Source organism: Plecotus auritus (assembly GCF_963455305.1).
Source record: "Plecotus auritus genome assembly, chromosome: 2".
Lineage (NCBI taxonomy): Eukaryota > Metazoa > Chordata > Mammalia > Chiroptera > Vespertilionidae > Plecotus > Plecotus auritus.
Genome location: NC_137771.1, coordinates 10,179,910 through 10,466,408, shown reverse-complemented (window position 1 = coordinate 10,466,408; position 286,499 = coordinate 10,179,910). Strand labels below are relative to the sequence as shown.

The following is a 286,499-nucleotide window of genomic DNA, read 5'->3' as shown; positions in this document are numbered from 1 at the left end:
CCTAAGGCTGTGCCAGGTCTGGGAAGCAGGTGATTTGGGGCTTCAAATCATTTCCCTCTCTGTGCCATCCTAGAATAAAGCACGGGGCTCGAGAGAGGGGAGGGGAAAGCAACAAGCCTTCCTTGACACATTGTCGGGAGGCCCGAGGCTAAGAATAAATGCATGGGAGCCATCCATGTAATCATCGCTCATATTTACAAAGCGCTTTATGGTTCCCCAAGGCACTTCCACGCACATAATTTCATTCCATCCTCACAGCAATCGGGTGAGTAGGCAGAGCAGCAATCCTGTCTCCCAGTTTGTGGATGGAAACCCTGAGTTCAGAGCGGTGAAGCGCCTCGCCCAAGGTCACACAGCTCACCGGCGGCAGAGCTGGGATTTGAACCAGGCCATGGGAGCTCTTGTGAGGTTCTGGGGAGCTTTTCTAAGCCACAGAATGGCAGAGCCCCGCGTGCCTGGGGAGTGCCCTTGGACCCAGGCGGGAGGCCCCTGCCCTTCCTCTCTGCCTCTACAAAGCCTCCTGTCCTTCAAGCCCCAGTTCAGAGTCTCTCTCTTTCAGAAACGCTTTCCTGACTGCAGCCCAGGGTTTGCTCTCTCCTCTGAACTCCTCCAGCAATTACTGTCTGTACCACTCATTTAGCAATTAATCACCCCCAGCCTCCTGACAGCCCTCCTCCAGCTGCCCGCACCTATTGTTCAAACCCATTGTTGTTTTTTAACTCTGGTTTCTCCAGGTAGATTGTACAGGCCCCGATGGTCGGGGCTAGGTCTCCTACTTCTCTTTGAAGCCTTGCACACAGTAGGTGCTCAATAATATTTCATCCATTCAACTTAACTGAGTCCTAGTCCTCTCGATACTCAGTAGAGTGGGTCTAAATGAGCTGCCCATGGCCACCTGGACAGTCATTCATCCTTTCTGACCCTTCATGTCCTCATCTATAAAATGCAGAGTGTCCTTATACCTTTCTCATGGGGTTGTGGGAGAGGCAGTTGGACTGACCTGGGCATATGAAGTCTTTTCTTTGCACAGCATTAATAATTCCAGTGGGACTGCCCCCATCATGCCCTCAGGGGAGAGGGGTCTGTAACACGTGGTGTGTACAGATCCCATTACTCTGGAAATACTTACTGCCCAGGGGGTGGGCTTATGCTACAGAGGAGAGCCAATCAAAGACCTGCCCTGGAATGACTATACACATACCGAGTGAGAAATGGTCTCTGTTCCACTGGGGTGATTAAGCCTGGAGAATGGGGATGCGGCGGGGGTGGGGGAGCCACATGGAGTAAGCCCCTCTCCAGCAGGAGAGAATGCTGCTGTGCCGGTAGGAGGATGGAATTGAGCAGAGAGGAATGGGGAAAATAGGAGATCGCATTTAGCCCCCAGGTCCGGCAGATATCCAGCCCAGACTCGCCTATTTTGTGAGTCAATAAATACCATTTTACCTAAGCCAGTTTGAGTGGGATTTCTTCACTTGCAAATAAAAAGGTCTTCACTGATACAGACACTTTTATTGCACATAAAATCTCTGGGGATAATACTTGACAAGCAGTAGATGCCCCAGAATGGCAGTTGTGAGGTTTATTAGCAGCAGCAGCGGCAACAGCAAGAGAACTAAATGGTTTTCCTTAGGACACTGTGTGGGTTGGTGGCTAGAGGAGGGATCTGGGTTCAAGTCTTGCGTCCACACCTTAGCAGCTCTGTGTCTGGGCGAGTTAGCTCACCGCTAACCTCTCAGAGCCTCTGTTTCTTCGTTTGTAAAGCAGACTTTCGTCGTGCGAGCCGTGCAGAGGCATGGGTGCAAACAAGTCTGTGTGCTGCTTGGCTTGCCTGGTGCAAAGCACATAGTAGGTGCTTAATAAAAGCGAGGCAGTCACTGCACTGCAGAAGGACAGACAGTCCACCCCCTGTACCCCTCTCCATAGGGAAAGCCAAGATGCAGAGTGAGGGGTTACTTTCGCAGGAGCCCAGGGCCAGAGCCTGGTTCACAGCTGCTCTCAGGTTCTGACTGAGGGCTCGGGCAGCTCGTTTTCCCACGGAACCCATCATCGTAGAGCCTCTCTCTCCGGGTGTGAACGGAAACAAGCATGCAGCTCCATGACCTCGGGCGAGTCACTTTCTCTCCCTGGGCCTCATTTCCTCCATCTGTAAAATAGGGACAATCTTGATCAGGTTTATGACATAAGGAATGTGTGAGAGTTGACATTTGTGACCTTTTTTTGTGTGTGTGTAAGGAAGGGGAGGAGGAGATGCTTAAGTCATGTGGCCACAGATCTAAGATGCTCTTCTCAGAAACCCAGCGCGGTATTTCCAGCCCAGAGAGAGGGTGTCCGGTCCAGTTTCCATGCGGCGAAACCCCTTCAAGGTGTATGATTTTCCTGCCAGACTCCAGGGGACGGGGTTATTTGTCTAGCAAGACGCTGCCAGGAAGAAAAGGCATCTGGTCTCTCCCTCTGCCCCCAACTCTGACATGTGCCAGGAGCGAGCCAGCCAGAGGTGCTGCGGACAGCTCTCTCTCTCTCTCTCTCTCTCTCTCTCTCTCTCTCTCTCTCTCAATGCTTCCTCTCCTCCTTCGGAGTGGGGCCAAGATGATGGAGTGGAGCCGAGTGAGGGGCCGCTCACTCAGAGGGGCCCCTGCAAGGACTTGGAACGAGGCCCGCAGTGCATCTGTCTCCCCCAATGGTGCCTGGGCTGCCAGAACTGCTCTAGCGGACCAGGAGGGTGACTCCTGCACTGTTTGCAGGTGGGTGATCAGCGCCAATGTGGACCTGTTCATCTATTCACTCCCTGCTCGCTGACTCCATCTGCCCTCAGTTGCTCATTTCTGCACTGGCCTGTTCAATGTATCCGACTCCTCTCGGGCACCCAGTTCACACCCACTCGGCCCCCTCTCTTTCTTACTCCAGCCACTGCCGTGGTGACAGTTCTAGGCAGACTTCAATCAGCTTTTTGTGGGTGTCATCTGGAGGTGCCGAGGTGTATCAGATAAGCCTGGACCTAAACCTGGGGCTCAGGCCAATAGCACCTGAGTTGGGGGGTGAGCATCTGGGGCTGGAGCTCCTCAAGGCCATCTGGGGGTTCTGGGTCCTAGCATTGCACCAGGGAAGCTGGGTTCACCCAGGCAGGAAGGGCACCTCATTTGCTGGCTCTGACTCTGGATTGAGCTTCAACTTGGGGCTGGGAACCGAAAAGATACATTTCTCTCTTGGGCACAAGAAGTCCGTTTCTGTTTCATGAAGTGAACTTCCAGTATTGACTTTTGGGGTGTTCTAGGAAACTCTGCTAGGAGAGTTGGGGGAGAACCTGAACCCAAGGAGTGATTTCAATGATGCCAGATGGTCCAGCCAGGATGCAAGAAGCATAAAGTGATTCAAGAGCAGAAAGCAGGGCCTGGAGTGCCACGCAGGGCATTTGTCTGTGGCCTCTCAGCAGGCCACCAGCCGTACGGTGAAGTCCAGGCTGCTTCTGCAGTGGCCCATGGCCCCACTTACAGATGGAGACATGGAGGCCAAGACAGGAGAAGGACCTTGGCCGAGGTCATGCACAGTCATGCGCAGTGGCTGTAGAACTGAGATCGGAAAGCAGGTCCTTGTTCACTGGGCAGAGGGCAGCCCGCAGCCAGGCAGGAGTGGTTGTCTGAAGGTGATTTCATTTGCTCCTCCCCGCCCCCCCAACCCTCGCCACCCCCGCCAAGGCCAGCCTCCACCAGCCCCAGAGCTGCCAGCGGCAGGGACAGGCGATGGCGGAGGAGGTGATAAACACATCCCCTGACTTCCGTGAACTCCCATCCAATTTGCCGTTCCCGGGCTCATGCCAAGAGTGTTTGTGTTAATAAACCAAATGGACGTTTCTGAGTCCACCGAGAGTGACGGATGGAGAAGGCAGGAGAATCCTGGCGGCTTCGCGGCCTCCTTCCTACTGAGCCCAAGGCAGGGGGAGTGTAGGGCACAGACTTCCAGTCACAGCCTCCGGGCCTTTCCCACCCCAAGGCCCCTCCCAACACCCTCAATGTACAGGCGAGGAAACTGAGGCAGCGCATTGCCGGGACCCCCAGGTCTCAGGCTGGGTGTGGGTAAGGCCTGGGGTCTGGGGAGGGCAGTGATGTTTTGATGAGCCAGAGACCACTGGGCAGGCGGAAGGAGAGGTAAAAGGGGTCCCAGTGGGGAAACTGAAACTCGGGGCTCAAGCATTTATCACAGGAGGAAGGACTGCTGATCCCACTTTAGGGGGGATCTGGATCGCCCTCCAAAATGACCTTTCTCAGAGCAACCTGAGCCCTTGAAGGGACTGTAACCTGCAGCACCTCTCTAACCCCACCCCTGACTGAGCCCGCCGCTCCGATGGCCGAAGTGAGACCCCTGCCCGCTCAGAGGCCAGACTCTTCACTGAGTCCTTGGGCTCTATTCTGGGATGCGTCCCCCATCTGCAGGACCAAGTGACATGGACTACAGTGACAGCCCAGGGGACAGAGGGTGAAAACCCCCAGGCCTGGGAGGTGTTAGCCCCTCCCTAGGCCAGATTCCCAGCCCTGTTTCTGCCCAGCTCTGGGCCCTACACCTCCAGGCCACGCCCCAGCCTCCCTGCCACTCCCCAGCCCAGCCCAGCTCACTCAGCTGCCACAGACTCTGCGTGACATCCACCAGAGGGTCGGAGGCCAGGCAGTAACTCCAAGCTGCCTCTGCATGGTCCCTCTAGAGGAGGTGGCTGGAGGGGGCCCAGTCTCAATAACCCACAGGCCCTGGGTTAGATATGGAGAGGCAGGCGGTGACACTCATGTGTGGCCTCGTTCTGGTCCTGCCTGGGAAAACCTGTGGGGCCCGGGTCCCCTCCAGCTCAGGGGGGATGGGCCCTTGAACATGCAGGTCACCACAACCCTCTGAGTGACCTCAAGTAGCCACCCCTGTATCCCGCAAGATGAGCCCTGATCCCAGCTGACTCCCCACAGAGCCCTGCCTGCTGGGTGGGAGGGAGAGGAGTGGGGAAGACCCCACGGACCCCCTGCCCACCCGCCCCACTCCAGCTTCAATCAGATCCACTCTGCTCTTATCTGTTTTCCATGGAGAGTGTCCCTGTAAGGTTTTGTTTGAACAAAGCTCCTCTCCACTACAAACATTTTGCAAACCTCTGATCCAGCCCGGCACCTGTGTTCTGGCAGCCAGCACAAGTTTGCAGGCAGCGGCCTCAGGCTAAATCTTATTTACAAAACGCAAGAGCCGGGCTGCGGGGTGGGGTTGGCGGGGGGTGGGGGGGGGGGCTCTCTTTCCCTCTCTGAGCCCCAGTTTCTAAAATGGAAAACTCTCCAGTTTGTTCTGAGAATCTGAAACCATGTCAGGAAGGCTCCCGGTGCATAGTAGGCTTTCCGTGACATTCACAAAATTATTTTTATTTCCAAATGAGGAACCTGAGGATGTGCTGGGCTGTCAGTCATTTGCAAGGTCACATAAAGGCTGGCAGCAGCAACACTCCCCCTGCCCCTTCACCGGTCATTGGCCACCTAACCCCCCATCCCCCACGCTCCCTGGAAGGACTGCAGCTGCTCAGCGCCCCCCCCCCCCCCCCCACTCAGCCTCCCTATTTGGGCAGCTTCGGCTCTGACAGAGTGTGACCACTAACGGGCCGACAGGCCTTCTAGAACAAGAACAGCATTGGGAGCAGGAGGAGGGAGGCAGGAGATGGCCCATAAGCCTGCGCATTGTTCATGGAGTTCATCCCGGCTGTTACTGCTGCTATTTAGCATTTAGATAACACTATATTTCCGCAGGGTTTGCTGCCTGGGCCTCCAGTAACCAGAGGGGAGAACCAGGTGCTGACTCCAAGCAAGGAGAAGGAATTGGGGGAAGCAGCCGGTCTGCCCAGGGCCTCACTTCGGCACATTCATTCATACATTTATTCATTCAGTAATGAAGCCCCTGGAACCTCCCATGTCCTGCGCTGGGAGGGCACATTCTAGAGGAGACATTAAGCCTGGGAAACAGGGGCTTAGGACCCGCTGTCTCCGGGAAGCTTCCCTCCCACACACCATTAGGACAGACACACATATGTGCACACCAGGGGTTGCCCCCTTAGCGCTTTGGGGAGGTCAGAGGGCAAAGCGATCACCAAGAGGTGATCCCCTTCAAACTCTTGCTCGAGGCTGTGGAAACAGACATGGAGGGTGGTTCCTCCAGCAGTGGGCATGGACGATAGTGAGGCACCCAGACTTCCTCACTCCTCTCTTCACCTGCTAATAGCAGTAGTGGTGCCATACAGTTGGTGAAGGCAAGGCCATGAATGACCTGCATTGGACAGACTTCTACGGAGGATCATTCTGCAGGTCTCACCTATGACCAAGACTGGGGGTCAGGCCGTGGTCAGGGTTGGGGTCAGTCAAATGGGGGATGCCCAGTAAAATAGAAGCTCCCAGGACCAAACACCATCTGTCCTGTTTTCCACTGTAATCCCCAGTGCACAGAACAGTGCCTGGTGTTCAAGAAGTAGACAATGAGTGAATGAATGAATGAATGAATGAATGAAAGTTAATCTGCACTGGATAGCTGGGGCCCTGGATCAGAGACAGTCTGTCTGTGTCCAGGGACAAATCAGTCTGGAAAGAGTGTTGAAGCCTTTCTGTACAAGTATCAGGGTCAAGGAACTGAACAGAAACCAAAGGACCAAATTGGTGATCAAGCCACCTTCTTAGGTTCCCCGGTCCCAAGTACTACAGGTCTCAGGTCCTACACCAGCTCCATCAACATTCCAGCCCCTGAAGATCCATCACAGGACAATACCCATTCTTCTTGGGTCTCTGGCCCATCTAACCCTCTCACCACCATCATCACTACCACCACCACCACCACCACCCCACACACCCAAGGGCTGATACCAAGAGCTGTCTCTAGAAGACCTAACCCCACCGGATCTGATTGTGCTGTGTTGTCAGTACCTCACCATCACTGTAAGAACCAGCCAAACTCCTTGGCTTGGTATTCAATGCCCTGCCTACCTCTCCAGCCCATGCCCAGGCTTTACGCTCCAGCGGGGAGCACCCTGCCATTTCATGCTTTCAAGCCATTGCACATACGGCTTCCCCTCTAGGCATTGTCTTCTGCTTCCTTAAGAAGATGGTAAATAATTGATTTTTTTAAAAGCATTTTCTTAAAGAGTTGACCACTTCAGTTTGACAGTCTTCTGTGACTTCCCTGTTAACACAAAATATGGTAATTACCAATTATGTATTTATCTTTCCTACCTTTTTTAAAAAAACTGGAACTCCAGGCCTAGAACTACATCCTATCACCACCACAACCATCACCACCACCACCATCTCTACCACCACCATTATCTCCACCACCACCATCATCTCCATCATCACCACCACCATCAGGACACCACCATCACTACACCAACATCATCACCACCACCACCATTACCGTCATCTTCACCATTATCACCATTATCTCCACCATCATCACTATCATCAACACAATCACCACCATCACCACTACCAGACCTGCCATCACTAACATTCACTAAGCACTTACTATGTGCCAGGCAATGTGCTCAGGTATCACATGATTTTCTTCACTAATCCTCATAACATCCCCAATGGGAGAGGGTGTTCCACTATTATCTCCATTGTATGGATGAAGAGACTGAGGCTCAAAGGGGTTCAGTAACTTACTCAAGGATTCCAATTCAAGCTGTTTTGGATTGTCCATCACGTGGCCAATCCAAAAGCCCTCATAACACAACACTAGTTCGGTTTGACTTTAGAAGGTCTTGAGAGGTCAACCACGCAGAGGGCCACTAATTCCCATGGACTCCAGTACAGCCTAGGCCACCACATCCCAGGATGGAAACCTTTGGGACCAGAATCTGGGTTTTCATCTGCCTCCCCTACCTTTATACCACCCCTGGGCTCAGGGGCAGCACCAGGCCAGTTGACCTGCAGAACCATGTACCAGGGGCCCACATTTGGCTTTACACAGTGGCGCCAGGAGGCACTCAGCTGCGTGGGGGTCAATGCCAGGCAGGAGCCAACACCTCTGCAGTGTGATGGATTCTCACAGGAGAAGCAAACCTCCCAGCCAGCCAGCCAGGACTTTCTCCTTCGCTGTCTCACCCTCACCCTCTTGGCTGGAGAGAGATGGGGAGAGTCCTTCCCAGGTGATGTCATCCTCCTGCCCAGTGTTCCGTATCCCCAGTCTTATCTCCTCCAGGTCCACAGCCTGCCCTCCCATGACCCTACCCAAAGCCCAGTCAGATGCCAGGCGAAGGCCTCTGCTCCAGTATTTTGTGAGCATGGAGACAGGAGAGGGGGCTCTGCCAACAGCGCTCACAATAACGCCAGAGATCCCTTCACCTCGGATGGCACTCTGCCAGCTGTCACTCACTGCCAGGTGCAGTCACTCAAGAAGCTTGAGGGTGGGGTGGGGTGACTATGTCCACCCCCTCCCCAATCAGGCTGAACCCAGAAGCATCGGCATAATATTTAGATTCCCGTGCCCTTCCACTGATCCTGAGATTGCACCGACGTGATGAGGAGGGTAATAAAAGTAGAAGCCCATATTAATTAAGCTCTTGCTTCGAGAGGCACTGTTCCAAGTACTCCACAGGCATTCAATCATTTCATTCACACACAGGCCTAAGCTTGAGAATCTCTCACGAGCTGCAGAAGAGAAAACAGAGGCTCAGAGTGGCTGAGTTTCTTACTAAAGGTCTCCCAGCTGGAAGGTTTCAGCGCCGGGGTTACTGTTATATACCTGTTGGGGAATGTGCTTCCCTGGTTTCCTGTCTTCTGTTAATGCCTCGCTCCCTCTGTCCCCATCTCCCCTTCCCCTTCCCCACCTCCCGGTTGCTCCCCACCCCCAGCCCTCTGATTGGTGGGTCTGGGAGCAGGCACTGAGCATGCGTGATACCTCCACCCTTCTCTTCCACCCTCCCTGCAGAGGGCGCTCTCAGGCCTCGGCAAAAGGGTAGGACTGGAGCTGCTTGCTCTGCCAGGGCCTGGGCAGCTCTGCCAGTGGGCTGAGCAATAGGAAGCAGACTGGAGACCAAGACACATCCCCCAGACAGCTCCCTCAGCAATCAGGGTGACATCTGACCTTCTGTCTGACTTAGGCATCTGTTTCACAGTTGGTTCCAAACTTGGGCACAGAGCGAAGTATTATTTGCTGTCCTTGCTTAAACCCCAGTAATGATAAACACCTAAATAAATAAACAGCTTTTGTTCATTGTTTTTAGAATTCATCACCTTCTAAATATATCCCCTTCTAAATATAAACACGGACTCTCTTCCACATCCCCTTCTCATTTCATTTAATAATAGAAATAATAGTAACACGAAGAAACGCCGCCGTGTTTGGTGTCTGCAGATGCCAGGTGCACTGGTGCCATCGCTACACTTAATTTCACAATTCCCGCACGAGTACACCCTGTTGGCCTCATACTTGCAAATGAGAACATTTTGGCTCCCACAAGGTAAGCTTTCCCAAGGACACACAGCTGGTAATGATGCATTAGAAACGCTACAGGGTCCCCCCAAATTCATGTCTGCCCAGAACCTCAGAATGTGACTTTCATACCTGCTAACAGGGTCTTTGCAGGTGTAATTAGTTCAGATCAGATCCTACTGGATTGGGGTGGGCCCTAAATCCAATGACTAATTCTTGTAAGGATGCGCAGACATGCAGGACACGGAGGGACAAGGAGGAGCTGCTGGGGGAACACAGCCCTGTGATGACACAGGTGGAGGTGGGGGTGATGCCACAACCAAAGAAGCAACCCAGGAAGCATCCTAGGAGGAGACAAGGAAGATCCTTCTGGCTCACTGATGAAGCATTGACCTATGAACCAGGAGGTCACGGTCAGGGTACATGCCTGGATTGTGGGCTCGATCCCCAGTGTGGGGCGTGCAGGAGGCAGCTGATCAATGATTCTCTCTCATCATCGATGTTTCTATCTCCCTCTCCCTTCCTCTCTGAAATCAATAAAAATATATTAATAAATAAAAAAAGGTCCTTCTCCAAAGCCTTCAGAGGATGCGTGTCCCCCCCTCCCCCCGCTACACACACACACACACACACACAAACACACCTTGGTTTCGAACTCCTAGACTCCGAATGGCAAGAGCATCACTTCCTGTTGTTTCAAGCCACCCAGCTTGTGGTGCTTGGTTATGGCAGTCCCAAGGGCCTCATGTGGAATATGAGAGCGATTCCCTCTCATTGTCACGGTCAAGTATTTACCAAGAGCCAGGGGGTGCTGGGCACAGAGGACATAGAGGAGACACAGGCCCCCACTCAAGGGACTCACAGACAATGACAACGCACATCCTGGTTGCTTTGGCTTCTGGTGGGGAGCAAGGAAGGGCAGAGGATGTGGACAAATCTTGCTCTTTTGGCCCCGTCACTTCCTGACTTTGTGACCAAAGGCAGGTCACAGCCCACCTCTCTGAACCTCAGTTTCTCCATCTGTAGGATGGGGGTACTTATACCAACTTGCCTCCTTCCAGTTAGGTAAGGAATGTGTCTGGCTGCAGGATGGGCAGTGCTGTTGTTGGGGTGGAGGGAGCACGGGGTGTCATGCCTGAGCGTACACTCACGTACCTGCACCTTTGAAACAGGAGATGAACACCCAGTGGTTAGTCAACAGGGGCTGGTTAATATTCTCCTTCCCGCCTTTCTGGGTGTGGAAATATTTCACACTCGATCCAAAAGAGAAAGAAAGAGACTGTAGCCACGGAGGACACCGGGCAGCGAGGTTCTGCCCTGGATCTGTGTCCTCAGGCGCCAGTGTCCTTGGGGAGCAGAGTCTTCTTCAAAGGGCAGCTCCAATCGCAAAGTCAGAGCCACAAAGAAAAGAAAAGGCCCAGCGAGGGCCCTAGCGGGTTTGGCTCAGGGGATAGAGCGTCAGCCTGTGGACTGAAGGGTTCCAGGTTCAATTCCGGTCAAGGGCACATGCCCAGGTTTCAGGCTTGATCCCCAATAGGGGCGTGCAGGAGGCAGTCAATCAGTGATTCCCTCTCATCATTGATGTTTCCATTTCTCTCTTCCTCTCCCTTCCTCCCTGAAATCAATAAAAATATATTTTAAAAATAAATAAATAAAAGGCCCGGCGAGGGAAGAAGGTGCAGTTGCGTCAGTCCCCAAACCCTGACACCACACCCCAGCCGCCAGTTGGCCAATTTCCGTCCCTCCTCCTGGGCTGCCAGCACCAGCCGTGCCAGGGACTGTGCAGTAATCCTGAGATTTGTCAGAGGCGGCGTCTGATTGTTGCCAGTCAAGTAGAGGGGGAAAGAGACCCACATGATCAAAACCGCTCTGTGCAAGGAAAGCCTTGGTGTGCAGGCACCAGAGGGCGAGCCTGCGGGTTGCCTCGAGGTGGGAGCGTTTTCCTTGCCGATTCTGGGAGGATGGAGAGAATGGGGGGCTGGGGGAGGGGGATGGGGGTCCGGTCTGCAGAGGGCTTGGCAGCAGCTGGACCCACCAGCCCAGGTCTAAGCAGAGCATCACACTTAGGAGCCCTGGACCACACCCGGCAGCCCAGCCTCCAGGGTGGTCTCCAGGGCAACTTTGAGGGGCCACCCTGGCTGCCCTGTCTGCTTGGAACCTGGCCAGGGCCTCCCTTGTGGGAGTGTGACTTCATTCCCCAAATCAGAGTTCCAGAGAAAGATGGATGTGGTTGACTCGGCCCCACTGGGACTCACAAAAACTCACCCCCAAGCAAGACTGGCAAAAATCATTCTGGTGATTTAATTCAATCCAACTCAACCCTATTTATTAAGTAAACAGACAGCTGAGCCCAGAGGCTAAGAGCAGGGCCACTGGAGCCAGGCGGACCGGGTTTAAATCCAGCTCTAATGCTTGGACCAGTCCCTGAGCCGCTCTGAGCCTCAGTTTCCTCCTTTGTAAAATAGCGATGATAATAATAGCATTACCTCCTAGGGCTGTATGAGCACCAGATGCATTAATACTTGCAATGCACTTAAAATCATCTCAGGTATACAGTAAGTGCTAAATAAGTGCTGTGTGAGGGGTTGGTAAATGAAGTGGTGTGGAGCAGAGGGATAAATGGAGGCCCTGGACATCCTACACTGTCCCCACACACAGATCCCTGGGACTGGGGAGAGGACGTGCCTCATCCATGGCAGGATTTGAACCCACAAAGCCCAACTTCAGAGACCCCCCACCTTAACCTCTAAATTATAGAGAATTCTGTTCAGCTCATTATTTCCCCCCATGAGTCTGGCCAGAGCATGCCCCACAGAGACATAAACACTGAATGAATGCCAGTGCCCTGTCTTTGAATCATCATCCCTTCTCTTACTCTTTCTGTGACCTTGGACATGTGACACAGTCTGTCTTAAGTGTCAGTTTCTCCATGTGTAAAAATATCTGTCTGAATAACCAATTCACAGGGTGTCGAGAAAAGCAAATGACCAAACACGCCCAGTGGGGTGTCTGACAGTGAGTCCATGTTAAATAAATGTCATCTTAATCTTCTCTCCTTTCCTTGACTCTCTGCTCAGTTCTGCCAAGGACCCATGGGGCACACAAGAGGAGAGAATATATTCTTGTCCTAAAGGACTACACACAAGATGAAAAAGTAGGAAACTGTTCATTTAAAGGACAAACTACAATTAGGCGCCAGAGCAGAAGTCGCTCAGGAGTTCAGAGAGCGCTGCGTGGATGGGCAGTCTGGAGGGCCTCTGGGAGGAGGTGTTTGAAAAGAGCCATCCACCTCATTATCTGCCACACAACGTGCCTCACGGACCATGTTCCCATTAGGCGAGCCTGGGCAAGCAAAGAGGGCGAGGACATGAAAATACTGCCTCGAGATTTGAAAACCGCTGCCTCTGATGGGGAGAAACGGGCTCTGATCAATCCTTTCTGATCAAAGGGTTGGGTCTGGCAACAAAACCAACTGGAATGCTGGCAGCGGGCTAGACTGAGTGAGTGATGTTCAAAACCGCACACTTTGGGCCCAGACATTGATGTCCTTCCAGAAAGTGCCCCGTGTGGATGTGAGGAAGAACAAAAGGATGGAGGAGACAGAAAATATTCAGTTGAGCCAATCAACCCACAACTCAAATGAGCCAATTCCACAATGTTCCAACTGGGAGGAAACTTGAGCATCACCAAGTTATACATTTCAAGGCTAGGATTACACTCCAAGGTCATTCCAGCCCAATAATCCTTCCATAACACTCCTATGTCCAGCACCTTCATTGACTAGAAAAGGACACTCAAGTCCAAGGAGTTTAGGAGCACTGCCCAAGTTCATGGTGACAGATAAATGCCCAGCATCCAGTCCCCTCCCCCAATTTCAGCCCATGTCCAGTTCACTTCAGGAATGGACATGCACTAGGCTGCTAACCCAAGCCCTGCAACCTCCTGGGTACCATAATTCATTCTGGGATAAGCTCACACAGATGTAAGCAAGGAGATACAAGGCCTGAAACTTTGTTCAAACTATTAAGAGAGCCTTGAAACTGGGATGTGGAGGTCTAGACTCGCTGGTGCCATATTGCCACTCCATGGAGCCTAAGGGTGAAGCAAACAAAGAAGAAAGCAGAGAGCGTAGAAGTTCTGATGATATCTATTAGTTAGGGAAATGAAGCTGCTGAAACAAATAAGCCCCCAAATCTCAATGGCTTAGTCCAATGAAAATGTAGTTCATACTCTGAAGGGGGTCTTTCTGGTGATTCAGGATCCAACATCTTTCTACCTTGTGCAACACCCTCCCCTCGCGCCTTGGAGTTCTCTGCCCTCAGCCCTTGGGGGAATTTGAAGCATATCTGTTTCTTAAGCAACTAATGTGTTTAAGAAACTCATACAACTTAGAACCTATTTCATTGGTGGGAATCAGTCTTGTGGCCACAGCTGAATGCAAGGGATCCTGGGAAGTGTAGTTCTTATCTGGAAGGGCAAGCTTCTCAGCCACAAGTCTGCACTAAGAGAAGAAGCTGAACTTTGGTGACCAGATGGCCTCCTCCACCTCCATATCATGTGGCTCCTGAGGCCTGATCTGCCCTGGATCTTTTTCACTTGTATATGCTACTAAATTTCCTATTTCTGCATAAGCCAGTTCGGGCTGGATTTTATGCTATTAAGGTTCAGAGAGTTCTGACTATTTTTGTTATTGTTAATCTTCACCCAAGGATATTTTTTCCCCCATAGGTTTTTGGAGAGAGTGAAAGGGAAGGAGAGAGAGAGAGAAAAACATCAATGTGAGAGAGACACATCAATTGGTTGCCTCCTGCATACACCCTAACCTGGCCCCCAGCCAGAGATTGAGCCTGCAACCGAGGTATGTGCCCTTGACCGGGAAGGTAATTGAACCTGTGACCCTTCAGTCCTTGGGCTAAGCCAATCCAGCTAGGGTGAGTTCTGACTATTTAATCGAGTCCTACGGCCTATTTGTGCAGATCAAAACAAAACTCAGTCCTTCCTTTCCCCAGTCCAGTGTCTATCCCACAATACCTTATAACCTCCCCTCCCCACAGTTCCATGGCCTGGCCATGCCCTAGGGAATCTATAATAATAAAAGGGTAATATGCTAATTAGACCGGATGTCCTTCCAAACGTCCTTCCAGATGAAGCAAGGGCTAGAGGGAAGCCAGCCTGGGTCCTGGGGGCCAGCAGGAAGCTGGTGCCAGCAGCTGGGAGAAGGAAGGCCTACTCTTGCATGAATCTTGTGCATTGGGCCTCTAGTCAGCTAATAAAACAGTCACCCCCAAGGAAGAAGGGGGCTGGTCTGCCTGGAGACTGTCATGTCCTCCACTGTGTCCCCACGTAGGGAGGCACATAGGAGGAGGATCAATAGACTTTTATTTTTTGTAGTGAAAGAATACTTGCCCAAAGAGAAATGTTAAAGGTGGCCAGCATAAGGACAAAACTCCAGAAGAAAGCACCTGGCAGCTTCTCCCACTGGTGTACTCCCAGCATCTAGGCCAGGCCTGAATGGCAGCATTAAAATAGGTCCACACATTCTTTAACGTCCCTCCTTCCCCTGAGCGGGGGCTGCACTCAGTGGCTGGCTTCCAATGTGCAAAATGCAGAGAAAACAACAGTGTGTGGCTTCCGGGGGAAGATTATGAAAGGCACCACGGTTTCCACCTTTCCTCCTCGGGGTCACTGCTCTGGAGGAAACTCAAGCAGCCCTGGGAAGAGATCCACATGGTGAGGAACAGAGGCCTCCTGCCAACAGCCGTGTAAGTGCACCTTCTTGGAAGCAGATCCCCAGCCCCAGTCGAGCCATCGGATGATGACAAACTTGTCTGACATCTTGATTGCAACTCCATGAGAGACCCTGAGCCGGGACCACCCAGCCAAGCTGCTGCTGAATCCCTGACGCATAAAAACTGAGAGATAATCAATGTTTGTTGCCTTAAGTCACTAGGTTTTGGGGTCATTTGTTACACAGCAATAGATAACTATTACGGCTAAGCAAGGGGACAGTAAGGCTTTCTGCTTTGAGGACAGTCAAGAGCCCATGGATATATGTTGGCTGAGCCTCGGTAATTGCTGCGAAGTGTAAGACTTATGGATATGAAGGCTGACATAAATATTCATGTCCCTCATCAAAACAGAAGCTGATGATTCAGCTAAAAGTAAATTACCGGTAAGAGGGTTACAACATGGTAGACGGGTTTATTGCCATTAGACAAAGGGTACGTTATCTGACCTAGGGCAAATGATTAAGTTGAATCATAGGAAGTAGCCAATACACAACCACTTTTGAATATATAAAAATGACAACTTCATATAGTTCAACTGGATCTTTCAATCTCTGAGTCTCAGTTTCCCTTTTTTGTGAACTGGAGGTAATGACCCCCATTGTGGGGATTAAACCGATAACCAAAGTGGCTTTGCACTGCACAAGTGGGCTGCCTCGGAGCACACAGGATGGTCCTTGATCATTGAATGACTTGCCGACAGCATAAGGACCTAAAGCCAGTAGGACTTAGAGAATGAAAGTGAGAAGTTTGCTCCCCTGTTGGAAACTTGAGATCAATACTTGGTTTCCTAAAGCGAGAGAGAGACTTGGGACCTGGAGACCCCTGCCTCCATCTTCCCACCTGTGTAATGGAACCAGCACCAGCATGGTGCCCTTCCTGGGACAGCCTTGCCCTCCAGCCCCCCTCAGGCCTCTGGAGGAGGAAGACAGAGGGCAGGAGGCTGTGCCCCCATGGTCCATCCTCCATCCCAGCCAGCAGGAGGAAGGAGGGGAGGGGAGAGGGCCCCCATTGCTGAGGCAGGCCTCACCCCAGAGGCTGGTTTCTGCAGGATTGTTCCAGCCAATAGCTCAATTCCCTCTGGTTTTTGTAGTACAAACAATCACAGACAAGTCTTAGAGGGAGAGGAAAAAAAGAGCAATCTGTGTGTGTCCTAAAATCCAAAGCATTGAGCATGGCCTTGCAAGGCATTTGCATTTCTAAACAAGCAGTGCTGCTGAGTGTGGCTGCCACTTAGTTACTTACCTTGTTAACTCCCTCCTGGCCCCGGGGTCCCTGGTGTTGCGAGGCAGAAGGATCCCAGGCCCCACAGTGAGGGCTTGGAAGTGACAGATAGCCCATGGTTATAAAACGTGGGAGTCCGGAGGCCTGGATTCAAATTGTGGCCCTGGCATCGACAGACCAAGTGACCTTGGGCTCCGTGCTGGAAGGAATTCCTGGTATGACCTGGTTCAGCGTCTCAACCCCTCCCCAGCATCCCTGAAAGATGACCTTCCAGCTTCTAGGTCATACCTCCAGAGGTAGAGAGCTCACTGCCCTTGATCAGCCAGAGGAGAACATCCATTCCATTGCCGGACAGCCCCACAATTTACCAAGTTTGCTCAAATCAACTTTAGTGAAACCTCTGCCCACCAGGAGACCCAGGAGCATCTTGTGGGCAGCTCACAGTCAGGCAGCTCTGTGCTCCGGCCCCAGCCGGGAGACCTGAAGGGACCTCGTCGCTCCTGTCTTGGTTTCCTTGTCTGGAATGGAGATGATAATTCAGCCCACCTCCCCGGGCTGCCGTGAGGACTCATCAGGCTGGTCACTGAGCACAGTGTTGGCCACGTGGTAGGCGACTTGATGAAGTTATCACAGCCGTGACGATTATGCATCATGCTTCTCCCCCTCTCCCTGCGCTGGCACCTAGAGCACGGGGTGCTCACACGTGTAATGCCCAGCCTAGATCTGCAGCTCAGGGAAGACCATGTGGGCTTACAGGTGATGCCCAAGAGTGCATCAGATACAAGCTGGCCTCCGCAGTGCAGGTAGCTGCTGACCTTGCCCGTCAAGGGGCAGCCTGGCCTCGCTCTTTTTATTTTTAAGACAAATCATTTCCACACTTTGGTACCTGTCGTGAATTGCACATTATTCACAATCCTCCATGCCTTCCCCTGTTAAAAGTGTGCCTCCACAGCCTTGGTCAGGTGCTCCTTCAGAACCGCCCACAGAAAGAGCTGTGGGCTCCCTCCCCCTGGGTATCGGCTGTGGCCATGTGACTTGACCTGGCTGATGTGATGTGGACAGGAGCCCTAGTGTGGCAGCTGCAGGACGAAGCCTCAGTCACACCACGTGTTTCTCCTGGCTCCCTTGCACTCCGGGGGTCCCGCCTGGCAGTGGCTGCCCTTGCCTGAGCCCCAGGAAGCACACGTGGGCAGACCTGAGCCCAGCTTGCAGCCTGGAGCCCAGCCCACCTGACCTGCAGGCAGAAACGGAGCCATTGGACCGACCCATCCGAATCACCTGAACCACAGCCCTGGGAGTCTGAGAAGGAACGCTTGTAGTTGCAATACAACCAATTTCTTGGATGATTTGTTATGTGGGCCTATTGTAGCAATAGCTGGTACCTTATTGCAGTAGTCCTCCCTTATTCCGTTTTGCTTTCCAAGATATGATATCAGTTATCCGTGGTCAACAGTGGTCCAAATATATTAAATGGAAAAATCCAGAAATAAACTATTCATAAGGTTGAAATTACATGCTGTTCTGAGTCAAGTGATGAAATCTCATGGCATCCCGCTCCATCTGCCCAGGATGTGAATCACCCTTTGTCCATGGTATCCACACTGTACACCCTACCTGCCCAATAGTCACTTTATAGCCAGCTAGGTTATGACAGAGAAAGAAAGAGAGAGAGAGAGAGAGAGAGAGAGAGAGAGAGAGAGAGACCACATTCACATAACTTCTGTTACATTATTTTGTTATAATTATTCTATTTTATGATTGTTGTTCTTAGTCTCTTACTGGACCTCATTTGTGAATTAAACCTTATCATAGGGATATGTGTAGGAAAAACAGAGTGTATAAGGGGTTTGGAACTATCATGATTTCAGGCATCCACTGCGAGTCTTGGAACGTCTTCCCTGTGGATAAAAGGGGGCTATATTTATCAGTAGCAAGTCACTATGGCACCCCCCCTGATTGACACACCCCGTGAGCCACACCCCCACTGCTGAAGGCAAGGCTTTCCCTGACCATCCTTTTGAGATGCCAAACAATTGCTCATAAGAAGTTCCCAGTCTGGTGGGAGAGGACGGAGACCCCTTTAAAATGTCCAGGCCCACCAAGCGAACTTGAACTTCTATGACATTCTGGCTTCCTGTCCTTTTCCAGTTCTAGTGCACCCCCACCCGGCCCCCTGAACCTCCACTTCTATGTCCATAACATCAGAAAGAAGAACTTGAGGACACGGATGGGTGGCTTGGAGGGTCAGTGGTGAAGTGCTTCCCCATGGCCCAAGCCCTCCCCATCTCCAGTGAACATTCATGTCCATTCGGTAGAATTCAGGCTGCAGATGGGCCCAATATTCTCACCTCTTGGGACTGAGGCCCATGTGTGGTTCCCTCCCACACTGTGCCAGGGCTGGTCTGTGTAACCTAACAAACATGACAGAATTCATGGCATGACACTTCGGAGAGCAGGCTATAAAAGACATTGTCATTCCGATTTAGGTCCTAGCAGGCCTTTTTGTGGAAATTGACAAACACGTCCCAACATTTATATGGAAATGCAAAGGAACTAGAAAAAAGAAAACAATTCTGAAAATGAAGCACAGAATTGAAGGACTTACACTACCCAGCTTCCAAACTTACTTTAGGGCCACGGTTAACAAGACAGTGTGCTCTCGGCACAAAGACAGGCAGATAGATGAGCAGAACAGAATTAAGAGTCCAGAAATGAATCCTTACATTCATGGTCAACTGATTTTCAACAAAGGTCCTAAGATGCCAATGGAGAAACAATTATCTTTGCAGCAATTGTTGCTAAGACAGTTGGATAACCACACGCAAAAAAAATAAAAATAAAAAATCAATTTGACTTATACTTTACACCATACAGAAAAATTAACTCAAAATGGATCATAGATCTAAATGCAGGAACCCAAACTATAAGACTTTCAGAAAAAGATACAGAAGAAAATCTTCATGACTTCGGGTTAAAGAAAGCGTTCTTATATATGACAGTAACAGCATGATCAAAAAAGGAAAAAATGGTAATTTGAGTTTCATCATAATTAGACAAACCACATACTGGGAGCAAACTTTTGCAAATCATATATCTGATAATGGACTTGCATTCAGAATATATAAAGAACTTTTAGAACTTAGCCTAAGACAAAGGCCCATCAGTCAGAAGACTAGACTAGACATTTCATCAAAGAAGATATATGAATCTTCTAACAAGTTCATGAGGAGATACTCAACACAATTAACCACTAGGGAAATGCAAATGAAAACCACAGTGAGATACCACTACATATTCACCAGCATAGCTTTAATCAAAAAGACAGATAATATCAAGTGTGGACAAGGATGCTGAGGAATTGGAACCCGTGTGTATTACTGGTGAGAATTGAAAATGGTACAGCCACCTTAGAAAACAGTTTGGCAGTTCTTATAAAAGATAATCATAAACTTATTGTGACTCAGCAATTCCACTCCTAGGAATCTACCCAAGAGGAAAGAAAACATATATCCACACAAAGACATGTATGCAAATTCTTCATCACAGGCAAAAACTGGACACAATCCAAATGTCTATCCATATCTGAATGGATAAACAGATAAACAAAATGTGGTATATCCATACAATGGAATTCTCCTCAACAATAACAGGGAGTGAATTCTTAATCCACTCGGCAGCATGGATGATCCTTAAAAACATTTTGTTAGGTGAAAGAATCCAGACAGAAAACACCACATTTTCTGTGCTCCTATTTGTATGAGATGCACATTTATATAATCAGAAAGCAGAATCGTGGTTGCCTAGGGCTAAGAGAGCGAACAGAAATTAAGTGTAAATGAGCATAAGGTAACTTTGAGGGAGGATGGAAATGTTCTAAAACTGGATTGTGGCGATGCCTGCACAGCTCTGCAGAGTCATTACGCCATTGTGGGGGAGAGACACTGTGGCATCCACTGGGGTGGCTGTTTGGCTCATCGGCAGCCCACTCCATGTCATGAGCCTCTGAAAAGGTTCATGTCATAAGGACAGGATGCATCCTGGGTGGATCTACACTTGCATGTGCTTCATGGAAGCAGGTCCTCCAGCCCCAGGTGAGCCTTCAGATGACCACAGGCCCAGCTGACATCATGACTGAAAGAAACCTCATGAGGGACCTTGAGCCAGAATCACCCAGCTAAGCTGCTCCCAGAGCACCTGCCATCAGAAACTGTGTGAAATAATAATTGTTTGTTGTTTTAAACTGCTAACTTTGGGGATCATTTGTTACACAGCCATAACTAACTAATGCACATGATCTCATGGGAATCCTTAGAGCCAAGTTTTGGGTAGACAACATTATCCCCATGACAGAGGTACAGAGACTGAGGCTCAAGGGTCTGGCCCAAGGTTATGTAGCTTCCAAGAGGTAGGGCTAGGATTTAAACCAGGCCAGCCTGACTCCAGAGATGCATTCAACCACAACACCACACTTAGCAACCTGAGCAAGGCACCATGGGAGACACCAAGGAGGGAGAAAGAGTCAGATCCCTGCCCTGCAGGACCTCCCAGTCAGGTGGGGGAGGCAGGGCAGCAGCAGGCCCTCTTATCTATGTTCAGTGGCTGTCCCTCATCCTGTGGCTCCTCATGGTGTTCCATTCAGCACCACAGCTGCCAAACCCATTTCATTCAATTCTGCAAAGAGCTCAGAGCACCCCGAGTGGGGGGTCCCTGCCTCTCCCTCAAAGCGCAGAGCAGCGAAATTGGACAGTAATGTGTTGTCGTTCAAATATTTCAACTGGAACCAGGGTAAATTATGATGCCATCCCCCTTCATTCAGTGTAGCATCTTTCATGAAAGCCGTGTCTCAGAAACACTTTGGAGAAGGAAATAATAAATAATTGCCCGGGGGACAAAGCATGAGATGAAAAGCTCCAGGCTGGTGGGAAGGAGGAGGGGAGACTCTGTCTCCAGGAGCTGTGTGTCCAGGAAGCTCGGGTTGGGCAGCTGGACCCCGGCAAGCAGAGCCTTGGGCTTGAGTGCTGGGTTCCAGATGCTTCTGGGGCTTCCTGGAGAGGTGACTACAGGGGTCCCACACCCCTGCACCAGATCTCTCCACAGGGGACCCCTGGGGAGGAGTCCTGCAGCTCCTTTGTCTGAGATGGGCCCCTGGGTGGGTTGCTCTGACGATGCAGAACCCTCGATGGCTCCCACCTCCTTCAGAGCCAAGGCCCAGGTTCCTTCCCTGACCCACACAGCCCTGCACAATCTCACTCTCATCGCTCCTCTGACCTCTAAAACTCTTGCTCATTCTACTCCAGCCGCACTCATCTCCTCGTTATTCTCTCAACACACCAAGCACATGCCTGCCTCGGGGCCTTTGCCTGAGCTGTTCCCTCTGCCTGGAACATTCTTCTCCCAAATATCCACACGGTCTTTGCTAAAGACCTCCAAGGGTTTGCAAAAATAATACTCCTTGGTTGGACCTACGCTGCCATCCCTATTTAAAATGGCCCTTCCCTGTTCCTCACTCCTGGTCTTTACTCTGCTCTGTTCATCCCCCACCCCTGGACCGCTCACCTTCGCATGCTCTGTAATGCATGCATTATTGTGAGTATCATCCGCCTCCTCCTGCTAGATTGTCAGCCCACGAGGCAGTGCTTTTGTGCCCATATGGTGCCCAACCCAGCCTAGGTGCTCAACGAACCTGTGGTGAGTGAACTCGGGAGGGCTTCCGTGCGCAGGAGCACACTGACATGCCTGCCGGTGGGCACCCCTACAGGCTTGCACACACGTGTGCCCTCGGGGCAAATCCACAATTAGCTCCTCCCAGGGGTCTGGGAAAGAATGTTCTCCCGTTTGCAAGACCATGTCCGCAGATGGGTAGGAAGCTAAACTCTGGCCCCAGCACACCTGGGCTTACTCCCCGCTCTCCCATTCGCTGTTATGTAACCTTGGGCAAGGCGTGTGCCTCTCTATACTTCGGTGGCCTCATCGACAAAGGGAAAATAATGATGACTCTTCCTACTCCATTAGGTGGGAACTATCTATTATGTCCTTTGTGCATTTGGGGAAACTGAGGCACGGGGAGGCCAAATGAGGGTGAAATAAGATACTCAATTGCAAAATAACTACCATCGCTCAGGTCTTTGCTGAGCCTGGAAATTAAAACTGAGAGGGCGCAGGAGGGAGAAGCAGCCTGGAGTGAAAACCTCAAAATACAGCCATTCAGGCTGAGCTGGAAATGTTTGCCCCGGTCGCTGTGCAACAGAAAGTGAATTCGCCAGGACAAAGGAACAGGAGCAGCGCCAATGGCAGCCGCATGGACTAAAAATAACCCTCAAATGTCAGTGCAGGAAGGATCTCAGAGCCATCAACCCACATTCCCACTTCCCAAATGAGAGAGTGGGGTCTGGAGAAGTATAAAGCCCTTCAGTATGATCACATCGCCTCGCAGATATAGTGCGGAATCCGGGATGCAAAGCAGCTCTGACACCCAGCTTGTTCTCTCTGTGGCCCCACTGTATTTTCATTCATTCGACCGCCAGCCAGCTCTTGCCCAGCTCCTGCGTCAGCCAGGAGAACCCCGGGAGGCGCTCTCTGGAGGCCCTGAAAGTCCCTGATTCTGGGTCTGAAGGAAACAGAACCGCCACGGGGCCAGGAGAAGAGGTCAGAGGGGAATGGGCAGGATGTCCGTATGCCGCCCACGTGCGTCCTTCAGACTCGCAGCCGCTGGCAACGGGAGAGGGAGACAGAGGCCAGCAGACCGGGAACAGGCGGATCGAGGCTCTTGAGAAACATTTTTCCTCGCTTGCTCAGAAGCAGTCATTTCTACTGGCAAAGTGAGAGAGGTGTCTCAGCACAGGGCGAGGTTACAATGATTAAGGACAGCACGCCTTTCAGGACCCAGTGGGAAATGCAGGCCTGGGTCCTGGAAGTGGGCTTTGCATGCCAAAGGGAAGGGGGAAACCAAGGACCCTCTATCCTTTTCTTCAGTTTCGTTCAAGAAAACTGTCCTGTGCCCGGTGGGACAAGGAGGGACCAGGCCAGACTCTGGGGGCCCAGGATGAATGGGGCATGGCCTGAGCCTGTTTGGAAAGAGGACAATCCCACAGTGTCCGTGTCAGAGTCCAGCCAGCCGCAGCCCCTCCAGCCCAGTGGTTCTCAGCCGGGTGATTTTACCCCTCAGGGGACATTTGGCAATGCCCGGGGGGGTTGTTGGTTGTCATGAATTGTCAGGGCACGCTCCTGCCATCGAATGAAGCCAGGGATGCTGCTAAAACGTCCTACCATGCGCTCAATGGCCCTACAATAAAGGCTTATCCAACCCAAAATGTCAATTGTACTGGGGTTGAAAGACCCTACCCTAAAGAAGGGTGTTTAATCAGGGTTCGAGGGCCCTGAGAAGGCCCACGGTGTCCATCCAGAAATCCAGGCAGCTCCCTGAGATCAGAAGCAGAATTTGGGATCTGAATTTGTCCAGCATGATAAGTCTTGGTCCAGTTTTGAGGCCAGACAAGATGTTAAATTGTTGGTCTGTTTTAGGCTCAGTACCCAGCATGGGGCATGGCACACACAGTGACGCTTGGTACATACTGTGTGGATGAATGGCAAGGGGTCCTTAACGAGACCCAAAATAGTTCTCTTCTCCACCCAAGTTCTGAACACAGTGGGAAACAAGACCAAGGAGCAGCAGACAGAGGCCAACATGTCACCTTTGGCAGAGAAGGGCTAATTTGTAGGACAGAACACAGCTCTGTGTGAAAGCCAAATGGGCCTGTTTGATGAACCCCAGGATTAAGCAGACCAACCCACCTTGTCACAGAAACTCTGGGTGAGTCAGGCCTCCCCCTTCCCAGCCCCCATCACAGGTGCAAAGCCCATAGCCAGCCTAGCACTGTCCAATAGAGATATGTATAACACAAACCACAAACACAATCCTCAATTTAGTAGCCATCCTATATAATAAAGAGCTAATATGCAAATGGTCATCACGCCCTGGTGCCAAGGGACCTGAGGCTGCACCCCCCCACCCGGCAGGGCTTGATGGGGACCTGAGGCTGCGCCCCTCGCCCTGCGGGGCTTGATGGGGGTGGGGCCAGCTGGGTCTGGGTCTCACACAATTTCAAGGTGCACGTGGATGGGCGGGGGCTTGACTCTGGGTTTGGCAGCATGCCCCAGACTCTGACAGGAGGGAGATTTTCATATACATTTTACTAATTTTCTTTCATCTCTGACACTTCTATTATAGAGAAAGTGCAAATAGCAATATTAAAATATTTCCTCTAATTAATTCCCTTTTAATGTGCATGAATTTCATGCACCGGGCCACTAGTATCTATATAATAAAAGCCTAAGTGACCGTTACAGCGGAACAACCAGAACAACCGGTCGCTATGATGCGCACTGACCACCAGGGGGCAGATGCTCAATACAGGAGCTGCCCCCTGGTGGTCAGTGCTCTCCCACAGGGGGAGAGCTGCTCAGCCAGAAGCCAGGCTCACGGCTGGCGAGCGCAGCGTGGTGGCGGGAGCCTCTCCCACCTTAGTGCAGCAGCACTAAGGAGCAGCAAGCCAAGCGGTAAGGAACAGCAAGTGGGAGGGTGGTAAGGAACAAGGGGTCCCGGATTGCGAGAAGGCACAGGCCGGGCTGAGGGACCCCCCCCCCCCGCCGGCCCAGTGCACGAATTTTGTGCATTGGGCCTCTAGTCCTATCTAATAAAAGAGTAATATGCAAATTGACAGTCACTCCAAGACACAAGATGGCCGCCCCCATGTGGTCACAGATGGCTGCCCCCATGTGGACACAAGATGGCTACCACAAGATGGCCGGCAGGGAAGGGCAGTTGTGGGCAGTTGGGGGTGACCAGGCTGGCAGAGGAGGGCAGGTGGGGGAACCAGGCCTGCAGGGAAGGGCAGTTGGGGGGGACCAGGCCTGCAGGGGAGGGAAGTTGTGGGAGATCAGGCAAGCAGGGAGGGCAGTTATGGGTGACCGGGCCAGCAGAGAAGGGCAGTTGGGGAGACCAGGGCAGCAGGGGAGGGCAGTTGGGGGGAACAGGACTGCAGGGGAGGGCACTGGGGGGGGCAGGCCTGCAGGGGAGGACAGTTGTTGGGGACCAGGCCTGCAGGGGAGAGCAGTTGGGGGGGGACCAGGCCTGCAAGGGAGGACAGTTCGGGGGGACCAGGCCTGCAGGGGAGGGCATTTGGGGAGGACCAGGCCTGCAGGGGAGGGCAGTTCGGGGGGATCAGGCATGCAGGGGAGGGCAGTTGTGGGCTATCAGGCAAGCAGGGAGGGCAGTTAAGGGTGACCGGGCCAGCAGAGGAGGGCAGTTGGAGGAGACCAGGCTAGAAGAGGAGGGCAGTTGGGGCAGGGGGCAGGCCTGCAGGGGAGAGCAGTTGGGGGGGCCAGGCCTGCAGGGGAGGGCAGTTAGGGGTGACCAGGGCAGCAGGGGAGGGCAGTTGGGGGCAACCAGACTGGTAGGGGAGGGCAGTTAGGGGTGACCAGGCTGGCAGGGGAGGGCAGTTAGGGGCAATTGGGCTGGCCAGGGAGCAGTTAGGTGTCAATCAGGCTGGCAGTAGAGTGGTTAGGGGTGATCAGGCTGGCAGACAGAAGCAGTTAGGGGCAATCAGGCAGAGGCAGTTGAGTGGTTGGGAGCCAGCAGTCCTGGATTGTGAGAGGGATGTCCAACTGCCCATTTAGGCCTGATCCCGGTTGGATCGGGCCTAAATGGACGGTCAGACATCCCTCAAGGGGTCCCAGATTGGAGAGGGTGCAGGCTGGGCTGAGGGACCACCCCCCCCCCCCTCCGTGCACGAGTTTCATGCACCAGGCCTCTAGTTTTAAAATAAAAAGAAACAAGTGAGATTCACTTAATAATGTATTTTATTCAACCCACTATTTCCAAAATATGATATAAGTAATTTAAAAAACTTTTGAGATATTTTGTATTCTTTTCTTTTCATACTAATTCTTCAAATTCCAGAGTGTGTTTTCCACTAAGAGCACGTCTCAATTCAGAGTGGCCACATTTCAAATGCTAATAGCCCATGTGGTATGTGGCTGCCATATTGGGAAGTGAGGGCTCCGAGGATGTGGGAATTATTGCTACTCCCCAAGGAAGGACTATGCCCCATGAGCCAAATCCACTGATCAGATACATCACTCTACCTCCCCTGGAACACAATGGGGAGAGGACAAGATTTACACTCATTGAACTACCTGCACCTGGAAGGAAATATTGGAATTGGAGATAACATCCCTCCTGGATAGACGGATGGATGGATCAATGGATGATTAATGAACAGATGATGTGAAATCCAGGTAAGACATACCACACCAGAGCAGGGAGTCAATTCTATTTTTCTACAAATGTCAAACCCCTTTGGAAGAGAATATTGTGCTTTTGATAGCAATAGGTCCTTGTTTTGAAAAACAAAAGCAAAATTCCATCCACTGTCACTTCATCCAAACTTTGCGGTCGGAGGGAACAGCAATCCTATATAATAAAACCCTAATATGCAAAATTGACTGAACAGCAGAACTACTGGCCGCTATGACGCGCACCTCCCCATCCCCAGAGGGAGGTGACCAGCGGCGGCAGGGGGCGGGGCCGGCCAGTGGGCAGCACCAGGCCACCAGCCAAGGCAGGTGCCAGCAGGGGGCCCCCCAATCACCATGCCCACCAGTCGCCCCACAGATGGGCCCTGATCACCAGCCAGGCCTAGGGACCCTACCCTATATATTGGGAACAGTCTCTTAGATTTAAAAATTAAAACCTGGTAAAGCTACTCTAACACTGAAAACACAGGATGATGCAGCGATGACATGCATGGACTCTGGCTTGCACATTTTGTGGTCAGCCCTGATTCTGACACTTACAGCTATGTGACAAAGCCAATTACTAAACTTCTCTCTGCTTCAGTTTCTCCACCCATAAGATGGGGAAAATGCTACTCCTGCCTCAGAAGGATCATGTTATGTACTACATTTTATAATCAGGGCAAAAAAACGTAGCTGCCCATACAACAGCAAGATGCTTTTCACCTGTATGAAAAGTATGGTCACTGGTGCATGCAGCATCCTGGATTGGGCCTAAACCGGCAGTCGGACATCCCCCAAGGGGTACTGGATGGTGAGAGGGCGCAGGCCCGAGTGAGGGACACCCCCTCTCCCCCATACACAAATTTTGTGCACCGGGCCTCTAGTATCTAAATAATAAATCTAAATAATATCAATAGTATATAAGTAATAAAATCCATGTATCTAGTGTATGGCAGACAATTTAATACTATGTCCAGTAAGAATATAAACTATAGCCCTAGCCTGTTTGGCTCAGTGGGTAGAGCATCAGCCTGCAAACTAAAGGGTCCCGGGTTCAATTCCGGTCAAGGTTGTGTGCTCGATCCCCAGTAGGGGGTGTGCAGAGGCAGCCAATCAATGATTCGCTGTCATCATTGATGTTTTTATCTCCCTATTCCTCTCCCTTCCTCTATGAAATCAATAATATATATATATATTTTAAAAGAATATAAACTGTAAGCACAGAGGGATTTTTGTCTGATTGTTGACTGCTCTATTTCTAGTGCCTGGCATATATTAGGTGCTCAATAAGTACTTGTTGAATTAATAAACAATTTAATATACTCAAGAGGCTCAGAGAGGTTGAGTAACTTGCCCAAAGTCGCATTGCTATTGAATGGTAAAACCTGATTTTAAACCCAGGTCTAGTGGAGGCCACAGCCTGTTCCATCCCCTGCCTCTCAAGTGAATGATGCAGAAAATAACATTTCCCCATCTGTCCTTCATGAATACAGCACCGGGTCAACCCTGTAGATTACTCACCCTGGAGAGGACCCCAGCAAGAGTTCACAGCCAAGGTGGTTTCACACTTCTCCAGCTCATACTTTGCATGGTGCTCTCCCACCCCCTTGAAGTGGAGCATGCTGGGGAAAACAAACTCATCTGGGCTGAAATAAGTGGGGCCGGATCACGACGGCTCATGAGAGCCACTGCTACATTTTCAGGAATGTTATGAGTCAGTTGTTAACACAGCCATTACTAAAAATAAAATTACAAAGTATATGAACTTACCGTTAAATAAATTACACTAAAAACAAAGATAATAAATACTCCAAATTCCTCACTTCATAATTATTTTACTGCCTTGTGCCATCTATGCTCTTAAAGTAATTTATGCTTCTGGTGTCTCTATGATGAAAATACTCTGATGGTGTCCCCCCATCTCTTCCCAGCTCCACATTCAATGTCACGTTGGTAGCTTGGAATCAGTCATGGTTGTTAGCTTGGAATCAGACTAGAGAAATTGGCAAATGCTGTGAACCAGGTCTTGTTTCTGTATGAATGACCCAGAATAAAACATTTACCAGCATATGAAACATTTACCAGCATACTGTGGCTGGATTACAACCTAGGATATGGTCACAAATCATCCAGAATGGTTTTATGATTCTCCACTACACCTCTGGATAATTAAGAGAAAGCCAGCTTCACTCAAAAAAGACATCTCACTTCAAAAAAACAGCACCAGCTTGGCCCAGCCGTTGTGGCTCAGTGGTTGAGCGTTGATCTATGAACCAGGAGGTCACGGTTTGATTCCTGGTTGAGGCACACGCCCAAGTGTGGGCTGGATCCCCAGTAGGGGGCGTGCAGGAGGTAACTGATCAATGATTCTCTCCCTTCCTCTCTGAAATCAATAAAATATTAAAACACACACACACACACAGATCCAGCTTTAGACTTTCTGAGCCTCTCTGAGGAAGCGTCCCTGTGAGAGGTAAAAAATTCAGGGCACGTTCCCTGTGGGGTCCAGCCCATCTGAGCAGGGGCCTCCATGACCACAGGGCTCAGTTAAGTGGCTTTCCCACAGACACCCAGCTCCCTTTGGAACTATCAAACCTGAGCCCTGTGCAGTCATTGCCATGCATGTCAGAGCCGGTCCCCTGTCTCTAATGAGCAGTTGGCATGACGCCCATGGATTCATCCTGGCCCCCTGCTGAGATGAAGTTGATTTAACCATACCCTGCTGTCCACACTGCCCACCCTTTGTCTCTGCTTTTCACACCTCTGGTGGGTGTCTCCATGGTTAGAGTGGAGACCATGAAAGGCAGAGAAGCGGGGAAGTCCGCCTCAGGTAGCATGGCTGTCCCAGCTAGCCATCTCATTTACATACCTCGAGAGTCGGGAGGATCCTTAATTAGTTCTGCATTCCCTCCTAGTAAAGTGGGACAATTGTGGAGAAGCCCCCTGGGTGCCATGTCTGTTGCTGGGCACCTGAGAGATGATCTGATTTAACACTTTCCCAGCTTTACGGAGTAGATATCACCCACCCTTTTACGTATGAAGAAACCCAGCCTCGCGCTGCGTGAGAGCCCTTCCCAAGGTCCAGCCGCCAGTGACTGGCCACGCCAGAATTACAGCACTTACGTCTCCGGGTACAGATTCTCATGTTTTTACTGCGCTGCACTTGCTGAAATAGATGCCCAGTATAAAGCCTGAGGACTGGGTATGGCTTCAGCAATCAGAGCTGAGGAGGGGACTCTGGAGGCTTGGGGGGAGCATAGACAAACGCAGGGGAGCAGGAAATGATGGGGCCGTGAGAGAGCATTAAACAGGCTGTAGGTTCCCATGGGAGAGGAATGAATTCATGTGGATAGAAGGATGTGCGAACGAAGAGCGAGGTGCTAAGAAGAGGGTGGGAGGGTGGGTGCATAGATGGCTAGGGGCAAGGGTGAGCATGCAGTTTGGGTGAGCGGAGGGATGGAAGGGTGGAGGGTGAATAGTGGACGGTAGATGGGTGGAAGGGTGATGGGTGAGTGGGTGGACAGTGAATGGTGGTGGGTGGACAGGAGAAGGAGAAGATGAACGGATAAGCAAAAAGGAAGAAAAGGAAAGGATAGGGAAGGGAAGGGGAGAGGAGAGGAGAGGAGAGGAGAGGAGAGGAGAGGAGAGGAGAGGAGAGGAGAGGAGAGGAGAGGAGAGGAGAGGAGAGGAGAGGAGAGGAGAGGAGAGGAGAGATGGGTGAAGGGCAAACTGGCAGGTAGTAGGTGGCTAGGTGGAAGGGTGGCTAGTAAAGGGTGGGTGGATGGGGAGAAAAGTAGACAGTGAAACGTGGGCAGGTGGAACTGGCCGTGTGGATGAGCATGAATACGCGCATGTGGAAGGGTGATGGACGGCCATGTGGACAGTGGAAGATGAACATGTGGGAAGGTGGAGGATGGAAAGTGAACGTGGATGGAGAGGAAGGGGTGATTGGGTGGGTAGGAGTGGGAAAGAGAGGGAAAGGGTTTGGCTAGTCGATGGTGAGGTGATTAGGTGGCAGAGCAGGTGCGCGGGCATGTGACAGTATAAGGATGGAAACACTGAGAGAAGGAAGGGACGGAAGAGAGAAGAAATGAGGGGAAGGACAAGAGGGAAGGACTCATCCCAGCCGTGCGTGCTACAGAGGCGCACCCTAAGGACCGTGGAGAAAGAGCACCCTTGCCCCCGTCCAAGAACCAACCACAGACGGGCTTCCTGGGTGGCACCAGGCACTGGCAGCTCAGCTTTCTGCAGGAGCTCAGCCCTTGGCAGCCCCTCTGTGTCCCTGGTCAAGAGCTCAGCTTCCTCCACCTCTCCTCCTCCCACCTCCCACTTCCTGCCTCCCGCCTCTCCCTCCTCCTCCTTCCACACACAGCAACCTTCTCTTGTCAAGAGGCTCGCTGGAGTTGAGCAGTGGGACCAGTTGCTTTGACCTTCTCTGTTCTTGGACATAATTACTGTTATCCCAGATAATCGCTTTGAAATAACTCCGTGTCATTACGCACCTTCGCGCTATTTTGCCCATTTATCTGTGAGAAGCCCTGTCCTGGGGAGCAGGGATTTGGACAGAGCAATCTGCTGAGCTGTTTTCTTCTCCTCCTCCCCCTTCCCCTCCCCCTCCCCCTCCTCTTCCTCTTCTTCTTCCTCCTCCTCCTCCTCCCATGCACCATGCCTGCCTTAACCCTTCCCATCACTGCTCTAGTCACCATGGAATTCAAAAACTATGACAAGCGACCCCTCCAGCCGGTGGCCAGGCACCTCCAGAGCCATGAGGAGCCAGTGGGCCCAGGCAAGGACCCTCGTACCATGTTGGGCAGGATACAAGTTCTGAGTGGCTGGGAGTAGGTAGAGGTCGGAGAGGAGGCTACAGCCAAAGGCAAGAGCTGTGCAGTCTAGGGAAAAGGCCAAGGTCAGATCCAAGACAGGGAACCAGGAGGCAAGTCCAAGGTGAGGAGCCTCGTTGTGGGGGGAGGGGTGTCTAGAGCACTGCAAGGCACAGGGCCAAGGTGAAGGCGACTTGAATGAACCTGACCAGGAAGGGACACTTCCTTGGGGACCGAAGAGCCACACCCTCCAGACGAGCCCCATCATAGAGGCGGATCTTGGTCTGCAGCAGGGGTGAAGGGGCAGACAAGCCTTACCCAAGGAGAGAACTCTAGCTCCCCCTGTCTCCTAGGAGGTCTGGCCCCAGCCTCCCTGTGCACTCTCTCTCTCTAGGACTGGCCTGCTTGGAACATGGACTTGGTTGTTGTTGTTTTTTGTTTTTTTTTGTTTTTTATATATTTTATTGATATTTTACAGAGAGGAAGGGAGAGGGATAGAGAGCTAGAAACATCGATGAGAGAGAAACATCGATCAGCTGCCTCCTGCACACCTCCCACTGGGGATGTGCCCACAACCAAGGTACATGCCCTTGACCGGAATCGAACCTGGGACCCTTCAGTCCACAGGCCAACGCTCTATCCACTGAGCCAAACCGGTTTCGGCGGAACATGGACTTTGAATCCTGGCGGCATCGCATCTGAATCCTGGCGACATCGCAGAGTAGCTGTGTGATCTGGGAAAAGTGACTTAACCTCTCTGAACCTCGGTTTCCTTACCTGTAAAGTGGAGAAAACTGCTGCACCCACAGCATTAGGGTGGTCCAGAGGATTGGATGCAATCACGCTCCTAATTAGCATAGTGGCCAAGGCTAGCAACTGCTCAACAAATGGAAACGGGAGGAACAGTACGCCCAGTGCCCTCCCACCACTGATCACCGTCCAAACGCCTCTCCTGCCACACCAGACCCTGGGCTTCGATCCTCCAACTTCTCATTGGCTCCCATTGGGCTCCACCTGTTCCAGTATCAGCAACACCCATCAGCTCCGCCTTGGGACCCAAAACACACGTGGTGGGGGCTGGGAGTTTAGACAGGAGGGAATGCTGAGCCACTGGGGCCAGGCAGTCTGGAGGTCAAGGCCAGGGAAGCCAGCTGAGGGAGATGCGGCAGGCAGGGTCCAGCCCGTAAGCCTGATGCCCCATTCACAAAGGAGGCGCTCCCAGCAGTTTGCTTTCCTGTCCTCAGAGCTTCCCAGTCCTTCCTGCCTGCCTCAATCCCTGTTTGTTGCCTCCTCACCTGCCCATGGATTTTGCTAACACTCCAACCTCCGCCAGCCTGGCCTGACTCCAGCTTCCAGTTTGTCCGCATTGCACATGGCCATGCCAGGTGAATGGGCGAGACTGATGTGGCGATTACGAGGAGTATTCATGACTGGGGAGCACAGGGGGGCACTCAAACTGGATGGCTTTTCCATTGAAGCTAAGCCCTCCAGCGGGCATCTTCTCTCTCCTTTATCTTCATTACACCTTTCCATTACAGCCTTTAAACCTGTCCCCTTGCTTTCCACACACCATCACTCCTGAGCTGTTAGGCTCAGCTGCCCGGAAGAGGTGCGAGGAGAAGGAGGGACACCAACAAAGTCTGAGGACAGCCCAGGGGCTGAGAGCCTCCAGGGAACTTAGGAGGGAAGCCAAGACCTCAACATTCAGCCTCAAGGCTCTCCTCCTACAGGAAGTCCTCCATGATTTAAACCTGCCCAAATAAGATTAGTCAGAGTAGCTACCATGATTTGGGTGCTCACAGCCAAGTACTGTACTTTAACACACTTAAATAATATCCCTTTGTTTAGCCCTAAAAAAGGCTCCGAGAGGTCACATAGCTTGGTGGCGGTGGGGCAGGAATTCCAACCAAGTCCATGTGACTCTGAAGCCCGTGCTCTTCCCACTGAGCCACACTGCCCATCATGTGTCTCAGAGGTTTAAGCAGTTGCTCAGTGACTGAAAACGATGTCAAGGCTTTCTAATCTTTTTCTACCATCTTCTCCATAACAGCAGGAGGTTCCAAGGGCCAGGATGTCACTGCCTCACTAGACCGGGGTCTCCTTGTGGGTGGAAGCGGTGCCTCTCCTGGAAGAGCAGTAGTTCTGTGGATGGGAACTGTGTCTCCTCCCTCGGACTAGGAGTACCAGCTCTCCCACCTCCCTCCCACCCCTCCACCCCGCCCCTGCTCGGCCTGCCTTCCTCTGCCCTCCATCAGTTAGCTACTGGATGAGGGAGGCAGCGGGGCACCAACTTCCCCTCCCAGCATATGGCCCCAGCGCTGTCCCTTCCCAGGGTCCCCTCCGGTGCTTCCTTCTCTTTGAGGCAAAGAGCACATCGATCATCTCACTAACGGGCGCTGTGCACTCACAGGCGCTGTGCCCCAGCCTCTCCCACCGACAGCTGGAGAGACGGGACTCTGCACGCCTGTGTGCGCCGGGAGGGGCGGGCAGAGGGGCAGTGAGCCCAGTCCTCCCTCCCATGGCTTCTCCAAGCCCACATCTGGGCCAGGCCATGGGCGGAGTGTAGGAGGGTTTGTCTGTCTCCAGTTCCACTCATAAGAGAGCGCAGAGAGAGAGAGAGAGAGAGGGAGCTCCTCCCTCCCCCCTCCCCGCTCCCCGCCCCCCCACACACAAATACTGATCCAAAAGCCCTGCCTGGGATTCTCCCACATCTAACTTACCAGCTGCCCGGCTTCAGTACGTCTCCTCCCTGCGTCAGCTCAGCAATCTCTGCCCCAGCCTGGCCCTGGCCCTGCTGCTCCGTGAGTTTCCCCATCTGCAGAATGGGATGACAACCCGCCTGAGGAGGGATCAGCTGAGCTTCTGGAGTCTCCGTGTCCAGAGGGGCTGGTTAGGGCTGCAGCCCGTGGCCAGAGGCACCTGCCAGGCTGGGATGCCGGCACCCCTGCACCCAGGCAGGACGCTCCAGGCCAGGGGGACAGGAGCCTTGGAGGCCAGGACGCACCCGGGTGGGACCTTTCTTGTGTTTTGGAGGGAGACATATTGAGATCCAAACCCTGCCTCTGGTATCTATGAAAACATCAAGTGTTTAAAACCCCTGACCCGCAGGCCCGCTCCTAGAATCGATCCTCGGACATAAAAAGCGCCATTACCGAGGGACATCCACCCGAGAGTGGCTCTCGCTGTTGTAAGCGCAGAAACCTTGAGGAACGGGGGGCGGCCATCACAGGGGGCTGGTTGAAGGCGCGATGGTGATCCATCCTATCGGCTACCAGAAAACTCTAAGAGAAATAACTTACGTCTGTCGTATTGACCCGAGATGCACAGAATATATTGCCAAGCAAAAATTATATTGCTAAGGAAAACATACAGTAAAGAAAAACAAAGTTAGGGAGTGGCATGGATAGAGCCCCCACATCTCCCCCAATGCCTCCACGCAGAATATGGGAGGATATTGGTTACCTTGGCGGGAGGCAATGCAGGGGACAGGAAATGAAAGAAGGTTGAGAAAGCCTAATCATATTTTATGTACTTTAGTATATTGTTCAAATTGTGTGAATGAGCATATATTTAAAACATAAAGCAACAGCAATTTTTAAAACTCCCATCTCTGTTACTGATGTGCAGTAGGATTTGGATATGTCACTTCACTGAGCCTCAGTTTCTTCATCTGTAAAATGGAAATAGCAATGTCTGGCTGCAGACTCACTGTGTGGATTGAAGAGACCATGGCACAGAGTAAGTTCATTTCCCTGGAGTGGGAGGGGGGAGGGGAGAAAGAGAGGTCACGCCCCTGTAACCAGTGCCCCAGCTCCCCTGGGGCAATCATTTTTATGTGGGGATGATTCTGCCTTCATTCCCCTCCACAGATACTACCCACCCTCCCTGCCTTCCGCTTAGCATAGGGCAGTCGTCGGCAAACCGCGGCTCGCGAGCCACATGCGGCTCTTTGGCCCCTTGAGTGTGGCTCTTCCACAAAATACCATGGCCTGGGCCAGTCTATGTTGAAGAAGTGGCGTTAGAAGAAGTTTAAGTTTAAAAAATCTGTCTCTCAAAAGAAATTTCAATCGTTGTACTGTTGATATTTGGCTCTGTTAACTAATGAGTTTGCCGACCACTGGCATAGGGAATGCTAAGCCAGCCTCCATCATTTTTGCTGCCCAACGAACTAGACCAGTGGTCGGCAAACTCATTAGTCAACAGAGCCAAATATCAACAGTACAACAATTGAAATTTCTTTTGAGAGCCACATTTTTTAAACTTAAACTTCTTCTAACGCCACTTCTTCAAAAGAGACTCGCCCAGGCCGTGGTATTTTGTGGAAGAGCCACACTCAAGGGGCCAAAGAGCCACATGTGGCTCGCGAGCCGCAGTTTGCCAACCACTGACCTAGACAAATGCCCATCCCTCTCCGACCTCATGTGGCCCCACCAGGTGAAAGCAGATGTCTCCTGATGACCTCCTCAGTCTGGTGCACCCCGTGTGGCTGCCTTCCCCCCGTGTACCTGCCGGCCTGACTCAGGCGTGGGCAGGCTCTCCGGGAGCTGAGGATGGTGCATGAGGGAGGGAGAGGACAGAGTTCTTGAGTCAACATTACGCGGAAGCTCCGAGCGCTGCCCCGTAAAGCTCACCTGAGACTTCTGACAGCAGCAGACGAAGCCAGAAGTGCTGTGCAAACACAGCCTGCGCGCTGCTGCCCCCGGGGATTGGGGTTAAATTCTGGGCTCCTTCGTGGAGGAGCTTAGAGATTTGCTGGATTTCACTAAGGAAGGAAGGCAGAGAGGAAAGAATAGGAAGAGGAGGAAGATGAAAGTAGGAGGAGGGAGGAGAGAGGAGAAAGGAGAGGAGGAGAAAAGAGAGGAGACACCCTCCTCCATGTCCTCTCGCTGGAGAGCCAGAGAAACACCCACTTCCTGGAGATCAGGTAGGAATGTGGACACCCAGGGGCGCCTTCTGGGAGCAGTGACCCTGCCCAGCACCAGGGTGGACACTGGAGACTCACGTACACAGATGCTGAAGCTGAGGCGCTGGACTAGGTCTGGTGAGTCTATGGTGGCCCCGGAGCTTAGGTGGTGCTCTGAGGCTCCAGAAGGGAGGGCAGCGCTGAGTCTGCTGAGCTTAAGGCCAAAATGACCGAGATGACCTGGAACTGCCCACGATTACATTTTCTGCCCTCCGGCAGAAGGGAGCTGGGGACCGAAATCCGGTTCAGTGAGAGGAAGATAAAGTTGGTATTTGGCACACCAGGGTGTTTATGTGGCTTGAAAATGTATACTCACGATATGCACAGCCCCCAGATTTGAAAATAATACACAGAATTACTGGGTGTAGAGTGGCCCCAAAGCCTCACCCACTCAGCCTCCCTCTTGCCCCTCACAGAGGTTCTGGCAACACCAGGCCACAGGGGGATCCCTGCTCCCGGCCGTCTGTCTTTCCCCACGTCGGAGTTGTCACCACAGATCGGAGCAGCTTCCATCCCCAGGGCCTGCGCCAGGGGCAGGACTAGGCGAGCACACATCCATTCAGAGCCCCGGGGCTGTCCCCGGCCATTCGGAGCGATCCCCGCCCGGGTCTCTCAGCTTGGTTACTGTCACACTCAGCTGGCTCATTCTCTGAGGTGGGGTTGTTCTGTGCGTCGTCGGATGTTTAGCAGCATCTCTGGCCTCCACTCACCAGTACCAGGGACTGCTGTCAGGGCACCTTGCCACATGGGCCTCCCCAGGGCTGCTGGGCGTGGCAGCTTGCTTCCCCCAAAGCCACTGATGCAAGAGCCATAGTGCTGTAGGACCTGGCCTCAGAGTGACATGCCATCACTTCTGCCGTTTCCCATCCGTCGCCCAGACCAACTCTGACACTGGGAAAGGCGACTACACAAGGGTGTTACACCATTTTGGAATCTGGCTCCCACATCCCTCCAAGCCCCATCTTTCCCCACTCTACGGTTTCAGGCAACACTCCTGGAACGCAGAACGACTACAGTTCCCGGCAGCCCACGCATGCCTCTGTGCCTTTGCACATGCTGTTCCCTCTGCCTAGAATGCTCTTCCCTCACATCTCAGCCTAGCCAAGGTGTATCCATGTTTAAAGACTCAGATAATTACTGGATTTCCAGAAAGCTTGTCTGACCTTTCTAGGCCAGCTTAGGTATCTTTCCTTTGCTTATGCAACTGTCATAGCAATTAAATGGCCACTAGTGCCCTAACCGGTTTGGCTCAGTGGATAGAGCATCAGCCTGCGGACTGAAGGGTCCCAGGTTTGATTCCGGTGAAGGGCATGTACCTTGGTTGCGGGCGCATCCCCAGTGTGGTGTGTGCAGGAAGCAGCTGTTCCATGTTTCTCTCTCATCGATGTTTCTAACTCTCTATCACTCACCCTTCCTCTCTGTAAAAAATCAATAAAATATTTTTTAAAAATAAATAAATAAAATAAATGGCCACTAGTGATAATGATAGTAACTAACATTTATTGAGCATTTACTATATTCCAGATACTATATTAAAGGCTTTTATGTAATAACTCATTTGGTCTCCCAACTGTTCCATGAGGTAGATGCTGTCTTACAGACGAGGACACTGAGGCTCCGAGAACATGATTTGCCCAAGGTCACACAGCTGTGAAGCAGCAGAGTCCAAAGCTGAACCCCAGCTGTCTGACTCTTATCCATGATTCATACAATGCTAGGTCTCTCTCCTTGGCCATGAACCCCAGACAGATGGGGTTTTAACTGAATTATCCCTGTGTATCAAGTGCCCAGGTCATGCTGGGCCCACAGTAAAAAGAGAAGGAAAGGTTTAAGAGGAAGGAAGGAAAGGAAAGAAGGTGGAGGAGGGAGACAGGCTTTGACCCAGGCCTGATGGGTGGGGATTCGGGCAGGATTCTGAGCAGGCAGCCTGGGTCCACACACCCTGTCAGCCCATCCTCCTCTCGGAAAACTGAGATTCCCACGGTCCCAGCCTGTTCGCCAGGCCCTTCCCCCGTGGCTGGAGGCAGAAAAGCACTCTCTGTCGCTACACCGTATTCCTACAGACTTTTGTTACTGGTTCTTAATTTTTATGTTTGCTTAGCCACTTGTCCTATTAAAGGAATAATTTAATTGACTCCAAGAAATGTAATTAATTTTAATTTTTCATGATAATTCATTGTTTAATACTGTGTTAATAATTATTGAGTATCCTAATGCCCAGCCGCTGTCCTATAATCGGATAATTAAACGCGTGCATGGAGACACTTCATCTTCAAGTGCTTCCACATCACTCCGGTCTCCGGAGCGGGGCCTGACTCGCCAGCAGTGCGCACACAGAGGCTCTTCATTCTTGAAGCTTCTCTCCCTTCGGAGGAGGACGGGGCGCTGCAGACGTTGGCAAAGAGCTTTGCAGCAGGAAGAGAAGAGGGCACTGCAGCCTCAGAGGTGGGAGAAATCCCTGGAGAGGTACCCTGTGCCCTCCCCTCAGCCCTCCCCTGGCCACATGGCCTCTCTGTGACCTGGGACAAGCAGGTTACATTTCTGAGCATTTGCCATGCCCACTGCCTGCCATGATTCTTGATGGTAGGGTCATGTTAGTGATCAAGACAGACAAAATGATTCCCTGATGGGGCTTAAATTCTAGAAGAGAGAGTTAGACCCTGGTGGGTGGGTGGGTGGGTGGGTGGATGGATGGATGGATGGATGGATGGATGGATGGATGGATAAATAGATGGATGAATGGGTGGATGGGTGGGTGGGTGGGTGGGTGGGTGGGTGGGTGGATGGATGGATGGGTGGATGGATGGATGGATGGATGGTTGGGTAGGTGGATGGATAGATGAATGGATGGATGGACGGACGGACAGGTAGATGAGTGGATGGACATATGGATAGACAGATGGGCAAGTAAACAAATGAATAAGTAAATTCAAAGAGTATCAGTGCTCAGAAGAAAATAAAATGAGATCTAGCGAGCACAATTGGGAGACTGTCCAGAAAAGGCTTTTAACCAGTTAACTGCCATGCGTCCAAAACGGAAACCATCCCCATACGCCACAATATTTTGAATTTAATTTAAAAAATCAATTTGCAATGAACATTATAAAAATAAATATATTACTCACAATTAGGGTGTTCTTGAATGTTTTCAACTGAAAATTCTCACGAAAAATGATTTTAAAGTTGGTCAGGACTGCCAGTTAGGGAAAACTTATTTTTTTTTTTATAGATGCACGTGGTATGTGGGGAAGGTCTGATGCTTCTGGCGTGCAATGGGTGAAGCTCAGAGGAGGTGACATTTGCTCTGAGGTCTGTATTTCCACAGGGAGTCCGCTTGATGACGGTCCCTGCATCCATCCTCTCTCCTATCCACCCCAGGCTCTGGGAGAGAATGACATGTTTGCATCCTTGAAAGGGACAAGAGTGGGAGGTCTTCGAACTTCTCACCCCCATCCCTGTCCGTTTCTAACAGGGAGCAGGTCTGGGGACATGGGACCAGCTCCTCCCTCCTCTGCAGTTGGGCTCCTGCCTCCTCCACCTGCAGGTGGAGTCTGAACCTGACCTAGGAGTTGGGGGTGGGGGTTAGGGTGCAGGGAAGAAGCCTAGCCCACAGGGAGAGCACTATGACCCCACCCTGTGGTCCCCAAGGGCCAGAATGTGACCAGTTCACCACCCTGACCCAGAGGCTATATGGCTGAAGCAGGGCTAAGAGAATCAAGGGGACACAGGACCTACCATCTCCTGAAGACCTACTATGTGCCGAGGGCTGGCCCAGTAGTCTATGGGTACCACCTCCGTGTCTCCTTCAAAATCCCCTATGTGAGCACTAGCCTCTCCATTCCACATACAAAGAAAGGAAACCAGGGGGCCGAACATTTAAATAACATGTCCCCAAAAGGCCAGGGAGCTCACATTACAGCTGGGCCTTACTGCTCCCCTTCTCCTAGTGCTGTGGTGGGCAAACTGCGGCTCGCGAGCCACATGCGGCTCTTTGGCCCCTTGAGTGTGGCTCTTCCACAAAATACCACAGCCTGGGCGAGTCTATTTTGAAGAAGTGGCGTTAGAAGAAGTTTAATTTTAAAAATTTGGCTCTCAAAAGAAATATCAATCGTTGTACTGTTGATATTTGGCTCTGTTGACTAATGAGTTTGCCGACCACTATCGTAGTGTATTCATTCAACTCACACTTATTGAGCGCCTGCTGTATATCTCATGAAGAAGCTAGATGGGGTCCTTGCCCTCATAGAGTCCCACAAATGCTTGGGGAGCCTGCTGTTCCCTGGAAACATGGGGTTAGTGAGGAGCCAGAGCCCCCAGGAGACTTGGGAGGTGCTCCCCTGCTGGGGAGTGGGGGGGGGGGGGCGGGGGGCATGAAACACCAGCCCTTGATCACTCCACCCTGAGCTGGTCTTTGGGGTCAGGTACCACCATCTCAGGGGAGGGCAAGGGGCAGACCCTGTCTTGCCTCAGGTCATATAGGGAATGCCATCTGTCCCCACATTCCCGGGGTGGGGGTGGGGGACCTGAGACCCTTCCCCACCCCAACAGGTGCTCCAGATACGAGGGCCCAGCATCTTCCTAATTTGCACATGTAAGCAGGCACCTGCTGCATCCGCACCCTACTCACTTAAATATACAGTTTACTTGGAGGAATTACACACTGCTGACTGCTTTTAGACTCCAGAAAGGCCCCCCACAGAACCGCTTCCTTTCCTCAAGTAGCGTCATCTCTGCAGAGACGCTGTCCAATCCTCTAATTGCAGCATCTGTGCCGGGAGGGCTGGGCTGGGCCGGGCTCCAGGCTCTTCCCCGGCAATCGGGCTTTTAACTCCACATCCCCACCCGCAGGGCTCTTGCTGTGCGGCCCTCCCACTCTCATCCCACAGCTGCTGGGCCCACTGCCCTCCGCCTGGCCAGACACCTCCTTCCTTGACTCTCTCCCCTTTAATACACATGGTGTTAACCACTCAGCCCCTGAGGGGGGCCGAGCCCTGGATTTGGGGTCAGTGAGGGCTCTTCTAAATCCTGCCTCTTGGAGAATCTTCTCCTTTCTCCCAGCCACCTTTCTTAGTTCCCCTCCAAGACCAGAATTCGGGTACAGGTCAGTTATGACGGAGGCCCACCGTCCCTGTCCCTGCTGGCTGAAGGTCACTCCTGGAGCACTGACCGCTGGGCACATCGGGTGGCCTGTGCTCAGGCAGGGCTGCAGTGTGCCTGGGAGTGTCTGCAGGCACCTCCCCCCACACCCGCCTCACCTCCCTGCAAGGTGGTGGCTGATGCAGCACCTAGCACATAGTAGCTGTTCAATGAACAGCTGCAGAGCTGCCCCATTCCCCACCCTGTAAATGGCCTCATTTAAAGTTTTGATCTCATTAAGATTAGGACAAAAGGGAAATGTCTGAGTTTGAGGTTGGGTTCTGAGTGTGTCCCAGGTCACTCACGAGGCCACCATCCTCCACATGGGTTGTAGCCTAGCCAGCCAAGGGAAGTGGAGACCAGGGCCCTGGCCCCTGAATGAAATATGTCTCCAGCCCCTTCTTCTGTGTCTAGACCGGCTCCCTCTGCCCCACCTCCCACCAGCCCTGGGGGTCTGTCTGCACCACCTCCCTCCCTGCTACCCCATCTCTAGTCTGATCAGCCTCCCCCGTAGTCCAGCCTACAGAGGCAGCTGGTTCTCCCTGGGTGAGGCTCCACTTCTTCCCCCCACCGGACCACCCCCACCTCCCCTCCTACACCTGAGCCTCCTCTCACTCCTAGGCAATCTCAGGGACCCTGTGTGGTCTCTAGCTGGGCAGGAGAGCGGTCAGCAATTCACTGGCACCTGCCCAAGTCACCACCCTGCTTCTTCCTATTTCAACATTCACAGCCACCTCCCCTGGCCCTCAAGTTCCCAGCTGGGGTCGGAGCATCTGGGTTTCACACTCAACTCATCAGTGTACCAGAGGACCCAGGGGAAGCCGAGCAGGCTGGCTCATGCCACTCTGACCAGTGAGTGACACACCTTTGCCACCCTCCTCAGACATGGACAGAGCTCTGAGCCCGTTACCCCGGCCCCTTGGAGATGTCCCAATGCCTCGATCTAATCTTACAAGCTCCACCGTGGGCCCCTTTGCACTGACTGATCAGAGGGACTGGGAAGGTCAGCCAAGGCATCCTCACTGAGGATCAGCTTTGTGCCAGGCACACTGTCCCTGGGTAACAGTGAACAAAGCAGACCTAGTGTAGCGGAGCTGAGGTGCTAAGGTCAGTGGAGAAGGAGTGTGGGAGTGGAGACAGATGATAAACAAGCAAATGAACGTCACCTCAGGTCTTGGTAGGTAGTCTATAGAGGGGGAAAGAGCAGGATGATTTGACAGTGCAACTAGTTGGGGGGTGGAAAGTACGTGACAAGGTGACATAGCTGAGGTCATTATATGAGGCCTCAGGTAAGCAGGAATCTGGGGACTCATATTTAGTCACTAGAGGGAGCAGCATGTGCAAAGGTCCTGAGGTGGGGCTGCTTGAGGTATGTTTGAGTAACTGGATGTTAAAATGGAGCAATTTTGGTCTCAATTTGGGATGAGCCTCAAAGACAATAGATTCCAAGCTTGCCTGTATGCCAAGATGAGGTGTGAGACTGCTCCAAACAGGATTTGCAAAAGATGTTGTAAGGATTATAGCCCTTAGCTTATCACGCTTAAAAGGGGTTAGAAAGGCCAAGAGGGGGCTGGAGATGAAGAAGGGAGTTTGGAGGAGGGCTGATGGAATTCTGAGACCCTTCTAGCAAGAGAGAAGGGGGGGCTGCCCTTCCCTCAAGCCCAGGGACGGGGGTTGCAGCAAGACCACTAGGAGAGCTAGATATGCGTTCCCTGGGAGCTTGGGCAGTAGGGGCACAACAGTGACGCGAGACCTCATCACTGTTAGGGTTGCCAAAGGAGGAATGCACGAGATTATGAATCTACTAGAGGCCCAGTGCATGAATTCGTGCACCAGTGCAGTCCCTTGGCCTGGCCTGAGGGATCGGATCGGGCGGAAACTGGCTCTCTGACATCCCCCGAGGGGTCCCGGATTGCAAGAGGGTGCAGGACAGACTGAAGGACCCCACCAGTGCACAGCAGGGGCCAGGGAAGGACACAGGAGGGCTCCAGGGCATGTCTGGCCCATCATGCCCAGTGCCGATCGGCCGGACCCCAGCAGCAAGCTAACCTATCGGTTGGAGCATCTGACCCCTGGTGGTCAGTACACATCATAGCTAGGGGTCGAGTGGCCTTAGCATATCATTAGCATATTATGCTTTGATTGGTTGAATGGACGACCAGACACTTAGCATATTAGGCTTTTATTATATAGCATGAGATCATCTGCAAACCAGATGGGCTCAGCCCCGAAATGGCATCAGGACCCAGGGATGGGGAGTCAGAGGGTTTAAAGGACTCTGAGCGGGCCTTTCTCGGTGGGGAGCTCTCTGGGTGGGTCTGGATTCTGGGCAAGTCCGGAGGGGAGATGGAATGTGGTCTAAGCGAAAGGGAATGTCCGTTGTGATGTGGCCTAAAGATCAGTTCCCCAGGGAGGGGTATCAATTCAATTATTTGATCAAACCTAATAATTACAAAGCAGCTAGAGATGAATGTCCAAGGTGGAGGACCCCATGAGGAGCCAAGGGAGCTGCAGGTGGGGGTGATTAAGCTAACACGAGGTCCTGGGGGTGGGGGCGGGACCCTAATCCAATCTGACTGGTGTCCTTATAAGAAGAGGAGATTAGGACACACAGAGACACCAGGGGGCAGGCACAGAGGAAGGACCAGGTGAGGACAGGGAGAAGGCGCCACCTGCAAGCCAAGGAGAGAGGCCTCAGAGGAAAGCAACCTGCGAACACCTTGGTCTTGGACCTCTAGCCTCCAGACTATGAGAGAATAAAGGTGTGTTGCCTAAGCCCCCCAGTCTGTGGTGTTTGACTCAGACACTCTACCAAGTTCCAGGAAGGAAGACTAAGGGGCGTAGCGGGCCAGGGCAAGGGGCAAACGTTCCTAAACTCCACGCCTCTGTGCCCAGGTTGGATGCCCAGGCTGAGGCTCAGAACCATGGGCGCTCCATCACCTGGAGACAAAGGCACCCTCCTCAGCCAGGCATTCAGGGTCCCAGATTCAGTCCCATCACCCACCCACTTCCTGGGAACTTTCCATTCTTTTTTTTAAAAAAATACATATATATTTATTGATTTCAGAGAGGAAGGGAGAGGGGGAGAGAGATAGAAACATCAGTGATGAGAGAGGGTCATTGATCAGCTGCCTCCTGCACACCCCACACTGGGGATCGAGCCCGCAACCTGGGTATATGCCCTGACCTGGGATCAAACCATGACCTCCAGGTTCATAGGTCAATGTTCAACCACTGAGCCAAGCTGGCCAGGCTCAGCTTCCATTCTTGATGGAACTGCCAGCCAGCCTTCTAACTCTGGGCTCTTCTTGGCACCTTGGCACAGGCCGTTTCTTCTGCCTTAATGCCCGGCCTTGTCTAACCCCTACCCTTCCTCCCAAAGTAGCCCAACAGCACCTCCTCCAAGAAGCCTTTCCAGACCAGCAGCTGCCACAGGGCTCTGGGCTGCCCTAGTGTCATGCGCAGTTTCCTCGCCTGAACTGTGAGAGTCTAGAGCTGAGGCTGGCTGTGCCGTGTCCTTCCGTGTCCCAAGGGTATGACAGAGCGCTTGGAACCTGGGTACATGGAAGGAGGCATAGAAGGAAGGAATATGGGGAGGCCTAGACCATCCTCCCCAAAATGCACGCTCACAGGAGCTCATTGCAGACTGAGAGCTGGTGGGGACCTTGGAGACCAGCTCCTCCAACCTCCTCTTCTGCACATGGGGAAGCTGAGGCCCAGGGAGGGGAAGGGGCTGGCCACGGTCACAGAGGTTAGAAGCCCCTGGGGCCCCAGACCCCCATCTCCCAGCCCAGTGCTCCCTGCACGGTGTTATGCTCTCACCAGCCCCCTCTCGGTCCTCTTGACAAGTGGAGTTTAATTATTTACGACGGCGCTTTACAGCTGCGGGTGAACCCACCAGAACATATTTTGTAAAAGTAATGAAGGCTCAGTAATGCGAGACCTCGCTACACCTCCCATCACTAAATCTTGGCCCAGGAGTCGGCCAGACTGCGTAGGCATTTCCCCCTCTCCTCTCTTTCAGAGAATTACAGGGTTTGCAGATTAGGGGTGGTTGTGGCACAAGGCGTATCGAGGGCATTTTTTCTCATTTGGGGGAAAGAACTGGGCTTCATGGAACCAGAGTCTGACTCTCCTCCCGAGTGAAGATCACAATGGCGTGTCAGCGACAGGAGTGTCACGCGAGGCAGGCAGGATGCCATCACATGCTGTGCCACTCGTCCTGGAGGACAGAAGAGACACGGTGACAGTGGAACTGAGGAGAGAGGCAGGCCTGGGAGTCAGCAACACACGTCTCTGCTCCGCCTCTCTGGGCCTCAGTTTCCCCATCTGTAAATGAGGGAGCCGGAAGAGACGTTGCCTCTCCTAGTCCCTTCCACGGCATTCTACCCTTTTTTTTTTCTTTTCTTAATATATTTTTATTGATTTCAGAGAGGAAGGGAGAGGGGGAGAGAGAAACATCAATTATGAGAGAGAAGTGCACGCCCCCTACTGGGGATCCATCCTGTAATCCGGGCATGTGCCCTGACCAGGAATCAAAGCCTGACTTCCTGGTTCACAGATCCATGCTCAATCACTGAGCCAAACTGGCCAGGCTCCACCCTTTTCTCTATAAATAGAAAGAGTGAGACAACATGTTTATTCCAAGAAGGCACGTGTGCTTTGGCCCTCACCAAACACTTCCCACGGCCCCATCAGGCAGACTTAGCTCCAGTTTGCAGATAAGGCAGAGAAAGATCAAGTGGCCCGTCCAAGGTCGCAGTGCCGGAGGGCAACAGTTAGGATTCGAACCCAGGCTCCCTGACCCCAGAGGACAGGCCTTTACTGCCTCTGTGTGATGGGCACCGCTCACTGTCTTCCCAGTAACGGTGAGGTGTGTCTCCTCATCCTCGCTGATGAATGGGAACACCGAGGCTCACGGTGAACCCAGATGTGGGACCTCGGTTTCCCGCCTAACGAGATTGAGCTGGGCAGGTGATGGTGTTTGGAGCCAGACTGAAGAGGAAGGGAGAGAGATGGAGCAGTAGAAGGTGTGTGAGGTGGAGGAAGGTGGTGGAGGCATTTAGATGGAGGTTGTGTTTGGAACATTCCAGCATTTGGAAGGAAGGGTGCGAGCCTTAAAAAATGGGATCTGAGATGGGAAGCTCGACAGTGAGCCCCTCGTGGATAGGAGCCATTCATCTGTGAATCTCCACCCACTGCCCAACACATAGTAGGTGCTCAATAAATGGAAGCAAGGGTTGTCAAATAAGGGGACCAGATCTGGACCTTGTTCTGCTACTAATAAGTGGGCGACCTTGAGCGTACTCTGTCACTTCTCTGGCTTTCTTTGTTACCTCTTTAATCAGACCCATCTGCCCACGGCAGGAAGTTCTACCAGGCAGCTCCCTAATACATAATCCTGCCGGTGAGAGGCTCTCAAATCTCCAAGAAAGCCAGTTCGATCAATGCGCTCACAAGACCATGCCAACGCACTCACTCAATGCCAGAAAATCCTGCAGGCAGCTAACCTACATGCATCCTGCCGGATGCCGGAGCCATACACTTCTGCTCGGTCCTCAGGAGAGAAGGAAGAGCTGGCTGGCCCTTCTCTGTAAATTACAGTGCTCTCGGGGAAGGAAGATTCAATCCTTCATTCATTCAACAAACACTGATTGAACAGGCACTATGTGCTGGCACTGTTCTAGGCACCGGGGACACAGCAGGGAACACCACAAAGTCTTGTCTTCGTGGAGCTTCCATCACAGTGAAGAGACAAGCTGGTATTTTAAAAAGTGAAGCAGGGAGAGGGAAGAGAGGAGGTGTGGGCTGTTCGTTTTTAACTGGAGTGTGGGGTCAGGGAAGTCCTCTCTAGTAGGTGGCACTCAAGCAGAGTCAAAGAATCAAGGGAGTGAGCCTGCAGATGTCTGAGGAAGGTGTCCGGGGCAGAGGGAACAGCAAGGACAAAGGCCTGGACTCAAGCACACCTGGCAAGATGGGGGACCCCTGGGAGGCCAGTGGGGCGGGAGGGCAGTGAGGGAGGGAGAGAGGTCAGAGTGTGGCAGGAGCCCCAAGCAGGGCCTTCTAGGATGCACTGGGGACTTCAGCTTTTACTCTGAGTGAGATGAGGGGCCTTTCTAAGCTACATGTCATGTGACATCACCTTTAACAGGCCAGCCTGGGCAATGAGAATAAATTGCATGGGAGGCAAAGCTGGAAGCCTGTGGGCAGGTGGGAGTTTCTTGCAGGAACCCAGGTGAGAGCTGACGGCCTGCAGTGGTAGCTGTGGAGTGGGTGAGATGTGGCTGTTACTGGATATATTTTGAAGTCAGAGACAGTAGGAGGATTATTTATTGCCACTCCAGCTTATCCAAGGTGAATCTTTCAAGGTCTTGGTCACCAGGTCAATAGTTGTGTTGAGAGGTATTCTTGGCTGACATTGACATCCTCTCTCTCTCTTTTTTTAATTATATATTTTTATTGATTTCAGAGAGGAATGGAGAGGGAGAGAGAGACAGAAACATCAGTGATGAGAATCATTGATCTGCTGCCTCCTGCACACACCCCCGCCCCCACTGGGGATCAAGCCCGCACCTGGGCATGTGCCCTGACCAGGAATCAAACCATGACCTCCTGATTCATAGGTTGATGCTCAACCACTGAGCCACGCCGGCCAGGCATCATCCTCTCTTTTGACTCTAATCCACTGGCAACTAGAAGAAGGGAATTTCTTTCCACATTGAAGCTGTTAACCACCTCAGGGCAGGTGTGTGCCCAAGAACAAAGGCCAGCTCTACTGAGCCCGGTCGGAGATGTGCTGGGCAACTCTTGGGGCATCCGGCCTTCCCCAGGAGTCCATCGACGCCTGGCAAGATACTTCTAGCTGCAGCAAACTCAGCCTCCAGCGAGGCGCCAGTAGCCCCAGAGCAACTGTGGCTGTCGTTGCCAACAATCCCCCCAACAGGCCAGCGGAAAAGATTAATAATAATTACCACAATCACAATAATAGCAGCCAACATTCATTGGGCATCGATTAAGTGCTGGCAACTGTGCTAAGCATTTTGCGTACATTAGCTTGAGTAACCCTCTACACACCATGAGACAGGTACTAGCCATAGTCCCATTTTACAGATGAGGAGTTTGAAGCTCGGAGATACTAAATAATCATCCTGCGGCCACACAGCTAGAAAGAGACAGGAACTCAGGTCTCCATAACTGTTCCTTCAGCCCTTACAATTCCTTGCTGACTAGGTCCCATTCCCTGGACGGTCCCTCCCAGGCTCATCATGCAGACCTACTGCCCTCCCCACTTCTCCTCTTTCATTTTTAGAGATGAAAGCCAAGTTGCTTGCTTATTCCAAAGACAATAGACTAATACTTTTAGCAAGGGCCTCAGGGAACATTTTTTGTGACTATGTAATGACGTCGATGGTAGATAAAATGATGAGACCATAGGGTATTTCCGCCCCCCCACCCCCACCCCCCGAGCCCTGGAGGGTCTCCTGATGGGCCAGGCCCTTTGCTAAGTGCACACTCTCACAAAACCCTATAGTACAGACAGGGCTAAAGGCTTCTCAGCACCGTTTTGCTGGGGAAACTGAGGCGCAGAAAGGCTAAGTAAATTGCCTAGGGCTGCACAGCTAGTAAGGGGAAGTAACGATTGACACATAGATTCACTGCCTGCACAGCCCACTCTCCCAACGACAGTTACACTGGCCGGGTAAAAGAACGCACCCTGAATCCCACTTCCTTCAGCAGGCTCAACACCACACCTGCAATTTTGCACTATTTACTTTCAATGAACCCATTCTTTTTTTCCTCATGAATCACACAGCGTCCCGCCCTTGTCAGAATCATCAAAGGCCCAATTAACCCTGAGTTCCATGGCCCCTTCCCTGCAAACTTCCCCCAAACCCACGGCTTTTCAGGCCGGGAATATTACAAATCTGGCAGAAAACCAGCCCAGCAAGCAAGCATTTACTCTATGGCAACCCTGTGGGGGGAGGGGAGAAATCCACATGCCCAAAAATACCACCCACAGCAGCTGAATTCCAACTGCCAAGCCTTTATTAGTGGTGATAAAAGGCAGCAAAAAATGCACAGGGCTTTCTACTCTCAGGTGGGGGCAGCCGTCCTCGGAATTAGTCATGTTTTGACTGGTAGAGTTATAGAATTTATAATGGAGGCCCTGGAGAAATTAAACACGGATTACAGCCAACCCCCTCCCCCAGATGAATGTCTCCAACGGGAACAGTGCACAGGGCTCCCTGGGACCCTCCAGGAACCTGGATTGCTGGCCCAGAGATCTGGACGAAGATGACGACCCCACAATACGGGGGAGGTGGCCAGGCTGTCTCTCTACCTCCCAGGGGTCAAGTCCACTCCCTCACTGAACCTGGTCAGCAAGACTCAGGTCTGTCCTCTGAGTCCCGGGCAGCACCGCACCCCCAGCAGGATTCAGGAATGCTTGTCTAATGAATCTGTGTCTTCCCCCAAGGTCATTCTTCCTGGGTTCAGCATCGGCCTCTCTCTGGAACATCAGGAGAAGTGGCCTGAATGTGGGCAAGCCCAGTGAACTCTATCTTAATTAAAGAGTCAGACCCACCTCTCACACTCTGATATTAGGGCCTTTTTAAAACACCAAAAACCCCCGAGAGACCTTGTATATCAAGAGGCTGAGACCTTAGTGGGAAAGTTCATCAAAAGAGCAGGATGAAAAGGAATCTTTGCAGGCAGTATGTGAAAGCTTTGGGGCTGTGCTTTGTGAGTCTGTGTGGTTGATTGCTCGAGTCTTTAATCCTGGCTTGTTGCAAAAGAGTGGCTCTGGGAGAATATTAACCCTTATTGAGCACCTACTATATGGCAAACGCGGTGCTAAGCAACTTTATAAACATGCTTCAATTTAGCAGAGCCTGGAAAAGGGCTCAGCACAGAGTAGGTACCTAATATTCACTGCATGGATAAGTGACTTTAAGCCCCTTATCAGCCGTGGGAGGTCGGTAGGTACTATTAATTAACACTTTGCAGATGAGGCAAGAGAACCAGAAAGGGGCGGTTCTTTGCCCCATGCAACACAGCATGCAAAGTGGGGAGCAGAGTCCAAGCCCCCAGGTGTCTGATTCTGACACCAGAACTCTGTCCTGTCAGCCATGGCTCCTCCTTTCTCAGCAGAATGGGCTTCCTGGAACAGGTGGTCATGCACTGGGCAGAAGGAAGTGAGAAGCCCGGGAGCTGTCCAGGATTTGCAGTGCTGAAAGGAAGAGCACAGACTCCCAGCTGGAGCAGCGCACGACTTGCCCTTGCCACCAAGTCATTTCACTCTCTCACTTGGCGACCCCTCTCCCCAAGTCCCGCATTCCCAGCTGCCTCTCCTGCCACCACCCAGGCCAAGTGATCTAAAACTGACAGTTACCAGACAGCTGCTAGATGATAGAAAGGAAGATCTCTTTATCTCTCAAACCCACCACAACCCCCAGTATCACCAACACCAAATCTCCAGTCTAAGGCGTCAGAGAGGCACAGGTCCCGGACAATGCAGAATATTTAGCCTGGAGTCTAATGGAATGCATGTTTTCATGATTTATGTTATTGCTCTGGCCTGGTCCCTCTCTGGGCCATTCTCCAAGCTACGCCCAGAGCTCCAATTCTTCAAGTGATGTCATGACTCTCCTTACAATTCCAAGAGGCCTCCCCATCACCTTCAGGATAAAGTCTTCACTTCTTGGCATGACACTCAAAGTCCTTCCAGAACTGGCCCTACTTACCTCCACCTTCATCTGTTCCCTCTCCCTACTGCCCTCACTCTCCAGACATTCTAAATGCCCCATCTATTTAACACCCCCATATTGGGTTGTTAAAAGCAGCTGTGGAGCTGGTGGCAAGGACAAGCATTTCAGAGAAAAGGAACAGCATGTGAGAAGTCCTGGTCCTCTGGCCTGGGTCATTCAGGCATCACTTCCTAAAGAAGACCTCGGGCTGACCACCTCTCCTGCAGCCAGTCACTCTCCATCCCTGTGCTAGCTCTGCAAACAGAATGTGCTTTGGCCCCATCACTCAGACAAGGAAAGAAATTACCCTGCAATGCTTCGTCCTGGACAGTAAGCTAGCACTTCATGATGTTTTATTCATTTTGAATCACTAGTACCTATCTGCATGTGAGCAGGTAAAAATAAACAGAAGAGCCAGGTTTTTGCCTAAGAACTTGTTCAACGGAGGCTGATGTATACAGAAATAACAATAGCGGACCCTTATGTATCTGGCACTTGCTAAGTGTTGTATATATGTTAGCTCACCAAAGCCATATGATGATCATCAAACCCACCAAGAGATAGGCATCTTTATTAGGCCCATTTTACAGATGGGAAAACTGAGGCACAGGAGATTAAGTAGCCTCCCCCAAGGCAACAGAGCCAGAAAGCAGCACAGCAAGCATGCTTATCCAGACAATCTGGCTTCAGTCCCAGCCCTTGTCCACTTCACCATCTGCCTCTCTTAGGAAAGGGGAGCTAATGGTGGGAGAGGCGATGAAAGTCTCTTCTAGAGCCAGGAGGCTTCCAGTGTTAACGTTGACTTTGCTCTCTGCATCAGCAGAACATAACACTTCTACCAGAGTTATCTCAGGGCACTTGGGCATCCAAAGCCAACCCAAACACAAAGACAAGGGTGCCAAGCCCCCACCTTGGCAACAGAAACTGGCAGGACTGGGAATGGCCTAGCTAAGGGCCCTTCCGTTTGTCCCCTCTGTCAGCCCCACCCAGCCCTCCATCCCCAGCTGCCAAGACCCTGCCTCCCACCCCCTGCACCTGGCTGACCCTGGCAGGCAGCCCCAGACCCCTCATGGAGCAAAAGCTTCTCCCAGCTCTGAGCAGCTGCCAGGCCTGGCGTGCCAGAAGTTCCGCCTTAGGTTGATGGCCCCGCACAGCCCCATGGAGCTGCTATTTTTAATTTAATTGGAGAGTGGAAGGAGAGAGATGATACCCAGTGAGAGAGTTTTAAAAGCTTTCAGCGTAGGGAAGGAGGGAGAGAAAGCGAAGAAAAGTTCGTAATTATACACCAGGAAGCCAGATTTGATGCTTGGACTGAAAGGTTAAATGTTACATTCAGAATGAAATGAGAAAGAGAGTTCTGATGACAGTTGCCCAGAGCTAAATAAGGAAAAAAATACCCCTTGCCCAGCTCCCTCTGCCCCCTCAGACCCGTTTCTGTGCTTCCCCACTTCTGCTGTTTAAGGCTCGGGAGTACACAAATAAACCGGCTTGGAGCACAAAGATTACAGCTCTCTATATCCACACCTGCTTGCCGCCCAAAAGCAGCTTTCATTAGCGTGTAGAAAATCACATGTTTCGCCTCTCAGGCCAACAATTCTAACAGGGTCCAGGACACTGGGAAGGGGCTCTAGCACTGTAGGTAACAATATGGACTTAAATATGGATGGACCTAGGTTCAAATCTCTCCTCTTCCACGAAACAGATGTGGTGGTTCAGCTCACCCAACATCCATGTGCCTCCTCCTATTGCTTCCTTTTTTAAAAAAATTTCTTACCCAAGGATATACTTATTGATTTTCTGGGGACCACTGCTGGCTTGGGGATAAATTTGTGGCCAAGAGAATCTAGTTCACATGTCAAAGACAAGGTGAGCTAGTCTCTGGCTTCCAAATTCCGCCCCCTGTCCCTGAAACATCAGGGTTCCTTGGGCCTTGGTCCTCCACCCATGTTACTCTATCCCAGTTCCCAACATTGGACCCGAGAGCCCCTTTTAGAAGCAACCGGACAACACGGTAATTGAGGCCCAGACTGGATTTGAACCCCACTTTCACCACTTACCAGAAAAAAATATTTGTTAATTATACACCAGGAAGAGAACCAAATAGTACATTATGGCTCCTTTCTCTGTATTAGTCAGAGCAAGACAGCTGCTGTAACAAGCAACCCCCACATCTCAGTGGCTGAACATACTATAGTACTCTTCCTCATGTCCCAGTGCAGTGCAGGTTGGGGAAGGGGCTTGGTCCCACCCAGTCATGCAGGCTCCTTCCATCTGCAGCTCTACTGTCCCCTCCCCCCATTGGATCCTCTGAATCCCATAGGCTGAGAGGGCTATGTTAAGGGTCAGGCATACATACACTGGCCAGCACTTATGGTATGGTCCCATGGCTCTACCTACCTGCCAGGGACCTGGGAAGTGTAACCTCACAGTATGCCAAGGAAGGGGGCTGGGGCACAGGCCCCAACAGTCCCCAGTGGTCTCCATCTCAGTCTAACCCATCGACAGTAGGCATCCCTCCAACATCCAGACCACATGACTGTTACACGTGATTTATCTCACTCTTTATCCTCAAAAATACAGTAATCTCCTTGAAACCACAAACCTCATGCATCTCTTTCACCTCCAAGTCCCCAGTGCCTAGCGTAGTACCTGCAATTGTAGATCCTCAGCTGCTTGTCAACTATTACAGGCCTGGGAACTCAGCTTTAACAGAATATTGGAACATCTGGCCCTAACCTGTTTGGCTCAGTGGATAGAGCGTCAGCCTGTGGACTGAAAGGTCTCAGGTTTGATTCCAGTCAAGGGCATGTACCTTGACTGCGGGCACATCCCCAGTAGGAGGTGTACAGGAGGCAGCTGATCGATGTTTCTAACTTTCTATCCCTCTCCCTTCCTCTCTGTAAAGAATCAATAAAATATATATATTTTTAAAAAAGAATATTGGAACATCTGGACCTGGCTGGCGTGGCTCAGTGGTCGAGCGTCAACCTATTAATGAGGAGGTCAGAGTTCAATCCCCAGTCAGGGCACATGCCCTGGTTGCGGGCTCGATCCCCAGTGTGGGACATGCAGGAGGCAGCCAATCGATGATTCTCTCATCATTGATGTTTCTATCTCTCTTCCTCTCTGAAATCAATACAAATACATTTAAAATAATAATAATATTGGAATATCTGGGATGAATGGAGAGAAAGAACGTGGCAGAGGAAGAACAAGAGGCTCCAGGCTCTTGCCCATTCTGCTCAGTGGTAACCACTGGCCACAGGCCCCGAGTTCCCCAACAGCTGCCCCGGCCCCACCCTGGTTCTCATAGTCTCCTACTCCCTAGGTCTCCCCACTGAACTGCCCACATGACCCCCATTCATCACAGAAGCTATCACTGGTTCCAAACAAGTGGTTTATTTGCATTTAGAAAACAAGACCCAGGCCACGGGGAAAGGCACTCACTCCTCCTGGCCAGAGTGTGAAGGACTAGAAACTTCCACTCTCCCCAGCCTCACCCTCCCGCCCCGCTACTACAAAATACTTCTCTCTTGCCCCAGTTAAAACCTACTCAACTAAAAGAACAGACAACCCAGGGAGCCACCAGTGAACAATAAGTGGCTATCAGGCATGGAGATGGCAGCTGGCCGCTCCCATCCTAGTAACAGCCCACCCCTGGAGAAACTGCCCCTGGAGGGCTTCCTGGGATGACAGCCTGTCCTCCCATGGGTTGGATCCCATTTTTGAAGCAAGATAAAACCCCAGAACTTCCTTAAAAACATCCCCCACGAGCTCAGAATTCCAATGCCAGCTAACCCCACCCCGGCCCAGTCCCTTTCACTGAAATTAATTCACCAGTGCCCATCTGATGAGAGCCGGGTCATCCCCCCCCACCACCCCCCGGGGGCAAGCCAACAGGCCACAGCTTCTATCTCTCATCGTACTCCTTCCTGGTCATCCACTCAGACTTGTAAGTAGACAGATGAGCCACAACAGACGCTCCCAGCCAGACGCTAAAGTTTCTTTTGCTATTACTACACACGGCGGCGGCGGGGCAGGAGGAATAATGAGCGGCCAACTCCATGAACAGGCGCCGGGTGAAGCCCGGGTACAGGGTGTTCCCCCCACAGGCTATCACGTGCGAGAGGAGCTGGGGCTGCAGGGCAGCGTCGCAGGCTTTGATGGAATCCAGCACAGCCTGGGAGACGCTGGGCCTCTCCTGGTCGAACACCTGTGGGCTGAAGAACATCTCGGGGGCCAGCCGCTGCATGGGGGTCAGCTCCACGGAGGTGCCGTCTGGGAGCAGGTAGCTGTTATTATCATCGTAGCCACTGGGCAGGTTCTGGCGGTAGTCCAGCGCCTCCGCCAGATTCTGCGGCACGTAGCACTTTCTCATCTTAATGGCGTCAACGGTTTGCAGCTGGAACAGCTTGTTCACCTTGCTGTCTTCCTTGAAGAGGCTCTTGAAGAGATAGTCGGAGAGATCCTGGCCAGCGAACTCCAGCGTCTTACCGGTGGGCTGGATGGGGCGGCCCAAGTGGAAAGGCTGGACTCGGGTCAGGCCGCAGCCGGAGTCGACCACCACGCCCGTCAGGAAGCCCGAGGCGTACAGGGACATCTCCAGCTGGTCAGCCAGGAGGAGGGCCGGGACGTCCAGTAACTCAAACATAATCTGCAAGGAGGGAGGAGAGAGACACACGCGGTGTTTTCCTGGAACGAAGGGCTCTGACCCTCTTCTGTTTTACGCAGCACCAGGCTACGCCCAGCTCTCCAAAAATGAAGTCAGCACACAGACGTATGTCCTCAAGCGACTAGCCGCTGCCCCCCAGAACGCTAGACCCCTGCAGGGACCCTGGAGCTCCTGCTGTGGTAATGTGACTCCCCCACTTAAAACGCGGGAGCTTCCTGTCCGGTGAGAGCAGGGGTTGGCAGGCATCTTCTGTAAAGGGCTAGAGGGGTTGCCGGATGTAGCCAATAAAAATGTAGGATGCCCAGTTCAATTTGAATTTCAGGCAAACAACAAAGAATGATTCAGTATAAGTATGTCCTGCGCAATATTTGGGGCATACTTTGTTATACTAAAGCATTCGCCATTGTTTATCTGAGACCCCAATCTAACTAGGTATTGCATATTTTATCTAGCAAACCTACAGTAGTAAATATTTTATGGGATCCACAGTCTCTGATGCAACTACTCAACTCTGCTGTTGTAATAAAAGCAGCCATAGATGATATGTAAATGAGTGGGCATGAGCATGTGCCAATAAAACTTTATCAAAACAGATGCTGGGCCAGATTTGGCCCACCAGCGGTAGTTTGTCAACCCTTGATTCAAAGTAAAATTCAAGTGCTTCCCGTAGCTTACCAAGCCTGCCAGCACCGGCCCCTGCCAACCTCACCTTTCTATCTCCCTCTTGCCACTCTCCCACCCCTGCCCCCTTCGCTGGGCTCCAGCCTCACTAGCTGAAACCTCCTCCTCAGAGAAGCCCTCCCTGATCACCCTCTTTAAAGGGAGTTCCCCGATCCTCACCAGTCCACTCTCACCACACTTAAATTTGTTTCTAGAACTGATCACTCTCTGGAATTCTATTTTGTTAACGTCTTCATGGTCAAGTCCTCCCCCAGAAGGTAAGCTCCTCGAGGGCCAGAATCTTATCTGTGAACATAACCGAATGTCCAGTGTCTCCCAGTCACACCCCTTCTAGAGCATTTTTCCTGCCGTGTCTCTCTCTGTGGGAAGAGATTCCGTGAGTCCCTCATGCCCAACGCCGGGCACACGTGAGAGCTCAGAAAACATTCGTGGGGCAAATGATTAAGAAAGAAGAGCTCCCGGTGGCCAATCCTGTCCAAACACCAAGTGCAGGCTGCTCCCCGCTCCTGGGGAGAGCAGCCCCGAGAAGGCCTTACCTCCAGGGTCTTCTTTCGGTCCATAGGATCCTTCAGGGGGGACTCTGTGACCAATACGGGGGTGTCCTCGTGTTTCATCCTGTGCTTCTTCAGGACAAAGGACCAGATGTGTTCTACGCCCTCCCAGTTGAGGACACGGCCCCGCTGGATGGGGTAGCTAAAGGTGTCAGGGTGGAGGATGTCGATGCCGAGACCCAGGTGCCGCCGGGCGGAGCTGGGGCCGGGGTTCTCCCTGCACGGCTTGTAGTTCACGATGCTCGGTAAGACCAGCTGGGGCTCGTTCCAGCCGGAGAAGCCGGACTTCATGTAGCCAGACCCATGGTCGATGATAACCGTTTTCTCGGTCATGGCAGAGGAACCGGTGGGAGGCCTCTTCTGAACTTGGCTCCTCGAGGGTGTCTGGCAAAGGCGGGCCACCTGTGGAGGGAAAGGTGGGGGTTTCCTGTGAACCCATTCTGGCCACCGTGGGCCGCCTCCCACTCTACGCAGCGTCAAGCCTCAGGCTCCCCGAAGCCTGTCCATTCCCGCGTCCAAGCCTTTGCGCCAGCTGCCACCTGCACCTGGAAGGTTCTTCCCATCCCAAACTCCCATCATCCGACAGGGCCCCCCCGCCCCAACTCCCGGGCCGAGAACACGGGGCAGTGACACCAGGCGGGCACTGCCTCTCCACGGGAGCGGAGGTGGGGCCCTATGACTCTCTCAGAGTCGGCAAGAAGTGTGTCACCCAGGGAGCGCTTGGTGGTGGTTGGCTGCCTGGTTTGAGGACACACAGAACACTAACCAGCAGCCTGAGGGGCCACCGCCCTCCCGGGTAATGGTTTAGCAGCAACAGCAGCAGGAGCCGTGGTAACCGTGACAACACCAATGGTGACAGCAAGGACAGCTCCAGCTACCATCTCTGTGTGCACACCCTCTCTAGTACTAGGAGGAACAGCTGGCGTATTAGGTCGAACTGGGAAAAGTTGCCATTTGTATCAGTCAAAAATGGTCAAATATCAGCAATTCCGTGTGTTCTGAATTTAATCCTCACCACAATCTCTAAAGCAGGTACCACTGTTACACTCACTTTACAGATGGGGAAACTGAGGCATGGGGGGAGGGTACAGTTACTTTCCCAGGGCCACACAACTAATAAAAGCAGAGCTGAGAGCTGAACCCAAATCAGACCCTGAGCACTGGGCGAGGCCGAAGATGCAGGTTTTGAGTATGAGCTGAGTGGCTAACTTATAAGGGAGGCTATGAGTGAGACATCTAACTAGGATTGTGGTCAGTTTCCTCATATATGTAACGTGGGGAGAATAATAACCTCCATGCCAAAAAAGTAGGTGTGGTCATTTCCTGATTTCCAGGCTTCCTGTAAAACTACAGTATTGGGGACATAGATCGGTGGAGAAACCGGCCCACACAAGAAAGGTCTTTGATCTTTGACCAGGTGCTAAAACAATGAGATGAAGGAAAAACAGTCTTTACAACCACTAGTGGGAACAACTGGATATCCATATGCAAAAAAAAAAAAAAAAAAAAAGAAGAAGAACTTTAAGGAATGGAATACCTCACACCTTATAAATAATTAAGTCAAAACAGACCGTTTGTAAAACTTAAAACTATAAACCTTTTTTAAAAAAAGAACAGGAGAAAATCATTATGACCTTAGGTAAGGTAAAGTTTTCTTAGATGTAACATCAATAGCTGGATACATAAGAGAACGAATTGATGGATTGGAGTTCATCAAATTTGAGACCTTTTGCTCTTCAAAAGACACCGTGAAGAGAAGAAAAAGATGAGCCATGGAGGAAATATGTACAAATCATATATCTCATAAAGATCTTATATCCCCAAAAACATAAAGAACTCCCAAAACCCAATAATAAGAAAAACAACTCCACTTGTTTTAAATGGGCAAGAGGTTTACACACTTCAGCAAAGAAGACACGTGATGACAAACACATGAAAGATGCTCACCATCATCAGCTGTTAGGAAAATGAAAATTAAAACCACAACGAGATACTAACGTACACCTACGAGAACGGCTGGAGTTCAAGGCCGACTGTGCCAAGTGCTGGCGAGGAGGTGGCAGGACTGGAACCCTCACACCCTGGGGTGGGAAGGGGCACAGCCACTGGGAAACAGTTTGGATGAAAACTTACATCCACACAAAAATCTTTATGTACATGTTTAGAGTAGTTTATTCATGAGCACCAAAAACTAGAAACAACCTAAAATGCTTCAACTCGGGAGCAGATGAGCAAACCTCCACTCAATGGCACAACACTCAGCAATAAAAAAGACTCAAGAACCAATAACGGGAGCAAATCTCAATGCATTAAGCTGAGAAGAGCCACACTCAATGTTTCTCTCTTTGTGTGTCTCTCTTTGTGTGTCTCTCTTTGACTCTCTCTCCCTTTCTCTCTCTCTCTCTCTTTCTCTCTCTCTCTCTCTGTGTGTGTGTCTCCCACGCCCCTACTTTCTCTAAAAAAAAAAAATCAATGCAAAAAATATCCTTAGGTGAGGATTAAAAAAAGAAAGAAAGAAAGAAGGTTTTTTTAAAAAAGAAAAAGAAACATAGACATGTTCAAAAATGTTTTTAAAAACAGAAGAGAGAAATCGGTTGTGCTGTGAAATTAAGAGGGAAGACAAAAGACTATCCATTGGATTTGGCAACAAAGAAGTCCCCCGTAGCCTCTCCCGGACTCCAGACTGGCCCTACTGCCCAAGGACATCAGTAGTCACAAAACAGACAATGTAAGGAAGGCTCAAAAGTGCAAGGCCTGGCCACCAACACAATGTACGTCTTCTGATCCTGGATCCAAAAATAAAAAAAAAAATCACCAGAAAGAACAATATTTATCCAACGGATCAACTACAATGGAATACTACACAATCTTCAAATAATCTAACACGTGGCAGGAAAGATGGAAGAGAGAAGAACAGAAGAAACCGGGGACACAACAGCAGTAGACCTACATCCAACCATATCAACAATCACATTAAAATAAATGACCCAAGACACGCCAACGGGAAGACAGAGATTGTTGGCCTGGAATAACAACAGAAAGACCTAACTACGGGCTGTCCTGAGGAAACCCGCTTTAAATAAAACAATAAAGAGCGGTTGAAAGTAAAAGGAGGAGAAAAGATACCCCATGCAAAAATGGGTCCAATGGGAGCTGGAGCAGCTACCTTCACATGAGACAAAGTAGATTCCAGGACCAGTAAAGTTACCAGGAGCAAAGGCGGACACTGAATAATGATAAAATGGTGCATTACTGAAAGGACAGGACATATGTATCTAACAACAGATATTCAAAACCCTTTCTGCAGAAATAGTAAATGCCACCATTCTACCCACAGGTTTCAATTCATTTTTCAGAAATCGATAGAAAAAGGTAGATGAGTCAACTTGGTTGTTCAGAAATTCCATATCTTTGCCTATTTTCTAACTGATATTTATAGAATACTTCATCAAACAACAGAATACACATTCATTCCCCAAACACATGACATGCTCTCAAAGACAAGCCACATTATAAGCCACGACCCAAATCTAGACAAATTTAGAATTAAAATCAAATAAAACATGTTCTCTGAACATAAAGGAATTAAGCTAGAAATCAAAAGCAAAATGATAGCTGGGGAAAATCTCCAAATATTTAGAAATTAATGCGAGTCACACATGGCTTAAAGGAAAAAAAATAGCAAATAATTTGAACTGAATGAAAATAAAAATACAACCTGTCAAAATTTGTGAGATGCAGCTAAAGCAGTGCTCAGAGGGAATTTATAGCATTAAAGGTTTGTATTAGAAAAAGAAGGTTTCAAGTCAATAACTTGAGCTTCCACCTTAAGAAAGTAGAAAAAGAACACATTAAACACAAAGCAAGCAGAAGCTGAAAATAATAAGGAACAAAATAAATGAAACTGGAAATGAAACCAACAGAGAAAAGTCAATAAAACCAAAAGCTGGTTCTTGGAGAAGATCGATACATTGATAAACCTCTAGGCAGACTAAGAAAAAAGACACGAGGCAGAAAGGATTGATTTCAGGAATGAGGTGCCATTACTTTGACTCTACAGACATGAAAAGAATAGCAAGAAAATATTATGAACAACTTTTTGCCTACTGATTTTACAACTTAGGTGAAATGGACAAATTCCTTCAAAGACATAATCTACCTAACTTCACTCAAGAAGAAATATATAACCTGAGTAACCCTGTAACTATTAAAAGATTGGATGTTTAGTTAAAAACCTTCCAACAAAGAAAACTTCAGGCCCAAATAGCGTCACTGGTAAACTCTACCGAACATCTAAGGAAGAAATGATACTGATTGTTCCCAATCCCTTCCAGAAAGCAGAAGAGGAGGGGACACACCCCAACTCATTCTGTGAGGACAGCATCACCTGGATACCAAAATCAAAGGCGCTACCACAAAAGAAAACTATAAACCAAAATCTCTCATCAACACAGATATAAAAATTATCAATAAAATCACAGCAAACTCGGCAATATAGAAAAAGGAGAGTGTGGTTCAGTGGGTTGGAGCATCATACCGAAAGGTTGTGGGTTCCATTCCCCGTCAGGGCACATACTTAGGTTGTGGATTCAATCCCTGGTCAGGGCAAGTATGGGAGGTAACTGATCAATGCTGCTTTCTGACATCAGTGTTTCTCTCTCTCTCTCTCTCTCTCCCCCCACCCCCTTCCTGAACTCTCTCTAAAATTAGTAAATACATCCTTAGGTGACAATTAAAAAAAAAAAAGTATAAATTACATCCATTAAGTGGTACTTATCCCAGAAATGTAAGGCTGGCTCAACATTTTTATTTATTTATTTATTTATTTTAAATATATTCTATTGATATTTTACAGAGAGGAAGGGAGAGGGATAGAGAGCTAGAAATATCGATGAGAGAGAAACATCGATCAGCTGCCTCCTGCACACCTCCCACTGGGGATGTGCCCGCAACCAAGGTATATGACCTTGACCAGAATCGAACCCAGGACCCTTCAGTCTGCAGGCCGATGCTCTATCCACTGAGCCAAACCGGTTTGGGCTGGCTCAACATTTTTAAATCAATGTAATCCAAACGCATGTGATCATCTCAATAGATGAAAAGAAAGCACTGGACAAAATTCAATCTGTATTTACAATAAAAATTCTCAACAATTTGGAATAGAAGCGAATTCCCTTAACCTGATAAAGGGCATCTACAAAAAACCCACAGATAAGATCATACCTAATGGTGAAGGACTGAAAGCTCTCCTGCTAAGATCAGGAGCAAGGTAAGCAGGTCACCTCTCCCCTTTCAACAATTAACTCAAAGTCCTAGCCAGTTCAATAAGGCAAGAAAAAGAAAGAAAGGGCACAGAAATTTGCAAGGAAGAAATAAAACCATTCCTACTTGCAGAAGAGACCATTGTCTGTATAGAAAATCCCCCCAAAAAAACATACAAAAAAGATCCTAGAACTAGTAAGTGAGCTTGGCCAACTCACATGATACAAGCTCAACATTTTAAAAGTCAATTCTATTTTAAAATTTTATTTATTTATTTAATCCTCCTCTGAGGACATGCTTGCAGGAAGAGAGAGACATCCATGTGAGAGAGAAATATCTATCAGTTGCCTCTCCTACGTGCCCCAGCCTGGGATCAAACCCGCAACCCAGCAATGTGCCCCGACTTGAAAGTCAAACTGGCAACCTTTTGGTGCACATGATGATACTAAATGAACTTAGCCAGGCTGGCTGGGCAAAATCAATTCTATTTTATATACTAGCAACAAACCGCTGGAAATCAAGATTTTTAAAACAGTGCCATTCATAATAACATCAAAAACCATAAGATACTTTCGTGTAAATCTAACAAAATGTTATAAAATATGTTAAAACCTACAAATTTGGATTAAAGAAATCAAAAGATACTTAAGTAAGTAGTTACACGGATACTTAAGTAGTGTTCATGGATTATAAGACTCAATATCATTGAGATGTTAATTCTCCCTAAATTGATGTATATGTTTAAACCCAAACAAAGGGATTTTCTTTTAGTGTCAATAAGATGATTCTAAAATTTATATAGGAAGGCGAAGGAATTAGAACTGCCAAAATAATTGTGAAAAAGAACCAAGTTGAAAGACTCACACGACCTGATTTCAAGACCCACTATACTATACCCTTGCAGTAATCACGACAATGTGGTATTGAGTGGAAGGATAGCCACATAGACCAGTGAGGAAACCAGGACCCAGGAGCAGGCTCAGACAAACAAAGCCAATGGCTTTGGTCAGCGGTGCAAAGACATTTCTGTGAAGAAGGATAGCCTTTTCAACAAATGGTGCTGGGGGGGGGGGGAATTTTAATCCTCTCTGTGGGGGAAAAAAACATACAAATGAACTGCAACCCATTCCTCCCCTCTTACACAAAAAAAATAACTCCAAATGGATCCTGTAAACTATAATCGTTAAGACAAAAATCTGTATTACTTAGAGAAGAAAATGTAAGAAAATCTTTGTGGCCTTACCTAAGAATATCTAAGTGTTCTTAGGGAAAATAGTCGAAGTACAATCCATAAAATGGAAAGTGTATATACTGGACTTCATCAAAATTAAAAATGTTTGCTCTTTGGAAGACACTATTATTATGGGAATGAAAAAGATACGCCACAAACTGGTAGGTAGAAAATATTTGCAAATCACATTTCTGATTTAGGCTTGTATTCAGGACATATAAAGAACTATCAAAAATCAGTAAGAAAACAAACATGTTAAAAATGAGCAAAGGATTTGGACGCTTCATCCAAGAAGCTAGAAAGATGGTAAAATAGCACATGAAAAGATGCTAACATATCATTAGTCATTAGTAAAACCATAGTAAAATACTACCACATACCTATTAGAAAGGCTAAAAAAAATTTTTAAAAGAAAGAAAAAGGACTATGCCAACAACTGGGAATGATGTGAACGAACTGGAACTCTCATACGCTACTGATGGGAACAGAAAAGGATGTAATCAGGAAAAGAGCTTAGAATTTTCTTATACAGTTAAATATGCACTTACCATTCAACCCAGCAATCCTCTCCTTAAGAGAAATTAAAACTTATATTCACACAAAAGCCTTTCCACCAATGTAAAAATCACTTTATACCCATTAATTACCCCAAACTGGCAACAACCTAAATGTTCAGATGATGAATGGACAAACTGTGGTCCATCCATACGACAGTGTACTACTCAGCAGTGAAAAGGAAAAACTATTGAAACAGGCAATAACATGAATGCGTTCCGAAGTCAGTGCGCTAAGTGAAAGAAGCCAGACCTGCATGTGTGTGTTTCCATTTATGTGACACTCTGGTAAAGGCAGAACGCTGAGGACAGAAACAGATCGGCGGCTGCCAAGGCTGGGGGTGGTGGGAAGGGCTGAGGACTCAGGGGAGGGGGGCTGGTGATGGAACTGTGTTACATCTTGATTATAATAGTGATTACATGACTGTATGCATTTGTCAAAACTTGGAACGACACATCAGAAAGAGTGCATCACACCGCATACAAAATTTTAAGTGAATTTTTTAAAAGAACATTTCGGGAACTACTGGTGAAATTTGAATACGGGTTATATTTTCAATGTTACATTTCCTGCATTTGATCACCACATTGTGGATTTGAAAGAGAATATCCTTGAATAAGTATTTACAGGTAAAATGTCATGCAATTTACTTTCAAAGAGATCAGGGGGAAAAAAGCATGGCCATATAGACAAAGTCTCAAAGCGAATGTGGTCCGAGAGAATAACCACTGCCTATAGGAGAGTGGGTGGTGCTGTGTTTGCACCTTCTCTAAGTATGAATAGTTCTTAAAATTAAAAGGTTTTTAAAAGAGAGGGTGGGAGCAGAGAAATGGGAGACAGCGAGTCTGTATAAACGATGTTGATGAGTTCTGCTATGAAAGAAAGCACAGAAATACAACCAACGATGTGGAGAGATCTGGGAGCCCAGAAAGGTAGGGGTTTTTTTTTTAAGATGAGAAAAAATATGTTAAGGTTTTGTGCTGATGGAAATAATCCAGCAGAGAAAAGAGTTGAATAAAATCAGAGCAAATCACAGTTAAACCTGGATTCTACACAATTACCTTTTCTTGCTTCTCCCGAATTGCCTGCCCTCTCCCCAAGATCAAGGGCCTCCAGCCCCACTGACCTTTCTGTCTCTGGACCACAGCCTACTCCTTCCTTCCTGGGGACCTGGCATCGCTTTACCCTCTGTCATCTTCCCAGTCTCAGCTCCAGTGTCACCCCATCAGCTTCCCTGGCCACCCACTGGACCCCCAGCCAGTATCACAGCAACTACTTTCATTATTTTCAGCGCTAATCCCGGTCCATCATCACGGTGTGCGTTTCCCGGCTTCTTGTCCCCCTCCCTCCAAGGGCCGTCTGAGTGTGGGTTCCAAGGTGGACACGTGTTTGTCTTTTGCTCCCGCATTCCCATCACACAATCGGCATAGTTTGGTTAAATCAATCCGTGTTGAATGAATAAGTTTTTGAAAACACATTGGTTTGCTGGCAGCGTGATGGTTCCATATGGATTCCATGCCTGTGTCCCTAAAATATTCGTTTCTTCCGTAGGCTGCTGGTTATGTTCCTGCTCAAAACCCTTCACCAGCTCCCACTGCAAACAAAATAAAGTCTCGTCTCAGCTTGGCATGGGCAGGCGCCAGGCTCCAGCCCCGACTAGCCTCACCTTTCTCTCCTCTCCGCGCACGTGAAGCTAGCAGGGGTGGGCAAACTTTTTGACTCGAGGGCCACAATGGGTTCTTAAACTGGACCGGAGGGCCGGAACAAAAGCATGGATGGAGTGTTTGTGTGAACTAATATAAATTCAAAGTAAAGGAGCGGAGGGGAGAGCAAGAGAACCCTCCGCTCTTTCGGCTCCGCGGGCCGGATAGAACAGCCGAACGGGCCATAGTTTGCCCGCGGCTGAGCTAGAGCCATGCTGGAATATTGGCAGCTTGAGAAATGGGTCTTCTCCACCTCTCCTCTGCCCGAAGCTCCCTTCCGTGAAACTTTTCAGATCCTTAAGACCCAAACCAAGCTTTCCTCCAGGAAGCTCCTACCACCAGCTAACTTTGGTGTGAGAGCGCCTTCCTCCATGGGCCGCCACGGAACAGCCCCTGCTGCGTGCTTGCTGTGTGCCAGGCACTGGGCCAGGTGCTTCCCTCAGATCGTCTCGTTGAATCTGCACCACCGCCCAATGGCAAGGGGACAGTACCAGTTCCAGGGTATGGACGGAGCGATTCAAGCTTAGAGACTGAAGGGATGGGCGCTAAGACAGCCCGTCAGCAGGGCAATCAGGGTTCAAACCCGTGCCTGTGGGTTCCAGAGCCCAAGCTCGTAGCCACCACCAAGTTTAACCACGCGGCCTGAGGTTAGTCAGTTCTCTAAGGCTCCGTTTGGAGAGGAGAACAACTACCTTTCACGGATGCTCTGGGGACTAGCAATGTCATTTGAAGGAGACGAGGTGCAGAACCGTAACCCTTTAGCTCATCAGGCCGTGGAGCCCCTCGCTGCTGTCGGCTCCTGTTAACTGTCTCGCTGGGGTCTCCTCTCCCTCCCAGCTGTCACTCCCCCTCGAGGTGTGCACAGTGTTTGAACACACGGGACACTCCTGGGTCTGTCCAGTGAGTCCCCACCTGGGGCCCCTGTGAATCACCCTGTGGTTGTAAACATTTTGCAAGGAACCTTCCCCTTACTCAGCACTTTTATCTCCATTCTCAGTGAATTCCTATGAGGGAGGTCACGTCATTCTGGTTTTCATCCCAGTTCGGAAGTATCGGCACTTTATTGCCGCTGACAACACCGAGCGTGCTTCCTACCATCCAGGTACCACGCCGGCTCTTCAGTCTGCACTTCACCAGCACAGCCTCGGCGGGCCGCAGGCCTCATCATTGGTTGTAGATGTCAGGAAACTGAGGCACAGCTTCCCACGGCTACTGAGGGGCTGGGCTAGGATTTAAATGGATTCTCTGGCTCCAGAGTCTGTGCCTCTAACCAGGCTGCCACTTTGCCTCTCATCCTATCAGCTCAGCACAAAGACAGTCTGCTTTCCAATCCTGCAACCCGTGAACACGTTAGGTTACCTGGCAAAGGGGAGTGAGGTTACTAATCTCCTGAGCTGGGGTAGGGAGAGTGTCCTGGATCATCCAGGTGATCCCAGTGGCATCACAAGGCTCCTTTAAATGTGGAAGAGGAGGCAGGAGGTCAGAATCAGACAAAGACCGAAGATGCAACAACACGGATGACTGTGCAGATGGAGGAGGGGCCACCAGCCAAGGGATGCGGTTGGCCTAGAAGCTGGGGAAGGCAAAGAAATGGGTCCCTCCCTGGAGCCTCCAAAGGGAACACGTCCCTGACAGCACCTCGATGTCAGCCCGGTGAGATGGATTTTGTGCTTCTGGGTCCAGAACTGTAAGATAATAACTCTGTGTTGTATTAAGCACAAGGTTTGTGGTCCATTGTCATAGCAGCATTAGGAGACTCATACAGATGCAAAAGCAAAATCAGCTCACATGTCCTTCCTGCTCAAAGCTGACCAGCCTCCATCCCAAACATCCTCCCCATGTCCCCTGTGGGGGAGACTGAGCTTTGTCTCAGGTGAAACTAGGCATTTTATCCCATAGCCAAGCATGGCCCACCTTCCCTGCAAATCAGGAACCCAGCCGGGTAGGACAGAAGCCAGGGACTCGGCAACAGGCCTCCTGGGCTTCCAAGTCCCCTCCCTGAGACCCCATTTCCCAGGGCAGATGGGCTGCACCCCATTACAGGGACGTCCAAGGACAGAGGCGGAGATCATTCCAAGGAACATCTGGGTTCAGGGAGTGCCTTTATTACAGAAGGGGCTGGGAGGCAGAATTAGAGAGAAAGAGAAACAGAGAGACATCAAATCTGCATCAGGGGAAGACAGGACTTTAATTACTCCTTTTCTTAACCCCAGCGGACCTTGAGGTATTTTAACATTACTCTCCCTGGCAGGAAGGATTGATTGATTGTCTCTTGGCATTCAGAAACCCTGATTAATGTAAAACTAACCAGTCGTTCTGAACTCTGGGGAATTAATCACTTAAATGTGGGAATTACTCAATAAACCATTCAAACATGCAATAAACCAAGCCATTAAAAATTAATCGCTCGACATCCCGGCCGTGTAAATAGGGCTAATAAGATCCTGGCAGCCGAGAGCGAGGAGGACAAGGAAGGGGGAAGCAACGCCTTTAACCAGCTGCCCCCAAGAATCAGAGTGGACACACCAATGTCCAAGCCATACATCACAGATCATCAGGGCTGGTGACATGTGGCTTCCGGAACCTCCTGCGCTGGGACAAGGGAAGGAAGGCAAGTGAGAGCACGGGAGCCCTCACTGGGCTTTTAGGAGGTGGTGGCAGGCTTTAAGCTACAACCTTCAACAAATATTTATTGACCACTTACTATGTGTCAGGCAGCGTGCTAGGCTCTGCAGATGCAGCTGTGAACAAGACAACTGTGGACCTGTCATTAGTGCATTGGGGGGGGGGGCAAGTGGTTGAACACATATTTGTTTTATAAAACACTGGCTACAAAGGGAAATAAAGCACGGTGCAGGGATAAAAACATTATGGGGGAAGAAAAACTTCCTATTTTAGTTGGACTGAGCAGAAAAGGCCTCTCTCTGAGGAGGTGCCATTTGACCAAGACCAACAAGAAGTTATGACATAAAGCATATATAATTATTTGGGGAAGAGAGTTCCAGGCAGAGGCCTTAGCATGTGCAAAGGTCCTGGGTTGTGAGTGTACCTAGTGGCTGGAAGGGAGTGACCCAGAGAAGTGTTTCTTTGTGGCGGGGGGCGGGGAGAGGGGGAGAGCACAGGATGCAGTGCATCTCGGGCCTTGTCAGAACATCAACCCCATAGAGAGATGGTGCCACTGAACGTTTCTGAGAGGGGTCTATCCCTTTCAGGTGAGGACACAGGAAGACCAGTGAGAGGCAGCTGTCAACCTCAAGGACGGCCCGTTGTTGCCTCCTGTGCCCCGCCACCCTCCCCGGCCAACAGCACCCAGATCCTGCTTTGGATTGCCCTTTCCCCATGTTCTGTGGCCCCAAGGAAGCTTACTCAGCTCTCAGCTCAGGGGTGACTAGGCTTACCCCAACTCCCCGACCACAGTGACTGATCCAGGGAGGAACGTGTGGCCTAATGTAAGCCAGCTGGGTGAGGAAACATTCCCTCCGAGCTTCTGGTGAAGAACCGTTTCCCCCTGATCACAGGAGGCCCTCAAAGAACCCTTTTCTCTTGCTCAGCACGTGGATGGCAGGTCTGAACCGGCCACAGCCCTTTCTGTGAATGACGACAGCCAGAGGAGGAAGCAGTCCCATGGGGAAGGGCAGAGCCAGGAATGTCCCGGAGAAACGGGACTAGAGTGTGACATCATGAACTGCTGGATCCAACTGCTCCTGAAGCCAGACCTACCTCTAGGGCAGGGGTCCTCAAACTTTTTAAACAGGGGGCCAGTTCACTGTCCCTCAGACCGTTGGAGGGCTGGACTATAGTTTAAAAAAAAAAACAACTATGAACAAATTCCTATGCGCACTGCGGGCCCGGGACGAGTCGGCTGCTAAGCAGGACAGGCAGCAGCACCCGGCGGGCCGGATACATGTCCTCGGCGGGCCGCGGGCTGTAGTTTGAGGACGCCTGCTCTAGGGTGTCCAGCTCTTCAAGTGGGTCAGTATCCTTGTTTTGTGCAAGTCAATTTGGGTAGGTTAGATTCCTAACGGACACGGAATTCTTAGGCCTTACGAGTACCCTTGGAGGTATACCCAATTTTCCAGTTTACAGATAAGACAACTGAGGCTCAGAAAAAATAAACTGCCCAATGACATATTGTTAGAATTTGGCAAAGCTTTACGCTTATACTCTCACATTCTCCTCTCCCTCTCTCTCTCTCTCTCTCTCATCAAAAATTATAGGGATTTTCAGCTGAGCTGACGACTTAATTTGGGAACAACAGGTGCAGTACACACTGCCGCCCCGCCACGCTTTGCGGACATCATCGTTAACAGACATCACTAACCGTTTGAAAGACTTCCCTGCAGGGCCTCGACGCACTGTGAAATCTCTTCACACTTCAGTCACTAGCAGTTTCCACATGAGATAGTAACGAAGCAAGGGCCTGACAAGATTGAGAACGAACAGGGCTGCTGATCTAGGGCTCCCAGGCCAACGCGAGCCGCCCTCTCCCGGATCCCGTCCTGCTGCGGCCGTAAAAGACGGACGCGGATGCTGCCAACTAGGAGAAGCCACCAGGGAACGGACTGGACGGTGGCTGGGCCGGCCGGAGGGGAAGATGGCCAGGCACCGCCCACAGGGGACAGCCGGAGGACAGCATTGCGTCCTTTCCCCACCCCACCCCCACCTCCCGTGGCTAGGTCCCAAATTTGAAACCCGACAAAAGTTCCCAGAGAAATACAAAATGTCAACATTGGTAAAAGAAGGAACAGAAAAATGGAGCGGACCAAACCATTAAATAAATTAAAATTATAATCAAAGATAAGCCCACCCAAAGGGCCAGACCCCCGATGGTTGTATGGGTGAGTCCCACCTGGTTGATTATCCCCCACTTGTAGAAAATAGGAAAAAAGGGAAAGTACCACAATCGAACAAGCGTAGTATAAGCAAAGGCGATCGTAGGCCTATTTTACTTATGAACATACTAGAGGCCCAGTGCACAAAATTAGTGCTGGGAGGGAGGAGGGCGCAGGCAGGGGGGCGGGTGGTCCCCTCAACCCAGCCTGCACCCTCTCCAATCTGGGACCCCTCAGGGAGTCCGACTGCCGGTTTAGGCCCAATCCCCAGAATAGGGCCTAAACCGGCAGTCGGACATCCCCCTCACAATCTGGGACCACTGGCTTCTAACTGCTCACCTGCCCGATTGCCTGATTGCCCCTAACTGCCCTCCTGCCAGCCTGGTCACCCCCAACTGCCCCACCCCCCCGTGCCAGCTAGGTTGCCCCACGCAGCCTACTATTCAGTCATTTGGTCATCCCTCACTAACCCCCCTGCCGGCCTGGTTGCCCCACAGAGTGTGTTCAGTCAACCGTTTGGTTGTTTCGGTTGCGACAGTCACTTAGGCTTTTATATATATAGATTTGCAAAAATCCAAAATAGAGGATCAGCGAACCCAGTGTAAGAGTCGATGTAAAGCAATGTGGTTGAGAGGCAGTAAAGTGTCATGGTTAGGAGCATGGACTTGAGTCAGCCTGGGTTCAAGTCCCAATTCTTCCACTCCGTACCCACTGTTGTGACTTCCTCACACTCGGGTAAGACGGACCTGGCCCTGGGCCACCTACAGTAAGCATGGATGCACACACAGCACACACCCATCCTTGTCACTCAGTGCCAACACAACACAACCCCTCACTCAACATCCACTCTCCTGACCAACTCGTCCAGTCTCCCGAGAAACGCTTTGCAGGTCTTGCTCGGATCCTGGACGCAGGAGGCAGCCTCCGTCCAGGTGCCGTGGGAGCGCGTTGTCTGTGCCGTAGACGCCGGAGGACACGGCTTGACGTGAGCAGCAGCAGAAGCACTTCGGTAAGAGAAAGACACACTAGCCCCACTTGTCCAGGCTTCCTCGCAGGTCTCACGCCACAGGTTCTCGCACCTGAAGTAGCCTTCCCCGGTCGTGTGGGACACTGGCTTCCTGGCTTCCCTTCCTGCTCCAGTCTGGGGGATGGGGGGGCCCCGTGAATGAGCTGGTTTAGAACGGTGTCCCCAGCAGCCGCACAGGGCAGCTCCAGGACATGGTGAACTCTGAACAGTTCATATGACTCTTAGACCTGTACGTGCCTAGATCTAGATGTAATGAGGGTGACAATACGATTCCAATTATTTATTTCTATTGGTAGCTACATGGGCAGTGAATGCCAGAATCATATTTTCAAAGAGTAAATAAACGTAAGCTTTAAAGAATTTTGAATTTAAAAAGCATATTGAGTCATATTTGGCCTTTTAATGTTGGCAGCTCATTTTGAATTATAAATAAAAAATTTGGATCACTTAAGAAATTATTTTTCACATTAATTTAACTGATGGTTGACAGAAGTTTAATTTTGTAGACTTCTAACCTAATTATGATATCTTTGTTAATCTTTTATATCACTATTAATAGAACACATGATTATAACAAAATTTAGTTATTTATTGAATTGGCGATAAGGAAAGCAAGTTTTATGGGATAAATATATAATTTACAAATTATGTTTAACCTGATTACTCATCAGACTTGTCAACAGAATACCAAAATGTGCAATAATAATTAAATTCGGCTATCTTGATCTCTTGTAGAGTTGATCTTTATCAAGGTCTATTTCTCAGATAAGAGGAAAGAACATATTTTAACAGTGTGTTAGCTCGGTTTATAACTTTGAATATTCGTGTATTAAGTATCCATTTATACACTTCCCTTGGCCCTGCAAATCAGGCCTCACAAGCTGTGTGACTTTGGGCAAATTGCTTAGCCTTCCTGTGCCTACGCTGTCTCATCTAAGAAGGGGTAATAAATAGTGCCGAGCTCACAGAACCGCCGCAAGGATTGAGTGAGTTAATATTTATAAAGCTCCTGTGACACAGTCTGGCATGTAGACAGAACTTGGTAAGTACTCTTAGACAGGGCAGGATTTAGCACAAAAGTACAACAATCATTTCAATAGGTTGACAAAAGCATTTGATAAAATTTAACATCTTTTTTTTTTTAACTCAAACAAGAAATTGAAGAGAATTTCCTTAATTGGATCAACTCTATGTAGTAAAACCTACAGCAAATGTCATCCTTAGCTGAGAAGCTTAAACTTTTTCAAGACTCTGTCACACACTGCGATTCAACATTGCACTGGAGGCCCCCGGCACAGGCAGCAGGACAAGAAGAAATAAAATATGGAATCACGGGAAGAAGAGAGAGAAAATGATCACCAGTCACATGTAAGATAACGTCGGCATTTATAGAAAAAATCTCTCAACAGAATCTGAACATGTTCAGAACCATCAACTTAAAAACGTAGCATTCTTCTACACGGGCAATCACCCACTAGCAATGTAACAGAAATTGCGGTACCATTCATATTATCAATTAAAATATATAAACTATTTCAGAATTGATCTAAATACTCAAGGCTTATTGAGGGAATACATTACGTTATTAAATGATGGGGGTGGGAAGGAAACCTAAATGTCATGTTCACGTTGTTAATAGGTTAACTCCCCAAGGAAAGTTTAATGAATTTCAATAAAAATTATAGCTGGGCTTTTAAAGAATTTGATCCACTAATCCTAAAATTACCGGGAAGAAGAAAAGGCCCTCCAATCTTGAAAAACAAGAGCGAAGCCTCAGGCCTCTGGGGGATTAACAGATGTCCCAGAGCGGCAGCCATAGAAACAGCTGTGATGCTCAGATAAACACAGACAAACACATGGAAGAGGAGCGAGCCCAGACACAGACCCTCCATGCGTGGAAAGGGGAAGCGTGATAAGGGTGGCTCCTGAAACCGGAGGAGAAAGGAAGGAAGGTGGGGTGAGGGGCAGGGGCTGGAACGGACTGGCAGGATGGAGAAAAATAAAACTGCCCGCTGGCCATTCAGAGAACACAGTCCCGCATCCAGATGGACTCAAGTCCTAAATTCTTCAAAGGACAACCATAAAGGTAAGGGAAGCCCTGGCTGGTGTGGCTCAGGGGGTCGACCCGTGCACCCAAAGGTTGCCAGTTTGATTCCCGGTCAAGCATGCGGTCAAGGGTGAATACCTGGGTTGCAGGTTTGATCCCCAGCCCTGGGCAGGGGATGTTCAGGAGGCAACCAATCGATGTGTCTCTCTCACATCGATATCTCTCTCTCTCTCTCTCTCTCTCTCTCTCTCTCTCTCTCTCTCTCTCTCTACCTCTCTCTCTCTCTCTCTCTCTCTCTCTCTCTACCTCTCTCTCTCTCTATCTCTCTTCCCTCCTCCCACACTCCCTTCCACTCCCTCTCTAAAAAAATAGTGTTGCGTACAAACAGTTAAGATATAAAAGGAGCTCTTCAATAGCATGCAGGTGATGAGCTAACACAAAAGCCTACAAAGAAAACACCTTACATATTTTACATGGATGCACACGTACCTCAGGACAGACAACAAGCACGTGTTCCCACGGGGGGGGGAGGGGGTGGTATAGGAGCAGAAACTGGGAATGAAGGTTTGTAAAGAGCAAGACCCGAGGCGGGCCTTGACGGGACAAATGGTAGAATGACGTGAACTTGCCTCATCTGAGGGGGCGGGGGGACAAAAATGAAAGAATTAAAAAAATAAAAAGCGAGTTTGGGCATTTGACAAGCATGGGGAATGAATCCAAGGCAATCGACGAGTCTCAATCTTCGTGGTAGAAATGAGGGCACGACTCACAAAGCAACCCTGAAACCAGAATTCTGAGAAAACGACAGGCCTTTGAAATCAATCTCAATCTCTCCGTCTCTCCCTCTTCCCCTCTCCCTCTAGCTAAAGCACCTACTAGGTGAGCCGTTAGTCTTCCTCTGAGAGACAGCACCCCTCCACATGCCGCCCAGGTCCTGCCTCCCAGGACCCCAGGGTCCCCGCCCTAGCGGACCCCGCCCCGGCTGCACAGGCTCTGCCCGGCTCCACCACCGGTGAACCCACCCCGCTCTGGTTCCTGGCACCTCCAGGGCAGCCTGAGTTTGTGGAGTGACCTGAGGGCCTGTGCCACTCCCAGAGCTACAGCAATAAAAACAGCTGTTGGCACCCCCTGGGAGCCGACATCTTCGCTGTGTAACTGAGGATGAGACGGGGGAAGGCAGAGCTGGGCTGATGAGGCCACCCCATGCTGACCTCACCACCATGCAACCTGGTGAGAACCTGGGGACAGCAGCCTTCCCAGCAGCCGTCACACTGCAGAGCCAGCTGCCTGCTGGGCTCCCACACTCACTGTCTCAGCTTTTAAAGGCCCCAGAGGGGTGCCTGGGGGTTCAGCTCTGGCAGGACGGAGATGTCGGGGGAGTGAGCTGCTGCACCCCTTGCCAATGTTCTTGGTGGGCAGGCTTGGAATTGCCCAAGCTCAGTGGTTGGCAAACTCATTAGTCAACAGAGCGGCAAACCACGGCTCGCGAGCCGCAGTTTGCCGACCACTGCCCAAGCTCATCTTAGGTTGAAAAACAGCCAACGTGCAAATATCAGGCACACGTAGGTAAGACAATCACTGCCGTGCTTGGGGGTCAAAGGGCAGGTGAGGTCCTCCCAGGTCATCGGGTCCCCACCCTATTTCTATACATATCTAACCTCTAGTGATCGACAAAGGACAGGGACCAGCCCTGCTTTTCAGTTTCAGTTGTATGGCCTCACCGGTTGCAGTCCAGGGGTGTCTGCTCACCCAGTGTCCCGGTGTGAGCCCCGCACTCCCTCTCAAAGAGTGCTCTTTCTTCACTGCTCCTAAGTCTCTCCCTCTTAGCCGCAAGTCACAGAGGGAAGGGAACACTAAAAATAGAAGTAAATTTGCATTTGTGAAACACCTGTTCTCTTGTACCACATTCTTAGTTAATCCTCCCAGAAGCCCTGCAAGGTGGCGAGGATGTGTGGGGGGGAGATGGGTTCGGAGGAGCCCAAGTTTGCACGGGAGGAAGGCTTCCTCTCCCGCCTTGGATTCATCCCACATGCTTGTCAAATGCCCAAACTCGCTTTTTATTTTTATTTTTTGAATTCTTCCACTTTTGTCCCCCCGCCCCCCCCCCCCCAGGGGAGGCAAGTCCACGTCATTCTACCATTTGTCCAGTCAAGGCCCCTCTCTGGTCTCGCTCTTTACCAACTTTTCATTCCCATCCCCGCGGAACTCACATGCTTGTTATCTGTCCTGAGGTACGTGTGCATCCATGTAAAATATGCAGGGTTTTTGGTAGGCTTTTGTGTTAGCTCATCACCTGCATGCTATCGAAGGGGAAAGGGGCTCTATGTGCAACTCGTAGGAAGCGTCCTTACTGGGAGAAAGTGCCCATCCTAGCACCTCCCTTCTGCTGGCTGGAACACAGACAGTAACCGTCCTGGGACATGAGCGACTGGAGAATGGGAGCTATTCCACAGCACAAATAGAGAGAAAGGAAGACTGGGTCCCGACACTGTGGGGCCCCAGGCCACGCCAGGATGGACCCACCTCTAAACTATCTGAATGCAAGAGCAAAATCAACGTCTCTATGGTCTGAGCCTCTTATTTGGGGTTTTTCCTGCGTTAATCCAATACTGCATTTGTCCTACATTGATCCTACACTGATACCGGGACCGACCAGGTAATCCTCCTTTTGTGAACTTTATCAGCAAATTGTCCTACTGCCTCAGATTTCAAAGGATTAGAGGGAATGTCTAGCATTATTAACCCACACACGCGCATGAGAGCAGACCGATTTCCAGAGATGCTCTGCTTCGAGGGGGAGAGATTAGGCACTGTCTGGAAGAGCAACCCTCTAGGGCAGGGGTGGGCAAACTTTTTGACTCGAGGGCCACCATGGGTTCTTAAACTGGACCGGAGGGCCGGAACAAAAGCATGGATGGAGTGTTTGTGTGAACTAATATAAATTCAAAGTAAAGGAGCGGAGGGGAGAGCAAGAGAACCGGATAGAACAGCCAGATCTGGCCCGCGGGCCGTAGTTTGCCCACGGCTGCTCTAGGGTCTCTGCGTTGCCCTCGACTTCCCCTCTGAGGGCAAAATCCGTTTGTGACCATCAGAGCCTCATATAGAAATTTAGAAAATGGTATACAACTTCGATACAGTAGGAAATCAGACACAGTGACGTGGGAAAGAAATTACAGCAAAGAGAAAAGCATGACAATAAGTTGAGACCAGGAAGGCCCATATATTTGCAGCAATTTGACTGAGCTTCCTAGCAGCCAAAGCAAAGAAGGAAACACAATCAACCTATGAACCAGGAGGTCATGGTTCAATTCCCAGTCAGAGCACATGCCCGAGTTGCAGGCTTAATCCTCAATAGAGGGCTTGCAAGAGGCAGCCGATCATGTTTCTCTCTCATCACTGATGTTTCCATCTCTCTATCCCTCTTGCTTCCTCTCTGAAATCAATAAAATATAAAAACACTAGAGGCCTGGTGCACGGATTTGTGCACCGGTGAGGTCCCTCGGCATGGCCTGCGGGGATCCGGGGAGGAGGCGCTCCCACTCATCCCAGGCCCGGTCAACCCGGTCAGCTCCTGCATTGAGCGTCTACCCCCTGGTGGTCAGTGTGTGTCATAGCAAACGGTCAAGCAGTAGAGTGGTCGACCAGTCGACCGGTTGCTTAGGCTTTTATATATAGAGATAAAAATGTCGCCTCTAGGAGAGTTAGGGTGATGAGGATAAGGTAGGGAAGGCACTGGGTGGGGACATCTACCTACAGCAGATGTGCTTGGTTTGCCCTTTCTTGAGTTCCGACTGAGGCAGCTGTCCTCTTGGCTGAGCTGCACACTGCTCTGATGCAGAGAAGAGGGGGTCTTGAGGCACCAAGACGGGTTCCTTGGGGTGGCAGGCCCTGGCTGCAGCCCAGCAACAAAGGGGCGGGAGTCCAGCCTTAGGAAGCATGCGTCACGAGCCGCACAGATGGCGGAGGGAAGGGCGCTGCGAACATGTGTCTCGTCTCCTCTCCAGTTTGGAGAAACAGGCTTGGGAGTGAGCTCTTATTTTTTCCCCTCTCTATTCCTTCTGTGATGTGTTTCTGACACTAATCAGGAATCCGTCCCCTGGGAACCAACAATAATGATTAATGGTGTTAAATATAGCCAGAGACTGCCAGGGCAAAATTAGGCACCATGCATAAAACATCATCCACCTTGTCAGGCAGGCAAATCAGCCAGCTTTGGGGGCCAGTGCGTGTGGACCAGCACCCACCATCGGGGCAGCCCCATCCAGTCACCTCCTCACAAGGGTGTCAGCCAGGGTGCCCGCCATTTAGCATGTGCCCATACATGCCCCCTTTGGACCTCAGAGTCACCATCAGGCTCCTGAGTTAACTCAGAATAAAGGAATCACTGTCAAGATGGTAGAAAGAAAATGTGCTTGGGACCCAAACAGACCTGGGTTCAAATCCCAGCTCTTCTGCTGCCTAGCTGAGTGGCCTTGGGCAAGCCACTTCCCATCTCTGAGCCTCAGTTTACTCTCCTGTGAACAGGCCTCTTCATCGTCAATGAGGTAGCACCAAGGTATACTAGTAGCGAGAGCCAGACATCTGGTCGGCACTCAGGGATGTTAGTTCCCTTCCTCCCACCGCCATACCCCAATAGCTGTGTGACCTAGAGCAAATTACTCAGCCTCTCTGAAACCAAGTTTCTCACCTACAACATGGAGACAGTGATGTCTACCTTCATAGGCATGGAACACACCTAATATGGGCTAACCTACCCATTCACTGTGCTGTCGGTAGATATGCGAACCAACTACGCACCGGGCACTGTGCTGGGCTCTGCGGATACGCCAAAGAGTGAGACATTCAGTCCTTCCTCTCAGGGAGCTTACAGTCTAGGGGAGAAATAGGTAAAAAATTAAAGTAACTACAAATTACAAGATATTTTCTAAAGGAAAAAAAAAAGGAGGCTACAATGAAATGTAGAAGGGAGTGGAAGGGGGCCTTTCCATGGAGGTAATATATGAGACACAGCCAGCCTTCCTAGGAGCGTGGACAAAGTTATTTCCTTCCCCGTAATCACTCTCCCAGCCCCCCACCCACCCATGCAAATGTCCCTCCCTTCCATGACATGGGTCCCCTTGCCCTCAGGGTGGCTGGGAGCCGAAGTAGCTCAGCCCACGAAGATCAATGGTCCCCGCACTCTGGATTGCGCACACGTCCCAGCATGCATTTGTTTATGATCAGCAGCATGCAATGCCTTCCTAATTTTATGTACATCATTAAACAGACATAAAAATACACCTTTAGAGGAGATGAGGACATAAATAGAAATGAAGTTCTAATTCTGCCTGCTGCACTCTGTGGTGCTTTTCTCGCTCTCCCGGGAGCCACACAGCCCACTTTGGTGACCACAGATCAAGAGCAGCCGCAGCCCCAGAGACAGCCGAGGCAGCCCTCCCATACAGATGCATCAGAGAGGGTTCAAGTTCCCCAGCCCCCCAGCCCAACTCTCTCCCGCGTCATATCCCCTGGTGGTGGGCATCAGCTCTCGGTCTCTGTTTTGCATCCGACCTGTAGGCTGGTGACACACCTCCCCACCCTCCTACCTCTTCCTATGTCCCAGTCAGGGCTCTCAGTAGGACAAGCCCTTCTTCCACACCTCCTGCTGTTCCTTCCTCCTGACACCCCCTCCCCAGCCTCCTTCCTCGCCTGGCTAACTCAGCCACCATCCCTAAAGCATCCGCTGAGGCAGCCTCACGCCATGGGCCACAGAGAAATGATTGCTGTGTGGGGGAATGGGTGAGACCACCCATGGCAGGTGGTGACTTTCCTGGGGGGTTGGGCCACCCAGGCCCCACCTGTCTGTGCTGGGAGCATCAGGCCTTGACACCTCTATATTCTGACTGCGTGTCTCTTTGCTCAGAGAGCAGTCCCCCCCACCCCGCCCAGTCCCTAGCCACCCACGCTCCATCATATTGGTTGTAAAAACCCATGTGATAATGAGCCCCTTGAGGATAGGACCACCTCTTATTAATCCCATGTTGGTGGCGTGTGGCCCACGGTCTGGCACAAATCGAACACTTGGCAGATGTTTATTACACTGAACCGTTGATGTGAAAAGAAAGCAAACATGTGTGGGTGAGGAAATCTTCTCAACCAACACTGGAGACCCAGAAGCCATGGGAGAAACGGCAGGTATCTGCCTATATAACACTTCAGAACGTTTGCATGGCGCGCGCGCACACACACACACACACACACACAACTAAGTTAACCGACAGCTCAGCATCGCTGGCAAAATCACTGCTGTGCAGAGGCTAATAGAGGGTTAAAATCTATCCTCTACAGAGCTGACAAGCTGACAAGAAGGGGGCCGTCGACCCTGTGGAGAAATAAGCAAAGGATTCGCAGGGGCAGTTGGCAGGTGAAAGTGTCCAAATGGCCAAGCAGAAGAAACGCTGCTCAGACTCTCTGCTAGTCAGTGGAATGCAAATTAAAAGTAACAGTGAGATATCACTTTATACCTCTCAACCTGGTCAAAACTAACAAGACCAATCGCAAGGCTGCTGGCGGGATACAGGGGCAAGATGGCTCTCCAATTACTGGGGCCATAGGAAGTGCCACAGCCTCTGGGGAAATCAAGTGGCAGCCGCTATGAAAATTAAAGGTACACCAACCTTGTGACCAGCAATTCAACGCCTGGGAGTATGCCCCAGAGAGATCAATTCTATGTATGTGTGTGTGCATGGAGTTTATCTGCACGCTTCTTACTAAGAAAACAAACATGAAATGAATGACAATCAATAGGGGAATGGTTGGTGAAATTACAGGACATCCACACTCTAGCATAGTATGCAGTCGTTAAAAAGAGTGCCCTAGCACTATAGCCATCCGAGGAGAAGGGTTTCCATGGGGCACTGCTGAGTGGGGATGATTCAGATGTAAAAACATTAATACATGTCTGTATATGGTTATAAGAACACGGAGACACATGAAAAGATCTATACTAGGTCATTACCATGGTTTCAGGGTGGGTGTACGGGGGCATGATGTCACTAAGGGAGGGTTAGGGAACAGGTAAAACAAAGGCAAATTACACTAACGTGCATCATGTCCCATTTATGCGTTTAGATAAAGTTGTCCATGAAAAGGCATTTACGTATGTTAAGAAAGTCCCGCCCCTCTTTTATCCCTCATGGGCTCATGCTCACTTTCATCCCTGTTTTCCTCACTCTTCCTCTCGTTTCAAACAGTTCAGACAAGAAAAGCAAGTAGATTCTGAAGAAGCAGCTAAATGCCTTGTTTATCTGGCACCCTTAACTCTCCAGGACACAGCCTGGAACTATAAAGCAAACTAGAGATCCGATAGCCAAAAAGGATAACACGTTCTTTACTCTGGACGAAGGGCTTTGAGCTAATTATTCTTATTTTACAAAACTGTAATAAGCTTATGAAGCTCATTGTGGCAGCCAGACCTGCAGGGGTCCCTAATGAACCACATTATTGTGTCATCCCCTCCCCTTGCATGTGGGCAGGACCTGTGGCTATCTGCTAACCAATAGGATGCTGGGAAGGTGATGGCTGTCACCCCTGTTTTATTACCTAAGACTCAGTCTTCACAGGAGAATGTGAGAGATGCTCTCCTGCTGGCCTAGAAGCAAGTGTCATGCTGTGAACTGTGCCTGGGGGGGCCACATGGAAGAGTCGGGGGGTGGCCTGCAGAACCTGAGGGCAGCCCCAGCCAACAGCAGAAAAGAGCTGGGGCCCATGGCCATGCAACCAGCCTGAATGAGACTGGAAGTGATCCTTCCCCAATCAAGCCTCCAAGTGAGAACACAGCCCAGTCCACGCCGTGACTGCAGCCTTGTCAGACCCTGAGCAGAGGACCCAGCTAAGCCGTGCCCGGGCACCTGGCCCCAAGAAACTGTGAGATGACACCCGTGCGTTGTTTTCCACCTCTGAATCTGTGTCATTTGTCACACACACTCATCAAATTCAGAAATAAAAGGGAAAATTGAGAAAAATATACTAAGAATTGTCAGAAATGACCACTAAGATGAAGAATGACAGGTATAAATGAGCTAACTGCTGTTCGGGGCAGTGGTGAGTTAGGGCAAAGGACCCTGCAAGCATCTGTCACAGCAGGGGATGGAGATCTAAGTCCGGAGGGACCAGGAAGGGGTGAGGAGATGAAGGGAGCAGCGAACATTTGAACTCTCAACCATCACTGTAACAACCTAGTTGTCCTTGGAACAGAAATGGAGAGTCCAAGTCCTCTCCTCCGGAACCAGTAGCAGGCTGGAGATAGAAACCTTTCCAGTGAAAGTGACGGCCACATGTTTGTCAGAACACGCTGAGCACGCAGCACTGCGTGGCTGAGCACACAGATCCAGGTGCTGAAGTGGTACTGACAGACCCACCAGCACAGGTGCTACTTCCTTTCCAGATGTGAGGACAGGGGTTCAAAGGTCACAGAACCAGCAAAGGGCACAATGAGCATTCAAACAGGAGCTGCTGGGCACCAAGACCGTGCTGTTTCTCATCTAACTCCACAGCCACGCTCTCACCCCTCGCTGGGCCTCAGTCTCCTCCATCTGTAAAATGGGAAGCACCAGAGGAGAAAATGGCTTCGTGCGTGTATAGCACTTGGTGGGGAGCAAGCACTGAATCGCTTTCTTCATGTTCTATGCTGCTCGCAAGAAAAAGTGGCAACAAAAAGAATGAGCTCCATTTCTGAACAGTAACAACTCCTGGGAAAATGGGTTATTACAAATCGTTCTTGCAAGCACACGACCCACAGGAATGAATGGCACTAGCTTTCTAACATCCCTATGAGGCTTGCAAGGAAGGGGCCATTTTTTCACATCAGAGACAAGACAACTGAAATGGTTGAGCATCTTGACTGATCTGCACAGAGAGGCAGGATGGAAGGCAGACTCTGTTTAGACCCAGAGGGTGACAGGGGCCACCCCAAGCTCCTAGTGATGAGCAGTTCAAAGGCTTCTAGCAGACTGGCCAGGACTGCCCCTTTGTACCAGCCCAGGCCCAGAGCTCGTTCTCACCCTGGAACTCCAGGCCAGCAGGACTCGAGTGATGCATCCCCCAGGAAATAGGGCGTCACTCCTGTGCCTGAACATTTGTCTGCAGAGGAGGCCTGGACATGACATCTGAATGGCACAACCCTGCCTGCTGGATCCTTCACACCTCACAAGAGATCATGGCCTCATTTCCTGGACACACCAGGGACCAAAGTTGCAAACAACAGAGAGCCAAAGGGCAGTGGGATAGGGACTCCTCTTCCTCTATCCACGCCAACTCAGTCCAGGACACAAGCATTATATAAGGAACTAGAGGCCCAGTGCATGAAATTCATGCACTTGGAACCGGGGGGGGGGGGGGGGGGAGGGGGGCCTCAGCCCAGCCTGCACCCTCTCACAGTCCAGGACCCTTCGGGGGATATCCGACTACTGTGGAGGTGGGAGAGGCTCCCGCCACTGCCGCTACGCGCACCAGCTGTGAGCCCAGCTTCTGGCTGAGCAGGGCTCCCCCTGTGGGAGCGCAATGACCACCTGGGAGCAGCTCCTGCGTTGAGCATCTGCCCCCTGGTGGTCAGTGCACATCATAGTGACCAGTATTTCCGCCATTTGATCAATTTGCATATTAGCCTTTTATTATAAAGGACTAGAGGCCCGGTGCACAAAATCCATGCACGGGAGGGGGAGTGTGTCCCTCAGCCCAGCCTGCACCCTCTCCAATCTGGGACATCCCTCTTGCAATCCAGACTGCTGGCTCCCAACTGCTCACCTGCCTGCCTGCCTGAATGCCCCTAACCACTTCTGCCTGCTAGCCTGATCAACACTAACTGCTCCCCCGCTGGCTTGATTGCCCCTAACTGCCCTCCCCTGCAAGTCTGGTCACCCCTAACTGTCCTCCCATGCAGGCCTGGTCGCCCCCAACTGCCCTTCTCTGCTGACCCGGTCACCCCTAACTTCCCTCCCTTGCCAGCCTGGTTGCCCCTAACTACCCGCCCCTAACTGCCCTCCCCTGCAGGCCTGGTCACCCCTAACTGCCCTCCCTTGCCAGCCTGGTTGCCCCTAACTGCCCTCCCTTGCCAGCCTGGTTGCCCCTAACTGCCCTCCACTGCTGGCCTGGTCCCCCCTAACTGCCCACCCCTGCAGGCCTGGGTTCCCCCCCAACTTCCCTCCCCTGCAGGCCTGGGTTCCCCCCAACTGCCCACCCCTGCAGGCCTGGGTTCCCCCCCAACTGCCCTCCCCTGCAGGCCTGATCGCCCACAACTGCCCTCCCTTTCAGGCCTGGTCCCTCCCAACTGCTCTCTCCTGCTGGCCTGATCGCCCACAACTGCCCTGCCTTGCCAGCCATCTTGTGGAGGCCATCTTGTGTCCACATGGGGGTGGCCATCTTTGACCACATGGGGGGGGCCATCTTGTGTGTTGGAGTGATGGTCAATTTGCATATTACCTCTTTATTATATAGGATTATTATATAGGATGTTTTAAATAACAAGCACCACCTTCATAGAGACATCAGGCACAGTCTGACACAGGGACCCAGCTTGGGTCACAGGAAGTGCTCTGCCTGCCCCATCCTTCTTCAGGCCCTACACACAGATCCAGGGTCAAAGGATGGGAATGGGTGCATTACAGCTTTATGGCTTAGGGTTTATAGCATCCTTCCCCCATAGAAGCAGACAGACAAAAGAAACTGCAAGGATGTTCACTACTGAATTGTTTATAAAGAAGGAAGGAGCCCTGCCAGTGTTGCTCAGTGGTTAAGGGTTGAACTATGAACCAGGAGGCCATGGTTAGATGCCCAGTCAGGGCACATGCCTGGGTTGCAGGCTCGATCCCAGTGAGGGGTGTGCAGGAGGCAGCCAATTAATGGTTCTCTCTCATCATTGATGTTTCTCTCTCTCCCTCTCCCTTCCTCTCTGAAATCAACAAAAAATATATTTTGAAGAAAAGAAGGAAATAGGGCAGTTTGTCCCCAAACAGAAGATGGGTTAATTTCTGATGCATCCAGACAACAGAATCCCACATCGACAATGACGATGCTTTGTGAGCCTTTCTTCACATGAAAAGGCATTCACTACTTTAGGCAAAAATGGGAGCTTCACTCTTAGATATAATATCATCCCTTCTGTGTCAAATTAAATATGGAGAACAAGGTTCAGAAGGCCAGAGGCCTCGTGGCACGTGGTTGTCGGTGGGCAGTCACCTCAAGGGAATTTTCCTCCCTCTGTTCATCAGCGTTGCCTCATCTTTTTCCTGCCAAGAACAGATTGCGCTTTATACAGCTTAACAAAAAAAGAGCGAAATAAGTAATCTTGCTTTTAAAAGCAGGGGCACGGTCACCCGTGTCACCACTTTCCATCCTCAAAGCCAGAAGCAGATGCCACACTTGCCACCCTGGTCTCCTAATGGCCCAATCCAACTTGAGCCGTCTGCGCCATCTGGCGGGGTCCTAACCAGGGTCTCTAAGGGTCCAGGGATGGCTTACTGGTGGGAGAGGCACGTGTACATTTTTGGGGGGAAGAATCTGAAAAATTAATATTCTTAAACACCTGAGCGGTACGACCCAGCACCCCAGGCCCTCCAGAGCACATCTGCACCTGTCTCCTCTTTGCTCCGTCAGGCTCCTCCATCGGTGGTGCATTGTACAGATCCCCCACCCCTGTGTTTCCCAGGACCTCTGTCCTAGTGCCACCTGCCAGAGATGTGCCCCGGAAAAGTGCTGGTAGCGCATCTCAGGGCCTCTGGCAGGTCAAAGGGAGCTACACGTCTTCCTGGGGGCAATGTCCACCCTGAAGTTTAGGATCGGTTTAGGGGCTTTGCACCCTCCTAAAGCCACCCATGTAGTAGGTTGAATAGTGTCCCCCTAAAATTCATGTCCACCCAGAACTCAGAAGATGACCCTATTTGGAAATTGGGTCTTTGTAGATGTAATTAGTTAAGGATCATGAGATGAAATCATCCTGGATTTCGGCTGGGCCCTAAATCCAATGACTCATAAGTTCCTGGTGTCCTGATAAGAAGAGGGGAAGACACGGGGACACGCGCGAAGCGGGCCATGTGAGGACGGAGGCGGACAGTGGAGAGATGCTGCCACAAGCCAAGGAACGCTGGGAGCTCCCGAAACTAAAAGGCAGGAAAGACCCTCCCCGTAGCCTTTGGAGGGAGTGTGGGTCCGCCGACACCTTCATTTCAGTATAGCTGTACTTATTTCAGACTTCGGGGCTCCAGGATGTGAGAGAATAACCTTCTGTTGTTTTAAGCCAGCAAGTCTGTGAATTTGTTAGGGCGCCCCAGAGACACTGATGCAGACCCCAGCCCCAGAGAGCCTGGAGGCCCCGGTACAGACCCTCTTTGGTATGAGCCGACAGTTCCCAAATCAGGGTCTGCAGGCCAGAGCCCCCTGGGCACTCTCGGCGGTCTGGTCAGCCTCATGGCACCCCCACCCCTGCTCTTCTCCAACATTCCTGATTCCGTCAACCCCGGCTCTGAAGCCAGCACCCTCGCCACAATTCACACCCTCCTCTCACCTCCCACATGGTATTCATAAAACAAAGTAAAAATTAAATTACTGCTAACACGCCCCCGGTCTGCTTTCAAAAGGGCTGGCTGGTTTGAAATTCCAATTTGCTTTCCAAGGTCTTAAAATAATGTCACCAGAGCCCCGGGGACACTGCTTCCGCCCCCACCTGCATGGCATGGCAGGATGAGACATCAGGGCTCCAGGCTCCAGGGCCAGAGCCACAAGGAGGAAAGGGCAGGGCACAACGGAGACCTGGGCCCGCTGCTGGCCCCTCAGATAAGAGCCCAGCCCTCTCTGTACCTCCGTTCTCCCCTCGATGGTGACACGGGAGGCTTTGCGGGGTCTGCGTAGGGGTGCACCACCACCGCTGGGCCCCAACGCCCAACACGCAGCTGTGCCCAGGACAGCCCATTTCTCAGTTAGAACAGAAAAGGCTCTTAGACCTCTAGTCATCCCCCTTCGTTGTAAGTGAAGAAAGATGGGCACAGAGTGGGAAGGCAACTTGCCTAAAGCCACACAGCAAATCCACAGCACAGCTCTGTGACTAGAATGCACACTGGGCCCCAACATGCTGTTCCTTCTTTCACTGCTCTGCTTCTTGGGACCCTGGGGTCCTGGGCTTCCTAACTGGCCATGCCTGACAATACCCCTTCAGCTGGATAGGCATCCGTTTGAGTGTTTAGCAGGAAGGAAGGGAAGGCATGCCCAGGGACTCAGTGGGAACAGCTGAGCCTGGGCCCCTCCATGGGTTCTGGTGGAGACCCTAGTCCCCATGCTCCTCCCTGCCCCCAACCCCCAGGGGCCCGAAAGGCATTCTGGGGCATGGCCAGGGCAGGCTTCAGCCTTGCAGACCCTCTGCCCAGGGAGACTCCCCTGAGGAAAGGACAAGCCCTTGGCATCGAGGCTCGAAGAATTCGAGGCTTGGTGCCTGGATGCACCCTGCCTATTCACCCCAGTCCCCCAGAGGTGCCCAGCTCACCTCATCCTAGGGGGCACCCCATGGCTTGTTGTTGGAAAAGCACTAGCCTTGGAGAATCAGGTGTCTCAAGAACCAGCAGTTCCCAGCTGCATCCCAAACCAGCTGGAGCTAACTTGCCTCCCATTCAGCCCTCAAAGCAGCCAACCTCTCCCCACGATGCCAGCTTCCAGAGCACAGCGGGTGGCGAGGGAGGAAAAGGCGAGGGGAAAGGGCTCCAGCCAAATGGCACGCTCTAGCACACACACCCCCACTCTGCTCCCTCACGGCCACTGCAGACATCACTAATCAATCACCAGCTTCCTTCCCACTGAGCGGAAGCACAACTTGGAATCTCCACCCTGTACTCCACCCATCAGAGCTGGGCACCAGATGGAAGCCACTTCCCACGCCTGCTATCACCCGCCAGGACCTCAGGTACGAGGGCCACCGTCCACCTCTGGGCACGCATTTATCCAGTGGCAGGAGTGAAAGAATCAGGACACACTCAGAAGTGGGCCTGACATGTGCCGGGGGCCCTGGGATAAAGAGTTTCAAGTGGCACTCCGCCGATCAAGAGAGGCTGGGCACCAGAAGGCACTGGCGGGGGCAGGTGGCATTTCCGTGACGTACACAGCCAGTGAGCCCTCTGGAGAGGCTAGGCGGTTCCTCGAGGACCGGGACGTGGACTCTCGGAACTCCTGGAAGTTCGGACGCAGCACACCAAGCACATTCTCTGCCTCCTCCAGGTGGTGGGATGTTCCGCTGTGGGTAGGTGACTCGCTGGCTTAACAACAGGGACAAAGCGTCCCCTCTGGAAGGCCAGCTGTAAGAAGTGAGGCTGTCCCGGGGACTGGTGCTAAAAGCAGTCTCATTTAAAACCCTTGCCACTGAGCTGGGCGAGAGAACGTGCGCGAGGCTGCCAAGCGTGCAGATGGCATTCGCTCTGCCTGCGAGGGGAAATGAGGCCACTGGGGACATGTGGCAGGGACAGGGAAGGGGGCGGCAGGGAAGGGAAGCCGAGTCTGGTCTGGAGAGACGGGACTGCGAGAAAGCAGCTGACCACGCTCCCCGGAGGCTGCAGGGAGCCTCCCGCCCAAGACCTGGCGCTGCCCAAGCACCTGGAGGGAGCAGGAGGGCCCCACAGGAGCCAGGCGCGTTCGGTGCCAACACAGAACCCTCACTGCCTGCTCCAGGCACCGCAGGCCCCAGAGCGGCTGCGCGGGAGCTGGTTCCAGTCCATGATCTTCACCAGCATCTTCCAGGGCCCAGCAGTGCCTCTCAGAGGGGCTCGCTCTCGCCAGAGCCAGAGGAAGGGCAGGCTGCAGGCTGCGAGGACAGGACCTCTGCACTGCCCCCACCACAAGCTGCTGCCCACAGCTCTCAAGTCTTCGGTGGCTCCCTGTGGCCCTCGGGGACAGGACACGATTCTTGGTTGGGAAGAAGAGGCTAAAGGAATGCAAATCCTGTCCCTGCCAGTGACCCCCCTCCCGGTGCCTCAGCATCGCCATGGTGCAGATAATGACAGCGACTCCCAGCCCTGAGGGCAAGAGAAACCCAGACTTTAACTCCCGATTGCCTGTCTGCAGCGTACACTGCTGATGGTCCTTGTAGAGTGAAGAGGCCATTGTGAGTCCGAGAGACCATGGCAGTGACGCCACCATCTCTGAGCGCTCCCGATAAACACAAACACAATCCCACCGCATCCTCGGTGACCCTGAAAAGGCAGCACCAGCTCCCCCTTTTATAAAGTAGAAAACAGAAGCTTGGAAATCCTCACAATAACCAGCATCTGCCCTGCACGGGCCAAGCACCGCCCAACACACTTTGCATGGATGACCTCCTTTAATCCTCTCTCGTTAGCCGGAGGAGAGAGCTCCCCTTATCATCTCCTTTTACAGACAGGGAAGTTTGGGCACAGAGAGGTCAAGAATGGTGCCAAAGTCACACAGCCAATGAGAAGGCAGAAAAGCTCACTCCAGATGTGAAACTGCTGGACGCTAAAGCACCATACATATCTACATGGGGTGGGGCTTAGCTACCACTGCCCCTTTATCCGGCCATTTCTGAAACAGCCAGCATTCATTAACACTTGCTATGAGCTAAGAAAGGGCTTCCCGTGCCTTCTCATTTCACTGGCATTACCCGTGTCCTCTCATTTCACACCGCGAGGCGCAGTGGGCGGTGAGCCCCTGACTTCAGAGGGGCACCGGTGGGCACTCAGCTGGCGGCTGCAAGCGGCCTGAACAAAGAATCTCCCTGCTTCTCCTAAACACGTAGAACAAGTCCCTCATCCTGGCTATTAATGTAAATAATATTCCAGCAAAGAAAGCAAGCTCCCTGCCTCCCCAAGGGGCTTCAGGAATTACGTCTACAGGGTCCGACACAGCAAGGACAATAACCAATTGACTCTTATTAAAACTCCAATAACGCTGGTGTGATTGTGGCTTTGATAAGCACACTGCTGTGAGCGGGAGTCACCCGCATTAGGAAAATGTAATTAGACTAATAAATTCCGGGCAATCCCTTCCTCCCCCCCCTCTCACCCCCCTTTGCTCCAAGGAGGAGCCACACACAAGACCTCATTACCCACATGCAGCCCCACAGTGGGTTCTGCTGCAAAGAAGCAGAGTCTTAGGTCTCCTGGGCCTGACCGGAGAAAGGCCCCTCCCTCGGCCCTCGCTCGCTCCCTTGGCCAAAGAGCAGAGGCTCCGGGGAGCTGGTGACGCGTGGCCACCACTCCTGCTCTCCTCTCGCTCTAGACCAGGGGTGGGCAAAGTTTTTGACTCGAGGGCCACAATGGGTTCTTAAACTGGACCGGAGGGCCCGAACAAAAGCATGGATGGAGTGTCTGTGTGAACTAATATAAATTCAAAGTAAAGGAGCGGAGGGGAGAGCAAGAGAACCGGATAGAACAGCCGGATCCGGCCTGCGGGCCATAATTTGCCCAAGGCTGCTCTAGACTCTAGAGCAGGGGTCCTCAAACTTTTTAAATAGGGGGCCAGTTCACTGTCCCTCAGACCGTTGGAGGGCTGGACTATGTTTAAAAAAAAAAAAACTATGAACAAATTCCTATGCGCACTGTGGGCCCGGGACGCGTCAGCTGCTAAGCAGGACAGGCAGCGGCACCCGGTGGGCCGGATAAATGTCCTCGGTGGGCCGCATGTGGCCCGCAGGCCGTAGTTTGAGGACGCCTGCTCTAGAGGGACCCCCTCCTCGCACCCCTCCTGGCCCCTCTCCCAGGTCAAGCAATATTCCACATGAGTACTTCTTTGCAAGTCTGTGGGCTCAGAGACTGTTTCTCTCTCCCCAGAAATGGGTGGGTGGAGATTTATCAGAGGCCTTGAGGTCCCAAAGCCCGGCTGCTGGAGTCCGCGAGGGGACAGACGTCAGGGGAGGGCCGACCTCACCCAAGTTCAGGGGGCCATCGTAGGCCCTGAATGTCGGAGTACACTCCCATCTTCTGGGCGACGCGAACCGTACCGGCAGGCCCGTTAAAGAGGCACTCCCACCTCTCAGGACTCCTGCCCTTGAATCCTGCTACAGTGCTTGCTCCGGAAACGCGACTCTGGTCCCGGGCAGCCAGTATACCAGGGGACAATCCAGCCAGCACACGGCTTTCGTGTGATGGAAGAATTCAACCGTGAGAAATACTTGGTACCAGAACACCACACCGGAGCCGCTAGGAATGCACGGCACACACACCTCCCAGGGACGGCGAGGCCCGCCGATCCACAGCTGGGCTCCATCCGTGCATCTGTCCACCTGGTGCCCCAGAGCCTTCCTTCTGCCACTTCGCAGGGCAAGCTCACACCCTCCCTCTACTTCCCCTCAGCCTATTTTGCACTCTTTCTCCCCATCCTCCTGTCTGTTTCTCTCTTTCTCTTTCTTTGGGTCCTCCCCTTTTGCACACAGAGTGGCAGGTGTGGGAACTGGGCGGGCAGCCAGCGGGTAGAGCGGGCACACACTCCCACAAGCAAACTTCAGGTTTTCCTCCAAGATAAATACTAAAATAAAGATGGCACTTTATGTATTTCTTAACCATTAATCATGAATAAAACTCGGCTGCCATTTTATTTCATTCCTCTTTTTTTTTTTACGCGTCGCTGACAAAGAGCTTGGCTGTTGTGCCCCAACCCCATTTTCCCATAAATCCTGGGGTTTTCATGGTGATTTTGAGGCTCACACCTGTGGGGTTACAGTGAAGGAGGCTGTTCTTCCGACACATAAACCCCCTGCGAGGCAAGGGCAGTGTGGCTGGAGGATCAGAAGGGAGCGTAGCATCCAGAGTGGGTGCAGACCACCAACCTCCTACTACGCATGCCGGCCCCTTCCCCCAGCCGCCCACAGCTGCAGGAACCCTGCGCCCAAGCACCCATGTACCAGGGAGCCAGCCTCTGTCACAGCAGGTGGCAGGGCCTCTGGCCTCTGCGTGAGCACTCCTAGTGACAGGCGCTCACTACGCCCAAGGCAGTCTGTTCCAACTTTAGCTGCCAGAGGCCTCGGAGCCAAAAGCCATCTCCCCGCCAATGCTGCCTGCCAGTGCCGGAGGCCGGCCCTATTTGGGGTAACAGGACAAACCCCAATTTCCCTTCTGATAGCAGTTATTATGCACCCTCCCTCCCTCGGCCCAAGCCACCCTCCTAGGATGAAAAGAATGAGGATGAAGACAAAGGCAATTTTAAACGTTTACCGAACACAGAATAGGCATTATTCGACATCGGGAGTCACCCAACTATGGCCCATGGGCCGAATCCAGTGCACTGCCCGTTTCTATATGGTCTGCAAGCCAAGGACCGTTTATGCATTTTTAAATGGTTGCGGGAGGGAGGAATCAGAAAAAATGAGAATTTTTTGTGACACATGAAAGTTCAAATTCCTGTGTCTATAAATAAAGTTTTATTGGCACACAGACCCATCCATCATTTACATATTGTCTCTGGCTGCTTTCAAGTTACGACAGAGGAGTTGAGGAGTTTGGCAGAGACTCTACGGCACACAAAGCCTAAAACGTGAATGATCTGGTCCTTTCCAGAAAGCGTTTAGGGACTCCTATGTGCTTTACAATCCTTACAATAACCTGCGAGGAGAGCACTACCATAATCTTCACTTTGCGGACAAGGAAGCAGGAGCTCAGAGATGTTCGGTACATCGCCCAAGCCCCACAGCCTCCTAGTGATGGAGCCACGACTGGAAATCAGGCAGTGACTCCAATGCCTGTGTCTTGCCCACGCCCCTGTTCTTCCTGTCAGAGCCCAGGGCTGACAGTTATCACCCCACAGCCCCCGGGGAGCCACCTGCCTCCCCTGCTAATAGGCCCTCTTGGCTTCACAGTATGCGGTGGGAATCACCCAGAGTACCTGGTCAGCTCCCTGGCCACTGTGACCCCCAGATCGTCTTCTAACCCTATTGTCCCACCCTTAAAAGGACCTATAAACCCATTGCTCTCTGGACCCTACAGAAATCGACCCACAGCACCCTCCAGACTGGGAACAGCAGCAGATGCGATAAAGTCAGTAGCTCTAGCCAGAACTCTCTAAAAATATACGAGAGCCAATAAATCTTGCTCTTGGGCTGCCCGCTGGCTCCAAACAAACCTATCCCGTCCACAATCTTGCAGAGCTGAAAAGTCCAAGTCCCCGGGACTGCTGTCCAGGTCATGGAAACCTCAAGGCCACCCTCCCAGTTTTTCTCTCTCTGAACATCCAACAATGAGGGGAGAAGGTCGCATGCTCAGTTACCATAGAAATGAGGCCGAGCTATGTCTGCAGCAGGAAGGCTTCCAGAGAGACATTAGAGGCAGGAGGAATCCAGAGGGAGAGGTGCAGGTACATGACACCTGATCTGTGACTGAAGTTTCTCAAAGAGGTTTCCGCCCATTATTAACTCCGAGCTTAGATGCACATTAGAAACCGCAGGGCTCATCAATAGATACAAATCAATATACCATATCTAGAAGGCAAATATCTGACTTTTATTTATTTGCATATTAAATGTAGCTGTCTCTCATCTGGCTGGAAGAAACCCAAGTAATCGAGTCCAGGCATTGCATCCCGGTGACCCACGGGCCTTTTCAGCCCACGAACCTGCGTTCTTGGCCTATACAGTCCTTCCAAAAATCTATATATATAAAAGCCTAAGCAACCGTTCCGATGGAATTACCACACTGGCCATCAGGGGGCAGACGCTCAACACAGGAGCTGCCCCCAGCCCGTAGGCCCCGATGCTGATGGTGCCTGCTGGCCAACCTCCCGGACCCTCCCCTCCCCTACCCCCCCCACTTCCAGCTGGCAGGCCCCGATTGCCTGATCAGGGCCAGGCCCCCGGGCTGGGACAAGGAACTGGGGGTGGGTGGCAGCAGATGTGGCCCCTTTCCCAGGGGGGCCGAGGGCCGGCTCCCTCCCCCAGTCCCTCCCCCTGGCCGGCAGGTCCCAATCTCCTGATCAGGGCCAGGCCCCAGGCTGGGACAGGGAACCAGGTGGATGGTGAGGGAAGGAGGAGGCGGGGAGGCGGGGAGGCAGGGAACCTGATCGGCCCTGATCTCCTGCCAGGCCGAGGGACCCCACCTTGCATGAATTTCGTGCACTGGGCCTCTAGTTTCTAAATAGATGGCTAACATTTGAAATCTGAACTATTTTAGAGCACAATTAATATGGCTGGCTTTTCTTGAACACAATCCAAAGATCTGGTAATGGCAGCCCTACAGAGCAACAGCTGGTTGGCCCTGACCAGGGGATGCCCCAGAGGCCGGGGACATGCCTGCCGGGGCCTCCATCCCCACGCCCTCTTCTCTCCTGCACCTGGTCCATTTCACACCCCTGTCATTCCTGGAGGCCTCCTGGAGGCATCTGAATTTGTGACACCCAATCCCAGGCGCCACCACCACCCCCATTTTACTGGGGGAAACACTGAGGCCTATGGAGGAGAAATGTCTGCCGGAAATGTGCCCGTGAACATGACAGAGCTGATCTCCCAAAGTCCAGGGCAGGACTTAGCTCAGCCCCGCCTGGAAGGAATGTCTAGAGGCTGGGTTATCTGTCAGCTGCGAACGTGTCTAAGGTGAAAATTAGATTTTTCTGCTGACACCGATTTTGCCAGCTTTGTTCCAGCTCTTCGCAGGGAGGAGGGCGGGAGGAGGGAAAGCTCTGCAGGGACAAGGAGGAAGTCTCCTCGGGCCCGCTCCAAACCTCCTGCTCTCCGCGCCCCCTTCCCACCCACGACCCTGCTCAATACAGCCTAGGAATACCCAAGGAAGAGAGGGCATGGGGCAAATGCTCAGGACAGGTCAGCCGCTGCCCCTGACTTCACAGCTGATGATTCTGTAACAAAGATGAGTGGAGAATGTCGGCCAGACCTGGGTTCAAATCCCCACTCTGCGATTTGCTCACGGGGTGACCTTAGCCAAGTCACTTAACCGCTCTGAGCCCCGTCTCTTCATCCGTGCAGTAGGGATAGTAGCAGCACTATGGGGTAGGTTAGATAAGGTCTCAGTGAAGCCCTTCATAGACGGTCAGGCACATAGTAGGTGCTCCACCAATACGGTGTATTCTATTACTCCTTGAACTCAGCTTCCAGCCCGGCACTGCTCCACCCTAGCCAGACAGCCCCACTCCTCCACCTGGTGTTCAATGACGTCTCCAGCCTGCAGCTCTGGCTGCACTCCCCATTCCCTACCAGTGAAGCGCCAGCTGGTCTCTCCACCTCCACGAAGCCCAGCAGGCACGTCCCAGCCTCCGTGACTTTGCCCAAACGGTGAGCCTCACTCTGAGCACCACTCCCACCCTCCCCTTCTATTCAAGCCCACCCAGCCCTCCAGGCCCAGCCGGAGTTCCCACAACCTCCCCCAGGCCTAGGAACCTCTGTCCACTCTGGACTCAGCTCCTTCACTTGCTCGCAGGAATTCGGACCTGCTCGCTAACATTCTGTAGCTGATGTCACCTGCCCTTAGCATCCCGAAGGTCCAGGACACAGCTCACACATCGTGGACATCCTTTTAGGGGACATTAGGCGTTTGTAGCAGCTAAGTGCCCAACCCCTCTTCCTTCGGTACCAGCACTCCCAAATTCCTTTCCAGGGCCGATCCTCCCCTCCCAAGTTCAGTCTTGGCAGGACTATTTGATCATGAGGCCCTAATCTCCACCAAGCCAGGACTGGTCACATGGCCGAAGCCCCATCAATTCGATCCCCTCTCTCCCAGGACACAGAATTCCATCCTGCAAGATCCTTAAAAGGCGGCTGGGCTCACCCATCCTGGTGGGATCCCAGGGGGCTTGTGTTCCTAGACTTTTCAAGGCCATTCAGGTGGACGTCAAGCTGAGCCATTCCTTTTCTGTGGAAACTAGGAGCCCAGCACGCGATCCGAAATCGAACGGTGCCGCACAGTCTTGAGTGGCCGGTCCAACCCGGCCTCACTCCCCAGGCCCTGCAGCAGCCGCGGCCACTGCTGGTCCAGCCCTGCCTCCCTCTCCAGCCCTTAGAGTAGCCACGGCCACTGCTGATCAGGCCCTCCCCCAGCGCAGGCCTGCAGAAGCCCCTGCCACCCCGCCCCCGACACTGCGTGTGCAACCTCCTCCTGTCCGGTTGACCCGTTACAGCATCCCAGTTAATTAGCATATTTCTCTATTTTTATATATAGATATAGATATAGATATAGATATAGATATAGATATAGATAGATATAGATATAGATATAGATATAGATATATAGATAGATATATAGATATAGATATAGATTTAGATATAGATATAGATATAGATACAGATATAGATTGGCCAGAGCCTGTTGTTTGCAAAAAGCCCTGATTCTCTAGACCCCACATCACATAATCACATACCTGCTCACACCCGCTCCCCCACTCCCAGAACCAAACCCACAGACACCCAGTCCTGTCGGAGGGACGCGTAGCACCACTCCCGTGTAGCTATAGAGGCCGAGAACCTCGTGCCACTGGGAAAAAGCTAAGCTGACAACTGCTTAAGTAACACAGCTTAATTCTTCCCCCATGTCAGCTAATGGAACCCAAGTTGAGCCGAGAAGCCAAACCAGGTGGCACCTCTTGCTTAAAAATAAATAAGTAAATAAATAAGTAAATGTAACGGTGAGGTGTAATTGAGCAGATTATACATAAAGCAGGTATTTCTGTAGATGCCAAAAATAAAAGTTGAGTACTACCTAAGTGTGCACAGACCTTCATTCAATACCCAAAGAGCCACGGTTTACCATGTGCCAAGGGACTGATGGACAACCCAGCTCAGTGGGTACAAAGGAGCAGCCCCAGGGGCCATGGGCATAAAAGAAGCCAAACTCACCCCACCGGAGTGGAGGAAGGCCTTAGCCACGAGGGAAGGATGCTCAGAAGTCAGCTGGGTGAGGAAAGGCAGCAGGAGAGATTTCTAAGAACCAATTTTGGGGAACACACAACTTCTCTGCCTGATCAAGTCAGCGCCCAGCACCCCTCCCAGCTCAGGGGTGGGGGCTGCCACGAGGCTCTAAATTGGACCAGAGATGGGTGCGCAACCCTGGGGGAACGGCGCACGAACGCATCCCACCCACTAGTCATTACTGCATTTGCACAGCCACAAAGTCACAAAGCCAGAGTTCAAAGGTGACGCTTCCAACACATGCGCTGAGCACCAGGCTCACTCTCGAAGCCTCAATTACAAGGGCAGGCTTCTTACACTTCGGTCACAATATCACCCCAGAGCTGAGCGTTTTGCAGAGGAAATTACAGTAATTACCCGTGGGAGGGCTGGCTGCATGAACTTTAGCTGATCTAAAACCTGGGGTGAGATTTCACTCCCTGGGTGTTGGGTGTTGCGGGGTGGGGGGAGGGATGCTCCAGGAGGAACCTCCACCTCACATCTGGGTCCCCAGGAAATGACACTCATGTCATTTAATGAACTCACATCAAGCCAAGAGGCAGGAAAGCCTAGTGGCTGGGAACACAGGTGTCAAAAGCTGGATGAGCTGGCTCTGCCCTCCCTGCGTTCTGCCTGCCAGGAGGCAGAGGCTATGCTCCAGGGAGTAGAGATGATCGGGAACTCGCAAGAAACAAGACATTTACAGCTGCTGCGAAGGAAGCAAGAAGGGCCAGTGTCCTTTTGGATGAGCACATGGTAATGAATTGTCCCATTTTAAAGATGAAGGCACAGAGGCCCAGCGTGGACTGATCACACAGAGTCTGACAGCAAGAACCTGGCCCAGACAGACTGCCGCCCCTGCCCAGGAGCCTGGCAGGGCCCCAGGGTAAGGGAGGGAAGGAAACAGAGAAAGCAGAAACATGCATTCATTCAGCACCTGCAGTGTGCCAGGCACTAGGCCCTTGGCATCCAGGACCTTTCTAAATGCCACAGTGACCCCCAAGGTTTGAGCACAGCAGCCCCTCTTCTCCCTCCCTCTGCAGGGAGGAAGGACGGGCCCCCACCAGCCCAGCCACCTCAGGCCCAGGCAGCGCTGGGGATCTGGCCCACCCCGATAAGGACATTTGCACCTTCTTTAAAACTCCGCTGCGCACAGTCAGAGGCTCTGACCCCCTTGGATCCACCCTTCTCCTCTGATCAGTTTTATAGCCAGAAATAACTCATCAATTCCTCAACAGATGGAAATTTTACTTGACTAATCATAGCCGTTTGACAGGCTGGGGTGCGGTGGCTCAGGGCCCGTGGAGGTGACTGTCAGGGGGCCAGGCATGGAGCCGAGAACTCAAGGCCACCTCGAGGGTCCACTCCTCAGAGAGAAGCTATGGGAACGCGCCAGGTGCTAGGCAACATGGGCAGCTGTGCCCCCCACCTTTCCTGGGTCCAGAGGTTCCTCTGGGCAGGGCAAGAGACCCTTCCCACCCCTCTAGACACATAATGGCTGGTGCCAGGGAGAAACGGAGACACCTGGCTTAAACACCTCGTAATAACAGCATGCTTGGTGCCAGCCCACGCCACATTCCCCTCGGGCATTTTCCTTTTTGGTCCTGTCAATAATCCTATGGACACACGTGAACATTCCCATTTCACAGATTCCGAAATAGCTGGTGGAGCGAAGTCACACACCCTGAGTTACCGGGCCAGGCTGCCACCCTCAGCTGGGGAAATGCAAGCTGGTGTCTGTACACCCACTGACGAGGCCAGGCGACCCTTCAAGACCCACATGGAGTCCCATCTCTCCCATAAAAACAGACCCACGAAACTCCCAGGAACTCCTCAGCACCCTCTAGACAAGTCAAAGCCCCTCAGCCAGGCCTGTGCAAAGAAACCCCATCGAAATATCTCTCCAAGATATATGAAATTATGGTACACACAAAGGCTTCTTCGTTTGAAATATCATAGCAGATGATTCGTAACAGCCGCAAATTGGAGCTATCCACATAAAATGGATAAACACGTTATGATCTATACCAGTGGTCGGCAAACGGCGGCTCGCCAGCCACATGCGGCTCTCGGGCCCCTTGAGTGTGGCTCTTCCACAAAATACCAAATACCACGGCCTGGGCGAGTCTATTTTGAAGAAGTGGCGTTAGAAGAAGTTTAAGTTTAAAAAATTGGGCTCTCCAAAGAAATTTCAATCGTTGTACTGTTGATATTTGGCTCTGTTGGCTAATGAGTTTGCCGACCACTGACCTATACATTCACCATGAATCACTTCGCAACCAATGGGGGGAAGGAACCACCGAGTGATCTGAAAGGAGAGGTTTCACATAAAGAATTATTAACTCTAACAGGAGGCTGAATTAACAGGGGACTGGTTAGAAAGTAGAATTAACAGGGGACTGGTTAGAAAGAAGTGGAGAGCCTAGTGCAGCGATTTTCAACCTTTTTCATCTCATGGCACACACGCTAGTTGCTAAAATTCAGTGGCACACCAAAAAAATAGATGCTTTGCAAATCTGACCAAAAAATAATTTTGATGCGTTCGCACCGGAAGGCTATTGTTGTGGTGGCTGTTGTCATTTTTTTTATTGGACAATCGGAAGAAAAAGAGGCCAGTGCCGCTGACGCAACAGTCAGCCATTGCCCTGTTAGGGATTCGTGCAGCACACCGGTTGAAAATCGCTGCTCGAGAGAACGCTCTCAAGGAAGAATCTCCCCAGGGCTGACATACAGCCCCTGAAGAGCAGGTGCCCCCAATGTGGGCTGAATAGAGCCCCAAGGAAGCACCCCCCGTACCCCAGACTGAGTGAATGCCCACGGGAGAGCCACCTCCCCCAAGGCTGAGGTAGGACCCCCAAGGAAGTGCCCCCACCCACGCCCACCCTCCAGGGGTGATGTCCAGACCTTGCCTTAGACACCACTGGGCTCACTGCGCGGCCAAATGCTGGTCTGGTGCCAAAGGGACGGAACTCGCTAGAAATTCAACCTGTGGAACTTACCAGAAATCGGCCCTTGGAGGATGCCACCAGAGCTGCTCACAGGTGTCTCACCAGACACACCCCACTACAGAGCTGCCTGAAAAGGGGTGCTGAGGCAGCCGCTGGGCGCTACGGACCACCGCGCACTGCAGGAGCCGGCACTGAGGCTGCTCGGGCTGCGGAGCCGGCGAGCACATGGGAGCCAGGAAGTGGGGGGCTTCCCGCCGCGTGGACTCCACAGCGCCCTCTGCTGGCGAAGCTTAGCGGGCCAGCTGAACTGGGGAAAATTTAAAGGGCCCAGATCCATTTTCACCCAGCGGGCAAGAAGGGTGGATTTGGAGCTGAGAGGCAATCATCAATAGCCAGCAACTCCGTCCCTTTGATGACTCAGCTTCCTTAGGAGCCCTGATCACATTATTGAACTCCTGTGCAACCACACAACTCTGTGTTGCTACCTAAGAACCCACAGCTATCATTCCTACAAAAGTTCTCACCCTTTCCATTAGGGAAACCACCAGTCCCACAAGTCATCGCTGACTGTATTTATTAACCCTCCGATGCAGTCACAGTTCCACAGAATAGTCTGTCACCTAAATATTAAATTGTAACATTAACTTCCAAACATTTGCATATAAAATAAAAATGGAAAGAGAGAGAAGAAAAGGATTAGTTGCTAAGTATGCATGTTCTAATTATTCATTCCAGAACTGGGGAAATAACGTCAGGGTGATTCCATGCACCCGCTGCGCGGCTGTGAGTCAGACCGGAGCTGGGACCCGTTCTATCACCTGACTATCCCAAGTTCTCACTGTGACATATGGGCCAGAGTGGCATTGTGGGTCCCTAGGGATTTGTGCTTATTCAGGGCCAGTGTCAGGAATCCCAAAACCAACTGGGGGTATTTCCTTTCCCCGGTGCACAATCACTCTGGCAAATGGCCACAGGTCCCCGTTGGGGAGGCACGGACGAAGGATTATGGTAATTATTGCAGCGATGATGCAGGCTCCTTCTTCGCCGGCACCTGGCCTCCCAAGGGCTTCTGGGCCTGGGAATTGACTTAGGTCTGCAAACCGAAGGAGAGGCCAAGACTCTATCTAGCGGTGATGCAAGTCAGGTTTTGACTACCAGACCCAGAAGTTATTATGTTATATATATCAAGCAATACTCCTGTGGGCTGCCCACTTATTTCATTCCCGGGGACACTGTGATCCATTAACCGTCCTCTAAATCCCTAAGGCCGAGGCTTTCTGATTGCCTTGGCATCCCTGCTGCCTTACAGTAGATTGTGCCTCCTTTGTCCTTGGCAGTGAGGTGCTCGCCCTTGGTCTCTGCTCCTCTGGGATGTTCTTATCCCCACTGCAATCAGGGAGCCCATCTCAGTGGAGGCAGCCTCTGCTTTACATCCCACCTACAAGAGAGCAGCCACAGAGCACTTCAGGGGTGATGCTTGCCCCTTCTCCTGGTGGAATACAGCTGCGGGAGCAGCAGCGTGCAGATTGCACAATCCAGTTCAACCATCCTGTCTCCCCAAGCCTCCGGAGTCCCTCCTCCATCTCACACCATCGCAACTGCATTAACCGTGGGCCACGGATGGGTCCAAATTCTAGATAATCGATCAAGCAAGCTGTTAGCGCCGCCTCCAGCTGCACACGCTAATAAACAAATCCAGGATGTCTCTACATGCATCCACACGATGCATTATCTAGGGTTATTTCCTGCCAGCTCGGCACCCACTCTCACGTATGTTCCCAGGTTGATACACACTGAGTGGCCAGATTATTATGATCTCTGAACACATAATAATCTGGCCACTCAGTGTGTGTGTATGTGTTTATGTATGTATATATATTAGAGGCCAGGTGCATGAATTCGTGCATGGGTGGGGTCCAGCCAGCCTGGCCAGGGGGAGGGGACATGGGCAGTTGGCCAGCCTGCCTGCTGGTCGAACTCCTGGTCAAGGGGACAATTTGCATATTAGCCTTTTATTATATAGGATATACACTGAGTAGCCAGATTATTATGCATTCAGAAATCATAATAATCTGGCCACTCAGTGTATATTAGCAAAGTCTTGCAAGATTTTTGGTGTGTCCCTGTCACCAGGGAGCAACCTGAGATTTGATCCTAGTGAGAGTTGGTGATGACAGGGGTGGTCTCAGTGAGTCTTGAGAAGAATGGGTCTCCCCTCTCAGGGCCGCTGCTCCCGCCGAGGTGATAAGGGGTTGTTGTGCCTATTTTTTAACAGAAAGAATTGTCTCGTTGGACACTGGATGACAAGCTTCCAGCACCAACAAGGGAGACTCAGAGTCACTTGGGGTTTAAGAGCATTTCATCCGGGTCCAACAGATGTTCCCCACTCCACGTTTCAGGACCCCTTTCGCTCCCAATTAATGCCCTAGTTTTCACATGAGAAATCTGTCAACATGTAAATTCAACTGTAGTTGTAATTCAGCAACCAGCACAATGAAAACAAAATTAAATGTTGTGTTTGCTTTTCAGCACTGTCAGCTCTGCGGCTGTAAGAAATACCATCTTGAAGGCTGTCCTGGAGGCTCCCTGGCTCTCAGACCTGAGTAAGAGCGATTGGCCTGCCCTGGTCGCTTCTTCTCGGTAAATGCTGGGAGCCCCTGAAAGAGTGCATCCCAGCCCACAGTCCTCACTCCAGCTCCCAGGGGAGGTGCCTCAGTGGCACTTCATCTCCATCAACCGCGGTGACAGTTCGATTAATTGTAAGGCCACTACATGTCTCAGGTCGCTAGCATCTCGTTTCCCAAGGTGCTCAGCACCACGCTCAAGCCCAAAAGCACGAGAAAACCCGCCACAAATCCTGTCGCGGCGGGCCCGTCTCCCAGCATCACTCCTGACAACAATTCAGTATCGGTCTGGGTCTCACGAAGAAAAAGAAACCAGCCCTGGCTCAGTTGGCGGGGCGCCCTCCCGTGCACCGAAAGGTTTCCGGCCGGATCCCGGGTGGGAGTGCAGGAGGCAGCCAATTGATGCTCCACTCTCACATGGCTGTTCTCTCTCCCTCTCCCTTCCTCTCTCGAAAAATCAATAAAAACCTTTTTTTCTTTTTAAGAAAAAGAAACCAGGCCCTGGCTGGGTGGCTCAGTTGGGTAGAGCATCATCCTGACATGCCAAGGTTGTGCTGTGTTGTTGTTGTTGTTGTTGTTGTTGTTGTTTTAATATATTTTTATTGATTTCAGAGAGGGAGAGAGAGATAGAAACATCAATGATGAGAGAGAATCACTGGTCGACTGCCTTCTGCACAGCCCATACCGGGGATCAAATCCGCAACTTGTGGGCCTGTCCCCTTGACCAGAATTGAACCCAGGACCCTTCAGTCCGCAGGCCGACACTTTAGCCACTGAGCCAAACCAGCCAGGGCAAGGTCGTGGTTTTGATCCCCAGTCAGGGCACACAAAAGAAGCAACCAATAAATGCATAAATGAGTGGAACAACAAGTCGCTGTTTCCCTCTCTCTCTCTCTCCCTTTCACTGATAAATAAATAAAAAAGAAAAAGAAACCACACAGTAATTATTTTAACAGAGAGAGTTTCTCGCGAAGAATTATGAGCTGATAACAGAGGACTGGATGAACGAGGTACTGCCTAATAAAGAAAACAGAGGACTGACGCTAATGTGAGGACTGATGTAAGGAGCAGAGCCTAGAGCCCCTAAGAATGCCCTCCCCGCGGGCTAAGAGAGGGTCTCCAGGGAAGGGCTCCTGAGGGGTTTGGTAGCCCCCCCGCCCCCCGCAAAGGATGGGTCCCCCCAGAAGTGAAAAAAAGATCCCAAGAAAAAGCCCCCCAAGGAGGAGGCAGGGCTCCCAAGGAATGGCGCCCCCCACTCAAGAACTGAGATAGAGAAAGGCCCAAAGAACCCACACACACACACCCCAGGGCTAAAGTAGATCCCCCAAGAAGAGCGTCCAGAAAGACACTCCCCATCAGGTTGAGGTAAAGTCCCCAAAAAAGAGTGTCCTCGGGCTGAGACAGAGCCCCCAGGGAGGGTCCCCCAAGGAAAATCCCCTCCCCCCACACATGCACACACACCCTCCAGGGCTGACATCCGTCCAGACCTTGTCATAGGCATGGCTGGGGCTCCCTGCGCGGCCAAATGCTGGTCTGGTGCCAAGAACTTGCTAGAAATTCAACCTGTGGAACTTACCAGAAGTCTTCCCGGTAGGATACAGCCAAAGCTGCTCCCAGAAGGTGTCTCACCAGGGCACCCCACTACAAAACTGCCTGCAAAGGGGAGCTGAGGAAGCTGCTGGCCGCTGGGCGCCACTGACCACCCTGCACTATGGACCGTGCACTACCGACCCCCTGCGCTGCGGGAGCCGGCACTGAGGCTGCTAGGGCTGCAGGAGCCTGTGAGCACATGGCAGCCAGGAGGTGGGGCTTCCCTCCCGCGTGCGCCCCGCAGCGCCCTCTGCTGGCGAAGCTTAGCGGGCCAGCTCGCCTGGGGAAAACTTAAAGGGCCCAGATCCATTTTCATCCCGCAGGCAAGAAGGATGAATTTGGAGCAGGGGATAATGGAAACATTCTCTATTGTGATTGGGCTGGTGGTAATGCAGGGGTACACATTTGTAAAAATCCTTCAAACTGCCCTGGCTGGTTTGGCTCAATGGATAGAGTATTGGCCTGCAGGCCGAAGGGTTCCGGGTTTGATTCCAGTCAAGGGCAGGTACCACGGTTGTAGGCCCCTCCTTGGCCTGGGCCCTGGTCAGGGTTCATGCAGGAGGTAACCAATCGATGTGTTTCTCTCACATTGATGTTTCTCTCTATCTTTCCCTCTCTCTTCCACTCTCTCTAAAAATCAATGGAAAAATATCCTCAGGTGAGGATTTTTTTAAAAAAATCCTTCAAACTGAACATTTAAAATCGGTGCATTTTGTTGTGGATGCATTACAGCTCAATTTTTAAATTTCATCGTGTAAGTTTGGGTTTTAAATCCAGTCACTCTGTACTGCTTGCACACAGTAAGTAAAGAAATATTTTAAAAATATTTTTATTGATGTGTAGAGCGAGAGGAAGGGAGAGAGAAAGAGAAACATCAATATATGAGAGAGAAACATTTATCGGCTATCTCCCCCATACTCAAGCCTGAAACCTTGGCATGTACACCAAGTGGGAATCAACCAGAAACCTTTTTTTTTTTTAATATATTCTATTGATATTTTACAGAGAGGAAGGGAGAGGGATAGAGAGCTAGAAATATCGATGAGAAAGAAACATCGATCAGCTGCCTCCTGCACACCTCCCACTGGGGATGTGCCCGCAACCAAGGTACATGCCCTTGACCGGAATCGAACCCGGGACCCTTCAGTCCGCAGGCTGACGCTCTATCCACTGAGCCAAACCAGTTTTGGCCTGCAACCTTTTGATGCATGATGACACCCAACCAACTGAGCCACACTGGCCAGGGTGGTAAACAAATATTTTTGAATAAATAAATGCATGCACGAATCACACGCTCTTTTTTGCTTTCCTCACATCAAACTTATCACAGTCCCTGAAAATCACTAAGCTATTGGCCTGCTTTTCTGGGCTCCCATAACCCTCTGCTCTTAGCTCAGTCACTGCTTTTATTACACTGATGTTAGTTTCAGAGCAGCAAAAAGTATCTAGTACTACCAGAGGGACCAGCCTGAGTGCTCTATGCCTGACACTGTTTTCAAAACTCTAGTATACCCAGCAACCTGTGCAGTAGTTGCTTCTAGCATCCCCATTTTACCGATGCGGCAACTGAGGTACAGTTTTTCAGAGTGTCCACACTCTTAACCACTTTGTCTCTGGAGTCAGACTGTCCTAGTTTCAAATCCCAACTCTTCCACTTGCCAACTGTGGGTCAGGGGCAAGACCACTGATCATGCTGAGCCTCGCTCTACTCATCTCTAAAATGGGGATAATAAGATTTTTCCCCTTGGGTTGCCATGAGGCAAAAGTGAGCTTATTATCCACATAGAATGTTCAGCACAGTGTCCATCTCAGAGCAAGGGCACTTCATCACCATATATTAAAAAAATGGATGTCATCAATACTAAGACACACACATTTTAACATCTCTGGAATCAGAATGTGTCTGCCAATCAACGGCATCTCACAATCTCCTTGGACAGTGGCAGTTGTGACATGGTTGTCACTGCCTCTACGTGAGCAAACCTGGCCGAAATGGCCCCTATCACTGTCACTTCCATGTCTAAGCAAGTATCAGGTAGCTCTTCCAACAAGAATAAAAATACGATGAGCTAAGACAGCACCGTGTCATACTCTAGTTGGCAGCTGCTTTTCTTTCTTTGAGGCACGTAGATTAATGGTGTGTCTTACAATTGAGGGTTTCTTAGATTTGATAAAATGCACTACAGTGTTATCATCACAAGCCTGTCTCTCCTGCTGCAGATAACTGGATTATTGTTCCTTATTCTTCCTGCCTCCCTGTTAGAGAGTTAGACATTCGTGCCTTTTCCGTGTGACTTTGCTTTGACGAGAGTGGGCGAAGAAAATGTCCTCGCTCCACCAATGTTGGGCGTGGCCATGTAACTTGCCTTGGAATGCAAGCAGTAGGACAGTGCACCAGTTCCAAGATGTGGCCTTAGCACATGTATGTTTCTGCCCAACCAGGAAAACGGACCCTGGACCCAACCTGCAGCCTGCTGCACAGCCACCCCAGCCGACCCACTGTGAGCAAGAGGAATAATTGCCTATGCAGGCGTCCTCAAACTACGGCTCACAGGCCGCCGGGTGCCACTGCCTGTCCTGCTTAGCAGCCGACTTGACCCGGGCCCGCAGTGCGCATAGGAATTTGTTCATAGTTTTTTTTTAAAACTATAGTCCGGCCCTCCAATGGTCTGAGGGACAATGAACTGGCCCCCTGTTTAAAAAGTTTGAGGACCCCTGGCTATAGTTATAAGCCACCGGGGGCTATTTGTTACTCAGCCTTAGCATTATAACAATAGTTAATACACTCACTAAACTATGAGTGCTTCGAAGGCAAGGCCCATAGCTCGCTAACATCTCTTTATGTCTTCAGAATCTAGATTAGAACCTGGGTTTAGAGGGCACTCAGAGAGGTACTCAGAGATGGGAAAAGGCAGGCTTTGGAATCAGACAGACCTGGATTCAAATCTCAGCTCTGCCACTCAAAAGTTGGGCGACCTTGGGGAGTCACCTAGAGTTCCTCATCTGTAAAATAGGAGTGATGAGAAGTGAAGCAGACAATGTGTGGGGTCCTTACTCAGGACCTGGCATTAGTAGGCACTCCAGACACCCCGGTTCCCTTTCCTTAGTAGATGTGTGTGATTGTGTACATGACTGAAACCCCTGTGACCCATTTCTGCACCCGGAACCAGCCAGAAAAAATCTCTTCCAGATGCTCCTGGCACATGGCAGGAAGGATCTGGCGGGAGGAGGCATCCTTGGCACAGAAGGTCTGGCAGGATCCAGGGGAAGCTGTGGCCAAGTTGCTCCCAGCAGTTCAGCTCCCCAGGGACCCCCTTCACCAATCCATCTCCAACCCACCTGGCATCGCGGTGCCTGGGCTAGTGCCAGGCCCACACTTGGCAGACTATGTGCTCCCCCAGAATTTTCTGCCCCAGTTATTCCCTGGGAAAATTCAAGCTGGAGAAGACAGGGTTAACAGGGCTGCCCATCTGGTCCAATCAGGGGGCCGGGGTGGGCCAGCTCCCCTGTCAGCCAGAGGGGCCCCTGCACAGGAGCTCTCTGGACCCCAGTGTCCCAGGACACCCACTGCAGGCCCCACCCTGGGACAGAGTATTCAGCAAGGAGGCCTGGATTCCAGCCCTGACTTTGCCATAGCCTGCAGTGTGACCTGAGGCAGGTCCCTTAACCCCTCTGTGCCTCCATTTCTCTTGTCTCTACCATAAATAATACCTAAGAAGTCTCCGTGGTTTGTATCACAGACCTATCTGAGACCCTGGGAGCGGCCACAGACAGCCCCCCAAGGACAATGCATCCAATTTCAGCAGCCCAGAACCGTGGAGCAGATGACCCCAAAGCAGCTGCCTGATGGCCCGGAGAGCCCCGTGCTGCGGGATGTTGGGGCTGGAGGTCCAGGGGCTTGTCTCCCACGCTGCCCCTCTCTAACCTCTCTGACCAAAGCATCCCCTCATGGCCAGGGAGACAAGCCCCAGGGGGCCTTCTCCTGAGCTTCTCTCCATGGCCTCAGAGATACCCAGGTTTCTGGCCTCCTCAGCCCCTGCTCATCAGCTTTCCCTTTGTTGCCATGGTTTTTCTGAGTCTTTCACAGAGTGCAGGCCCAGAAACAATCAGCGAATCAGATAATCAGCTAATCTTAGGCTGAAGGGTCTTCAGAGATGATGTACATGCCCATGTGTGCACATGCATGAACACACATGTGCACATATATGCGCACATGCATGCATATACACATATACGTATTAGTACACACATACACACACCAATCCTGTGCCTCAGCCCTCCACTCCTCAGCACACACTGTGGCTGCTCCCTGTCCCAGAGGCCCAGTGACTGTCAGCACCAGCATCCCATCTCCTGCCCTCCACACTCGACCCTGCCATGTCCTTTCTGGTGAAGTCTTCGGCGCCCACCAAGGTCAGGAAGACTGAGGAGGCACAAATGGTTAAAACTGCCCTCGCCAGTTTGGCTCAGTGGCTGGAGTGTTGGCCTGCTGACTGAAGGGTCCTGGGCACAAACCAAGGTTGCAGGCTCCTCCCCGGCCCAGGCCCTGGTCGGGGCTTTGTGCAGGAGGCAACCAGTTGATGTGTTTCTCTCACATCCATATTTCTCTCTGTCTTTCCCTCTCTCTAAAAATCAATGGAAAAATATCCTCCAGTGAGGATTTTTTTTTAAATGGTTAAAACTGGGCATCTGGGAAGTAGGATCATCACGCTGTCGCACCCTCTGTGAACCCTGGAGGTTGTCAGTGAAATTATGAGTTATGCTGTCACCGTGTAGTTACATTTCATGCAGCCTTCACCGTGCATCATGTACTATGCAAAGTGCTTTCATGAATTTCATCATCACAACAAACTTAAAAGTAGATATTATTAGCCCCATGTGTTATTTACCCCTACTATGTACCAAATTTCCCCCAAACTTAGCAGCTTAAATGACATTTATTATCTCATTCAGCTTTGGAGGGTCAGGAGTCTGGCAGCGGCTTAGCAGGATGACCCTGGGCCTCCCATGAGGTTGCGGTCAGGCTGATGGTGAGGGCTGTGGTCTCATCTCAAGGCCCAACTAGAGCGGGAGAATCCACGTCCAAGTTCATCCATGTGGCTGTTAATAGGCCTCAGCTCCTCACTGGCTGTGTTGGACAGAGATTTCAGTTCCTTGACACATGGGACTCTTCACAGACTGCCTGCGTGGCCTCAGGACATGACAGCTGGCTTCCCATAGAGGAGTGAGTGATGAGAGAGAGAGAGAGAGAGAGAGAGAGAGAGAGAGAGACCAAAGACAGAAGCCACTGAATCCTTTATAGCCCAGCCTCCTTGGGTTGGAAGTGAATACCATTTCCTCTGCCATATTATACTGATCACACAGAACAAGCCCAGTATAAGGAGAGAGGAGACTGACAAAGCGTGTAAATACCAGGAGGCCATCTTGGAAACTGGCTATCACACCCCATTTTACAGATGACTAAACTGAGACTCAGAGATGAAGTGACCTGCCCAAGGTCACACAACCAGCAAGTGATGGAATAGAGACTTCCATGCAGGACTGTCCAACTTCAACATCTATACCTTTAACTGTATGTCTTCTCTGTAAGATGACGATGATGATGATAATGATGATGATGATGCCGCCAGTGATAAATGATGAGGATAAAATAAAGATGATGATGATGGCGGTGGTGGTGGTTTAGATGAGGAGGAGGACAGTAGTGATGGTGATGATGACAAGTACTATGTACTTTGAGCACTTCCTATGATGCTGACAACTTACATTTCATTTCATCTTCACGAGCTTTGCCATTTCAAATACGGTACATTGACATCGCCTAAGCACTTATTATTAAAGCAAATCTGTTTCTCTCCCCGACCCCAGGGGATTGGCATGCACAGTTGAGTCTGAGAGCTGCTCAAACTTCTCAGAATCAAGAGATTACACAACCTGCCCAGTCGGCGTGGCTCAGTGGTTGAGTATGGACCTATGAACCAGAAGGTCATGGTTCAATTCCCAGTAGGGGCACATGCCAACGATGTGGGTTTGATCCCCAGTGCGGGTGTGCAAGAGGCAACCGATCAATGATTCTCTCTCACCTTTGACATTTCTATCTCTCTCTCTCCCTTCCTTTCTGAAATCAATAAAAGAAAAATTTTTTTAAAGAATCTCTTAGAAAGGAAGAAAGAAAGAAAGAAAGAAAGAAGGAAGGAAGGAAGGAAGGAAGGGAGGGAGGAAAGGAAGGAAAGGAAGGAAGGAAGGAAGGAAGGAAGGAAGGAAGGAAGGAAAGAAGGAAGGAAGGAAGGAAAGAAGGAAGGAAGGAAGGAAGGAAGGAAGGAAGGAAGGAAGGAAGGAAAGGAAGGAAGGAAAGAAAGGAAGGAAAAAAAGGAAGGAAAGAAGGAAGGAAGGAAAAAAAGGAAGGAAGGAAGGAAGGAAGGAAGGAAGGAAGAAGGAAGGAAAGAAAGGAAGAATCCCCAGCCAGGCGGGAGTAACATTCCTGTATCTACTTTGCAGGTGAAGAAACTGAGACTCAGACCCTTGTTGGCTGAGAATAAAGGTCTTGATCCTCACCCCAGACCCCTGCCACTCCTACCTCTGGGGCTAGAACTCTGTCTGCCCTGGAGGAGGTGAGGTTGCAGCCAGCAAGGACTCGGCCCTGAAAGCGTCAGGCCTGGGACCCTCACCACCACCACCAGGCCTGGTCCCCTTGCCTCCTCCCTCGTGCTGCCTCCTGCGGCCCACGCCCCTCACAGGGCTATTTGTGGGTAGGACAGAGGCCACGCGGCCCTCCTGGTGAACAGTGACCTCGTTCCAAACTACTCCGGGGGAAGGACATTCGGAATCAAGAGACAGCACTCAGCACAGCGACACACAAACATTTCTGAAAGAGGGGGAAATTATGTCTTTGAAATAACATTAATCATGATAATGCTCTTGCTCCTTCCCTGCCTGGGTGTTTGCTGGATGATTTTGCTGGGTTTAACCCTGGGCAGCCGGGGCTCTCACAGACTCCCCCGTGCTACATGCTCTCCCTCCCTCGGCCAAGATGCTCGCCCGGTTCCAGAAGCACAAGGAGCACATATTTCCCATCTCCCATCAGCCTTCCTGGTCCAGGGGTCACTCCAACCCAAGGTCAAAACCCAGGGTCTGGGCAGGTAAAGTAAATGAAGGAAGCTGGCTGTGATTGGGACTCGAGTGCCCGGCTCATCTGGGGTTGCCTCCTTTTAAAACTGAAAGTCTGGCATCCCAGGGTCCCCCTCTGTCCTGAGGAAACCCTGAAGGGTGGTCACCTTAGTGGGGACTGTCATAAACAGAAAAAAAAAAATCCTGTCCTGCGAGAGCAGCCGTTACTCACCTCGGCGGATTGCTACCACGCGGTGTTATAGCCTGAACCCAAACACTGAAAACCTAACCCCCATGGGACGGTATTTGGAGAGAGTTTGAAGGCCGTTAGGATTACATGAGGTCATGGGGGCGGAGCCCTAATGTAATAGGACAGGTGCCCTTACAAGGAGAGAGAGGAGCACCAGGGACGCACATGCAGAGGGAAAAGCCCCTCTGATGACATGGCAAGAAGGTGGCTGTTGGCAAGCCAAGCGGAGAGGCCTTAGGAGAAACCAATCCTGCTGGCACCTTGGTCTTGGCCTTCCAGCTCCAGAACTGTGGGGAAATAAATGCCTGTTGTTTGAGGCCCCCCGTCTGCGGTATTTTGTTATAACAGCCCTGCACAGACTAACATACATGGGGTAGAGGGATAATAGTAACCATATCCAGCACTTCCACAGCCCTCACTGAGTTCCAGGAACTATTCTAAAGCTCTACATGGATTACTTCATGTAATCCTCGCAATGAGCCTCTGGGGTGAGTGCCATTATCCCCATTTTATAGATGAAGAAACTGAGGTCCAAAGAGTTGAAGTAACTCCCCCCAAAGACTCACAGCTAGAAAACGTCAGCGCTGGGTGCAAAGCTGGGCTCTTCATTGCTACGTGGGAGTGACAACCCCTGTTGCCCAACCTTTCCGTTTTCCAAGTGAAACTGAAAAGTATCCTGGTGTTTTGTTTTCATGCTAGCTGCTAACTAAGAAAACAAAGCCATATTTATGGGCATAAACAAAAGCTACCTGTGTCTAACTCTCATCCATTTGTTCATCTATCCATCTACTCATTTATTGGTCTGTCCATCCATCCACCCATCCACCCATCCACCCATCCACCCATCCACTTATCCATCCAGCCAGCCAGTCCGTCTGCTTCAAGGTCTGGCCTGACTGTGAATGCCTTGAAACCAGGACTCTCCCTTACCTGTTTGTATTCCCAGCTGTTGCAAGCACAATGTTTAGCACAGAGTTTAGCACAGTGTTACCCATCTTCACCCCTTCCTGGCTGTTATCCTTGGAGAAGACACTTCATCTCTCCAAGCCTCAGTTTCTCCATCTGGAAAAGTCGGGACACCACAGTACCTCATTCACAGTGTCATGAGGAGAAGTAGGCGGTCTAGGCACATAGTAGGTGCACAGTAACAGCCAGCTGCGGTCACGAACTATCACGAAGGGCTGGAGCCCATGCTCTTCAGACCCTTGAGCTCCAAGCTGCTGGCTCTGTGCTCCCCTAGGGAGGTGGGGGTAAGGTGAAAAGGGGTAGGGGGTAAGTGTGCAGCGGGTCCTAGAGCGAGCACACGGGACAAGGCTGCAGAAGGCAGACAGGAGATTCAGAATCGCAGAAGAAGACAAAGAAGGGCAAAGGTCAGCCTGGCCGTGAGGGGTGCAAGGTCTGTCCTAGGAGTCGGGGAGCATGGGCATGGGGGGAGACTCCAGCCTAGGGTCCCTCCTAGAACTGCACTGCACACACAGTCTGGGAGGCAGGGCCCACTCAGCCTGCTCCATCCCCCACAGCCTCCAGAGCCTGGCAGGGCTGTGCCAGTGTCCGCGTCATCAGCTCCTGTGAAAAATCATCCGTGAGAGCTGAACTTCTGTTCCATTGTTGTTATTGTTTTTTAATTACACCTTCTTCTTTTTTAACTCGGGGACCAAATTAAATCCAGCCAACCTGAAATTAATTTGTGGTGTAATACCGTGGCGTGAAAACTGGGCCATCGGCTCTTGGGCCTGCAGGGAGGGAGAGGCCAGAGGGGAGGCAGGGACTTGGGGGTCACGGCTCAGCTCTTCTGCCTCTTACCCTGTCCATGGGAGAAAGCCCTCCTTGTCTCCAGGCCCTGGCCAGGCATTCGAAATATCGCCATGAACAAGATGGTCAAGGTTCTTGCCCCAGGAGTTTGCTGTCCAACTGAGTCATTGAGAATCGTAAGATTCTAGGGTAAAAAATAAATAAATAAAATAAAATAAAAGGTGGGACTGCTCACAGAGTTTTCTCCAGACTTCCTATCAGCCTGAGATTTAGTACCAATTATGTCCATGTCCCTCCTTGCATTTTACCGAAGGGATAAAAGATCACTCCCATAGCTGTCACGGGGCAGGCACTTGGCATGGATCACCTCCTGTGATCTGCAGGGTGCTAACATGCCCATTGTACAGATGAGAAAACTGAGGTTTAAGGGAACAAAACTTGTCTGTGAGAAGGAAGTGACAAAGCTGGGACTTGAACCCAGACCTGAATGCTCTCTAAACCTGTTCTTATAACTACCCAGCTGTTCCGCCTGTCACAGAATAGTGTGGTGCACTGGGGGCATTTTTTGTGCCTGGGTCAGACCTGAGCATGATCCTAGAATGCCAATGACCGGAAATGAGGGGTGAGGGCCAAGGTGTGTGCTGGCAGCATCAGGGACCGGTGGCCACAAGTCTGGCCTCGGCAGGGGCAGTGCTCACCCAGCCTCTCGCCGCTGCCATGGAGACGCATAGCTGGCCCAGATGGCATTTCGCTCCCCTTCTTTCCTCTCCATCCTGTCATGGTTGGGAAAGGACATTTTCTCCTCCGTGGAACTGAGGCTAAGGAAAAGCAACTGTTTGGGGACTTGGGCTCCCGTTTCAGGGCAAAGATGGTGTTAGGACCCACGGAGAGTCAGGCTCTCCGTCCCCCCACTTCCACGGAGCATGGGACCACGGGGTGGGGGGGTCGTGGGAGCCCTTTGTCATCACTAGAATTCTCTCTCCTTCTTTGTACCCTCTTTTCCCACTGTTTCCATGTACTTTTAATCAGGGTGAAGGGGAGGGGTGGGTAAGGACACCTTCCCCAGCACTCTAGGGCTTTTCTGGAAAAGCCCTCCCTGCCCCTCCAGAGAGGGGCAGGTGAATTAGCCCCAGTGCCCGAGCTGGGACACCCCGGGGCAGTCAAACAACTGGAACCTGTGTAGCTCCCATTCCTCTCCCGCTGCCAGGAACACCCCCATCGGGGTTCAGCACGTTTTCCCAGGGAGGTCTGACCTCCACGGGCAGGAGGAGCTGCCTGGCCCTCTTCCCCGCCTCCTCCACCCACCGCTCCCCAGCCTCAGCTCAGCACACAGCAGGCATCATTGCCAAAGGCAGCCAGCAGCTCCCTGGCGGGGAACAGTCCCAGGAAAGAGAAGTCCACGTGTCCATCTCCTCTCACCCTGGGCTCAACTTCCCAGCGGCCATCTCCAGTTTTCTTTTCAACCCAACTCAACCTGGGACTCGGAATCTAACAGCTTCAGTGAGTATGGTCTGTGAAAGATGACCTTTAAAAAGATACAGTGTTAGGACCAAAATAAATACAAACTGTGCACAGTGGTTCTTTGAGGAGGGAGAGGGCTTTTAATTTCTATATTCTTTTAATTTTTCACTATAAGAAAACATTATTTTTCTAATCAGGAAAAAATAATAGTGTTTTTCTAAAACAGACCAAAGCCAGAAAGCCCTGGCTCAGTCTCCGTTTGATAACAAGATCTAGAATAGGAGTCTGTGAACAGTGACGGGGCCAAATCCGGCCTGCCACCTGCTTTTACAAATAAAGCTTTATTGAACACAGACACGTCCATCATTTACATATTGTCTAAAGCCCCTTTACCCTTAACCTTAGAGTTCAGTGGTTGTGACAGAAACTGTATGGCCTGCCAAAATGAAAATACGTACTATTTGGCTCCTTACAGAAACACTTGGCCTGGTCTGCAAGAGCATACATTTGTGCAGGGAAAATGAGTCAGTGCCCAGGGCCAAGGCAGGAGTCTCTAATACATTAACGGGCTGGTAACCTGGGCATCACAGAATCCTAGGTCATTCAGGATTCGGAGGCCGTTCATCCATCCCCTGCCTCTGTTCCCCATAGATGAGGGGCTCCTTTGTTCTGACCCATCGCCTAGGGAGAGCAATACCACAAACACAGGGGAAGTCCTTCCTTAAGTCTCGCTTAAATCCAGCACCGTTAATCCTCTTGCCTCACAGCTCAGACCCATGGCCCAGCCCCGAGCTCTTGGTTCTTGCTCAGCACCCCATGAGCCAGCAAAACAATCACCATTGGGAGGGAAATGGCCCTGTGGACCACTGCCCCGCCCCCCCTTCCTGGGCACAAGGGCCCAGAGCTGCAGGGGCTGAGCGGTGGGGTCCACCCCGCCAGCATTAAGAGGGAGCTGATGGCTTGGGGAGCAATTGTTACCACTTCGGGAAGAACGATTATGCTAACGCTGCATAAACACCCACCCAGACCCTCCTCGGGGGTAAATGAAAATACAAGAGCATCTGGGCTGATTTATCTTGCCCAGAGGAAGCCGAAGAAATTCATTTCCCTTCCAAACGATCTGCTCTGGGTCCTAAATATTCAATAATTTCCTAGCTTGGAAATGGATTTCCTCCCCTTCCCCGTGGCAGGCAGCTAGCATTCTTATGCACGACATCATCAAGGTATTAAGGGGCACACTTTACAGCAGGCTCTGGGCTGCACTCCCACCCCCACCCTTGAAAATATTTCTCCCAGTTCTGAGAGCCTTCTTAGCATGTCAGGACCACAGGCCCCTCCGAACGGATCCTGGCAGCCCCACCCCTTCCCTGACCCAGGCCTGGGCCGAGGGCACCAGTGACTGTCCCAGCACAGCCCACCTGGCCCACCAGCAAATCAGTGCAAAAAGAGGTCTGGGTGCCCAAACCCAGAATCTGGCAAGAGCTCAGAGCTCAGAGCCCCTTCATTGTCCATTTACGCGTCTGTGTTCCATACTGAGAGGTGACTTTGAGGGCAGGGATGGCCTATGTGCCTGTGACCTGGTAGGTATTCACTATTCATTGGATGAGTGGACGAATAGACAAAGGGATGCATGAATGATGAGAGAATAGAGGGTAGATGGATGGCACTTTGAATGTTATTCACTTGACTCCTTAGGGTATGGAATGTGATTAATTTCTCTCTCACCTCGGTGCCTGAACACCACAGAGAGACAATAAATGTTCGCTGAATGGATGTGTCGGAGATGAACTAGTGTGGCTGCCCCAACCAGTCCTGAGGACGCCACCACCTGCTCTGCATGGCCCTGGCCAGGGAGGGAGGTTGGCATCCACTGGCAGAGGGAGAGAAACCAGTCAAGGTGCCCAAGGGGTCATGAACTCCAGGCTTGGGATATGTTCTTCGAAAGAATGGGGTCGTGGCCCGAGAAGAGAGGTCCATTAGGTGGGGTAACCCGGTCCATCCCCCTGCCTCCAGCGAAGATGAGAGCAGGTGTCCCCAGGGCCTGATCCACGGTGGTGGGTCTGAGAGCCTGTCTCAGGTCTCTGCCATGTTCTGCTCCTTCTTTGGTCGTGTGCGTCTCCCTTTATTCACTGTCTTCGTCTCCTGTTTCTCTCTCTCCCTTTCTCCACTGCTGGCCTGTCCATCCCTCAGGCACAGCCAGACCCCTGACCACCTTGGGATGCTGGGCTGCATCTCTCCCAATGGGTATTTCTCTCTGTGTCCTGGGGGATCCCTTCCTGCTTTTCCACTCCACTTCCCTGAGATTGGGGAAGATGGGGGTGCTGTAGCTCACGGTTCATGGAGCAGGAAATGGGCTCAACAAAGTCAGATCCCACATGCAAAGACACCGGCTTCAAGTGGCAGCGCCGGGGCCCACAAGGTCCGTCTGACTCTGGACTCCACGCTCTCCCTGCAGCATCGAGCCGCCTGGAAGAACATGTGAGGTTTGAGCCCATGTGACAGGATTTACCTGTGTCTCTCCCTCCAGCACCCTGGCTAAAATCTGGTTCCCTTCGCCACGGCACGGTGCCCCACACCCTGAGGCAGACCTGCGTTGCCACCACGGTTAGGAGGAGAATGAACCAGCCGCAGAGGACCCTGCGCGGTTCCATCCCACCCTTCGATCACGTGTGCTGTGCTGGGCCCCGTGCAGGGCCCCGTCTCTGCAGGGGGAGCTCACAGCCTGGCAGTGGCCCTTGCAAGCACGCACCAGCACCACCCAAGCACAGCCTGGGATCAGACCAGCACCTCGGGGGACATTGGGGACGAGGAGCCCAGGCTTTGGGAACAGCCCTGGCAGGGACAGGAAGCAGCTGCAGACACAAGCTCACTGTGCCCTCTTGTCCAAGGAGGAGAATCTCAGAGCTGCCTGCAGCCTGGTAGAGCAGCACTTCCCCCCGCTCCACCCCTCCCCCGCACCCCGAGCTGTGCAGCAGCCCAGCGTTGGCTGGGGTGAGATCAGGTTATTAATTCACCAGTAGAGCCCTATTCAGTGGTTCACATCCTTAATTGCAATCAAGTGGGTGGGAGGCTTCGTGAGGGACAGGAGAGGGGGACCTCTCCTGAGGAATGGAGTCTGGGTGGAGGCTGCCGGACGCTGCCAGTAGCACCATAACCCTGGACACTTAGTGGGCATGGGCAGGGGCTGCCAGGCAGGTTTCACCGGAGCTGGGTTAGGTCCCTATTATACATATGAACCCAGCATCCAGTAAACGAGGTTCCGGTCTCGGCCCTACCCCCCCAGGCGAGTTACCACACCAGCCTGAGCTTCCGTGTCTGCATCTGAAGGGGGATCACAATAACCCACCTCAAATGATTACCTAGAGATTAAATGAGATCATCCACACAGAGCACGGAGCACAGCACCTGCCCTGCGCCCACGGTCCGTGGAGAGCCCGCACTGCTTCTGAGCCAAGAACAAAATGAAAGGTGCTGTGTTCTTAAATAGCCACCTCCACAGAATGCCCTTTGATGGCTCTGAAGGGAGGCTGGTGCCTTTAAGACAGGAATCAATCTGGCCCCTGGCCAGGCCAAGGAAGAATATCAATGCTGGGGCGCATTAGGGGTGGATGGGGAGCTCAGAGGTGTGATGAACAGAGGCCGTGGGGACCAGGCCCTGACCCTGGCCAGGCCCCATGGGCCACTCCCTGCAGCCGGGCTCAGAGTTCAGGACCCTCGGACCCGAACCATGACTCCTGGGCCTTTTTCAAAAGAGAGCTGGGATCCAATGTGCACGAAAACACACACTCACACGCACGTGCACGCGCAGCCATGCCCGCATCCCATGGACAGCTGCAGGTTGGGGGGAAGGCAGGTCACAAACTCCATTCAGTTACACTAGTGTTTACAGAGCACCTACTGTGTGCCCGGTCCTGGAGCTACTGCGGTGAATGGACACAGTCCAGTCCGGGAAACGGACTTGGAATAGGGCATCACTGCTCAGGTGATGGGCACTCCAAGAGAAGCCAGCCCAGGAGAGGGGCACGCAGCAGGCTGCATGCCAGGGAGAGGCACCCTTTTCTGTGCTCCAGAGGGGGGCATTGGGTGGGGAGCAAGGGAAACGTGTGCCAGTCAGAGGGAACAGCATGAGAAAGGGCAGGAGGCGGGAAAGAGCTGGCGTATGGGGAGGGACTGGCAGCCACCCTGCTAAGGGCAAGGGCAAGGGGGAAGCGGGGCCCTGGTTAGCCTGTGAGCAATGAGGAAGCATTGAAGGCTCTTAGAGTCTGTTCTAGCCCTTCTGTCTGGAGTGAGGCATGGATGGGAGAGCAGGTGAGATGGAAGAGGAGACTGTCGTGTTGGGCACCCAGACTCTGCAGGGCCCGGCCTCCGGACGCTGCATGCGTTCTGCTGGGAACCCTGAGTACAGAAGGCTGCCCTTGACCCCCAGGACAGCTCCACACCTGAGCCTGCATCTGCAGGCCTAAGGTCAGAATTGAAGGGACTTGAGTGTGCAAAGGGGGGACAGTACAACCCGGTTGCTACCCAGGATGCTGTGTGACCCGGGACTCACTCCACCTCGCTGAGTCCCCTTCAGTTCTCATCACTGTAACTCCCCTCCTTCCCTTGGCCGTGGCTGAGAAAAAGAAGGAAATGAACTTAAATCTAGTAAGTGCCAACTATGGGCCAGGAGCTGAACTGCCTCTCTCTGTTGATGACTAGAAAATTCCTCTCTGCCGAAATGGCTGTGTGGCCTTGGGCAAGTCACTTCTCACCCCTGGGCCTCAGTTCCCTCCTATAAAATAAATGCCAGGGTGGGTACTGCTTGCCTTTAAGAGTTCATCCAGTGCCAGCATTCTGGGCAGTGCAAAGAGAACGGTTTTGGGAGTCAAGTTCCTGACTCCAGGCTTACTGTGCTGTGTGACTTCAGGCAAGTATACCAACCCCTCTGGGCTTCAGATTCTCTGCAGAATAGGGATAATCACTCCCACCTGGCTGCACATGGGGGGCATGCAATGAGACAGCTGTGCAAAGCACCCACACATCCTGGGCCCACAGAAGCCCCTTGGTACCTGCGATTGGTTCTGCTTCTTGGCAAGGAGCTGGCCCTCCTGAAACCGGACTGGCTCTGGCCAGGGGTTGGGATGGAGACCAGGGGCTGCAGCAAAGGACAGAGAGGCAGAAATGCACACGGGCACCGCTGTTTGCTCAGGCATTTCGTTTGGAATGAATCGCCTTTTATCCCTGCGAGTGAAGTCTCCATGCTGGGCCGCTCATCCGACGTGAGTGTCTACAGCGGCGCGGGTCCCATTCATCACAGGCGTTTGATGGAATATTCCTCCCCCAGGAATTGCGCTCCCAGACACTCCTCACGCCCGGCCTGGGTCTTTGAAACTTAACAGCAGGTTCTTTAAAGAGACAGGAGAGGCACGCTGCATCCCAATACGCGGCTTTTGAACATTAATAGAGGTCACCCTTCCAGGGGACGTGGGGCCCTTCCCAGGAATAATTCAGCAGCAGGCACCTCTGGCCAACAGATAGGTTTTGCTCGTGTTTCCTTTTGATCATCCACTAGAGTGGGGGTTACAGGGGTGGGGAGACACATGTGCACCCACTTTACTGAGCCCTGGGGGAGAATTCTGTGTGAAAGAGGACGAAGACGTCATCTGTCATCCTGTCCCTGCCACCCCTGCCAGGCAGGATCACGGAGCTTCAGTGCAGGACACCAGTGGGCATTGCAGAGGGCTTCCTGGGATCAGGCACCGGGCTCAGGGTTCAATGTGCATATTCTCATTTTATCCTTATGGCTACCCGGGTAAACTGAGGCCCAGAGACATTAGGGTCCTTGTCCAAAGTCCCACAGCCAGTAAGCGACTTGGCTGCAGCTTGGCTCCAGAAGTGCACCCTGGACTTTGAAACTAGACAGGCTGGTTCTAGGTGCAACTAGACAGGCTTGCTCTGCCATGTCCCAGCTCTGCAGCCTTGGGTAAGTGGCTTGACCTCTCTGAGGCTCAATTTGAAAACGTACCCTCACTCTTGATTTGAAAACACAGCTCCTCCAGCAAGGCCTCTGCACAGTTGTGGGAAGGGGTCTAGGGTCTTGGTGACAGTCATCCCCATTGCCCCAGGCCCCTCTGACTCTTCCCAACCCTTCACCATCTGTGATCATGCCGGCACTGAGTGGCTGGTCACTGCCACGATCCTTCCACGTTTAAAACTCTTAACAAATGCTCAGATGTATAAAGTTTTATGTTTCCATCGTTTCTCGATTACTGATTGTTTTATCAATAGTGCTGTTTATGGGCGTTTCATGATTTATCTGTTTCTGCCCCACACCTCCCTGTGTGGCCCTGGGCGAGTCATTCATCCTCCTGGATCACAGAATAGAGGAGCTGGGAGGGAGGGACCTCAGAGATCATCAATCCAGGCCTTTCATTATATCGATAAGAATCACAGCAACAACCCAGGCCGCCTAAGAAGCCTGTGGGAGACCAGTGACCCCCACCTCCTGGTATTTCTGCCCTAGTGGAGGCCTCTCCTTCACTGACTCTGCGCGAGGCCATGCAGTTCACTTTGGCCAATGGGACGTGAGCAAACATGAGCAAGCATGAGCAAACATGAGCAAGCGGAAGCTCTAAAGATACTTGCTCTTTGGTACCCCCTCTTGGAATGAATGCTACCTGGAGACTCCCCAGCTGTAAGAAGGCCGGGCTGTGGAGCAAAACCTCGAAGCCGCAGCAGAGAACCCTAGTGGAGCTCCCAACACCCGGCCAGCCCACTGTCAGCTGCGAGCGAAGCCGTCCTGGAGGCCCAGCCCAGTCAGGCCTACAGCAGCGCCGCTGCAGGCGTGACCGGGACCACAGGAGTAACCTGCCCGCCTCCGTGTGCCTGGGACTAGCCCAGTCTGGGCGCTGAGAAGTCCCACTTCCCAGGAAGGGGCCCCCACCCAGTCACCCTCCTGAGAACAGGTGCAGCAGAAAAACCACCCCACCAACTCACGAGATCGAGAGAAATTGTAAACAGTTGTCCTTTTAAACCCCCCAGTTGTTTTGTGTGTGTGTGTGTGTGTGTGTTATGTAGCAATAGATAACTGAAACATGGCCCTACTATGTGCCAAGCTGGACTCAGCCTTTGAAATAAGAACTTCTCATCTTCACATCAGCCCTTTTGAGATGGTTTTATTACCCAACAAGCGAAGAACATGAGGCTCAGACAGACCCGTGCTATTTCAAGGTTTGGCATTAAGAAAGTGGGGGGGGGGGGGGGAGGGGGTAGGGAAATGACAAAAATAAATAAATAAAATAAATTTCAAAGGCTTTAAAAAAGAAAGTGGTGGAGCTAGAGCTCAAACCCCAGTCTTGCTCCAGCATCTAAGCCACAGTTGTCACAACAGACATCCATTTAGCAAATCAAAATGCACCGTTCAGACAGACGTGCCTTTCCAGGGCCACATGCAGTAGTACCAATACCTGTGTCCGTGATCTAGTGCCGTAACAATGCCATGTGGCACACCATCCCAAACTCGGTGGCTTAAAACGATGAGCATTTACTTGGGTCAGGAGTCTCAGATCAGTTCAGTGGCTCTGGTTGGGGCTGGGCTCCTGTGCCTGGGGGTCGGCTGGCTCTTAGCTGATTAACTGGGGCAACGGGGCTCCTCTGGCTGTGTCTCCTGTCCTCCAGCGCGCAGCCTGGGCAAGCTCTCGTGGCCAAGGCAAAGGTGCAAGAGCAAACACTTGGGAATGCACAAGGCCTCCGCTTGGAGCTGGCGCAGCATCACTCCCAGCACGTTCCTACTTGGCCAAAGCAAGTCACAAGGCCGGACCACCCACAAGGGATGGGGAAATGGGCTCTGCCTGTTGGGTGAGAGCACATGCAAGGTCATAGGTACAAGGTCACTGCAAAGGACACAGGTACGAGAATGACTGAGAATGTGGGTGGTGAAGGCAATCAGTGTGTCATAATGGATTTTTTACCATGGGCCAGGCAGTGTGCTGGATATTACATCCTGGTTATCACTTATTTTTCGAACCGTTCCTATGATTTAATTAGATGCTATTATTAGCCCCCATAATCTAGTTCGAGAAACTGAGTCACTTGACAATTAAGCAACTAGCCCAAGGTCACTCAGAAGGTCAGTGGCAGAGCCGGAATTCAAGGCCAGGTCCGTTCGACTCCAAAGTCTATGGCCTTAACCAGTGAGCTACACCAGCAGGCTCACCTCGCTGACCGCCGCTCCAGCCCTGACGCTCCAGGAACCTGAGTCTGGGCTCCCTGAAGGCTCCCACTGCAGGAAGGAGCCGTTTCTTCCCCAGCCAGGAGTTTCCGCTGACACGATGGGAAGTCCTGCTCACAAAGATGAAAGCCCCTTTGCTGAGCGAAGCAGCTCTGCTGACAAAGGACAGGCTTTCTTTGGAGTCAGGCCTCCAGGAACGGGGGCGGGGGGTGCGGGGGGAGGGCGGCAGGTGGAAGCCAGGGAGGCAGAGGGAAGGCTGCAGCGAGCAGTTGGTCCCGGGTGTGCAGACGAGGGGTAGCCCACAAGCTTTGCCTGCGTCAGGGGGGCCCAGGGCAGCTTGGGGTTCAGCTGACGGAGGCTACTAAGGCACTAGAGATTATCCAGGCCAATGGCTTATGGTACAGATGGGGAAACTGAGGCCCAGAGAGGAGCAGAGACCTTAGCTCACACAACCAGATGGAGGCCACTGGACCCTGGGCATTCGTCTCCCCTGCTAGTAACCCAGCTTATTCCATGGGGAGTTAGAGACCTCCCTATGGGCTCCCACTGAGAAGGGTCCCCTTAAGGCCTTGCATCTCCTGATCCTCACATCTCCAGGGGGATCCAGACCTTGGGGCACTTGGGGCCCGCTGAGCTATTTCTGTGTCTTTTCTTCAAGGAGATTCAGCAGAACACAGTGCTGATCAGCAAGCATCATTTATTACGTCTCCGGCTCCTGGAGCTCCGGACTCTGAGACAGATAATGTCCCTTATCTCGGGCTGGAGAGCAGGGGTGGGGAAGGCCGGGAGTGACAATCCCGCTGCCCAGATAAGGAATTGGAAGCACCTGTCTCTGCACCGTGACATTTGCATAGTGCGGCTCTGCCAGGCTCCGTGGAGGCTCCGCAGTGCAGAGGACACGGGGGACACACGCCTCGGATGCCAGGCAGCCCAGGCCTTGACTCTGGCCCTGGCTCCCCCAGTGACCTTGAGCCAGCAGGGCAGCCCCTCCAGGCCTCCTTCTCCCCACCCGCTCAAGGCTGGGTCTGGACAAGGTTTTCAAAGTGTATTCCTTGGCACCGTGGGGTTCCCTGGAATGGCCTCTGGGGCATTTTGAAAGGGGAGGAAAGGAAGTGGAGCTCTGGCCCTGACCCCCAGCGGCCACCAGACCAGACGCCCTTTTGTCTGCATGAGGCACAGAGAGTCATTTCAACAACATGCCATTTCGACAGAGGGTTTACAGTTTCCCCAGAACCTGTTGAAAGCCTGGAAGAGATGAACCACGAAGACCACTCTGGGCGTCTAAGGGAGGCAGGACGGGAAGGGTGGGAGACGAGATTGAAGGCTATGTGACGGGGGGGGGGGGGGGGGGGAGGTTAAGACTAAGAGGTATGCAGCCCCCATCCGGTAGAGCTTGTGTGATCCCAGAGCCCATCACCCAAAGGCCATGCCCCTCACCCACGCAGCTCCTTTAAGAAACACCTCACAGGAAATTATCCTGGATGCATCAGACAACAGCACTCAGGTTCCGTGTCCTGGAGCTCACAGGGGCACTGTCCCTTCCCATCTCCCATGCCAGACCCGGCCCTGCTCCCCAGAGGGCCCGGTCAGGTCTAGAATTTAAAGGTGGGGACCATGTCTCCTATTGCATACCTGATGGAATGGGATGAGTGTAAGCCAAGCTGCCCCCTCACTGGCTGTGTTACCTGGGGTAAGTGACTTCACCTCTCTGAGCCTCCTCAATAGTAAAAAGTGAATGGTAACATAGGGCGGATGAGAAGTGCAGTGAGAGAGTGGACAGAGAGAGCACCCAGTAGGTTCTTAGACCTGCACTTGCAGCTCAGACAGAAGGGTTGGGTGTGAGGGTGGGAGGAGGCTGCATTCCCAGGTCGCCATGAAAGGACCTAGCCTCCAAGGCTCCCCTGCGAATCCAGCCATGACTAGAAGCCTTAAGAGGTGCTCACATGCTGGTTCAACAAGCAGAGCTGAGGTCAAGAGCAGGAAGTCCAACGTTTAGCCACCACAGGAAGACACTGGCCCATGCACATCCCAGTGGGGGCTCAGCCCTTCCCAGGGGGTGGGTGGTTTGTGGCAGCAGGGAGAGGGGAAGGGGGCCTGGTCCTGAACTTTCTCCCCTTGATTGGCCCTGAGGGCTCAAACCACCCCCCCCCACACACACACACACACACCACCATCAACATCCCTCCCAGCCCCCGCTGCCTGCAGGAGGAATGGTTGGGAGCAGGGATTTTAGAATTGGACTGCCTGGGTTCTAAGCCCCAGCCTAACCATTCCCCACTGTGTGATTTTAGGTAAATGACTTCCCCTAGCTGAGCGCTGTTTCCTCAGCCATCAAAGTAGGTGTTAAGTCAAATAAATGAGCTAATACATGTAGATCAGTTACAATAGGGTCTGGCACATAGTAAGTGGTCAATAAATATCAGCAGTTCTTTTTTATTTTTTGTTTCCACATGTTCTTTTTTATTTATTTACTAGAGGCCCAGTGCATGAAAATTCGTGCACTGGGGGGTGGGGGGTCCCTCAGCCTGGCCTACCCCCTCTCACAGTCCAGGAGCCCTCAGGGGATGTCCTCCTCTGTGGGGGGCCAGGCTGATGAGGGGAAGGTGCTGCCCCATCACCCCGCTGCTGCTGCCACTGTGGGCCCTCAGCCCTCAGCCCTCAGCCCTCAGCCCTCGATTCTTAGAGCTTGCCCTGCCCCCCGCCCACTGGTGGGTGGGGGGCGATCTGAGGCCAGGCCGGCTGGGGGAGGGGCTGTGGGAGGTTGAGGCACAGCAGGTTGCACCCCATCCAGCCTCTGCGGAAGCGTGGAGCCTGGACCGGGCCAGCGCTGCTGCCTCTGTGGCTGCCTCTGAGGAAGGGGCCATGGCGCTAGACCAGGGTGCCACACCCGGCCGCCCCTCCTGTGCCATGAGGGATGAGTGCCGGACCGGCCCGTCTCTGCCTCATGGCGCCAGCCCTAGGCCCTTGCAGCAGCTGTGGCTTTGTCCGGATGGTCATCCGGATGGACGTCCAGAAGACATCTACCCTAATTAGCATATTACCCTTTTATTAGTATAGATCTTTATTGTTGAAAGTGTTACCGGTGTCCCCTCCCCTCCCCCCCCCCCCCGCCTCCTCCTCCCTGCTCCCAATATCAGCACTTATTTGTGGTTCTAAGCAAGGTTCTCCTCCGAGTCCTCCTTCACACACCAGCCCCCACCCTCACCCTCACTCAGCCCATCCAGGCAATTGTGTTGTCATGACTTCTGGCATAAGACAGAAGACATAGAAGAACGCAGGAGGATATAAAAGCAGGGTCCCCACCCCAGACCAGCTAAGGAATGCCCTGGCGAAGCACAAGGGTGTCAGAGAGGGCAAGAAGGCACTTAGACAGTGGTGGAACCTCCATAAAAGTGTGGGGATCTCAGACAGAGCAGCAGGGGGACCCCACGTGTCCTGCATCGACACAGAATAAGAGCAGGAGAACTGTCCGCCTGCAGGGTCCAAGCAGAGGGGGCCTGTGCTTGCTGTTCGCCAGGTATCTGCTTCCAGAGGCAGAGTGTTCCCACACACAGAGCCGCGGGGCTGGGAGAGCCTGTGGGGGCACAGGCAGTGACTAAATGGATCAAGCACGAACAACCACACAAGACCAGCCATAAAGGCTGCCGTTGGTAGACTGAGATGTGTGCCAAAGACAAAGGCGGGTGAAAAATGGAGGTCACGGTGTTCCCCGGGCGACCCTGCTGCAGGTAACACCGCCGTGGACAACTTTCCGTGTCATCGTTGAATGGTCCCCACCTCCCAACATGTAAGAGGGATTCCGGGAAGTAACAGTGCTGGGAGGCCAAGGCTCCTGAGAGGCCAAGCACTCTCCCAGCTCATACCCATCTCTACTCCAGCAGCCCAGGATGAAGCGCCTCCACACTCCCCAGCATTCAGGAACTGCCCAGCGTTGCCGATGTGATTGAAAAGAAATTAGTCTCCCGGTTTCCACTTGCATTCTCTGGTTAGTAGAGCGAGGTGCTACGCTGAGCTTAGGGAAAGTCGGAAGAGTTGGGATTACAAGGATCTTGTTAAGCACAGGATCTTTGATGTGAGACATCCAAATGGCCAGCTGGCTCTCCTCTCTGGAACACCTCCACCCCCATGAGAGAGCACCATCCTGTCGTGTGGCTGCTCTGACCCTCAATGGCCTCATCCAGTAAATGGGGAGAATAACATCTCTCTTGTAGGAGGGGAGTAGAGGATAGTTATTTGCAGTTTGCTTCCTTGGCATCCTCCTTTCATCTCTTCCTCCCTCCCTGCTCTAAATTTCCTGGCCATGTGATTGGACCAGGGGAGGGCTTGCCTGGCTTAGACCAATCAGTGTCTTCCATTTCCCTGACCACAGTGATTGGTTCAGGAATGGGCACATGACCCAAGTCTGGCCAACCACATGCCAAATTCTGGGACTCACTGGTAGATTGAGCTGTTGGGTGAAGTGGACCCTCATTTACTCCTGGCTGTGAAGGAGAAGCTGCTAGTAGGAACCTGCAGGCAGGAGGGGCGGGCCTGCTGTGAATGATGCCGCATTGAGGGAGCGGAGCCAAGAGGTGGAGAAAGAGAAAATGCATCTATCCATGCCAATCAGGGCCTGGAGCTGGATCAGTCCTTGCCTGACGCAGCCCGACCTCCTGTTCAGTTATGTAAACAGAATTCCCTTCGTTACTTAAACTTGTTTGAGTTGGGTTTTCTGTCACTTGCAACCCTAATTGCAGCACTGAAGACCGTTATTATGGCAGGGACAGTGCCTGGTTTGGCACATAGAGGTCGCTCAGGAGGCCGCAGCCTTGTGCACAGAGGCACAGAACAGAGCCACCTGCTGTAAATCACAGCCATCTCCCCTGAGCTCTGCTGCGGGACTCTGATAGCTTTACCTCTCTGAGAAGGACAATATCTGCTTCCTCGAGGTTTCGCGAGAATTAAGATAAAATCCATGTAAAGCACTTTACAGTCCCCAGCCCATAACAAAGTGTCATTATTATTTATTAAGTGTGTTGTGTTACCGTTTTGTTATCACCTGTCTCCCCGGCTGCATAGCGAGCTCCTTGGGAGTAGGAGTTTGTGTTGCCTCATCTATCGTCTATCGCAGCCATCTGAATTACCACTCCATTGCTGACTCCCTGTTGCATTTTGCCTTCTTGAACCTGGTAGCAAACTCCTGGGACACGTGGCTCACCCATCCACCCTCTGCAGAACACAGGCAAATCCCTCATCGAGGCATGAGACAATCTGTCATAAGAACAGCCGTGTCTAGCCCTATCTGGTTTGGCTCAGTGGATAGCGTGTCGGCCTGGAGACCAGGAGGTCCCAGGTTCCATTCCGGTCAAGGGCATGTACCTTGGTTGTGGGCACATCCCCAGCGGGAGGTGTACAGGAGCCAGGTGATCGATGTTTCTCTCTCATCGATGTTTCTAACTCTCTATCCCTCTCCCTTCCTCTCTGTAGAAAAATCAATAAGATGTATTTTTTAAAAAAAGAACAGCCGTGTCTAAGAAACATAGCACCTGCCAGGAGAGCCTCACCATTCTCCACTCTGGGCGAGGGAGGAAACTGAGGCCTGACCCAACTATGGGAGGCTGAGGGCCCCGGGCCGTCCTGGCAGTGTGGAGCCCACGTCGGATCTCAGATCTGACCCCGGGGCCCACGCTCTCTGCACAGGTCCAGCGTTGGCATTGGTGGTGGTGAGAGGCCCTCATGAGCCTGTGACACACTCCAGGGGAAAAGGGCTGGAGACGGGTCCCAGAGCAGACTGCGCTGCGCTTGGGAAGAGCAGATGGCCAAGAGGGTCCGTGGGGAGGGAGCTCAGGCAGACGGGAGACACTGAGGCGCAGAGCCGCCGGGTCAGGGGTTCAGGGGTTCAGGGGCTCTGGGTCCTGGGAGGTGAACAGGTAGGTGAGGAACTTGTGCCCACTGCCTCCCCTCAAGGCGGCTCACTCAGAGCCAGCGAGACCCCCCGACTCCCAGGCAGGCTGGGAACACACAGAGAGGGCAGCGGCTACGGGCCTGAAAAGGCCTGGAAGGACGTGGAAAGGACCTAAATGGGGGGTCGGGGAGGTTCCCGCCCCTCATACACCAGAAACAGGCATCACAACAGCTCTGGTGGTTGAGCAGGGACATTGGAGAAACTGAGGCTCAGGGAGGTGGAGCAGCTCCCCTGAGGCCCCGCTGCTGGGCTTTGAAAGCCCATTGGACCCGGAGCCTGTGCTGTTTCCCGGCCCCAGGAGCAGCCCCGAGCCCCCAGTCAGAACCAGAGACCTGGGCAGGCAGGTACCTTCTTCCTTCCCTCTCCCTCACAGGTGCCGCCCAGGCTGCCTGCACTAAAGCAGCCAGCGTCTGGTTCCCACCTCTGTCCCCAAGGCCTGAGACAGGAAATCCTGGCCCCTCTGCAAGGCTTCAGCAGGCCCGAGAGACTCAGGGCACCCACTGTATGGATAAGGACACAGAGGCTCAGAGAGGACCACAGCATGCCCCGGCTGACAGGCGGCAGCGTAGATGTCAGAACCTGTCTGCCCCACCTCCCTGCTTCCTCCTGGGTGACTCCCAGAGTCTGACCCTCCACTGCAAAGAGGGGGGCAGGCACCTCCCCGCAGGGCCTGAGGGTCTGACGAGCTGAGGCCCAGAGCAGCCGAGTTTCTCAGGATGTGGAAGCAGCAAGGGGTGAGGTCAGACACTCTCTCTCCTTCTCCAAGGCCGACAGAGGCAGAGGCGACAATTGACAAACTCCTATGAGTTTAAGACTAAATCTTACTAGGGTGTTGGCTCAGAGAGAACAGGGAATTGACCTGTTTTATTTGTGGTTTTATCCCCAATAACTAGAACCCAGGGCTTGGCATGTAGGTGAGCAATATGTGTACTAGTATGTGTGTGATTGTGTGTGTATTGGATGAATGAATGAATGAATGAATGAATGAATGAATGGTCAGGACTGACCACTATCAGTCCAGTTGCCCAAACAAGAAACAAGGATGCCATCCCTGACGCTCCCTGGCCCCCAGCCATCACGCCTGAGGAACAGCTCTCCCATCACTTCGCCCTGCTCCCCTGTAGACAGCCCCCCAGCTCACGTGGAGTGCTGCCATAGCCTCCTAGCTGGCTCCTTGCCTATCCTCCCCTCCCATCTCAACAATCTCATTTACAGAATGAAGAAAAGTTCATTAACCAAATTGAGGGCATTCTGCCGCAGGGCTGAGCCATTATCAGGCACAACAGAAAGCCTTATCTGTGTCACTTACAAAATTAACTACAGAAACTCAGGCACTGCGACCACAGCACACCGCCTCCCCAGGAAGCCCGGCTGGCCGAGCGGGCCCCAGGGCAGGCAGATGGAGGAATCTGCGGGCGCTGGTCACTCACAGCCTGGACCGTGGCGGAGCGGGACCCTGAGCAGTCAGGTCACGCTCTGACACTCCTCCCCTCCTCACCCCAGGGCACTCTGAACCTGAGTCCAGCGGCTCCTGCCTCATTAAGCAGCCAGCACAGGGCCCTGGGAAACATCTTAATTAGGTGGCCACACTGGCTTGCGTAAATTAATTTGATAAAGTTAATGAAGTTCAGCAGAGCAAAGCTGACCATGTTTTTGAGGGCAGTTGCCCCGAGCCCTGAGCTCTACAAATCAGGATCTGGTGAAGGGTGACGGGGCTTGTGGACAGCGCCTCTCAGACACACCGTCCCTCCCTTGTCCTCCCTGCCCCTCCATGCAATTCACCCTCTGGAGGCCAAAGGACCCAGGGGACCCATCTTGTTTCTAAAGGTCTCTGGAGCCCTAGCCAGTTTTTCTAACTGGTTAGAGCATCAGCCAATGGACTGAAGGGTCGAGGGTTCGATTCTGGTCAAGGGCATGTACGTACCTTGGTTGCAGGCCTAATCTCCAGCCCTGGTCTGGCACATGTGGGAGGCAACCAATCAATGTGTCTCTCTCACATCAACATTTCTCCCCACCCCCTCCACTCTCTCTAAAAATCAATGGGCGGGGGGGGGGGGGGGGAAATATCCTCAGCTGAAGATTGATAAAGGCCTTTGGAGATTGGCTGGGTTTCCATCCTGGCCTTGCCATGTACCATGGGAGTTAAGCCCTCTGATCTCTGAGAGCCTCAGTTTTCTCAGCTGTAAAATGGGCGTGGCGGTCCTTCCTCATAGCACTGATTAAATGAGATAATACATGTAAAGTATTGGACACATGCTGGAATATATAATAGGGCCTCAGTAAATAGCAGCTATTTTTATTACTAACATAAAATAATGGAAGTCACACACACACACACACACACACACACACACACACACACTGACCTTGTGTGTCTTTTTGGAAAATGGTTCTTTGAATAAACCATTAACTCCTGATTTTCATAAGCCCTCCCTCATTCTGGGCCTTCTGTTCCCTTTGAGGCTCAAAGGGTTAAAGAATTTGGTAAAGGTCACACTGCTGGTTCTTCCCACCCAGGAGCAAAGCCCTTCCTACCACACCATGTGCTGAGGAAGGGCAGCTGTCCAGGCGTGAGCCTGCAGATAAATGGGCTGCACCAGGGCCTGGACACCTTCCACGATTCTGTTTTTCTTCAGATCCTGATTTGCTTCCCAATCCAGTCAGTTGCACAGGAGACTTAAACAGCCCGAGTTCACACTGGCCATAGGTGGTGGGTGGAAAGACTATTAAATCAGGAATCAGGAGACTTGGGGTTCGGGTTCAGCTCTGCCACACTCTCTTGTGGCACCTTAGCCAAGTCACGCCCTCTCTGGGCCTCTTTCCCCATTTGCAAGGGGAAGAGAGGTTTCTGATTCAGAACACCTTTCAGCCCAATTCATTCCACCTGTTCTTTGGTTTGGGGGTGACTGACATTCCTCACCATGCATCCTGCAACCCGCACAGTGTCACCCCCACAGGGGCCAAGCACACCAGGGTCCCCTACACTCTGTTACCTCCGAGAGCAGGAAGAAGGACCGAGGACAGATGGCAGGGTTCCAGTGGCATCCAGGGATGAAGGGTCCTGAAAACTGAAGTTCTCCTTGGGATGTAAAATCCCGAGCTGGGCACGTGACCATCAGCAAAGGAGAATAACAATGATGGTGTGAAGTGTTTTTGTCCCTTGTTGTAAACACGACAGATGCACTGGGTGTCTCATTAGCAAACAATTAGATAATTGGTGTAATTGGGTACCCTTCCCTTTCTGACAGCCTCCACTGTGCTGTCCCATTTCAAGCTTGAGCTGCCAGAAATATCGGCTGATAATTGTAATCTTGAAAATGAAAAATCAGATCAGAGTCATCGGAGGCTCCCACTTAATTGATTTAGGGCCTGAAAAATTAATGGGATTCCCTTGCTTCTCCTTCTCGCCCCCACCGGGTCCCCTCCTCGCTCTGCCCAGAACTGAGCTGCCACAAGGAGAGAGGAGAGAGGATGGGTGGCCCCGCCACTGGGCCTCCGACCTGCTCCCACCCTGCAAATGACCAGGAGCCGCCTCCTGAGAAGGCAGGGAAGGGGGTAAAGCATCCAGCAGGGCCTCAGATGGAGCAGGGACAGCTCTCCTTTCCCGGGAGAACCGAGCCTCTAGGACAGAAGAGCGCAGCTATTTCTAAGTTTGATAAGACAAAGAAATGGAGTCAGTGTGATGTGTGTCAACCAGCTTAAAGGGGAAAAAACCAAACATTTATTGGCTCATGAAACTGGGAAGTCAGAGGGAGAGCTGGCCCAGAGACTCCAAGAACCCAAAGGTGTCACCACACCACCTCTCCGTCCCTGCCGTAGCCCCTTCTCTGCCACTGCGGCTGGGATTGCTGCATCCTGAGCGGGTATGTGGACAGGGTGGGAACATGACCACAGGCAGCTTTCAGGTTTACATGGTCCCAGTTTAGCAAACCCAGAAGAAACAGAGTTTCTCTTACCCAGCATCCATATAGAGAGCCCAGGGAAGGGCTCTGATTGGTTCATCTTGGGTCACATGCCCATCTCTGGGCTAATCACTTTTTTAAAATATATTTTTTAATGGATTTCAGAGAGGAAGGGAGAGAGAGAGAGAGATAGAAATATCAATGATGAGAGAAAATCATTGATCCACTGCCTCCTGCACACCCCACACTAGGGATTGAGCCTGCAACCCAGGCCTGTGCCCTGACCAGGAATTGAACCATGACTTTCTGGTTTATAGGTCGATGTTCAACCACTGATTCACTTTTTGCCAGGAGGTGAAACGTTATCCTGACCAGGCCTGGGTCCCACACCCGCTCCTGCGACTGAAGGAACAAGGTATTATTATGATGGGCACCCCCACCGGAAAGCAGGCGAGGGGGCATCCCAGAGGACGCTTTTGCTACTGGAAGAGGAGGAGGCTTGGGGTTATATGTCACAAACTACCCCGAATGAGCATCTTAAAACACAGCCTTTGTACGACCTCTCATGATGCTGTGGGTTGACTGGGTTCTGTTGGGTGGTTCTTCTGCTGGATGTGACGTCATCTGGATCTGGAGTCCTCTGGGGACTTGGCCAGGCAGCAGTGTCCAAGACGATGGATGCATGTGCACCCAGGGCTGGGCTCTCTCCCAGGTCCTCCCTGTCGCCATGCCTCTGTCCCTGCCCTCCCTCCATCAGGGTAGCTGGACTTCTCACATGCCAACACAGAGCTCCCACAAGCATGAAAGCAGAAGCTACCAGGCCCAGAACGGGCACAATGTCACTTCCGACATAACTCATTGTCAAAATCGTTCAAGACCGATTCTGATTCAAAAGCATGGAAGTGGACACCACTTCCCAATGGGGGGAGGTGACCGAGAATCTTCACCCAGGGAGGGCTGTGCCACCTGCTGTCCCTTCATCTATGAGTGAACTCAAGAAGTACTCACAGAGGCCCCGCTCAGCACCAGGCGTGTGCCAGGGGCTGGGGCTGAGGTTCCTTCCCTCAAGGAAGCCACCCCTCCAGCCCTCCCTGGGGTTGGCCTGCCATGGGGCTGTGTATCTGTTGTCATGGAGACCAGGCCATTCTGGAGGCATCGGTGCTGCTTCGTGAGGTCACCCAGCAAATCACAGGGAAAGGAGAAAGGGCCTTCTCTTTGGCTTTCTCCTCTCTCTAATCAGGGCCGAAAGGTCCGGAACCAAATTGGCATGTGTTGAGTCCAGGGCCTCTATAGACCAGTCATGTGGCCTTGGATGGGTCACTTCAGCTCCTGTGCCTCAGTTTTCTCATCTCTAAAATGGCGTTAATAACCGATCTCATAAGACTCTAAAGTGAAATGGTTTATCGTGTATAAAGAGCTTAGCTAGAACAGTGCCTGGGGACATTACTATGTACACCCCTCCCCCTGTCTATGCCTTTTCCGAAGTCTGTGATATGCCATTGAGGACACCCTGCCCTGTGGTTTCACCTATACCCAGTTGCCCAAAGGTTCTCCTTCCCCCTCAGTCCCGAGCAGCACGGGGAGAGCTGGCCCCAGAGTCCTTCTCTAGTCTAACCATCCAATGGAGACCACCAGCACCTCTGAGCTCCTTCATCCCTGCCTGTGGGGTTCAGGCCAGCGGAGAGGGGGTGAAATCAACACACTTATTTCATTTTACACAAATTAAATTTGGGCGTCTCAAACATCACATCCAGCAAAACATGCAAATGGATGCAAATGAGTTTCCTGATTTATGCAAAACAGCATGAAAATGCATGTCCCTGGTTTTGCCAAAGGAAAAGGCCTGGTCACCTAGTTCAGCAGAAATAAAAGGGGGAAAGATCGTCTCTGTCTGTCGGAGTTAGATTCAGGCTGACAAGAACTCAGACCTTCTAGAATGGAGCCGGCCTCCCCGGCCGCAGCCCCCCAGTCCCTGGAACCCAAGCCCTGGATTTACAGTCCAGCTTCACGGTGGATCTCCCTTCCCTCCAGATGGGCCTGGAAAAGGATGGTCCTGAGGCCCCTCCCCCCATGTAGCCCAAGCAGGTCCCATATCTGTGAGACCCCCAAGCCAATGTCCTCATCCCCACATGTTGGGCTTGTGAAGCTTCTATTTTCAAACCTGTTGCCCGTGAGGCTGGGAGCTCTGCTCCAGGAACGCAGAGGCAGTGTGTACTCATTGGCTGCCCTGGCTCTACTGCCCCGCCCTGAACTGGCACACAGCAACCAGCAGTAGACACTTACTGAACCGATGAATGCATGAAGGAATGAGTGAGAGAATGAATAATGAATGCATGGAAGAATGATTGCGTGAGTAAAGGAATGAATGATGAATGAGTGAGTGGACAAAGAATGAATGAATGAATGAATGAATGAATGAATGAATGAAACCTACTCCAGGATATGCTTGCTCAAACACTGTTTTCTGCAAATTTACACCATCTATTTCTGGATCCAACTAACAGTTCTATTAGTCTATTCGTCACGATGGTGTTCCCTGCACTTTGCCTTTATTTCCCAAAATCCTTGGTGAGTGACACCGGCGTGGGTGAGTCCTCAGCCAGCAGAACTGTTAGAGGTTCTGCACAAACCGCCACGTTCGCACGCCGGGGGAGCTCAGCTATCCCTCTCTGAGAGGCGCCAGGGGCTTCGCGGCATGCCTGGGCGTTTAACGCTCTGCCGAGGAGCATCCCAGCACAGACCCCGGGCAGGGCTCCTGCGCAAGATGATAATCAAGTTAATGAGGGCTCCCCATGGGCCAGGAACGGCTCTGACTATTTAACATAAATTAACTCATTTCATCCTCAAATAGCCCAGGCAGTCAATGCCGTTAATATCCCCAAGTTTCCAGAAGAGGAGACTGATGCTCACGGTTTGCAAACATACTGTGGTTTGTTTGGGCACCTGTCTTCACACAGGGTCCTTGGGTGGCAGAGTGGAGGGGTCTGGGTCCAGGAAATGGGCTAAGGAAGGGGTGGCAGTGTTGAGACCCTAAGCCCTGGGTCTTCTGTGCTGTGTGACACTGAGCAAGTGACTTCACCTCCCTGAGCCTCAATTTCCTCATCTGTAAAGTGGGGATAATAATAGCACCTCCTCTGGGGATGGGTGTGACAGTTCATGGCCGTCAGGGACATACTGCTCTAACCACATACAGTCCCTGGACCCCGCAAGACTTCAGCACGTTTGGACTAGTGTTGGGCAGGACTTGGGTTCCCAGAGGCTCAGGGACCTGTGGATCACCTACACCCTGGTGCCAAACCTCGAGCCACGTCTCCTGCCTCAGGGCCCAGGCGCCCTCTCCACCACGCAGCCCGGCCCATCTGTCGGGCGGGCGGCTTCCAGAGCTCGTGGGGCGCACCCATCAGAGTCTGCTCCCTGCAGAGAAGGAGCCAGTTGTCTCATCGGGGACAGAGCCCATAACCACCCGCTTCTCACCAGGAAAGGTTTGTGGCTTCTGTTGACATGAAAAGATGACAAGAAATAGCTCAGGTAATTATATTAATTTTCCTCAATTTACACATTCTCGCTATTTGCAGGCTCCAGGAAAGTGTAAATGGTGAGTTGGGAGTAGTTCGCAGCGCCGGAAACAGGTCTGCATCATTTAAAAGTTCCTTTCGTGTGTCTTATTATGAAGTCTCTTCACGTGAAGGGTCCCATCTCCCCTGTTAGACGGGGAGCGCCCCGAGAGCAAAGAATTTATCCCCCACTTCACCCGGGGGGTCTCCCTCAGGCTAGGGGTCTCCTCCCAGGCAGAAACTACATCTTCCCCATCCAACGGGCAGGTGAGCCTGAGAGTGAGGCTAGGTCTCCCCCATCAGAATTAGGGTTCTTAGGGGCAGACGGATGTCTCCCATCAGACTGGCAGCTTCCCCGTCCAACCAGGTGAGAGGGGCTTGAGTCCTCCATCAGCCTGGGAGCTTCCTGAGAACCAGGGCCTCTCCCATCAGACTGGGAAAGTTCCCGGCGGCTAGCTCTGTCTCCCCCATCGGACCGGTTGGGTCAGTGCTGTTGGCATCCCCCTGTTCGGTGGCTGAAGCTCACACTCCATCCCCATGGGACCACGCCCCTCATGGACACACACGCCCACGAGAAAGCAGGCTTCGGAGGCTCCGTCACCCCCACGGAACAACAGGCAGTGCCTGGGCTTCTATGTGTGTGCCCTGGGTCACACCAAATATGTTGGTGGCAGGAGGGCTGGTTCCTCTCTGACAGGGCCAGAGGCCTGTGCCCAGGAGCCTGTCATGGTTCTGGCTCCAGGGAGGGCCACCTGGGGTCTGTCTCCTCCTAGGCTCAGGGTTTAAAAACAGACCAAGACAGCTCAGGCCAGAACACAATCCCAACCCCCACCTTCAGCCCAGTCCCTTCCAGAACCAGACCTCCCCAGAAATGCAGACCCCCCACCCTGTCCTTGTCCCCCTTCTGGGTTACTGAATCCTCTCAGCCTCCACGTTCTGGTTAATTTCGAGAATTCACTGAGATGATGCTGATAGGAATAGCAGCAGGATGAGGGGTTGTAGTAATAATAGTAACAGCAGATACCTAACACCTCCTGGGTGCTCAGGGCCACCCCGCAAGGAAGGCGTCATGGACCATTTATTCAGTGTAGGCCATGGCAGCACAGATTATCACATGTCTAAGGCCACACAGGAAATACGTGATAGAGCCAAGATTCAAACCCAAATCTGCATCACTCCAAAGCCCACATGTGTGCACCACACCCCACTGCCTCCAGGAAGCCTGCCTTGGTTGCATCTCCTTGGCATCAGCATCCTGCTTGCTGGACTGGGGGTCTCACGAGGAGCACAGAGACAATGTTATATCCCCAGTGACTTGAGCCTAGTGTCAGGCCAGCAAAGGTGTTCAAGTGTCTAGTGCAGCCGTGGGCAAACTACGGCCCACGGGCCGGATCCGGCCCGTTCGGCTGTTCTATCCGGCCCGCGGAGCCGAAAGAGCGGAGGGTTCTCTTGCTCTCCCCTCCGCTCCTTCACCAGCAGCAGTGTTAACATGGCAACGTCGGGAAACTCGGCCACAGCTCCTTCTTCTGCCCATTTATATCCGCCCATTCAGTAGAAGGAACAACCTCTCAATCTTCCAGAGGCTCCTTGTAATGCCCGCGGACGCATCCCCCGACATCACCCTGGGAATGCGTAGACACCTTATCGTGGTGATGTAGGGAGACACGCCCCTGGAGAGCACAGTATCAGAGCATTAGCTAAAAAGGAGACCAACAACACTGTTCCCACTGATGTTGATGTTTTAAAGACCAAAAACCTTTCAACCCAGTCTACATTGCCATCTACATCTACGTCCCGGGCATAATTTGGAAGTTGCACTAAAGAAAATGTTTAATTTACTCTTTACACATTTTGTTCTTTTCTATTTGTTTTAGTTTTAAATTATTTTATTATATTTAAGTTTAATTTGAAAGGCTTTTGTACCTTTCCTTTGTTAGGCAATTTTATTTTGCCTTTGCCATCTTCAATATAAGGTATGTTATTGTGCTATGATTCCTCCATTTTTTGAAGTTTCAAATTATAATAATTAGTGTTTACATTCTTCTTGTTAAAATGTTTGAAATGAATAAAACTATTGAAATAAAAAAAAAGACCGTACCCTTTTATGTAATGATGTTTACTTTGAATTTATATTAGTTCACACAAACACTCCATCCATGCTTTTGTTCCGGCCCTCCGGTCCAGTTTAAGAACCCATTGTGGCCCTCGAGTCAAAAAGTTTGCCCAGCCCTGGTCTAGTGGGATGTTTTGCTCTCGGAGGGGGCGTCCCCTGCTGGCTAAAAGTCTGGCTGTGGTGGCAGACAGACCTCGGTCTTGGCCCTGACGCTTCCTCGGGCATTTACTTACCCTCCCTGAGCCTCAGGTCCCTCGCCTGCAGAATGAGGCAAGGGGAGGGGCCGAGTGGGTGAAATGAGCTGGCACGCCCATGTGCCATGGTTATTGTTACTCTGATCCGCATCTAAAGCGAGGGCCCCCTCTCAGGCGCAAGGCACATCCGCCGCACGTCTCGGAGTCTTTTCCGATGCCCCCATCCTCCCTTGCTGTTGTCAGAGACTCGGAAATGAGTGTTGCCTGATCTGATAATTTCACTAAAGCAGCAAAGTCCTCGTTGTCTCGGTGATGGATGTCACAGGCCCATTAGATCCACAGATCCAGGATCTAACAGATCCACAGAGCTCTCAGACGCCCACTCCTGAGCAAAAGGGGAGACGTCTTAGCAAAAGCCGTCTGTCTCCGATAGTGCGCAGCCAGGCGACTGCGATGACGTCAGGAATGATCACAAAGCCGCCGTTGGAGTTTCCGTGGGCTGGTCACCACTGGTCCACAGCCCTCGTGCAAGGTGTTGGCCGTGGTCCCCACTTTAGGGATGGGGAAACTGAGGCTGGGAGACACACGGCAGGTCTTTGGCGGGGCTGTCCTTGAACGCAGGCCTGCAGGATCCTAGGCTTCAGGCTTGCTCACCAGCCTCTACCCACTAGTCACTCGGAGGGTCTAGGAAAAGTCTTGACCGGCATTTGACGAACGGGATAGAGGCACCCGTGGGAGCCCCACCCTGCAGGGCACTTGGTAATGGACCTGAGCATCGTGCACTTTGTCCCACTCATACTTAGATAGGACACTCCTCTCCCGTGAGAGGTGGGCAGGACAGTAGTGAGTCTCCCTTTCATACAAATTGGGAAACTGAGGCTCGGAGAAGATGAGTTCAGCTGGAACGGAATGTCGTTGGTCAGTGCCCATGGCCATGGTTCCTGCATACACAGCTCCCCCAGCCACTCCTTGCCTTCTGGCAATCGAGCCAACCACGACACGCTACACACCCCGTCTTCCATAGGCCGCCCCCTGCCAGAGGCCCTCCCCCTTTCTCGGCACACCCTCCCCGACCCCAAGCCTACACCTGCTGGCACCTCTGCCTGCCCTGCCCTCTAACCATGCCCTTCCTAAGGGCAGGGATGCCACTGCCCTGCTCACCTCCATGGCCCCAGCAACCAACACGGTGCCTGAATCTTGCAGATGTGGATGTGAGACTGGCTCCTCCAGGGAGTGCGGCCCCACCGGGTGGTTAGGACCCGGCGGAAACATCCTCTCCGCGCCGGCTCTTCTCGCTGGCTTCCCAGAGCTTCGAGCTGCTCAGAGGGTCCAGGTGAGAGGTGTGCCTCCCATCTCCACTGGGCCCTGCTTTCCTTCTCCCCCGTCCTGGGGCCGCTCTTGGTGAGTGTGGAAGAGAGAACAGATGGGCGGGTGGGTGGACAGACTCTCGGACAGATGACAGAGATGGCTGGGAGGGAAGGTGGGGGAAACACTTCCCTTTTGGACGGTGGGTTTGGCTTTTGTTTTTTAGCGTGCAGGCAGCTCTGGGAATATAAGGATGGAGATCGAGCCAGAAGGAATCCAGGACCCCGAGCAGCCCCACCTGCCAATTGCCCCACAGCCCGGGCTCTGCTCCCACCACCAGCACTCACCCCATATTCCACCACCAGCACTCACCCCATCTTCCCTCAGACTCAGGGGCCTCAGCCCCATCCTTGCCTTGCTCTGTTGCCCATAGCAACAACCCAGAACCAACCTTCCATGTGGTGAAGCCCCAGCTTCCTTCCTTCCCAGGTTGGCAGAGCCAAGGCGTCCTGCCTCCGTACCCTCCAGAGCTGGGGCCCAGCCTTTTTATCAAATCACTAGAGGCCCGATGCACGAAATTCGTGCAAGGGCCTTGGCCCGGGCCCCCGCCCACCACCACCACGGCCAGGGGCCTCTGCCGCCTCTGCTTCAGCTGCCTCTGCCTCGGCCCCCCGCCCACTGCGACTTTGTCCGGAAGGAAGGATGTTCAGAAGGACGTCCGGTCTAATTAGCATATTGCCCTTTTATTGTTATAGATATTCAGAAAAGAAGTTTCCAAGAGCCCCTTCTCGAGCAGAAGGGAACTTTCCAGGGTGGTGGAAAAGGATACTAGAGACCCAGGCCTGTCCACCTCCTATTGTCCGACAGCCGGCACTCACCTGTGGGGCTCTGCAAGCTAATGGGATGAGAAACTGAATTTGTCATTTAAGTTAGTTGTAATTAATTTTAAAAATTAAGTAGCCATCGATGACCAATGGCGACCACAGGGAACGGCACAGTCCTGGGGCTGCTCTTGTGGCACGTCCTCAGGTGCGGGGCCTCGGCCACTCCTGCCGAGGGCAGTGTCACTCCGGCTCCCGAACACTCCCCACCCAGAGGCAGCTGCTCTCGGTCTCTCCCCATGTCCCATCCCAAAAAGAAAACCCCCTCAATCCAAGCACCGATGTTATTCTCGCCTTTTATTCCAGCATCTCCCAGAGCTCCAATATGTACAGACTTTATTTATACACAGATAATATACACCATATATACGTATTTATATATATTCACACACCAGCCCACACGCTCTCATACACGCACACGCTCACGCCCTTCAGGAGGGCCGCGTGGCCACCTCTGAGCCCCGCTCGGCCAGACAAGAGGCGCTGGGCTTGCCAGGCCGTTGTGAGGTTTTGTGTTTTGTTTTTTAAAAAAGGCCATTTCCTCCAGAGGAGTCTTCCCTCTCCACAAACCCAAGCCCCTCCCCCAAACTCCAAATTTTATCTTGTTTTAACAGGAAGAGGTTTTCCTCTGCTCAGCCAAGACAGTTACTAGAGATCAGGCCTGTCCACCTGGGTGGTTACTAGAGACCCTGCCTGTCCACCTGGGTGGTTACTAGAGACCCCGCCTGTCCACCTGGGTGGTTACTAGAGACCCTGCCTGTCCACATGGGTAGTAACTAGAGACCCCGCCTGTCCATATGGGTAGTAACTAGAGACCCAGCCTGTCCACATGGGTAGTAACTAGAGACCCAGCCTGTCCACATGGGTAGTAACTAGAGACCCCGCCTGTCCACATGGGTAGTAACTAGAGACCCAGCCTGTCCACATGGGTAGTAACTAGAGACCCAGCCTGTCCACATGGGTAGTAACTAGAGACCCAGCCTGTCCACATGGGTAGTAACTAGAGACCCAGCCTGTCCAGCTGGGTAGTAACTAGAGACCCAGCCTGTCCACCTGGGTAGTAACTAGAGACCCAGCCTGTCCACCTGGGTAGTAACTAGAGACCCCACCTGTCCATATGGGTAGTAACTAGAGACCCCACCTGTCCACATGGGTAGTAACTAGAGACCCCACCTGTCCATATGGGTAGTAACTAGAGACCCAGCCTGTCCACCTGGGTGGTTACTAGAGACCCAGCCTGTCCACATGGGTAGTAACTACAGACCCAGCCTGTCCACCTGGGGTAGTAACTACAGACCCAGCCTGTCCACCTGGGGTGGCTACTAGAGACCCAGTCTGTCCACCTGGGGTAGTAACTACAGACCCAGCCTGTCCACCTGGGGTGGTACTAGAGACCCAGTCTGTCCACCTGGGGTAGTAACTAGAGACCCAGGCCCATCCACACAGCCCTGTTCAGGTCCCTGGAAGGCGATTCCACCCACACTCCCGGGGGCCCTGGCCGGCCGAAGGTCCCACGGCGACCGAGAGCGGGGCACGGCTGCAGCTCTGCTCCCTGGGTGGGGGCTATAGCGTCAACAGTGGCACCTGCCAAATGAGGAGGGTGCTGTCCGTCTCCCCGCAGGGGGCCGGCCTCCCGCCCACACCCGAGGCACTGCCGAAGTTCCGGTAGCCCTGCCCGCCCGAGATGATGGCCACGGAGCAGATCTCCTTGCGGTGGGCATCGCGGGTGCACGGCCGACTGCGCACCCAGACATCAGGGTCGTCGGCCATCTCATAGATGGAGCCGTCCTCCTCGCTGTGCTCCAGGGCGGAGCCATCGGCGGGCACAGGTTCCCGCACAGAGAGCAGCGGGCCGGGGAGGTGGGCCGTGGAGCGCAGCCGGTACTGCAGGAGAATGCCCTTCTTGCGGGTCAGCTCCCGGCCCACATGGCTGGAGGGTGCGGGCGCTGGCTCAGGAGCCTGCCCGTCCGGCTTGTCCTCCTCGGCCTTGGGGCCCTCGGCCTCCTCCTGGTCAGTCCGTAAGATGTCCAGGGCCAAGATGCTGGTAGCCACGGCCAGGAAGGTCACAGGCCCGCAGTGACCATTGAGGGAGACCATGCCTTTCCCTGCAGACGTGGGGCAGAGAGAAGGGGCCAAAGGTCCAGAGCTTTAAGCAAGGCACCCACACGTCTCTGGGAGAACTTTCTGATTGTGGGGTTTGCGGGGGGTGGGGGGGGCGGGTTGTAACTGCAATCTATATTGGAACCTTGCCAGGGGGCCATGGGTCTGGGGTAGGGCTCTCCCATGCTACAGGCTACTTTCTTGGGTGAAGCAGGACAAGAGTGACCTTATAAAGCACCGGGGGACCCTCAGTGTGGAAGCGCCTGCAGCTCCCTGCCTGAGCCACCCGCACGGCTCAGGGCCTTTGCCCAAGCCATTGCCTCCATCTACAGAGCCTTTCCCACCCGCCTGATTCTATAACATCCGTGGAAGCCCAGCTCGAGCTCCTCCACAGCACATCCTTCCGGAAATCACCATGGAGAGCTGATCACTCTGTCTCTGTGCCCAGAGCCCGTGGGCCCCCACTTAGCACCTGCCACCCTGGACTATAGCCGCCCCACCAGACCATCACTCCTTGGGGGCAGGGTCTCTGCCCAGTACATCCCTGCAACCCCAGGACCCAGCCCAGGACGAATATGACCTATATGATGCAAGCAGGAAATCTCAGAATTTAGGGTTTTTCTTTAGCAGAGAGCTTGAGATCTGGTGGGGCTGGCCTCCCTTGGGGCTCCTCCCTCCCATGCACCCCTGCTCTCAGGGAGGAGGCAAAGAGTGGCCCAGAGCTCTGGGGTCCTCCCTGACCCACTTATCCTCCTGGGCCCTGCTGCCACACATCAGGGGAGACCCTCCTCTAATCTACGCACACACATTTGTACATAGCCCCCACCCCAAGGAGCCCTCAGGTATATCTATCTCTGGAGCCTGGACATTCTGAAGCTGCTGTGGGGAGGGAGCAGAATGGGCCCGGCAGAGCCTCTGCTATCAGTCAGGTGTCTCAGCCAGTCTTCAAACCACCTGGCCAATATGCACTACTGTGCCCATCTGCCAGACTGGGAAACTGAGACTCAGAAAGTGGGAGACTATGGGGCTGAGATGATTTAATTGCCTTGTACCACAGTGCTGCCTGAGATGACCGAGAGAAGTGGAGAAAAGACACCCCCAAACACCTGGACATGATTCACCATGCCCCCAGGCCCTCCATCTGCAGCTGACTCCTGGGCCCCGACAAGACTTTCCCAGAACCTCACCTGTGATCTTGGGGATGCCTTCCAGCCGAGGCACGGGTAGCAGGACGATGACACCCTGGTCGGTGCCCACCCAGAGCAGACCCTGGCAGATCAGGAGGCTGGTCACGCACACGTGCTTCTGGCCTGCAGTGAGAGAGGTCAGCATGAGCAGAATGCTCCCTGGGGGCAGCAGTGGGTTCTGGGAGCCACCTCAAATTGAGGAAGTGGTACCACCCGGGCTCCTCCGGTGAGACAAGCAAAAAGCTGGACGGGGTATGGTTAAGAGCTGGGGCTTGGGAGGCTGACCTGGCTGGGGCCTGGCCCCTGGACGCCAGAGCCGAGTGCTCCCTCACCCAGCCTCAGTTTCCTCCCGTGTAACCTGGGGCTGCTGCAAGGATGCAACGAGGGAACGCCATAGAGCACGGGGCTGGCCCCTGTGAGCTTCCACATAGAGGGGCTGGGTGCTCCGGCACACGGGGCAGGCCCAGGGGGCCCACACCAGGGTCACCGCCTGGGAGTGAAGCCAGGGAGGTGCAGGTTTGAGGTGAAGAGGAGGTTGGTGCAGATGGGATGCATGGGAGGGGCCAGGGTGGATACGAGAAGCAAAGCAAACGGACAAACTGTTGCAGCCCCTCACTTTCCAGCCCAGGCTGGACATGTTGCCCACGTGGGCCTCCCTCCCTGCAGTCCCTGGGCCCGACAGTGAAGAGGACAGCTCAGTGCCAGGAAGGAGCATGTTTCTGATGTCGGCCCAGATTAGCTCTTGCTGGCTATCCCCTGGGCACTGTCTCTTCTTTTTAGCAAACAGCGATGGCAAGGAGGGTCCCACTGCTCTTCACAGGGAGGAACCCAGTGTGGGCTGCACAGCCAGTGGCCGAGAGCAGGGCAGGCAAGGACGACATTTCATAGCCTCGTCCTGAGGATGAAATGAGTCGAGGAATGTGAGTCACTCAAGCCAGCGCCGGCACGTGGTGTGCACAGACAGTGCTGTCTGCCATTATAGTTGCTGTTCCATTGCCAACAGTCGGGTCAGTGAGAATGGGTGTGAAGGAGAGGCCCAGAGCGGACGCCTGGCTTCCCAGAGGGTTGGCCCGCTTCTTGCCCAGATCCTTCGGCCCCGCTGAGAGGGGCCGATTCTCCCCGAAAGGAAATTCTAACTCCTGCCGCGCATCTCGGCAATAACAATGCCACGTGATGTGTGAAATGATGCTGAGAGCAGTGGTCCTCAACCTGGGCCTGCAATTGGCACCACAGGAGGGCTCACAGCTGGGGGCCAACCCTCTAGAGATGAGGCCCCAAACGGCGTTTCTAGCAAGGTCCTTGGTGGCACGGATGCTGCCGGTCCAGGGACCGCACGTTGAGAAAACTGCTTTGGAGCGTCGGCTTTAGAGCACTCATGTTTGCTAAGCCTTGCAACCACTGAGAGGCATGCAAGGCACAGATGCTATGCCCATTTCCCAGATGGGAATGCTAAGGCCCAGAGTTCTCCCAGCTGGTGAGTGCAGGGTGGGGAGCCGCACTCAAGCCCCTGCCTACTACAGCCTGGTACTCCCAATGCCTCTGCTCTTGCGCAGATTGCCTCAGGTCCATATGAGGAGGGGTAGGGGCCTGCTCTGCAGAGCAAATCGTCTCGGAGGAGAATGATGGGGCTCCAGTCACCCCGGAAGAAGGGTTTCATTATGGGGCCCGCACAGCTTTGTCTAACCCAGCGTGCCCTATCGTCACCCATCCATTCAGTCGGAACACCGGGACATCCCCAGCACCTATTGTGTGCAGGATTCCGCCCTCAGTATGGGAGGCACAGGAGGAACCACACGCACACAATGTCCTGCTCTTGAGGAGCAAACACTCTAGAACTTTCTGGCATGATGCTAATGTTCTCTACCAGAATGTCCAATTATATAGCCATTAACCACGTGACTATTGAGCACTTATAATGTGGCTAGTGGGGCTGAGGGGTTGACTCTTTCATTCCATTTAATTTTAATAGTGGCTACCGGTATCCGTGCAGCCCTGGAAAGGGAACGTGGGAAGTGAAAACATAAACGAGGAACATAAAAACTAGCAGAGGATTCCAATGGGGTGATGGAGCAGCAGAGGGGGGTCCTGGGACTTCATGCCTCAGTCTGCTTCCAGGAAGGATGGGGAGGCAGGTGTGAGGATGCAAGATCAGGATGACGAGGCGAAGGCAGCCACATCAAGGCAGCACGTGCATGGGAGACAGCACGTGCAAAGGCCCTGTGACAAGAGGAGCTTGGCAGGCTGGTGGGACAGACCAAAGCCAGTGCAGCTCGGAGACCAGGGCAAACTCGCGATGAGCAGAGGGCGGTCAGGACGAGTCGGGGTAAGGACTGTGACTGTTCGTTCTGAGTGTGATGAGAAGCTACCAGAAGGTCTACCAGGTGAGTGATGGACCTGATTTCGGAGGAGTGTTTTTGCAGTGTGACAGAAGAAGGGGGCGTAAGATGATGACAGAGACGCAATGGTGGCAGGAAGAAAATGAGAAGCCAATAGGTTCGAGATCCGTTTTGATGCAGAACAACAGACCCGTTGACAGACCAGAGTGGGAGGAGAGAAAGGGGAGGAATCAAGGGCAACTCCGAGGGTTTCGTCTCGTGCAGCCGGGTACATGGCAGTGACACCGACTGAGATGGGGGAGGAGCGGGCTTGGGGTGGAAGTCCAAGTTCTCCGCCGGATGTGTTGCTTGAGATGCACGTTAGACAGCCAAATGGAGCTGTCAGCAGGCAGGGAGATATATGAGTCTGGCGATACGATGCAAACTCAAAAAGTCATATTCATAGTATTGATTCAATGTGGAAATGCAAACCACACCGGAAAAAAAAAGCCAGTTCATCACTTGACGGCAGGCACTATTTATTTCACACGCAGCATCTGCAGGTCCGTGGAGCCGGGACTCTGCCTCACACCTGCATCAACTACTAGGACACCTCCGGTCCCGCTCCAGCCCCCGGGAAGTCCGAGCAACAGACTCAGGCTACGAGCTCCCTCTCGTCACCAGCTGTCTTCCCCGCTGGCCCTGGCCAAGGCCTATAACTACCCTCTTCTTCCCTCTCCTTATTTCCTGTTCGCTGTCCCAAATATAAGCTTCATGAGGGCAGAGGCCTATCCGTGCTCAAGGTCCATTCCCAGTACCACGGCCCATGGCAGACACTCAAACAGTATCTGTGAGTAAATGGGTGGGTGAATGAATGAATGAATGAATGAATGAAAGATATAGGAAAGTGGAAAAGGACATGGGTGCTGATGTCACTGACTAACTGTGTGAATTAACACGTCACTTTCACTGATCAATGACTATTACAAACCTACCTTGCTCAATTTTATGATTATTAGAAATATACATGTACATATACAGTATATATAGAGATAATATATATACACGGTTGAGCACAGCTCTTAGCCCTAGGACACAATCAATAAAGGCAGGCTATTAGAAAAACAGCTATAATTATTAAAAGGACCTAGACTCTTCAGACCAGCTCCGCCAGAGCCATAAACCCACAAAAACAATAAAGCCAAGCACGGAAACAGTGGCAAATTTTTCATCTCGAGCGCCTCACCTCCTTTTCCGAGGCCCCGGGAGCCTGAAGACCAGAAGGAGATCATTTCCTGATGCCCCTGCATCCCCCCGCCCCCCACTCCCACCACCATCCCCATAGTCAAAACCCAGCGAGCAAAAAGGAAGGCAGCGAGAAACCGAAAGAGATGCCGGAATTGAGAAATGACTTCATCATCAGACCTCACTCTGGGGCCCTTCCTCCTCCCCCTCTGCCTCGAGGGAAAGAGCAAGGCACCTCACAAACAGTCCGAGAGAAAAAAATTCTAATGGTGGATAAATATTTTATCACAGAGACTTAATGCAGCAGTGTGCAGCTCGCCCGAGCCATCTGTCTGGAGATATGCAACTTTAAAAAGCTCGAGCTCTCGGAGAACATTTTATTAATGACCTGTCTAGTTAAGAGGAGGAGGGAATTTAGGCTCAAAAATGCATTAATACCAGTCGGGTGCCGAGGAGAAGACGGGGGTCGGGGGGAAGGAAGCGTGATAAATATTTTATGTCCCCTTAAAGAAATCCACGCGTAAAGGAGGAACAAATTTATTACTAATTATGCAATTATTTCATTTGCTGGTGTGGGTGAAGAAAAAATACTTAAAAGCCTTTTCTAAATATTTCTAATAAAGAATGTAAGAGTCCTGCTCTGTTGTTCTTTAGCCGAGGCACAAGGTGGGTGGGTTTGAAGCGGCCCTCTGCCCCATGCTAGCTCCAGCCCAGCATCCCTCAGGTGTGGGGGCCCTTGGCTCTCAGTGCGGTGTAGAAACGGTCAGGCCAGGGGGAGAAGGCCCAGGGCAGTAACCTTCGGGAAGCCCTGTACCCGGGAACCGCAGCCTCCATCCCGGACGTGCCCAGGGCCCAGCCCCAAAGAGGTCCGGCGAGCGTAGGGGATGGCTCTGTCCGCTCTGATGTAGCTGATGAGGTGGGAAGGGCATGGACTTGGAGGGTGGGGGTGAGCAAGGAGCTCCTTGGGAGATGCATGGCCCACAGTAGCCAGTGTGACCAGGGATGGGGGTGGCCGAGGAGGCATGATGGAGCCGATGACCATGCACAGCACCATCGGGGACTGAGACTTACTCAAGCCAGAGGCTGCCCCGTCTCAGGCACACACCTCCCTGAGAGGCAGGGCCCAAGGATCAGAGAGGTTCCCCACCCGCTCCCAGTCCCAGGGCTGCACAGCGGCAGAGCCAGGATTCCAGCAGGGCCTGCCCGACTCCGGGTTCCGGGCTGCCCTACATGGCATAGTCAAGCTCTGACTCAAATCTCGGCCCCTCACCGTACAGATGGGGAAACTGAAGCCCAGGAAGGGGGACGGCACAGTAATCTGTGAGAGAGCTGCGATTCGCGCCCTGGCTCCGGCCTCGTCAGCAGCGTGACCTTGGGCCTGTCGCTTAACCTCCCGGGCCTCGGTTTACCTGGCTCTGAGATAATCATCACCATGATGAACGCTCTCCCTTCTTTGAGGGGTAAGTGCAAAGAACAGCTCAGCCAGGGGGCGTGGGAGCGTGTTTTGAACGTCCACCGTGAGTCAGGTGCGCCGTGGGAGCTGAAGTTTTTCCACCTGCAGCCGATCTGCCCACAAATCCACCTCTGGGCCCCGGTAACCGTGACTCTTCCTCTCACTCTGCCCACTCCCACAGATGAGATTGACACGCTCAGAAAGGCCCAGAGATTGGGCGATTTCCTCCTTATCCCACTAACTTGAAATAATTTAGCTATCAGCATGAATGGGGGAATATTTTGTGATACAGAGACACATCTATCATAGCCAAATGGATTTACTTTGTAGAATGGCTAAATCCTATGAAATACAAAAAAAATAAAGCTGCAAAAGAAAAAGACCCATAACACGGGCCCCACAAGCCCCTCCCACCCCCAGGGAACAGGTTAGGGGGCTTTTCTTCTCCTGGTGTACCCCACATCCCAGACCTGGGCAAGGTGCCTTCCCACACCTGATGGCATTTACCAGGAGCCCGGAACCACGTCCAGTCCCATAGAGGGACCAGAGGTTCCGGGAGGCAAAGAGACCTGCCCAACACCCTATGTCAGTGGTCGGCAAACTGCGGCTTGCGAGCCACATGCGGCTCTTTGGCCCCTTGAGTGTGGCTCTTCCACGAAATACCACGGCCTGGGCGAGTCTATTTTGAAGAAGTGGCGTTAGAAGAAGTTTAAGTTTAAAAAATTGGGCTCTCCAAAGAAATTTCAATCGTACTGTTGATATTTGGCTCTGTTGACTAATGAGTTTGCCGACCACTGCCCTATGTGATTGAGCCAGGACTCTGGGCTCCTCTAAAGTCATCCCTTCCCGCATTACACACAGTGGGACTCTGAAGTGAGTCTGACATGACCTCTTGTGATCCCAGTCTTGCCTCTGGCAGGCAGCATGACCACAGACCAGCCTCCTGACCTGCTGAACAAACCTCAGTTTCTGCAACTGTACAGCGGGGACAACCCCCACCTCGTGGGGTTAAGATGAAGTGAGACCCTGCAGGTAAAGCGCCTGGGACCTCGCGCACGGTAGGGCTCATGGCGGGGTGGTAGTTAATTATACACTGTCGTTGTTTGTTGTTGACCTTGTTGTTAGTACAAGATCCCCTGTGGCCACAAGTCAAGGACAGTCTCAACTAGCTGGGAGGAAGCAGGGGCCAGGGTGATTTCCAGGTGCTCTGTGTGGGGTCAGGAACCATGCCTCTGGGGTAAGACAGGCTCCCATGGCCGCAAAGTGCTGGCTAGCATGCCTGCCCTCAGTCCAGCCTCACACAATGGGAGGTCAGTCGCTTTTAGCGACGCCATAGCCCATCTGCTGAGTCCTGGTAACATCGGTGCCAGGCCCTCAGCCTGCCATGCCTGCTCTGCCCCTGGCCCCAGGGCTCTTCAGCTCCCCAGCTGCTAAGACCAGCTGAGCCTGCAGTGCTTGGGCAAGAGGGAGCTTCTTCCTCCTCCCAGACCCACGCGGGTCAGTCGGCCTGTCTGGTGGAAGCTGGGCCAAGCAGGAAGGCAAGGCAGGCTGCTGCAGCTGGCTCTGTCGTCTGCTCTAAGGCCAGCTGTGGGCAGGAATGGGCCCTGAGCAGGTGGCCGCCCTGGCTCTCCCAGCACAGCCTGCAGGGGTCTGGGTGGCAGCATGGGCTGCAGATGGTAAGGGAAATGCCTGGAGCCAATTCTACCAAAGCCTCAGACAGATACGGGACAGGGGTTAGGTGCGCTCCAACCTTAATCCTCTCCATCACCTCTCACCAACAGCTCTGCAGGAGGAAGCACAGGCCCCCGGGGATGCTGTCCAACCCCACCTCCCAGCCTGGCCAGGGAACTAAAAGGGACAGCTGTCTTTCTTAGAAAAACCTCTAAGAGAAGAGCCCCTTGCTCAGCCCTTGCTCTTCCCCTTCACCTCATCCTGAAGGTGATTCGAGGCAGAATTGGTTTTTTGTCCCTCTGAGGAGTGGCAGGTGTAGACAGGCCTGCTTCTCACCCAGAGTGGCTTTTTAGCAGCTGCCTGGCTTGGGAGAGTCCGCTGAGCTCGGAGCCTCACTTCCTGCGAGCCCGCACCCTCTGTGCTGCAGGGTGAGGGGGCACGTGGTGACAGCGAGCAGGGCTTTAAAAGGACAGTCCTGGGCTCGCATTCTAAACCCACCTCTTCCTCCCTTGGAGGCCCAGTTTCCAGGCTGACCCAAGGCTCCCACAAGGTTAATGAGATGGACTGGGCAGGATGCACCTCTGCCGGCTGCCAATGTCAGCGCCCTCCCTCCACAGGCCTGGGACGAGGCCCCTGCAGCCTCACCTGGCAGGAGGAAGGTGGTCCTGGTGGCGATGTTGATCTCCTGCAGGTGCTCCAGAGTCTCCGTGTGGAAGAGGCGGATGGAGGAGCCGGAGGAGAAAGCCATCCAGACGCCGCTGCCTGCCTTCACCATGTGCGTCACGCTCACGGCCTCATCCTGGTGCGCCTCGAAGCTTTGCTGCGGACAGAGTGGGGGTGTTGGTGCTGGGCCAGCCAAACACCTGGAGGCCACGCTACTCTGGCCTCTGCCTGAACCAGCTGAGGCCGGAAGGAAACCCCAGAAGCCCAGCAGTGGCGTGTTGGTAATTGTTTAACAGGAAGAGGTACCCCGGTGTGTCGTGTCTGCCAATTCCCATGGTGTAAATACTTCCAACGGGGCCAATCTCAAGCTACCCACACGACATCACTAAACAAGGAGCAGGGAGAAATTCACACACACCAGGCTCTTAGGAGTTGACAGGACCCGGCTCCAGCATGCCACTGTGACAGGAGAGAAAGAACTAAAGGCAATGGAAGGAAGCAGCTGCTGACATATTATCTGAAGTTACAAAGGCAACCAACACAATTACTGGGAAGAGAGGTGGGTGCTGTGAGCCAAATCCTCACTTTTTACAGCGGGGAGGCAACACAGAATGTCCAAAAGGGATAAGCCAGGAACCGGCAGGGCAGACAAGTTACAGTCATGCCAGGTGAATTAAAAACAGAAACAGGTGACAAGTATTTCCCCCCAGGAAGGGGGCTGGGGATGAACCATTCTATGCTACTTGATTTTTTTTTTCAATAGGTGTATGTATAATTTTGGTCTTTTAAAGAAAACCTCTTTTTTAAAGAGAGAGGACAGTCAGAATTCCCATCCACTGCAGGACAAAGTCCAAATTCTTTAACTCGGCACTCCGCCCGCCTCTGCCTCAGCTCTGTCCTGGCAGGCTCCCTCCACGCCAGGCCGACCCGAGCCTGTGTGGGAAGGACACTCAGGAGGAACCACGCGGCCATGCCTCCGCCCTCACGGTGACCTACGTGCTGTGTGCATCACCCAGTGCCCTCCTAGCAACAGCCTTTCAGCACCTGAAGACTCCCCCTCGGGATGATGCCCCTTTCCATGAGGCACCCCGACCGCCCTTGCACCGGACCACCTTCTGCACGCGGTTCTCCACTGTCCAGCCCCGTGACACCGACGCCACCCTGTGACACCTACGTCACCCTGTGTCTGCTCAGCGCCACCCACCCTGGACTATGATCTCTAACAGCAGACACTGAACCTCAGGCCCGTCAGTACCCCCTGCTCAGCACAGGGACCAGCACACAGTAAAATCTGGTCACAGAGTGAACGGACGGACCCTTGAGCTTCATCTACAACATCCAGATGTTGCTCAAATGCAGACAACTCCAGCACAGCAGACTGGAAACAACCTAGGTGCCCAACCATTGGGGACAGTCAGGTAACTCAGACGTACCCACTCGGTGGACTGTTCCACACCCATTCGAAATCGTTTACAAAGACTGTGTAAAGATCATAGGAGAATGTGAATGGTAGAGCAGTACGTGCAAAAACAATGAGGGAGGAAGAAGTGCAGGGGAGGAGAAACCTGAACCCGGAGGGCTAGTCCGGGGCAGTGCCTGGTGAGCTTCCTCCTTTCCACTTCCTCTGTAAAGAGCACAGAAACCTGAAACTGCAGGAAGATGTTGGACGGAACATGTATTTCCGTCAGACCTGCTATTAGAGCTCATTTCCTCAGTAACTTCACAGGCCTGGGCCTCAGTTTCCCATCTGTGAGTGGAAGTTGTCATGAGGATTACAGGGACCTGGTGAGGGGGAGCTCGCTACAGGCCCCGTTCCTAATATGGTCTCATTCATTCAGCAGATGTTCTTGAGCTCCTACTATGTGCTTGGCATGGGTCTAGGTGCTGGGAAGGTAACGATGAATGAGATGACCAAGGGGCTCTCATGAAGTGTGTGTTCCCAGTGCAGAGACCAGTGAAACAAATAAACAGATAAAGATGACTCCAGGTAATTAAAACCACTGCACAGAAAAAAAAAGTAGGGAGCTGTTAAGGTTGGGTGGCCAGGGAAGGTCTCTCTAGGAGGCATTTAATCAGAGACATTAAAAATGTGAAGGAATCAGCCCTGGGATAATGGGGTGAGGGTGGGGAAAGCATTCCAGGCAGAGGGCACAGGAGGTGCAAAGGCTCTGGGGCAGGAATGAGCTTGCCATGTTTGAGAAACAGGAAGGTGGCCAATGTGGGGAGCACAGTGCTAAGACAGAGGTGGGAGAGGTGGGCAGGGCCACCTTAAAATCCACAGTGAAGCCCTAACCGGTTTGGCTCAGTGGATAGAGCATCGGCCTGCGGACTGAAGGATCCCAGGTTCGATTCCAGTCAAGGGCATGTACCTTGGTTGCGGGCACATCCCCAGTAGGGGATGTGCAGGAGGCAGCTGATCGATGTTTCTAACTCTCTATCCCTCTCCCATCCTCTCTGTAAAAAATCAATAAAATATATATTTTTTAAAAATCTACAGTGAAGAGGTTGATTGTAAGTGCTGGAGGGGGCTGAGCCGGTAAGTGACATGATCGGGTTTACCTTGGAAAGGGGCTCAGTTCATCAGCTGTGTGTGGCAGGAGCCTGGAATTCCGGGCCTCGTGCGAGCTTGGTGAACAGGAAGCGACAGTAACACGACTCGGCTTGTTTTGCTGCAGAGTCACTCTAGCCAGAGCCTCAACCCAACTCCATTCCATCTCAAATCACCAAGAGGTTTCCCATGGAGACAAAGAAGCTGGTGGGGGCTCGGGGGTCCTCCGTAGGGAACCAAGGCAATCAACTCAAAGCTCATTCCTGATCTCATTCCTGATCCGAATGCAGGACCCAGAAGGGCAAGACTTTGAGACGGCCAACAAAATTGCTTTTTCTAAGCCAGTCCCTGATGGCTGAGCTCTGCGTCCCAGCTGGGGGAAATGGGGTGCTCTCAGGAGGCAGGGTTCTGCAGCTCACCCCTTACTGGGGGACCCTGAGAGCAGCAGCGATAGCTCCCCCTCAGACAGGAAGTTCACCAAGGGCAGGGGCGCATCTCCATCAAAATGGGGGCTCCCCAGGAGTGGCGAGAGGGCAGGGAGCTATTTCCTCCCTCAGACCAGAGACTCAGACTAGGGGCTCCCAGGGGGTGGGGGTTCTCTGTCCCTCTTTCCTCAGCACCCCACCCCAGTGAAGGCCCAGGTGCTGGAGACTCAGCCAGGGAGCCTCTGGAATCTGGGAAGAGGCTGAACCCCTCACAGCCTCCACAAAGCCAAGTCCAGACCATGCAATGCCAGGGGAGTGTGGGGGAGGGGGGGGCGGGGGAGGTGAGTGAAATTTCCATTTCTCTGTCCTTTCACCCCAAACCTGCTGCCCATAGTCCTGGCAACCCTAGCTTCCAGTCCTCTTTTGTTTTCCTCTCTTTTAAAACCTTTTTATTGAATCTATTGGGGTGACAGTGGTTAGTAAAATTACACAGGTTTCAGGAGTACAATTCTATAATACGTCATCTGTACACTGCATTGTTCACCACCCCAAGCCAAGCCTCCTCTCATCACCACTAATCCCCTTCACCCTCTTCCACCTCCTCCTCCGCCCTTCCCTCTGGTCATCACCACACTGTTGTCTGTGGGTGAGGTTTTGGGTTTTGTTCCGTGTTGCTTTAATCCAGGGGTCCTCAAACTTTTTAAACAGGGGGCCAGTTCACTGTCCCTCAGACCATTGGAGGGCCGGACTATAGTTTAAAAAAAAAAAAACTATGAACAAATTCCTATGCGCACTGCGGGCCCGGGACAAGTCGGCTGCTAAGCAGGACAGGCAGCGGCACCCGGCGGGCCAGATCAATGTCCTCAGCGGGTCGCATGTGGCCCGCGGGCCATAGTTTGAGGACCCCTGCATCCCTTCACCTTTTCCTCCAGCCTGCACAGTTCTCGCTTCTTGAGGCACCTCCTTCCGGGAAACCCTGGTGGAGGGGGTGTTATCCTCCAGAAGAGCCTGCACCGGAGACAACTCTCCTGAAAGCCCACACGCAGGCCGAGCACCTGCTCAGACAGGGCACTCCCGGGGCCTTGCTGGGAGAGGCCCGGCGAGGACCTCACCGATGAGGCACTGAGGCCCAATCTGACTTCCCAGGGCGCCGCCCTCGGTGAAGGGGCGGACGGGCGGATGGGGAGCAGGTGCTCCGTCCGGACTTTTCCAAAGGCAGCTCGCACACACTTGCACACAAAAACGCACGCACCATCAGGAAAGCAGATGCATGCTCACACGGGTGCAGCGAGGCTCCTGCCCGGCTCCTGCAGAAAAGTGAGCGTTCCCTGCCTCCAAAAAAGCCAGACCGCGCTGAAACCGAGAGGCCTGGGACCACAGAAAGCTGCCCCCGAATCTGCAGCCAGCCGGCCCTGCTGCTGTGGGAACTGAATTAAAGGAGAAGTCAGGGGTGGGAATCCAGGCTCATTTCTCAGAGGCCTAACAAGACTGTCTCCAGGCTCAAAGGGCTTTGCACCAGGCCTGCGCAACCCGCCAACCCAGGGGTAAGGGGCGGGGGGGGGGGGGGGGGGGCAGGGCAAAGGTACATATGGACCACAGCACAGCAGCCCAGCCCCTCGCTCCTCGGTTCTCTCTGGGCTCCCCAGGACCCCTCCCTGTGCGGGGCACACAGGGCAGGAGCAGTGGCACGCCAGCATCGTGTGCCCGAGGGGGGCTGAGGAAGCGGAGGGCAGCATCCCGTGGGTGTAGGCGGCAGTGAGGCCCACCCTCGCTGCCCACTGGGCCGGGGCTGATAAGCCATGCAGCTTATTTTGTTTTCCAAGTGGGGTGCTCAGTTGCCCAGAAAGGAGCTCAGAAATTGCAGGGGAGGCTGTCACCTCAACAAGGGCAGGGGTGCATCTTCATCAAAGTGGGGGCCTCTCCTTTCCTCCCCACCAGGGCCAGGAGATACACTGCCCACCTGGCACCCCAACTCAGGTCATGGCTTCCCATTTCTCACCTCTAGATGCCTCCACTAACCCCTAGCGGTATTGGGGGCCCAGAAGTGGGGGCTTTAAAAGGACCCTACGAATTGGTAGCGGTAGCAGTACTGGTAATTAAAGGGGAGGGGTTGCTGAGGAACCGTATATTCACAAATTCTCCAAAAATCACCTGCAGGTGACCTTACATTACAATGGGAATCTGGTACCTTTAAGATGGGGAGACCTGGCGAATCCACCTGGACCCAGGGATCAAGAAGGGGGCCAGCCTGTATGTCCCGCCTCCTTGGGTGATGTGACAGGAAGTCACATTTGGCCAAGCATCTGGCCACTCAAATCTCGTCACGAGGAAACAACTGAGCAATTCCAGATTATGGGACTTTTTAGAAGACACTGGCTTGGACGTCTTAAAAAAGTCCATATCATGGATACACACACACACACAAACACGCGTGTGCACAAAGGGATTATTCCTGATCAAAGGGAGACTAAAGAGACATGACAACCGAATGCAACATGCGGCCCTTGCTGGATCCCGGATGGGGCTGGGGAGAAGCTATTAAGGATACTCTGGTGAAAATGTGCATATGGACAGTACAGGCAGTCCTCGGGTTTCGTCGGACTCGAAGTACGTCGTTTTGTGGTTACGTCGCCATCTCACATTTATTTATAAAAAAAAAAAGTTCCATATGTACATATGTGCTTTATGTTTTTATTATATATTTACCACAAATAAACGTCAGGAATTGTTATCTTTCTTTTAATTTTTTTTTTACTGTTTCACTTCATTAGTGCTGTGTATGTGCTCCATGTGAGTGATGTAGGTGCTTATGTAGATGGGTTCCGACTTACGGCAAAAATCGCGTTACGTCACACCCTAGGAATGGATCTCCGATGTAACCCGAGGACCTACTATACATTGATGTCAAGTTTCTGGGTACGTTAAATGCTACTGAAGTCATTGGAGAGCCATGCTGAAGTATTTGCATGTGGTGGGTGATGATGCCTACAACTCACTTTTAAATGGTTTACCCCAAAAAGTGGGGGGGGGGGGGAGCTGTATATGCATAATTTGGGAGTGTTAGGAATTATGACAAAACTAGAGGCCTGGTGCACAAATTTGTGTACTTGTGGGGTCCTTTGGCCTGGCCGGCGATCAAGGTCTATCAGGGGGCTGGCCAGTGGGGGGGAGGGAGCCCGAGAGGTTGGCCGGCCATCCCCCTGATCAGGGCTTATGGGGGGCCAACCAGCAGGGGGGAGGGACCGTGGGAGGTTGGCTGGCCAGTCGGGAGGAGGTGCCGCGGGAGGTTGGCTGGCCGTGGGAGGTTGGCTGTGGGGGCACACTGACTACCAGGGACCAGCTCCTGCATTGAGCATCTGCCCCCTAGTGGTCATAGCAACTGGTCAACCAGTCGTTCTGGTTGTTTGGTTGTAAGGTTTGCTTAGGCTTTTATATATATAGATGTTAGCTGGCTTACTAGGTGAAAAATACATGTGTGCTCATTGTACTATTTTTTCAACTTTCCAGTAGTTTTAATTTTTAAAAATAAAAAGTTGAGTAGGGAGAGGCAGTTATTTAAAAAAATTAAAAGCTGGCCGCTGGAGGGGAGGCCTGGGCCTGCCGCCAGCTCCCAGGGCTCCCAACTCATCCCTGGCCAGGGCACGGTCACCTCCCTCTGTCCATGGTGCTGGGAGGTGCTCTGTGCACGCAGGCTGCAGTCAGGAGCCAGTCGGGGAGACGGGAAGAAACCAGGTGTCCTGCACCCACTCATGGCGCCCTGTCCCCTTCGCTCTGTCCCTGCAGCCTCAGGGCAGCCCCCCACAGGCACTGCACAGAGGGCTTCGGTGAGTGAAATGGCCCCAAATAGTGCTGACACAGCCCAGCCTCCACTCGTACAATATTTATGTGCCTCCAGGTGACGCTCTGTGCTTGGTTTTTACAAATTCCCAGGTGAGCAGCTCAGAATTCAAAGTCATTAGAGCTAAGATGATGCCAAGGAGCCGGGAAGGAACGCTGGGGCTTTCCGGGGCCAGGAGCTGCTGGGGCAAAGGCTGGGGGCTGGCAGCTCTGCTTGTTGGGCTCCTACTATGCGCCAGGCTTTTCCCAGGCCGCAGTGTTCCATCCTCACAGAGACCCTTACGAGAGAAGAGGAACATGCCCAGAAAGGGGACAGGATGAGCCGGGTGACCCACAGGCAGGGGCGGAGCTGGGCATGGACCCAAGCTCAGTGATCTCCCCAGCACCCTCAGGCCCACCACGCTGGTGGGGTGTAGTGCGAAGGGGCTCTGGTCTCCCACTCCCAGCTCAGTCACCACCCCTGCTGGCCTAGGAGGCACCATCCCGGGCCTGGAGACCAGCCACAGAAGCTCAGCAACTATGCCTCCACCTAACACCCAGCACCACCAGTCCATCCTCATCTAACGGGCGGGACACCGAAGCTTCCAGAACCAGCGGTGTGGAGTCACTCCGTCAGCCCGAGGTCACGCTCCAGCTGCGCACTGGGCAGGCACCGTCCCTTTCTTTATCTGTCTTGTTCTTATAAACTTTCCACAGCTGAGTGAACATACTGCGAGGCTGAGTGACGGGCACTGAGTCATTGTGCTTAGGAAACGGGGCCGGGGGGCCAGGATTCCAGCTTAGGGTGACCAACTTGTCCAGTTTGCCCAGGGAGGTCCCCGTTGTAGCATGAGACATCCAGCTCCTCATCCTGGGCAAACCGGGGCGGTTGGTCACCCTCCTGGGTCTCCAAAGCCCCCCCACACACACACTTGCATGTGAGTCTCAGCCGATGCCTAGACACTCTCCCTTCAGAATCCGACCCGGTCTAGGCCAAGTGACCATGTGCTCGAAGAAGAGCTGCCCTTCCAGGTTCATTTCTTCTTCTTCTTCTTTTTTAATACATTTTAATTGATATCAGAGAGGACGGGAGAGGGAGAGAGAGATAGAAACATCAATGATGAGAGAGAATCATTGATTGGCTGCCTCCTGCACGCCCCCTACTGGGGATCAAGTCCGCAACCCAGGCATGTGCCCTTGACCAGAATCGAACCTGGTACCCTTCAGTCCACAGGCCGACGCTCTATCCACTGAGCCAAACCAGCTAGGGCATTCCAGGCGCATTTCTGACTGAGGCATCCACCTCTCACCAGCAGTCAGTTAACATCTCTGGGTCTCAGTGTACTCATCTGTGAAGTGGGGATGAGGCCATTCCTGTCTAACAAGAGACTTCACCGGACACTGGGCTCTCCTAGCTCGGGGTCCCCACAGGAGAAGGGACAGAGGGACGGACATCCCCATCAGCTTCAGAACTGAGAGCCAGTCCAAAACTTTTAGCAACCCACTTTGAAACTGATGGTGCAAAGTTTGGTGTCTTTGGTGCGTTTTTCTAGAAAGATGGCCAACCGGCACCCAAAAGTTAAGCTTTCTTGCGCTAAGGCCAACTTGTCACAAAGCACATAAGAAGGTGGGCACAGAGTTTGGGGTTGACCCCTGCCACCCCAACCACAGCCCAGGCCGAGGCACAGAGAGCGCCACGGCTGGGAGGCTATCCCGCGGCGGCCGCACCGACATTTTGCCTTTAAAAACAAAACAAATTAAATCCTCCGGGGCATCTGGCTGTTCTGGAGGAAGCGGAAAATAAAAGAACGTGGCCTCTTGATATTCTCCTCATTAGTACTATTTCATTTCCTTTTGTTTTCTTCAATTATGTGAGCCAGCGCAGCGGTTCCTCTCCATGGACACCTGAGAGGAGACCTCTGCATGATCGTGTCCTGGCAGCCACTCCCACCTTGCCCTGTACAAGCATGTACCTGGTGCCCGCCCCTGGCCCAGCCATCACGGGGACCTTATAGAGGCCGAGCAGTAGAGACGGGACGTGCACCTCCGGCACCTGTGCATGCCCGGGCTGCAGTCACATCGCTCAGCTCACCTCACGGTGTCCTGCAACCCCCACGAGGGACTCCTGAGCCTCTGATCGGGGGAGGAAGCGAGGCTCAGAGCTGAGTGAGCCGTCATGGACAGAGGGGGCGGAGCTCAGTGTGCCTGGCTCGCCCTCGGCATGACACTCACTGTGGCCTGAGATTATCTTGTCATCTGTTTCCTACTCAGGACAGGCAGCGAGGCCAGGGGCTCAGAGCCAGACTGTCAGGTTCAAGTCCAGCTCCACCACTTCCTGCCTCAGTTTCCTCAACTTTCAAATGGGGGTGATAAGATAACAACTGCAAAGGGCTTCTGTAAGGATTACAGGAGTTGCCACTTGCCAAGTGCTTGGAATAGCCTCTGAGAGGAGTGAGTTTCAATAAGGGTTATCTCACTGGGGGTGGGGGTGGTCTCTGCCAAGCCGTGACCCCCACCACCACACCCACCCCAGAGGGGCAGGTCCATGAGGACAGGGGCCACCGCTGGAGCCCAGTTCCCGGTACAGGGACCGAAAGTGCTGGCAGTGCCTACCCCTGGGCCGGGGGCTGAAAGAGCCAGGGCCTGGACGAGGAAGGGAAGAGGCAGCCTGGACAGTTCTGAAGCAGGGTTGGATGTGATGGGAGCTTTGATCTGGAAAGATCCCCAGCCGCCAGGCCTCAGAACTTAATTCCAGATGTCTGGCTATGGCTGCTCTGCGCTCTGTTTGCTTCCCAGCTCCAAGAGCAGACCGAGTTGCATCTGTAGACCCTGCCTGGGCCCTTTGCCTCTGGTCATCAGAGCACTGCTTACAGTCTGTGCTCTACCTATACCAAGTTTAGTCTGGGAGTAGGTTCTGTCATTATCCCATTTTACAGGTGGGGAAACTGAGGCAATCAGTGGTCAAGCCAGGGCTGAAGCTAGCCAGCCCAGCTCCCGAGCCCACAATGACCACCATCCGAGCTGAGCTCGGATCAGGCGGCTGAGGAAGCCAGGAATGCCTCTCCAGGAGGGTCCCGCCAGGCAGACCCTCCCCCAGCCCAGCAGCGGGGCCTGAGCTGGCAGCACCTAAGGGCTTGAGTGAGCACCAAGCACCAGACGGCTAAACCTCTGCCTGTGTGGCCTCACTGGATGGTGGCTACACCCGCAGCCCGGCTCTGGCCCGCAATCTCAGCCTCCACTGTACGTATGAGGGCCCAGCACAGGGCCCGGCACCCAGTGGGTCTGTCCCTGGCCCTGTGTGTCCCCGCCCAGTTCCAGGGGGCTGGGTAGCTGCTCCCTTGGTGTGTGTCTTCTCTGACCCCTGCAGCAGCGCTCGGAGGGAGTGTGACCATGCAGAGGCGGGAGGACATGGAGGAGCCATGTGGAGGGAAGAACAGACAAACCCTGACAGCCAGGGGGCCAAGAAGGAAGAGGACTGACACCTGCTGCCATCGTCTGCCCCGCACTCACCTCCAGCCGCCGCCCCCCCATCCCTACCCACCCCACCCCCGGCCATTCTCTGCACAATGTCCGCTCCTATCGGCCTTCCCCTGCTGTCTCCCTTTTCTCCTCTGTGGCTTCACAGAACTTGTTCCTGAGCCAACAGCTTCAAACCACGTTTTTTTTCCAACCACGAAATCCTTTCATCAACATAAATCTTCCGGGACTGGGGGCTGGGGTACCTAATATTGGATATAAGACCTGAGCTCTTCCGGATGAGGAGAGAAGGGGCCTGGGGCCTGCACTTAGCCACCCCCAGCCCCTCAAGACGTGCCCTGAGACACCCAGGCTCAGGAGCAGAGTCGACAACCACAGTCCTGAGCCCCCAGGACCCCCAAATCCACCCCCACACCCTGTCCTTCACAAGCACCCTGAAAGGAAGTTCTTCTGAACATCTAACCTCAATTCTTCATGCTGCTGGAAGCCACTCACCCTCCTGGAACTTGTTACTGTCGGAGCCTCTAGGGAAGTCTCCGCAACCTTTAGAAAAATCGATTTCTCAAGTCTCACCTGCCAACTTGTAATTCGGAAAAAAAAAAAAAAAAGAACAGGATGACAGCAATAACAACGAGACACACACACCAAAAAAGAAAGACAATTAAGGCAGAACTGCTGAACTGGATGACTCCCTGGAGGGAGGTGACCCTGACCCGAAGGCTCTGACGGCCCGAAGGCGGGGCCAGCACCAAGGACTTAGTGGATCTTTCCGCCCTCACGTCAATTTGCATACCATTACCCAAGAAGCCTTGCGCCTGGATTTCGCTTTTGCAAATTCCCACCCGTTTCGTGTCATAAATAAGATAGGAGACAGAAAACTAATACAGCCCAGTGATGCATTATTCATGCTGCACCTCACTGTTATGATAGATTTACAACAGCTAATACATGCAAACTAAGTTTGGGCAGTAAACGTGAAAATTAAGGGTGGGGAAGGCGTGTACCTGGGGGTGGGCAGGGGGAAGTCTGAGGGCCATTAGTGCCCCGGAACCCAGAGGAGTTTCTCATCTGATGTGCTCGGTGACAGCAGGCACCACTGCCCGCGAGCCAATGGGAGGCATGTGTTCCGCCAGCCCGGAAACCGGTTAAAATCAACTGCTCTGCTCACATCTCCCTTCCACACTTAGCGGACCTCCCCTCCCCCAGACAGAGCCCATTTCCCTAAGGTAAAAGCCCTCTGTCCTTCACAGCCCCTCAATGAGCACCTACTATGCGCCAGGCATGTCCTGCAGAGGGAGGGGGAGCGGGCGTATGTGAAGGAGGGGTGGTGGTCTGCACAGGCTTCTCCAAGGATGGGGAACCGGGTCTTATGGGAGAGGGTTGCCCCTATTAACCCTCACAACAACCCTGTGGGCGGGAGCCAGGCCTGGTCCCCAAACACGGGCACAACTTGCCTGTGTTCTGGCCCTTCCCAGGCAGGACCAGGAGCCGCGAGGAGGCTCTGGGAAAGGGACTGACACGGAAGCCTCTCAAGGCTGGCAGGTCAGAGGAGAGACCTCTGGATGACCCGGCTGTCTCACCCACATATGTCCCACCTGCCCTGGAGCTGGCCCCACCCTCCTGGGCACAACACCCTCCGACCAGCCCTTTACCAAATTCCTTCCGCCGTCTCCAGGTGTGGCCTCTCTGTCCCGCTCCCGGGAAGGCACACTTCCTCCCAGGACACTTCTCCCACTGCAATTTCTGGGGCGCCCTGAGCCTCCCAGAAAGAATGGTCACAGAGTCACTGCACACCCCCACCAGCCCCCAGGGGGCCTGCCCACACAGGAAGGGCATCCCCACCTTCTCCCACCATCACTGGCAGAGAGGTGGGGCGGGGCCCAGCCCTGGGACACAGCAAACCAGACAGGCCAGGCCCTGTGCTCTTCCGCGTACAGCCCAGCGAGGGCCGACGGACCCTGGTCAGGAGGTAATTTCAGACCATGGTCAATGCTCTGATGACAGTAAAGGCAGGAACTGTGTCAAGACTGTGACGGGCAGAGGAGACTCGGATGGAGCCATGAGGGCAGGTCCCACCCAGGAGGGGGCGGCTGAGCTGAGACGGGCGTGAGGAGGAGGAGCTGCCCAGGGAAGCTGTGGGAATGGTGTTCCAGGTAGGGGAACAGCACAGGCAAAGGCCTGGTGGTGGGAAGGAGCTTGATATGTTCAGAGACCAACAAGGGGTCAGCGTGGCTGGGGCGCGGGGGCCACCGACTACAGGTGAAAGGCCCGCCTTCTGGCCCACCTCCCCATCTGCAACATGGGCCCAGCTGGTCTCTGCAGCGACATGAGGCTCCAATCACATAGAACCCAGCCCCGTCTCCACCACCCATCCCTGCCGCCACTGCCACCTCCTATGAGCAGGGGTGACGGAGTCCCCAGCCCGCGCCGTGTCAGGGAGCAAGCCTTGTCCGGTGCCCAGATCGCCCCCCATCACAGAGCACACCCCACACACCACAGGCCTCCTCTCCGCCTGTCCCCAATAAGTTGTTTTTTTTTTTTTAATTAAGATGCAACAATCATCCCACCGCTGGTTTTCCCCTGCAGCGATCGGTTAAAATGAACTCCAGACAACTGGATTAGACTTTGAAGGTGGCCGCCGGTGGAGATAATGAACACGGAGGATGCGGTGTTGACACAGGCCCTGGCAAGCTGCATTACTATTTAACAGCCTCGCTGCTGCCTCCACTGGGATCAAGGAGCGGAACAAGCAGCAAACGCAGAGACAGACGGCGGGCGCTGCTCCCCGGGAGACAGGCTCGGCAAGGTCAGGGGCAGCCAGCGGGGGCCGAGTGGGCCTAACGGAGACAGCCCGGGCGGCCCGTCTGGGAGGCCTCCCGGGGAGCCGTCCACACCACCCGGGGCCCACACACACCGGGTTGTCTTTGGCTTGGCCTTGGCTCACGGGGGTCTAGAGCATCCTCCCGCCTCCTCTCTTCCTTCGCCCCTCAGAGCCCAGCCTCCTCAGGGATCCCGCCCTCCAAGAACCTTCCCTGCTCCCGTCCCTCCTCTGGCTGCGTCTGGCACCCACCTCCCCTGGGTTCCCAATGGGCCTCCTACTGGCTGACTCTGAGCTCCCAGGGAGCTGACACCGGGTCTTCCTCGTGTCCATCTGTCCAGCACCCTCCATGAGGGCCTGGAAGGCAGGACACCACCTGCCCGTCCTCCACGACCCTTCCCGGTGCACCTGCCATGTGAGCTACGTGAGCAATCCTGGGCCCCGAAGACGTGTTGGTGGAAAAAGCAGGTGTGTAAACAAATGAGAGTTCCCAAGAGGTCACGTATGGTGGGACAGAAACTTCAGGGGACAGTGCAGCCCAAAGGAGATGGAGCCTTTAGCCTTCCAGGGCGGCCGGCACAAAGGGTAAGAGCAGACTCAGGTGTGGGGGGCCTGCGCTCAGATCCCAACTCAGCCTCCCTCTAGCTGTGTGACCTTGGGCAAGCCACTTAACCTCTCTGTGCCTCTGTTTCCTCATCTGTAACATGGGAGTAATAAGAGTACTAAGCTCGGTGATTTGGTGATGAAATAAGTTAATTCATGCAAAGTATTGAAACCCATAAATGGTCCACAGTAAGTACTCAGTATGTGTTGGTTGCTATTACCTCCTGGGGATGAGGGAAACCCGGGAGAACTCCTTAGAGTGAACATACTCCCTAGATGAACCCCTATGCTTTGGAATGTGGGCCAGAGCCACAGCCTTGGTCAACAATACACTCCTCCGGGCTTGGAGCCCTGAGCAGCATTAAGTATCTCAAATCCCCAGAGCGGGTTTTCTGGAGCCTGGAGGGGGTGGGGGGGGGGGGGGCAGGGGCTTGGCTGGTAAGCGGTGACCTTCCTCTGAAGTGAGGCATTTGGCTGCAAAGCTCACACAAGGGCCCTTTCCTTCCTGCAGGTGCTGAGCCCTCGGCACCCGCGCGAGGCCACAGCAGCCTAGACAGCAGCGCCATCTCCAGCCCCCTCCTCTGAGCCTGGCTGGCCGTGCGAGGCACCAGGACGAGATGAGATGAACATGGAGGCCAACGTGGAGCAGCCATGCAGGTGGGGAGGCCATTAGCAGCCCCAGACCAAGCTGATTCCGAGCCGGGGCGCGAGGGCGGGAGGATCCCTCTCTATGGCAAGCAGCAGCGGAGCGCAGCTGTATTAAACATGCATGGCCATCACCTCGTTACTGTGCCTGAGGATCGTGTGTGCTGAAGGCGAGCTGCCCACACAAACTTTGCAATTTCCCTGGCTGCAGACCAGGCACGTACTCCCGCTGGCCCCGCTGGGAAGCCTCCCTCCCCACCCTCTCCTCCATCCGCCTCCCCCACCCAGCGCTTTCTGACACCCTCCAAGGTGTGCAAAGCAGGTGAAAGGCCATATTGATCCCTTTCTAAGAGTAGCTGACCCAGAGCTAATCTTAAATCACCCCAGCCTCGAGCTGCAGCCTGGGGGCCGCCTGGCGACAGGGACAGCAGAGCCAGAGCTGAGGTGCAGGGCCTGGGCAGGATGGCACCATGGCTAGTGAGGGACAGAATCGGACGAGAGGTGGGCAGGGCCCGGCCCAGGCCCCTGTGCTTCCCTTGGTCCATCTGTCTCCCGCGCCTAGGCAGCTGTCAGCAGGAGGAAGCATTCCTGGCAGTGAAGGGAGAGGATGGCGGACGCGCAATGCAATACGGACACACGCCCACCAACACGGACTCTCAGGAAGCAGCGTGCTTTTCCACATAAGCCACGGAATGTGGCGACGAGGATTTCAGTTAGGCAAACAAGTACAGTGATAACTAGTGTTCATCGGACACTTACTTTGTGTCAGGCACTGTGGGAAGCAGTCCTTCTACATAAACATTCTCACTCCTCACGTAGCTCTACACCATCATCCCATTTTACAGATGAAGTGACTGAGGCCCAGGAAGGCTTGGTGCCTTGTCCAAGGGCTGGCACATTGGCAGGGCAGAGCCAGGGTCCCATCTGAAGCAGTTTCTGGCAAACCACACCCCTCAATGGAGGGATGCCCCGCAGACCCGCGGGGGGCACAGCCAGGACAGGGATGGGTGCCTCCCACTTCCACCCCCTCCAAAAAGCCGTGGGGCCCTGGGAGGGGCCGAGTGGCGCCCAGCTTTCCCCAGATCCTCAGGCCCTGCTGCCCATACCCCTCCCCAACAATCCACAGCCACCTTCTCTGCTCCCTCAGGCCTGTGGCTTCCAGGTCCGCCGGACCCTTCCTTGGGAGATCCTTCCAGAAACACCTCTCAGTTCCCATTCTGCCTCCGGCCTCCAGATGGCTGTGCCCACACTGGCCGTCCCCTCAGCACAGCTGGGTCCCGGGCACCAGAGCGACAACAGGCACCTCCACTGGCAGCAAGAGCCACAACTCAGGATGCAGATCACGGCCCAGTGTCATCGGGACCCTTCCCCTCACGGCAGCCCTGGGGATGTGTGTGGGGGCAGAGGGCAGGGCCCAGCAGGGATTGTGGGTCCCCCCTGCTTCCCGACAAACTGATCCCTGAGACACAGATAGGAGCTGAGAACCGTGCCAGCGAGAAGGTCAGAAGGGTCAGCAAGGGTGTGCCCAGCTGATGGCCCCGAGCCATGAGGAAAGGCCAGTACCTGAGTCTGCAAGCTGGTGGCGTCCAGGACCGTGACCCGAGGCCCACAGCTGGCCCACACGGCGTCCTCCAGGCTCAGCAGGGTGCGGATGGGCCCTGGTCCCACTGTCAGACACACGGGAGGGCTCTCCAGGTCCCAGGGCACATCTCCTGGGAGGAGAAGAAGATGCAGGTCAAGGCCCAGAGCTCCTCAGCCCGGGGGAGCCACAGCCTGCAGCGGGGGCCCAGCCTGGATCCACAAACCCTCTCACCCGGTTCTGTGGGGGAGGGTGGCTGTTCCCATCTGCCTGCATTTATGGCCCATCTCGTGGGGGCTGGACTCCCCCCTCCTCTTCCTCTCTTTCCCTCTCTCTCCTTTTCATTCATCCCACACACACCTGCCTTCTCGCTGATCTGCTCGCCTACCATAAGGCACTCTACCACCTTTACCAAATCTCTCATGACCTTTCTCCTCCAGGGATGCCATGGCCCCAGGTGTGGAAGGAGGAAGTCCCGAGAAGAAATCAGTGCCCAGCCCGCCACCCCTGCAGATGGGACTAACCAAGGGAGCTTGCCTGGCCCTGAACAAGGCTCCGCCTGCCCACCCAGGGATGCGTGCTCACCCAAGAACAGGCCAAGAATTTTCCCTGGCATGCAAGCCGTGCTGGCTAAGCTGGGTTTTTCTCTTAAGTCACACAGAACCCCAGTGGCTGTCCTGTCTTGTCAGGATGCGGGTGGGAAAGAGGGGAGGAAGGGGGGCACACCCTGGAAAGACAGACAGCAGTAGCTGGGCCTGGGAGGCAGGACGGAGCCTGCTGCTGGCTTGCCAGTGTTCAGGCACCCCACATTCCCTCCATGGGACCCTGCAAGCAGCCCCATCATAGACCCTCCCTCCGAGCCAGCTGCTGGTGACAGGATGGGGCACAGCTGTCGGTAGAGCTGGAGGGGCCACCAGGGTAGGTGGTGAGAGCCACTGTCTGCAGTGTGGCAGGAAGAGCCCTTGGAGAAGAGACTACCACACCCCAGGCTTTACACCACCTGGAAAGCAGGCTTGCCTCTCTCCCTTCTGTCCCACTTAAACCTGTCGGACTCCCAGATCACCTGAGAGCTGGGGAATAGGGACCCCTCCCCCCGGGGTAGTGTGTTGCCGTGAGGGCTGGGAAGGTCAGAGTTCTGTCCCTCAGGTGCAGATGGGAGAACTGAGTCCCAGCAAGGGCAGCCTCTGGCTCAGGGTCCCTTCGTGGGGACTCCTGTCCCAGGTCCTTTTGATATGACAATACAGGTATTAAACTCTGTCACAGTTTAATACCTGTATTGTCATATCACAACACACTACCAGGTCTTTCCAGCCCCTGCATGTGAGCACATGGGAAGCAGGCAGGGCCAGAATCCTGGCTGTGGCCTCTGAACTTCTGCATGAACTAGGACAGGTGACTTCACCTCTCTGAGCCTCAGTTTCCTCATCTGTAAAATGGGCATGATGACCACGCCTACGCCTCGCCGATACTGCAGGACTAAATAGAACGTGCAGAGCATTTAGCTCAGGGTTGGCACACAGCAAGGAGCAACAACAGCTGTTGCTCCATGCCGTTACATATCTGCACACCAGGCACTGTTTTCATGAATTGTTTCCCTAACTCCCAGCCTGTGCATTCTATTTTCATCCCTGCTTTACAACTGAGGAAGCGGAGACACAGAGTTTAAATAGCCAGCCCGGATCACACAGCTCGAGAGTGCCGGGTGCTCATTAGCCCGTACTGTTTGGTGTCATTTGCCACAACGTAACAGTCTGTGGAAACAGGTGTTGACTCCACTTGACTAATGTGACAATGAGACCAGGGAGCTGAGAACTTGCCCGAAGCCACCCAAGAGGTGACAGACCAAGCAGGACTGAAACTCAGCTGACTCTGACCTCCCCTCTACCCCCCGCTGCCTTCTCAGGTTCCAAGGGCACTGGGGCACTGGGGCTGTACCTGGGGTCAAGGAGGAGCAAGTGACCACAGGCAGCCAGGCACACTGAGCCCCACCAGAACACCAGAGCCACAAAATGCAAGGCTTTGAGCGCCCCCCAGTGGCCACAGGTAAGTAGTGCTTATAGCCAGAAGCTGGAGCTCCCTCCACTGCGACCTCCTTCCCAGTAAGCAGCTGAGAATACTGGGACCACACCCCGAAAACTAGGAAATGGGGCTCTGCTCGGTGGGCACCAAACCCTTGCAACCTCTAGCCTGCAAGGGACAGCGTGGCCGGGGCTGCCTGAGGTCGGAGCCAGGGCCTGCTACCCCTGAGGGTCACAGGGGCACTGACCATACCTCCACTTGCTGGGCTTCTGCAGGAACCTCTAAGATGTCCTGACTCAGGACAGATGGTAAACTGTGACAGAGTTTATACCTGTATTGTCATATCAAAAGGATCCGGGATAGGAGTCCCCACAGAGGGACCCTGAGCCAGAGGCCGACCTTGCTGGGACTCAGCTCTCCCATCTGCACCCGAAGGACAGAACTCTGACCTTCCCAGCCCTCACGGCTCTAAGATTTTAAATGCAATCATTGTGAGCTCTGTGCAGGGCAAGCCCCCTAGAGCCTGCAGTGGAGGGGGTTGGGGGAGTAGGGGATCCACCCTTGCCCTCCAGGCTTTAGGTGCACACATACATGTTACAGAACCCACATGTGTACTCACACACACACACACACACACACACACACACACACACCCTGCGTGACAGCCCATTCGTCTGGGCCCCTCACCAGCTCTCATGCTGCTAGGCGAAGGGGGATGAAGGCCCTTGGAGGTCCAGATCCAGCTGGAGCCGAAGGCAGGACACTGAGTAAAAGTTACTGAGACTGAGGGGGGCCCCAAGGGTAGCCCGCGCCTGGTCAGTACTGAGGGCGGTGACAATCAGGGGTCCTCAAACTACAGCCCACGGGCCACATGCGGCCCGCCAAGGACATTTATCCGGCCCGCCGGGTGCCGCTGCCTGTCCTGCTTAGCAGCCAACTCATCCCGGGCCCACAGTGCACATAGGAATTTGTTCATAGTTGTTTTTTTTAAACTATAGTCCGGCCCCCCAACGGTCTGAGGGACAGTGAACTGGCCCCCTGTTTAAAAAGTTTGAGGACCCCTGATTTAGATGGAGGTAACAAGCACCAGGCTACGCTCCAGGCTCCAACCAGGGCACTTGTGTGGCTGATCCCACCTGGCCTTCACAGCCAGCCTGTGCGTGGGGCAGTCTTCGTCCCCATTCTACAGGGGAGGAAACTAAGGCCCCAAGAGGCCAAGTCACAGGTCGTCTCACAGCTGGGTCTTGACCCCAGGCAGCCTAACTCCCCAGCCCGTCCCCTCGCCCCTCCTGCAGGAGGTGGCCCTGGCCCACATTCCCAGCATCTAACCAGGGACTTTCCCACACCTGCCCCAGGCCTGGGCATGCTCCTGGGCCTGCTCAGAGATGGGGCAGACAGACGGGATCCGGGTAGCTCTGCTCAAACACGGGACTGGGCGGGACAGTGGCCGTCTGGCTCCTCTCTGAGTCCTGGGTCCTGCTCAGGGCCTGGCACCTCAGAGCACTGAATACATATTTTCTGAGTGCGTGAAGAAATGAACAGGTGAATGAATGACTTCCATGGCCACACTGCTCTGGACCTGTTTCCCCATCTGTCAGCTGGAGGTTGAACTCTGAGGCCCCTCCGGCTCTGACAGTCCAGTCAGTGAACTGGGTTCCTCAGTCCCTTCTCAGCTGCTGGCCCCACAGGTCCTCCAGGACTCGGCCAAATCCCAGGCTAATATTTCTGGTCCTGTCCTCTTGCAAGGAGACAAAGCGTGGGCCAGGAATGCCACTTTTATCCATTCGTGGTCTCAGCCAAACCCAGGCAGGACAGTAACCTCTCATCCTATACCAGCTGGAAGCCCAGGATAAGGGTCTGGATCATTCACAACCCTTGACCCTCCAAGCCACCAGGGGGCGCCAGAGGTGGGTTCTGCAGGCACAGGGCTCCAGCTCTGTGCTCAGGCTTGGGCTGGGATGGAGTAGGGGTGTCTGAGGGGTATCCAAGGTCTTGGTGAGTCTGGAGGAGGTCGCACAGCTCAGTCATGGATGAGATGATGGTCCCAGTCCCAGCCACAGGCAGCCCAGGTGAGAGGTGACAGGTAAGTGTAAGCTCCCTGCTTGTTCACGGAACTAATTCTGTCTCCCTCTACAAACCCTGCGAGGTCAGGGAACACATCTGCTTTGCTGGCCGCCGTGTCCATGGTGCATAGTAGGTGCTCAGTAAGTATCTGGTGCATAAATGTTTGCAAGGGGGAAAGGTACCTCAACCTTCTCCTCCAGGCCAGGCGGCTGCCAGCTCTGCTCCGAGAAGCCAAGGCCCCCTGTGTCTGGGGAAGGCTCGAGGCCCAGACGGAGGACATTTGGGTTCAGGTCTCAGCTCACCCCTGAGACTCTGGGAAGTGAGGGGGTAGAGTTCAATGGTGCTCAATGGCCCTTCTGGCTCTGACAAATGACCAGTCCCAACCCCAGGCTAAGGCCAGTGGTTAGATCCAAAACCCCCTATGGGTTGAATTGTGTTCCCAAAATTTCATGCGAAGTTCTAACTCCCAGGACCTCAGCCTGCGACCTTATTTGGAGATGGGGCTGTTTGCAGATATAATTAGTTAAAAATGCGGTCACCCTGGAGGAGGGTGGGCCCTGATCCAAGGTGACGGGTGTTACTATAAAAGAGCGAAAACATGGACACAGACACGCACTCAGGAGAGCATCGTGCGGAGAAGGGAGGCGAGCTGCCACAGCGGGGGTCGGACCTGGGACAGCTCCTTCTTTGGCATCTTCCTAGGCAGCGCGGCCCTGGCAACACCCTGAGCCTGGACTTCTCAACTCCAGAACCACGAGTCAGCGAGTTTACAGGGTTTAAACCCCTCAGTTTGTGGGGTATATGAGCAAACTCATACGCTACCCCCTTCCCTCCTCCCAACCTGGGCGTCCAAACTGATGGGTCAGGAACCAGGAAGGGAAGAGCCAAAGGCAACCCAAACTGGGACCAGGGGTCCAGGGTGGGACCAGCGTGGCTCACGTATTCGGCGGGGCCGCAGGGTGGAGCCCCTCCAGAACCCCTAGTCTACTCCCCGAAGATCTGTGCCCATATTTGCATTCACAGGCACGCTCTGATGGTAAGAAGAATTTTTCCCTCCCTCTTCCCCCTTTAATTAAAAACTATAAATGCCTTATCAAAAGCTAATTAAAAATACCAACACAGTGCCAAGTGGCAAAAAAAAAAAAAAATAGCTCAGTACAAATATCCGTTTATAACCCTGCAACAGGCTGTGATGACGCAGCAATTAGAGGCTCACGGGAGGGAGCGGAAGGGGGGGCTGGGCGGCCACGGGACCCATCAGCCCTCTCGGGGGCACGGGGTGGGGGGCAGCTACCCTCTCTCCACCCCCAACCCACGGCTCTTGTCATCATCCAGCTAGGAGCTGAACAAGCCACAGGGACCGGGGACCACAGCACCATGTGGCTGTGCACCAGCGCATCCCTTCCCAGTCTCAGCACTGGGTCTGTACAGAGGAGGCAATTCTCAAGGGCTGTGGAGACAATTAAGATAATGGCAAACATCAAGCACTTCACCGTGTTTCTGGAACAGAGCCGCTCACAGTTAGCCCTGCCCTCCAACGTCATAATCGCTGCCGTCAACGGCTCGATGGAATCACAGAGACTCAAATGCTGGCCTCCACTGGCACCCCTGTGCCAGGCCCTGTGCTTTGCCTTCACTGGGTTGTTTGCTCTGCCAGTACCCATAAGTAGTGGGTTTTGCCATTATTGCCATTTTAGAGACGAGGGGACAGGTGTGAGGAGGAGAAGCGGCTCACCGATGGACACAGCTGGCATCAGGGCAGAGCCTGGCCCAGAAGCCACGTCTGTGCGAGCCCAGAATCTCTGCTCTTATCCACTAGAGTCTCCCTCCAATAGGCGGAGCTCCCTGTGCAGTAGTGAGCACCCCGTTCCTGTGGGGACCCCGATGGGGATCAGGGATCTCCAATCCCCCCACCTCTGAGATGGCCTGGTTCGTTTCTGAGCTGCCACCTTGGCCTGCCTCCCACAACCATCTGGCACAGGGTCTGGTTCCCAGCCCCACATCCTTACCGCTGGTCCGAGGGTAGGCGGCGAGGGTCCCGTCCTGCAGGCCGGCAAACAGGTGAAAGGGGCTGTGTCGCAGGCAGAGCACGGGCTGCAGGCCTGGGCTCCTGCAGGTCGCCAGGCACTGGGTGCCCGTGTCCACGCTGCTGTAGACCAGGATGCTGTGGGGAGAGGCCCAACTGACTCACTCAGCCCCCCATATGCCCTCCAGGGCCCCCGCTGCGGGACCAGGCCTTCGTTCCACCAAAGGGGAGCTCAGACTTCCCACGGGTGGCCTTTTGAGGATGGTGTCCTCCCCGGCCTCTGTCTTGTGGAAGACTCGGCGGGGGTGGGGGGGCTCCAGAAGCAGCACAACAAAGGTGCTGATCCCTGGCCGTTTTGCTCAGTGGTTAGAACATTGGCCCTCGGACCGAAGGGTCCGGGTTTGATTCCCAGTCAAGGGCATGTACCTGGGTTGCAGGTCTGATCCTAGCCCAGGTCAGGGTGTGTGCAGGAGGCAACTGATCGATATGTCTCTCTCACATCCATGTTTCTCTCTTCTCTCCCTCCTCCCTCCCTTCCACTCTCTCTAAAAATCAATGGGAAGAAAGTATACTCATGTGAGGATTCACAAGGTGCTGACCTGAGTTTTCAGGGTCACGTAGACCTGAGGGTGAATCCAACCAAGCCACCTCTACCTGATGGACCCCAAAACAGCCTCCACGCACCGCCCAGTCCTGCCTGGCTGTTCTCAGGCCCTCCTCCCCGGGCCCCTCACCTGCCATCCTGGAGCCCCAGGCAGATGGTCGGATGCACGGCAGCGGAGGGGTCAGCAGCCGTGTGGCTCTCGTCTTTGTCTCCATCTCCACTCTCCCCCTCCTCTGGCTCAGGAATGTACTCCATGCAGAGCACAGGGGCCGCCAGCGGGAAGGACTTGACCGTGCGGGGTGAGGGCCGGTTCAGGGAAAAGATCTCGACCTGGCCTCCTGCGCCCTCCTGACCACCCCCAACCTGGGGCAGAGACCCAAAGAAGCTGTCAGGAAGAACCACGAGAGCAGAGGCGGAGCTTAGCTCCTACCCTCCGAGACCTGTTCCAAACTTCTACTTGCCACTAAGAACTGAGAGGAGCGTCCCCCGCCTGCCCACATGCATCCTGCTGTCACTGAAGGTCACTTGTCCCCAGCTCCAAGGCAGCAAGTTAGACTCAGGGCGCAAAGGAAACCAGCTAAGGAGCTAAGGTGGACTAGATACCCAGTCAGCTTTCTATCTCCTTGTCTTTAGGCTAAATTTCAACCAACAAAGAGTGAGCATACACTCTGCCCCTTTAAAATGTCCTATCTGCCTGTTCTCTGTTTTACTTTAGTGTCTCGCACATGGTATACCAGTATACTTGCTGAGTGGATAGAGGGATGGATGGATGGATGGATGGGTGGATGGATGGATGGATGGATGGATGGATAATGGATGGATGGATAAATAAGTGGATGGATAGATGGATGGAAGGATGGATGGATGGATGAATGGATGGATGGATGGGTGGGTGGGTGGATGGATAGATGGATGGATGGATGGATGGATGGATGGAGACATGGATGGAGACATGGATGAATGGATGGATGGATGGGTGGGTGGGTGGATGGATGGACAGAAACACCATGTGCTAGAGAAACAGTGAAGAACAAATGAGCCTCAGAGGAGTGTCTCTGGGAGGCACAATCTGCACTATAAGAAGCATGGGGAGGTCACCTATTTGAATCCAGGGAAGCTTTGTCAGGAGTCCCGAGAGCAGAAAACTGGACTGGGATCTGAGAGAGATGGGCAGTACGCAGCCCTGCTTCCTGACCCCGGTGAAGACCTGCCACCCAGGCACACGGCACAGCTCCCGCTCATTTCCTACACGGCCGATGGCCTGTGCAGGAGTCATGCTCACTTATTTGTCCCCTGTTTTCTATTGTCCCTGGTGAGGTGGCCGGCACCTGCCATCTCCAAGCGCAGTGCCTGGGACGGGGTCCTAGGAAGACCTTGCTGGGTAAAGTGCACAAAATGGGCCAGCAGGCAGGTGGCTTTCTCCAGCACCCCCTCCCAGGTGCTCCTCTCCCTGTTCCTATCCTAAGGCCAGAACTCCTGGCTGCAGACAGGGGGTACTCACCCAGAGGTAGCCCTGTGGAAGGGAGGTGCTGACCGCCGAGAAGCCCAGCAGGGGAGAGCTGACAGGACTGTGGACCAGAGCCCCAAGCTGTGGAGACAGAGGTGACATGTGCAGGGTTAAGTGTTGAGGTGCCTGAGAGGCCAGCGTCTGGCTGTCAAACCTTCGTCTGGCTGTCGAACCTTCGTGTGAACCACCTGCAGGGGTCAGAGGTCGTTAAACCTGCAGATTCTCAAATGAGAATCCCTGAGGATGGCCAGGAGAGTGGGAGGTTTCCAGGATCTCCAGGAAGTTCCTAGGCACCCACATTTGACCATCACTCTCCCAGAACCTCTGGCTGGAAGGGGCCTGGATGATACTCTGGGACCCCCAAGGATTTTTCTAACTGACCAGCTCCCATTTAAGGTTTGTTGAAAACCGCTAACACCCACTCCACTTCCTTTACTTTACAGGTGGGGACAATGAGGACACAGGATGGCCCTAGGCCACAGGGTGAGGGACAGGGCCTGGCCTGTGCCTACCTCCCGCCTCCGCCTTCCTGCACGCCTCCAGAGAAACAATGCAGGGACCCCCAGATCATCAGAACCACTCTGCAGACGAGCCCCCAGGACACAGGGCTGGGTGGCTTGTGTGGGCTGCCGGCAGGGGCTGGGGCTCTGTCTGTAACGGGCTGTCACCAAGAGCCACCAGCGACTTGTTCCTCCTGCAACTTCTTCCCTCAAATCCATGCCAGGTGGGTCTCTGGGGCCTGTTTCCTGAGCTAGATCCTGCCAGTCTGGCCCTCTGGCCAGGACGGCAATGGCAGGAGGTGGCGTGGCCCTTTTAAGGGCGTGGCTTTGCCCCTCTGAGGAATGTGGCCACTGCTGGACCCTTTGCCGGGCAGGTGCTGCCCTCTGCTGGTGCTGAAGGCCCTGGCCAGAACCAGCCCTGCTGGAATATTCCAACAAAATAACCTAATGGCCATAGGTGAGGGGACCAGAGGTCACCTCTCCCGGCCCCTCATTTAGGAGTCAGTAACCTTGAAGTTCGGGGAAGGGGAAGGGAGAGGGGGACATGACTGGCTCCAGGTCACACAGCGTGTCACCAGGGCTGGAATTCAGTTTTGCTCCGGTGCAGGGCCCCTCTTGGTTGAATTCTACCCAGAGACCAAGCCGGAGGCCTCAGCATGCTCACACTCATGGCCCAGCCTCTCCTCCTGACTCACGGGCTGCAGCTTCGCTGCTTTCCCTGGGGCCCCTAGGGCGGGCCTCTGTGTTGCTTTGGCTATTTGGAATATTCTTCCCTGGGCCCTCACTGGGTCGCATCCTTCTTGCCATCCAGGTCACAGTTTGATGCCACCTCCTCCGAGAGGCCCTCTCTGTTGGCACCATCTCCGTATCTAGTATATCTGATTTATTTTCTTTAACACACACATCTCTCTTTTCTATTTCCCTTTGTTTGCCAGAGTTTTTCCTATCCTCTCTCTCTCTCTCTCTAGATTGAACACTATATGCGGATATGTTGCATGTTTTGATCATCACTATGATTCCCAGTGGCCAGGACAGGGCCTAGCACACAGTAGGTGCTCAACAATGATAGGTAGGTTGGACAAATGAATGGATGGATGGATGGATGGATGGATGGATGGATGAACTAATGAATAAACTGACATCTCAAGGCTATGTTCTTTCAGCTACTTAGCACCCCAATCTACAATCCTAGCCACCTAGCTCTTGGGACTTATTTACCTGGGCCTGGGTCCCAAGCTTGCTCTCCCCTCCCCAGAGCTCAGATGACCTCACCTCCCTGAGAGGACGATGGGAAGCAGTTGCTCCAGAAAAAGGACAGATGACCAGAGGAGGTGAAGATCACAGGTGTCGGAATCAGATAGAACGAGGTTATCATTCCCGGACCCATCCTTACCGGCTGTGTCACTTTTAGAAAGTCATCTGTCTGAGCCCCAGGTGGGCCTTCCCTGTGAAATAGATCTAGAAACATCTACTTATCGGGTTCTCATAAGTAGTAAAACAAGACAGTGACGGCAGAGCAGTGGGGAGCACAGTAGGTGCTTGGCAAATGGAAGGCGTGATGGCTACGAAAGGTGTGTCGTCATCCCCTCAGGCCCCGCCCACATCCAAGCCGGCTCCTGCCTGGCTCCAGCCCACAAAGGGTCCAACCCGCAAAGCCTGGCGCAGCCGCTAGGGCATATTCCAGCCTATCCGGGCTGGAGTCAGGCCATGGACGGATGAGATCACTGCTATTTGTTAGCTCAAAACAATGGAATTTTCCGTGCACTTGACCCACAGAGGGCATCTACCCCCACATTGTGGGTGGGACAGCTGACTCCCAGAGCAATAAAAAGGCTCGACCAACTCCATCGGGAAAAAACTGAGGCACTGGGTCTGGAGCCAGGGCCTCTCCTGCTGTGGGCACAGCCTGGGAACGCTGGTGCTCCCGGAGAAGGTGAGCTCAGCGAGAGCTGCCCCTCTCACCTGCAGGCTGAGGCCCCGGGAGGAGAAGGCGGGGATGCAGCAGGCCAGCGTCGGGCACCAGAACGGGGCTTTGCTCTTCTTGTCCTCGTCCGGACATCGCCAGCCTGGCTGGTTCTCCTCTCCTACAGCAAAAGGAAGGAGGTGGGTGAAGCAGGTCGGAGTGCGAGGACCAAGCCGGCTGTGAGCAGTCCTGGGAGCCCACGCAGGCCCCAGCGGCCCGGCCTGCACGGCGGCCTAGACAGAACCCGCCACTCGCTCGCCTCCCTGACCCCCAGTCCAACTCCTGCCAATCTGCGATGAAATCTGGCCCCACTCTGTGGTCATGGCCATGGGTCCCCAGCAAGGAGCCCAGACACCTAAGGTTTGAGTCCCCCACTTGACCGGCCTCTTGCTTAACAACCTTGTACAAATCACCCCAACTCCCTGAGCCTCGATTTCTCCACCTATACAACAGGGACGATGAAAATGCCTTCATCCTGTGGCAGTTGTGAGCATTGAGGGAAATAACACAGGGAAAGGGGCTCAGGAAGCGCTAAGATGCTGGACTCAGTCCAGGCCCGGCTGCCTTGCCCTTAGCTTCTGAGAGCGGAGAGGGTCAAAGACCAGCAGGCGGACAAGGTGATTTTCGATTGTGATGACGATGTAAGTTCGGCTGCTTTTACTCCTGACGGTGATGATGATGGTGCTGTGGAAGACTCTTACTCTGGCTTCCTTTGAAGCCACCCTGAAACCTCCAGGTCCCCCAGTCAAGCTGGGCATAGACACCCCAGGGACCTGTTACAAGTACAGATACCCAGGCCCAAGCCCAGGCCCTCGACTCACATTTGGAGACCTCTGCGCTCAAGATCATCCTCTGTACCAGTGATTCCTTCACATGGGTCAGGGCTCCCTCACATGCTGCCGCCTCCAAGAAGTCCTCCATGACCACCCTGGCTACAGTGGCTCCCTTTTCTCTGGGGGAAAGCCCCTGACTCTAAAGACCCTGTCAGACTTCTCACGTAGCCTTCACCACAATTTCAAATCTCCGTGTCTACTTTCTTGTTTATAATCTGTCTCCATATGTCTCTAGAATGTGCCAGATCTGGGTTATCTCATTCGTCACTGTCTCCCTGGCACTTAGCACGCTGCCTGCACAATTAATGCTCAGCAAACATGGGCTGAAAGAATGAATGAAAGGAGTGAGCAAGTGAGTGGGTGAGCAAACCTCCATTTCTTCCAAAGAGTTCTCCCTGCTAAGGAGCCCATCCTTACGCTCCACATGGCGACACTCCATATGACAACTGCCTTCCCGGGACCTGGACAGCAGGGGCACGGTACAGCTAGGACACCCTACTGTGTGTCCATGCATCAGGCACACACTGAGTGCTATGCGCGTGTCCCCTGGCCTTGTTTTCACACGGACCAAGCACAGTCAGATAATGATTTTCACTTCATGCGTGATGAGATAGACACTCGGGGATTATGCTGACCAGGTCACATGCATGCCTACGTGGCCGAGCCCAGATGGGGACCAAGGACTGTCTGACTCAAAGCCCGGGTTCTTTGCACTAAACAAGGCATTCTTACAGGGGTGGGCAAACTTTTTGACTCGAGGGCCACAATGGGTTCTTAAACTGGACCGGAGGGCCGGAAAAAAAGCATGGATGGAGTGTTTGTGTGAACTAATATAAATTCAAAGTAAAGGAGCGGAGGGGAGAGCAAGAGAACCCTCCGTTCTTTCGGCTCCGCGGGCCGGATAGAACAGCTGAACGGGCCAGATCCGGCCCGCGGGCCGTAGTTTGCCCACGGCTGTACCTAGCCTCCTACCGACTGCCATGAGCATTACTGACCTTTGACGTGGTGACGCTGGACAATGAGGAGGAGGCTCAGCCCCAAAGAGCCAGAGGCGCTGGGACACCCTGAGTGAGAGGGGACACTTAGCACAGTGACGTGGCGCTGAGGGGAGCCGAGAGCTCTGGAGTTGGGAGGAGAGCTCATCGACTGAACTGGCGTGGCACAGCCTTCCCACCCGGCACAGAGCAAGCCCTGGAGAAGTGCCGTCAGGGAGGGGAAACAGGACGTCAATGAAGGCCACCACGTCTGGGTTCCACAAGCTAAGTCCCAGGTCGTCTATGCAGCATGGCGCCTACAGCTGGCAACTCCGTAGGACGTGCTTAAAGATCTGCTCAGAGGACCTTGCATGAATTGTTTTTATCACAAAGAATAACAGCTAAGCGGGCAGGAGGGGTTTGGGGATGGATTTGTTATGTGGCATAGACCAGTGGTCGGCAAACCGCGGCTCGCGAGCCACATGCGGTTCTTTGGCCCCTTGAGTGTGGCTCGGCGTTAGAACCACTTCTTCAAAACAGACTCGCCCAGGTCGAAAACAGACTTCTGCGCATGGGCCACGAAGTTTCAATCGCACTGTACGTGCACACCCGCACGTGGTATTTTGTGGAAGAGCCGCACTCAAGGGGCCAAAGAGCCGCATGTGGCTCTCAAGCCGCGGTTTGCGACCACTGGCATAGACAGTGGGGATGGGCTCACGGGCACATACTAATCTCCAAATCATCAAGTCGTATGCATTAGACATGCACAGCCTGTTGTATGTTAATCATGCCTCATAAAGTGGCTTTTGAGAAAATGCCATCGCCCCAGAGGAAGGTGGCGCCTGAGTGTCAGTCACAGCGAGAGAACTGGGACACAGTGGCAGGTGTGGATGTTCTTGGAGATGTCAGAGACGCTTGCAAATGTCAGGCGTGATCAGCGCCTGCCCCACCTGCTCTCCCGGCCAGCGCACCCACTCCCTCAAGCAGCAGAGTCGCCGGGCGGTGAGCTCACTCCCTACACGGGCCCTCTGCCCCACTGGGCCCCGGAGACAAAGTCCCATCAAGCCTGGTTCCTTCCACTGAGGAGGCGAGGCCACCAAGGAAAAGACAACTACGGCCCGGGGCGGGCATCAGCATAGCAGGACTGTGTGCGCCACACTTCACAGTTTACCAAGCGGCCCCCCCACACTCTCCTTTCATCCTCCTGGCCGCCAGGGGGTCAGTGTTTCCTTCCCCATTCTACCCCGAGCAACAGAGGCCGGGGAAGATAAAGACAGGGCCAGAGCCCAGGAACTAAGCCAGGGGGCCCTTCACACAGCACCTGCCACACGGGGTGTTCGCCGAGACGCACCCCCCCGCCGGCCTCCGCTGCGGGGCAGCACCCCCCTCCTTGGGGGGAATGAGGACTGCGAGATCTGGGCGTACCCCTGCTCTCAAGGAGCTTACAGTCACGCAGACCCTCCCCCCGCCACCAGATGGGAGCCCAGCAGCGCCCCCAAACCCCATGCCTCGCGGGAGGCTTCCCAGAGCTCAGTCCGTGAACATAAAGCCCCAATCACGCCTCCCCCTGAGCTCTACTCCCCTCCCCCCCAGCACAGCCCATCGAATCCTGGCGATTTGCTAGGATACATATTTCTTAATGATCTGACCTTCTCCTTCCAGATGGTGCCACCCGGCCTGCGCCTGGGAGCGTTAAAGGAAAATGGAGTTGCTGCTTCCCATCTGCCATTGCCATTGTCCCTGTCACAAAACCGGCGGCTGAGACCGAATTAGAAGCTGTTGCTGCTGCAAACGGAAGGCCCACCTGGGATACGTGACATGAAGGACTGGCGCCGACGTCAAAGCTGTGATTTCCAAGTGACGTGAAGTGGGGGCTTCTTAGCGCCCAGTTCTGCAGCACCCACGGAACCAAAGAGCGCCCGTGGGACAGCGGGAGCAGCTCAGGGCTGGGGGCCGTGCCCCTGCCGCTCCCCCACCTCCGAGCCCGCAGAACAGTCCCACAGGTTGCGGGAGGCCGGCTCTCCTGGCAGATCACTGAGTGAGGCTGAGCCGGACACTTAGCCCTCAGAGGCTGTTGCCTCATCTGGAAAATGGGGGAATCATTCCAACCGTCTGCAGCTGCTGTGAGCACTGGAAAGAATGGCTATAAGGCCTGGCATACCCCAGGCACTCAAGAAAGAATGCCCGTTCTGGTCACTGTCCTTGAGGTTGAGAGTATTGCCTATTACTATGCTTAAGGGCCCTGCGCACGGGGCTCCCCCACAGCACCACCGATCTGCCTGTCAAACTCCTGCTCAGACCCAGCGCCATGCCTTCTGTCACTGCCCCGTGAACAGCCGACTGCCTTCCCTCCCTCTCACAGCTCCCGGCACACACGTGGGGCTGGCAGGACATCACCACGCATTCTCTCCAAACACCCCTCCCCTGGGATCCAGTCGAGCGGCCATGGTCACCCAGCTGGGTAACACCCAAGTCATGCCCACGGCCACCTCGGCCCCCTCCTGGAGGGCAGACCTACTTCCAGTGAGGGCTCGGCCAGGTCCTGACCTCAGGTTGAAGGTTAAAGGACATGAGGGTCACAGCACTCCTGGCACACACCTGGGCCGTGCTCAGGCCTCCCCAATGGACCCATCGCAAGGGGGAGCAGTGGTGTTACTGGGAGGGCTGAGGGCTGGAATGCCAACCGCGTCAGAGGCAGCGAGGGAGAGGCCCCGGGCTGAGCCTATGAGATATGCCCCCATGAGATATGCCCCGTGAGATATGCCCTGTGCGGTCAGGGTGAGAGGAAGATACAGGGGGGAAATTAAAGGAATAACATCCTTGGTGAATAATTTTTTTTAAACATTTTAATGGGCTCATGTTATTTTCCCCTCCCCACCAGGCACTGCAGATAAAAAAACAAACTGGCAAAATAAAATGCACAAATTATTCAAGCCCCAGGGGAACGCGGGCACTCAAATAAGATTTGAAATGACTCTCGTTCCATTAAAACTTTTTGCTGCAGTGAAACTGCGCAGACAGGGCGGCTGAGCTGCTTCGCAGGCAGCGAGGACTGCGAGGCTCACGTCAGTCAGCTCCTCCCCGCCAACGCCAAGCCCCACTCAGCAAAGCAGCTGCGGTTCCAACAGATTCACCTGCCTTTAGAGCAGGTGCACGAACAGGGCGTAGGCATCTGCCCAAGACGCCAACTGCTGCACCAGCGGGGGTGTGGCCTGAGCGGGCAGCGGGGGTGTGGCCTGAGCGGGCAGCGGGGGCCAGCTTAGCCTTTCTTTGGGCCAGAATTCCCACAGTCCTCCGCCAGGGCCAGGAACAGCCTCTGCTTACAATCCTTCCTCCACCCTCCTGGTCACTAAGACACATCCAGCAGAGGCCTGTGCACTATCAGCACCAGATCCTAGTAGGGACTGGTGAGCAGAAGCCTCTGATCCTGGCTCCCCCAAAGCCACAGGCTCCTCCCGACCTCCACGTGCCCTCTGCACAGCGCCAGAATGATTCACCTAAATAGAACCCGGGCCATGCCACTGTCCGGCTCTCAGTGCTACAACAAACAGCTCCCCGACAAGTTCCATACACCTTGCCCTGGCTTTCTGAAAAACGTGCCCCGCCTCCACCTGCATAATCCCCAGCTCTGGCTACCTCAGGACCTTTGCACGTGCTGTTTTCAAGCCTGGACCATTTTTCCTGAAGCTCTGCATGGCTTCAGATGTCACCTCCTCAGATGCCCTCCGTGACAGCACTCCCAACCCCCAGGCTTGGTGCCAGTCAGGTCACCCAGCTCTGTACCCTCACAGCACACCCCCTTCCTGATGGTTTGCTCCCCATGTAAAGTCTGCCTGCCCCTCATAAGTCATGAGTTCCTTGAGGGTAGGGATCTTTCTGTTTCTATCACTGCTCTTTTCCCCTCTGCCTAAAATAACTGTAGAGACTCAACAGATCGTTGTCTAATTGACGAAAACCACTGACGAAAGTCCTGACCCCTTTCCGGAAATGTTGCAGAACCTATTGGAAATATATACTTATCTAGAAAAGATCACAGCAGAAACCAAGAAAGCAATCACCGCTATTGGCTGGAATCAGCAAAAGAGAATTCCAGTACATCGCAAGGAATAATAGCCATGATCGGCAAGGGCCGGGGCCTTTTGTCAATTTATAAAAAACACAAATAAAGTAATTATAACTTAATGAATGTGGTTTGGCAGACAGAAACTCGCCAAGTGGAGGAAGCGGAATGGACAGGAGCGGCTACCCGGGCTGTCCCTCCTGCTGTATGAGCTCAGGCAAGTCACAGCACCGCTCGGGGCCTCCGAACCTCACCTGTGACAAGGGGCTCAAACAGGGTTACTGCGAATGTGAAACGAAGGCAGTGAGTGAGGAAAATGCTTGCTCACAGGAAGCACTCTGTGAATACAGGTGCCCATTGTCAGCTGTATTTTATCGGGGTGCACAGGAGAAAAGAACCCTAAAGAGGTCCTTGGTGGAAACTCCGTTTAGTCTACCCTGCATCGCTTTTGGATAACAGCTTTGTTACGATGTAATTCAGCTACCATAAAACCCACCCTTTTAAAGTGTACACTTCACTGGTTTCCAGTATATTAAGAGTTGGGCAACCATCACCCCAAAATTGAGAGTATTTTTATCACTCTCACTAAAACAACAACAACAACAAAAAACCCTTAGCAGTCCCTCTCCAATCCCCCTCCTCCAGGTCCCTGGCAACCACTAATTTACCGTGTCGATTCCCACTGTTTTATAGATGGGGAAACTGAGGCTTGGGGAGGGTGTGACTTGTCCAAGGTCACTGAGCAGCCGCAAGACTCAGAACCCTTGCTCCAGCTGCCCCACCTCCCCCCGCCCCAACTCAGGAGCCTCCTTCCCCCATGAGCCTGGATGCCCCCCACACACACATACATACACACCCCAAACCTCCCCTCTCCCCCCGCTGCCCCCTAAGGTGTTCTCTTTGGGGCTTTACTTACGGAGTCCAATCTTGGCCAGGTGCAACCTGTTGACCCAGGAGATCTTGCTCAGGGGGTTGGGGGTGATGAAGACCACCATGAAGCTGATGGGACGGCCGGACCTTCGGTGAGAAGGGCGAGAAGGGCGAGGAGGGTGAGTGCTCAGAGCAAGGGCCTGGCTCCCTGGGGCCAGCGCCCAGCTCTTCCCTCAACCCCATGCCTGGGAGAAAGGTCTGCTCAGAGCAGCCAAGTGTGGCCAGGGAGGCCGGTGGCCTGCCCAGCAAAGCCTCGGTCCCCTGGGGGAGGGGTCCCTCCACCCACCATGGCCCCAGGAGCAAGGCACCTCCCCCAGAGGGCCAGGCCACACGGCAGCCCAGCCCCGGGTGCCTCGGCTTGGGCGCCTAGCAAAGCCAGAAGTGCCTGGCCCCCTGTGGGCTAAGAGGCAAGAGGCCCTGCCAGGGCTCCACCTGGCCAGCTTCCCACGGGCCTGATCAGACACCTGCTCCGGGAGCCTCTGCCATGTTTCTTTCTGTATTTCTGGTGCCATATCCTCAGGGCAACAGCGCTTGGCAAAGGGCAGTTGCATGGTAACTGTTTGCCAAATGGACACGTGAAAGAATGAAGAAGTGAATGAAGGGGGTTATGGCCAGGCCAGAGGCAGTGAAGGTCACCACACTGGCATCCCACCTTGGAACATCAGGGCCCCTCGGTGGTGGGCATGGCCACAGTGCATATACCCCCCCCCCCCACATCACAGCAATACTAACAAACGAAACAGCTCCAGGTGCCCCCTCCGAGTGCCCCCTCCCAATACCCCACTTCACCGCTGGCCCCTCCACCTCTCACTTGTCGGGTTTCCCGGGAAGCAGGAGCCGGAGGCGGCACTTGTTGGCCGAGTGGATCTCCTCCTCCTTCACCCGCATCAGCCTCTGCAGGGCCAGGCACCAGTCTTGAGCCACCGTCATGTTCAGGTTCTAGGGCGGAGGAGGCCAATGAAGTCCCCACACAGCCCACTGGCTCCCCGGAAGCCACACCAGATCCTCAGAACCCACCTGACACCCCTGTTTTAAGAGGGACACACCCTCCTAGCAGCTTCCTTCCCAGCCTAGGGCAACGCCAGGAAGGGGCTACAAGACTGACCGGCCACCATGCAGAAAACAACAACAAAAAATACCAGGCAGCCAGGCCCCCCTCAACCTGAACCAGAGCTTCAACTTGAACCAGAGGCCACACACCAGACTTCTAGGTAAAGACAGGGGGCGTAGCCACTCCTGCCGGTTGGGGGAACTCAGAGCCATAGCCTCATCAGGGGCCTGGGCCAGGAGGAGAGCCCCCACTCTGCCTGCTGAGTCTGGGACTGCCCAGAGGGCGGGGCCGGAGCCCGCAGGCCAGGCCAGCGCTGCGTACCTGGTAGGTGCCGTGCAGCGTGCTGATGAGGAGGGTGATCTGCTCCACCACGGCCAGGTCCTTCTGCAGGTCCTGCAGCTCCTGGAAGAGTCGCGGGGGACCGAAGTACACCTTACCTGGGCAGAGAGAGACCAAGTCAGCTCAGGAGTGGGAAGACGCCAATGAGAACCCAAGTGTGCACTCACTGCAGAAAAGAAGAGCTGTTGCCCTGGGAATATGGCAGCAGAGATACAGAGAGAAACATTACCAGGCTCTTGTCTACTGGGGAGCACAGGGCCAACACAGGTAAAGGCCAGCACCTGTGCGGCAGGGCACACTCAATCTCTACAAAGGGTCGTAGGCGACCAGAAGACAGAACCAATTATGCCTGCAAGAGATGAGGAGCCCTCATGGGGCCAGGAGAGTGGTGGGCACTGCCAAGAAGTAGAACAGCATGTGCAAAGACACTGTGGCTTGAGGAAGCCTGTGAACAGCAAGTTGTTCAAAAGCATGCTGAGGACCTACTATGTGCCAGGTTCTATTCCAGGTGTGAGAGGGACAGGTGTGAACAAGACAGACAGGGTCCCCACTCTTATGGAGTGTATGACCTGGGGGAAGGGGAAGACTGGGGACGCAGTCGGTTACCGCTACAGATGATGGGAGGTACTAAGGAGAATGCTATCAGAGCGATGAGACAGTGATGAGGGGGAGGGGGAAGGATGCCCAGATCTCTACTGATGACACAAATGGCGTGCCGGGGGCTTGGGAGATGGACAGCAAGAGACGGAGCAGGAGGGACCCGCAGGACAGGATGGGGAAGTCCTTCAATGCCATGCTAGGGAACTTGGGCTGTATTCTCCAGGGGTGGGCAAACTTTTTGACTCGAGGGCCACAATGGGTTCTTAAACTGGACCGGAGGGCCGGAACAAAAGCATGGATGGAGTGTTTGTGTGAACTAATATAAATTCAAAGTAAAGGAGCGGAGGGGAGAGCCATAGAACTGGATAGAACAGCCGGATCCGGCCCGCGAGCCGTAGTTTGCCCACGGCTGCCTAGGCTGTGGCTTCTCAAGCTGAGATCCATGGAATCCCTCGAGGGGAGTTATTTTGGGTTGTCATTTAGATGATTATCTAAAAATCAGATGCACATCCTGAGTCACCTGGAGATGATGACTTCAAAGCCACATTCCGCTGCATGGAGTCCGGGCTCACATGGGCCTTGGTACTGAGCTGGGCGAACTGAATGGTCACCATGGAGCAGGGAGAAGGTGGCCAGGGGAGGGAAGTGATGGCTCATACCCAACAAAGGGCGGGATGGGCTCTGCAGGGACCCCGACAGGTACGCTGGCGGGAATGCGGGTCACCATAAGGCACCCTGTGTCGTGGGTGCAAAGAGCTCCAAAGAGCCTGCCCCGTAGGAGGCCACGTCCATATTGTGAGCAATTTGGTGCCAGCAAAACAACACCCCCCATCCCATGACATTAATGCAGTTCATTTGAATTTTATGGTTTTGTAGCTTCATTTTTATCCCATTTGTGATTTTTGTTTTGGTTTTATGGTTGTTCAAGGGGCCTGAGCATAAGGCGTCAATTATACCTAGTCTTATATTTGCACACATTTGAATAACAATATAATAAAAAATCATTCATGGCCAACTGGGGTTCAACGAGAATTTCTTTTTCCCCTTAAAGGGGGTCTGGCAGCATATGACTGTCATCTCAGGAACGAAGCACAGACAGACAGTGGTTGAAGGAGGTCCCAGAGTGAGGCGGGGGGTTGGGGGGAGTAGAGCTGGGGCTGCAGGTGGCTCTGGAGGGCTGCTGCCTAGGCAGCCCTTCCCGCCTCCCAACCAGGGGGAAGAAACGCAGCATCCGGATGTGGGCGCAGCTGTCCAGCCAGCCCTCCAAGGGCGAGAGTAAATGATGAAATCACCCTGTTTCCAGAATCGGCAACAGCCCATGAGGCAACCTCCAGGGTCAGGTGATGGACAGAGCCCAGAGCCTGAGCCGAGCCTGGCCGTGGCGGGAGGGAGTACAGCCAAGCGCCCTCCCAGCCCGCGGAAGGTGCTTGCAGCTAAGTGCTCCTCTCTGCTGGCTCTGCGGTCAGCACCCTTCATTCATTCAGCAAACGGCTGCTAACACCCCCTGGAACCAGCTCCGAGCAGGGCTACCGTCCCACCAAGGGCAAAATGGCCGCCAATGCGCCGGCCTTGAGAGCATGGGGAGGGGGGTGTCAGGGGGCGGCACCTGGTCCAGGCCACAGGAATCTAAAAAGACTCCCTGAGGAAGGGCCACCTGAGCTCGGATGAGCAAAGGCAAGTAGACAGAACAAGCCTGAGGGATGGTCAGGACAGGGGAAGGAGGACCCGGGCAGGGCCAGGAAGCCCGACCTGGTCCCTGAGGGTGTAGGGGCAGGATTAGTGTCACCTGAGACCCTCCCTGACTGTCCAGAGGGGCAAACTGAGGCACAGAGAGGAGGTGACACCTGCCCGCATCCCTCAGGGAGGCAGGCAGCTTCCTGACTCCAAGTCATTGCCTGGGCAGGCACGTGTATGCACAAGAGTGTGCGAGGGCACGTTGGGCTGAAGTGGGCAGGGCCGGGAGCACCTGTCCAGTGTGTGCAGGTGCGGCTGTGGGATGTGCGTGTGCTCACAGAGGTTGGGTGTGGGTGTGGGTGTGTGGGGCTGTAAAGCAGCAAGAGCTCTGGGTCCAGTGGCCCATTGGCCTGGGGGCCCCCGGATGGGCCCCGGAGCCTGAGCAGGTGCTCCCCGGGCGGCAGCCGGGCGGTACTCACTCTGAGCCTGGCCCGAGGCAGAGGCCTTCTTGGCGCCGGCGTGCTGGATGAGCACGTTGTCCTTGTCGTAGGAGCCGCCCTCCTGGCCCACCTCCACCACCTGCACCTGGGGCAGTGCCGTGTTCCACTTCACCACGTACTTGGGCCCCAGGGGCACCAGGCTGCTGATCTCCAGCTGGCCCCTACAGGGACAGAGAGACGGAGGCCTGGAGAGCCAGCAGCACCCCCAGCCCCGGGCCAGCCCAGATGCCCCTTCTCAGCACATCAGCTCAGCCAGGCACCTCACCGCCCAGCACAACACCTCAAGCCAAACCCAAGCCGGGCAGGGCAGGGAGCCGTCTCTGAGGCAAAAGCACCAGGCACCCAGTCCCCAGCCCCAGATCCAGAATCAGGTGCCCCCAAAGCCCCAAGCCCCTACCTGTGGTTGGCAGGCCTGAGGAAAGAGACAAGAAGGAGGGAAAGATGGTTACTGTTACCGAGTGATTTCTACAGGGAATGGGGCTGCTGAGGGCCGGCCAGTTGTGGGCAAAAAGGACCACACGGAGGGCCTGCTTGCTGGGCCGGGCACTGGCCTCCAGTCACCTATTCCCACAACCGCCCTGTAGGAAGCCTTTATTATTCTAGATGAGGACACTGATGCTCAGACAGGTCACAGGACTCACCCCAAATCACCCAGACTGATCCCCCCTCAAAGTGGGCCACTAGCATCCCCATCTCACTTTCACATCATGCTAGATGGGCAGAGAGGGTGTTGGTCAGAATGGTACCTAGGACCTCAATGGGACTTAAAAATTAGAGTGCGGGAGAACGGGCGTGCGGGAGGGAGTCAGCGCAGCCATAAGCTGCCTGCCGCTCTGCTCTGGGACACGGGCTTCCTTGCCCGAGTTCCCTACCTGTGGACTGGCACAAAGCAAGGGCTCAAGAAATATCTGATGGGGTAATAGTGCCCAAGTCCCCAAACTACCCTGCTTGCTCCCCTTCTAGGCATGGGCTCTGCAACATGGACAATCCCCAACTCTGCACCATGACCTGGCTATGGTCACGGGCAGGTGCACAGCCGGCCCTGGGTGTGACATCTAAGCCAAGCTCCATGGGCATCCTGACCCCACGGGTGTTCCAGGCAGGGGTGGGAGAGTCAGGCTGGGATTCTACTACGGTGACTGCTTTCCCTCGGGGGTCTTGGCTATTGTGGCCACACTGTTGTGTCCGGGGTGTTTTTAAAGTGCGTTAAACACTGGGAGCAGAGATTTTCCTCCACAGGCAGACAGGAGCCCGGCTGGGGAGGTCCAGCTGCAGTTCCTTTGGTAAAAGGTCACCATCCCTACTGCCTACAAGGCCAAGCAATGGATACAGGTGAGCGAACAGCTGCTGGGACAGCGAACAGCAGTAGAGGAGACACGTGTGCCCTGGGCAATGTGGGCCCAGGATGTGGGATGTTCACATTTTCAAGAAAAACAAATGTCTCCTCCATCTTTGGGTGAATGGCTTATGTGAACCGAACAAAAGATTCCTGGAGGCCTGATGCAACCCATGGGCCACAAGTCTGCTGACTCCGGTCTAAAGAATCACCCTCACCCCGTCCAGGGCTCCAAGCCCTCTGGGCACCGCCTGGCAGCCGGCTCTGGGCATTTCTACACCTTCTGACCCAGGAGCAGCACCCCAGGCTCCTGCGGAAGAAGATGCTCTGGGCAGTGGGGGGACAGGCCCAGGCTCGTGTGAGAAACACTGAGGTCCAGCGGGAGGAAGAGCCATGGGGACTAGAGCAGCTGGACACAGGAAGAATCTCATGAATTTCAAAGTGGTCAGAACTCAGGAGGCTGTCCAGTGACCAGAACCAACCACACTGTGCAATGGACAGTTGTCTCACAAAGGCCAGGGTCCCCCGTGACCTCTCCAGGTGCTTCCTGGCTCCGGGACCAGGAACAGAGCAGGCCAGGAGGGATGGGAGAGGAAGCCGGTGTATCAGAGACCTAAGCTGAGCTCCCTGGGACCCTGTCACAGAGGGGCCAGCGGAGGGACCCTGTCAAGGGGGGGACGGCCAAGGGACCCCGTCGCAGAGGGGCCAGCCGAGGGACCCTGTCACAGAGGGGCCGAGGGACTCTGTCATAGGGTGGCCAGCCAAGAAACCCTGTCATAGGGTGGCCAGCCAAGGGACCCCGTCGCAGAGGGGCCAAGGGACCCTGTCATAGGGTGGCCGGCCGAGGGACCCCGTCACAGAGGGGCTGGCTGAGGGACCCTGTCATAGGGTGGCCAGCCGAGGGACCCCGTCACAGAGGGGCTGGCTGAGGGACCCTGTCATAGGGTGGCCAGCCGAGGGACCCCGTCACAGAGGGGCCGGCCAAGGGACCCTGTCACAGAGGGACTGGCCGAGGGACTGAGACAGGACAGGAATAGGTCCCAAGGAGGGCGATGGCCCAGCCGCTTACTTGAAGTTGATGTTGGCGCAGACCAGCATGTCGTTGAGCAGGAAGACCCTGCGCTCCTTGGACTTGATCAGCTGCCCACGGTCACCGTACACAGTCTCCGTCAGCGTCTCACAGAGGAGCAGCTGCCTCTGGCCTGAGGTCAACAGCTGGTGGAGGGGGACAGAGCAAGGTCAGCACCAACAAGCATGCAGGCGGTTACACAGACATCACCGGGCCAAAGACCCAGAACTCTCCGGCTAAAAAGAGACTGAGGCTGGGAGAGGCAGAGAAGGCAGGGCCTCGCCCTTCACCTCCAGGTGACAAGAGGCACTGGGGGGGCCACAGGCTGGGTCCTCGGACCACCCACCCTGCCCGGCAGCAGCATCCCTCTCAGGTGAGCCAGCCATTGCAGCCCGTCCCTCTGGCAACCCCGCCCGACCAGCACCACAGGGACCCCAGCCCCGGCTCCCCGAGCACCAGCTGGGAAGCCATCCGGGGGATCATTTCACCGCCCACACCTCAGCTGTCAAGTGGGGCAACAAACTCCACCACTCAGGTCACCAAGGTAACGCACGAGCAGACGTGGCTACGGAACTTCCCAAGCCCAGAGCAAGATGGAAATGTGCCCCTCATTCAAGTTACTACGAATTACAAGACAGCGACAGCAGCGCATTAAAGCCAGCGCGGGCCCTTCTGCACCCCGGCCCTGTGACAGTTCAGGGGGGACACCCCCGAAGCTGACACTGCAAAGACGGCAGCTGCTCCCGCTGCTGCTGTCTGTGACCGAGCTCCCTGGGAAGAGGTGTGGCCTCACGCAGGGAGACCCCGGCCTGGAAGTTGGTCCGGTCCCTGCACCCTGACCTGTTGAACAGCCTCGGCCACTCTCGCCCCTTGGAAGGGCTCCCAACGGGGCGGGGCAGGTCTGCTGGTCAACGAGGCGACCCTCTGAGGTGGTCAGGGACCTTCGAGCCCCAGGCCTCTCCGCAGCCTGGACACCAAGAACCCCCTCCAGCCCTGGGACCACCATCCTACCCAGGGCTCCCCTGGGAAAACATTTTTTTACTAATAGGAATATTTGGGGGTGGGAGGGGTTTAGCAAAATTCATTCCCAAAACCCATGACTCCAAGGGCAACAGTTATCCTCCCATCCTCCCCACCCTCACCAGGGAAAGGGCAGAGCCCCCAAACCATTCCTGGAAAGAATGCCTGTCAATCTCTAAAAAAACCACACGTCTCATGTCAACAGAGAAATGCAAACAGTACGAAACCCCACTGTGCGCCGGGCACGGTGCTCGGCACGAAGTATTCTGCCTCTCATTTCATTTGCTCAGCAGTCCCGAGGCCATGCCCATCCCCAGAGGAGGAAACGGAGATCCCAGAGGTGAAGAGACTTCCAAGACCCAGCTTGGATGGAGCCAGGCCACGTGCGCTGTCCCTCCAGCTCGTGGCTGGGCCATCAGAGCGAGGGGAGAACCTGCTGCTCCTAACACAGAAAAAGATTCGAGGTTCCTCGGGTTCCCCCCATAACTGCTAAGGCCGACCTCCTCCCCCTACTTCTACCAGTACGCTGACCCAGCTCAGGAGACAGGACGAGGACCCTGAGGACAGCGGGCCCGTGGGAGACTGCCAAGTGCGCCGTGACCCAAAACTTGGAAGAGGAAAGTCCCCTGGGCCTCTGGCAACCACCCCCCTGCCCTTAGACAAATTGATATAGAAAAAGAAAACCCAGATATTGCACAACTGCCCCCACAGAGGGTCCCGAGCAGGCACGTTATGAAATAGCACAGTTCCGTTTGGGGCCCACCCAGTTTCATTTCCGCTTTCCCCTGGGTGATGGACCAGGGGAAAGCCACTGGCCTGGCTGAGATTGCCCAAGGGGGCCCTGGCCGGGGGGAGGCACGGCGGCGGCTGCCACCACACTCTTCACAGCATCCACACCTAGCAAGCACACCCCCTGCATGACAGGCGGAGAAACAGGCTCAGAGCCTACAGTTCCTTGCCCAACACCAACAGGTTTTCCTGACCTCCAGCCAATGACCACCACTCCTTACTGCCCGGGTCCCCCTGGGGGACAGAGCAGAATAGAAGAGATGGCTCTTCCCAGAGTAACTGCTACAGCAAAGGGCGTCCTTTTCCCCATAATCTCTTCCCACGGCAGCTGCACAGGTGCGTGAGCAGAGGCAAGAAAAACCCTCCTGGTTACAGAAGAGGAGCTAAAGGAGAGATCAGAAGAAGATACCCCAAAGCGCAAAGACCATTAAATACCAGCATGGGTGGCCACGGCTGGGCTGAATGAAGTCTTTTTCTCCAGAGACATTCCAAAATAGAAGGCTCGGGCATTACTAGCTAAGGGTCTCCTGCCTAGAGGCAGGGAGGGGACGGGATGACGCCCAGCCTTCATGCCCACCTTGATCAATCATGGATGGGGACGTTCCCCCAGGAGGAGGCTCTGTCTTCTACCCTCTCTTTCCCCCCCATCTCTTTCCTCCTGGAACAGGTGAAGCAAACCCAGATGCCTGTGGGGCCAGCAGGGAACCTCACTGGGAAGACGTGGGGAGGGGCTGAGTGGGAAACGGCGGCTCGGGTGACTGGTACCATGTAGGAAGTTCCTTGCCCAACACCTGCACGTTTCCCAAATCTTCCGATCCTTCAGGAAGACCCACAAGTCTGAATTTTATGGGATAGCTCTCCATTTTCAAATGTTGGCAACTAATTCCTTTTTTTCTAAATATATTTTATTCATTTTTTTTACAGAGAGGAAGGGAGAGGGATAGAGAGTTGGAAACATCGATGAGAGAGGAACATCGATCAGCTGCCTCCTGCCCACTCCCCACTGGGGATGTGCCCACAACCAAGGTACATGCCCTTGACCAGAATCGAACCTGGGACCCTTCAGTCTGCAGGCTGACGCTCTATCCACTGAGCCAGTGGTTGGCAAACGGCGGCTCGCGAGCCGTGGTTTGCCGCTCTGGTGACTAATGAGTTTGCCGACCACTGGGATAGGGGCTTAATCACAAGGAACAACAACAGCCTGTAATTATTGGAATCGAGAGTCTAGGTCAGTGGTCGGCAAACTCATTAGTCAACAGAGCGGCAAACTGCGGCTCGCGAGCCGCATTTGGCTCTCGAGCCGCAGTTTGTCGACCATGGCACTAAGCCAAACTGGTTAAGGCTCCATTTCTTTTTTTTAACTACTGTGTGGGCCCAAAAACATGTGTGCAGCCTGAATTTGGCCTGAGGTGGGAGAGTCTCAAGACGTAGGACCCCTGCAGGTTGTCCTGTCCCAGCCCGGTTTCACAGGCTGTGGTAAAGATTTAAAAAAGAAAAAAAAAAATGGCAATGTGGGTGAGAGAGCACTATATACTGTAAGGTCGCGGTCTGCCTGGAAAGGGCTTTGTTTTCCTGACAACCCTTCCTGTACAAAACATTCCACCCATGTGGCTGAAATCTCACTGGCCTTAGTTCTGCTTTCCGGCCCACAGAGCCCGAAGGCTCCCAGTTTTCCCCCAAAAGATCTGGGCACCTCCGTATGACCCAGCACAAAGTCACTTCCCCAAAGAACGACGGACATTCCCGCCAATGTGCCCTGGGGCGGGGTCACCTCATCCTGACCATCTGGGCCGACTTCCACCTTCCGGTAGGTGAAAGAAGGAGAAGCCCGGGGTGCAGACCTGGGTACGCAGGCAGCCGAGGTCACATGCCACTCGGACATAGAGGACTGACATCTGCCAACAGGTGGCTCCAGGAGGTGACTTTTTTTGTACTGGCTTTGTATTTTTTATATGTTTTTATTGATTTCAGAGAGGAAGGGAGAGGGAGAGAGAAAGAGAAACATCAATGATGAGACTCATCAATCAGCTACCTCCTGAATGGCCCCTCCTGGGGAGCGAGCCCACAACCCGGGCATGTGCTCTGACCAGGAATCGAACCATGACCTCCTGACCCACACCAGCGGGGCTGGCTTTGTATTTTAAAATCAGGGGTCTCTACAGGCTTATTTGAAAGTTTTTCAAGATTATTTTTTTGGGGGGGAGGGCGCTAGAATATTCCTAAGTTGCAACCCCAAGACTTAGCATGGACTTTTCATCTTTCTTCTTCTTTAAAAAAATAACACTGATAATGACGATAGCCACTTTGTATTAAGGACTTTGGGCCTGCTGTTTTGCCGACTCCCTCATTTGCTCCTGGGGGTCAGGCACCTTGAATTCTTTCAGTGGGAGCAAGTGAGGTTCAGAGAGGTTGTGTGATTCCCCTGAGGCCACACAGAGAACACCAGCAGCAAAATCAGGATTCAAACCCCAAACTCTGACTCCAGAGCCCACTTGCTCAAGCACAGTATTAGGTTATCATTTCCCATATCTTTACCGGCAATTACATGAATGAACAAAATGAGCTTTTATCCTAGAGTAACACGAACAGTAATGAATGTGGGGGTCCAGTGAGACTAATCCCCTAGGTAAGGTCTGTGGGCACAGAGAGACGCAAGGAAGCCCATCCCTCAGAGAACACTGCCACCTGGTGGTGGCCACGAGGCAGGAGGCAGAGAGGTGATCAAGGCTGTAGAACAGGTGAGGGCATGCAGGCAGGTGAGGAGCCCCGGACACTCACCTTGTTGAGGCTGCTGCGGTCGCTGACGCTCTTGGTCAGCTGCTGGATCTCGGCCACCTGGTCAGCGAGCCGCTTCTGCTCATTGAGCTTCTCCGCCAGCGTCTCCAGCTCCGTGAGGGCCAGCTGCAGCGAGAGCCTGTCCGGGTGGCCTCTGGGGGTATTCTTCAGCATGTCCTGCCAGGGCCGACAGTGCCAGGGCTGAGGACCCCACCCTAGCAGACCCTCCCCTGGCTGGGGTCAAAGCCTCAGCCTCCACACCCCTACGGAGACCATGGAGACCGGGTCTGAAAGGCTCAGCTTGCAGCCAGGACAGGTGGGACTTGGCACAGAGCATGGCCTCAAGAAACAGCGAATGAATGAAAAAATAATAAGCATGTGGACCCATCCCTGATTCACCAATGCTGACAGCTACTCCCGCAGCTGGCAGCTCTGAGGACAGAAAGGTGGACGCTGCTGGGCCCTCGGCTGGCAGCCTCCTCCCCAGCTGGGCCCAGGCTCACCCCTGACAGGGATGTCCCAAGGTCTCAGGCCCTGGGCATGGGGTGGGGCAGGAACACGAGGGGAGGGGGCCTATTGCTTCCTGTGAAGCCTGAAGTGGCCCAGGTCAAGTCATTCCCTGAGCATCTCCTCCCTGCCCAGAGCCCACAGATCCTGGGTTCCACATGCCTTCATTCCCTTCCAGAATCCTGGGCTCACCCACCACCAGCCACTCAGCATTCCACATGGGGAGGTGGGAAATCGGCTCCACTCCAGGAGTGAAGTAGGAGGGGCCAGGTGGGAGGGGGCGGGGGGAGGCCCTGCCCACAGTCCACAGCAGATGCAGGGACTGCAGATGACAGATGAGAGCCCCCACCCACCAGGCGCACACCGTGCAGGCAGGTGGCTGCAGAGGCCCGGGTGGTACCTGAAGCAGGAGGATGAACTGCGGGAACCTCTGGATGGGCTTCACCATCAGCCCGTAGAGCGTGACGCGGTCGGGGCTACACACCTGCCGCCGCTGTTGAAGACGAGGTGGAGTCATTCGCTGACCCTCTGCAGCGAGGCCCCCGCGCCCCCAGGTGCAGACGCTGCCCGGGATGGGCTCCTCTCCCCGGGCCCAGGACTCTGCTCAGCCTCGGGCCTGAGAGAAGAGCCAGGGGGGGTCTCTGGTCCCGCGGCCAGGGCTCCCGGCCACCACGGGGTCCCCACCCAGCCCCTCAGCCTGGAGAAGCTAGAGCAGTCAGGTTAAGGTCTCTGGACTAACAGCATAACTGGGAAATTCAGCGATTTATTGCAGAGGTCGTATCTCTACAATAGCCGAGACAACCATTCCCTCCACTGAAACGAAAGCAGCCGGGCCCGGCCAGGATGAGGGGAGGGCACGGGGGTCTCACTGTCCTCTCTCTTGCATCTGTTCCCACCACTCCATCCACATACCTGTCACCTAGATCCCGGCCCTCGTCCCTGGTAACCCAGGCTGCTGCCACAGCCTCTCCACTGTTCTCCACGTCCCTCTGCCCCAGCCCAAAACTCCGCAACAGTTCCCACTGCCTGAAACACACTGTCCTGCAGGTCCAGGGCCGTCCACACTGAACGCAGCTGCCTCTGGGCCTCCGCTCCATGGACTCCCCAGCAACAGTGCTCCCATGACCCCAACCTCCTGCCTCTGACCTTTGCCCCCACCCTGCCCCAGTTACACCCCTCCTCCATCTCCACCTGTTATAATCCCATCGTACCCCCAGTTCCCATGTCAGACGCCCTCTTGGACCAGGGCATTGGGTTCCTCAGCTGAGGCCCGGCTCCTGGCTCACCTGCACCTCCACCGGGCAGCATGCTCCCTGCAGGTAGGGCTTCCATCTGACTCGCCTGACTGAGCACCCAAAGAAATCTGGGGGAGCCTGGCCACAGCTACATGAGGCCTTTGGTCCTTTTACCTCTAATCTCCCACATGAACCCCAAGACACCCCTTTGAGAAATTCTTCTGGTCCTTTTACAAATAAGGAAGAGGTTGTGGTTCGATTCCTGGTCAGGGCACATGCCCAGGTTGTGGGCTCCATCCCCAATAGGGGGTATGCAGGGGGCGCCCGGATCAATGAGTCTCTCTCATCATTGATGTTTCTCTCTCTCTCTCCCTCTCCCTTCCTCTCTGAAATCAATAAAAATTTATTTTTTTAAATAAGAAAAGGGACAGCCCAACAACACCCTGAGCTATACCTAGAGACCCACCCTGCCCAGCCCGCCAGAGGTACAGGCCCCGGCACTGCTGGGTCTCCCCACGGCAGACCCACCATCATCTCACCCATCCCCAAGAGGTCACAGGTCTCCCCTTCTGCCTGGCAAAGCCAGGATCCCAAGAGGCTAACTGTCACTCATCATCCCCCTCCTGTTGGGGGGCAGGAGGAACCTCTGTCTTCCCATGGGACTGTGGGAACTCTGAGGGAAAGAGGTGTCCCCCCCAAAGCAACATGCTACCTGAAGCTGGGCCAAAGTCCCCCCCTCCTGAGAAGCCCTCCTGCCCCACAGCTGCCAGCACCCATTGAGGGAGCTGCAGACCACCGCCAGCCCACCTTGAGGAACTCGAGGAAAGCGGGCTTGGTGAGACAGGCCTTCTTGATGATGGACATGGCGTTGGTGAAGTTGTTCACATAGTCGCTGTACACGTCGAGCACCATGGACTTGGAGAACTGAAACAGGCATGGGAGAGGCACAGGAGGGTCACACCCGCCCACCCTCACTGCCATCTCAACTGCTCTGACGACACCTGGAGGATCTCATCTAGTCTGAGGTCAGGACACCTGTCACCCCAGGGAGGGGAGGATACCCCGAGGTCGCAGGGAGGAAGAGGCGGGACAAGGACAGCCTGATGTTCCTCCTGCCCCAGCATGGCAGCCCCGCCCACAGGTGAAGGTGTGACACCCCCAGAAAATAAAATCCCCCTGGCCCTTCACCATCCAGGGTGCTGCTCCTGACTCCAAACTCCTGGGACCCACTGACCAGGTGTCGGATCTGCTGAGCCGCTCAGGTTTTCAACCCTTTTTCTTTTAGCAGAACCCACATACCTAAGACGGGTCAGAGTGGAGTTCCACTGACTTCACCCTCCTTAGCTCATGAGTCTCTCTGGGGCCCAGGGATTTCTAACACACCCCGCATTCCACAGAGGGGACCTGGGTCTGAGAGGGCCCTAGAGCTGCCAGACACGGCAAAGCCGAGCGGAGACCAGGCCACTGACTCGGACAAGGGGAGCAGCAGAGGCAGGAAGCTGGCCCAAATGACCACAAGGTCAGACAGGCTGTGGTTTTCCCCGGTTGGGTGGGCCAGGGAAAGAGTTTGGGGACACCTACCGAAGCCACGAAGAGGTCCCCGATCTTCTCGGTGGTGTCCCACTCGGCCACGCGGGAGGACAGGGCGATCTGGAACATGGAGTGGCAGTGCAGGATCTCCTTCACGCGGAAGAACACCACCTGGCACTTGCGGAGGCTCAGCGCCTTGGGCTCCATCTCCATCAGCGGGTTGCGGTAATCCTGCGGGGCGGGTGGGCAGGGGTGAGCTGGCCAAGGCCAATGAGAACTCGGCGGGCCAGGCGTGGGCCTTCCTGTCCGGGGAGCAGGTATCCCTCACTCCTCCCTTGCCTGTCTTCTAGAAGGATCTCCATGATGTAACCCTCCTGGCCCCTCTGTGTCCACCCACAGCCCCCCTACGACTTCTGTGTTAAGCTGGGTTGGGAGGAGCTCCCTGGTGTCAGCTCCCAAGGCCAGGCTGGCCCTGTTCAGCTCTGCCCGAGCCTGAGCCAGTCTGTCTGATGGACAGAGGCGATGATTCCCGGGGAGCCCCCTGACCCCCTGCTTTGTCAGACACACAGAAGTTTTCATCTCCACCTGCCTGAGGTCCGGGGACCAGGCTCCCCTGTGTGGCTCCCACCCCGACAATACCCTTCCCTGTTGGCCTCACTCCGAGCGCCCCTAACATCCCAGCAGATTCACCGTTTCAGGAATGCAAACGACAGACCAGGTGGATACACCTTGATCGAGTCACATGACCATCTAGCAATCCCTGGGCATCTGATGGCGAGAGAGGGTGCCTCCTACTCCCCAACGTGGGGGCTCCAGGACGATGGGAAGGCACGGCCCTGTCCCAGGGGCTCCCAGAGAGGCGGGCCAGGAAGACACGGTCCCTTTCAGGCATGAAAAGGATCCCGTGCCCTGGACTCTCCAGAACAACCCTCATTCCACAGAACCCCAAGTTTGTTTCAGAAAACGCAGGCCTCCCGTGAACACCAAGGCATCAGGAATTCTTAATGTCTCCCATTTGGAATCCTGCTGTCCCCATAAAAGTTCTGGCCTTTGGCCCCCTCCCCTTAAAACTGCCCACAGGCCCCAAACACTCCCTGCCAGGTGTCCCTGCGGGCCCCTCCCCTCCCTCTCCCGGGGGCCCGAGTCGTACCTGGAGGACCCGCTTCAAAGACTCCACGTAGCTGCCTTCGCTCTGCACGATGGAGCCCAGGATGTGCCTCCGGACCACCTGCTCGGGCCGAGAGCTCGGTCAGCGCCTGCACCAACCATGGTACAGAGCAGCACCTACTGTGCGCAGAACCCAGGTGGCGGGAAAAGGAGCCCCAGTGCCCAGAGCAGCTGACAGCTAAGAGACCCATCCCTCCCTGGGACCAATGGGCCTGGAGGCCCAGCATTTCCTTCCAGGGCACTTGCCCACCCCAGAGAAACACCTGTGCTCCCCAGAGAAACACCCATGCTCCCCAGTCTGCAGAACGGGGCGGGGGCCCTGGACGACTCCCAGGTGCCCAAGCTGTTCCCAGAGCAGAGTTCTCAACCGCATTGACATTTAAGACCAGGTGACTGTGTGGACCGTCCTGTGCACTGTAAGATGCTCAGCAGCATCCCTGGCCCTTACCCTAGATTCCAGTAGCATCTCCCAGCTGTGACAAGCCGACCTTGCCCAATGTCCCCTGGGTCACAAAATCACCTTGGTCAAAAGCCACTGGCCTAGAGTAACTCGTCTTGCCTGACTCAGGAAATCACAAGCTCCTGGGCAGAGAGACCAGCCGACACCAGGAAGGGGAGCCCTGGGCTACGAGCTAAAGCCTGGGGTCTCGCCAGCTCCACCTGCTCGGACAGTGGCTCCCTGCATTGGGGCAGGGGAGCGGGGTCACCATCCCAATGCGTTCAGGGGCCAGGGTAACAGAAACAAAGGAAGCAGGGGGATGGCTTCCCAAGACGAGAGGTGCGGCCCCATCTCCCTGATTTTTAAGAGGCCGGACCTCAGGCTTTTCTGCCCCCAAAAGAGGTGACAAATCCCTTCACTGAGCTTGGTGCCCCGAACACGTCTTGCTTAGCGTCCTCACAACCAGAGGGAAGCAGGTCTCTCACGCCGGCCCATGGCTGAGAAAACCCAGATTGGGAGGGAACCGACGTGACAGCCCAGGTCCCCGGGCAAAGCCTCCCGGCTCGGCGTGACGCTGGGAGGAGGAAGACACGGCGAAGAGCCGGCGAGGAGGGGAAGCCCGTGTGACTCTGAGACCCCAGCCTGACGACAGGTGGACGGAGGGTGGGACTGGGCACCTCGCTCAGTCCTCTGGGAGCCGGATTAGTTCAGTGTGTCTCAGCCCTTTTTAAATTTAGTCCTTCGTGAAACAGCACCTTCATTTGAAACAGGTAAGTCGGAGCCGCTCTGGTTGCCGTGAGAAACCAGGCTCCAGATGCAGGGAGGTGTGTGTGTGGGGGGGGGGGGGGGGGGCGGGGGGGGGGCGGGGGGGACCCACCGCCAGGGACCAGAGCGTGGAAAGTCTGTGCAGCTGGTTGGGAAGAGAACCCAGGAGGCCCCAGCTGGGGTTCAGCCAAGAGCCCCCAATCATCACTTCCTCTTCAAGATACAGACCTTGTGGCCCCAGGTAATAAGCTGGGACCCCAACTTTCCTTCCCCTGAAGACTCCCACCCACCCCACCCCACCCCACCCCGCTCTTCCCACAGACCTGCTGAGGGCTCAGACCGTCGGGCATGGGGCCCAGCTCCGGGGCTGGGGGCTTGATGTCCGTGACGCTGACCTCCAGGAGCCCCATGTCCTCGTCCTCCGAGTCACCTGGAAAGTCAGACAGGCTGGTGACACAGCAAGGCCAGGACAACACGCCCTGCTCAGGCTCCGGGAGCTGGGAACCACCCTGGCCCGGGGTCCTGGGGGCTGCGCGGCACCTGGGGCCACACAGGGTCAGAGCCCAGTGGCCGCATCCTCGGCCACACTCCCCTGCAATAGCCCGTCCCTAAATAACCGTGAGCGAGGGCAGAAACACAGCAGCATCCACTCGCCAGAGTCCCTGTCCCTGTCCCGGCTCAGACCCGCCCGCGTCTGGCCAGCACTAGGCACTAAAAATAGTTTTCTTCTGGACGCCCAAAAGGGAGTAGAAAGACCCCAAAGAATGAGCGGTTTGGCTTTGTGTTTTCATCTTCCAAAAAAATATGCGAAGATGCCAAAGGGGAAAAGTTCAGCTGGTTTCCTCAGGGCACCGTGGGCATGAGTGGGCATGGGTCTCAGATGGAGGGCAGGGGAGACAGGCTCAGGCAGAGAGAAGAGGAGGCTGGCGGAGGGCAAGGGTCTGGCCCCTACGAGAGAGATATGGACACAGGAGACGGGACCCTGGCTGCTCAGGGCTCTGACACCCAATGGCAGCGGCCGTGGGCAGCAGGAAGTGGGCACCATGGGGAAGCTGGGAAGAAAGAAGTGACTCCCGGGGCCAAGGGAGCAGGGACACTCAGGTGGGCCCTTACCTGAGCAGGAGACAGAAGAGGAGGAGGAGGAGGGACAACGAACCACAGCGTGGGCGTGGGGGTGGTGAAGGCCCTCCTTCCGGGCCCACATGGCACCGGGGCGATCACTCCGCACCCACCCCAGCCTCCGGCCCTGCGGCTTCCTCTTCCCCCATGCAGCACTGGGCAACATTCTTGGCCGGTGATTCGAGCTCTGCCACAGCTATTAATAACGCCTCTGGTGGGAGGGTCACTTAGGAAAGGCTCTGGGCCGGGTGGGGAGGGCCTGGGGAGAGCCCGCTGGTTGCCTGCCTGGCCCGGGGGTGGGGAGAGTGACCAGGAACTGCTCCCAGCCAGCGCGCCTGTCCACCCTGCTCTTTCTCCAGGCCACTCCACTACGTTTGGGCCTGTCCCCTTCCACATCGGGGCACCCTCACAGGTTTAGCGCTGCAACCAGTGCATGCGCTGTTGGGATTAACTGTGCAGGGTCACATGGCCAGGAGGCAGCAGAGCTGGGATCTGGACCCAGGACAGAGAGATTCTGTCCTGGCATCAAACACTCCACTTAGTGCCATTCCCGCCTCCCCCCCCAACACACACACACACACACTGCCAATAACGCCTGCCACACAGGAACTGGGGGCTGAGCCAGGCTCTTTCCATGCGCTACCTTGGTCATCCTTACCACAGCCCCCTGAGACAAATGCCATCTTAGCCCATTGCCCGGATGAGCAAACTGAGGCCCAGAGAGGATGAAATAAAGAGGGCGCAGAGCCTCAGTTCTCCCTGGCCTACACACCTGACCTGGCCCCATCTCCCCCCCCCCCCCCTCACTCCAGCCAGAGGAAGGACCCTCCTCCATCCCTTCGGAGCCTGTGTGTCCCCAGGCAAGTCACTGAACCACGCTGCGCCTGCTCCCTCCTCTGAACGGGAACGGGGCAGGCCTCCGTAGCTGTCTGGTGTTTATTAAGATTAAGTGAGGAGCTATAAAGCTCTTATGAGCGCCTGGCAAGCAATGAATACTCGATAAATGTGAACTATCACGAAAATCATTTCTGGGACATCTCCTACGCCCCGCCTCCCGGCCTTTGCACAGGCTCCCCTACCCTCCTGCTGACTGGCCTGGGTCTCCCTCTCCTGCTCTCAGCCCTTCCCTGACCCTTCAATCCCACATTCCATGCCCGTCTTCCCCACCTCGCGCCATGGCACCCCACCATGCCACCATGCTGCCTGCCAGCTGTCTTGTCATCTCCTGTCTACAGGCCTGTCTCCCCCGCTGCACCAGGATCTCCTGGAGGAGATGCTGTTCAATGCATCTTGGTGCCCCTGCACCCAGCACGGGGCACGGCACTTAGTAGGTGTTCACTAAGTACTGGCTGGTGGAGAGATGGGTGGCTGATAAAGGAAGGAATGAACAACAGAACTCAAAGGCGAGGCCTGGTGAGCTAGACAGCACAGGAGGCCCAAGGCCAAGGGCAAGGGCAAGGGCAGGGACACTAAAGGGAGAGGCCCCACCTCCCCTGGAAGAGAAGGCCACGCCTCCAATAGAAATAGGAAATAGGCTGGGACAGCGGCCTGACACTTGGGGTTCAGTCCCCAAGACCCACCGCCAGAAGAACCCAGACACCAGTGACCTCGCCCACCAGTCCTGCTGCCCCAGGGCTGGGCACCAGCCCTCCCCCAGGCCAGCCCAGGGCCTCACCGAGGACGTCTTTCCTGTGCAGGAAGGACACTTTGCGCAGGACGGCGATCCTCGTCTTCTCCAGCCCGTCCTTGGTCCCGCTCCTGGCGGCCTTCATGAACTGGGTCATCTGGGCAAAGGCAGAGACACTCATCAGAGAAGAGGAGGGAGGCCCTGGGCCACCAGCCACCAAGGGCCACCAGCTCCTCCCAGGCCTCCAGGCCAGGACGACAAACATCAAGACCCTGGGGCCCGTTCCCTCCCAGGGAGGTGGCAGCAGAGGCCAAGAGGGACAGTGGGGCAGGGCGCCCCGAGACCGCTTGAGACCTCCTGGGACAGGATGAGAAGGAGGATCTCCCTAGGGGAACCCTCTTTATGGGCAAGGGGAGGTCCTAACTTGATTTTTCCCCTTTGGGACTAATTATACTGCACCTACTCCCATCAAATCGAGGGGAGGTGACGCGTGGGAAAAGGCTCGAGGCCTGGGGTCCTAGCCTGGCTCCAAGTCCCAACTCCACCACACCCAGCAACGTGACTCTGGACGCGTCTTAACCTCAGTGAGCCTCAGTCAGTGAGGACCAAGCGGACAGGTCTGGGGAAGCACTCTGGACAGAAAAGCCAGCTGCACAATATCGGGGTTACTGAAGGGGTCACCCAAAGGAGGTGAGTACACACCTCCATCCCATCTGTGGAACCCGAGGGAGGAACCCATCCCGTGCCCCCACACAGCCAGGTTTCTTACTGAGCCACTGTCCAGGAAAGGGGAGAAGGCTGAAGTTGCCACAGAGCAGGGCGCAGCTTCCCCTCGGCGGGGAGGGCCTGGGACAACAGCGTAGCAAGCTAAGCAGAACGCGGGCACAGGAGGCGGCGGCCTAGGAGGGGAAGTGGGCACCCTGGGCACTGGGGGACCCCGGTCTGCAAACAGAGCTGCTGGCCCCTAACTCATTCTTTCGTCCCCTCCGCACCCAGCCCAGCCCTGGCATCTTCCCGGACACACAGCCAGCGCCACTGAGAGAAGCTTCTACAGGGACGGACATGCTTCCTCTCTGTGCTGCCAGCGCGGCAGCCACAAACCCCACGTAACTTGCGGACATTGGAAAAGTGGCTGATGCGACTGAGAACCCAAACTCTATTTCATTTTCATTCATTTGAATTTAAATAGCCCCATGGCTAGCATCATGGACGGTGCCTGCCTAGGACACCCTCTCCTTCCTGAAGCTCTCTGCTGCAGCTGGGAGCACTCATGGGGTGAGGAGAGGGGGCCTGGTCTCTGCTCTTTTGACCTCCTTCCTCCAAACGCCCCCTGGGGCCCCAGCAGAAGGGGCGGGCGCTCCGTGGGGGTCTGGGAGAGGAAGGCTTGCTGTAAACCAGTGGGGGCTGAGGCTGGGGGCAGGGTGGCGCTTTTCAGGAACAAGGCCAGCTTTCTAGAAACAACCAGCAGAGGGTGGGGCAGGAACGTCCCAGCCCTCCTCGCCTCCACAGGGACAATGCGAGGGTCATATATTATGACCCTCCCGCTCCCCTTTTGGGCGGGAGGGTCATAAACACCTGTGAGAACTAACAAGGGGGACAGATGCCGACCCCAAACTGCACGAAGACGCTCATCCTTTTCTGAGGGGTCACACACACACCCCCCAGATGGGAAACCTCTGTGCTGGAGCCCAGTTCCCGGCCTGGCAGAGCGCCATCCGCAGGCTGTCCTAGGAACTCCCCACGTGGTCTTTGGGGGAACCACCTGCAGTCTCTCTGCTGGCATTTTCTTGGGCAGTAAAAGAGCAGGTGAGCACCCCAGAGGTGTCCCTGAGTCAGCCTGCCACTCCCACCCACCCTCATGGTGGAGAAGCCGCGCCAGGAAAAGCGCTGGTCTGGGCCTCTTGTCCTCCATGTGCTCCCGGCTCCTCTCTGGCCTCGGCTTCCCAAGAAGTTCAACCTGCCCGACCCCAGGTGCCAGGCCTCTCGGGGCATCTGTAAAAGGGCCTGCACGCTGTAGAGTGCCTCTCCTCCTCTCCCTGGGGAGGCCTCGGGGTCTGATGGGGACCGTGCCACGGGCTGGAGAGTGCAGGCTTTGACCCGCACGAACCCAGGTGAGAAGCCCAGCTCTGCTGCTGACGCTGGTGGGACCCTCACCGTCCTCACTAACGCTAAATGACAGCAGTGACACACCTGCCTGCAGGGGGCCCTGGGGACAGCACAGGCAGGCACACAGTCATACTGCCACCATCCACTGAGCTCCCGGTTATGCTGAGTGCGGCACCAAGCACCTAACACGCCTGAGCTCATCCTTACATCCGCCCTAGGGGCTGCTACTGCTAATGCCCCCATTTCTCAGCCAAGGAAACCGAGGTCAGAGAGGTCAAGAGACCTGCCCAGGATCACACAGAGAGAAAGTGGTGGGATGGGGATTCAAACCCAGGCCTTGGGGCCTTCCAAGCCCATAGCACATGGCAGTTGCTCAATGAATGGAAGCTACTGCTGTCAGCAGCATCATTATCCAGCAGTCTGAGTCCCATCTGAGAAGCAGGTACCCTGAATCTCTCTGAACAGGACGGGGAGGATGTCTATGTAACCCAACCCCCCCATCCCACCATGGTTATTAAATATGCAGACTGCAGGGCCTTGGTCCAGACCTGCAGACTCCGAGTCTTCGGGGCGGCGGAGCTCAGAAATCTGCATGTTTCAAAGCTCCATGGGTGATTCCGAAGGCCCTAAGTTTGAAAACCCACCCAGGAATTCCTATAGACCGGTAAGGCTTCGCTTGAGGTGGGGAGAAAATGAGAGGTAAGAGCAAGGAAAGAAACAGGCCTGCTGAGGCGCCGACCAGCTCCTGCACAGATGCGCCCCACAGCCAGTTCCGGGTCTCGGGGGCAGCCCGGGGCTCGGCCCACCCTCTGCGGCCCAGGACTTGGGAGGGACAGACAAACAATACCTTACAATCGTACTTGTGCTTCAGCTCCTGCATGTCTCTCCCCCCAACTCTTAAAGCCAAGATGTCTCTCTTAGTCCTGGTGTATCTCTCCTTTAGCCTAGTCAGGTCTGGAGAAAGCTGGAGCCCCCAAGCGGCCAGGCAGAAGGAGAGCAGGTGAGAGGAGCAGGCAGGACAGGGAGGAGACAAAACAGGGACAACAGAGGAAAAAGGAGACTCAGGTAAGGTGGCAGATGGACAACTCGGAGCAGGCGGGATTTGGGGGCTGGGCTTGACCAGGGCCCAGGCAGCAGTCCAGCCAGCCTCCTGCCTGGACTGGCTCCGGCATCGCCCTACCCGCCAACATGTCAGGAAGCCAGGGCCGGTCTCTGCAGCAGGGAACCCCACTGCTGGGGAGGAGAGGTGGCAGGGGAGTAGCCCAGGCACCTCTCAGGGAAGGGGAGCAATGCTGGGAGGACAAGGACTGTGTCTTTGTCATCTCCCCATCCCAGGGGGCTTGTGACATAAGAGGTTCTTGGCAACTTTGTGAGATGGACGGATGGCAGGTAGATGGATGGGCGGAACAGGTGGGCAAGGGGATACGTGGATGAGTAGGAAGATGCACAGAAAGATGGGTGAATGGATGGAGGGATGGTTGGACAGATGGATGCAAAACAGACAGGCAGATGGTAGATGGACAGGCTCATCGACAGATGGATGGATGGATGGATGGATGGATGGATGGATGGACGGATGAATGGATGGATGGAGAGATAAATGGATAGGTGAGCAAATGGATAGATTTAGTTAGGTGACTGTATAGCAGGGCAAATGGATGGAGGGATGAATAGACAATAAGATGAATGGAAAAATAAAAGGATGAATGGACTGATGGATGACAGACAGTGCTGTGCTGATAAACATTAACAACCAGTTCTCCAGGCAAACGAGCTCTGCTTTGTAGCATTTCCGTAGTGTAAACACTCCCCCCTAACCCATTTGAAGCTACCAACCTGAATCACTGAATGTCAACTTGGAAAGAGACACACACAACTGGTTCTTGGGTTTTTGTGAGCAAGACCAAGCTGGCTCTAGCACACCACTGGAGGAAGGGGTGGATAAGTAGAGAAAGGAAGAGAGGGAGGAAGGGAGGGAGGGAGGAGGGAGGGAGGAAGGGAGGGAGGGAGGACTGAATGTAAAGATGAATGGGTGACTGCTTACATACTCTCTGGGAAGATGGATGGATGGACAGATGATCAGATAGACATTCAAATGCATGATGTGTATAAGCAAGGGTGATATTTGGTCAAGTACACAGAAAACCAGGAGAGTGTCCTTTAGAGCAGCAGACATGCAGGGAGATCGAGAGTCTGAGCTCTGGAGGCAGGCGAGCCTGCACTCAAATCACCTGCCCCGCTTACTTGCTGGAAGGTCTCCCCACCTGAGTTCCAGCTTCCCCACAGGCAAAGCGGCCATGATAATAACCACTTCATAGAGTGGCTGAGGACATTACATAGGTGATACATTTAATATATCAAGAGCTTGGTGATTCCTCAAAAAGTGGAAGCGATCATCACACTCTCTTATTCGAATAAGTGCTCACCATCTGTTGAATAGCTGGATGGATAGACGGTGGGATGGACAGATGGATAGACGGATGGATGGATGAAGTATTTTCTGTCAAATGATATGTGATGAGTGTGGCTCTACCCCTCACTGGCTGTGTGACCCTGACCACATCATCTAACCTCTCTGAGCTTCGGTCACTTCGGTTCTCTGATGAACAAAATGAGACTCTTAATGCCCATAATACCAACCCCTCTAGGGTATCAGGAAAACTAAATGAAACTGCTTGGTAAGCTGTACCACACCAGGCAAAGGTTCATGATTGTTATACAAAGAAGTAACCGGACAGGGATCCTTCCGTGAGTTACTCAGAATCCCCAGAAACGGGGGAGCTTGGAGTATGCACTGAGTTCTGTTCCATCTGCAAATAGGATGGACACAATAAAACCATAAAGCCCACGTGGGCCTGACGCCCTGGGTCAGAAGACCCGGAATCGGAAGTCTCCTGCAGAACTGGCCAGATCCGAGCAAGGGAGCGAACAAGGCTGAGGTCAGAGCTGGCTTTTCTGCCCTGTCCCCTGACCCACTGGATCACAGTGACCTTGATTATGAAGAGGTCACAATCAGAAAGTGAAAAAGTTCAAGCGGCCCACTCCACAACTGGAAAAAAATTAACAACTGCCACTGACCATGGGAGCAGCCAGCAGGTCCTATTAACGTAAGAGGACCCGGCTCCTGCTTACACCTGGTCAGCTGCTTCCAAGGAGGTCCCGCTGCACACCCTGCGGTCACTTCCTCTGGCAAAAGTCCACCCGTCGAGAGCGGCCTCTCGAGACATGAGAAGGAGGAAGTCCACTCGTTCTCTGGCAGCAGGGCAGGGTGCCAGGCCCCTCTGGTCTCCAAGGACAGGACACAACACTTCCCCAGATCTCTGCCGCCCAGTGCCCCGCAGCCACACAACACGGCCAAGCAGCGGTGGCCCCAAAGCATCAGCCACTGCAGCGCCAGGCACGAGAGCAGGTGCGTCTGAGAAGCTCCAGAGGGCAGAACACCGCAGGGTCAGGGGGTCCCTGGCAGAGGTGGGTGCTGAAAGAAGGGCCCCTCGTCAATCCCCTGTCCTGGGAGCCTGCTGTTCAGGCAGCAGGAGGGCGTTGGCTCCACCTCCAGAGAAAAAGTCCCCGTGGTTAGAAATTCCAAGAACATGGTCTGCTGAGGAAGAGTCCAAAGCCCCAGCCTCAGGGTATGAGGGACCTGAGCTCATGGCAGCAGCCAGAGACCCCGCCCCTGGGGCCAGGCCCCGGGGAGGGCCAACCCAGCACTCTCAGAGTGCTCCCTGGCCCCTGGCATCCCCTGGGGGCAGAGCACTGGTTAAAAGGCAGATTGCCCTGCCACACCCAAACCCTGAGCCAGAGTCCCTGAGCAGGTGAGGCCCTGGCATCTGCGAATTCAACCAGCTACCACGTGATCCTGATGCCCATGCAGGTCTGAAGGCCACCACCAGAGAGCCCCAACTCAGCATCCCCATGCCTCCTGCCCTCTGAGAGGTGCCTACTGTACCCTCCCAGGCCCCAGCAAGAAGGCAGGGGCTGGGGACATGGCTGTGGGGGATGAGGAGGGGCAGCCAGAGGCTGAGAACAAGGGCTGGCCTAGGCATCAAGTTCATTTGCTCCTACGACCAGGAGCCGGCTGAGATGTGCCCATCCTGCCCTCCTACAGAGAAGCTGCCCCGGGGACGTGGTGGCTTCATAATGGAAGCCCCCCTTCTCTCTCTTAAGTGGTGCACACCGCCCCTTCTGAGGACAGAAGCAGGAACGGGCCTGTTCCTGGCTTTCCCCGGGCCACCCCGCTAGCCTAAGCCACCTTTCCATCTCCTCTGGCTGCTGCACCCCAGCTCCCAGCTCCTCTCGCCTGGGCCCCCTCTGACCAACCCCACCAGATCCCACCATGTCAGGCAGGCACCATAGGTACAAGGGCTCACGGTTACAGAACGACATTTTGTCTTCATTCTTAACAAATTATCTCATATTCGGTATCTCCTAGACCCGTGGTCGGCAAACTGCGGCTCGCAAGCCACATGCGGCTCTTTGGCCCCTTGAGTGTGGCTCTTCCACAAAATACCACGGCCTGGGCGAGTCTATTTTGAAGAAGTGGTGTTAGAAGAAGTTTAAGTTTAAAAAATTTGGCTCTCCAATGAAATTTCAATCGTTGTACTGTTGATATTTGGCTCTGTTGACTAATGAGTTTGCCGACCACTGTCCTAGACCACAAAGGTTCAGGGAACCTGGGTAGGTTTTCCTGTTCCCGTGTACCCCAGCCCACACCCTAAGATGTGGCCTAAGCACACAGTAGGTGTCATAGATGCCTAACTGTTTTGCTAGCAGCATGTCAAGGCCACTTTCCATGGCCCAGCTCACGGAGGCCCAGCCACAAGACCAGGCGAGACCTGCTCACTCCCAGGCTTCCTGAGGACTTGGGGGAGCCTTCCTGTCTGAGGGGATCCCCACGCTTAGAAAGAGGCAGGAGGCACCAGGAAATACTTGGAGGCCCCCACAATCCCAGCCCAGGTCTGGGACCCCCTGCCTTGTCCCTGCCCTGCCTCCAGGCTGCACGTGCCTGCCTGTTTGTGTCTTTTCCGAAGGAGCCTGAGAGGGACCCAGTCACCTCCGGTCGGTCAGTAAGAAGCTGCTCCCACTAAATCCCAAATCTCAGCAAGGCTAGAGTCTGCTTCCTGGGGGCGTCTATAGAATGAATGGGAGCAGTGAGACTGTCACAGGAGAGGAGGGGCCAGGCAAGCCACCCTCCTCTCGGCCTCCGGCTCCCTCCCTGAGATCAGCAGGATGCACCCCGTTCCAGGCAGAATACCAGAAGGAACCAATGCATGGATGGCGCTTTGAAAGGCCGCGGGAAGGAGCCTCCCAGGCAGCTCTGTCTTGGCCACAGCAGCCCCCGCTTGCTCCCCTCCCCAGGCAGAGGACTGGGCGGGCCTGATTGGTCTGAGGACACAGATCCACGCAGGGCAGGAAGAGCACAACGGTTTGCTCCAAGTGCGTACTCTGGTCTTCTGGTCGGTCTGCCTGGAGCACTGCGCTGGGGGTTCTGAAGCCAGATCTGAGCCTAGGAGCATCATGATCAACGCCAGGATCTGCCACAGACGCGGGGCGGGAGAGCACCTGTGCCAGGGATGAGCCACGCCCACCCCAGGTTCAGGGCTCTCCACCACCAACAGCAAGGCCCGCAGGTCAGCTTCTGCTTCAGGGCACCCGGGCCACTTCCCCCCTCACCCATTCCTGGGAATCACTGTTTAGCTATGAGTCTCAGGCCTGGTTCTCACCACCCGTATCATCCCCTCCCCGAGAGGGTCCCAGTGCCCTGGCTGGGCTGAGAGACGCCCCTGATTGCTCACCTTGGGCTGGAAGGACACTCGGTGCTTGGCGGGCTCTGCCTCCGGCTTGGCCTCCTCCCCGGAGTCCTCGCTGTAGCTCTCAAACTCGCTGGAGCTCCAGCCTAGGTCCTCGGCCTCCCTGGGCGACCCGTCCCGGCGCACATCCTCGTACAGCAGGCTCCTCTCCGCCCCTGCTGGCCAAGGGACAGGCTGGTGAGCAGAGGCCCAAGGCCAAGCCCACCAGACCCCATTTCTGAGCCCAGGTGCATGGGTGGGGGTGGGTACAGGTGCATATCGTTTGGCCCTGGAGCTCCGCCTCCACTTCCTTGTCCATACAACAGAGGTGAGGACAACACAACAGCCACCCGGTCAAGTGAAGCGGACACGAGAAAGTGTAAAAAAGCGCAAGAAATGTGTCCGGCACCCGACAGGCTCACTGATTTCCTGTCGTTGTCAGCATTACTTTTCTGGGGTCTGAGTGCTCATCCTGGGCCTCCTAGGCATTTTTTAGTAGAAAAGAGAAGACGGCCCTAGCCAATTTGGCTCAGTGGACAAAGCGTCGGCCTGAGGACTGAAGGGTCCCGGGTTCGATTCCAGTCAAGGGCTCGTACCTCGGTTGCAAGCTCCTCCCCAGCCTGGGCCCTGGTCGGGGCTCATGCAGGAGGCAACCAATTGATGTGTTTCTCTCACATCGATATTTCTCTCTGTCTTTCCCTCTCTCTTCCACGCTCTCTAAAATTCAATGGGAAAATATCCTCAGGTGAGGATTTTTAAAAGAGAAGATGGAGGAGCAAGTCCCGACTCGGGCCCTCAGCTCTGGCCTCAGCATCCTGGGAGTAAACCGAGGTGGTCCAGCATTCCATGAGCCAGGATCCTTCGCGCCAAGCCTCTTTCCCACAACAGTCCAGCATGGTCCAGTAGGGGGCGCACCAGCTCCAATGTCCAGGGGCGGTCCCTTTCCTTCAAGGCCCCACAGGAAATGCCTTGAACCAAAAACTTGGGGACAAAGACCTGAAAGTCCACTAGCCTAGAGAGACAGGTGCCACCAGGGCCTGGGCACTCTTGGGGTCTCTGTCCAGTGGGTGTGAGATGTGCTCACAGACTGTCCTGGGACTGGAACATGGGTCCCCGCACAGCCCCAGCTCCTCCACTGGGAGATCTTGGGCTTCACCTTCACCCCTCGAGGCTTCACTTTCGGCTCAGTTACCCGCAGAACTGAACTGCAAACCTCACAAAAGTGAGGCCAGGCTCCAAAAATGTCCACACAGGAAAAGCCTGTTGCCAACACAGAGAAAACATGGCATTGGGAAGGGGTTTAATCTGCTCGGAAAGCACACGTGCTGGGAAGGGGGAGCTCAGGTCTTCGGAGGCCTCTCTGCAAAATGGGATGGTAATAAGCAGAAGGTGGAATAAATAAAACACGTACGTAAAGCTCCAGCAAAGAGCAGCAGATCCTTCCCGGTGGGGGCTGTAGGTGGGCGCTGTGTCATTGCACTGACCTCGAGCCCGCACCTGCAGCCCTCGGGAAAGTGGGAGGGCGGGGGTCTGGAAGGTTGGCAGCCAAAGAACAAAACGGGCGCACTGAGGCTTAGCTGGAAACTAGGGCCCCAGGATCAGGAGGGAGCTTGAGGGTATTTTTAAGCAAAAGATAATAGTGACTAATGTTTCCAGGGAGTGGAGCAGCTGGTGACTAGGCGGTGACCTTTACGGTGACCTTTAGGAGGCTGGGTTGATTGTCCTATTAACCAATGCTTGGGGCTGCCCCTGAGGAAGAACCAGGGTGGCATGCCGGATGTCTCCCTCCCCACCTTCCAAGGGCCACCAGCTCCCCGCCCCGCCCACATCTACACTTCAATCTCAGTGGATTTTTCCAGAAGCCCTGCAGGTCAGCAGGTGGCAAGCCATAACCCCTCCACTAGACAGATGACTTGCCCAAGGTCAGGCAGTGAATGGGAGGGGCTGTGCCTGTCCAAGTTCTGACTGCCGAGCCCAGGGCCCTAGGAGGGGAAGCGGGCACAGAGGAGGCCACAGCCTTGTCTCACTCAGTCCTCCCAAGCCCTGCAGGTGGGGGCCTGGGGGTGGTGGGTCCTCACTCTGCAGGCTCAGAGCTGGGATTCAAAGGCAGATTGTCTGACATATACTCTTAACCACCTCAGGGAAAACTAGGGACAAGCCATTTTCCCCGTGCCCTGGGGACACGATAGTGCTGGGGGCGGGGGGCCTGGGGAGGGGGGCAGACTAGGAACTAAGTAGCTCATTGCTTGATGAGATTCCGGTGGGAAAACAGCCCAACAGAGGTTAAACAAGGGCCTTAGGCCTCTCAGATCTCCTGGGTTGGGACCTTCCTAGGAGACCCACTGCCTCCCTACACAATGCGCCCTGTCCCCACCTCTCCTGGATCCAGTGAGCTACAAGCAGGGATGGTAAGCACCTCCTGGGCTTGCAAAGGGATGCCTGTTGTTATCCCATTTGTCCCTGTGGCTGGAACAGGAGTCAGGAGGGTGGCTCTGGGGGCCCTCAGGTCTTGTCATGTCTGTGTATCTCCCGTTGGACTGTGCATAGCCCAAGGATGGTGAAGGCCACCCCTATCAGACTAGGAGCTCCTCTAAAGCAGGGGCTGTGTTTCCCCAGCAGGGGGAGCCCCTGAAAGCAGGCAGAATGGGGTAGTAGCAAAAGCAAGAGTCAGCCCAGGCTGTCCTAACCGGGTTGGCTCAGTGGATAGAGCATCGGCCTGAGGACCCAAGGGTCCCAGGTTCGATTCCGGTCAAGGGCATGTACCTTGATTGCGGGCACATACCCAGTGGGGAGTGTGCAGGAGGCAGCTGATCAATGTTTCTCTCTCATCGATGTTTCTAACTCTTTATCCCTCTCCCTTCCTCCCTGTAAAAAATCAATAAAATATATTTTTTAAAAAAAGAGTCAGCCCAGGCAGAGAGGCTCAGTGGTTGAGAGTTGACCTATAACTTGGAGGTCACGGTTCAAATCCTGGTCAGGGTACATGCCCGGGTTGCGGGCTGGATCCCCAGTGGGGGATGGGCAGGAGGCAGCCAATCTATGATTCTCTCTCATCATTGATGTTTCTATCTCTCCCTCTCCCTTCCTCTCTGAAATCAATAAAAATATATTTTTAAAAAAGAAAAAAAAAGTAAAAGCAAGGGTCAGGCCCTGGCTGGGTAGCTCAGTTGGTTAGAGCGTCGTCCCAATGCGCCAAGGTTGCGGGTTTGATTCCTGGTCAGGGCACATACAAGAATCAACCAATGGATGCATAAATAAGTAGAACAGCAAATCGATGTTTCTCTGTGTCTCTCCTTTTCTCTCTCTCTCCAAAAAGAAAAAAAAATCAATAAATAAAAATTAAAAAAAGAAAAGGCAAGCGTCAGGCAGATGTCCATAAAATCTTGGCTGTGTGATCTGGGGCTGGTGTCTTAACCTCTCTGATGCAACTCAACTGGAGCCATAGCCTGGCCCTGCTGACCTCGTGAGGTTGATTGAACAGTGAGAGTAACTGTGCTTCATCTGGCATCAGACACTGCCCAAGTCCTCCTGGGGTAGGGGAGAGAGCACTGGACTTGAAGTCAGAATGACCAAGGTTCCAATCCCAGCCCTGCCTCTGCAATTTCTTTGTAGGATGAGGACATAATATACCCAAATCAAAGTCTCAAAGCAGAGTACCAGAGACAAACGTGAGAGTCGCTGGCCTAATACGTTCAAGCAAAGATGGTGATAATAAATACCCTCCCCCTGGGTGAGAAAGCTGGGCCCAGCTCCAGCAGGACTCACCCTCTTCCCCCCGTCCCCGCCCCGCCCCCCGCTTACTGCAGAGCAGGGTGCAGGCTTTCCAGCTTTCTCCGCTTCCCCATTCAGCTTACCAAGCTGTCACTTGCCCTGCAAGCCCAAACTATCACCCATTTTCCTGAGGGAGGAATTGAGGCTTGGAGCGGGGAAATAACTGGCCTGAGTCCTTTCAGCCAGAGCGTCCCCAGCATGAGGCCCTAATCCCTGCCCCGCCCAGCCTGGCCCCGCCCTCAGCCATCTCCCACTCTCCCTGGATGACTCCAGTGGTTCTGAAAAGCAGGAAGGAGGGGCAATTGGCTGGGTGAGGAGGGAAGTAAATGGAAGGAGAGGACAGACGGTCTCCAGACCCAGCCCCTCCCACGCAGCCCCAGAGAAGCAAGGAAGCACGGAAGGGGCCCTACCGGGCTGGTGGGCATCCAGGTTCTCACACGGGACGTCGTCATAAATCACATCCTCATCCAGGGCAGGGAAAGTGAACCGGTCGACTGGGCGTGAAGAAGGAGAGGAAAGAGCAGGAGTAAGGCTGTGGCGGCCCAGGCGGAGGCGGCTGCCAGACTGACATCAGCTGCACCAGCTGGCAGCTCCCCCGCCAGCATCAGTGTCGGGGCAGCCTGGGCCCCTGGGGAGCCCCTGCCCGCCACTCTCAGAGGACACTGTTCTGCTCCTTCTCTCCACCCCCCCCCCACCTCTCCCAGACCCCACTGTCCCCCTGCCACCCACAGACCTGCCCACCTGGCTGAGGGCACCTGCAGGGAGCAGGGAGCAGACCCAGCACCCAGGGCACATTTTCAGTGGCCCAGGCCCCCAGCGCTACCCCAGAGGGAGCCACCTCCCGCCCAGAGGCAGGGGAGGGCCAACCAGCCCTAGTGAGAAGTAGAAATAGGGGGAGGGGGATGGACTTGGAGAGTCGATTAAGAAGAGTCCCCCCAAAACCCAGCCAGCAGAGTCCTGATTGGTGAAGATTTCAGCAAATGAGCACAAATGAGACAAGAGCTTAATCCCCGAACACGTCACTGGGAGGTCTATGAGCAGGACAGGGCGTGCCCCCGACCCATGACAATAGCCCAGTGGATGCAAAATGTAATGAGGTCTTTCCCCAAAATTGGGCCCACTCTCTGCCCTCTTTAGGGGCACAGGGCTCCTGCAGAGCAAGGGTTTCGAAAGCCAGTCCCCACGCCTGCTGGGAGCCTGTCCTCACCCCACAGCCCCCGGGAAGGCCTGGCACCTCTGAAGTCCTGCCATCCTAACTGTGATGCCTCTAGCTGCCCCGGGGCCCCAGAGCCTGTCAGAGCCTCGTCCTGACCTCCTTGCCTTCCCCCCGCAGACTCTGCCTCCCAGTGGCTTCAGACCTGGCCGCCTCTGTCCAGGTCCCTAGCTCCGGCCTCCGCCTCCCTCTCCGCAGCCTCCTCACGGGACTCCAGCCCAGCCCACCCTGTCTCCTGTCTCCTAGCTACACCCCCACCCCCCAGGGGTGGAATGAAATGCAAATGCAGCTGCATCACCAGCCTCTCCTGGCTCCCCTTTGCCTTCAAAAAAGTATGGTCCCTGAGGCCCAGGAGGAGGCGGGGAGGCGGCAGCCTCACCTCGCCCGGTTACCCTCCGATGTGGCACTCTGTCCATCACTCCGAAGCTTACTGCTCCCTCGGGCTCCTGCACAAGCCGCCTGGACACTCTTTCCCTGACCCTACTCCCTGGCTCTCTGCCTCGGGGACACAGGGGTTGTCCCCACTCTGCTACCTGCCCTCTCTGTGGGAGCCGCCTGCCTGTGTGTCTGGCTCTGCTCCCAGAGGAACCTCGTCTTGGTCACAGGGACACCCACCAACTGCTCGGAAGTACGTGAGGAGCCAATGAACGGCTGAATGTGTGGTCCGCTCCTGGACCGTGGCTCTCGGGGCAAACGGGGGGCAACTGTCAAGCGTGGGCAGTGTCCAGTCTACCCCAGAAGTACCACCCAGCCCATGGCAGCCCAGCCAGGGAGGACGACCCCTCAGCTCACACAGCCCCCACCCCCACCCCGCCATCATCTCTCTGGGCTTAGAGGAGGGGACTCAGGTTATCCTGGCACCACCACCCTGGGGGCTAAGACCTGAGTTGGGGGGTGGGGGACTTACTTCGACGGGAACTCTTCCGCTTCCAGCTGGAACGCCGGACCCCGGACAAAGCTGTGTCCACAGCATCTCCATTGCTCACCACAGCCGGCACCCTGCGGGCCGAGACACAGTGCCAGTGAGCTACAGGGCAGGGGACAGAGCTGATGCAGGAGAGACAGAGAAAGAGGCTCTGAAAGCTCCAGCGGCCCCTCACCGGAACAGCAGGGCACGCGAGGGGCAGGGCGGGCGGACAGGAGCCTCTGGCCCCCACGGCAATCAGTTTAGAGGCTTTTAGAGAGTTGGGACAAGCCCCTTCCTCGTCTTTAGAAGGCAGCCTGCTGCTTTAAGAGCATGAAGATCACAGTGCTCCCCAGGATGGGCGCCCGTCTTCCCTCCAGCGCAGGCTCAGGGGGACCCTCCCTCTCCCCATTGTTCTCCCACCTGGAGCTGGAGACCAGGGCTGAGGACCACCTCCTGGGAGAAAGGAGGACTTGCAACGGCTCACATGCCAGGCCTGAGAGACAGGGCTGAGGACGGGCTGGACTCAGAGAGCCGCTTCCCGGGAGCAGGCACGCAAAGGGGAAGGGTGGGGAAGCGGCAGAGCCCACCCGAACCAAGTGAGCGCGTGACCGTCCCCGTGCCGTCACTCGGACATGCACCCCTGACATGACGAGGCACACACGAGAAGGGCACCTGCCTCTGCAGTCTTCTTACCCAACTCCATAACCCCAGTCCCATCAGGAGAAAAATGCCAGACAGACCCAGACCGGGGGACCTGCTACGGGATGCCTGCCCGTCACTCCCCAACGCTGTCAGGATCATATAAACCAAGAGAAGACTGAGAAACTGTCACAGACCAGCACAGGCCGGTGACAACGACACGCAACCTGGGACCTTGGATGGGACCCTGGGACAAAGGAAGGACACGGGTAGAAAAACGGGCAGAATTCGGATCAAGTCTGGAGTTTAGTGAATGGTTCCGTAGTTTGGACAAAGGTCCCGCAGTCACGTAGGAAGTTAACGACGAGAAAACAGGGTGCGGGGGTGTGCAACAGAACGCTATGCGCTACCATTACAACTTTTCTGTAAGTCCAGAACCTTCCAAGTAAAAGTTGTTTGTGTTGTTGTGTTTTGGGTTTTTTGGGCTCAAAAGACAAAGTCCTGCCAAAACCGGTTTGGCTCAGTGGATAGAGCGTCGGCCTGCGGACTGAAGGGTCCCGGGTTCGATTCTGGTCAAAGGCATGTACCTTGGTTGCGGGCACATCCCCAGTGGGGGGTGTGCAGGAGGCAGCTGATCGATGTTCCTCTCTCATCGATGTTTCTAGCTCTATCCCTCTCCCTTCCTCTCTGTAAAATATCAATAAAATATATAAATAAATAAAAAAGACAAAGTCCGCATCTGCCATTCCAGAAGGGAGAGGCCTCCAACTGCCCAAGACAGCAGCCACTGTTGCCAAGAACTGACTCGAACTTCTTGGTACCTGAGCCCTTAGCCCTCAGCCGAGGACAGGTGGGGAGATGAAGGCCAGGACAGTACAAGGAGGAGGGGGGAGGAGAATGAGCAACACCTCCTGGGAGTGGGCCCTTTGCTTCCTCCCTCCCAGCTCTGCAGGCAGCAGGCAGAGGAACCTGCCCAAGATCATGGTGCCCGTGAGGGGCAGAGCCAGACCGGGGAGCCCGCTTGCCGGGCCCCAAAGCTGGGCTCTTAAGACTGCGTCTCAGATAACAGAGCCCGGACAGATGTGAGAATGGAAACGCTCTAGTCCGTGCTGTCCCGTGAGCCTCACGTGGCTACGGAGCACTCGGAATGTGGCTGGTGGCACTAATGTGACCAAGGAGCTTAGTTTTATTTTCAGCAGCTATGTGTGGCTAGTGGCCACTGTATAGGACCACGCGGGTCTAAGTCACCAGCTAGTCTCAGCTCAAAGCTCACGGCCAGAAGTCAGCAGTGTCGCCTTGAGGTGAGGGACACAGTCCTGGGGTAAGACTTTACCCCAACAGGAAGTCAATGCCAAGAGGGGAAGGGGCTGGTCTGCACCAGGAAGGGGTGCTGGAGTGAAAGGACCCGCCTGAGCCCCCATCCCTGCCAGCTGCTTCCCTGAGCCACCACCTGCTCAAACAAGAGACGTCTTGAAGGTGCTGGATCCAGCCGCTCCAAAAGGCCCAGACAGAACCAAACCGCTCCAGCCGGAGTCAACGTGAGAGCTTGGCAGGATCCACTTGAAAGTTTCCATGGATACACTAACGGTGACAATTCGTGACCGTGACCATGTACCTGTGAGATGCCACTCATTTCACAAGAGGGCGTATGAGGTAGATATTATCATCCTTGGGCTACAGATGGGGAAACTGAGGCCCATTGAGACTTAATGACTTACCCAGCATCACTGGGTGCATCACAGGGACCTGGGGTCTAATGCCCAGGCTGCCTGCCTGCAGAGTCTGTGCTCATTCAACCAGACCTCCTGGAGGTGGGGAACTTGCACTTAAATATTCACTGACATCACAGATTCTCTGTGACCTAAGGCCCCGGGCCTTGCTAGACCATTTAGCCATTGTTTTTGTTTGTTTGTTTGTTTGTTTGTTTGTTTGTTTTCAAAAGGAAGGAGAGAGAGTGCGCTCAGCAGCGTCAACAACACAAGTTCCAATCTTCGTCTAAAAGAAATCATCATGGTTCTTGGTACTTCCACGCTAGACCTTTTGCCACGAACATTTTCACACGTAACTAAGGGGCCGGAAGGCAATGTTGCCATAAAAAGGGGGTAAGTTTAGTTTGTTGTCGTTTTGTGCCATCAGCTTGGCTGTCAGTCTGGCTTCATTTCTCCGTTGACAAACTGGTGGAGAAAACAGTTAAACAGGGTGAACTTAAAATAGTCAGCATTTCTTCCGGATGACGATGTACCAGGGAGTTGGTTGTTTATTTCGAAACACACTACATTGGGAGGAGGAAGAGAGGCCGAGGGCTCTCCTTGAGGGTGCAAGGTGAACCCACATATTTCCCATGGAAGGAAGACAAGTGCCTAGTTCAACTCAGAAAACAAAGTCAGTTATTTGCACAGGATGGCCATAAATCTGAACACATTTTAAATGCAATTAAATATTTTATATTTCATAGTAAACTTTTTTTTTATTTTGTTGATTTTTAGACAGAGAGAAAGGAGGGGTGAGGGGGGAAGAGAGAGAGAGAGAGCGGAATCGATGTCAGAGCAGAACATCCATCAGCCGCCTCCTGCACACTCCCTACTGGAGATCAAGCCCACAACCTGGACATTGCCCTAATCCAACCAGCAACCTTTTGGTGCATGGGACGACACCCACCAACTGAACCACACCAGCCAGGGCACACAGTGGCCTTTCTAATTCTGTCATTCATTTTTAATGTCGCTCTTATTTGTCATGATTTTATCTCTTTTATGGCAAAATTGCCTTACAGCCAATTAGCTATGTGTTTATGGCAAAGATGCTGCAACAAAAATACTGGCCATGAATCATACCACCCAGCTCCTGGGCCGCAGTGCAGTTCAACCAGAGAATAGCGGAGAAGGCTCAGGGTAAACCCTAAAGGTGGCATCAGGAGAGAGCAAGGTTGGTAGGTATTTTGGGGTGAGATCAGGCAGCTTTAGAAGGGCCTGGGGAATACTTTATGACACCCCAAAAGCCATGTGGGGCTGAAAACATGAGCCTCTTGGTTGCACATTATCAAAAACACAGTGAACTTAATTTTTAATTTTTTTAAATATGTTTTCATTAATTTTTAGAGAGAGAAGGAGGAGAGGGATAGAGAGATAGAAACATCGATGAGAGAGAACATCATTCATTGGCTGCCTCCTGCACACCCCCTATTGGGGTTCGAACCCACAACCCGGCATGTGCCCTGACCAGGAATCAAACCATGACCTGTTGGTCCCTAGGTCAACATTCAATCACTGAGCCACAACAGCCAGGCTTAATTTTTAATTTTAACTAATTTAATTTGAAATAGCCACATGTGGCTTGTGGCCACCATACAAGACAATGCAGCTCTAAGCCACCTGCTCTATTGAAGAAGTTAATCTGGGCTCATTTCCCTTGAGCAGACAGCCCAGGTCCTGGCTTTCTGGGCTGAGGTGTGGGGGTCACACAGCACAGAGAAGTCACCCTCGTGCCCACTCATTAAATGAGCTAATGCCGGGAAAGCACTGAGGGCCCCACACACAGCATTGCCTCCGTAGCTGAGGCAAGCAGAGACTGGGAGCCCCACGGGAGGGAGAAGGCCGGTGCCTGTGGGTGGACAGGTCTCCCTAGGCTTGGGGGAGGCCACCCCCACATCCCCGCCCTGTACTTCGTTGGTATCTACTCTGGGCCAGAGGATGTCAAATGATTTGGGACAAGTGCGTGTCTTATTATGACCATTTCACAGATGGGGAAAGTGAGGTTCGGGATTGGCAAGTACCTCGCTCCAAGTCACCTGACCAGCAAGCAACAGAGCTGTGATGTGCCCGCAAGCCTTGCTCTGACACCAGCTCTGCTTACATTCCCTGGGCAGATGCGGAGGAAGGGGCCTCCTGGGCAAGGGAAGAGGAGGCGTGGCAAGAAATGGGACTGGGCACCTCCTCCCTCCCTGCCCTTCCTGCCAAGGCCACTGACCCACCCTGCACCCACCCCGGGGGCAGCCTCTCCCAGCTGCTGCCCAGCTGGAAGTCCACTTCTCCCTGTAAGCAAACACTCCTTCTGGGGATTCCCCAGAGAGTAAAAGGGCCATAAAAAGCAATAAGAGGCCAATTAGCTCACCCTTATCTGAGCTTCCTGCACCTCTGATGCCTGTCTGCCTGCACAGAGAGCAAGGTTGGCTGGAATGACGGCAGCTGTGCAAGGCGGCCCCTGCCCCGGATATGAAGAAAAGGAGCAGGTCTATGGGGAGAATCTGAGAAGGAGAAGCTCGGGGGGCAGGGGAAGCAGGAGACAGACAAAGGACCTCTCCCAGGTACAAATTCACGGACCAGACTTTGGTCGAGTACACCAGAAGGCCACCACGGAGCTCAGGGCACTTTCCAAGCCCACCCCCTCTCTCTCCAGGAACAAGCCAGGGATAAGACGGGGGTGAGTGCCCTGCGACACCAGGGACCTACTCTGTCCTGGTGGCCCCATTCCATCAGCATAGTGGACCCTCAGTGGTGATCAACGTCCTCCCGGCCTATTTTACGATAAGAAGCCCCACTGCTACCAGCCAGTGTGGCTCAGTGGTTGAGCATCAACCTATGAACCAGGAGGTCACGGTTCGATTCCCAGTCAGGGCACATGCCTGAGTTGCGGGATCGATCCCCAGTGTGGGGTGTGCAGGAGGCAGCCAATCAGTGATTCTCTCTCATCATTGATGTTTCTCTCTTTCCCTCTCCCTTCCTCTCTGAAATCAATTATATATATATATTAGTATATATATGTATGTATGTATATATTTTAAACCCCACTGCTGAGAATGGCAGTGCCCAACCCCTGCTGCTGCAGGCACAGGCCCCAGGTTCTCAGAGAACCTCAATGACAACAGATTCCAAGGTCCCTCCCCAGAGTCTGCAGAATGCGGGGGTCAAGGAGAAGACCCCCAAACCAAACGGTCTGAGGATTCCTAGCTGGGCCCCCCTACACAGGGCATCTCGAGGGCCTTTTCCAGGACAAGGTTGGACTAATAGGAAAGGGGAAGAATTCCACCTTTGGCAAATAGAAAGGACCAGAATAGCCTTTGCCTTATAAGGCCTCGAGCAAAACTGAATCTGCAACGCCTGGCGGGCTGTGACGGAGGTGGCGGAGGGCCGGCCTGGGGACAGTGCCTCCCTGAGCATCGCCACCCCCTCTAGGCATCCCCCACCCTCCCTCAACCCAAGACACGCAAAAGAGAGGCAAACACATTGAGCCCAGACTAATCCCGCTGCCGGATTTCTTTTCAGCTCTGGCCACTTTCTAGCTCCTGTAACATGTGAAAGCCAGAGGGGCCTGAAAGATCATCTGCTGGGATGATTCAAAGCAGCTGCCCACCTGGGCCCCTACATCCAGAGGGGCCCAGGCATTGCTGGGTCCAATGTGCAGCCGGAGCTGAAAACCGGGGCTCACAGGCTTGAGGTGTGAAGAGAACACTCCGGAGCAAACAGACCAGGATAAACCCACAGCTCTGCGCCGAAACCGGTTTGGCTCAGTGGATAGAGTGTCGGCCTGCGGACTGAAAGGTCCCAGGTTCGATTCTGGTCAAGGGCATGTACCTTGGTTGCAGGCACATCCCCAGTAGGAGGTGTGCATGAGGCAGCTGATCGATGTTTCTCTCTCATCGATGTTTCTAGCTCTCTATCCCTCTCCCTTCCTCTCTGTAAAAAATCAATTAAAAATATATATATAAAACCACAGCTCTGCCACTGGGCTCCACGCGCAGGGACAGTCCCTGGGTGTCCGGGAGCTGCTGTAGAAACAGAGCGAATAATCCATTCTCCTTCCTACTGTGAGGATTAAATGAGATCAGTCAGGGCAAGTGCCTCTCTGTGCCTCAGTTCCCATCGCTGGGAAATGGGGCAACAATACCTCCCTCTTCAGGTTCGTCTAAGGAGTAAATAAAGCAGGCATGTCAAACGCTTAGCGCAGGGTCTGGCACACGTGAAATCCTCCTGGTGTGCCACTTCCCATCCCCCCTCTGCCCCGCCCCTCCTCCAGTGACAGGGTCCCTGTACGCATTCCCCTCCTCACGCTGCGGCCAGCCACCTCTCACATACAGAAAGTTGCAGGACCCGGTCTGCTTGTCCTGTGCCACCTCACACACAGTCACACATCCACTGACTCAATAAGCAGGAGTGGTGGGAGCCCCCAGGGGAAATCGTAAAAATGGCCCCTCATGCGATATTCACAATGGGGAGTGAGCGCCAAGGCCCCCAGGGAACCATCACAACCCAGGAGCCTGCCCCACAGCCTGAGAGGCTGCCCCAGACCCCGCCCTGGCCTTCTGCTCTGTGTGCACACACCTTCCCCCGTGACATAGCGAGGGCCCCGGGCTCGGCAGTCAGAACTTGGACAGGCACTGCACCTCCAACAATAACTTATCAAGGACCACGTGGGGTTTTGAAGATGAACACAGGTTCCCCTGGGAAAATGCTCACGCTCTGTAATTAGCCCACAAAGAGAGCCATGAAGCAGCAGGTGTCATAAAACCACAGTTCTATGAATAAATGCATGCACCCTTGTATACGCACAGGGCAAAGCAGCTGGACAGAAACACGCCGCATAGGATTAAAGCCTGCTTTTAGTCTATCATTTTCTGTACTTTCCAACTTTTCTACAATAAACATGTATAACCATTAGTAAGAAGAAAAAAAGAGAAAGAAAACACATCTAAGGTAATGCACTGGCCAACGTGGGTCCCTTGTACCTTGATCTGCCCAAGACAGACCTGCACCCTTTGGGGACAGGGATAAAGAGCAGCTCTCGCAGCCAGTGTGGCCCAGTGGTTGAGCATCGACCCAGGAACCAAGAGGTCACTGGTTCGATTCCTGTTCAGAGCACATGCCCGGGTTGCAGGCTCGATCCCCAGTAGGGAGCATGCAGGAGGCAGCCAATGGATGATGTTTCTCTCTCTCATCAGTGTTTCTATCTCTCTATCCCTCTCCCTTCCTCTCTCTCTAAAAATCAATAAAGGAAAAAAAAATTTTTTTTTTTTTAAAAGAGCAGTTCACTGACTGAGCACCTGTTCTCACATCTCATCTCCTCCTACTGCCCCCCTTTACAGAGAGGGAACAGTGTAGCAGATGAGGCAACAGACGGTCCTGGGTCACGGAGCTGAGATGTAGGGCAGGTGGGGTCCGAACCCGATCTCTGTGGGAGACGCAGGGCAGAGGGCTGGAATACTGGTTCTGGAAGCCGCCCGGGCTCTGCCTCGTCTCAGCCCGGGGACCTCAGGCTGATGACAGTCCTCTCTGCGCCTGTGTCCACATATGTAAAACAGGGATTGTGACAGGGCCTGTGAGAGGATGAATGAGATAAGGCAGATAACGCTCTTAGAACAGGGCCTGGCGAATAATAAGTGCTGATCACATGCAGCCACACACCCGGGCACAGGAAGATAACCCAGCCCTGCACAGAATGTTGGCCCCGCCCACAGGGCAGGGACCGTCTGCCCGGGCACTGCAGAGCCTGCCATACCATAGTGCTCAGTAAAGATGTGCACCATTGCCCTAACTGGTTTGGCTCATTGGCTAGAGCGTCGGCCTGCAGACTCAAGGGTCCCAGGTTCGATTCCTGTCAAGGGCATGTACCTTGGTTGCGGGCACATCCCCAGTGGGGGTTGTGCAGGAGGCAGCTGATCTATGTTTCTCTCTCATTGATGTTTCTAACTCTCTATCCCTCTCCGTTCCTCTCTGTAAAAATCAATAAAATATATTAAAAAAAAAAGATGTGCACCATAAGAGGATGGAGGTTGAAGGTCAAGGGCAGGGAGGACACCAGCCAGCCAGCCAGCAGAATACTGGACCAGGACAGCCCAGCATGGTCCTGGGTGGACAGGGGGTCTGCAGATGAAGAGCAAACAGAGACCCTGACCTCGGGCTTTGGGCCCAGTGCTACCACCTGCCAGCCCAGCCCCCTGGACCTCTCTGAGTCTGCACAACGGGCCCCCTAATAATCCCCTCTGTCCAGGGCCGTCGTGTTTGTCTCCTATTGCTGCTGTAACAAATCACCACAAGCTCAGTGACTTAAAGGACACGAGTGTATTATCCTGCAGTTGTGGAGGTCCGACGTCCAAAATGGGTTTCACCGGACGAAAAGCAAGGCATTGCGCATGCTGTGCTTCCTCTGGGGGCTCCAGGGCAGAATCCATCCCTTGTCCTTTCCCAGCCCCTGGAACCCTTGGCTTGTGGCCCCCTCCACCCTCTTCGAAGCCAAGAGAAAGGCATCTCTCAATCTCTCTCTGACTCTGACTCTGACCTCTGGCCTCCCTCTTACAAGGACCCTGGGGATTCCATTGGGTGAACCAGGATAATCCAGGAAAGCCTCCCCATCACAGATCCTTAATGTAATCCCATCTGGAAAGCCCGGACAAGTCCCTTTGCCATGTAAGATACCATTTCACAGGCTCCAGAGATTAGAACATGAACCTCTTTGAGGAGGGATAGGGGCGCACTGCTCCGCCTACCACCGTCATGAGAATCAAAAGGAGATGTGTGTGGAGCGGCTACTGAACTGCAGTCCATGCAGACGCAAGCCACTAGCATTGCACTGTGCTGAGCCGGGCACCGGGGATAAAAGCTGAAGAAGGCGGAGTCGCCTCACGGGATTCCTGAAAGAGCCCTCAATGTCACAAATGGTGTGCCCTGTTCAGGGGAGAGACAGTGCGGCTCTTACACTGGGTTCTCAAAAGGTCCGTGATCCAAAGTCCATCACTCTGATGCGGAAACCCATTTAACCAGGATGGGAAACAGGAAATCACCCAAATACAGCTTCTCCAACTTAGGGGCGAGGGGCCAGAGAGGGTCTTCGATGGAAAAGGGGGCCCCATAACCCGCCCAGGAGGGACTCCACTGCTCACATGGACCCTGCAGGACAGGACACAAAAGGCTGTGATTACTAGGGATTTGGGGAAATGGCAAGTTTAAGGCCAAGCCCAGGGTTCCAAACAGCTCCAGGCTGGGTCTGCAGCGACTGGGGAAACCTGAGTGACACCTCCATGACTGACCTCCCCAGGGAGAATTTCCTCTGGGGCTGGGGGCCACTCCAGCCTTGTCTCACTGCTCCCCCTGCTCCCCACCCACAGGCCAGGCTGCAGGCGGGCACTCCGGCCTGATGCCATTCTGTTCAAACGCTGCTTCCCTGAGCCTGGCCTCCTCTTGGCCTGACCCTGTCAGCACCTGACACGCCTGGGGAGGATGGTCTCCGGGGCCCGTCCAGGAATCCAGCTGCCTCGCTCGGGGTCCAGGTCCACGTGAGAGGTGCTGGCCAGTGGGCAGCATGGCCCATCTTGTCTGGATAAGCCCAGCAAGGGGCAGGGTGGTATCTCCAGGGGGCCACTGTGCATCCCCACAACTGGCCCGGAGCCACAGGCCTGACCCAACAGGCAATGCTGAGGCTGCAGGGGCCCCTCTGGGATGGCAGTCCCTGGGCAGGAAAAACAAAGGGGCCGGAGTCCACAGGCAGTGCACTGAGTGAGGGGTAAGAGGCACAGCCTGCAGCCAGGAAAACACAGGCAGCCGGCCATCACTGGGCGCCCAGGGCCGCTCTTTCAGCCTCGGCTCCCCCCGCGGCTCCTCCAGCGAGAGCTCGGGCTGGAGTGAGCGCACTGGCTGCAAAGTCCACCAGGAAAGGCCAACCCTGCCGGCTCCAAGGGATGGCTGTAGGTCGGATAGATGGAGCTCCAGACCTGCCAGCCACCAGCCCTACCAGATGGTGGGGAAACTACCTCAACTCTCTAAGCCTCGGCTCCTAATCGACAAAAGGGAAGTGTCTCCAGGGCTGCGGGGCCCAGGAGGTGACATAAATGCAGGAAGCACTCAGTAAGTGGCGGCCGACACCCTCAGCATCAGCAGGATCGGGGACCTGGCTGTGTGGCCTTGGGCCACTCAACCGCTCCCAGCCCCATCCCTGCTGGCCTCTGAACCCCGTGGGCTGCCAGAGTCAGAACCCAGGTTCAGAGATGCCATGTCCACGCTGTTCACGACCTGTTCATTTTCATGGATGGAGACACTGAAAGTCACCTTTCGGACCCCACTCGCCCATCCTTCGATCCCTCGGTACCCACTATTCATACGGCAGGGATGTCCTCGGCCCATGGCGGTGCCTGGCACCATGCCACGCCATGAGGATGAGGACACAGCAGCCAGCTGTCCCCGTGGGGCTGGCCTGCAGGTGGGGGACACTTCCTCACCCCTCTACCATCACGAGACCTCAGTGCCGGCGAGAGGGGCGGGGCTGCTTTTACTCTGCTCCCCTTTCAGAGAAGGGGCTCCCTCAGAATCACTCCCTGGCAGTACTGAGCCCACTCTGCTTGGCTCCCCAGCTGGGGCCCCCAGAACATCCGACTGCTCAGAAATGACTCTCCCAAGAGCTAGAGAGCATCTGCTCGCAGGCAAAGTTCTTATTCCAATAAACACACAATCGTGTCATTCATATGGAGCCAGCCGCACCCCTCACCAGGAGTCAAAGTCTGAGGCTCTGGGCTCGGACCTGGAGTGCCCAGCGCATCCCTGGCGGGTAGTGTGGTGGCAAACACCTGGCCTGCAGTCTGAGAGGCCCCGGTTCTAGTCGCTGCTCTGAATGAGCACATACTATCTCTATGTAGCTTTGGCCACCTAACTTCCCTGAGCCTCAGTTTCCCCACCTGTGATGCAGGCAATGACAGTGTCCACTTTCTAGAGATGGGAGGAGTACATGGGCCTGGGTGCTTAGCTGAGTGCCTGATACACAGTAAACAGGATCATTATTATCACTGTTATTACTTGCTATTATCATTACCATTACTACTACTACTACTACCTGGTAATAAGGGAAGAAAAAGTGCGGCCAGTTAGCTGAGCACTTGGAAGGTTGCTTTAACACAGCAGCAAGACAGACGGAATCCCAGCCACCCTCACTCCTGGGGTCGTTGAGCAGGGTAGCCCAACCCTAAACCTCACCCCACTAACCTCGGCATAACACACACCCAGCAATGCCAGCAGCTCTGCTTTCCCCATAGACGCCTCATTCCTCCTCTGGGCAAGCCAGCCAAGCAGGCAAAGGGACCAGGAAGTCCACAGGCCTCCAAGCCAGGGACAGACCCAACAGCCCTGGGCCTGGATTGACAATCAGCCTCTACTGTCCTTGCAACTGTCCGTCTGGCAGGTGTGTTCCCTCCCCCGTGTGGACTCCTGGGGGCGGGGGGTAGCTGAGGGAGGAGAGCCCGATCAAATCCAGGTCTGTCCGATTCCCAGGGGGCAGAGCCCAACCGGCCCCCTCTAAAACCAAATCTACACCAGGACCCAGAATAACAACAGCAAATATGTTTGGAGCAGCCAGTACAAGCCGGCCAGACTGAGTGCCAGATAAATATTAACTTACGTTTGCCTCACAGAGCCCCACAAGAAAGTAGATTTGTTATCCCCATTTTCTTGCTTAAGAAAGTGAGGCTCGGGACAGGAAGGCATTTGCCCAGCAATGCACAGCTAGTGACCCAGACCAAGACTTGAAGCCAGCTCTGTGGCTCAGAGCCTGAGCTCCCAGGCCCCCACTTTACCTACCACGTTCCTGCCACCAGCTGGGAAGCGGGGATGAGGACGGACCCTGTGTCCCTCCCTCCGAGGCCCTGGCAGGAAGGAGGTCACTTTGAGGTTGCAGCTCTGTCTGGACCTGGGCGGTTACTCTGACTGTACCGTCAGGAGCTTCTCTGGAGGCCACCTGGGCAGCCAGGCAAAGCCCAAGGCCATTTCCAACCCTGGGGCAGGGACCACGGAGGAAACGCAGTAACAAGATGTGAACCGTCCTCCACTCGAAGATTTGTTGTGTCAAAGCAGTGTTTGCTTAGTGACTACCTTCAGGGAAGTATTTTTTTTAAATCAAGATTTTTTTTTGTCCTTTCTCTTGGGTAACAAGGAGGAGGAACTGGGTCTGGATGGATTCACCTCCCAGAGGACTCCAAGTGGAAAATCACCGTGCAGGGAAGGAGCTGGAACAGAAGGAAAGGAAGGCCTGGAAGGGAGGAAATGAAGCTGGGGGGAGGGTGGAGAGCACTGAACAAGGAGTCAGGAGGCCGCCAGCATCTTGGGCAAGGCTCCCCCCCGGCCCGCCCCCCGCCCTCCCCCCCCACCCCGCCCGCCACCTCAGCCTCCCCATTTGTAAAGTTAAGAGGCTGAATGGAGGCCTCTCGCCACGCCTACTGCCTACTGTGATCAGTGCTTGCAGGGTCTCATGTCCCATGAATGTCAGTCCCAGAAGGACACCCAAGCGTGATCTTTATCCGTGCCTGTTGTGGGTGGGACTCCAGCCCTGGCACTGCAGGCCCAGCCCAGGAGTCCAAGGCACCGAGCACACCTTCTCTGCCCCTCCAGCCCCATGGCGCTGGAAACATCCAAACTGCACAGGAGGTGGGAACAGAAGCAAACACGCCGTGTGTATTTCGTGCTTCCCACAATCCGTCTCACTTAGTCCTCAGGATGCTTTCAAGTGGGTACTATTATTTCCACCTTATTTGTGGGGAAACTGGGGCTCAGCGAGGTTTACAGGCAGCCCAAAGCCACCCAGCTAGTGAGGTCTGAACCTCCAGAGCCCTGGTGCCTCCTGGAGATGGTGTGCCAGGGGGCGGGTTGCTCCAGGGCAAGGGGTGGGCTGCGGAGTGGCAGGGGGTCTGGGCCTCTCTTTCGGAAACGCCTGGTGCACCCCGGGCTGTCCTGACCAGCGGGCTGGTGAAAACAACGCACTAGGCAGCAGCTCTGAGAACCACCGGGTCCGTCAGTGTGGCACCCAGCACCAGCCAGACACACGATCAGGTCTCCAGGGCACACGAAGGGAAGCCGGGCCGGGATGGGCCAGGCTGCTGTGCTCCTGACCCCAAGGTGGGGAAGGGGGTCTCTGGGAGGGTGGCCTGAAAGAACCAAGATACTCACTGCTCACAGCCCTGCCTCTGCCCAGGAGCTTCCTCCACGTGGACCCTCCTCCCACCATCCCCTCTCCCACCAGTGAAGTCACACTCGCTTGCTCAGCCAAGATCCCCTCCTGACTTCCCTCGGGCCACTGTCACAGTTCCCTGGGCGCCCTCCTCTGTCCCACTGCCAAGTGTCTGCCTCCCCCACCAGACTGCGTTTCCAGCAGCTTCCTTCCCAGCCCACCTGGAGCTGTCAGCCTGAGGTCACAGCCATCCCAGAACGCCCCAGCTGATGACATGCTGATTCATTTCAGGTCCCTAATCAGGGAGGAGAAGCCAGCTCCCACTTGAGGCCTTAATTACACAGGGCCCGCCCACTCCCCCTGTGACAAATGAGCACATACACGAACTTGTGTTGACAGAGATTTGAATCCAGGACTGTCTTTTGCTCTAGGGGCCCAGGGACACATCTCCATCTCTGAGACCTCCAGCGAGGCCACACCTGCCTGAGAACTAGTCATCCCCCCACTCCCACCTGGAAGACAAAGGGAGTCTCCACCGTCCCTCCCCCCACCAGGGTGGCTGCCCCTGGCCAAAACCCACTAACTCTTCCCTTAGAAGGGGCCTCCCTAAACACCATGACCCCAGCAGTAAGCAGCAGTGAGTAAAGCTCTGAGAGGCTGAGAGAGGCCTCAGCTCCCACAGCCCCCACCCCCAAATGCGCTGTGTAACTCAGAGCTGACTTGCCCAAGACCCCAGCGGGAAGGGTAGGAACAGGAACCGCTGTGACCAGGTGCCTGCTGCGATGCTGGGCCCCCTGCGGAACAATATGCTCTTCTAAGAGGGAAGCAGTGCCCATTTTACAGATGAGAAAACCAGAGCCCAGGGGACTGTGACTTACACAAGGGCTCACAGCCAGTGCTGGGGCCTGAGTCAGACCCAGGCAGTCACCCCCAAATCCAGGCTTTTAACCATGAGGCTGCTCTGCCCCAGGCAGGCCCACAGCTAGAGGACAGAGTCCCTGACAACACTCACAGGAAGGAGACCAGTATTGGCAACACGAACAGCCGTGGCAAAGACAACGGCCTGAATACCAGACAGTCGGCGAATTCTCAGCCACGACCCAATGGGGTGAGGGCTTGCTATTTCCATTTTGCATGTGAACAGACTTACACTTGGAGAATTCACATGACTCCTTCAGGCCACACAGCTAGCTAGTGAGGGGCAGAGCCAGGGCTTGGAGTAACATGCGTTTTAGGGACTGACCTCTTCCCTGGGGCTCAAGGATCTGGAACTGCGTTTCTCCTAAGCAAAGACCTGCCCTGAGCCATCCAGGCTGCAGCCCCACCCTTCCCCACACCACCTGCCCAGTCTCCCTCTTTTTCCAGTCACAAAAAAAAAAAAAAAAAGGAAGGAGGCTCACTTACTGTGTCTGGGGCGGTGAGGCCGCTGGGTCTGGGTCTGTGGAGAAGAGCAGAAGGAGAGCCCCGTCAGGCCGGGGCCGGCCTGGTGGACACCCCGTGGTACAGGAGACAGGGCCTGGCCAGCCTGGGCGCCTGCACTGCCCGCCTCCTTCTCCCAGTCTCTTCAGTCATCAAGCTCCCCTACCTGTCCTGCCTGCACCACCCCCACCTCCACCCCATGGCCCACATCCCAACTCCAACCAGAACCAGAGGCCCGGCCTACTCTGGGCCTGTCCGCCACCCCCAGCTCCTCAAGGAGTCCCTTGTCCCCAAGGCTGCAGGAAGTTCCTGCTAGTCCAGTCCCCGGTCTCTCCCAGATGACAAAATCAAGAGCCAGCAGCTGCCATTTAACACCAGCCTTATCAGGGCCCTCCCGCCCCCAGGCCACCCGCTCGCTGGGAGGAGCAGCCTCTGGCTGGTGTGATTCCCTGGGAGAAGCTGCAGGGAGAGGGGAGGCTTCAGAGACAGAGCTGGGCCAGCCACTTCCATTTACTATGTGCCAAAGCGCACCAGATGCTGCAGGAATGCTAGGAATCCTCGTTCCCAGGGGAGGCCACGGAATGCAGCTTCTTCCCAGAGGTTTCTCCCTTCCTGCTTCCTGGGGACAGCAGAGGGACCAGAGGCAGGACTGGGAGCCTGGAGCTCCACCCCAGTCCAGAGGCCCGGGGATGGGAGGACCCAAGGCTCTCAGAGCACCTTACCCGTGACAGGGGCCGAGTCCAAATGGATCAGTGGGGCGTCTGTGTCCTCTGGAGCAACGCCTGGCGCTCCCAGGCCAGCACTGGTGTCCTCGTCATCATCACTGTCGTCAAACTCAAAGGGCTCTCCGGGGTCGTCCTCCGCCTCTGGGGAGGGGCCTAGGCCTCCTCCAGGAACCAGCTGATCTCCTGGAAGGGGGGAGGAGTTACGAGCTGGGCGGCAGGGTCTCAGGGTTTGGCCAAGGGAGAGGTGGCTGGAAATGGGTGAGCAGCTGCGCAGGTCTGAGTGAGGGAATGCGCGCAGTTCCCAGAGACTAGAGCAAACCCACGCCGGGGCCAGATGGCCCTCCTGTGCCCCTGAGGTGGCCTGTGGTTGGGTTGGGCTCTAAGCAGATGGGAGAGGATGGAGGGGCAGAGAGCAAGCCTCCACGGTGAGCACGTGCGCATCTGAACTTGAAGGCATGTTATTCGTCGTCTTGTTTCCTGTTTTTCTCTTTTGTAAGTAAGGGGTTTGGTTATTTATTTATTTATTTATTAACAGGCTCTGGCCAGTTTCATTAAAGGAAATTTTTGCACGATTTACTTCTCACCGGTCTGTCTGTTCGGGCACGCCTCTAGTGATATCGGAACCCCCCGGGTCAGTGACAGCCCGTGTGCATGCTCCAGTATTTTCCACACACTATGCCCAATTCGATGTCATTGCACTGCAGTGATGCACAGCGGTCGTGGGCGACCAGGCTAGTGCTCTATCTCAGGCTTGCTCAGGGTGGGGCCGGTGCCGGTGAGGATGAGCAGGTTCGCTCTGCCTCGTCTGCTCAGCCTGGGACTCTGCTTGAGCCCCAGCGCCGACTTCCACCTTTCATAGCAGGTTGGAGCCTACACTTGATCGGCCAGCAATGCTTTCATCTTTTTCCTGCCTTGGCACAGTGCCTGGTATTTGTGTTACATCACAGCACCTGTTGTTGTAACCACTGTCCCTCCCACTTGAGATCCTTGAGGACGGGACGGTCTGGTCCACGGGTGCTCACAGCTGGAGGGTGAGTGAACGGGTAGGGAGGTGGATGGAGCAGAGATGGGTGGATGGACCAGCAGATGGACAGATGGACAGATCCGATTCCAGCAGTCTCTCTGACCAGAAAAATCCAACCCTTCCCCCCAAGCAACCTGGGGCCTCCAGAGCAGAACATGTTAGGTATCCTATATAATAAAGAGGTAATATGCAAATTGACCATCACTCCAACACACAAGATGGCAACCCCCATGTGGATACAAGATGGCTGCCACAAGATGGCCGGCAGAGGAGGGCAGTTGTGGGCAATCAGTCCAGTAAGGGGGGGCAGTTGTGGGTGATCAGGCCAGCAGGGGACAGCAGTTGGGGGGGGACCAGGCCTGAAGGGGAGCACAGTTAGGGGTGACCAGGCTGGCAGGGGAGGGCAGTTAGGGGGGACCAGGCAGGCAGGGGAGGGCAGTCAGGGGTGACCAGGCCGGCAGGGGAGGGCAGTTAGGGGCAATAGGGCTGGCAGGGGAGTGATTAGGGGGTGATCAGACTGGCAGGCAGAAGCGGTTAGGGGCAATCAGGCAGGCAGGCAGGCAAGGGATTGGGAGCCAGCAGTCCTGGATTGTGAGAGGGATGTCCCAGATTGGAGAGGGTGCAGGCTGGGATGAGGGACAACTCCACCCCCCCCCCCCCCCCGCCCCGTGCATGAATTTCGTGCACCCGGCCTCTAGTGAATGTATAAAATTCCAGAATCCCTTTCCTCGGCAGAACCCAGAGCTCACCCTCCCTCCCCAACTTCCTCTGCGGGATGATGACCAGATGGAGGCCACTGAGCTGAGGACCCCGCCCCTCCTGGAGCTTTGGAGACCCCATGGGCCAACAGCAGCAGGTGGACTCCTCTGGGCACGAGCTCCTTTGCAGATGTGGAGAAAAAACTCGGCTGAGAGCCTTAAATGTGCCCCACAGAGCCCTCTGCTGCAGTCTCACAACCATCCCATCTCATGCTAAGAGGCCACGGGGTTTCCAGAGCGGAAGTGCCCGCAGCCACACAGCTAATAAGTGCGGAGCCGTGTCCGAACCCAGATCTGGCTTCGCTCATGTCCCTCACTCTTCCCACTAAGCCCCGCTGCCTCCTGGAAGCCGCATGCGCCCCCGGACACCTGGCCCGGGTGATGCGCTAACAAAGGAAATGAGGGGCCCACGTGGGAAGCGGGTCATGGTTTTCAAGTGACAGGTCTCCACCCACTGGTGGGCACAAAAGCAGTTAGGAGCTTCCCAGGCAGCGTTCTGTTTTGAGTATGGACTGCTTATTTGAGGTATTTTTAAATTTTGTAATAGTCATAACATCACATTTAGTATTACTTTTGATATTGTTTGTTACATTTCTGTTCAGTTAATGTGACATATACAACTTTCAGGTTCAGGTAATATGTGTATGCATCCCATTTCATGTGTGTGCATGCATGTGTATGTGTGCCATGTGCGTGTGTACATGTGTGTGCATACGTGTATGTGTGTGCGTGTGGGTGTAGAACCTTCCACTGCTCTCCCATGCTCAGTCCACTGCAGCCACGCTGGCCTCCTTGCTGCACCATGAGTGAGCCACACGTGCTGCTGCTCGAGACCTTTGTCCTCTAGCCCAGGGTCCAGATGTTCTTCCCCAGGTGTCTTCCCCTACTCACCTCCTTCAGGTCTTCACTATACACACCTCCCAGCGAGGCTGCCCTGACCAGAGCTGCCCACAGAAACACTGGGGCTCCCTCCCTCGTGGGGCCACATTTTTCTCTGTGGCCCTGTGAGTACGTGACATGCTCCAAGTTTCATTCATTTTCCTGTCCGTCTCCTCTATGAGAGCAGGCATTCTTGCCTGTTTCGCCCATTGTTGAATCCCCAGCATCTGGCACAGTGCCAAGCACATGGTAGGCACATGGTAAGTATTTGTTGAATTCACACACTCACATATACTCCTGTTGTCTTATCTATGGGTTGTGGTTTTAACAGTTTAAAAAATATTGAAACAAATGACTAAAAATCCCTGCCCACCACTTCCGGGCAACGAGATGCAGGCCCATCCTGACCAAGAGGGCTTCAGCGCCCAGGGTGCCTGCCCACTGGAGTCTGCTGGGCGGGCAATGGCGGGGAGGGACTCCCTTTATGCCCGGCACCTGACCGGTATCACTGTAGTGAATACAGTCTCAGTCCATCTGGGTCAGACTCCAGCTCTCCCACACACTGGCTGTGTGAGCGGCAAGTTAGTCTACCCGCCCAGCTGCAGTCTCCTGCTCTGTAAAATGAGGATAATAATAGTAACCACCTTATCATGTTGTTGGGAGGATGGATGAATGAACTGACACATATAAAGCACCTGGTGCCAGGTACGTGCTCACTGAACGTCAGCCATTCTTATGATGATGATTCTATTCATTATCACTGTTATTGCATCATCATCATCATTACTATCATTATTACTATTACTATTGCTCTGAGTCACAGCCCAGTCCTTGACCCTGGGTGAGATGGGCAGGCCTTCCCCACTCACAGGCCAGCCCCAGACCATGTCCAGGGACTCAGGCCATTTCTGCACCTTCTCCTTTTGAGGGTACAAATGGCCTTAGTTAGCCATCAATCCACACAGTCATTCCCATGTTCAGTGAACTGTTCCCGGCCGCCCCTGGGCCATGACCTGTGCACACCAGCCCAGAAGATGGGACCTCTCAATGCCAAGGCGCTCACTGCGGGGAGAGGCAGGCAGAGGAGACAAGAGAGAAACATAAAACCCAGAGACTGAGCTGGCGCTGAAAGAGAGGAGAGGGACCCATGCCAGCCGGGGCCTCGGGCACAAGGCTGCCCCGCGTAGAGCACTGAAGGATGAGCAAAGGTCCGACAGGATCGGGTGGGCAGAGGCATTCCAGGCTGAGCCCAGAGCGGGTGCGGAGAACATCGAGGGGCCCAGTGCGAGCAAGAATGAAGAGCCATACGATGACAAGAGCTGCTTCAGGAATCTGGATTTTATTTGGTAAGACAGCAGGCAGCTCTCCAAGAGTCGGAAAATGGCCAAGAGCCTGGCTCAACCAGAAGACAGTCACCAGCAACATCCGACAGACCTGGGACAATGAACACCCATCAAATAGTTCTTGAATAGAACTGAATAGGTTTAATCATAAAATGATTTTGTTCTCGCTCTCCATGTTGGGCCCCTTGGTAGGTAAGAGAAAGGAGCGAGGTGACCATGGCAGCAGGGGCCGGAGTGGGCGCATCCTGGGACCCAAAGTCACGGCCATGAATCAGGAGATGCCCTTGTCCCCAGTGCTGTTCCCGGGCTCCTGGGTCCCAGGCAATCAGACCTCACTCCTTATCAGAAGGAAAAATCAGGAGGCCCATCCCTGGATAATTGACAGCTGAACGAAGCCCTTTCCACCCATCTGGACAGGTGGCATGGCCAGAGCTGGCCACACTCACCTTTGATGCTCCTGGACACGCCCCGTCCTCGGGAGAGCCAACCCCACTGAGGCCAGGAGGCCGGGCCCAGAAAGCCACTCCTGCTGTGGAGAAGGCAGGTCCACCTGCTGAGCCCCACCCTCCAGAGAAGAACATGGCTCAGTGCAGGGCACACGCAGCGCACGCAGCATCCTGCCAACGCCCCACAGTGATAACAGCTTCCATTCATTGAGCGATCGATTACCACACGCCAAAGCCTTACCTACATTTAAGCCTCACCATAAGGGAGGGTGTCATTATTATCCCCAGGTCAATGGGTGATGAAAGGGAGCCATAGAGATACCCAGCCACCAAGGGGCAGTGGCAGGGTCAGGCTGAGAAAGAGCCCTCCTCATTACCACTCCGCTGTCTGTGTCCCCTAGTGGGGCAAGAGGACAGGACGCCAGGCCTCGTGGGTGAACCTCCCTGGGCCCAGCTCCTCCCAGACGGGGCCTGAATTCTACCTGTGGTGGCTGAGGCCCCACTGCCTGGGTTGCCAGATAAAATACAGGATGTCGAATTGAATTTCAGATGAACAAGAAATAATTGTATTTTTTGTTGGGAGGTGGGTTTTTCTGTTTCTGTTTTTGGAGCAAGTCTGAAAGCCCTACCACTGGATGGTCCGACCTTGGCACCTTCACAGATGGAGAAGGACGGCCCAGCCCTTCCCCTCCACCCTCGGTCCCCACCCTCAATTCATAAGCTTCATCCGCTGGCACACTTCAATCCCAGATGGGCTCTGCCCATCTCTCCAGGGGACCTAGGGACACAGGGAAAGAATTGACCCTTGTCGGGAGCCGCTCTGAGAAGGGAATTATTCTCTCCCTGTTGCAGACAAGGAAACCGAGGCAGAGAGGGGAAGTCACCTGCCCGAGCGCACACAGCTAACTGCCAACAAAGCCAGATTCACACCCCCCAGGGTCAGCTGCTCCCAAGCTGGTGGCCCTCTGCTTGCCCTCCAGCCCGACTCAGAGGGAGCCCAGGGTACGGTACCTGTGGCAGCCTGTGGAGGAGGACTGGAGGAAGCCATCAGACAAAGTCCAGCTCAGACCAGCACCGTCCCAGCCGCTCGCCTGTGAAAAGAAGGCCAGAGTCTAATTAGATGATATTCAAGGCCAAAGCTTCAGCAACAGAGAGGGGTCACTGGCTCAGGACCTGCGCACCCCAGCTGCCAGCTCTCACACTCCTTCCCCAGCAGCCTGGGAGCCCAGGACAGTCCAGGAGGGCCCAGCCCCCACCCATCGTAAATCATTAACCCGGAAAAACCAGCAGCTGCAGGACCATAATAACCCTGTCTTCCCAGAAAGCCCCTGCCACCCCTGGCCTTCGCTTTGACCAATGCCAGGGACCCTCAGGAGCCCGGTGGGTCCAGCTACAATACCCTCCTGTGCCTTCCGACTTTCGGGTGAAGCTCCAGCCCCAGAGACCAGGATCATGCTCAGCCCCCATGTTCAAGGAGTTTATCACACCTGAACTCTCAGGGAGACGGTGGACACTTCCTCCTCCTGGCTGTCCAATAACCACAGGCTCCCGAGCCCAGCCGCTTTCACCAGCCCCTGCCTAGAGCCCCGCTGAAGGCCATTCGCTCTCTGTCCCTCCCTGTCCTGCCCAATGGGGTTGGCCAGCCATGGCACGTGGGTATAAAGAAAGGAAAGGGGTGCAGAGAGGCAGATGATGCAAGACAGGGGCAGAATCCCACATGCTCGGAGCGGGAAGCAGAGTGTCTGCTGGCCTCGCAGTGGGGGCTCCTGCCACCCAGAAGCCAGTGCCTCTGGTGGCTCCCTGGGCCCTGGAGCAAACCTGCCAGATGTCCCTGCCCTGCAGCGAGGGAAAGAGTTCTCCCACTACCACCTGGGCGGGTCCCACCACTCAGCAGCCGACACCTGGGATGAGTTACTGAACCCCCCGCTCTGGGCTTCAGTTTACGCACCTGCAGAATGGAGATTACAAAGCAGCCACCGCAAAGGGGGACTGAGGAAGTTAGAAGTAAAAACGTGCAAAGCTCTTGGGAGGCCCTGGGGACCCACTGGTCTGTGCTGTCAGGAGCGCTCAGCCACAGGCGGTGACGACTACAGCTCTGCCTTGGGAGTCGGGGATCCAGGCTGGAGTCTCAGCTCCGCTGGCAGGCGAGCTGAGCCTCAGTGTCCTCCTCTGTAAATGGGACCACCTGCCCCACCGGACTCCCAGCAGCATACTGGAGGTCAATCGCAAAGCCCCGGGCAAACTCGGTCAAAGCCAAGGTGCCTGTCCTTAAAGCAGTCACCACCAAAATGGGGGACAGCAAATGGGACTCTGTGCCTGGACTCCATACCCCAAGTGTGTAAGGGACCCTAGGTGGGCTCACAGAGGGACCCCGAGACCCCAGGGCTTCAAGCTGTGGGGATCTGGGACAGTAGCCCGGGGCAGCCGGATCCACCTGCAGGCTGGGATCTGCCTCTTCCCCTCAGTGACCTTGACCTCTCTGAGGCCCCTCATGGCCTGGAGCTTTGTCTCATTAAAGTGGAGGCCACACCTGCTCAGACCATCCCAGGGGCTGCTACATGCAAGGAGCCAGGTCATGGGTGGCAGAGACAAGGCCAGTGGTTACAAAGATGAGATTTATTGTAGATCTGAGTTCCAGTCCCGGTCTGCACTTGCCGGCAGTTCAGTGAGCACCTTTCTCACTGGTCCCTGCCATGCAGAGTTCCCACGGGGATGGGATGAGGGCTGTGTGGGTGTGCAAGGTATTCCACACAGAGTCAGCTGTCTGCGCACACTGGCCACTGTTATCATTACGATGGTAACAATGTCATGCTTGGGTGATAGGGGAGAGTTCTTCTCTTGGGTGAGGGGGGTCATCTCTTTAAAGATGACTGCCATACTGGCCAGGCAGGCAGACCCCCAAAAGGTGCCCTTTCCTGCTACACGACGCAGAAGGGCCACATTCAGACAGGGTGAGATGCTGAGAGCCAGGGCGGAAGCCCCAGCTTGGGCTGCAGTGTGTGTCTCAGCCGATCACGCTCACTACCGGGACCACCCTCTGCCTCTCTTCCTCATCACTTTCAGAATAAAGTCGAGGCCCTAAGCAAGGCCCTAGATGACACACACCCCTCCCCACTGACTGCCCCCACTGGCCTCAACAGCTCCCACCTACCCTCCCCCAACTGGCCTCAACAGCTCCCACCTACCCTCCCCCAACTGGCCTCAACAGCTCCCACCCCCAACCGCCGCCTTACAGGGAACTCTGCTCCAGCCCTCATGAAGAGCTGTCAGGCCTGCGACCATGTCAACTTGTCTCCCATCTCTGGGCCTTTTGCTCAGGCTATTTGCTCCCTCCAGGTAGAATTCTCTTTCACAATCAGCAAGCAAACTCCTACTCAGCCTTCAAAACCCAGACCCAGTTCTTCCTCTGTGAGTCCTCCCCAGATCCATCTCAGGCAGTGGCTCTCAAGCCTGGTGGTGGAGCTTTTTAAAAAAATAGATGTGACCCAGGCCTAAGATTCAGTAGCTCAGGGATGCGGCCAGGGAGGGTCTATTATCAAAGAGCTCAGGTGATCCTGGGTCACAGACAGCCCCTATTATAACTGCCTCCCTCACTAGACTGTGACCTCTTTTTTCACCTCAGTGTCTGGAGCCCTGGCCCATGTGCGAGACAACAGCTGCTGAGCTGCACTGAACTGAGGCCAGAGGCCACGAACCGAAGAGCCTGGAAACCTCGCCCTGCTTGGGACCTACTCTGTGGAGGCCGTGAAGCTGGGGCGTCCCTGGGCCTGGGCAGCTGCAGGTGTGGGACTTCCTGCCCAATGGAAAGAACAGCACAGGTCCAGGTGAGAACTTCAGCCGCCGCCTTCCCCCCGCCCCCCAGTGTCCTCTGCTCCGTCCAGGAAGACAAGAGGAAGAGGCAGGGTGCCAGCTGGACAGTGGGAAGAGGGACCCACAACTAGTGTCTGCAGGGGGGCAGGACACCCACGCTCTGCCCTCGCAGGCTCAGCACAAGTGGCCATCGGCCACGAAGTCGGGGGCAGGTGGCTCCCGGGGCTCCGGAGAGATGAAGCGCCTGACCCAAGAAAACACCAGAGGAGCTAGGGAAGAGGAGCATGACCAGAACTCAGCGCCCATCAGAGAGGCGTGCAGGGCTCCGGCTGGGCCCAAGGACCCAACGTCAGACACTCTGCAGCTCTCCAGGGCGAGACCTCGGGAAGCTCTTGTTTTTGTTTTATTGATTTCAGAGAGGACGGCAGAGGGAGAGATAGAAACATCAATTGCTGGAGACCAAGATCAACAGTAATTAATATAAATGCGAGAAGCCTACCAGAAGGCTGAGTTTGGACTCCTTTGATATTCACAGGCTGAGTCAATGGCCTAAAGCAGTGGTCGGCAAACTCCTTAGTCAACAGAGCCAAATATCAACAGTACAACCATTAAAATTCCTTTTGAGAGCCAAATTTTTTAAACTTAAACGTCTTCTAACGCCACTTCTTCAAAATAGACTCGCCCGGGCCATGGTATTTTGTGGAGGAGCCACACTCAAGGGGCCAAAGAGCCGCATGTGGCTCGCGAGCCGCAGTTTGCCGACCATGGGCCTAAAGCAAACGCCCCCCCTAACCTGATAATCTTACTGTTTACTAAACATTACCATTGATATGTCTGTTTGCATTCCTAAAAGGCAATTGTGTATTCCAGTAAATAAAAGCAGCTGGGAAAGGAGACTCAGTGGAACGTAAGTACTACAGTTAAGCTTTTCCCTGGCTTCCCCCCATCATTTCAAAATTAATTTTTCTTGTCTTGTGTGTCAATTTGCATGTCAGCTCTTTCTCCAAGCTTTTGAACCCGGAAGCCACGCTGGCTTTTCACAATCAATGATGAGAGAGAATCACTGATTGGCTGCCTTCTACACACCCCCTACTGGGGATTGAGCTTGCAACCTGTGCATGTGCCCTTGCTCGGAATTGAACCCAGGACTCTTCAGTCCACAGGCCAACGCTCTATCCACTGAGAAAATCCAGCTAGGGCCCTCGGGAAGTTTTCCACCCTCTGTGTGTCCTGTCCCCATTGGTCAGAGGCATATGTAAATGAAATGACGACTAATAAAGCTGGTAGCTTCTTAATAAATGTTAGTTCCCTTCCCAGAGTTCCTGCCGTCCTTGAGGACACTAAGCGTTGTCCCATTCTACAGACGGCTCAACTGAGTCCAGGCCGACCGAGGACCAGAATACGTGCCCTGCCCTTCCTTACCCTCATCACCCCTGAGATCACAAACTTATCATCTGTGAAATGATAGTGGCTGACATCTGAGCACTGCCATGCACCAGGCCTCATGCTGAACATTTCTGTTTTTGTCTAACTTAATTCCCATAGCTGATGAGGAAAAGGAAGCTGAGAAACTGAAGGGTGTTCTCAAGGCCGTGCAGCCACTGAGAGGGGTGTCACTGGGCTGTGAGCGGGGACTGCCAGGCAGGCAGGCTCCTTGGACAAAAGTGCTGGGTGAGTACATGGGTAAGGGGGTGAGCATCTTCCAGGCCCTCCCCATGGCAGGGGCCTCGAATGCCAGAGGGACAAGAGGGCCAGCTCCTGCCCTCACCCTCTAGGCACCAGGCCACTCAATGGACTGACGGAGGTGGGAAGGGGGAGGGAGGCTCTGGGAAGAGCACCCTCCGGGCTGTGGGCAGGGGTGAGGCTTGGTCAATGGCTAAAGTCTCAGACAATGGAGGCTCTGTTCCCACCAGAGAAGCCCCCAACCCCACCCTACTTCCTACTTCCTCCATTGACTTTCTTGGCTAGGTGAGCCCCTGGTGAGTAATCCCCAGGCAAGACGGGGGGGGGGCGGGGGGAGGTGGGGGGGTGGGGGGGGTGGGGGGGGTAGCCCCAGGAGGAGGCCTCTGGGCAGAAGAGCCCACCCACACCCCACCCCACACCCCTGCAGAGGGCATCTCTAAGGCCTGTTGCCTGGGAAGCCAGAACCAGCCAGAAGCTTCAAGACCCTGTGGTGGAGTGTCAGGGGGGCTGCCACCAGACTGGTCCCCAGCCCTTCCTCCTCCTCACAGTCCCAGGCACATTAACCCCTTTGTCCCCAGCTAACCAGCCCAGACAGGAGGGGCCAGGCTGAGAGTCCAGGTGAAAAGTCTCCTAATATGGCTGAACTATCCTGACCTCATGACCAGAGGGTTCCAGGTGATAGGGCCCCACCACACACACACTTGGAGGCCAGAAGGGGACAGCATGGACTGTGCACTACCCCTTCACCTTTCTGAGCCTCAGTTTCCCCATCAGAAGCCACCTCTCAGACAATCCAGTGCCACGTGGCCCTAGAACATGCATCCTAGCAGTAGAGCATTTCCACGCGGGAACCAAACCCGAGAGGTGGGTTTCACTCCTTCCTTTCCCAGCCGGGAAGCTGCGGCTCAGTGAGGCAGGACCAGGACACGAGGGTGCGTCTGACTCCATGCAATTCGACGGAGCAGGTGCTGGGGCAGGATGGACACTCCAGGCTGCAGAAATGGCCCAGACAAAGGCAGAGAGGCTCGAGGGAGCTGGGTTTCCAGCAAGGACACCTTGCGGGTTGGGTGCTCTCCCCACCGCTCTGCCAGCCGCCGCACCGGAGCCACCAGCAGCCCCCACGATGCCCAATGCAGTGGACATGGCTCAGCCTCTCCACCACTTGGCTGCGCCCTTCTCCATATGCTCCCTCCACTCTCCTTCCTGCCCAGCCCCGGCTCTGCTCCCTTTCCTCCACCACATCGTCAGGACATCCAAACGCTGGCCGCTGCCAGGCCCACTGGCCACTCCCAGGCCCGCCCCCTCTCCGCCTGTGCCTCCCTGGGTGACCTCTCCCCACCCCGCACCCCCCCCACCCCCGCCCAATGGTTTTTAAGGCCGTCTCCACGATGATGACTCAACTGAGTTTCCCTTGGACTCCAGATTTCTGCCTGGAAACAAGCCTGCTCAGCATGTCTGCCCATGGTCAACTGGGCATCCTGAACTTACCATCCATCCAAACTCCTGACCATCACCCCTGTTCCTTCGTCCTCCCAGCTCATCTGATGGCAGCTCCAGCGTGCCAGGCACTCAGACTAAGAGCCTCAGACTCACCCTTGCCTCCCTCTTCCTCTCACACCTCCATCCTACCCTCAGCATACCTGGTGGCTCTCCCTTCCAAATATGTCCCGAATCTGACCACTTCTCACCACCCCTCCCCGCTTCCACACTACCACCTGGTCGAAACTGGCATCATCTCCTATGGGGAGCATTAAAATTACCCCCTGATTGGTCTCTAGCTCCCACTTTGTTTTCAACACAGCAGCCAAGTTACTCCTCTGCTCAAACCCTCAAATGCTTTCCCACCTCATTCAGGGTGGAAGCCAGAGTCCTCACCTTGGCCTACAAGGCCCTGCATGGTGCACCCCCACCCCCCACTACCTTCCTGACTTCAGATCCTACCTCTCCCCCCATAGCTTATTCTACCCCAGTCACAAGAACCACCTTGCGGTTCCTCCAACACCCCACACAGGCTCCAGCCTCAGGGCCTTTGCACGTGCTGCTCCCTCTGCCTGGTCATACACATGCATGCTCCCTCACCTCCTTCGGGCTCCGATCAGAGGTCACCCTATCAGAGGCTTCCCCGGCACGCTCTTTAAAACAGCACACACAGCCCTAACTGGTTTGGCTCAGTGGATAGTGTCGGTCTGCGGACTGAAGGGTCCCAGGTTCGATTCCGGTTGAGGACACATTCCCAGTAGGGGGTGTGCAGGAGGCAGCTGATTGATGTTTCTCTCTTATCGATGTTTCTAACTCTATATCCCTCTCCCTTCCTCTCTGTAAAAAATCAATAAATTATATTTAAAAAATAAAACAGCACACACACCTCCCCATCAAGCCCCTTCCCCTGACCCTGCTCCCCAGTCTTCATAGTATTTAATACCTCTGGGCACCTGTGCATTTTAGTTATTTATAACAGCCTCCTCCTATGAGAATATGGACTGGACAGAGGCCAGGGCATCATTATTTCTGTTCATTGCTCTATCCACAGCCCTGGATCAGTGCCTGGCAAACAGCAGGCCGCAGCACACACCTGCTAAGTGGATGAAGGAACCCCTTGGTCTGGGTCAGTCCTGCCACCACCCTCAGGGGAGCCCAGGCCCGTTGGGCATGTCAGTCTGGGACTGGGCCTCCTCCTGTCTGAAACCAGCCTGTGGCCAGGACGGCTCCTCCCAGGCGAGCTTAGTAAACAGACTCACTGCCAAGCTGGGCAAGGGGCGGTGCCCCAAAACCAGTATGGGAAGAGGTCTGAGTCAAAGGCAGGGCGTGATCAGAAGAAGAGGGGAGGGAGGGGCAGGGCGGGGGGAAGGACTTGGACCATAAAGAACTGGCTCCCAAAAAGACCTCATTCTTGCTCTGCTGAGTCAGAAGCATGCGGCTAGGAGAGGGAGCAGGACCCCAGAGCTCCAATGGCTGCCACCCCTTGCCGCAGACAGGTGAGGGACCTGCCATACGCCCAGCTGCCCAGGGAGGAAGCACAGGGTCCGGGCTGGGCGCTAGGGCCCTGGCTGGTGGGCCACGGAGAGGAGTAGGCCTCCTTCCACAGGTAGCCCTCTGGGTGCAGTCTGGCCTGGGTCACTTTCTTCAGAACCACCCTCTGCCTCTCTCAAGGAGGGGACCACTTTGTCCCACAAGTCAGCTCTGGGCAAGAAGCAACAGCCTTTGCAAAACTCAGAGCTAAAGATAACTCGGCCCACCCACCCACGGCCCTGCAAGCTGGCCAAGCAGCATCTGAGGTCTCGGGAAAAGCAAGCTCAGCACGGAGCCCCAGGGGACCAGAGGCCTTGGCCACAAGGCCCAGGACAGCTCTGGCTGAACTCTCCAAGCAGCTAGCTCTTTTGTTCAAACGCCTCCCCAAGGAATCTGGTGTGTGAATCAGCTGCTCTCTGTCCTCCACACCTGGAGGGAGGCACAGAAATGGGTATCTTCCCACCAGCCCCCAAGCAGGAGGACCATCCCACAAGAGGGCAGGGTCAACCCCCTACGGAGGAGGAAACTGAGGCTCAGAGAGAGAGAGAGATAATCCAAAGTCAAGTTCATCACAGGCAGATCCCTGATGAGATGGATGTCTGTCCCCCTCTTTCCCCTGTAGGGGTGCCTCTCCCTCCGCAATGAATCCAGGCCGCTCCCCGCTGGCTATTCACATCACACCTCTGAGAAGATGCCGCCTGGGGCTGTGGGACAGGAGTTGGAGCCTGGGCTGCAGGTGCCGGGGGCAGAGAGAGGAGGCATGGTTGCAACCATGAAATGGATGTGTCCTGAATCCGGCTGTCCTGGGGTGGAGTCACACCCAGGACCAGGACCCCCACGGGGAACCAGTCCCAAACACGGGTCCTCTTTCATAATCAACTTTAACAAGAACCTCACTGGTGCTCACCAACCCTGGAACGGGACACATGAGGAACGGGACACATGAGGAACGGGACACATGAGGAATGGGACACATGAGGAACGGGACACACGAGGAACCGGAGAGCTCAGATGCTGCCCACTGGCAGGTGCTAGAAAGAATTCCTGAACTCCCTCATCTTCCTTGTGTCCTCGGCACTGAACCCGTGCTGGGTGCCGTGAGCTGGGAGCCCACCCCTGCCTACATCCCACTGCAGAAATGCGGCCACTTGTTCAGTGGAAAATGCGGGGCCCACTGCACTCAGGGTGGCTCCTGCTCTGCAGCAACCTCCAGTCCTGCTGGGGGGAGTCGGGGGAGGGGGGGCCTGGGTACCCTTTTTGCCACCATCACGCCCTGGGGATGGTTTTTAGAAAAGTGAGCCCTGTGATCAAACCAGGTTGGGTCCCGGCTCCCCACTTTCTGTGACACTAAGATGTTACTTTGCTGTTCCGGTCCCTGGCTCCCCCTCGGTACAAGAGCTGTAAGAATCCCCACCTCATAGGGTTGGTATACGGGTTAGATGAGATGATTCACAAAAAGTGCCTCACTGAGAGCCTAGAAAACAGCAGGTGCTAGATAAGTGTTTGCTGAGTGAATGAGCGACCACCTCCTTCTAACTGAACAGCTGCCCTGGCCCACAAGGAGGCCGCTGTCCCAGGTGGCGCCGAGTGATCCTAGAGCCCTCCCCACCCCTGCCCTCCAAGGGGAGCAAGCCTGGAGAACACAGCCTCTCATGCAGCATCTGACCACGTCGCAGTCCCCCCGAGGGCAGGGGACCCACCGATGTGCTCTGGGGCAGCCACCAGCTTGACCTGGTCCAGAGGCTAACACTCAGCTGTGTAAGTTCCCCAAAGCCTCCACCCGCCTCCCACCCCTTTTAAAGTCAAGATTCCAGGGGAGGGGAGGACCCAGAAAGAAAAAGCAAGTTCCTTTAACTGGTGCGAAACATAGCGACGACCAAAGCTCAGTGCGTGGGGCCAGGGAGACAGTCCAAGCCCCTGAATCCGTTTAGTCAGGCAGAGGGGGGCCTCGGAGCTGGCTGCAGATGTACCCCTTTATGGAAAGCACGCTGGCTGAACAACCAGCCCAGGAGAGTTGCAAAAACCACATGCGTCTATTTCCTTGCTGGAGTCCCAATATGTTTAGCTAAATTCAGGGACAAATCCCCTCCAGGCAGCAAGGTTACAGTGACCACACACACACACACACACACACACACACACACACACACATGCCCAGGGCTGTCACTCAACATCAGGAGCATCTGAGGGACCCGCAGAGACAGTGCAGGCCTGGGCGGGCAGGACTCAGTTCTCTTCCCTGCTTGCGGCCGCCGGCACACCTACCAGGTGCCCAGTGCTCACCTGCGCTCCCTGCCAAGACCCAGCCTGTGCCAGGCTCATGTAAGGTCTGTCCTGTGGCCAGGGCTTGGTCAGAAGATGGGGCACCCTCTCCTTCCACATTAGGGTGCAAACCAGGACGCAAGTACCGGAGCTCAGTTCTCCCAGACACGGACCATCTGTGTTAACACTGAGGTCTCCGGGCCCCACGCCCTCATTCTGAGGACCTTTAAGCTCACCAGCATTCAAGGGGAGGCAGGAAAGCCCGTCTTCATCTCTCTGCATCCTCCTGCCACCAACCCCACCCCTTAACCAGTCCACACATATTTATTGAGCGCTTCGGTATGCAAGGTCTAGGGATTTGCTCATAAGCAAGACAGCCTGGGTTTCCGCCCTCCTGGGTCCCACAGTCCCACAGGGAGGCAGATGCTAAACAATTACACAAACTCAACTTCGTTACAAACCAGATACCCACTATGAGGAGAGGGAGAATGCCAGGGCTCCTCTGACATTTAGACGGACAGCCGAACATTGACTCAACTCTCCCAGGACCGGTGCTGGTCCTCTGGACTCCGCAGTCATCTGCATCGTAACCACACAAAGCGAGGGACACAACAACCTGGTGACCATCCAGTGAATTCTGCCAGGAGCCCTGCCTCTGCGTGGCCTGGGCCAAGGCACACACTGCCCAGCCTCCAAGGGCCCTCCCACCTCCCGATGGACGTTTGCATTTCATGCCAAACAAGGTCATGTACGCACCCAGGGGCTATGGTGAGGGCTCTGTCTCCCTCTTTGGCTTTTTTTGGCAGGAGGCAGTATTCAACTTCAAAATTTCCATCCCATCTTGACTTGGGCAGAGAGTCTTGCTGATCCATCTAAGGCAGTGGCTCTCCATCAGGGCCGATCTGGTCCCCCGCACCCCGGGCACATTTGGCAATGTCGGGAGACATGTTGGCTGTCACGGCTGGAAAGGCAGGGAATGCTAGTGGCATCCAGGGGGTAGAGGCCAAGGATGCTGCCAAACACCCTACGGTGCACAGGACGGCCCCACCACAGAGAATGACCCGGCTCGAGTGTCAACAGTGCGAGGTGCAGAACCCTTACTCCGAGGGCATCTGGTCAAGTCCTCTGAGATCTAGCGCAGATACTGGCTCGTTAACGAGGGTAGTGTTACCGTTATTAGTCACAGGGACTCAAAGACCAAAGTCATGACCACTGGTTTCCACAGCAGAGAAATACCAGGCTACGGGTCTCTAAAAAGACTGCATTACACCACGGTCACTGACGTTTGTGGACCTCTGACCCACGTCTCTGTGCCTCTCCACCACCCGGCCCAGCATATGGAATACTGAAGGTGGGGAGAAGGGAGGGAAGGAGAAAGAGAGGGGGTGGGGAAGAGGGCAAACTGAGGCCTTTCAAGGCAGGGACCACGTGTTAAGCCTCTCCTGTCCCCAGCACCCAGCGCCATTCCTGGCACCAAGAGGCCGGTTTTTAATTCTGTGAGCTCTCTGAGGCCAGGTCCCTCTCTGTCCCCAAGCTGAGCCTAGCTTATGGCTCAACCCTCCACACTCACTCATCGGTCCCGACCCCTCAGACGTCATAGTTCAGCAGGGAAAGGAGAACTGAGCAGGGAGCAGAGAGAACAATAAACAGCAGGCAGTGCTTCTGTGGGGGAGCTGTGGGGGCTGCAAGCACTCCTGGGAGGAGCCCTGAACCTAGATGGGGGGCAGGGCTATCCATCAGGTCATAGTCCTAGAAACGGTCCCGCCTGTGTGGCTCCATGGTTGAGCATCAACCTGTGAACCAGGAGGTCACGGTTCAATCAGGGCACGTGCCCAGGTTGCAGGCTCCATCTGCAGTAGGGGGCATGCCAGAGGCAGCCAATCAAGGATTCTCTCTCATTGTTGATGTTTCTATCTCTCTCTCCCTCTCCCTTCCTCTCTGAAATCAATAAAAATGTTTACATATTTTTAAATTGTCCTGAAAACAATGGACACTGCATGAATAGTTCCTCTCTGCAAGGCCTGGGACACGCATGGCAGCAGTGAGAACACGTGAGCAGGACAGAGACAAGGAGAAGGTAGACGGGGACTTCCAGGGGAGTCCGGGGCCGCGTGCTGCCCTGCTCCGCTCTCCCCACACACCAGGCCCAGGTACTTCTTCACCAGGACAAACAGTGCTGTGGATGAGCCAGAGCCCAGGCACCAGGCACACAGAAAGGCAGCAGCTCCTGGGGTTGCCTAAGGCCACCAGGGAGCGAGTGCCAAAGTCAGCCTCAACTTACTAATTGCCTTTAAGTGCCTGAAGCTATTCTAGGCCCTTTAATCTTATCATTATTTTAATCTTTGCAACAACCTTGTGAGAGAGGAGCTATTGTCATCCCCATCTTACAGATTAGGAAACAGACAACAGAGGTTAAGGAAGTGGCTCAAGGTCACAGTGTCAATAGAGGGAGAGCTGGGATTTGAACCCAGGCCCTGAGGCTGCAGGGCTAAACTCCAAGAGGACTGGGGTTTTAATCTTCAGCCACCAGCCAGCCACCAGTCAGCGGGGCTACTGTGGTGTCCCGGAAATGCTCGGGTGAGCAGATGGGACCATAAGGACCCCACTCATGGCGAGCTGGAGGGTCAGGGCCCCAGTGGGGAGGCACATCAGGAAGAGAACAATGGGGAAAGGCTCCCTGCCCCAACGGACTAGCAAAGTACTCATTGGGCCCCGTGGGCCCCAGGCAGAGTTCTGGGTGCACTGCCCCCAACAGAGCCTCACCAAGCAGCCCCTGTGTCGGGGCCCAGCCCTGGGCTCCAGCAGCAGCCAAATGTAAGCACAGTAAGTCTCACGGGGCATTCTGGTCTGGCAGGAACATGACCCTGTGAACCAGGATTCACCCGGTCCCTCCAGCCACCACCCTAGCCCAGGCACCTGGGCAGGGACAGCTGGCCTGAGCGGGCATGGCTGCGTGCCAGCCATGGACTGAGCCAGGGCCCTCCCCCTGCTGTGTCTGAGGAAACCATGACGTCAGACCAAAACCAGAAGGGCCCCCTTTACTGCTAGCAGCATCAAATCCCCTCCTAACCTGGCCCCTTAAAAGGGTGCCCCTGATCTGAACAGGAACTATGGCTAGAGTCTCACCTGTGATTCACAGCACTGACCCCGCTGCTGTATCTTCCCACAACCAGTCACTCTCCAAAGGAGGGATCTTAGCGAGCCCGACACCCAACCTGTCAGCCAGAGCAAGAATTCCTTCTTAATCCTAGCAGATGGGTGGGTCAGAGCTTGAACAAACACGTGATTTCACCTCTCTAAGCCTCAGCTTACTCATCTGCAGACTGGGCATAATGACACTCCTAAAACCCAGTTAAGTAATACATTCATTCATTTATTCAGCCCATATTGATTAAGCGCTCCCATGAGCCAAATACCGTTCCGGGTGTTTGGGATACATCAGTGAACAATGGGAAAAGGCTCCCTGCCCCAGCGACTTACTGAGCCTTACCCTGTGCCTGTCACAGAGGGGGTATGTCATCAATGCCCCGCCTCACCCCGAGCCTGAGTCACTGTCCCACGTCATGCTCTCGTATGAATTCCTCCTTGGCAAAAGAGTCATAGGAAGGGTCTGCACCTGTCCTTGGTGCATCTTCTGGAGTTTCTCAGGACCAGGCCCCGCCTCCTGCACAGGACACCCATCCGCTATCCCTCCTTCACTGTGTCAACTGCACCCCCATTAGGGCCCATCCAGGCTGCCATGGTCCCTCTCATGAGCTCAACCAACACCCCTTGGGTGTCCCCCACGTGCCCAGGGTGGACGACCCTAGGCCATCACCTGGGTTGCACTTCCTCTTTGCCAAGGTCAGGGCACCCAGGGGGATGTAGCAGCCTCCACTCGCGACCAGGGCTCTGACTCACATCGAGATGCCCACGGAAATTCAACACCGTCCCCACCGTCCCTCCAGAAGTAGCCCCTGCTCTTTCCTGCTAACAAGTGACATCAAAGCGACAGGAACTCGCAAGAAACCCCAGCGACTGCTCTCACCGGCCGGGAACAACACGAATGCTCACCATCATTTCTGAGTTTCTGTGAAAACCAGGAGCCGTGTGTGCTGTTCCATGGGTTATTTCACAAGCTCCTTGGCACTTCAAGGTGGAGAGCCAGGTCCCCACTTGAGTCCCCACTCAATCTCGAGGCTCCCAGAGGACAGTGGCTGAGTCTACCCAAAATGTCTACTAGCACTGCTCTAGCCAGTTTGGCTCAGTGGATAGAGCATCAGCCTGTGGACCAAAGGGTCGCAGGTTCGATTCCAGTCAAGGGCATGTACCTTGGGTGCAGGCTCCTCCCCGACCCAGGCCCAGGTCGGGGCTTGTGCAGGAAGCAACCAATCCATGTGTTTCTTTCACATCCATATTTCTCTCTGTCTTTCCCTCTCTCTTCCACTCGCCCTAAAAATCAATGGAAAAATATCCTCAGGTGAGGATTAACAAAAACAGCAATGTCTGGCACCTAACCTGGCATCTAACAGGTCTTCAATAAATGCTGGTTGGATTTACCTGAGTAAGCAAACTGAGGCTCAGAGAAGTAAAGTGACTTGCCCAAGGTCACACAGCTAGAGTGGGCCGGCCCAGCTGTGGACCTGGTCTGTGCCACTCCAAGTGCTTGCGCTCAGCCTCTCTCTGACCTCCCCACGTTTGAGCGCCCGCAGTCCAGCAGCTGGCTAACAGGGCTCTCCCAGGACAGGCTTTTGGGCAAAAGGCACCGCCCCTCCGGGGCCTGAGAAAGGAGAGGTGAGCTCCACATGAGACCTTTTAAGGAAAAGTAAATAAAGAAAAACGGAAAGTGTGTTGGTGGAGGAAAGACCAGCCTGTGTATCACGTGCCCCAGAATGCTGGCTTCACAGCTAGCTCTAGGCAGGCCACAGAGACCCGGAGCCTGACAGCCCCAGGGCCCTACCCCAGGTAGATGGAGGTCCAAGGTCCAGTTGGCCTCGGGCTGGGGGTCAGCCTGGCTCTGCCACCGATGCTACCAGCATTGGGCAAGTCACTTTCACCCCCAGGCTGATGTCCCCTGCTTATGACAACAGAGCGGGGAGGGCAAGACCAAGTGAAAGCCAACATCTCCCTCTCTCTCCAGCCAAACTTAGCCCACATCTCATTTACACACACACACACACACACACACACACACACACACACACACCGTGTGGAGTTGGCTCCCCCTTGTCCCATCTCCAGCTGCCAGCAGAGTCGTCACCCCTTCTACCCTGGGCTGCCAGCATCACCAGGAAGCAGCTTTCACTCACCTTGCAGACCTTCTGGTCCAGACTTTGAAGACTGTCGTCTGTGGGCCTGGGAACGTACTGAGTCAATGTACTGAGCACCTGCTATATCCAGGGAGCATGCGTCACTTCACGCCCGCACTGACCCTGTGAAGTACGGGTTTAACTCCTCTTTCCAAGGGAGCCGCCCAGGCGGAGCCAAACAAAGGCGCCTGCCGACAGCTAATGCGACGCAGGATTCAAACCCAGACCCTGAAGTGCCCAAACCTGTGTTCTCATTCCTGCTCATGTGTCAGCTCCCAGAGGACAGAAACCGTGACTGGGCCCTAGGTGTCTCCGTGATGCCTCACGCGTGGTCTGCAAGCGCGGGCTTGCTTGGGGCCAGCTGGTTACTCCCAAACCCCAGCCCAGGCCCCGGGAGAGCCTCACACATCACAAGCAGGGCCTGCACCCCATCTTCCTGCCTCACTGCTCAGGTGTCCTGAGCCCGGTCCTGGCTGCCCGGGGACCCCAAACTAGCCTGCACCCACTTTGCAGAGGAATTTGAAACCAAGGCTCAGAGGAGCCAGAAAGCAAACCTCAGCACCGTGACACGTGGAGCATCCTGGTGTGGCCCCCACAGCAGCGAGGAGGCTGCTGGGAGTCCAAGGGGGAGAGCATGGGCTTTGCAGCGAGACCCTCCCCCAGGTCTGCCCCGTTAGCTGTGCAGACCTGAGCAGGCCTCCTGCCCGCTCTGCGCCTCACACTCCTCCTCCGCTAAAAAGCAGACAGCAGCCCCTGACCACGGGACAGCGAAGGCGAGTCAACGCCGCCCATCACCCAGCCTGAGGCAGGCACCCTTTCTTCCCTGGAGGGCACCTGCTTACCCTGGGCATCAGCTGGGATGGGGCTCAGAACCTGCAGCCCCCAGGCAGCCAGCCCAAACAGGTTTGCATCCAGAGCTGGGTTTGTAGAGTTAATATTTACCTGCTTGTGACCCAAATCTTCTGGGGCATCAGACATGCCTGAGCCGTGCAGCCGAGACTTCCAACCAAGCAGGGACATGAGGAGGGAGGGGTTGCTGAATCCGGGACAAGTGTCAGAAACCCTGGTCCCCGAGGGCACCCAGACTGGGAGAGATCCGTCCCTTCCACATGTCCCTGCAGACTAAGTGTCACCCTCCACCCCACAGCTTGCTCTGAAGACCCAAGCCCCACTCTCTGATGATCCATTTCCATAGGATCCCGGAAACCAGTGAGAACATGGGAGGGTGAAGGCTGAGGCCCCACAGACATAGAGCTGAGCCCCAGCATCTGTGGGCAGTGGAGGTGGCTGCCACGCCACACTCATCAAATGGAGATTTCACTCGGGCTGTTTAGACCCAAGTTCCCTGATTTCAATAATAAGCCCCACGCAGGGGAACCACCTGACTCAGTGCCCCTTCCAGCAATTGTCTAGGGCGTCGTTCCCCATTTCACAGATGAGAAGCCTGAGACAGCCTGCCAAGGTCTCTAAATAGTCAGAGGTACAGAGGGATTCAAACCAGGCCTCCTGACTCCCAGGCTAATGAGTAAGCAGCCTGCCTCCAGCGCTCCACTTTCCTGCTACTGTTTATCAGGTGTTTACCGGGTACCAGGCAGGGCTCTACGTGCTTACACCTGACGACTGTCTTTATCAGTCCAAGAACGGGATGAGGAAGAAGCTGTTATCCAACAAGCTGAGAAACCGAACTGAAACACAGGGAGGTTGAGACACTTGCCCCAGGACACACAGCGGACAAGAGGCAGAGTGAGAATCAAAACCTGGCAGCCTGACTCCAGAGGCCATCACTGCATATACCCCACCCCCCAAATGACTCTGCCCCCTCATTTCCCCCAACACACACACACACACACACACACACACACACACACACTCACACGCACACACAGGGCAAGAGAGACCTACCGTTAGGAAGGTTCCGTGAACACAATGGCTCTTACCCGCACAAGGAAAGAGCTGAAGGCCCAGGAGGCTGTGAAAGGTGAGAGCTGGGTAGGCCTCCTCGTCCGCCCTCCCTGTTCTCCCTGCTGAGCAGAGGGAGTCTGGGTAATGGTGTCATTCCCTGCCTGCAACTGTCCAGGGCCCACAGAGCCAAAAGCTCCTCAGTGTGGCCCACAAGGCCATTCTTTTTGATGGATCATCCCCAACTCCCCATTCACCAATGATGAATGTTTGCTGAGCACATGCTATGGATCAGGCCTCATGGGGAGACAAACATCCTATATAATAAAAGCCTTATATGTAAATCAACCGAACAGAGGAACAACCAGTGGAATGTCCAGCTGCTATGATATGCACTGACCACCAGGGGCAGACACTCAATGCAGGAACTACCCCCAGCCCGAAGGCCCCAGGCCAGCCAAGGGTGCCAGCAGGATGCCTTCCCCCCACTCCATCGCTCCATCAGTCACCTCCAGCAGAGGGAGGCAACCGACCGTGGAGGGGGTGGGGGGCAATCGGGAGGCAGGGCCGGCTGGCGAGCAGGTGGCGCCAGGCTGGCCAAGGCAGGTTCCAGAGGGGGCCCTCCCAATCGCCCGCCAGTTGCCCCACAGATTGGCCCTGATCACCGGCCAGGCCTAGGGACCCTGCCCGGCACAAATTTCATGCACCGGGCCTCTAGTGGAAAATAAAAGACAAAGCCTGAGCTCTGGGAGCAGAAGAGGGGCCCCACCTGCCCCAGTCACATGACCTGCCTTCATTGGCCTGGAAACCTGTCCCACTTTGTCTGCTTGGGACACTCACTCCTACATTTTGAACCTTAACACAAGATGACCTCAGGCAAGTCTTCTATGATGCCCACAGCTAGCCACTCACCCCTCAGAGCATCTAACACCTTGGACTGGAATCATTTGCTTTGTTCTCTGATTCCCCCACTAGGCTGTGTGCTCCTTGAAGACAGGGACAATGCCTTTCATTCTGTCTCTCCAGTACCCGGTACAGTCCTCAGGACATGGTAGAGATTCAAGAGATAATGGGTGGCTCGGTGGGTGGGTGGGTGGGTGGATAGATGGATAGGTGGATGGGTGGATGGGTGGGTAGGTATGTGGATGGATGGATGGATGGATGGATAGATGGGTGGATAGGAGGATGAGGGGGTGGATGGGTGGATGGGTGGATGGGTGGATGGGTGGATGGGTGGGTGGGTGGGTGGGTGGATGGGTTGGGTGGATGGGTTGGGTGGACACATAAATGACTAAATGAATGAACCAATAATAGGATCCCGTAAGTAATACCAGAGGCCAGTTGGCTCCAGGCTCTACTTTAGTCTGGAATTTACTGGAGCTCAGCTACCAGGGAATCTTAGCTTTGCCCCAGGTATTTAGTCTGACCTCTTTTCTAGATACGTTTCCCCAACTTGGCCGAGTATCCCCATGTGATCACTGTCAGTCTCCTTCGCAGGCTGTAGCGTAGGTGACATACTACCCAGGACTGCGTCTGGCCTAACAATTTCGTCCTCAATGCCTTCCCCTGGGCTGGGGCCACTGCAGGCCTCAATGAATACTTGATGAATAAATGACAAATGAACAAAAGACCTCGGGAGCTTTTTAAACATGGAGATTTCTAGGTCCCGGTCGAGATCTGCTGGCTCAGAATCTCTAAGGGTGAAACTCAAGAATGCGTATTTTATTCAAAAGCTTTCTGGCAATTGCAGTAATTGGCCAGGATTGGGAAACTAGCTTGTGGGGAAGAGGAGTCCCCAGCTACTGAAGGCTGTGACCACAGATGAAGGCATCTCAGAACAGGGCCATATGGAGTGGTCACCAACCCGGGCAGATCACCACTCGCCTCATTCTTTTAGGTTAAAAGAGTCTAACAGCATTCTTTGGAGTGTGGTCCTTGAACTGTTTCCTTCAGAACTACCTGAGTGAGAGGAAGCCTTTTTTAAAAAATATTTTTTTATTGATTTCAGAGAGGAAAAGAGAGGGAGAGAGGGAGAGAAACATCACTGATGAGAAAGAATCATTGATCGGCTGCATCCTGCACGCACACCCCCTACGGAGGATCCAGCCTGCAACCTGAGCCTGCAGCCCTGACTGGGAATCGAACCATAACCTCCTGATTCATAGGTGAGGCTCAACCACTGAGTCACGCCAGCTGGGCAGAGGAAGTCTTTTTTTTTAATGTAGATTCTAAGGTCCCACCCCAAGCTACAAACTTAAGAGTCTCTTCGGGAGAGGCCCCAAGAATCTGCACCCTTAACAGGCTGTCTGGGCCATCCTGGCACCAAGGGGGATGGGAGTGACTGGCTCATGGGTCCCCCGGGGTGTTAAGACCACCTGATGTGTCCAGCACCTTCATGCACACTGCACCTGAGTGAGAAAAATTCCTGTTGGGGCAGCTTGGATGACTCCAAGAAACCCAGCAAACTAGGTGAGAGGCCACAAGGCAGCAAATGTGCCCAGTCCTCAGCACCTGAGCCTTGAAGCAACCAGCGAATCCTGAAGCCCTGCCTCTCATCTTACAGATGAGGAAACCGAGGCGCAGGGAGGGCTGTGTCCTGCCCAAGGTCATAAAAGAGTGAGTGCCAGAGCCAAGCTCAAAGCCAGATGGCCATGCCCCAGGCTCAGCCCCCGTCCCACACTGCCCTGGCCTGCGCGGGAGGCTCTCCCCTACCTCCCATTCTCCGCACCTGCTCCCAGGTGAGTCGGGGTCCCTGGGAAGAGCCGCCAGCAGGGCAGCAGCCGTCAGCCCTGGACGTCTCGGCCACAGAAGTCAGCGTGGCTCTGATCGTGGAGATTAACAATATCGGGCATGTTCAAGGCACCGTCAAGTCCTGCAATTTCAGAATCTGCTTAAATCATGATACAGATGAAAAGAGCTGGAGACTAAGAGGAGTCATGTACCCCAAGTCATCGACCAGGAAGTGGGGACAGCGGGACACGAGTCTGTACTGGAGACTAATGTGCTTAGTATTAAGTGAGATGATCCCTTTCATTTATTTTTATTTTTTTAAATATACTTGTGTGTTTTTTTATTTATATTTTTTATTGATTTCAGAGAGGAAGGGAGAGGGAGAGAGAAACATCAATGATGACAGAGAATCCTTGATCGGCTGCCTCCTGCTCACCCTACACTGGGGATCGAGCCCACAACCCAGGCATCATGATTCCTAACCGAGAATTGAACCGTGACCTCCTGGCTCATAGGTTGACATTCAACCACTGAGTCATGCCGGCCGGGCCCTTTCATTTATTTTTATCGTTGTTGTTCTTGTTCTGATGGGAGGGAGCGAGGGCACGCAGCAGCAGGGCCTGGGCAGGAAGTCATGCCCACGAAAGTGGCCAAGAGGTGAAGCTGAGGACCCAGCTTCCCAGGTCTTCTGCGCCTGGTTCTGCTGCCATTGGCTGTGTGACCTGGGGCAAGTCACCGCGCCTCCCCCCCACCCCTCCCCAACCCCCGACAAAGCTGTCCCCGTGCATAAAGTTAGGACTTTGGCCTCAATGATCCCGGAAGGCCCTTCCAGCTCTAAATGAGTCTCTGACTTCATGGCCCTGTCCTCAGCTTCTATTTCTCTCCCCACCAGCCACAACCTCTCCCTGGTCCCGCGTCCCCTTTCCTGTAAGCAGCTGAGGCCTGTGCTGCTTGGCCAGGCTGCAGGCTGGGCTGAGCTCTGCCCAGTGATGGACTAAGCACTGCCTCTGCTCTCCCTGTCACTGTCCCTTTGCCTTCCTCACCAGAACCCAGGTGTCTGCTTCCCAATGTGGTGTTCTTCCCGAGGCCCCGGGGGGGGGGGGGGGGGGGTGAAAAGAGCAGGGGCCAGGGGCCCAGGGGGCTGGAATTCTCCTCCTGAGTCTGCCCCACGTGGCTGTGAGACGATCAGCAAAGGGCTTTAGGCCCCTTGGAGCACCAAGGCTCGTGATAAAACTTAAGGGGTTAGAACCAGGGGTGGGCAAACTTTTTGACTCGAGGGCCACAATGAGTTCTTAAACTGGACCGGAGGGGAGGAACAAAAGCATGGATGGAGTGTTTGTGTGAACTAATATAAATTCAAAGTAAAGGAGCGGAGGGGAGAGCAAGAGAACCCTCTGCTCTTTCGGCTCCGCGGGCCGGATAGAACAGCCGAACAGGCCGGATCCGGCCCACGGGCCGTAGTTTGTCCACGGCTGGTAGACTAAACCCATTGTCCCAAAGCGGGGTGGTCTGACTGCTGGAGCCCCACAAGATCCTATCAGGTAGCTTGCCAAGGAAGGGCTCAGCTAAACAAAGGATTTCAAGGGAAGTCTCCAGCCTCAGATGGACCAGGGTTCCAGTTCCGCCATTTTACTAGCTGTGTGACTTTGGGCAAATTATCACCCTCTCTGTTCCTCAGCTGCCACGTCTGTTAAATGAAGATATTAACCATACATAGCTCACAGATTGCCACAAAGAGCTGAAAGAAGATAATAACACATGGTGCCTGGCACACTCTAAGCCCTCAGTACACACGGGTGATTTTTTCAGTCCTTTGGGATCACATTTCATCTCATCCATACTTCACAGATGAGATAACCAAGACCGCAGAGAGGCAAGTCAGCTGCCCAAAGTGAAGGGGCTCTTAAGGAGCAGGTCTCTGGGAACTGCTCCCCATCTCTCCTGGCCCCCGAAAATGAGGCCTCTGCCTGGCATCTGTAAAATACAGCTGCCGTCCCCAGCGAAGACCGCGCCATCACTGGCCTCACATGACCCACGTCCAGGATCAAATCCCAGCCCCGCCCCCGGAAGTTTTCCAATCACTTACTGGGGAGGGAGCCAAGGCCCAGCAAAATGCTTCAACAACCCATGGGGCCCTGGCTCCCGGGAGGGCCAACTCCCACTTTCCAGCAGCAGCCTAGCTCCTCCCGCCCAGAGGCACTGCGCAGTCTCTGAGAATGCAGAAGGCAACAGTTAAAACCACAAGAAGACCTGCAAATGGTGGGACGGTGATGTTCACCCGAGCCTCCACTGAGTCTCTCCCTGGGGTTACTCTCCACCTGCTTCCACCCTTAAGACTTTGGTTGTTTCATTCAAGGAATCGGTCCCAGTCTGGATGCCCTGTTATGCTGTGTGTCCTCAGGCAAGTTGCTTAACCTCTCTGAGTCTCAGGAATCTTTTAGAAAAGAGAAATGAGCAGATTTTAGGAAGCGCTAAGGAAGCAGCAGGGTTTGCAAGATGATCTAAAGGTCTCCCTGATGTCTCCTGACCCTTCCAACCCTGTCTCACCTGAAGACAAAAGGTTCTGATCTTGTCCCTCCCTATCTGGAAACACTTGACCGGCTTCCTATGGTCCTTGAGATAAAGTGAGAGCTCCGAGTGACACGTTCAGAGCCCTTCAACAGCATCCCCCAGGGCTCCGTCCCCAGCCTTCGCACCCATGTCCAGTGCTTCCCTCTCCCTGAACTGACTGCCTCTTGGCTGCCTTGCTCAGACACTCCCCTAGAAAGCTTCTCATTTCTAAGCCTGGGTTACGCACTCTCCATCTTTGCACCGGGTACCGTCTACATCCCCCAGCAGAAAGAAGGTACACACATTTACTCATATCTGGCTCCTAGCTGGTACTGGCTCCCTAAGAAATCTGTGCCAGATAAATATGTGATGGGAAGAGAGGAATGCAAGGACAGACAAACAAAAACAAATCAGCTGCTCCCTGAGCATCGGTCTCCTCCTCTGGCAACAGGAATGCTGTGGGAGCAGTCTCTGGACCACCTGGGTGGGGCCCTCACCCCCTTTGGCAGCTGGCCATGCTGGCTGGGTGGCCTCTCCCAGCTCTGGAAGGTGAGGACAGCAATGGCACCTGCACTTTTTATGAGGACACAATGAGCTAGTCCTCCCCAAGTGCTCAGGCCAGCGCCTGGCGCATGAAGGTGACTTCCCTGCACTTCACGTCTGAGAAGCGGGAAGTGGAGGTGACACAGGGCCCAGAGCCGCCCAACCTGGCCCAGCTGAAGTGGCATCTGCTGCAGGGACCGAGTTCTCCCAACACCAAGCTCCCAACGGACTCAGATGCTCGTCGCATCGCCAGCACTGGCCCCACACCCAGCAGCCCGGTGCCCTACTGTGCCATCTCGAACACACCACTGACCTCTCTGATCCCGTTCCCTCCTCTTTAAAGAGGAGGGCTAAGAAGCGCCTGCTTCCATCATTTTGGGGACCCAGCAACCGCTGTTCATTCTCACAGTGACTGCAAACGACCTCTCCCGGGGTGGGCAGTCTTGGTTGGGCTGTACCCTCCCCTCCCTTGGTCAAGGTGTCACTGAGAACCATGAGGCTACCAACTGGGACTGTGTCCCACCTCCACTCATGTATACTCCAAACCTACCCCATTCTCCCATTTCCAAAGAGGCACTCCTACTCCCATAACCCCCACCGGGCATCATCACTCCGCCTCGCTCGTTCACCTACAGACCCGGCTCCTGTAGCTGCCCATGGGTCTTGACCATCAGTACAAACCCTTCTCCTGGGTCCCCCAGCCCCCCTCCCCACTTCACCTCCAACCGAGACACCTTTTCTCAGCCCCTCTACACTATCCAGCATCTCAGAAGCTGTCCCCACACGCTGTCTCTCCCTTCTCGCCTCCCATCCCCTCATCCTTTCCCACTTCGGAGCCCCATCACTCCTCCGAAACTGCTCTTCCAGAAAGGCCCAAACTGCCTCCATGTTGCCTGAACCAGGGGCCCTTTCCCGTCTCATCTTCCTTGGACTCTCGCCGGCCTGCAGCCCTGCTAGCCACTAGCTCTTTTCTGAAGCAGAAAAGCGTGTGGGCTTCCCAGGGGTCCCACTCTCCTTCCTCCTCCCAACGCCACCCCTGGCCTCCTCCTCCCAACGCCACCCCCTGGCCTCCTCCTCCCAACGCCACCCCCTGGCCTCCTCCTCCTTCACTTGACCTCTGGGTGGTCCCACCTGCTCCATCTACGTGCTAACAACGCCCAAGTTAGAATCTCAACCCAGAGGCCCCCAGTCATCCCCATCACATCAGTCCTGTTTGCTTCGCAGGACTCAGTACCTGATACTGTGAACGAAAAGGGACGACACAGCAGAGCCGTCAAGCTCAGGGGGCCACAGGGCAGGCCTGGCAAGCACAGTGACGGAAAGTAACCACACAGGATGGGCTGATCATAAATTCCTACCTGGGCAGGTCAGAGTGGGAAGTCATATCCCAGGCCTACAGCTTCCTCAGCAAAGGTCAACCTTGACCTGAAATGAATGTGGCCCAACATTCTTACGCATCTAGGTTAACACACATTTAAAAGTCAAGCCTGCACTGGGGTCCCCCCGTCCACACCAGGGTTCCCTTGCTTGCACTGGGGTCCCCCATCCACACTAGGGTCCCCCCGCCCACAATGGGGTCATCTCACCTAGACCTGTGCCCTCTTGGCTGGGCCCCGTCTCCTTTAGCGACTGACCCCTCAGGACATAAAGGTCAGGCGGGAGGCTCCTGCCAGTGCCGTCCCTCTCCGTCCTGCGCTGCATCCCTGCACAGCCTGTCACCCCCAGAGGGAACCCTGTCCCCCAGCAAGGAGAGCGCTGCCCCGTCAGCCAGGGCCAGGCCCCTCGGACGACAGAGAGGGGTCCCCAGACGCCCCCACACCACACACACCTCTCCAGGGACCTGGACTCCACCCAGCTCCCAGCTCTTGGCCAGAGCCACCCAGTGTCCTCGTCACCTGCTGGGGGGTGTAGGCGCTCAGAGGACAGACTCCTGGGACAACGAGGGGGTGAGGAGCGGGGGACCCGCGTGCAGGCGTCCGCCTCCCAACCTGAGTCCCGTGCTGCCCTTTCCAAAGCAGGCCCTTCCTGGGAATTGGTGTTTGCACGGAGGGGTGACCTCCACCCCCCAGGAGACCTGTCCAGCCTCGGGCTTAATGCCGCGTGCGTCAGGCGTCTGTGGGACAGCCGCCCTGCGCACACGGGGCACTTGGCCCGCGGGCAGCCAGAACTTGTCTCTTGCCTCCCACCAGCAACCCCACACAGCACCAGCATGAAGCACACGTCTCAGGGGACCGTCCCCGTCCGTCCGGGACCCCAAGGGAGCCCAGCGGGAGCCTCGCTCCCTGCGCCGTCCCGCAGGGAGGAATGGTGTTGCCTTCATCCCCGTGACACCCGTGACACCCAAGCCAATCGCACGCAGTCGCATGCGTGAAGTCCCCGTGTGTGTGAGTTTAGTTTGCGTTTGGAATCACCCAGCATGCACAGCAAGGGGCAGCCCGCCTCGGGCCACCTGCTGGCTGGCCGCAGCGTCCCGCACAGGGCGGGTCCGGAGCCTGAGCGGGGCCCTGCACACACCCGCCCGCCCCAGCACGCGGATCGCACACCACCTCGCACACGCAAAGATGCGGAGTGTAACCGCTTAGCATGGACCCCCTCACTTAGGGAAAGCCACGCCCACCCCGGGCCCTTCCTCCAGGGCATGGTGCGGAGGCCCGTGCTGTCTGTGCCCCGCAGGGCTGTCCCCCCACAGGACGCCGAGTGGGGGCGCCGGGCGCGGCCTCCCACCAGGACTCCCGGGAGCACGCGGGCGAAGTGGGCACCGACGGTGACGTCACCTTCTCATGATAGATTTGTATGATCAACACGGGTCTATTTTTACGTCAACTGCACACGTAGCGGCCAGTCTTCTCCAAGATTGTTCCCTTGAGACAAGTCATTGATACTTTGTCCTGTTTTTATTTGAAAAAACAAGTGAACGGGCTGACATGTTAAATGTGAATGTACGTTTCTTAATCGCAACTTTTCTACTGAATGTTTGCTCTATACTTCCTGGAATCTTATTTAACAAAAGTAAAGGAAGACCTTGCTTGATTAAAATTAATTAATTAATTAAAATGTCAAAGTCATTCTCCTTCCCGGACCCTGGGAGGCCCACGGGGCACCAGAGCACCAGACCACAGAGCCCTTCCTGTTAACTCGTTGCTGCACACTGTCCAGGAGCTGTCGATGGTAAAGGGACGCTGTCCCGCACCCGCCAGTGGAAAAGTGTGTGTTTCTCCATTTTGCTTTTTATCCAATCCCAGAGATTTCCCCACCCTACTTCCTCCCACCTCCCTCACCCCCCACCCATGGATTCCACGTGACCTTCCCCACGCTCTCTGCTTTGATTCCAAATGCACAGAAAGAACTACCAAACTGCCACTCTCCTGAGCATTTCCTCAACCTGTTGAGATCCCACTCCTCAAAATCTTGGCTCAAATAAACTCTCACGCAGCTTTTCTATAGGTTGGACATCCTTTCATCAAGGACATGCAGTCACTTTGTATTCTGAGCGATTTCTTTGGTTGTTGTCTCCTCTGCCTTCACATTAGAGCCACAGGGCAAGGCTACTGAAGGTCGACCAGCTGACCGACATCACACCAGCAGCAATGCTGCTCGCCCACAGGCCAGGCACTGTCCAGAGCAGCCTGCTTGTACTTGCTCCTCAAATCCACACAACACAGGACACAGTGACTGGTATGATCCCGTTTTACAGATGAGGAAACTGAGATACAGCGGGGCCGAGTGAGTTGCCAAAGGTACAACACAGAACGAGGCCCAGCAAAGAGCAGGGCACCCATCGACCCGCCAAGCCCAACACAGGCCTGGCCCTTTGCAAACCCTAAATAGACACTTGCCAAATGAGCAAATCAATCACCAAAAATCAATGAATGAGATGCGCCACGATGTTGAGAGAGGTAGTCTTTGAGTGGTGGAACGCAGGGCAATTTTAATTTCCTTCTGTCTGTATTTCCCAAGTTTTCTTCAATGGTCGTGTAACACATACATAACTTCAAGTACAATAACGCTTTATTTTTCAAAGAAATTCAAAGGTCCCGGGCAAAGTCTTGGTCCAGGAATATTTTTCTTCCATTTTTAGAGACTGTTATTCCTCTACTTAATTTAAACCATTGTTTTTCTAGTGAAATTGAATAATAAGCCCGCATTTTTAGAGCTCTCTCCAAGTCTGCCCACTTCAAACAATGAAGAGAGGGAAGTAATGAGAGCAGTCAGCCTCGAGCCCCGATGGCGGGAGGCAGGGAGCATACCAAGCAGGCAGCCTGGAAGCGGCTTTCTATAGAGGCCAAGAGGCCAGGCTCTCAAAGAGGAGGGGGGGCCAGGCCCAGAATCCCACCCGCCTAGGGCCCTATGCACCCCCGATGTGGGCAGGGGCCACCTCAAAATGCCTGCCCTGCCCTGGTCCAAGAGGGTCCCTGCAAAGAAGGTGGGGGCAGAAGTGGGGGAGCCTGGCCCAAGACCACCCTCAAGACAGACAGGTGAGTGGGAAGATGAATCCCTGAAGCCCTTGGCAGGAGGCTCAGCACCAAGCTCTAACCAAGAGGGAGACACAACCTGTGCTTCTGGCCACGTGGTCACCTGTCCTCCCGTTTCCCACCGTATGTGGCCACTGCTGCCAGGGGACACTGAAGGCCCAGCCAGGCCAGGTCCTGGAAAGGGTGGCACTGGCCTAGGATGCAGGGCTGGGAGCTGGGCTCTGGGGAAAACAGAACGAGGTGGACACGTGCTGCCTCCACTCCTCACAGGTGTATGACCTGGACAAGCAAGATGACTGACCTGGGCCTCCGCCTCCTCGGGGGCAAAATGGAGATGACAAGCCCACATCTCTGATGGCTGATGACTGAGTAGCTCCCTCAAGCCCCGTGCCTGCCAACGTGCCTGCCACTCCCTAAATAAGACCTATTAGTTCAGCAATCTCCATAAATACGCGCCATTATTATTAGCACTTTCCGGACTGCAGGCCTGGGGGCCCATTTGGGCACTGGGGTTCTATTCTAGGCCTTGACCCTAAACCACAGGGCAATAAACCCAGCTAAGTGGGTGAAAAACACACACATCAGTTTCAGACAAAGAATGGCAGAGTGTGCTGAGATTATAGACCAGGGGGGCCTCTTCTCGCCCCCACTCCTCAAAGGGAAACGGAAAATAGAGTAAGGGAGAAACCAAGATGCGGCATAGGTAAACACCTAAACTGCTGCCTCGCACAACAATTTCAAAACTACAACTAAAAGACAAAACGGACATCATCCAGAACCACAGGAAGACTGGCTGAGTGGAAATTCTACAACTAGAAGGAAAGAGAAAAGCATACTGAGACTTAGAGGAGCTGCAGGAGGCAGAGGTACTGAGACACGTGCACGGAGAAGACTGGCAACTGAGTGCGCGGCTGGCTTTCTCAAGCAGGAGGGAGACAAAAGTTCCCGACTGCACTGAACTCCAGTTCCGGGCAAGACTCTGGGGACCCAGACTCATACGGGGTGAAACTGGACTGTCAGGAAAGAGAAAAGCACACTGAGACTCAGAGGAACTGCCGAAGGCAGAGGTACCGAGGTGCACACGGGGGAAAGGGCAGGCAACTCAGTACGCGGCTGGCTTTCTCAAGCAGGAGGGAGACAAAAGCTCCCGACTGCACTGATCTCCAGTTCTGGGTGAGACTCTGGGGATCTAGACTTACTCGGGGAGAACTGGACTGTCTGGCAGCGGGCGGAACTCGAGGACGGCTTTCTCTCAGAGGTGCTTGCAGCGATTACCACGGGACACTGAGACACAGGGGCCTATTAGGGCAGGGCTGATGGGAAACCAATGCTGTCTGCTCCGCCCTGAGACTCCACCCCATCCAACTGAGCACAGAGGCTTTTGCAAGTCTTGTCTCATAAGAGTGTCTCCAGCACAGAAATTTTCCCAGCGTAGACACAGCTGATCCTCACAGCTAATTGGCCTGGAGGTCAATTCCTCCCAGTGATAGCAACAACAATCAAGGCTTAACTACAACAATACTGTGCACACAGCCCACAAAGGGGTGCACCAAGAGTGTCCACCTCAGGTAACTGGGGAGGCTGAGCCACTGGGCCCTATAGGACACCTAGCACACAAAGCCACTCTATCAACTCAGGGAAGCAGCCAAAATGCGGAGACAAAGAAACAGATCACAAACAAAGAAATGGAGGAAAGCAAACAACTGGATATAGAGTTCAAAACCACGGTTATAAGGTTTTTCAAGAATTTTCTAGAAAAGGCTGATAAATTTAGCAAGACCCTCGAGGATATGAAAAAGGACCAACTAGAAATTAAGCATACACTGAGTGAAATAAAAAATATTATACAGAGATATAACAGCAGACTAGAGGATCGCAAGAATCAAGACAAAGATTTGAAATACAAAGAAGCAAAAAACACTCAACCGAAAAAGCAAAAAGCAAAAAGAATCCAAAAATATGAAGATAGTGTAAGGAGCCTCTGGGACAACTTCAAGCGTACCAAGATCAGAATTATGGGGGTGCCAGAAGAAGAGAGAGAGCAAGATACTGAAAACCTATTTGAACAAATAATGACCGAAAACTTCCCCCACCTGGTGAAAGAAATAGACTTACAAGTCCAGGAAGCGCACAGAACCCCAAACAAAAGGAATCCAAAGAGGACCACACCAAGACACATCATAATTAAAATGCCAAGAGCAAAAGACAAAGAGAGAATATTAAAAGCAGTAAGAGAAAAACAGTTAGTTACCTACAAAGGAGCACCCATACGACTATCAGCGGATTTCTCAACAGAAACTATGCAGGCCAGACAGGAGTGGCAAGAAATATTCAAAGTGATGAATAGCAAGAACCTACAACCAAGATTACTCTACCCCGCAAAGCTACCATTCAGAATTGAAGGTCAGATAAAGAGCTTCACAGATAAGAAAAAGCTAAAGGAGTTCATCACCACCAAACCAGTATTATATGAAATGCTGAAAGGTATTCTTAAAGAAGAGGAAGAAGAAGAAAGTAAAGATAAAAATTATGAACAACAAGTACATATCTATCAACAAGTGAATGTAAAAATCAAGTGAATAAAAAAATCTGATGAACAGAATAAACTGGTGAATATAATAGAATCAGGGGCATAGAAAGGGAGTGGACTGACAATTCTCAGGGGGAAAGAGGTGTGGGGGTGCAGGAAGAGATTAGATAAAAATCGTACACCTATGGATGAGGACTGTGGGGGGGTGTAAGGGCAGAGGGTGGGGTGGGAACCGGGTGGAGGGGAGCTATGGGGGAAAAAAGAGGAACAATTGTAATAATCTGAATAATATTTATTAAATTAAAAAAGAAAATAGAGTAAGGAGGGGAATTGGATTTGAGGAAGATCTCGCTACCTAGTTTGAATCCTGCAACTGACAAACACTGTGACCTTGGGAAAGTCACTCAAGCTCTAAGACTCCGTGTCCTCATCTATAAGGTTGGACAACAGTACCCACCTGCAGGCTTGGTATGGGAATTAAAGGAATTGATGCATCAAAAGTGTCTGGCACGTATAGACATAAAGTGACTAAGAGTTGTCTTTAAAGAAATAAGCTCTCAAACTTCATTATTAAGTAAAGGGCAGAAGTAACCAAAAACACTGGGTAACCTCAATTCTAGTTACTTTTATCTTTGGCTTTTCTGGTATTATTGGGGGTTGAGGTGGGGAGGACAGCAGACCAACCTTCCCAATTCACTTTTGTTTGGTCTGATATTAAAATGGAAATATTTTTGAGAATCCACCAACCACAGATGCTGGGGCTGGAACATTAGGCAGCTTGGGGAATAGCAAGATGTGCAGGGGAGGGGCTGACCCACACAACACGATGCCCCTGCAGGCGAGGTGTGGCAGGACTCCTGGGCTGGTACCCAGATGATGCTGTACCCTCTGACTTGAGGAAGGTTCAGCCCTTGCTCTGACATCCGAGCCGGACTGAACTCCCAACAGCTCTTGACTCTGAGCCTTCGCACATGCTGTTCCTTTGATCCAGACCCTTTCCCTCTCCCCAGCCCATTCTCCTGCTCTCACACCTCCAATGAATGTCACTGCACACATGTCCATCTCCCAACCAGAGCTCACACACTGAACAAGAGCTAATGCTCTTGTAAAGAGATGTCTGCTCAACAGTCCGGCTCTACTCTCTGGTCTGTCCTTGAATCCATAGGGATAGGCCATGCCCGCTGTTGCCTAAGCCTCCCCCAGCCAGCTCCAGCCACCTGGGTCCTGGACATCATACCTCCACCAGCCCTGCGCTGGTTGACTTGTTCACAGTGTCCTCGGATACCACCACCGCTTTGCCTCCCAGATGCCTGGGTCCCCTGAGGGTGGTTATTCAATCAATGGCAAAGCAGGTTCTCAATTAACAGAATCCTATCCTCAACCCATTTCCCCTCTTCTTGGCGCATGGCAATATAATAACTCAGTTCCCACAGGGAGAGGTCATTCGAGGGCCATTTACAACCCCAACCACCACAGCAGGCCCAGCCCAGCAGCTGCCCCTCTTGCTCTGCACTGTGAGGACCCTAAACCAGCCCTGGAGTGGTCAGCACCAGCATGCAAGCTCCAGGGAGGGGCTGTGCCTGAGCTGTTCCCTGCTGGATCCCCGAGGTGAGCTGACAAATGTTTAACAACTAGCTAGGAGGTGGGGGCTGATTTAAAGTGTTTGCCAGTTTCTGTGGTGTAAATATTCTCACTACGGCCAATTCCAGGCTACCAAGGTGACACCACCAAACACACAGTTGGGAAGAAATGTGCAGTAGCCACCAGCATGGATATTATACAGTTATGTGTCATTTAACGACGGGGCTACATTCTGAGAAATGCATCGGTAGGCTATTTCATCCCTGTGTGACCATCCAGAAACCTAGGTGGTATAACCAACTGCACCCCTAGGCTATATGGGATAGCCTACGGATCCTAGGCTACAAATCTGTACACTCGGGCTACAAGCCTGAATACTGTAGGCAACGTAGCAATGGTATCTGTGTATCTAAGCATAACTAAGTATGAACAGGTACAGTAAAAATACAGTGTACAAGATATAACGGTGCACCTGTGCAGGGCACTGATAGTGACTGGAGCCTGCAGGACTGGAAGATGCTGGGGAGTCAGTGAGTGAGTGGGAAGGCCTAGGGCAGTGGTCGGCAAACTCATGAGTCAACAGAGCCAAATGTCAACAGTACGATTGAAATTTCTTTGGAGAGCAAAATTTTTTAAACTTAAACTTCTTCGAACGCCACTTCTTCAAAATAGACTTGCCCAGGCCGTGGTATTTTGTGGAAGAGCAACACTCAAGAGGCCAAAGAGCCGTGTGTAGCTCGCGAGCCACAGTTTGCCGACCACGGGCCTAGGGCATTACTGGACACACTGCAGACTTTATCTCACTGTCCCACAAGTCCTCCCCGGCTTCCTTCCGACAGGGTCAGAGAGAGAACACAGAGCTGTCAGCGCTGCCCCATGAACAGGGATGTGGGCTGGGTGGATTGGAAATATCAAGGAGAAACTGGCTGGGTGGGACGCCGATCACCATAACAGTGACTGTCAGGAGGGAGTGAACGGTGGCCTGAGGGTCAGCAGGAATGAGACACCAGGACGGAAGGATAAGGAACATAGGACTGCCAGGGCCACGTGGTTTGGCTCTTGCCTGCTGGAGCAGTGGTCAGATCAAGGAACTTTGTGGTGGTTCAGGAAAAAGAGGGTGTTAACATGGAGAGAGTGTAGGACCCAGAACTCACTGTTTTGACTTTGGAAATTTGTTTTGGGTTCCACTGGCCCTATCTGGCATAAAAGCCTCTCTCCGGCATTGAGTTGATGGAAGAAATAAAACTACCTATGCTTTACACCATTACAACCTGACAATGTTTCCAATGTTCAGGGACAGGCTGGCCCCACAGGGAAAGGGAAAACTTTGACTGGAGTGGCAGTGGCACTTCATACTGGTTAAGGTGGCTCCCGTGGGCCTGAGTCCGTGGACAGGACCTTAGGTCCTCAACAGCGCACCTATAGCCGGGTCCTCCGAAGCCCATCAGCCGGGCCTGGGGGCTGCAGCGCCCTCTGAACATGCAGCGCTGGGGGACGGGCTCCTCTGGGAGGAAACAGGTCAGTAGCTGAGGGACTGGGGGGCAATCTGTGCGCTCAGAATTGAGGGGCTGTGAGCGAGAGGGAGTCTACTGCCAAGCTCCAGACACTGCTCCTGTTAGATTAAAAAAAAACCCTGAACCACATAGCCTTCATTTCTATTCTATCCATGGGACCACCGTTATATATGCCAAAACATTATGTATATACACTGAGTGGCCAGATTATTATGATCTCTGAACGCATAATAATCTGGCCACTCAGTATAAATATATATATATATTTAGAGGCCCGGTGCATGAATTCGTGCATGGGTGGGGTCCGGCCAGCCTGGCCAGGGGGAGGGGACATGGGCGGTTGGCCAGCCTGCCTACTGGTCGAACTCCTGGTCAAGGGGACAATTTGCATATTAGCCTTTTATTATATAGGATATACACTGAGTGGCCAGATTATTATGCGTTCAGAGATCATCATCATCTGGCCACTCAGTGTATAATATAAATACAAACACATAAAAGATGCAAATAACCACAAACACATAGGTAATAGTGAAGTTATTAGAAGTACTGTGTTTTGAGTTATCCTTGCTTCTATTATAACTTTTAAAATATATTTTTATTGATTTCAGAGATGAAGGGAGAGGGAGAGAGAGATAGAAACATCAATGATGAGAGAGAATCATTGACGGGCTGCCTCCTACACATACTCCTACTGGGGATCCAGCCTGCAACCTGGGCATGTGCCCTTGACTGGTAGGGAGCCCAGAACCCTTCAGTCCCAAGCCGATGCTCTATCCACTGAGCCAAATCAGCAGGGCTAGAATAACCTTTTTAACTGTAAATTTATAGGCGTACAGTTTTTTTTATAAAGGCTGTGTCTAACAGCCAGCTCACAAAATTCCTCAAATACAGTGATCAGCTCTCATGCTTTGGTGCAAACTGGCCCCAGCACACCACTGCCCAGGGCCCAGCACAGCCTTGTAAGGACAGCCACTCCTGGGAGCTCTCTCAGCCCCAAAGGAAGGTGGCTCTGATGGCCTCCAGCAAGACAGAGACCAAGGAACTCTCCAGGGACACATGGCCAGGACGGGGCTGAGCTGGGGCCCAGGTGGCACAGTGGGGTGGACAGAGAACTTGGGCCCACTCTGCTGCTTATGAATCCGGTTCTCTTTCCTGGACTTCAGACTCCTTGAGGGCAAGGACAGTGGCCCATTCAGCACTGTCCAGCCAGGTGATGAGAACACAAATGCAGTGAAGACAAGCCTTCCCAAAACAGCAAGGACTGGGCGGCCAGGGAGACCCAGGCTTGAGTCCTCCACTGACTAACTATGACCTTAGGCTGTGGTTCATTTTTCTCATCTGTAAAATGGGTATGAACCCATCTTCCCTGCCCAATTACCAGGGCTGTTAACAGAAACAAAGAGATTTCGACCTGAAAGGGTGATATGAATCTAAGTTACTGTTATCATATATACACATCACCCACTTTATCTTTTCTAAACTTATCTGATTAAGATTATATGCTTTCCACTCTGCTGCTTGCCCGATTTAAGCGATCACACATGTGAAGCAGCTAGCCCAGCATCTGGCACTTTACCAGATACTACCAATATCTGTTCATTCATTTACTACTTACCTAGTTAACAGTAGCTTTCCACCTACACTAACCTGGTACTGGTACCGAGGAGCCCACCAGCTACACCCCCGCCCCAGACTCCTCCCAAGATAAAACTTGAAAGAGCAGAATTTAGGAACCGTTAATTACTGGACATTCACTTAATCAGCAACTATTAATCGAGCACCTACTATGGGTCAGGCCCTGTTCCAGGACAGACATGGTCCCTGCTCTAAAGGCTTACGGTCCTCTGAGGGATAAAGCCACCCTCACCACAATGAGGCTGCAGCAGCATCGTGAACAAGGATCTGAGAGCCTGTCTGACTGGCTGAGAGGAAGAGATCCCGGGTGAGAAGTGAAGAGGCAAAGGATGGGACCAGCTTTCCATGGAGGGAATAGCAAGGGCGAAGGGTCTTTGGTGGAAGAGGAGGGGCAGGGACCTCAGGAAGGTGAGCATGAGGGAGCAGAGTGAGAATCAGACCCGGCACAACCTCAGGCCTCCCAAGGCACGAGGAGGGTTCTGAGTGTCACCCTGGAGCCTGAGGGAGGGGCAGGACAGCCCTCACCCACAGTCCCATGGAACTTGAAGATTTCCAGACCGGGCCCTCCTTTCTAGTCTGTGTGTCTGAGGACTGGACACCGTGGGGTACAGCGCTGGACGGATAGACAGATGGATGCTGCAGCTGATGGCCATGCAGGCAGGGCTGCAGGGAAGGGCTGAGCACTTTAATGAGTGTGCACAACCTGTCCCCTCTCCCCAGCATCCGAGGAGGAGCAGATGGTGCTTCGGGCGGGCAGGGTGGGGCTTTCCCTGCATGAATCCCTCAGGATGGCCAAGGACTTTGAGGCAAGGTCTCAGCTCTAAAGTGGGGGGAAGTGCCGCCCACCCACCATCACCTCCCTGCTGTGGCCTGAGCCAGGGTCCTCCAGGCTAAAGGAGATTCCTGACCTCTGCCTGGGCCCCCCCCACCCTGGGGCAGGGAGGAGGAAGTCTCCCACACTCTCCTACACCAGGCCTGGGCTCCCCTCACAGAGACCACCCCTGGCGGCCAAGGAACTGACCTTCATCCTCAGTAGGGCCCACCCCGACACCCTTCCCTGCCTCAGGAGTGTCCAGGCCTCACCCGGTTCTGTGGCCATGGCCCTCCCGCTGACCCGGGCACCTCTCCTCCACCCCCTCCTCCATGCAGCCGCTCCTTCTCCATCCCTGGGCCAGCGTCCAGGCTGACAGAGGCTAGCCCAGCACAGAGGTCCAGGAGCATTCTCTGGCTTCATGCAACCCCAGGGACCCCCAAGGTCAGCAGGGGGAGGTGAAGCCCAGTGACAGCAGAACCTGAAGTGTGGGTCCATGGACGGAAAGTGAGGCACAGAGTCACACACACACACACACACACACACACACACACACATGCTCAAAAGCAGGTCAGAAGTCATGCAGAGGGATGGGACACAGACTCCCGTGGGGACTGGGGTGCACACTTACACTCGAAAGGTACACATTCACACTCAACGGACCCAAGCAGTGACCCCCACACAGAGCAGCCCCAGGCTCTGGGACACTCACCCCGAGACCCGTCCACACACAGGCTCCCGGGACACAGAGATCGCCCGTTTCAGGAGACACACACACACGCCAGGGACTCGGGGAAGATGCCGGCGTGGACCTCACACCCAGAGGCACCGAGATACACACACTCACAGACACACCAGGACCCCCGGGGAAGACGCCAGATTCGCACTGGGAGAGTCAGAGACACACAAAGATCCCGCAGAAGCAAAGACACGTAAGGGGCCGGGATGCCCGGCAACGGGGCCCTGGACTCTCCGCGACCCTGGCACAGAGGCGCCCGGGCCCTGGGGTCACCCGGGACCACACCCCCCCTCGTGGAGCCCCTCCCGAGCCGGCGGCGCCCGCGGCCCCCGCCCGGCCCCTGCCCGCGGGCCGCACTCACCCGCTCCGGCCGCGGCCGCGCCTTTGTTGTCCGCGCCGCTCACAAAGGCGCCGGCCGCCGGCTCCGCGCCTCTGCCCTCCGGCCGCCGCGGGCGCCCATGGCCGGGCCGGCCCAGCCCCGCGCCCCCGCCCGGCCCGCCGCCGCCACCGAGCCGATGGCCCCGCCGGGAGCGCGCCGCCTCGGAGCGGCCTGGCCCAGCCACCGCGCTCGGCACCGCCCCGCCGCCCGGCCGCAGCCGCTGAAGTCACCGCTTAACCCCTGGTGGCCGCCGCCGCCGCGCCCCTGCCTGCGCGGGCGCCCCCGGAGGACAGGACGGGGAAGAGGGGAGCCCCCAACCCCCTGTGGCAGGACGGCTTCTGCCCTCCCGCTGGCCCTGCTCCGATCAAACTGACCCAACCTCTCACAACGCAGTTGGGGAAACTGAGGTCTGCCCCAGGCCACACAGGGACACCCCCCCCCTCACTCCTCCACTCCCAGTGTCCCCTCCCACTTCCCTGCTTCTCCCACCAGAAGCCCCCATACACCATCCCATTCCCCATAAGTCCCGCACACCTACACGGCTGCAGCTCCTCCTTCCTCACTTTGAGGAGTTTGCCAGGTGCTTCCCAGGAGGGTGAGAGATGCCTGGGCTGGCCCCAGCGGAAAACCCAGGCCTGTGACGCCCGGCCCAGTCTCTGCTGGCGGAGAGCCCTCCAGTCCCTCACTGGCCTTACAAACGCAGTGCCCATGACCCTAGCTGCTGCAGGCATTAAGGGTTTGCTAAGCTCAGTGAGAACATCTCACTGAACTGCCAACAGCCCTGCGTGTGGCCCCACCTTCCTGATGAGGAAACTGAGGCTCAGCTGTAACTTGCCCAGACTCACCCAGCAAGGAAGTGGTGGAAGGCAGATGCTAGCACCTCCTTCCTTCCAGCCTCTAAAGCTGCCCCAAAACACTAGCTACTCCCTCCCAGAATTCCAAAGAGCGCCTGCGGATATGATGCAATTAATTAGACTTATCAGGTCATTAATTAAGATTATCCCTGGAGTTATTAAACACTGCCCTGCTACCTCTCAATTTACAATGAAATTCACACTCGGGCTTATCAGCAATTACTCCTGGGTTGATAATAACGGAGTTCTATAGACTCCAGAGGGCACAGGTGTATGCGGGCTGGAATCTTTGTCAGCCTGTGTTCGTCCATTCAGTGCAGCCAGCAAAAAACACTATTTTTTTAACTACTCCCTACGTGTCAGGCACCAGCCTTAGGGGCCAGGCATGAAACAAGGAACCAGACAGACCCCAGCCCTGCCCCCTCGGTTCTCAGAGGCCAGGAGGAGACACACAGAAACAGGCCCCTGCAGTGTGCTGAGACAAGCCACACTCGGGCCACCCTCTCTGAAGCCATGTCATTCATGGGTTGGTTTGTTCATTGTCCAGTGCCACACTAGAACATAAGCCCCATAGAGCCTGTCATAAGACTTACTCATAGGCGCTGTGGGAAGCCCCAGGCCTCCAGCAACCCTGGGCTCATAGTAATTGGCCAGGAAATATTAGTTGAGCACTTACTACGTTCCAGACATCATTCTAGGCACGCAGGAGACATCAGTGAACAAAACAGGCTTGGTCCTTGCCCTGCTGGAGCGAGCTTCCATTCCAGGGGTGAATGAACGGTGGCCGTGACCGCAGAGAGGGAAGTTTCTGAAATGCCAGCAAAGCAGCAAGAGCATCTCCAGATGTCCATCGGGTGACCCGGGGCTCCTAGCATTAAGCCTGGGACCGGAATTTAGATCATCTGAACCTGCATTCGCAGCCTTGCAGACCTGCTCCAAGCCCCCTCCTTGGCCTTCTAGTTTTCCTCCTGGGCCTGAGCCCTCCTGAGCCCTCCAGGCTGAATGCCCGCCCCTCTTTGGTTGCACGAGGCCCACCCTGCCCCCCAGAAACATCAGAAGCCCTAGCATGCCCGGGAGGCCTCCCATGGCCCTCGCTCCCTGACCGCCTCTGCTCTGAGCTCCACAGCACTCTGAGCTCTGGCTGGTTGCTTTAGTTTTGTTAAGTTGGCCCCAGGGCGTGTACTGATTCGAAATCTCCCCACTTTGAGGACAGCTATGGCCCAGGCAGGGACCATCCCCCAGACCCCCATCGTGCCCCAGAGCCCAGCCCAGGTTGGGATCATGAGAGGATCAAAATAGATTCCAGTGGACACCCTCAAACCCTTAGCAGTAGAACCCCCGGGATCCAGGGTTGCAACCCACCAGCTCACAGAACAGTGGAGCCACAGAAGCATTTTGCTTCTCCCATAGTGGTGGTGTTGTTGTTGTTAATTAGTTACCAACATTTAACAATTGGGAGAGTTCCCATAGAAAGCCAGATTGCTGGCTTCTCTTAACAAATCTGAAGATCTGGTGATGCCAGGCCCCCGTTCCCACGTGGCCACCCTCTGCAGGCCCCAGGGAGCCTGGCTCCTTACCAGAGCTATGCCCTCCGCTTAAAGGCTGCCTCTATCCCTCCCAGCCTTCATAACCCATCTGACTTGGAGGCCTCTCCTCTGTGAATTTGTGTTTTTACTTCACTTTCCACTCTACGTTGTACTTTTAAGAGAAAGAAATACATACTTGAGAATAAATAAGCCTGCGGCCCTAACCTACCAGGGTGGCCCCTGCCCCAGGCCAGGCCAAATTCTCCCACATTCTTTTCTTTTCTTTAATCTTTTTTTTTTTTTTTTTTCCCCAGAGAGGAAAGGAGAGGGAGAGAGAGATAGAAACATCAATGATGAGAGAGAATCATCTATCAGCTGCCTCCTGCACGCCCCACACTGGGGATCGAGCCTGCAACCCCGGCATGTACCCTGGCCAGGAATCAAATCATGACCTCCTGGTTCATAGGTTGACACTCAACCACTAAGCTACACCGGCCATGCTCTCCTACATTCTTGATCTCCTCGCCATTGCCCTCTCCTGACACACACACCCCCCCCCCCTTCTCTCTCGCCTCCCCAGCTTCACATTTTATGCTCCATAGCACAAATGAATGTGCAAAGTGTTTGGCTGGGCCTTTGCCCATACTGTTCCCTCTGCCGCCATCCCCCAGGCACGGTGGCTAACTGCTGTTTGATGCTCTCAATGTAAATGATACCTTCTCAAGGATCTCTTTTCTAGTGCCCCCTGATTCGACCCTGAGGCTCCCACGTGTCCTGTGCTCCCCGCCTCAGTGAGCCAATCCTATCGTGTTGTGTGGTGTATTTGCCCCATGTCTTCCCCCAGCCTGTGCGATCTGGGAGCTGGGACTCAGCTGTCATTCTCACTGGAATCCCCAACACTGGGGACAGAGCCTAGTCGAGCATAGGCAGGAGACAAATATTTGCTAAATAGATGAATTAATGGGTTTCAATAGCCACAAAAGGAACAAAAAGAATTTCTGGGAACATTTCCATGTCCCAGAACATTCCATTAACCAGAATGTCCCACGCCCTGAGCGTTCTGGGGAGGACAGGATTCACTGTGCACACATAATCATGAATGACACCGCTAAGTGGACAGGGGCTCTGCTCTCCCTTGGCTCCGCCGCCGACCTGAGAAAGAGGGAGGGGGTGCAGGTGGTACTGGCCAGAGAGGCTAAGTGACTTGCCCACAGTTGCCTAGAAAGCTGGTGCCAAAGTCAAGATGGAAACCCAGGCCCGGCTGGCGTGGCTCAGTGGTTGAGCATCCACCTATGAATCAGGAGGCCATGGGTTGATTCCCGGTCAGGGCTCCATCCCCAGCGTGGGGCGGGCGTGCAGGAGGCAGCTGATCAATGGTCCTCTCTCATTGATGTTCCTATCTCTTTCTCCCTTCCAAAAATTAAAAAATAAAAATAAAAGAAAAAGATGGAAACCCAGGGCTCCTGCCTCTGCCTCCCAGCCTGGCCCCCTCCCACTGGCCTGGGTCCATAGAGGTCAAAAAGGAAGTGGATGGATGGAACAGTGGACTTCCCAAGCCCAGATACCACCCTCACACAGGCTACAAACGGAGAGCATGCAGGAAACCGTCAGTCCTCAGTATTTATTGTATCATCAAGGCCACCGTGAGCAGGCTCTCATCTGAGAGGGGCGGGATCACATTTTGATTCTACAGAGTCTGTCTAACCAGGATGAAGCCCTCTTCCCTTGCACTCCTGGCCCTGGTAAGTAGGATGGGCACTTTGAAGGGGGCTGGGATGCCACTGAGCAACCCTCCAAGCCTCTCAGATTCCTCACAACCCAAGACCTGCATTTGCAGGAAGCAAGTCAGGGTCAAGGCACAGGTCACAGTTGGAGGTGATTCCAGGGGCTCATGTGGGAGAGAAACTTGACTTCTCTGAGCTACTATTTTATGGGCCTTGGTGTCTGAGCAGTTCATACCCTTGGGGATGTAGTCTCAACGTTTTCCGAGACAACCGTGGGACAGGTGGACAGCACATGTCCAGTGGGTTGGACATGGACACAGGACAGGGCTCTGGGCCTGACTGCACATGAGCTCTCTGTAGGAGCCTGAGAACAGCCCTCAACCTCTTTCATTTGGTCCCACTGCCTGTAAAGTGGGAACAATACTCTTTTGCTCTCTTCGGAACTCACAAATTTTGAAGGATCAATCCAGTTTAGTCGAATAGAGATTTTTTCAACTTCTCACTGACAAAATTAAATAAATATGCTTTTTGATACTATATCATCATAAACAGTCATAATTATCCTATATAATAAATAGGTAATATGCAAATTGACCATCACACCCTCACAAGATGGCTGCCTATGACTAGGCCAGCAGAGGGGGTTAGTGAGGGATGACCAAACGACTGAACAAGCAGGCTGCGTGGAGGGACCAGGCCAGCAGGGGGGTTAGTGAGGGATGACCAAATGACTAAATGAACAGGCTGCGTGGAGTGACCAGGCCGGCAGGGGGGTTAGTGAGGGACGACCAAGTGACTGAACAAACAGGCTGCGTGGAGTGACCAGGCCAGCAGCAGAGGGGAGTTGGGGGTGACCAGGCCAGCATGGGGAGCAGTTGGGGGTGACCAGGCTGGCAGGGGGGTCAGTTAGGGGCAACCAGGCTGGCAGGGGTGGGGGCAGTAAGAGGTGACCAAGCCAGTGGGGGGGAGGGGGCAGTTAGGGGCGACAAGGCCAGCAGGGGGCAGTTGGGGGCAATTAGGCTGGTGGGGGGGGCAGTTAGGAGCAACCAGGCCGGCAGAGAGGGGGTACTTGGGGGCGATTAGGCTGGCAGGGGGGCAGTGAGGGTGACTAGGCCGGCGGGGGGGGGCAGTTGGGGGCAATCAGGCCAGCAGAGGAGGGCAGTTGGGGGTGACCAGGCCAGCAGGGAGGGGGCAGTTAGGCAGGCAGGCAGGCAGGTGAGCGATTAGGAGCCAGCAGTCCAGGATTGTGAGAGGGATGTCTGCTGGTTTAGGCCCAATCCCTAGTGTTATAATAATGTTATGGTCATAAGGAAACCCCTCTAATGTATGAAATAGTTATTGTGTGAAATGTTTGCTGTGTGGAAACCCCAATACTCTGTAACTTCCAAATTGATGAACACCCCACTATCTTGATGTAAAAGCCCTGAGCCCTTAAAGTGTAAACACCCTGCTCCTAGCATAAGGCACACCGTCTGGCCCACACTGATAAGGACACAAGTTGTTTACTACTGGCTATATAAGCACCGGATCTTCTTCAGTCGACGTCTCCTGCCTGATAGAGGAGGACTCCACGAGCCCCTGACTGACTGCTCTGCTGTGTGAGCCTGAACCAACTGCGGCCGCCTGTCTGTCTTTCGGTGAGCATCGCCGGGGGGCCTTGGCCGGAGCCTAGGACCCACTAGGAATAGGTAAATAAACCCTGTGTGAGTGCATACTAATTCTGTCTTGTGTTCCGGTTCGGCTCAGCTGTCTAGATATTGAAGCACCGGGGGATAGGCCATTATTGCTGACTCCTGGTCACCTGCGTTTGTCCCACTAAGTCTGGACAGATAATTAATTAATTGAGGCATAATTGGGACACCCGGGATTGGGCCTAAAATGGCAGTCGGACATCCCCCAAGGGGTCCCGGATTAGAGAGGGTGCAGGCTGGGCTGAGGGGACCGCCCCCCCATGCATGAATTTCGTGCACTGGGCCTCTAGTTATTTATGAGAGGCAACCTAGTACAGTCATGGTCAAGAGTTCAAACTCTTGGGATTCTCACTGTTAGGAAGGGAATTATTAATATGGAAAGGGAGAGGATAGAATGAACCCTGTGGTGTTGAAAGTATCGGTGTGAGTTCATAGCTCTGTCCACCAAGAGGACCTGGGAGTAGGAATATCCCAAGAGCAATGAGCACACTTAGCAGCTAGATCCTTGTTTCAAAATATCATTCTCCACTAACAGGAACCAGAGCTCCTTGGAGGAATGGCTGATTCTGGGGGGAAACAGGTTGAGCCTGAAACATATTGTGCCAGAAATTAATAAATTGCTCAAGCCTGGCCAGCATAGCTTAGTGGTTGAGCGTCGACCTATGAACCAGGAGGTCACGGTTTGATTCCCAGTCAGGGCATATGCCTGGGTTGCGGGCTCAGCCCCCAGTCTGGGGCATGTGGGAGGCAGCCAATCAATGATTCTCTTTCATCATTGATGTTCCTCTCTCTCCCTCCCTCTCCCTTCCTCTCTTAAAAACAATACAAATATATTTAAAATAATAATAATAAAAAATTGCTCAAGAAGTGATGGGAACATAGCCAAAGGACACAGAGACCAGCTCAAAGAGGCTCTGAATAAGCCAAACTATGGGCAACTTGAGCATCCAAATAAATAATAATTGTACAAATTTATATTCCATTGAATACAATAGAAAACCAAGAGTCCATACAATGGAAATAAATAAATGAATAAATGTTAAGTTGGGAATGGCTATTTACATAGCCTCAAAGCACTTCCCCACAAAATGCTTTCTAATCACAAGGGGAAAAGAGCAACTCTACAGTAGATACCTCCTCACCCAAGTGATCAAACCAGGTTGGACCAGTTGTGGGATATTTGACAGCACAAATCTCATGTGATGGGCTGAGAAACACAACCTCACTTCATGATATTCCTGCCAAAGACGCACAACTCACATAGTTGTGAGCAAACATCAAACACACCCAACCTGAGGGACATTCCTCTAATTGTCTTCTGAAATGTCAAGGTCACAGAAGTCAAGGAAAGACTGAGGAACTTTTCCAGATTGAAGGAAACTGAAGAGACGCAACAGCTAAATGCCACAGGTGGTTCTGAACTCCACCCTTTCCTATAGAGGGCCTTATTGGGACAATAATTTCCTGGTGTTGACGGCGGCATCACGGTTGTGTAGGACCATGTCCTTGTGTGTAGGACATGCACACTAAAGTGTCCAGAGTTAAGAAACATCATCAGTGGTTTCCTCTCAAATGCCTCAGAAGGAAAACGCCCTACTGGCAACTTTTCTGTAAGTTTGAAGCTATTTCTAAAGCCAGGTGCCTGTGCTGATCCAGACAAGTTGTTTAATGCTCTGAGCCTCAGTTTATCATCTGTATAGCAGAGTGGGTGAAAGTAATAATACCCACTTCATACGGGTTGTTTAGAGAATTAAATGAGATAATATTTGATAGTATTTGGAACAGAACTGGGTTCGTATACATATTTCAACATTTTGAAGAGCTATATAATTTTTCTTTTTCTTCATGCAGTTCCCATCCCCAGGGAAAGTGAAAGGGTATAGAATAAGGCGACACATTCCAGTGCCAAAGGGATCAGGTAGGGGGTAAAAATGGGAGAAGCAGGATGAATGTGTGTGACAACTGACACAGGTTTCAAGATTGGGGACACCACAGGGAGAGGGGTCCCCCCCGCCCCCGGAGACCTGGAAAGCTCATGCCTCTGGAAAAGGGGCAGTCACCACCCAGTCCTAATCAATGCATCACTCTGCCCAGTGTCTCCAGAGTTTTCCTTTTCCCCCAAACCAGGAACCCAGATTTCTAAGTGAAATCCTCCATTTTTTTTTTAAGTCTTGCCTTTTTTAAAACTATATTTTTATTGATTTCAGAGAGGGAGAGATAGAAACATCAATGATAAGAGAGAAATATAATCCATCGGCTGCCTCCTGCACACCCCCTACTGGAAAATGAGCCTGCAACCCAGGCATGTGCCCTGACTGGGAATCGAACCGTGACCTCCTGGTTCATAGGCCGACGCTCAACCACTGAGCCACACCAGCTGGGCCCCTGATTTTTAATACTGATAACTATTTCCAATTTTAAGTGGGCTAGTAATTTGTGAGCCAAATAGGCCCCAAGTGCCAGCACCAGGCAGAGTTCTGAAAGCTTGTCCCAAACATTTAGAAACGAGGCAACGCCCCTGTGGGTTGACGGGAAAAGCACCAAACCACAATTCACGGTTCTTCTGATGGAGCGTCCCACCAAGATGTGTACAACCCCATGTGCCACGGCAGCCCACGCCTCCCCAGCACAGCTGATTGGACAACAGGGTGAACATCTGACTGAAACTGAGCCAATCAGCTTGCTTCTTCCAGGAATTTGGGATTACAGAGCTGAGAGGCTGAGTGGGTCAAATGCCCATGGACGCTGAGCCAGAAGGATCACGCAGAGCTGGGGCCAGCATCCATGCTGCCACAAACCACAGCCAAGTTCAAGCTGAGGTTCTGGGGGATCAGAAATGCAGAGGAAAGACAAAAGAACAAAAGAAAGCAGGAGGAGAGAGTAAAGTGGGAGAGAAAGACAGGGAGGCGGAGACCGTGTAGCCCTGGGGGGCATTCACAGCAGTGACAGCAAACTCTCCCAAAGACTCTCTCCACACGGGCTCTGTTTAACCTCTGTGCATCTATTAACTCACTGAATCCTCACAGCACCCCCATAAAGTAGGTTCATGTACTTCCGTCAGGTTTTACAGGAGGAAACTGAGGCACAAAGGCATCGCGTCCTAGCCTTGAGTGTCCATCAGCGTGTCCTGTTATGTCCTCACAGAGAGCCCCCACCCTTTACTTGTACTCACCTGCGTGGATTTTATTCCTGTGAGGACAGGAGCGGGTAATTAATATTCAAGTAGTGCCCACTGCCCGTGGCCACTGCTCTGTGCAGGGTGGGGAGGGATTCTGGGACCAATTAAGGCATCCCCAGACATCCTGCTCCAGCCTTCCCGTATCTCCCCAAATGGAAAATACGAGGGGTTTGTAAAGGGGAAGTCTCACAGCCTGGGGCACCAAAGGCAGCTGCAAACAGACTCCACAAGCCCCGTGTGCCAACCCAGTCCACAGGAGGAAGCCAGCCTCCTCCTCGGGGGTCCGCAGCCTCCACGGGACACGCAGGCAGAGAGGGATTGCAGCTGTCTGTGAGCCGAGGGAGGCTGGATTTCTCTGCTTGGGGCCTGGCCAAAGAGCCAGAAAGGACAAGGAGGCAAGGTCTTCGCTTCCTGGCATCAGGTTACTGCCCGTATCCAGGCTCGGGCTGCTAGGAGAAGCTCCAGGCATGAGAGTTGGTGGTCAGCTGACAGAAGACTTGTTCTGGCAGCTGCCATCAGGATGAAGAGAGTGGCACTGGCTGCTGAGGGTGGGGAGCAGGGAGAGAGCCTGGGGGCCAGAGAAAGCCTCCAGCCCTGCCAAGCAGACCAGGCTGGGGACTGGGGTCGAACAGAAGGCCTCCAGGAGGGAAGGCCCCGGGCCTGGGGATGGGAGGTGCTGCAGCTGCCAGCCTGGGACTGCGGTGGCTATAGCAGGAGGGCCTGGCTACGCCTGCAGCCTGGCACCAGCCCCAGAAACCTTCAGCGTCCCCCAGTTTCACCGCCCAGGGCTGGAAGGTTCCATAAGCTCCCTGATCTCTCAGATGAAAGACGCTTTCTAAGAGTCATAAAACCGTCCCCACTCGGAACAATGGGCCCTTATCCCGCTGTGTCCTTCACATAAACTCCCATTAGCAATGCACCAGAAGCTGCAGGAAGGAGCTTTATAGACTGGATTTCTGGACCAGCCCCAGCGTTCATTAACATCCACTCCCTCACCCTCCATGGAGCCTGCAAAATCACTCCAGATTACAGAGTTCCACAGTGTGCTCGGCCTACACGCAACCCCGTAAGGAAGCGGCCTTTATCCCGGTTTACGAATAAAGAAGCAGACCCAGAGAGGTTAGGTGCTTGCCCAGGGTCACACAGCAGGAGAGTGGAGGAGGTGGGGTTGAAATCCAGAGTCCCAGCTCCGTCCCCCATACCACGTGGGCTCTGGTTATGATCACTCAGTCCTGCCGCACGGAATTCGGGAGGTTAAACCCAGTGATTTTCTTGGGTTTTCTCCTGGAACTAAGCATCTTCTGAGACCTCAAAGCCTTCACCTTCAAGGTGTCAGCAGAGGTAGAGTGGAGCGGGCCACTTCTGAAGGGAGAGCACATCAGGCACAGGTATAAAGGACCCAAGCCCCTTCCCTCGGATGAAATCAGTCCTTCACCGCAACTCACATTCACAGGCCCAAGCTGGTTCATCCCCTTCCTCCTCTGAAGGCCGCTGTTGGTGACAGCCCCCCTTTACTGAGCATTTACAGCACTCTGGCCCCATGTTCTTCATGCATGATGCATGTATTCGTGCAAGAATCTATAGAATGGTGCTTTCAAGATCCCCTTTTGCATAGAGAGGTCAGTAGCCTACCTAAGGTCACACAGCGAGTAAGCAACAGATTCCAGGTGTATCTGAGTCTACCTCACTGTGTCTCCCCAAACCTTCACAATGTGGGGTTCAGCAGGCACTCCATTCCCCCAGCACAGGGGCTTTTCCCCACCTCTGCCTCCCTTGGTACCCTTCCTCCCCTAAGCTTCTGGGAGCTTTCCAGATGGCCTGCACCAGCCCCCACAAAGGCAGCCAATAGTCTTTGGATGGATGGATGGATGGATGGATGGATGGATGGATGGATGGATGGATATGTGGATGGATGGATGGATGGATGGATGGATGGATGGATATGTGAA

The 286,499-nt window shown here is 54.0% G+C and overlaps 2 protein-coding genes across 5 annotated transcripts; both read right to left on the bottom strand.

Annotated features, from left to right (window-relative positions):
- Nucleotides 1-55,310: 55,310 nt before the first annotated feature.
- ACTL8 (actin like 8) lies at nucleotides 55,311-57,637 on the bottom strand (the record flags this gene model as incomplete). The annotated part of the gene is made up of 2 exons (XM_080657092.1): nucleotides 55,311-56,054; nucleotides 57,290-57,637. 2 exons carry the CDS (start codon nucleotides 57,635-57,637, stop codon nucleotides 55,311-55,313), a joined length of 1,092 nt encoding a protein of 363 aa, XP_080513218.1.
- Nucleotides 57,638-140,923: 83,286 nt separating this feature from the next.
- On the bottom strand, nucleotides 140,924-275,765 carry ARHGEF10L (Rho guanine nucleotide exchange factor 10 like). 4 transcript variants are annotated; one of them, XM_080655899.1, is made up of 28 exons: nucleotides 275,560-275,765; nucleotides 239,151-239,230; nucleotides 233,687-233,872; nucleotides 232,950-232,983; nucleotides 217,992-218,083; nucleotides 216,282-216,365; nucleotides 212,107-212,279; nucleotides 207,162-207,278; nucleotides 204,257-204,365; nucleotides 201,786-201,892; nucleotides 200,242-200,319; nucleotides 199,143-199,322; nucleotides 198,369-198,485; nucleotides 196,727-196,819; nucleotides 195,823-195,996; nucleotides 191,236-191,381; nucleotides 188,810-188,991; nucleotides 186,039-186,154; nucleotides 185,478-185,605; nucleotides 184,653-184,753; nucleotides 177,869-177,990; nucleotides 175,401-175,487; nucleotides 174,030-174,262; nucleotides 173,279-173,433; nucleotides 167,171-167,319; nucleotides 151,258-151,432; nucleotides 143,929-144,051; nucleotides 140,924-142,746 (listed from the first exon to the last, which is right to left on the bottom strand). In XM_080655899.1, the coding sequence occupies exons 2-28, from the start codon at nucleotides 239,185-239,187 to the stop codon at nucleotides 142,205-142,207; spliced, it is 3,840 nt and encodes a 1,279-aa protein (XP_080512025.1). In that variant the 5' UTR covers nucleotides 239,188-239,230; nucleotides 275,560-275,765; the 3' UTR covers nucleotides 140,924-142,204. The 4 variants fall into 4 exon arrangements, with proteins under 4 accessions (XP_080512025.1, XP_080512026.1, XP_080512027.1 ...); XM_080655900.1 differs by having other exon boundaries at nucleotides 212,107-212,276; XM_080655901.1 differs by lacking the exon at nucleotides 207,162-207,278.
- Nucleotides 275,766-286,499: the final 10,734 nt, after the last annotated feature.

Excerpts from the sequence above, each read along its gene's own strand:
- ARHGEF10L (XM_080655899.1), bottom strand. The coding sequence starts at position 239,187 with ATGGCTTCCTCCAGTCCTCCTCCACAGGCTGCCACAG. Across the intron at positions 201,893-204,256 it reads GCACAGGAAAGACGTCCTCG|GTGACTCGGAGGACGAGGAC; the intron begins GTGAGGCCCTGG and ends CTGACTTTCCAG. Across the intron at positions 185,606-186,038 it reads CGCTGCACGGCACCTACCAG|AACCTGAACATGACGGTGGC; the intron begins GTACGCAGCGCT and ends CCTCCGCCCTAG.